Below are 243,063 nucleotides of genomic sequence, written 5' to 3'. Positions count from 1 at the left end.
ACCTAATGGATCAGGCCCTCCAGGATTTCGTGACCATTTTCTGCGATTGTTGCAACCAAAAATGCCTGATCTCATGGCAGCTTTTAGAAAAAGTTGCAATGAAAGTTGTGACATTTTGAGGGTCTTTTTTTCTGTGTAACACATCACACATCCACTGTGAGGGACTGGGAACAACACGCCATTAAAGCCATTTACAGGCTGAGCGAGCTGTTTGGTTTGTTTCAGGACGCCAGATAAAATGTGTAAAAATTGAATGACACTAAAGTCAACAGCCATGAAATAATCATTTCTCACTGCACGTGCTCATTAAGTGCTATCCATATGTGCAAAGGAGCATCTACACACATTATGTGTTCTACTTGTGTGTTATATTTCTGCTGCTGCGGCAGTATAAAGGCACTGATACAAGACAGGCATTATTATCTCACTGTACAATGACTATTAAAAATCAGTGTTGACACTAACACCAGTAACAAGTGATACAGTAAAACCTCTCCTCAGATGTTTATACAACATTGCAGACCTCAGGGGGTTATTTTGAATATCAAACAAGTGAGTTCGGAGACGTAAATGACTTCACACACGAGGGGAAATAGGATTATTGGTCAAAATTTGCCCAAAAGTTGCAGCAATTGGTGGAATTTGTTTGAATTTGCGAACTCTACTTTGCTACTTCCTGGAGGGGATTGGATATACATGCATAAAAATATACTTAAATGATTAAATAAATATTCAATCTCCATTGATTAAAAGAGTCCTACACAAATGGTTTCTGCTCTTCATCCAAAAGTATAAGGAGACCAATAAGAAGAAATAATCCTGGAACCAGAATAACAACACTGCAGTCACCCAAGTCTTAAACTTTGTGTTACAAACAAGCAAGTTAAAGATCTGAGAGACCTTCTAAAATGTGTAAAGGATCATCAATTCAATATGTCAAAGCGAAGTTATAACAAATGTGGACCTTAGTGATAGGAAAGCTACGTAGTTGCTTCAGTGTGAAAAACTAAAAGTCAGCAAGAAAAAGGATCCATTTAACTTTTTGAGCTTACCTTTTTAAAATAATAAAGTTGGATATCGTCTGCATAGCAATGACACCAAATAGCCAGACCTGTTCAGAAGCATGTATAGAGAGAAAGAGGTCCAAGGATTGAGCCTTGGGGAACTCCACAGGTCTTAGAAGCACAATCAGAACACTTTTCAGAGCAGTGAAGGATCAACAATGGTCAAAAAATCAGACATGCTTTGAAATCTATACTTCTTGCTTTTTAACTGAATGCAAACATACGTTTTTTACAGTATTTAGTGATCTTTAATCAGCTGTTGAATCTCACAATGCCTGAATAAATTAACGGCAAAGTCAATGAATCATCTTGATAACAAAAACTTCAGCTAAATGTAACTGACTCCACAAAGATACTCTAGAAACAACCACGTTCAGTTCGAGTATGTAACACTTTCAAAACCAAAAAAGCCATCAGAACATGCATCTTTATATTCTTACTTAAACTGGCCACCTGAGCTACAGGAGTTAAACTCACGTCATGAATGAAGCTGAATCAATGTTTCTGTTTTTTTGAAAATAGTTTTTCTGAAAAGTTTTACCAAAACTTTTATAATGATTTGTTATTTTTGCGCTGCTGACGCTATCAGACTCTTCCAAAGAGTTTCAAAAGACCTGAACTGATTTGGATGAAAACACAGCTGTCACTAGGTCTGAAGAGACAATAAGAAAAAGACGGGATAAAACAAACACATATTTATTTGCAGCTCTGACATTAGAAACATTTAACGCATCGCAGGTCATTTCATTCTCATTGTGTCAAACATGCTGACGGTGCAACAAACACACACAGGCATCGATACACACAGTGAAAACTGAAGGAAAACGTGTACAAACCGCAGGCATCATAGAGAACTTCACACACAGAAGATTACCAAAAATAAAAGCTCTTAGAGGTACTTGGATTGAGTCTTCGTTTTGTTAAATATCGGGGACAAAAACAACATCTTGACTTCTGCTCTCTTTTTGTCTCTGCTTTGAAATCTATAATCAATAATGCATTAAAATATCCAGAAGCTCACAAACTTCACAGAGGATCAGACAGAAGAGTTAGAACAGGCACAACATGACTCTCAAATCGTGTAAACTTTCAGAGTTCATTCAAAAACTACCAAAACTTTTCAGGACTCATGAAAGAGATGCTTTAAGGAAACATGATGAAGAAAGAGAAAATAAATGTGATGTCAGTAAATGTGAGATACGCTATGGCACAACTGAATACTGAATATTTAAGCGAAAAGGCATCAGGAGATGAACACATTCTTAAAATATAAATTACATTGAGCAAAAAAAGAGCAAAGGTTCAGAAAAGGTGACAAATGTGTTCAGAAGATTGTCACTATTTAAAGGCATTGGATCGAGAATAATCGATGTCCATCTTGGTGGGATTGGAAATTTGGACTCAAAGTTTTAACGACGGAAACCTTTGACAAAACGTTTTATTTTATTTGTCTGCTTGTGTTATTAGATCTGAGCTGTTGGGTACATCTTCATGATATAATCTTAAAGATTTCCATTTAAATAAATGTTAAGTCTCTATCGCCGAATGCAGGCCGCTGATGAAAGCCTTTGCATTTGCAGTATTACAGACTGGGTGTCTGTGGCGACTTTAGGGGAAAAAAATCACAACCAGCGGCCAGTTAGTGACGCGTTTTCCATCACCCAGCAGTGGTTGGTCTGCCAGAGAGGGTAGGCGGAGCTAAGCGCCTGCTTTTCCGCTCTCTGCAAGTGTTAGAGTAAAGAGTAAACAGTAATCTACTATGGCTGAACAAACAAAGAAAAGATGGATGACTACAGATACAACTTCAACAAGAAGTGAAAATCCAAAGAAAAAGAAACAAACTCGACGCTCAGATGAAGCAAACAGTCTGAGAAGGAAAGCGACCGTCAGGAAAATTAAGAGTTACAACCGGAGCCGACCGTGGACGTGCAACACATGGAAAACTGTCTGGATATCTGGGAAGTGTGCTACCATTTATCGCCTTAAGTGCTGCCAAGAGAACGAAAGATCTTCGAGATTATAACTTTTATGATTAATTTAGGCGTTTCATTTTTTTCTTTCTTTATTGCAAAAATAACTTTAAAAGAGTGAAGCATTACAATTTAAGTAACACTGCATTGAACACATGAGCATACAACGGTTGTCCTGATATTTTACGAAAAGGAAAGCACAATTTAACGAGTTTAATCCTACGGATGTTCTTATTCGTCCTTAACAAATACCATTGTTGGACTTGATTTTTCAGATCTTGTAAACTCTTTCTGCTCACTGTTTTGGTTACACGGCACATTTACTGTACTGGGGAGTCATGTAGACCCCCATTTGCAGCAGTAACACAGCAGACAAAGTTAGCAACTAACTGGTGATTAAAGTCGACCAAAACAAAGCTAAAAGTGCAGTAAATGTTGGAATGGATGATCAGATGATCAGATCAAACCTGGCCAAATTGTGATTCAATTCTTACTCTGTCTGTAACCATAGTGCAAAGCAATCAAGAAATTCAATTGCAGTTGCCGCAGCTGAAGCTATCTTCAGGGACTAAGTCTAAAGAGAGGATAACATCATAAATCACTTGCTTCAGTGTAATGGGACTATCTCCATGAACAAAAACTGGAGCAAAATCAATATAAACCCATGTAAAGGAGACTTCACCTTGCTGCTTAGATAAGTGCTTAGAAAAATGTAAAATGTACATTATAACATGACTTACAACCAAACTTCTATCTACATATTTGAAAGAGAAGTACAGTAGGTGATGAACTGAGAAACCATGCAACCAAACCTATAGAGATAGTGTTTTCTGGGAACATTATCCAGTTTAATGATGCCAAGTAACTGGCAGAGAGTGTTACAGTGTGAGCCATCTCCTTTCATCATAATCAGCGAATTAACAGCGGTGGGTGTTTAATATGGCACTGAGATCAGCAGTTGGCAGAGGACTCTCTGCTTGGCTGTTAAACCAAAAAAAAGACACAAAAAAACACATTCTTACTGTGAATGCAGTTTTTCTCTGAGTGAACAGCAGAATGAGGTTCGGGTTTGTGTTGTTACCTGTTTTATTTGGCACACTGGCAGATTAAATAAAGGTGACAATGGGGTGAAACCAAAGCCCTACGACACAGTAACATAGTTTTCTTTTAATGGATGCAGAGAGCAATACTGAACTGAAAAACAGTTATGTAAGCAAATATTAAAGATCCAAAGTGTATAATCTTGTAATCCAGCAGCTATGAGTTGGGACGGTTGGGTAAACTGCGGGACAAAATAAAGATGAATCTGCCGAAACTTAACAAGCAAAAAGATCGTTTCTCTTGGGTTTCTCAGAGTAAGGCAGATCAAGGCGATATTTAATGGAAGGAGAGCTGTTGAGTTGCGCTTAAAACAAAAGAGATCGTCTCCAAAGCTGAATGTTGACATTTAAATAAACATAATGGTTAATTTATGAAATGGTCGTCTACAGACGTCTAAAGACTGATGTGAGCCTGTGCTCGAGAATCATTGTAGAAAACATGGAGCCTTTTAAACTGAACTCACTGGAATTTAATTTCAACGCAATTTGACGGGGTTTCCTGCCTAGCAACTCACACATGGTCTGATGTGTAATGAATAAAACAATATGGTGTTAAGCAGTAAGTGGTGACAGTATGATGGGACCTATTTAAGCAATCTATAGCTGGTGCATTTACGGCGTGTCCAACTACAATCTTGCTTGTTAAATGGCGCATAATTGTGCAGGAAGTGGTTGTGTTTAGTCTCTTAATTAACTGTTGGTGTGTTCGGGTTATAAAAGGATTTTAACCGATCACAGTGGAATCTCCTGTCGCTTTTGAACGCCAGATTTTGTTTGGCTTATGTGCACGGCAGCAGATCATCTACAGGAGCAGCATGAATCCAACAAAGCTCCCGGAGGTGAAGATGGCGTGGGGGAGGTAGGGGTGAGCTTGTTCTCATCTTCTGGCACAATCAGAAGAGTATGGAGTGTGTGTCTTTATTATGCAATCAAACAGAATAGGTTTGAAAGCAAAACTTTTCACACTGCAATCAAATAGTATATAAATGAAAGCGCTCACCCTGCGTGATCGGTGTGGGTGTTGAAGCCTCAAAAACAGTTGGTCAAAAATGACTCAAAGAACTACAATCAAAAAATACATCTGAGAGCAAAACTGTCGACACTGCAATCAAAAAATGTTTTTATTGCAAATAAAATAAAATAAATTTGGGATTAAAAACGTTTTAATGCAAATCAAAAAGTTGCTTGAAAATCGCAAAGTTTCATTTGCGTATCCAGAACATGGATGTTGCCAAGCTGTCACGCCGATCAAGACAGGCCAATAGAGACGCGTCTTACGTCTTTCAGGTTAGGCCCCGCCCACGAGATTCAGCTTAACCACAAGCACATTTTTGGGATTTGCAAAAAATCTTTTGGATTCGCCAACAAAGCTTTTGGATTTTCAAGCACAACTTTTGGATTTGCATTAAGATATTTTTAATCACAAATTTATTTTATTTGCATTAAAACATTTTTTTGATCGCAGTGTCGTCAGTTTTGCTTTCAAACCCGTTCTGTTTGATTGCATAATAAAGACACAAAATTAACTCCATAAACAGCTGCATAATGCAGAAAGCAGTATAATAATGTGAGGACACAGGTGGCTGTTCGTGTAGCAAACAGAGTGTACATGCTTCCTTAACCTGCCTTTGGAGGTGGGCATGCGTGGATAATGCGCTCCTTAAAGAGCAGGAAAAAACTGCGCCATTGACTTAAGACAAGGTTTTGGTGGGCAATTAGTGTTGCCTCAAAATGGCAATGTGAAACACTGAGCCTGACTGCACCTTATTTTAAGAGCATCACAATCATGGGCCAACAAGTGGGTGAAAGTGCAATACTACTTACTACTATGACAGTGACGTTGCGCTTCATGTCGGAGTCAGCGAAGAGTAAAATCTTAAAAAACTTCTGCACTTCTTTAAGTTTCTGATCGTTACAGAGACACTTTTTGTTGATAAACGTCTTATTTTTTGGGTTACATTGACAATTGCGTTAAAGAGCATTAAGCAATAAAAAAAATAAATCAGGTTTAAATAAAGATGATCATTTTCTCTTGAAGGAAATTAAAATAAAAAAAAAAGGAAGAAGTTGAAAGTGTGAGATATAAAGATACAACTGAAATATGACAACACAAATATTATACATGTAATACATTTCTTTTAATATAAATAATTGGTCACTTTATATTTTAACAACATTGGTCATAAATGGGGCCTTAAAGCGACATTTCACTGATGATCTGTGATGAAGAGATAGACATCTACGACTGGCTGCCCTGAGAAGATGACGTCACCAAGCAGACACATCTGGTGCTTTTCCATTCTTAGACAGGCTATTTGCATGATAATGATCGATATGATATAATGTCCCCTACATCCATAAATCTTTTTTTTTTCAATGCATTCATCTTGAAGCACAGCAGGCCTTCATGCCATGTTTGTTTCATCTGTCATATAGCCATCCTCTCTTTTTAAGGCTCTGGATTACAAGTAGCTCAGTTTCTAGAAATGTTAGCATCTTTCAGTGACGATGTGTCCCCAGAGCAGCCAATACCTTCAGCTGACTTATCTCAGTCTCCCACAGAGATTCATGTCTGTTCCACCACAGTGGAATAACGCTTTAAAAGCCAAGGCAGTAGATCAGTGTGGAACAACACATCTATCCTGGTCTCGGACACACTATTAATGATATACGGTGTAGGTTTTTTCCTCCATTGCACATGTGCCATGCTGTACCCTTACAATATGAATGCTAAACTATCTGCAAATGTACAAAAACAAAAAAACACATTGGTCACACAGTTGCTCAGCCTTGTTGAGGAGGAAAAGTTGTGACTTAATTTGCAACAGCCTGGTGCTAAACTCTTAACAGCCCAGATTATCATCCAGTGACAACCTAAACTAGGAGCCCCCTGTTTCCCCTGTTACAGTGATGAACGGATCAGACGTTAAAGAGTTCAAATTTAAGTTTTAAACACCTCTTTAAGCCTGTTTAGATCACTTTACATCATTCAAACATCTTGTGAGCAGAGAAATTGGGAGCTTGTCGAGCTTAATTCCCAGGCTGCGTGTTTAAACGAGGCACATTATGTGTCTGACAGTGATGAAGCTGTCCCCCTCCCGTTTTAATTCCCTCCTTAAAGAGCTCGAAGCCGGACAGGCTGAGGCTGTATTACCTTGAACATCCACCAGAGGGGGACACTGTTGTTTCATTGCAGGAGTGGCAGACCGTTTGGGAGGAGAAGGGGGGATAAAGGGATGACGGGAAGGAAGAAGAGGAGCAGAAGATGGTTCAAGGTTAGTTAAAGAGAAAAGAGAGTGAAAAGGAGAAGATGAAGAAACATGCAATCAATGATGATGGAGAAAATAACACAAAAAGGGAATGTGTGTAAAAAACAAGGACCACAGAGGAGGGCTGACTGGTTGTTTTCCTGAATCCCCTCTGGTTCTAGCATGCACATTTCTTCTCATTGGACTGGGAATCCGTAAGCTTTGTGGCCCCGTTCCCATTGGCTGACTCGGCGGGCGGTTTGTCGACACACTGCTCCATCCTCTTCATGACCAGGTCCAGCAGCGTGATCACCGACTTGTCAACCTCAGCTCCTGTCGCTGCGCTTGTCTCAAAGTACGGGATCCTGAGGGCAACAAGGACAGAAACGTTTTTTTTAATGAGGTTTTAAGATTGATTTCAATTTGATTTCAGTTGGTTTCTATTACAATCATCTCTTTAAAAGCACATGTTTTTATTTCTCACTTCCTGGAACAGAATTTTGTTGCCAGGCATCATCAGGCAGAGCCAGCTTTAGGCTGGCTGGAAAGACACCAGGAAATACTTTTAACCCTGTCTAACAGGAAGTAATGTGCTGAGAAATTGGTAAGACCTCAGTGTTGAACAAAACCAAAGCTGTTAAACTGCATCACAAAGAAGATGCATTATAAAAAATGCCTTATAATTAATGACTGAGCTCTCACAGCATTTGAAGTGTTAAGAGATGAAAGTTGAAAGGAAATACTGCTCCTGTTAAACAAACATACCCGTATTTATCAGCCAGCTCCTTGGCCTGTTTCTCCTGAACCTCCCGCTGGTCGGCCAGGTCGGCCTTGTTTCCTACCAACACGATATCTGGATTCTCACAGTAGGCATTGGCCTGTAGCTGGCCTGGAAATTAATGAACAGCAGCAGAATAAAAGATTTCAGTGCAAAGGTAAGACAGGAAAACTCACAGCTGAGAGTGACATGAAATGTTTTTTGATGTTTGAATTTATGCTTTGGTCATTTGATCTTCAGGCCATGTGCCACATTTGAGGCGTTACTTTTACTTTTCAGAAAAGCATGAAACTTGGTAAAGTTAGTAGTTCCAGGCCCTGAACATTTCCAGTAATGGAACGAACACATTTTTTTATTTTTATATAAGGTATTATTGTAATGTTTTTTTGGCAATCAAAATATAGGGTTAGACGTAGCCTTTACTATCATGTTTAGTAGATATGAGGAAAAATGAATTTATTTGGTTATGACAAAAAAATAAATGGACGCTATGGCTGCCACACATCAGCTGCCATATTTTCACACATCTCTCGACTGGACTAAAAGTTTCTTTAATGTGCAGATACGATGAAGACTTCCCTGTAAAGTTTTTTGACACTGAAAAGTAACGTTTGATAGTAAAATTAGAAGAAGACCCCCGGGTAAAATAACCTAACAAGTAGAGAAAATGTTTCGTTAACAACATACTCATCCAGTTTCTGACGTTGAGGAAGCTCTGCTGGCTGGTGAGATCAAACATTAGCAGAAACCCCATGGCGTCCCTGAAGAACGCCGTTGTCAGGCTGCGAAACCTGGAACACACACAGCAGAAGGAACGATGGTATGTTAATTGACATGTATGATTGATTGACAGGTTTTAATTTTTCTTATTTGATTTGATTTTTTTAAAGTTAACAGCTGGAAGGAAATGTCTTTTAATTCACACAAGTTTCAGAATGGACCATGATGGGTTTTCTAACGTGTTGTGGTCACAAGCTGCTACAATGTCTCCTATTTACAATACGCCACAGTGCTGTTTTCCTCCCTGTTTTAAGGGAGGAAAACTAACTTGATTGTTGCTGACACTTCGTCATGGACGTGCACCGCCATGATCCGAACTGCAGCCGCCACCCTCACAACAATCAACGTTAACCGTAAGCTGCCAGCTAACGCTAGCTACAGCACCGGTAGCTAGCAGGATTGCAAACTCGCCACTCGCAAAACAGATGGGAGGCTGTAATTTGTGTGTGTTTTGAATCTGTTTTCAATGAAAATAAATTGTAATAGTGTTGAAATAACTTTTATAAATAGCTATAGGAAACATTTTTCCCTCTGGGATACCCCCAAAAACAGACTGCATCTTATATTCTGGTGCAACTTAAATTCTGGATCTTTGGTACAACATCGGTCGGGTGTTTGATTCTTGGAGGGAACTTTATTTGGTTTTGTTAGCTTATGTCAGCTTGGTTGCTACAAATTTCTGGCTAGCTAATGTTGCGAAATATAGTTGTGAGTGTACATCAGCTAATGCCTCCCGACTCCTAGGATTGATCAGAATGCTAAATTGGCTAGCTTATCATTTGCAAAAAATCTTTGTCAGCTATCATTGCAAAGAAATTGAAGAGATCCATGCAGCATAGTTCAGTTAAACTAACCTTAGCTTGCTTGCCTGCTTGCATTGTCACTAGCAACAAACCTTTGAGTTGACAGTTGGCTTAGCTTGCCAAAGCACTTAATCAGCTAACATCAACTATGATACTAACTTATACGATCTTTTATGAGAAATGGTGTTGATTTTATCCAACTGTAAATATTGTAAGCGTACTAAGCAACAAAGGGAAGCTTATCATAGTTTATCACGTTTGGTTTTGTGTTAATTACGTCACTGTTTTGGCCAATGTCAAGGATGCTAGCTAGTGCCTATTAATTGTGGTTCACTTGAAGGCATCAGGTGTCATTTATAAAAACAATTTCTGCTCCACACAGTAGGCTAACTGAAAATGTATAAAACCTTTTTGCACAAAAGATTTACATACAGAGAAACACTGCCAAAAGTTCTGTGCAGAACACGATCAGCTTTACATGTTCCGCTTTAGCCTTAAATGATGAGACGTGGGCTACGAAGGGGAGAGTTTGTTTGCTGCCATGTTTTTTTCCTGTGACATGCTCGGCTTCTGGGTGTGACACCTGCAAAGTACATAACTCTGTAAACACCACCCACAAGGCTTTATCATCAAATATGTAAACATATGGGATAAAGCAGCAGATATCAGGGGTGTTTCCACAGCTCACAGTGTGATGAACTGATCATACAGGTGGGATAATAACCTTGATTAAAGTATCATGAGGATCAGTTTATGAATTTGTTACGTTACACTGCACTGAAGAAGATAAGTTTAAATTATGTAACTAACACTGACTCATCCTGCGATGAGTCATCAGACCTTTAGAAAAGTGATTCAACAGATCAAGGCCAGTTCAGATTAAAGACCACAAACACAACACATGATTGATAGATGCTATACAGGCGAGGACGCACCTACACACACAAACACACAATCATAGATACTCATCTGATGTTTCTCTGGTCTTGAACCATTCAGCACAGTCGCTTTCAGAAATGAGATTCATTGTCTGACAAAGTTTTTCAAAACTGGATTTGCTATTGCTGAAAGTTTGAAGCGAAATCCAACAAGTCAAGATGTGTTGCGAACAATCAGTGAGTGAAATTTTAAATGCAATGAATCATTATTGCACGTCAACCAAGAAAACATTCTTCTTTTTAAGTCTAAAATTTTTTATATATCAAGATATTGAAAGAGATCAGATTTTGACATCCAAACATGTAGCAGAAAATATCTTTTGTTTTCTAAAAGGGGCGAACTCACAAAGAAAGATTTGTGGTTCCTGATAAAGTGAAGAGTGCAGACCTTCATCAACCCAGCGAGGTCTGTTTCACAAAGGATGTTGGGTTGGGTTCCCCCATGAATTTTTGGGGTTAAGTGCATTTTGCCCTAATTATGCACCTGCTTGTAAGGAAGAGCTGTAAGCATCTCTCTGCTACAAGAGCCCTGCACTCCTGCTGTCTCATGAGTTCTATTCCAGCCTATGAAAGCGAAGGGGTCAGCTCTTTTTCCAGACTTTTGTGAAGTCCAGACATTATCTTTAATGCAGCTTCCTCACATAAGCGAGCCAGAAAAAGCAGCTTGTCCACATAATCTCATCTCCATTCTGCATAACAGCTTCCGACAATCTCCACACATCTGGAAAAAGTGTGCCAGCCCAGACATATTTACCCATAATTATGATCATTTGAAATATTATTTGCAGACTGTGTTTGCAAACAATTCTATTTTTATGTTGCACAAGGGTGGAGATGTTAACATGATCACTAGAAAGTCCAGGCAAGACTATGAGCCCCGTTTGTTACATTTTGCGATGAGGCTTATTTGCATCGATGAGCATACTGCCCCTCAAATGTACACATTTGATCTCATCTCAGTTCACACAAGCAACATTAGAGCACCAAGACACTGTTTGTTTTGCAGCACAGTTTGGGGGTTTTATCCCTTTGCAGGTGCTTAGATATTCAGATGGTTTCTCTTTGGTCTTTGCGGCAGCTGAACCTGTACAAATCAGACAAACTATTCTCATGTGAACACATGTCTGTGTTTTCCCATCGTCAATACAGTCAGTTAGAGTTTTCTCCGAGGAGCATCTATTGAGCATTCGAGGAGCTGCAGCACATTAGAGAGGATGTGTGTAACCAATTGGGGAATGATGGGGGGGAAAGAGGACCAGATCCCAGAATGACAAGCAGCCCACCTCTCCTGTCCAGCTGTGTCCCAAAGCTGAAGGTGAACTTTGAAGGTTTTCCCCGTGGTCGTCCCATTGGGGTTGGTCGCTGTGTACACCTGAGGAGAAAGAAACAAAGCTTGTTTTTATCTGTAACACAAACATACAACAACAACAACAAAGACGTTCATACTTCACATGAAAACCAACAGCTATGTGGTTTTACTGACAGATTTATTCTTATTTGTATTAATGGGTTACACAAACCCCTTCAGGAGAGAGTAAGACAACTCCACAGCATCGCACACAGCAGTCTCTACAATGACATTAAAGTTAAACATGACCGTATTTGAATAAGAGGGTGGATAGGCATCGCTACGCCTCTTTCCTGGTTGACAGGTTGCAGTGGTAGCGACCTGCATTTTAACACAGTGCTATTGTTGTAAAAAGCTCTGCGGGTCTGTCGAACAGACTGACAGTGATCTGGACGGTGATCCTGGCTTGGTAATGATGAACTCTTGTGGGCTGCAGCAGGCTGTGTTTGTGTCTCTGCTCGAAGCCTCGGGCGTCATTCACACCTCTGACTCTCCCAGATGAGACGCTGTCATTCCCTCTGACGTCCTTTTAAAAAGGGACATTTCCGCCCACCGGCGCTGTCATCTGACGCTGCAGCCCAAGAAGGGTTTGCAGACGATGTTACAAAGAAGGACACAGGGTTTTGTTTTGAGATTTACTTGAGCAAAAGGATAATGCCAAAGAAATGCAGCAGAGTGAGGCCATCTACTTCCTTTATATTGTCTATGGCTTCATTGCAGCCGACAAAAACTGTCCAATAATTGTCCTAGTTGGGGGTCTTGTAATTTTGTCTAAATTCTGGATCAGTGGCTCGAAAGATAAACAAACTGGTTCACGTTCAGCACCCAGCCTCAGGTTGCTGAGGAGGAGAGCCCCTGACAGCCCTGAGGTACAGCTGTGATCACACGTGTCTGCTTCCCTTTCACTCTTGAAAATGAGATGTGACACACACACACACACTCCAGCGCGCGCACACACACACACACACACACACACACACACACACATACACACACACACACACACACACACACACACACACACAGAGGAGGTGAGGAACAATAATCTATCCTATGAGTCATCTGCAGCGGTGGGATTAAAGCAGCATTGTCAGTATTTCCAAGGTGAGCAAACAGCTGACCAAGCCTCGCCCACTCTCTGATTCAGATAAACAGGAGAACACTGTAAAAAAATAAAACGACATCAAAGCATCTTTAAGGAAAAACTGCATTCAAGGAAGTCGGGATATCTGAACGCTGAACGGCTTTCATGACACATCGTCAAGGGAATTTATCTCAAGTTGAATTTTAGATCTAGAACAGATAGTTAGCTGTTAGCATGCTGTCTGTTTATAGAGATTAATAAGAAGCTAAATCATTGTCAGATAGCCGCTGATGGGAGCCGGGATGGCATTACAGCGCATTACGTTCCGCCTGCTTTTGCTCTCCACACAGACTGTTGTTCCTGCATGCGACACATTTAACCGGAACAACTGTGTGACATGTGCACTTCATGCATTTGGTTTGGTGCGTTTTATATCAGCTTGAGATGAAGATCTATCCTCTGTTCAGCGTTGTCAGTAGTTGCCGTTGTTGTGAGCAACAGCGGGACACCAACGTATGCTAACTGCTACTGGAAGCAATGGAGAGGAGAAGACGGGCAGAAGAAGCTGTTAGTCCTACTCTGCGAAGCATTAGATTATTAGTATTATAAGTTGTATCTGTAGTCATCCATCTTTTCTTTGTTTGTTCAGCCATAGTAGATTACTGTTTACTTGCAACACTTGCAGAGAGCGGAAAAGCAGCCGCTTAGCTCCGCCTACCCTCTCTGGCAGACCAACCACTGCTGGCTGATAGAAAACGCGTCACTAACTGGGCGCCGCTTGTGAAAGTCACCACACCTAACCCTACACCCAGGATTTCATCAGTGGGCAATAGGCTCAATCAACCGTTGTGTAACCTCATTCGGCGATAGATAGAGACTTAACAGATATTTATTTAAATTAAAATCTGCGAGATTATATCTTTAACGTTTGAATTAAAAATATTCCAAGGTATGCCAGTTTAACTTGGATGCCGCCATCTTCTCAAACATACATCACTACGCATTCATTTCTGATTGAGGTGTTTATATGGAGCATTTTTATTCAGTGTAGGCTTTGAAACGGATTATAATCAGAATATTAGACTAACCTTGTTAATGTCAGAAGCATGTACAGTTAAAAAAAGAAAAGACTAAAACCTATGCAGCAAAACTGTAGACATGCTCTTTTCCCAGGCCTACTTCTTTCTTGTCATAACCTTTGGGTTTAGATATTTAAAGTGTAATGCTAGTGATAGCAACGATAGCACTGAGCTTCTAGACTCAAGCAGAGATGAGGAGCGGGCTGTTTTCTCTCCAATGTTTTTTGGATAATTCAGTTTAGAGTGATTTCAGAGACATAAAGCATTTGAAGATACTTAAAGAAACGCCATCACTAGATGCAAGAAAAAAAAAATCTATTCGTGGATAAATCATCCCAGCTTATTGTTGGATCTGACACGGGTCTGACCTCCCTGTAAAAGATTGTGACTCATCTTTGAGGCGGCTCAGGGAGAAAACCAGACCTGACCTGACCTGCTGCTGGTTAACTGTGGTAACATCACCTGTGTGCATGTCCGTACATCAGGAGAGTGAGCTGTAATCAAGCTTGAAATTAATTAGCATTGATTCTAAACTGGGGTGATCATTTCAGACACATGTACACATTTCCCTGCGTTTCTTCCCTAATCTAAACTCACCACTCTCTTTTCCCTGAAGTCGATGCCGACTGTGGTGATGAACTTGGGGTTGAACTTGTTGTCTGTGTATCGGTACAGGAAGGTGGTCTTCCCCACGCCGGAGTCCCCCAGGGCAAGGAGCTTTATAAGGTAGTCATAATCCCCATCAGTCATAGTGATGACCGCAATAAACCTGAAACACACAGACAGAGATGTTAACACACAGAGAAATACACAGCTTGGGTTTACACAGGCATCGTGGGTGGGGGGTGCGAGTAAAAGCATGTGACAAGATGAAAAGAAAAGAACTTCCGGTCTCACTGTTGGCTGTACAGGGCTTACCCCTTGTCTTTTATTTATTTATTTATTTATATTTTTAACTCCTTTTGTATCATCTGTTGTTTTAATTTTTATTTGTCTTCTAGTTTATTCTATTTGTACTGTACATTTGATATTTGCCAAGGATTTAAACGATGTCTGGTCATGTCAGGGACGACAAAACACCAGACAAAGTAACAGTTTGTACAAATTCAAACTGTATGGTGGGTGTAAATGTCAAAAATATAAAAAAAATAACTTTGTGATAAGAAGGAGAGAGTGTGTGTGTTTGTGTGTGTGTGCTTGTGTGCTTGTGTGCGTGTGTGTGTTGCGCTACCCTCTGCTGAGTGATGGGAGAGTGGTCAGAGGGTCGTCCTGACCAGAGCATGACTTTCTGGGAAAATGGTAACTGTGTGTGTCTGTGTGTGTGTGGGGGCTTTACGATTGGGTGGGAAGCAGAGAGTCTGCCTCTGTGCGTCTGAGAATAAGCAGGAAAAAAGAAAACCACAGACCTAACATACGTAGATAAACTCATACGTCAGGTTTAATCATTTATATTATCCCAAACAAAACTGCAGGAAAAATAAAGAAGCATGTTTAAACTTAAAAAAACAATACAACTTAATGCCCGCCTGAAGGAATGTACTTTTTTTACAACACTATGTCTACTGTCATTAGTTACATTACAAAGAAGACTTAACTGGAGCTCTACCTGACTCAGAATTTTGTCTGTCAAATCACATTTGGCTGTTTGAAATGCATGCAGATCATTTTTTCAGGAATAATTATGATCAGTCATAACCAGCTCTGGAACAAATTAAGAGCCCACTGCAAAAAGCCCACTGTCTTTCTCTGGTTCTACTATTTACAGGTTTGTGTTTGTGTAAAATTAACTTTTGTTTTATTGTAAACAACATTTTATTTTATTTTTTTTTTTATTTAATGTGTATTTATATAGGGACAAGTATGAAGCAAGTAAACCGATGCCACACACGACAGCATGACCTACGTGGGTCTTTAAAATACATCAGATCAACGACAAATGCACAAGACACAGTACAAAACAGACTCAACCATATAACCGATGTAAAGATACAGGATACAAACTATCCTACAATAAAAATCATACATAACTACAAGACTGAGCCCTCGTCAAAAACGGTTTCAGTTTGAGTTTGAAATGCTCCCAGTCAGGGTCCAGTGTGAGCTCTGCAGGTGAGGCGTTCCACACATTTCTCATGCTTCCAAATAAAATGTCCTCATTGAGGTTTTTTTATTTACAAACAAACAATTTTTCAGAGCTCGAATAACGCAAAGAAAACAAGTTCATGGTGGAGTGACCTGGTTTTTAATCACAGCTCTCATGCATCCCTGCATGCTCTCCTCCAGTCTGTCACGGTGCTGTTGGGTGACGTGAGGCCGCTCTTGGAGCAGCTCGTCTTTGTTCGATGGAGGTTTTCAATGGGGTTCGGATCTGGATTGGGTTGGCCATGACATGCTGATTTAAGGACTCCATTTTTTTTTCCAGAGCTGTATATTACAAAGCTTGCACGCACACAGGTGATGAATAAAATTGTCACAGGTTTTGTGCTATTTTAAAACCTGTCAAGTAAGGCAGCGTGGACAGAAGCCCTACACTTCAAAATACGATGATCTATCCACTCTTTTAGAGCCCGTTTTTATATGCAGAGCTCCACTGTCAAGTAAGTGATAAAAAATATATGTGTAGACTTTCAAAATAAAGCTTGTTGAGAAACTTCACTGCTTTTAATTTTGGACAGCGAACAAGGCAGTAAAAATACTTGGTTTGGTTTGTAAAATGATCATTATGTGATCTTAAATAAGTACTGTTTGTAACTAACATGCGTTAAGTTAAGTTAAGAACAAAAGATCAACTTTTAGCAACAGCAAAGAAAGTGCATGATCAGAAGCATCCTCTTATTTTGGTAAACTGAGCCCTCCTGAGCGTCAGTCAGTGGAGGTCTGAAAATGAAGGAATGCAGCTGTAATGAGTGTTCATCTCTCTGGTGAGTTGTAGTCTGAGGTCTGTTTGCCCTGTGGCTCAGTGTGTTATATTTAGAGAGAGAGGATCATAAGACTCTAATTGACTCAGCTGAGAGGAATCACGTATAACACTGTGTTTTATTACAGGGAGGACAGTGATTAACCAGCAGCTCTGATCTCCGCACAATGACCTCCCTGTGCCAAAGACTGTATGCTGAGAATCAGAGAGAAGCTGCTCATCAACCAGAATAAAGGGAAGATTCTGTTTTACTACAGTATATCTAAGCAGAACTTTCTCTGAGCACAACTGCAGCAGGTCTGCATAAACGACAGCTTTTTCTCATCATCTACAACTAAATGACCACATCAGACTACATTCACCCAGCTGAGAGAAAGCATGCAGGATGCACGGGAGTAAATATGTTTCAATACCATTTTGTCCTTCCTTGGACCGGTTACTTGAGTAGTGGCCGATACATTTTGTAAGCACAGCTGGTTTGTGTCATTGTGTTACTTTGGTGTTTTAAAAGGATAAATTGGCTCCAATACATTATTTGTGTTACACACACTAACCGTATCGAACTAACTGATGGAGGCTGAGGTTCAACCAGCAACAATGTCGTTTTCTGTCATGGTGCTCTGGTGGCTTTGAGGAGAGCAATGTGTTGGTTGTTTTTGGTTTAAAGCAACTGTCGACTTAACAAAATCTGTCTCTGTAGGTCGTCAGGGAACTAATTTGAGCCAGTCGGTAGTATTTTGATCAGTTCGATATAAATATAGGGCACAGGATAAAAGTCCCCTTTAACAAATGTTTTTTTTTTCATTATTTCAGTGTATAAAATAAGTGTAGAATAAGGCAGTGGTTCCCAACCTTTTTTCCTTGGAGCCCGCGCTCTTGTATCTAAGAAAGGCTGAGCCCCCGAAGCCCGCACACACGTACACCTAAACAATAAAGTGATTGATTCCAAATCTTTATTGGCAAAAATGAACACTAACCAGCCTGTAGTTCACAGAGGTGAGGCCTACAATGTAGTTACTGTATTTGAATGAGGAGCAAAAATATATTTTTTAATAGTTGAACAGACTTTTGATTATCAAGTAAGTGCTTTTTTAACGATTATAGTGTATTTAACATGTGAAAATCAAATCTTGACAATCTGCTGACAAAGCCTCGCACACCCCCGGCGATCTTTGGTGCCCCCCAAACCCGAGGGTTGGGAACCACTGGAACAAGGCATAGAAAACAGTGCTCATAACTTAAGTTAGGCATCCTTTACTTCCAGGGACACTTTGTTACCACATGACAATTAACTGTTAACGATTAACTTCCGATGGGGGTGGGGCAAGGTGGGGGAGCTTATTGATCCGTCGCCATTATGGAAATCCAGGAATGTTTACAGTGTGAGCGCTCAGTCAGCCATGATTCCCCGAGGGTAAAACATGCAGCAGCAGCTCGGTCAGCTGACGGCACAGAGCAGCCCGGCGAGTAGAGGAGGGCTGGGGTGTATTTCAAATGTGCGATCACTTTGTTCTGGTTTTACAAGACTGTTTCCGACTTTAATCACAAAATCAAAAGTATTCTTTTACTTTAATAATGTTTCCAAAGTTACATGTTTTAGCTACATATGGTCATTATGGAGGCTGTATTTTGTGGTGCTGTTTAACTGCATTTCTTTACACTAATATTTAGCTTATGGGAAGGATTTATTACAAGGCTGTAAAATTAACTTTGGCTAGTTGTGTCTAATAAATTGGCACACTTTTATCTGAGAAATATACACTAACATACACAAAAAGATTGGTTCACAGCTCTGCTACATTCAGGGTGGGGGGTGGGGGGGTTTTCCCTGAAGTCCGTTCAACCTTCTGTCTCAATAACAAGCAAGAACAAAACGATAAAACACGCTGAGGCATTAAAAATGTATGAGCCACGGCCGACCATAGGAGAGAGCAGGAACAAAGAGAAAAGAACCTAACAAAGAGAAAGAGAGGAAGAAAGGGGCGATAGAGAACAGCAGTGCAGTCGTGCTGCACAGAGAAGAGAGTTTGTGTGAGGACACATCATCAGTGTCACCATCAGAATATCTATCAGGAAGTGTTGCTCTTCCTTCAGCGTTATCCTTCACATCAGTGAGATAAAAGCAGATGTCACTTCTGTCAGTCAGCCTCTGATACTGCTGCAGCTCAGTAAAATAATTGTCTGGTGTAACTTTGGTCATTAATTCAAGTTGTTTTATGTGGTGTAATCTTTTTGAAATTGGCCCCAGGCTATGAAGCTGAGACTGTATATTTCAACAAGATCTTTTAAGCACAATTATAAAAGCAGGATTTTACTTGTTATTTGAGTAATTGCACTTGTTGTATTAAAACACTTTCTAAGATTTATTTTATTCCAAAGAATTAAACTCAACGTTCACGTCTAAAGTATCAGATATAAAACATGTCCATGCGTCTCTATCATGTCACTAACTGAAGGCACGTCCAGTTAATGACTTCCTGTGCAAGATATTTTCTCACACGTCTGATAAATACGTGACAAGAAAACATACTGAGTGCGCCCTTTAAAGAAAGCACAAGCCAACAAGATGAATTGCCTGCATGCAGTATGCTCTAAGAGGGCTTCACGATTGGTTTGAACACTATCAGATTGAGCCTGTAATTCTTTCTGATCTTTTAGATCACTAAGGGGATGCATCTAGTCTGATGTTTGAAAGAAATATCAATCATCACGTGACGAAATGACCAGGTTCTTCCTTGTGAACTTTAGTTCCTTGTGAAACCTTTAGTTGTGGCCAAGAAGGATAGTAGTCTCTGCCCTTTGAACACCAACATTTAATCAGCTCATACTTTAGTCCAAGTGTAAGTTTGTGCCAATATGAAGATATTCCCTCCATGTGTTCCTGAGGTATCACATTCACAGAATGGCATGGACAGACAGACAGACGGATGTTACCTGTGCAGAGCTATCAAGCAGGGGCGGATCCAGACTTTTTTGACTGGGGCGGCCCAACTGGGGCACTGACTTATGCAGGGGTGGCATGGAGTATGTGTCCACACACACACACACACACACACACACACACACACACACACACACACACACACACACACACACACACACACACACACACACACACACACACACACACACAAGCAAATGAAAAGCATTTAATTAACCCTTTCTTCTAAGCTTCATTCTTTAAGGACTTAAGGAAATGTGCCACATTGAAATGCAAAGAAAGCTACTCACAGACTGCTCCAACACAGCCCTAACAGTTGATTTTAACATCAACAAGTCCCGCCTCTGACGAGGAAAATAGCCATAGCTTAGGATTTTGGGGTGGCCAATCAGATTTCAAGGGGGGCCCAGGCCACCCCTCTGGTATTACATACTAAAAATGTATCTTCCCTAATACCTCTGCACTGGCAACATCCCTCTGTCCATGCTGTTTTGTGAATAGGAACAATTATAAAGGAAATTGGTCACTTTGAAAGCAACATAGTGTTTTCCGTCTCTCAGTGTGGAGAGCTTGTTGGTAGCTCTTGTTGAAGAAAGATTCAGTAATCTCATCCGGTTAAAACGCATATAAATTGTTCGATCTTGTAAATGTCTTTGTCGCTCTCCACCACAGCACTTTAGCGACATAATGGATGCACAACACGACCTGGTTAAGTACAACACATCCATCTTTTTTTGTTTTACAATCACCAGGTTGAATCCAACATGAACCACAGTATAAATCAGGTCCACAAGCAGAGGAATCTACGGCTCCACGGAGAAGCATAAATCTAGCCGACAGACCCTGAGTGTAATTTCCACCATTCAGTGCCGTGCTGCTCTAACACACAGATTTATTACACACTGAGACTTTAATCTGGAACAAACAGCGAGGAGAAGTTCAGATTGTGTGGAGTCCTACAGTCTGTTTGCAGGAACGAAGCACGTTTATGACTCAATCATAAGATGAGAGTTCACACCTACTGACTAGTAGCCATCTGTCTACACTGCATAAAGACTGGATGAACACCTACTTCAGCCATGATTTGACGTCCTGATCAGTCATACTAAACGTCTTTCAAAGCAAATAAAGCCACTCAGGCAATCTTTGTACATAATGTCAAGTAATCTTTGGATTAAATCAATAAATAATTCATATCAGTTTGTTAGTTTCTTCCAAATCAAAGTTAGATTTCCTCATGAAGTTATTCTCATGAGACTAAAGGCTCAGAGCAAACTCAGATTTCTTGTTTAAAGCTGCGCAACATGTTAGCTGTTTAACTCCCTTTAGTTTAGCGGTCAAATCTAAGTCCACCAACAAGTCGTCAGGAGATGGTTTCAACATTACAAGGTTTTTACAGAGAAACATCCCAGAAAAGGATATGAGTGGATGTTTTTGAAGATCTCTCTTCTGGTACTGAAAACAGCGGGGGTGATGCTGCTTGGCCTTTGCTGTGTTAATTATTGATTAACACCAACAGGATTAATCCCTCTCTTCTCATTGGAAATGCTCACTGCGGTTTTAAGTAGTTCCCTGAGGAGAAGTAAAAGAGTTTTTTTAGACTTGAATCACAAGCGCACAGATGCAGGAAGCTAGAGTGCTGAGGGGGCTGAAGCACCTCCTAAAACCAGACATAATAAAAAGGTTTTTTCTCCCTTTGTACTGGGATATAAACACGTAGTTTACTGGTACATGTGGCTGCTTTATTTGTCTTTCCTTCAGTGAACTATACTCAACAATTTAAACAACGAGTACGTAAAGATTAATGATAAAGACGAGTGGTGTGTCTCATCACAGGCCCAACGATACGATACTACTGCTATGCTTGGGTCACGATCCGTGTTGGGTAACGTTACTTTTAATACTAACTTGTTACGTTACTGCGTTGTCTCCTGAGAAAATCAACGTGTTAGATTACTTTTGCATTACCAAAAATTACCCCCCCCCCACCCCCCCACCCCTTTGTTGCTCATTACACATGTGGGTTACATATTGTCAGGACTGAGTGTGGCCTGCTGTACGTCTACCTACTGTCATTGCATAGCCTCGTTTACGGCCCATAATCTGTGAAACATAATCTGCAGCCTAATAACAGGAATGACAGTATAACCTTTACAGCTCTTTATAATGCTAACAATCTGACAGTGAACTGGGCAGAGGCACAGCTGTTTCCATGACAACAATACAACACAGGCCCTTAGTCCCACTAGTGTTGTGGAGCTGTGTTGAGGAGCTGTGTTGAGCTTGCAGACACTTGAATTTGAGGTCGAGCTCTTCACAGTTGACGAGCACTTCTCCTCCAGACACAGCTTATATTTCAGCATCATGTTGTTCTCGTCCCTTTCGCCCAAACATTCAGAATAATGTGTACATTTCCACAAAGTAAACGCTGTCCTCTCTGCCATCTCACTAGTTGAGTTAGCTAGCTACACATACACACAGACACAGCTGTATTTACCTTCTGCTGGTGCGCAGCTACCTGCCAAGAAGGATTACTTTTTATGAAAAAGTAACTAAATAACAGATTACTTGACTTGCAGATCTAATGCGTTACCTTACAAAAGAGTAATCTGAGTAGTAGCGGATACCTTGTAACTTCTAACACTGGTCATGATACAACATTATCGGGATTTTAAACATCTTGCAAGATGCTGAGTATTTCCCGAACATCTACTGCAATGACTTGCTATTGCCAATTTTTAACTGCAAATTATGTCCACAATGGAAGAAATTGTCAACATCTGTCTTATGTAATGAGATAAAGATTGTTTAATTGAAATTAAATAAATATAACTTTGTTTTTACCAACTTCCTACCAATCACACTGACAGTGATTTAGTAGACTGAAAAATAAATCGTTATTGATAACCAAAAACTTTGGATGGTTTATGCAATATTACTGTTATAATATATCAAAACATTGCTGCTTGGTGTCTACATATCAATACAATAACGCCATTCAAAATATTGTAATAATGTCTTTAAAATGTTTTCTCGATCCCTAATAAGGACACATTTTGGTCAGTGCCTAAAAAGCCTTTCAGCTAAATGACCATAATTGCATGTTTTCTGTTTACCTATAGACTGTTGTTTAAAACCTTTGTGACATATAATCTATTAGATGTAAAATGTCAGCAGAAACTCGTCAGGGACCTTTATGTTTGAGCGCTGTGGCCTCCCAATCATCTTAAACAGACCAGACATCTGATTTGTTTTCCATCTGTTCTGCAGACTTTAAGCCTTTATTTCCTTTAACCAATCTATTGTGCAGAGGCAGCGATCAATAACCGCTAACATGGATGAAGATTGACCCTTGATGATCCAATTTGTCCAGACGTCCTCCAGGGTTACCCGCTGTGATTGTCCAAAACCTTTCCGCATTTCAGACCCACTTAGCAAAACAGAGAGGCACATCTGAGACGACACAGCAGGAAGATCAATGAGTGGATCTAAACAGGAACCGGGTGGCCAGCTGGGGACCGCTTCTCCACACAAAAACTCCAATTACTAACATTACTCACAGCTATTCTTACAGCTACATGAACACGCTGTCCTCTGTGTGTGCAAAAACAAAACGTTTTATCCACAGGTCTGGTATTTTGTCCTGGTTTAAAGGCTCAGGTGTATCTGTTTGTATCCATTTATCCATCCCTCTGTGAGTCCCGACATGGCTTCCTCTATTCCTTCTTAATCCCACAGCAGGGGATGGGAAACATCTGTACAGAGAGCGCACACAGCTGGAGCTGAAAGGTCAACATGGATGTGGGGAGTACTGGGAGGTAGAGGAGGATGACTGAGGGGGTGCAGGAGTGAGGGTTCCTATTGAGGTTCTAGACTTAAATCTGGAGTTACTCTGATATTTTGGTAGATAAGGTTTGATATTTTGTGGCTTGTGTGAAAATAGTTTTTAATTCATGCAACAATCAGCCGTCAAGTGAGAAGATGGTGGCGATGGATGATTGGCGAGTCATTTTATCAATCCAACAGGCCCAAAGCAAAAAGTCCAACAAATAATGTCCAGATTAATGAAAATCTATTTATGGATATTCATGGTCTCCAATGGGTGTGATAAATGATAAGACTAAAAACGTCCTCACAGTCATGGCTGGGCAATGGTTGTGCGAGGCTTTATATAGGAACAGTGGTCAGGAAGCTAACATGATCGTACTAAAATTATTAACGTCCTTAAGCTTAGCAGAAATATACTTCATCTTCTTTAACTTCTTAGCATGCTAAGATGTGTTTATTAGCACTCAACACAAAGTACGCTTAGGGGAATTAGTTTTAGTCATGAGCTGAACAAAATGAAATATTGAGCTGATGAAGGTGTAGTAAGAAGTAAGTTAAGGGATCATCATAATGATTGAAAACAGGAAACGCCTGCACACTTACTCCAGTCCAAAAACATTTAGAAGGACGACATTTTGATCCTTTTTCAATGTTTGAAAAATATAAACAACCCCTATCTTAAGACAGAGTGCACACCAACAAACTAACCCTCAAATTCCACAGGATCCGTCTCCTGCGCGTGTGTGCGCCGTGACCTCCGGAGTCCATCGTGTCGAAATTTCTACTACTTCAACAAAGTCCAAGTGCCTTTGGATTAAGCTTAGAACTTTGGTCGTGTAGTTTTAAATGGTTAACCACACCTCCCATCATAGAACGGAACGCTGACCCAAGCAGCTGGATTCGCCTGATCATAAGATCGCGGGAGAACTACGTTATTGCGCGAGAATTTAACATCAATGTTAAACAGAGCAACACACAAACAACAGTTCATTTTGCACCTCCAAGGTTGACCTCATTTGGAGATCATTCTGTGATTTTGGTGCTTCTACCATGGCTGAGTACACTACTTAATTCAAAGTGTTCTTTCTTCAAGATTACAGTGTGTTGTTGTTGTGAAAACAACGGTCTGTACCGGTCTGTACATGGTGTTTTATTTTGAAATGACCGGATGCTGTATGCTGCTTTCGTGTGTGACTTCCTGTTTGGAACGATCTGCTCTGTTCAGCTTGACACGTGTTTGAAGTGGCCTCCGTCAAAAATAGACTCGGCGCGTATCTTTAGCAGAGCAGAGCGGAGAGACGCTTCTGGGACGCGCCGCATGCGGACCACGGCGCGTGCTGTGGAATCATGAGCATTGACTTGAATGGGCACGATCGACTCCAGAGGTAACGGCGACACGGAAAACGCTGAAGACGGATCCTGTGGAATTTGAGGGTAAAGTTCATCTCCTGGGAATCCATTCAATAGTTGCTGAAATATTATGAATCATAGTGGTTGACTAATGGAGCTGACTAATATTCCCCTAGGATGGTTAAAATGCCAACAAAGTTTTGGCATTAAAATTTATGGAGCATTTTCATGCACAGGGGACAAACCTTTTAGATGACTTACTTAGTCCAAAAAAATGTCGACATTCCAACCAACAATATCTGGACATGACCCTGGTATTGACATCCTTCCATGAATGGTAGGACCAACATTTTTAGGTGGACAACTTTTTTTGGGCTGAGTGGTTTGCAACTGCTTTCCAAGATTAAAGAAAAGGCTTCTTGAAACTGTGATAAAATATTTAAATCCAGCATGAATTGTGATTATTAAAAGGCGATAAAATGCCAGACTTGCGTGTCATTACTTTTTCTCCACTCCAACAACATCACATAAGGACCAGTGACTGAACAGATTGTGTTTACTCTAAAACCTGTGACATTATCATCTCAACCAATATGCTGCGCTGTCTTCACTCTGTGGTTGTTTAACACAGCAGTGCTCTAGCTCACAGCTTATCCCGTTTCCATTTCTTCACTGTCTGATTCTTCTGAGCTGCTGCAGAGGAAGTGATCTAAAAACGTATCGTGCCTGTTCGTTGGATCGACGAAGGGTTTCTGTGACGGCCAGAGCAAAGGAATCACACCGCTAATGTTCATAAAAGGGAGATTGACAACACAACGGAGCCACTGACAAGTCATACTTTAACAAGAGCATCTCTCAAGGCTCTTCAAATTCCTGCCATGAATCTTTCAAGTGCAGCACCTAAATTCTGTTAAATCCAGCCACATGAAACCCAATCAGACACAATCCACACAGAACGCTGTTATTGTGGAATCAAACTAATGTGGAGAGACACAAGTGAGCATTGTGCTGCACCCGGCAGGTCTCATGACTCCAATAGTGCTGAAGATTTAAATTTAACCTGGTTACATTTCACAGCTGTGAGCATGTACGCAACAAACGGAGGAAAAACAAACCACTGAGCAACAACTGTGTGCAGCGAGGGTGCTATACATGTGATATGTGAAGGTACAAGAAAGAGGGTTTTTACCCCATATCTCGATTCAACTATTTTTCAGTAAGCCTCACAGTGCATCATGGCACCATGAACACTTACATTATGCAGGGAAAAGCTTGTTTGAAACTGGAAAAGCTCAAATTGAAGTGACACAAACACATGTATGCATAAAGCTGCTACATATGCAAATGAGGGGTATTCAGGGTGACTGACATATCTGGCGGCTTGCTTTGTGGCTGTGACTTTTTCACTGTATCATCACCACACATATCTATACAACAAATGTTGTCGAGTCACAGAGAACAATGCTGAGAGCCAAATTAAATGGCTGGATCTATGAAGAACCAGATAAAGGAACTTTAATATGTACACAATTTTCTTGCGTGGGGGCATGCCCCCACCCACCACAGTGTCACAAAAACATGCTCATAGATGTATGATATGATTGCACCGGTATAATTTGGACGTTATCAGATGAAACCCAAGCTAGCTATAGACTACCCTCAGATTAACTGGTGTCAATTTAGCAGTGAAAAAAGCCTCCATCTTTTTGGATACATTTTGGATTCAGCAAGGACATGTTGCACATACAGGTAGTGTGTAAAACATGCAGAGTTTTATCTCATCAACTCAATATTAAAGTGATAATCTTGAAGCTTTTCCGCTCTCTGCAAGTGTTGCGAGTAAACAGTAATCTACTATGGCTGAACAAACAAAGAAAAGATGGATGACTACAGATACAACTTCAACAAGAAGTGAAAATCCAAAGAAAAAGAAACAAACTCGACGCTCAGATGAAGCAAACAGTCTGAAAAGGAAAGCGACCGTCAGCCAGGAAAATCAAGAGTTACAACCGGAGCCGACCGTGGACGTCACACATGCAGCGCTGTCTGGATATCTGGGAAGTGTGCTCCCACCAAAGAGAACAAAATTGAGATCCTCGAGATTACAACTTTAAACAACTTAACTGCACGTCACAGTTTTGTCGTATCATGCAGGCTTGGTGATAGCACAGCTGTAGCTTGAAATTTCAATAATAGCCGAGATCTGACTAGTAACACAAATCATAGCACAAATGTAGATAATAACATAAATAATAGTACAGGGGAAACTGGAAACATTAGCACAGTTAGCTTATAACCTAAAACATCAATGATCGCACAGGTGTTACTAAAAACATGATACCACAGGGGTAGCTAAAAATGATAGCACAAATACCTACAACTAATATCAATGTTTGATGGTAGCACAAGTGTAACTAATAACACTAGCTTCTTTTCCTTTGATTGTAACGCTCAGTCATAACAGAGAGCCAGTGTAGGCACAATACCACAAGTCTGAACTGGTGCAGCTTAAGAATGCTGTTGTTTTGAGGTTTCACTGTAACAAGTCTATTGTCAGAAACTATCAATACTCTCTTCTGTGTTTCTACTTAACTCTGTTCCTTTCTCCCAAACCAAATTCTGTGTTCTGCTCTTCTTTTGTTTAAATCTACTCTGGTTGACTGTTTATTGAGTTGGAGGTCATGTGATCAGTCAGCTGATTGAGTCTGTGGTCCTGCTGTTTGCCCCGGGACAGTAAAGCACACAGCATCATGAACAGCTGGAGCATCCGTCCTTTCCTCGGGTGTTTTCTGGGTCCTAAAGCAAACTGATCACTGCGCCTCTGAACGTTCATGTTTTATCGTCATATACTGATATACTATTACTTTATTAGGTAGCTTCACTTACGAGCTTCACTACTTAACTTGTGGGTTTGTCCTTTTTTTTTGTATGTAGCACCAGCAATAGCCTCCTGTCACATGTTTCAATCACTTGCATATAAAAAGTTTGTTTTTTACTAACAGCAAATAAGTGAAATATGTAGCACAAGTAGAAGCATTCAGTGCTGCGTGCTACATCTAATGATCACTACCATTCTGTTTTGCTGCTTCTCAATCTGATTAAAGTTTTCCTTTGTGACCTTTTCTGGACCCATGTGAGCTTTGAGTCATGTCTTTTATTTTCTTTCACAGGCACGGAGGACTTGTTCTCAGAAATAGAGATATAAGTTAATTTTAAGATATTCAACTTGATTTATTACTTGTTTTATTTAAGTCTCTTAAAGCTCTGCTTTCCATTTCTTTTCTTCAGAAACTCTTGATGTATTTTTTGACCGTTTTATGCTGTTTTGTAAAGCTCAAAAATTAAATTAGCAAAATCTTTTTTGGAATTCTTCTTTTTTTGCCATTAAAAATATATTTTCTAAAATGAATACATTTGTTATGCAGAGTGTTAATTTACAGAAGAAAACATTATTTAATAAACAAATATTGTGTAATAAGTTATTGAACAATTGAATTCTACTATTTCAGTGACACTTGTGTTCCTCCATACTTAAAAATCCTTGAATCTTACCAATGTAATACAAACGTAAATAAGTGTTCACCCTCACCATTGAAGCTATATAATACATACTTATTATTTCTTTCACTTTCATGTCACTAATCATTCTTCAAACAGTCCACAGAGTAAATCTTTACTTCTAATCACTGCCTGGTGTCTGCAGGCAAAATGGAAATCATGTGACCTTTGACCCCTTTCACAGCAACTCTTTCATTTCACTATTAGTTTTGTCCAGGAATACGACTCATCCAGCCATGTTGAAGAGAGTAATCTCTATAGAAGTTTGTATCAAAGCTAGTATCGGCCTGTCACAAATATATCTGTATTGACGTACTTGTTCTGTTGTATACAGCAATATGAAAGGAGAAAAATGCAAACCTACAAGCAATATCATTTCAGTCAGATTTTAATTTAAATAATAAGAATTCAGTATTGATTCACAATCTGGTTTCTACTGTAAGATTCAAATTATTACAGCTATAATTTGCTGCCATAAAATGTAACCTGTGACTGCTGCAGACGTGATGCTGCTGAGGTCCTTCTCTGTGGCCCAGCTTACTCTACTACCCTTACTGCCCACAGGAAGTGGTTTACACAGACCCCTGCCCACAACATCAGCGGCATCTGCAAACCCAACGTCAGGCAAACTGAAACACAGATAGTCACAGTCTGAGTGAGGACAATGTAGAGCTTTATAATTATTTATTTTGGAGCTTTAAGAAGAAACTGATGCAATTAAAGTTTCTAACATGCAGCTGCTACATTACGTGTTTTGTTAATTTACTGATAAACTGAGGCTTCCTGTTGCTGCCGTACAGAGCTTCTGTTGCATGTAATCTCTGAATCAAAAACGTCACTCGGTTCAGCTCCTGCTATGAGTTTGCAAAAAGGTTTGTGAACGCCTGCCTACCTCATTGCTCAGTATTTTCATACTCCAATATATCTATAGTGAAATTCCGTATCTGCTGATGCACCACAAGAACTTGTTAGTTTTGGATGAATACGGTACATCCATGCATCCGTGTTTTTTTATACATATTTGTATGACCGTGGAGATATTATATATGTAAAAACACTTTATTATTCTATGACTTTATCATGGGGCTGCACGGTGGTGCAGTGGTTAGCGCTGTTGCCTCACAGCTAGAAGGTCACTGGTTCAAAAACCCCTTTCTGTACGGAGTTTGCATGTTCTCCCTGTGCATGCGTGGGTTCCCTCCGGGGTCTCCGGCTTCCTCCCACAGTCCAAAGACATGCTCGTAAGGTTAATTGGTGACTCTAAATTGCCCATAGGTGTAGGTGTTAGTGAGAAAGGTTGTCTGTCTCTATGTGTCAGCCCTGTGTTTGACTGGCGACCAGTCCAGGGTGTAACCCCGCCTTTCCCCCAATGACAGCTGGGATAGGCTCCAGCCCCCCGCGACCATGAACAGGATAAGTGGTATAGATAATGGATGGATGGACTTTATCGTGCACAAACACACAACCAGAGACACACACGTCTCTGTCCTCCACTGTGAATAAACAGGAGTTTTATGCTTCCAATATGTCACTTGCCTGACTTGTTGAACACAGACACAGAGAGGAGAGCGTAATAAATAAATAAATAACATCTCAGCTGGTTATGTTGTTTCACACAAAAACACTTTGGTTGCAGCTGTGTTTTGTTTTTACAACTATTATATTATTTATTATTATTATTAATTATCTTATAATTTCAAAAATGCTTTTGTCTTTTGAAGCATTTATACTGAAAAGTTAGCTTAACTTCATCATAAACAAGAAGCCATAGCCTGAGGAAAATAGTGTTTTATTTTTGATGTTTTTATTTTTGTATTTTGTTTCATTGTTTTAAATAGTTTAATAATTTGAATAAATTACTTTTCTTATTATTACTTCATATTTTCCAAGTTTGTGATAATATATTCAATCAATTAATTTCTACAGTGATGCTTTGGCAAAACAGTTCCTGAAACTTTCATTCCAGTAAAATATGAATTCAGTTGAATTGATCAATCGAAGCTGCTCTTTTCTGAGTGGTAATTTGTGTTTTATGTAGGTCATTTTACAGCCTCAGCACTGAGACAATAACAAACACGGCATCTTAAAGCTTTAACATCTCATTAACATCAAGAACATGTTTTCTTCTGAAGTGCCTCAAAGTTTGCCTGAGAGCCAGAAACAACACTGACACGGTTCAGTGTTTGGTTCCCACAGGCGCTTTCACACACAAGAAGAAGAAAACATCATGTGGGTTTGTTTCCAAAATGGCCTCCGTGTTTTCAGCGCTATGCGTGTCACAGTCAAATATTTACTCCAGAGTTTTAAATCACAAAAGAGGAAACGTCTCTGAAAGGTGAATCAGATACACTTTCATCACCATCATAACTCTGCAGCTGAATACAGTTGTGTGATATCTAACAGGCTTTAAATGACAGTTTAAATGACTGATGATAAATTTCCTCTCTGCAGTCAAACCAGTTTTAAGGTAATACTGTTTAAACAAAGATGGTGGGTTTTGTTTTTCTTCTGCAGCATGAGAAGCTCGATCACAGAGTGTTAGACTTCCAGTTCACTTCACATGTCACATTCAAAAATGTTCAGGAAATAATGCATCCTGGTTTTTACTTTTTTATGTAACATTTATTTTTCCAGACAGATTAAAATCTGTGTTTGGTGCGAGACCTGACCAAGAGAGCACACATTCAGCTTTAATTCAGCTGTTAGTAAATGTAATGGTTTCATACATCACAGCGTCAGTATTTCTACACTCATCAGACACGTTTAACAGCAAATTAGTGAATTATATGTTCTGTCTGGTGGAATTAGGAACTTAAAAAAAGGACAGACTGAAGAAAAGACGACTTTAGTCTCCTCAAGGATATGGCTGATGTTCGATTGCTGTTTTTGTCAACAAATCAAATGAAAAGGTGAAAAACAAAAGATGTCTTTCCAGTTTTCCTCCCAGTACATCACCTTGCTTTGTTTTCCTCTTAGCCCCAAACCCGTCGGTTCCTCCTGAAAATGTAAATCTTTTATTTATTTATATCTTTCCATTGTTCAAAAAGTCCCTTAAAAATAAACATTTTAAGCAAACTTTAAATGGGAGCAAATACTTAACTTGATGGGACCATTTTCAGTGTCAGATTAATACAAATTGGATTCTCTCGTGAGCATTTAGAGCAGCAGGACGGCGTATGAGGGAGTGACTCAAAATAAACTGTGGCCATGGTAAAAACAACATGTGACCCACCCTAAAGAAGTGCCCCAGCCGCAGAGCTCTGTGGCACAGAGACATCGCCTTTTTACTCCCAACTTGTCGGGTATAGCTGCTCGGTCAGTGGCCCTGTGCTTGGAAATATGACAATCTAGGTGCCTCTCTGGCGCCTGTATTGCACATGCAGGGCTCAGCAGCAACATCCTGTTTTACTTTCAAAATAAAACGGCTAAGAAAAGATAAATAAATAATAAATAAGCAATGTCCGGCTTGACTTTCAAGGTTTAGGCACCAGAACTACCTAAATGGCTAGGTTTGGGAAAAGGATCGTGGTTTGTGTTTGCGACTGATGAACATACATGAGTAAGGCACACACTAAAAGAAGTGTGAGAGCCCACACATGACGACAAATAACGATAGATTGAACAGTTTTGCTCCTGTAGTGTGTGGAGAGCAACGATAAAATTTGGAACGATGTTTGAGCGCTGCTTGGACAGAGACGGTCAGAATTTGTAGCTGAGATGGAGTGAGAAGGAGTTACCGACTGAGCATAGCATTGCACTGGAAAGGGGGCGGAGATTAGCGACAACACGGGTTTTATGTTCCCATCAAAGCCGATCGGAGCCGAGGCAATAATTACCCGGGTCTACCGCAGAGTCATTTGACCCGGGTCTGAATGCCGACTGGAACCTTTCCCACGAAGCAGTTAGTGGGTTAGTGGGTTTTTCGACCAGTGGGAAGTCCCGGATTTATTCACCAACAACCAGAGTCAGATTCTCCCAACTGGAAATCTCACTAAATCTCTTGCGGTCAAACAAGACTTTAGAGTAAAAAAACATGGCGGACGACAGGCAGGAAGAATTGGAGATGATAGTTTTGGGACTTTTTACTGAGAATGAAGTGGTGGAGACGGCTTGAACATGGGCTGTACATGTTTCACGTTTGCTTTTGTCGCCATGGCTGCAGTTGTTGTACTTCCTGATTGGCTATCGTTTGGTTCCACGTGACGATCAACAGAGTGCATGCTCGGCTGTCCTCGCGGTCCCCCCCCCACACAACAGGATAACGGATCATAAATATTGAACATGTTTGATATATACGATTTGAAATGCGGCCACAATGTTTTTCCGAGAAGATCGGGGGAAGTAAAATCACTCTTAACGTCCCTCACATCTGGAGAGATCATCTTTAGAACCATCAAAACATCAGCCTCAAAAGGTTTGATTTTCTTGTAGAGAGTACCCAGCTTTCTGTGACTGACCGAGCGGCCATATTTGATGAGTTTGGGAGTGGCAACTGGCCGACAGACGAATAAGCTAAAGTGTTGGTGAAGCACTTGTTAATGTTTAAAAAATACTGTTGGCTTTAGTAGAGAGTAAGAAAAATGCCAGCTGTACTCTTTATCGCAACTGTCAAATCAAAATCTGTGCATTTCAGTGCCTGCAGACGAGGAAGTGGCACAGAAAATGTTATCCGTTAGTCCTCAAGAATCTTTGTGACTTCCTGTATGTATAACAATCGCAGGGCTACTTGGTGAAACCCTGTAGCTGGAGAGAAATGGCTAACGGGCAGCTTGAAACACCTAGTGCTGGTCAGTCACAATAACTCTCTGAGCTGTCCAGCTTCCTGACCGTCACGTAACAGAGGCACAAGCTCGCTCACGAACAGAACAGGACAGTACAACCCACAGCATTTTTTAAACGGCGGATTAGTACGACTGTTTCCTTTCCATAAGCAGTTTTAAGTGCTGGTGTTACAGGGCCTCAAAGATAGGGCACAAAAAAGACATTTAAGTCCAGTTTGTGCCTTCAAAGCCTCCCTCAAGGTTTCAACAAAGGCCAGTAAGTGCAAATTAGTTTTGAGTGATGTTTTCACCTGAGTGAAGTTTTGGTCTGACTTTTTCTCCTCACTCCTCTCTGCCTTTTACTGAAGAGACACTGTGTAAAGCGTTTCAAGGTGGCTGACTTTGAAAAATCACTAAACTTCAGGAGCTTATTTCTACAACACCATCAATGTGCTTTGCAACAGGACGACCAGGTTTGTAAAGGTGTCATCATTTTTTGTGCCAAAGGCTAGAGATAACTCAATCTTTTCCTTGTTCTTTAAAGCCTGATGAAATGTTTTTTTTCCTGCTTGTAATGAATTATTTTACTCACCAGACGTACTTCCTGATTAACTTTAGCAAAGCTGCTTCTCATTTAGGATGATAAAAGACAAGCTTCCCAAAAAATGGATGAATAAAAGACAACTAGAAGTCAAACTGGTGCAATGTTGCCTAATACAACAAGATGTAGCAGCAGAGAAAATCTCCACTATCATGAGACTGAGAATGAGAGAAGATTTATGAGCAGCTTACATCGCTCGGACGCTCAGAGCCCAGATAACAAGCTGCCTGGATGATGCAGCTGAACGCAACAACACAGCAACAGTTATCTACTTGTAGAAAAGGGTGTGAGTAAATTCCACACAGACAAATACTCTCAGAAGCTCCATAAAATTCCCTCCTAATAACTTTTAGTTCTGTGTTTTGATCTCTACATCTGTACACAAACCCTTCCTGCCTGCAGCCTGTCACATGCCTACAAAAGTCAGCAAACAGCATTGAAAACAACTTGCACAAACAAACTGCTGAGCGTCTGAGCGTCTTACCTCTCAGTCAGCGGCTCCTCAGCTGATTCAACAGTGCGAGATCCTCGTGGAGATACCAGCCGTCCAGAGCAGCTGACCAGCAGCCCTGCATCTACACCCACAGACTCACCGACCGACTGACTGCCTGACTGACTGAGGGAGTGACTGAGTGGGAGGCTGGATGACTGGATGACTGACTACCATTCAGCTGGAGGCAGCAGAGCAGAGAGCCCCTCCCCTCTCCTACCAGCTGACTGACTGTCTGTCTGCAGGGATGGGAGGATGACTAGTTTAACGACTCTAGCTTGCAGACTAGTGGTTAACCCACTGAATTAAGTTCTGCCTGAATAACTGAATGAAAGACTGAGCAATCACCCGACTGTCCATCTCAACAAAGAACTAACTGAATAACCAGTATACAAATCTTTTAAACTACCCAACTGACCAACTAACCAGCTGTTTGAAAAGCTTAACTGGTTAAGTTTTCTAAAAAAAACACCGAACCAAAAAGTGACAGAGAAACTAAAAGACTTTTTTCAATATTTTAAGAACTAACTACCAATACCACTAACTGACTAACTAAATCAATGGTTTACCAGTGATCAGTGTTGACCAGTTTCGAGCCGTAGTTGACTAGTCGGCTGACAACAAACTGAAAAAACTGACAGACGAAAAGACTCGCAACTTAATGACCGGCTACACAAACAACTGAAATACTAATCAAATGCTTTGTTGACCAGTTTCAACCAGTAGTTTACTAGTTGTCTCTAACCAGGATAAAGAAAGAGTAAAGAATAAATCTGAAAAAGTGCCCAATGGAAGGACTCACTAACTGTCCGACTAACTTAACTTAATTAACTAACCTGAAGACTGAAATAATTAACCAACTGACCAACAGCGTGTAAACCACTTAAAACTTACAAACTGCCTCACTAACCAACTGACCAACTTACCAGCTGTCTAACTGGCTAAATGGTTGACTAGCTGGTCAGCTGTCAAAGTCAAATGAAAGACTTTTTTCGCCAACTAAATAACTGACTGACCAAAAAACTTTTACTTGACTAGTTTCAACCAGTGGTTGACTAGTTGAATTGTTAGACAGGTTGCTGAATAATTCAGTTAGTTAGTTTTCAGTATAACCTCAACAATAAACACTAAAAGGTAGTAGTGACTCCCTAAAAGACACAATTGAAACTTAACTACCCCAACTAACTTAATAACTAAGTTTATTTTTACCTGTTTTAACCAGGAGCTGGTTTCTTACTTGCTAAACAAAAACCAATAGAATTTCTAGAAAATTGATAAACTGCCCACAAGGACTCACTTCCAGACCAACTTAAACTTAACTACAGTAACTTACTCAAACACTGACTGCTGGAATGTTAGAAGACTGGTTAACTGCTTCTTCCCCTCTTCCCTCTCTGTCATCTTTCTCTCTCTCTCTGTTTTTCTGTGTAATAAGAGGGTGGAGCTGAACCAGTGTAAGCTAGCTGCGAACACACAGACACACACAGTTTCCTCCACCAACATGACCTGAGGCTGACCTGCTCTGCATTTACTAACTGATAAGGGTGTGTGTGTGTGTGTGTGTGTGTGTGTGTGTGTGTGTGTGTGTGTGTGCGTGTGTGTGTGTGTGTGTGTGTGTGTGTATGTGTGTGTGTCAGTAGTGGTAGAACAGGAAGTAAGAAAGCAAAATATTTAATGGAGGAAATGCACCACTATTAATTGTTATCCAAAGCAGACACAAACACTGAGGTAATGACTGACGTGTTGTAAGCTGACAGGAACAGCAACAATCTATTTTGTTTGAATTCAAACTAGGGCTGCCACATTAAAGACGACAACTCTTCTTTTCACAACATACAAACTGGGTAATAAAAACACTGAATGAAGCTGTTTCTTATTGTAATGTTGTAGCACCAGTTTAGCTCAGTTGGTAGAGCTTCAGCCTCACATACAGCTGGAGTCCTCGCCGCATCGGCCCCGAGTTAGAATCTGGTCTTTCAGTGCTCGACAGTGTTGTGACCAAGTCATCTTTGCTCAAATCCTAGTAAGTCTCAAGTTATTTGCTCCAAGTCTCAAGCCATTTTTCTTGTGCAAGGCAAGTCAAGTCACGGGTTATGTCCAGCACTCTTACCTGTAGTATCCGGTCTTTATAAAGAGAAAAGACGAGGTGTTAGCAGCTCGTCTAATAATGATATTATTGGCCAACTTATATAACCTGTTCAAAAAGTATGACACTGAATTGTATCTGTATTATCTTGGCACAGACGCAGCCATGATGATGGTCTGCTCTGAGACCCTATTGAGTAGTAACGAGTACGACTGATGAGGGAAAAAACATCAGGTAGTGGGGGCTTTGATGTTGCGTGTTGCCATAGCAAGGAGTTTGACTGACAGCCAGTCATCCGATCATGACATCTCATACCGGGGAGCTTTTTGAGTCGTCCAATCATGATTCCCAGTTTGTGCTGCGTACAAACTTGATAGCTAGACATAAACTTATGATCACACTCAAGTCATCTGAGTCATCATGCCTCAAGTCCAAGTCGAGTCTCAAGTCATTTATTTTTTGTCAAGTCAAGTCGCAAGTCATCAAAACAGTGACTCGAGTCGACTCGAGTCCAAGTCCACATCTCTGGTGCTCGTCATCCACACTCCCTCTTTCCATTTTTCCTTTCTACCTTCACTTTATCCAATAAAGACAAAGGGCCAAAAATAATCTAAAAAATAAATAAAAAGTTGGCGGTGATGCTAACTTAAGCCTAGCTGACTAAAATCCTTTGTTATACTTAGGCCCCTTTCACACATGCACTGCACTCCCGAAAATGTCCAAACATTAAATGGGCTAAAGGGCCGAATTTTGCACCCCGACATCATGCAGACTTTTTCCGGCCAGCCTCCGAGTCAAATGTCTGCAAAAAGTCCGGGTGAGACGATGTGTGAACGCAGCAGGTAATAGTCAGTGTGACTATGCGAAGCCAAAAGAGCGACACATAACAGGATGGTTAAAAACATCCGAGGTTGGAGAAGAAGGATCATTTACAAGACGACGACAGCAAAGCTGTCTGCAAACTGAAGAGATGAAGAGATTCAGGAGCTTCTGTCTGTGAGGGCCGACGGCCAAATTGTTCGGCAGTTGCGGGGACACCGTACATGTCCCGCCACATAGCATATTTTTTACTGCCAAAAAACCGCTTCATATTTGTTTCCATTTCTTAACTTGCCACCAGTGAAACTACTGAGAAGAGTGTTTGTTTGTTCTGAAACCAGCAACAGAAAACTACTGAAAAACTTTAACATAAAATATGTTTTAGAACAAACTGTACATACAGTAAATTACCTGTGTCCTATCAGACACTGCTGACTTGCTGTAACAGAGATAATAAGCATGTGTGACCGCAGAGATGTGGTCGAAAAGCTTAAATAAATAAAAAGCATCTCCTGGCCTCTCTCAGCTGGTTTGGAGTCGACATGTGTCCGGGCGGTGAAGCATCATGCAGCTCATGCTGATGACCTTTAGGCGACGTTAAAGGCCAACTAACCACAACATGGACAGTTACCATGACAAAACAAGATCCATCACTGGCTCTGCGAGGAAACACTGACAGCAGGAGATTCACTGACATCAGGATGTAGTCATTTCTCTCTGTGTTTCTCCTTCAGGTTTATACATTGAAAAATGTCTTTGGACAGTCTAGACTGGTGCTCATAATGCCTCCCTCTTTAGATAAATCTGTCTCTTTTTTCTCTTATTTCCCTTTAACAGGCTAATGGCAATTTTGCAGCACTCAAATGTAAGGCTGCACAATTTATAAAACGTTAATCCGATCATGATTTTGACACACCCTATTCATCCAACTCCAAAACAGGCTGAAATGATCACATGCAATTTATTCTCATTTAGTCTCTAGAAGATGCACCAATGCAAGTTAAGAACCATTTTAAGTCTTAGTTTGATGCAGAATTTGTACATGATCTGGGATGTAGCATAAAATGGAACTGGCCGTGTTGCTCCGTTCACTAAAATGTGACAGTACAATAAAAAATGTTGTCCCTAAAATTAACAATGTGACGTCATTATTGATCAAAATGATTGGGATTATCATTGTCGCTAATATTGTGCAGCACCACTAAAATGTCATATTACAAGTGTGTGTGATTAGGGCTGGGTATCGATAAGGATTATTCAGTTACAATATCAATGCACCTCTAACCTGGTGCATTATCAACATTTTTAATGTTTACAATAAGAATTGATGTACTTTTATTTACCATGACAAACACACAGCAGTCAACACAACATTAATGAATTAGACAGCTTATGAACTTTTTTTCCAGTTCAGATTTTTAGTCTTAACATCTGGCTCATGGTTTTAATTAAACAAACTGGGCTTCAACTTGCGCGAGATTTGGCGACGAGATCTCACAAGGCAAAGAACAAAACCACACAATGTTATAGGGAAAGGCATGCTGTATTACAACATGCTGAAAATACACTCGCGGCCAAAGCCGACGCTAACAGAGAGTAACATCAGTGCAAGACTAACTTACATATTCATGGATGCGCACACGGCAAAAGAGTCCGTCGGCGATCACCGATGTCTCTGTAGTAGATGTAGTAAACAAGTCCGGGCATGTCTCCCTCACTGCCGTGTTTCAAGGGGATGCACTGAGTCGTGCTGCGTTCAGGAGCGCTCAGAAACGTGAGTGATCAGACACGTTTTAACATATTTTTAAAGATCGATCTCAGGATTTATGAATCGATATCATTCAAATGACAATCGATTCAAATCGAAAAATTGATTTGTGTCAAATGCAAGGCAAAGAAAAGTCTTGTATGCACCATATCCGTGGTTCTCAACTGGTGGGCCGCGGAGCTGTTTTCAGTGGATCGCATTTGTGTGCTTGGAAAAAAAAGACTGTTATGGCAAAAAGTCGATGCTGCGCTTTTATTTTGAAGGACAAAGGTTTCCTTTGATGTGTGTGCAGTAGTAGTGTGGTTTAGTTACACTCCATGTATCCACTGGGTAATCCCAGCTACAGTTACATTCTTGAAACTTGCACTTATGTTGCAGTTTTTAGCATATTCAAGTTAAGGGAATATTTCCCTCTTATGCACTGCTGGTCATTTTGGTTGACTATAATACTGTTGTCTTAGTGATGTTGACGTGTCCAAACTGCACCATTTTTCATTGAATATATCTGAGTGGTGGGTCCTGAGGCGAGACCAATTGAGAACCACTGCTCTATATCATGACAAACTTATATAACAGATAAAACAAATGGACCTGAGCTTCACTCTGTCTGTATCTGATGCTGAATGTGTAGAATTTAAAGAGTATCAGAAGTAAGAAATAAATAAATTAGTGCATCATTTAGATTTTACTTTATAAAAAAAATTGTGATAAGCTCTGTTCTAAACACAATACACCATACTTGTTATTTTTACATGGACCAGTTACGCTCTGAGAAATCCCTCCTGATGTTGGAAGACTTTTAATTGGGTGTAAACAAGGTCTATTTTTGTACAGGTGATTTATAGGACAACTATCACAGAGTTTCTTGTGTGGAACAGAGCAGCTATTTTTTCTCTAATGATAAATTATAGTTATTAATAGCGCAATAATTAGAAACGGCCTCCCTTGTGTGAGCTCTTGGTTGCCCACTCATCCAATCACCCGTGAATCCCAGCACGATCGTGTTGAATGAGCTTGTATTGCACGGCTGGGACAGCGTTTGTTATGAATACACACATATAAATACATTTCCGCCGTTAATTTCACACTTTTACATGATTTCAGTTCATTCATAAAAGCTTTAAGAGTAAAATCCAATTAAACTGCTCATTTCAATGGATAGATTAATACTGTATTGAGCTTTGAGGCTGGTGGGATGCAGCATGTGCAGCCTCGAATGACCAACAAACTTTTATTGACCCCATGGGGAAACTAAACTCTGGCTTCATCCCACCATACATCAGTCCACTGAAGACGTAGTGCACAACACCTGCGGCCAGAAACACATTATGTTTTAATGTTAGGTAGCCTGACTGTAATGGGAATGAATGAAAGTTTACAGTGATTTAGCTTTCACTGAGGAACTCTTCATCTTCAACCAGCCAGGTGGGACAACATTTTCTTGCTCCTTCTAATTTAACCTGACTGTAGAGCACCTGAGGAGACATACGACCAACAGGTTCAACAGAGTGAACAAAAGAGGTTTTTATTTTGCTCCCTCATCTTTGTCTGAGCAACAGACTGGAAGCATGGAAGATCATACAAACAGGATTAAAGATCTAATCTTGAAGAATTTAATAATAATAAATCACCAAATGAGGTAACACAATGAAAATCAACTATGGCCCCCTGATGAAAGCCTTTGCATTTGCAGTATTACAGACTGGGTGGTGACTTTCGCGGAAAAAAACGCGACCGTCAGCCAGGAAAATCAAGAGTTACAACCGGAGCCAACCGTGGACATCACACATGCAGCACTGTCTGGATATCTGGGAAGTGTGCTCCCGCAATTTTCCGCTTATCGCCATAGGTGGCGCCGAAGAGAACGAAACTGAGATCTTCGAGATTACAATTTAAAGGATTATTTGACCAGTGAGTGCTCGTCTTGTTGTTGAATGCTAATGTATAGTTTTATGTAAATTCTGTTTCTGTTTGTTCTTTATATGGAACTTATTTTTATGCTGCTGTCTCAGCCAGAGGTTCTGTATCTTAGTGAGAATATTCCTGGTAAAATAGGGTTAAATAAAATAAAGACTGATTATTAAAAAAGATTAAATGTCAACTGCTTTCATTGAAAAAAAAACAACTATATTAATATAGTTTAATTTCGACTTGGGTACGACTAAAATGCACAGACTTTAAGTAATTCAGAGATTGACTCTCGAGTTTGTGAAATTGTCTTATAATGTACAGAGCGAGAAATTGTGATGAATGGTGAAATCTTTACTTTTTAGCTGTATCATTGTAACCAGAGTATTGCGGTATGACCACAAACTACTAAATTAACTGTGATATCAACAGAGAAGGCTGATGAACGGAGGGCAGTGTGACGCTGGACAGCTTGAGGCAGGGTTGTGGTGTTGTTGGCTGCTCTGACTCTCTGCCCTGGTGACGACCGTCATTAAAGTTGGCAAAACCATTTTTACCAACCAGAGAGTGGTAACCAAGCTTAACTGATTATCACAAAATTATCATAATTTACTGCTGACGTAGAAAAGCATTCGTTTTTCATTTCCTCCTCACGACTGTTATAACTTGGAATAGAAGAAGACTGTTGAAGCCAACATGGCTGCATCAGCAGGGCAGTGACATCACTCCATGTCACTGATAGTTCGGTCTTTCATTCTGCTGCACATGATTTGTTTAATAGGAAAATGCACCGAGGCGAGGCACAGATATGAAACATGAAAGGCACTGACACAACACATCTCACGTCACCAAGTTGGAATATTTCACATTTCTTTGGATACTCTTTAGAGACATTCTACATGCATGTGCCCACATTCTTTCTTCCTCCATATCAGTGACAGCAGTGGACCTAAACTCTGCCCACGACAGCAGCAGAGATGCTCGGAAACATTACAATCCCTCCTCCCACATTAGTTGAATGTGAAAAGGGCAACAGGGTCCAAACCAATCTGCTGCGACTTTGACGTGCTCCAAGTCAGGGACAGCAATTCCCCTGATTCCCAGTGAACCAGAAGGAAGCGTTTAAAATTAATTGTGTTAATATATTGGATGGGTCTCACTGGTACACAGCAAAGATGCACAACTGACACGGAGATGGGTATAAGCTCAGTGTGAGCTCCTAACAGAGACACGCATACAGCGAGCATCACTTAAACAGGGTCCACTGGTCATACAGCAGTTATTGCTGTTATAAATTCTGACAATCTGTGTGTGTGTGTGTGTGTGTGTGTGCGCGTGTGTGTGTGTGTGTGTGTGTGTGTGTGTGTGTGTGTGTGTGTGTGTGTGTGTGTGTGTAACCATATGCCATAACTGCCGATAATAAAAACCTAACAGCCTGACACAGTACAGACACAAATCACTGCTTTGCAACACAAAACACTGCAGTGAAGACGTTTCATCTGCTCATGCTGTTACGCAGCCTCTGAATACTTGATTGTGATTGGTCAATCTCGGTGTGTATAACAGACTGTTGCTGCAGGTGCACTTCTGATCACTAGTGCTGGTAGAGATTTGGTACATTTAAAGACGGTCCATTTACTGTTGCCTAAAAGGAATGACACGAAAAGAAAAAGAGAAAAAGAAAGCGAGCAGCGCTGGGTTCGACTTCAGCCCTCAGCTGCATGTTATCTCCTTCTCTATCTTTTCCACTTGGGCAAAATGGGCATGAAAATTACCTAAATAAATGCATGATAAACTAAAAGACACATGAAGTAAACACGAATGTTCACTTGGGGTGGGAATATCAAAATATTGATACAGCAATATATCGTCATCCTGACTCGTGTAATAAAATTATCAATGGGCTGGCACCAAATGTAGATTCTTTTTTGTCGAATTTTGACACATCGCATGACTACCTCATGACTCCTAGTGTTGGCGCTTCTGACGTGAATGAGGGGAACGGAACAGAAATGAATTGGCCGAAGAAGAAGTTGACAGCAGGATAAAAGAAGAAGAAGAAGACAGCGGGATAATGTCAGACAGCGGTGAAAATAAGTTAAGAGATGCGCCAGCCACTTTCAAATCCGAAGTCCCGACTCATTTTTACTGAATTAAATTTACAGAACTATAGAACAAAACATTTTTTTTTATCTTAGTTTGTGTCAAATTCTGTGAAACTGACACCAAACTGTGGCGAAAGAACACATTAATCCTGCACTTGAAATCTTTAGGGTTATTTTGTATTCCTCAGTATCATTATATGATTGTCTTGCAATATAGGCTATCAGTTATCACAGAATCGCTGTATCGCGATATCATCGGATCGTGGGTCATGTATGATATTGCGAGTTTACTGCGATTCCCGCCTCTACTGTTCACTGTATGCGTTGTAATGGTAAAGAAAATGTTGTGGGCCTATGAGGCAGGGATTTTTTTAGTAACTGGCAGTGTAATAAGCTAAGCAGGATAATGTACAGGGCATGGCCTTACCCTGTCAGGGTTTATTGTGGCTATAATGTTCTCTTTGCTGAACAACATTTTTCGGAGGTGCAGCAAAATACAAATATTTCTCACATTTATCGAGAACTTAAGTGAAAATCAAGTGTCAGGATTCTCTTACAGACGTGATTTCTCTTCATTACATAATATAAGGATAAAGCAGCTATTGAGAATATTTTTAACTCTTCAAGAGAGGAAAAAACATATTTATGAGAACAGCATATAAGCTTGAATCCTCCTGATGGACGTTTCCTTCTGCAGAGGGCGTTATTAAAAGGTCCATTAAGTGTCTTGTAACTGGATATAAACTAGATAAGATTTAAGACTCATTTACAGGTAGTAAAACCTGGTTGGTAATGATGCAAAGTATAAAGATTTTGCATTAAGAGGAGTTAATAAAGCAAAGGCGAGAGACAAGACCTGCCAAAATGTAAGGACGTCTTCTTGATTCAACTTCACTCTTCTTCAGCAGTCGCTCAGGTCTCAGCTGAGCTGAAGGCGGAAAACAATCGGTCAGTCATGCAGTTTTTATTACAGCCCTGTTAAAAACACTGACGGAATGTGGCCTCCTATTTAAAACTGTTTACCCTGGGAGAGACACTCAGCAGAACACGACAACAGAGTCTTTCTGCGCAGAGGAGAAAACATGACAGCTTGTAAGTGAAAGGTCAACAGTTTAAATCCCAGCAGGACGACGAAGTTACTCCTGACAACCAGGAGAGAAAAAGAAGAGTCTATCTCTTCCCAATTATTGTCTTCAGAAAATGTACACTTTTACCACAAACCACAGAGCCTCCAACAGTAAGGCAACATGCAACACACCAGTCTTTTTTGGTAATCTGGCCTGCTGTTGACAAAGGCATGTGTTTCCAAATGTGATTGATTTAGAAATACAAATGTTACAAGTGCAACAAAGGGAGCTACCAGTTATGACACTAAAGGACCAAAAGTGGTAATAATATCTTGTATGGATGAACAACTAGTTCTTAGTCTGAACATTTATTTAGGGTTGCTTTTTTGCAACCAATCAATGAAAACTCAACTGAGTTGAACTCTTCTCATCAAATGGTTTAGTCAACAAATTGAGGGCAGATTTTATAAACATCATCATTTTATTGTTGGTATTGTCAGTATGCTAAAATGCTGATGTTAGCACAAAGCAAAACGTACTGCTGTGTGCAAGTTCAGCCTGACAGAGCTGCAAGCATGTTTGTTTATGCTGTCAATCTTGTAACGTTATTAGCAGGCACTGGGTTTAAGTGATCATCTCGAAGATTTTCATTTAAATAAATGTCTGTTAAGTCTCTATCTGTCGCCGAATGAGGTAACACAATGGTGATTGAGCCTATGGCCCACTGATGAAAGCCTTTATTATGGACTGGGCATCGATGGCGACATTCGTGGAAAAACTCACAAGCAGCGCCCAGTTAGTGACGCGTTTCCCATCAGCCAGCAGTGGTTGTTCTGCCAGAGAGGGTAGGCGGAGCTAAGCGGCTGCTTTTCCGCTCTCTGCAAGTGTTGCGAGTAAACAGTAATCTACTATGGCTGAGCAAACAAAGAAAAGATGGATGACTACAGATACAACTTCAACAAGAAGTGAAAATCCAAAGAAGAAGAAACAAACTCGACGCTCAGATGAAGCAAACAGTCTGAAAAGGAAAGCGACAGTCAGCCAGGAAAATTTACAACCGGAGCCAACCGTGGACGTCACACATGCAACACTGTCTGGATATCTGGGAAGTGTGCTCCCGCAATTACCGTTTATCACCATAGGTGTCGCCAAAGAGAACGAAACTGAGATTGTTGAGATTATAACGTTATGGTCTAAAAGCAGCAGGTCTGTAGGTACAGTACTTGCAGTCCCCAATATAGCAGCCTCAGTTATCAGTGTCTCATATCATTTAGGCTCTAATATAAAGTATGAAAACAGACAGAAGCTTATGTTCGTGTTACAGAAGTCTGGTTATGTCACGTCTGAAATGAGACATCCTGCGTGACATCATCATTCCGAGTCTGAACAACAGTTTCTTACAAACCAGGAGAACAGGTATTTACTGTTTGGACACACGGTTGCAAAATGTGACTGGATCAGATTGTTTTTTCCCGTCAGGACAATGGAGACAATTGTAGCTGGACAGCTGATCATCATGTCATAACGTCACACTCTTTACAGGCTGCACAGACGTTGATGCATCAGCAGAAATTTCAGTCATCGATGTGATGACCACATCCTGTTTTAGAAAAACACCACAGCTCGAGTCAACAGTTAATCAATTAATAATTCATTGATTCCGACCGTCTGTGAGGATTTCAGCAACAGGTTCAAAGGATTTTAAATGAGTCAAATTCTGTGTCTGAGGAGGAATAATTCCAAACAGCTTATTACAGCTCCTGTGAGGAGCTTTTATCTGGTTATGAAACAGACTGAAATTAATAATGCTGCCTCTACATGAGCTACAAAAGCAAACAAGACCATCAGTAACAAGATTGATTATTTCTATATAGTTATATTTAATGCCTGTAACCTCTCCCGAGGGGGGGTAGGTGTCAGATGAAGGGATTAACATTGTGCTGCCAAATCAGCCTTTATTCTATATTTTCCACTGCAAAGATTCACAGCAAGTGACACGTTTGACGTTGTTGACCTTTATGGTTTTGAGAAAAATTTGGATTAGGATTATTGGATGGATTTCAATATCATCTGATGGAAATTTGTGTCCCCTGCAGGATAAACTGTAATAACATAAGTGAAGTGAAGATGATTTTTAACCTGTTGCCATCATAAGGTTGATTTTTAAGGAAATGCAACTCCCATGAGCCTCAGCTGTTTTGTGCTTAGCATGAATCAGCACATTTTAGTAACATTGTTAACATTGTTTTTGTGAGAATGTTATCAAGCTGCAGCTACACCTAAGTTGAGTCTCACAGAGCAGCTAGCACGACTGCACACTCCTCGTCGTGATTAAATATGGCATGGATTGGAATAAAATTTGGTGCACCCATTCATCGTTCACAGAGGATGAATCCTCATGACTTTGGTGATCCTCTTTTTTTTCCTCGAGCGCTACCATGAGGTAGAACGTTTGTGCTGCCTTCTTCAGTAATGTGGTTTGATGGAGCTCATTCTGTTATCTACTTAAAAGGGAAGTAAAAAAACACCAACTGCATTCCCTTATAACTCTTTATTCCAACAGCTAATGTGTAAATGTCCAGTTAAGAGAGGGCAGTTGACAGAATAAACACTGAAAAATGTATGTTACAAGATAAAAACATTATAAAGAGAATTCCTTTGGGGACATAACTTGCAGTTTAAATGTGGTCATTGCCGATACTTCTGCATATCGCAAGATGTTAAAAATTGCAATAACACCATAATGTTGGTCCTGTGGCGATTCCCGTCCCTGTCCAACCACACAGACCTCCTCCCTACACAAACTCTGCGCCTCTGTAACACTTCTGCTGTCATTGGTTTCTGTGCTTTGCTTGTTTCTGTGATCTGCTGGTTTTATGATTTGCTTGTTTTGCTTTGCTTCGTTGTCAAAGCACTTTGTAAACTCTTGTTTTTAAAGGTATTACTTCATGCTTTGTATTCTTTTGCTCCTGACAGACAAGAAGCATTTACAAGGCCACGCAAAGACATGGTAAGTTACACATCAGACATTTTCACAAGCTATCAATGCCGTCCTTTTTCTCTGAGGCAATCTCTTTAATTCATTAGCATCGACTGACGGAAGGATCAGTCCTGAACATGTAACCTTTTACTTAGGAAAGAAGGATGCCAAAAGGAGGTGAAGAAAGAGAAGAGACAGAGGATGAAGAAAGGAAGAACGGGCTGCCGACAGCACTGCACTTTAAAAATGCATGAGCCTCCAGCAGACCGCCTGGTTGTGTGTGTGGAGCAGCGTGGTGCGAGCATTTAGGAGCCAGAAAGAAGAACAGATAAAGAACAGTTCGTGAGTCGTCTCGCATCATGTGCTCATGTCACACACACGCCCTGCTGATATTTCTGTATGTGAGAGAGGAAGAGATGCCTGTTTGACTGATAATAATAATTCCCGTCAGCTGAAGCTCAGGGAAAGAGTCACAAGTCCCCGAACGAGGAGGAGGAGGAGGAGATAACCACAGCCGGAACTAGAGGAGGAGGGAAATGACTTGGAGGAAGAGGAGAGGAGAGATGAAATGGGCTGCGAGGAGGAAGCGAGGGAGTAGGAAGAGATGAGGAGATGTAGCAAGAGGAAAATTAGCAAGGAAAAGGAGTTAAACGGCAACAAGTGAGGAAGAGGAAACGACAGGAGGTCTGTGTGTTCAGAGTGAATGCCAAGTTAATTTTAGAGGTGTTAATTACGTACATAGTCAAAGTGAAGACGGGATTAGATGCTACTTTGCCAAAGAAACGTTTTGAGACAAACAATCCCGAAGACACGCTCATTACGTCTGTCGCTGGCTAGCTTAGCGCTGACAGCAGAGCGTTTGGGGCAAAGACAGAAAACTTGTATAGAGTCAGCTTCCGCCAGCTGAAACTTTACTGTGTTCACTTGTTTGAAATCAGTGTACGCTAACGGAAGCACTGACCATGTCAGTTTTTCCAAGTGTGTTTATGTTCAGCTAAGCATTTCACGGATTTCAGAAGCTAAAACAGCGTGTGACTTATTTTTACATATCTTAAATGCTGATACATTTCTTAAAGTTGATGTCTGAAGTTGTAAATATAACATTATCAGTTGATAGTATGATATGACCATAGATAATGTGCCACAGAGCAGAGTAGCTATGAATATAATAGAAGCATCTTGAGAAGGAAATCTTCCTTTCTCTGGGGGGAACATTTTATTAAATATAACTCAGCATCTGCAGCTGTGTATGTGTCCAAGGCCCTTCTTTTATCACCGCTTCGTATCTTAAGCACCACCGGTGGAAAACAAACGAGGGAAAACACCGAAAGTATGAAAATCATGGTCTGAAGTATAAATGATATAAATGAATGCCTTCCTGTGGATTCAACCACAACCACAGCCACAAAAAATGAATTCCTTCTTCAAACCTTTCAGTAAATGTCACTGACTTTAAAGAGTGAGTAATCTCAGAACCCATCGGCTATCGGCCCAAGACGGTAAATGCCTCTGGGAACAATGACCACCTTCTCTGTATTTCCGGTGTAGCCAGCAGTTAGCTGTAAAGGACTTCCACCCTTTTCCATGTGCTGCATTGTTTAAAAGTCCACTTAGCAACTTGAGACGCAACAGTGTGCTCAAATCCAAAGCAAAGCTAAATTCTCCCTCCAGATATGTCTGCAAAGAAACGCTGTCACTTCTTGGTTCGTCCCATCCCCCAGAGGAGGAGCGCCCGTTCATCTGTCTGTGCTGAGTCTCAGTTTCACTGTAAACAGTAAGTCACACAGAGGCTGCACTCTGGCTTACTTCAGCGGGATGAAGCCGACAAAGAAACAGATTTTCTTGTGATTGACTTTAATAAACGGCTCTTCAGTTTGCTGAAATAACATCATCATAATGCAGATTAGGAACAAGTCAACATGAAGCTTTGTCAGGTCTGTCCTCAAGAGGAGAAGAAAACTACTTTAAATGATTCATTAGCATCGACTGACGGAAGGATTAGTCCTGAAGTCCATCATTTCTGTTGCATTCGAGGAAGTCAGGAAATTGAGTTGAAATTTTTGATCTAGAACAACTTGCTGCAGATTTCGGTGGATTGTGTTCTGCCTGCTTTTGTTTTTCCTGCATGTACACTGAAGCCTACGGAAGCCTTTAGCGGACATGCATCCGTACATTTTATTAACTCGAGTTCCCGTGATAACGAGTTATCTTTGGTCGTTTTCTCGAGGTCTTATTCTTCTTGTTATCTCGGGATAAAAAAGCTGGTTTTCTCGTGATAACGGGATAATTTTCTGGCGATCTAGAATTATTCTAGTTTAGAATTATTAGAATCATTATTACAGAGCAGGACATGCTGCCATCGCCCACACTGATGAGGTAAGCTAAGCCTGATTCTATGTTTGTTTTGTGCTTTTGCAACTCTGGGGACACGAGTTCTGATCACCTGACGTTACGGTGGTGCAGCGCTGTTATCTTGTGATAAAATAAGTCGAGATCTCAAGAATTTACTCGTTATCACTGGAATATAAGAAAATATAATGTATGGACGCATGTCTGCTAAGGGCTTCCGTAGAACCCTGCTGATATGCGATGAATCAACACTACTCGGACTACAAACGTACTACAAACAGAAACCAGAACACTTCTCCTACCAAGGTCCAGTCCTGCATGTACAGCATGATTCCACGTATTTATGTAGAATCTGTAAATAGAGATTAATGAGTGAGTGATGCAAGAGCTGGAAGAGATTAATTCTTTTTTTCCCAGCGAATAATGCAGCTGTATCTTTTTGCACTCTGGTATCAGAGGGAAACTGGTTACTAGTTGATACTCAGGTCAAAGTTTCAGAAAGGAAAAAGAAATTATCAATAAAATTAAAATTTAGAGGAAGATACGAGACCACACCCACACTTTGTATCATACCATTTGTTATTACCAGCGCAGCTTGTTGTGCGTCATCTTGCTAATAAAGCATGTTTGGCATTAAATGAAAATAACACTGTTTTATGATATGATGTCTGTCTGTTGGATATTTGTGTATCAGAACAAGAGAAGCCTGTTGATTTGAGTTTCTGTCGTCTTCCTGCTCAAGTTAATAAAGTTTATTACCCAGTCTGGCGACAGCGTTTGTAAAAGCTCTCTGACTGCGGCCTGGAAATGCCAAAAATCTGATTCAGACTGCCAGTTTGAAAACACGCCCTCATTAAGCAGCAATTAAAAGCATTAATCATTCAGTCAGACACACGGAGATAGAATGAAGAGCCAACACCTCTTCTCCTCCTCTGAGGAACAGGAGCGAGCGCAGTAGGAGGGATGGCAGCAGCAGATGCAGCATCGTGACCAGTAACTCTTTGCACTTGGAAAAACAACTCCGCACCTCTCCTCCTCCTCCTCCTCATTTTCTCTTCTTCTTCACCTTCTCGCTCCCGTCTCTCCTTCTGCCTCCGTCACCAGGCAACTAGCCTTTCCTCCCTCTCTCTGCTTTGTCACTCCCTCTTTTCTCATGCGTTAAGACTCCCTCCTTTTCTGGCGGTGCATTGCATGTATGCTCACTACAGGATTTCATTTCAGCTCATGCAGTCTCCACAAAAAAAAAAGCAACAGATACCTCAGTTACGCCCGATTGTTTTCTGAACCGTCGACACTTACAGTCTCAAGAGTTAGCATCTTGTGTCGTGATGGATTTTGAAATAGGTCTGTGAAGCATTTACAGTCTCATCACAGACACGACATGTGTAACATCCCTGCTTTCATCCATCTGTTGAAGAAGCCGGTCACTGAAAAATTACATTCACTTAGGACTCATATTAATTACCAACTTCATTCTTTAATGCATCACAGATTACGTTTCTTATTATGATAAGAAGTCAAAAACTGTAAACAGTTCACTTCCAATGACTGACCATGTCTACATAACACTTGTTTTGCTCTGGCTACGAAGGCAGGACTAACACTTTATGGACGGGTGTCTTTAAAGTGCCTTTATTCTACTTTAAAGCACAAATCAAAGCACTTGCTTAAGGGTTAGAAAAAGGTTGTGAAAGGTGTGATTTTATTGACTCCCTGGCTAGTAGGGATGTTTTCTGAGGACCTGCCGAATTGTTACCTGCGTCTGACATATTGATGAGCTCCTGGACAAACACTGCTGCTATCTAGGGTTGATATAAGTTGATACTTTTTCAATACAAATAGTTTAAAACAATATAATCTCTATTAACTTTACATACAATAAGACCAAAAAGTACAGGACACAGCTGTCTGCACATCCCTGCAGGAGGAGTCAGATTTTGTTGTGAAGCTGAAGCTTCATCCTGCCCGCCGTGTGTGCCTCCTCTCTGCTCTGCCCCCGTCACACCTGTCACACCTGTCACACCTGCAGCTCTTCTACAGCCACAACACAGCAGCATCTCTCATTTACAGGGCGTCTAACACCAATGCTCTGTCACCACCACTTCAGACACAAAAGTTATTCTTTAGGGTCTCGTATCTTTTTAGGGTTTTTTTTACTAGTATTGTGTCAAAGTATTCTGACAACCCAACACCGAACAGTATTTCTGTATCGTTTCTTTCCTTATTCCTTTGCTTATTTTTGTAGATCACGTAGTGTAATATTGTTATTCTATTAGTTACCATCTCCTTCAACCCATACGCTTTATATTTAATATCTTCACTTATATTTGAGTTGTTTTTTGTATTTCTCTACTTCTGTACGTATTTTTGGAGCTATCTGACACTATAATTTCCTTTTGGATTAATAAAGTTCTAAGATAAGATATATTGATCCCAATTTGCTTCCTACAGCAGCTCATATAGAAGCAACAGATGAAAAGATAGAAACAATAAATGTACTAGTACTAATAATAATAATTAAATAAAAAAATATACTGTGTACTATTCTCACATTTGAACAGGACTGGGAGAAAAAGGGTATTACACAAACTAATTAGTAACACATGGTGTGTAGCATTGTGAAGAAATCACAGTACAAACTGCAGAATCAACACAGAAGATCATCGCTGACAAACTGTCTCAAACTGACAAAGCTGCCTGCATCAGGTGGTTTGAAGTTGTCTAGCGGGCTTATTTCCTGCTGGTTTTACATCATCTCCAGAAAAATGATCCAGCAGAAGTGGAGCTGTGTCAGTGCTGCGCGCAGAGAGTTGATGTTATATTTAGTGCAGCCACAGATGTCCAAGACCAGAGATATGTTTGCTTTTTAACCTTGTGTTCGCGTCCACAACCGGCTGCGTCATGAACGTAATTGTTTACATCCTTGTCTCTGCACTACATGTGTTACTGGAGGATACCTCTAGAGGGCGCACCAGAGAGCTCAGGCCATATGCAACTACCGTATGTGCGGGATGTAAACAACAGACATGGAGACACTCGAGGAGGTTACTGTGATGTTCATTCTGAGAGCACGGCAGAAGAAACAGCTTTTGTGTTCAGTGGACAGAACACACCGTCAGCACCGCCCCCGCTTCGTCTCTCCAACATGTTCCTCCGTGCACGGACGCTCCAAACAGACGCAGGGGATGTGGGGCAGCCATCATGCAAACGTGAACAAGTAGTTAAAAGCCTTACCTCTTAAGGCTTAAGGCTAAAATCACTCAACAGAAGGCAGTGAAATCTATAAAAGCTAACAGGCTGTATGAGCCGCCCCCAAAAAAACCAAGAAGTCACCACCTTTGAAATCTTCCGGAAAGTAAAGTTTGACTCCGGTGTCGACTTAAGAAAGTCTGAACTGTCCCTTTAACACCAGCATTGATGTGTTTCAGCCGATAAATTGTGACTTGACATCTAAGTCAGTGATGTTTGTTCTTTCTTTCACTCCGTCTCTCCCTCTCTTTCTCTGGCCTGATTCGCTCTCTCATCTCTTTCTCTTTGAATTTCATTCATCCCTGGCTCATCTCTCTTTCTTCCCCTCTCTCAAACTCTCTTTGGCTTCACTCAAAACCAAACAAGCACAGTTTTCCCTTGAAGCTTTCCCAACAATGAGCTGTGCAGAGACTTCTGACATACATCAAGTAAACTCCTCACAGCAAGACAGAGAGAGAGAGAGAGAGAGAGAGAGAGAGAGAGAGGCGGATCACCGAGTGGGACAGAAAAACGCTCGCTGCTCATACAGATTTCAAACTCTATATCTTTTAAAAGGCTGGTTCAGTACTTTCACAATACTTCTGAAGCTGTTGGGTTTAAGAGGCAGGAAGAGATACCCAGCCCAGCCTTTGCTTAGAAATGGAAGCAAAGTATTACCTCACTGAGGATTCATTTTATGAGAAGCACTTTGGTGATTCTCGGTTGTACTTAATTCAGTGTAAAGCAGGCCACATTAAGGGACATTAGTGTTCCCTAGATAAAGTAACCCAGGAACTTTGTCTTCATATTCCCTTTAATAAGAGCTGGATGAACAAGTCGCATAACTTCTAGGACATTAAAGAAGCCTTTTTTATTCTGCCAGGACATGATGGAGAATATGTAGATGTAAAAATTCAGAAATCAGCCGAAATAAAGTCAAGCAATTGTAGAATATAACTCCAAACACGCTGATAAAACAACCCAATTGACCCAAATGACCTAGATTTCAGTGATAGCTGCAGCCCGGTTGTACTGAATACAAATATCTCACTCTGCATTCAGCGCTGTGAAAAGTGTAACATGTAATCTGCCCAACTTTGGAAATCAATGAAAATCTCAAATTAGGAAGCAAACAACACTGAGCTGGACTTAACTTGGAAAAACTACTGAATATTGGACGTGCAAATAACTTCACTGTGACACAGAGTATTCAGCAGACGTCATTTTGTAAATCTATCAAATTTTCAGTGTCATTAATTGAATCACATGAGGGAGAAACAGAGGCTGAATGCTGCACGTTGTAACCCCATTAAAATTACATTCCCTCACCATCTTCACCGTCAAAAATGTGCGGTACATTATATGAGGGGCAGGCCATTTCTCTTTGTATACTGTTGGCAAAACGCGTGACAGTATTTCAACGACAATTTTTTTCAGCAGCGCGGGGGAGGGAAGGGTTAATTCATTGATCGCAATTACTCGCATACATCAATGATCTCTGTGAGAGGCACATCACATGTAGACTTCCACACTCTAACTGTACTCTCTTCTTCACCGTATTAAGTTACAGAAGTTAAAAATGTTCTCTTGCAGTTGCAAAACAACACGTGAGCTGCATGTGCACGAGGGACGTTATTAATGACGTAGTGATCAAAAAGATCGATTGTTACCAAAGGACATCTGCACCTTTTACAAGCTTTATAAACAGTGACAATCAGTGCATTCACAGCAGGGACATACGGAGATACACAATAGGATGGTTTACATTGCGTAACAGAACTGCATGTGATTGTGTGTGGACAGAGAGCGTCCGATGTCAGACCCTGTGTGAGGAGTAAACTGGTCCCGCTGTTGTTTATTTGGTTGCCATGACTTCACGTGTGATTGACGTCCTGTGACTCGTCACCGTTTCAAAGCTCTTCCTCAACGAGGAAAGCGGCAGAACAACCGTTTATTTGGAGCGGACATCTCCATCGTTTAATTGCGACTTCGGGACACGTTATAGAAATCTGAGGCAGCAATAATTCTGCAGCGGCGGCCCATGTGTGTAGCGGAAACACTGCGTTATCCTACTACAGTGGAAGTCAGAGGCTAGCCCTCTAGATCTTGGGAAGGTGCTCCAATATAGAGAGACTGCGAAGTTCACAAACTGAGATCACGTCTTCCTGAAAATGTGGCAACCCCCGTTTGATAAACGGACAGCTACCTGTGATGAGTCTCAAGCTTAGAGTAGCACCCATGAAAATATAACATACATGCTTTTATGATGAAACCCAGTGTGTACTGCAACTTATTGAACATCCTTCCGGCTGGCTTGTTTTTTGTCTCTCGTCTTTAATGTTGTTTTGTGTTGAACTTGAATCGTATGGTGGGATGGGGGGGAGACGGGGAAGGCTTTTTGCATTTGTCTTTCAACATTATAGATATATAGAAAACAGGGACTGTATATTTCACATCACTGTTATATTTCAAATGTCACAAGGCAATATGACTAAAATCATTAGTGCCATATTGACAGATTTAGCAGATTTATATCTGATCTTTAATTTTCTGAAATATTGATTCCCATACTCACCTCAGAAACAGTCTCATACACACAACCTGGATCCCAGAGGATGATCCAACACACTCTCTCACACTCACACACACACACACACACACACACACACACACACACACACACACACACACACACACACACACACACACACACACACACACACACACACACACACACACACACACACACACACACACACACACACACACACACACACCCAGTGTGCCATCTCTGTGAATACAGAACATCGACTGCTGCTGGTTACATTTATTATTAAAAAGCTGCAATTAGTTTCTAAGCTGCTGCTTCATTTTACAGCAGAGACACCGTCTGCTTACCGGACAAATTAAGACTTCCTAAAAACTCCAGCTCTTGGCAATGTTGGTGTGTAGATTTCGTTTTTTGAACTAGAATAGCTTTTAATCTGATGAAGGGTTTTAATCAACAAGCTGAGCTGATGTTAGCGCCCCTCACCTTCGCCCCTATTCACGTTATTACCGAGCTGTGAAGTAACATGCGAACCAAAATATATAGCAGAAATGTTTCTCTAAAATGCTGGTGGAAAAATTTCCAAGATAAAAACTTTCCCTGACTCCTTCCTGTCAAAAATAAAACAGCAATGAAGGAAACAACCAGATATCAAACTGTAAAGGTTTTCCCTACAGACAGGGGGCATTACAAATCCTACAGGTGCCCATCATAGACTGTATAAAGAAATGGAAGACATGACAGCTCCCTAAAAGTGGAGCCAAACCCTCTCTATCACCCCCTGCTGACTGGCTGCAGTATAGGTCATAAAGCCCGCCTCCTCCATGTTAACAGATGGGACATGAGTCAAACTATAAAATCAAAATACACATCAAATACATTTTTCTGTCATTATAGTTAGTTCTTCTTATGTCCAAGTGTGTTCATTTTTCTGACAAGTTTACTTTTAATTACTTATTTGATGCTATACAAAGGGGCTGTGGCCTCACGATTGACAGCTCTGTTGACAAATGGGGCTCCTGCAGCGTTCTGTTCCCGAGTAGCAGAGTAGAGGAGGAACGGCGAGAGGAGACGTAACTAACACTGACACTACAGTCATTGAACTTTCCATAAGCGTGAATATCTGCTTCAGAACGACACAAGAAGCTGTTCTGCTGCAGACTGAGCCCACCTGAGGGCTCCAACACGGCAAGGACACCTGAGGGCTCCAACACAGCGAGGACACAAGGTAAAGGTGTGTGTCGGGTAGAGGAAGGGGCGGGACTGCACACACTCAGATGCAGATGATGGCAGTGCGTGCTTTCGAGGGAATTTTCGCTTCTATTTTGTACAATGAAAGTTGAAGATGCGTCGGCCATCTTTATACACAGTGTCAGTCAGTCATTTGAGCCCATCTATGCATCAAAGTCTCAGTTTTATTCAAAGATCCATATCTTAAAAAGATCAATCAAAAATTCCCAAGAATAAAGCAAAGTGTTAATTATTCATTAAAAACTCTCAGATTGTGTCTGATGTTTGGAGAGCACAGAAACAGGATGGATAAACAGCAGACATCTATCGAACACTTCCCTCAGAGGACAGTGAGCCTCTGCTGTATATAAATCAACATTAGCCTCCATCATTAAAACAGCTCTACACTGCGAGGAGTTCCCCATCATGAGAAGAAGTAATCCTGGTATTTATGAGCGCGGATAGAAGTGCCCACTGAGGGAAGAGGATGTACTGCCGAGCTGATTTACTGGCCAGAAGAACAGGATTCATTATTGATCAAACGGGCATACACAGATTTCTCCTCTCACTCTGTAAATCCTCATTTCTCAGTCAGTCTCTGTTTCTCTCCGTGCTGTGGGACACGCTAACCAATGTATTTTTGATCAGGGTATTCTCAGGATATCTCAAGAGTTTCTTTCATATTTATGTGTTGGCTGTGTATAATGCTGCGTATAGCAGGATTGTTCGTCAGTATATTCCAAAGATTTAGGGTTACTGAAATACAGACAGACATTTTCTGATCAGCCGGCGTGAAGCTGGACTCAAAAACAACGTGGTTCAGGCTGGTTTACGATCAAAACAAATTCAGTGCTGGTAGACGTAAAGATGGGATGATCAGTTTCCTGTGTCTAAGCCAGACCCTTTCTTCACCCAACCATTAGAGCCCGACGGATGTGGGGCAGATATGACTCACTGAATTTACCGAAATGCTGCAATGACAGAGACTTTTCTTTGTGGATTCTGCACAGATATGACTGCAAAGATGGTGGTGCGGTGGTTAACGCTGTCACCTCAGAAGGTTTCTGGTCTAAATCCCGGTTCTGACGTAGAGGGCTGTGATTTCCTGGTTCAGGAACCAATGGGCAGAGTCTGGAAGGACATCAGGAAACCGCCTGCCCCCGAGTTAATGGGGCCTCAGATTATTGAAGTGGCTTCCACTCTAACTTCTGTCTCTCCTCTCTTCCCTCCGGGCCTCCACCAGCTGGTTTGGTTGTGTCTGTGTTTTGTTTGCATTCAACACTACACTCATCCATATGCTGCATTCATGACTGATCCAGCTAACTTACATAATTATGTTTATTTCCTCTTTAGTTTTACAATAAATTCATATAGTTTAAACAGTACTCCATGTGTGAGTCCCTTCTTTGTTACTGACTTTGAGCCAGTTCGTGACAGGGGCCTTTCTGTGTGGAGTCTGCATGTTCTCCCCGTGCATGCGTGGGTTCCCTGCGGGTACTCCTACTTCCTCCCACAGTCCAAAGACATGCTCCTTAGGTTCATTGGTGACTCTAAAATTGCCCGTAGGTGTGAATGTGAGCGTTAACCGTTTTTCTGTCTCTGTAGCCCTTTTCACACTGCGGTTCCGCCTCAGCACCTTAACGAAGCTCCGTCCTCATGCAGCGTTTGCCATTCTACATTGGACCGAGCAACGCCGGCGTAAAGCCGCCACAGTTTTTACAGCGTTCCAGAAGCAAAAACATTTACAGAGACGCCGTTTCGCCTCCCTTACGTCTCTGTTACTACCTCCAATGCCTCGGAACGTAACAGAGGCGTAATAATCCCGCCTTGAAGTGGCAGTGTAAAAAGGGCTTATGTGTCAGTCCTGTGATTGACTGGGGATCAGTCCAGGTGTAACGCCGCCTCTCGCCCAATGACAGCTGGGGTAGGCTCCAGGGCCCCCGCGACCCTGAACAGGATAAGCGGTATAGAGGAGGATGGATGGATTACATTCTGCATTATTTGTTCTGTTACAAAAAAGTTTTCATATTGGCACATAATGGAAACATATACGGCAGTATATCTTTGTCGGGCCCACATTGACCTGTTAGATATATATCAATCGGGCTTAACCTACCAACCTTTAGACCTCCTTAAAACGTCACAAAAACAAGTTTCCAGGCAGAAAATTCAGCTAATCCCCAATCAACCAACCAATGTTCCAACGTACATTACATGTAAGGTAGCTAGCAACACATGCCTGTTTTTTTGTTTAGCTCAGCCTCTGAATGATCCCCAAAACTCTCCTGTTTCATCTCATCTCTGGACGTTGACCATGATCGATTCATCTCGAGTGTTTGTATCACTATCAACAATAAAATCATTCATTGTCCCGTCCCTACTGTCAGCAGGAACCTAATCTTTTATCTGTTGCTGCATTTGATCATTTTGCATACAATTTGCTCAACAGTAGAACATCATGTCCGTTACTCTCCTCCTCTGTTAATCTGTGTCCGTGTTGTTCCCAGCCTTTGCCATCCTTCTTTTAAACCTCTCCCTGCCTCAGCCCTTCTCCTGTGTATCTGACTGTAAGTTATACAGACTGACTGGCTGGACTGAGCGAGACACTGGAGATCAGATCGTTAACCTGAATGTGTCACACCATCTCCATCCTCGCATTACAAGACTACAACTACAAAGACAACAAAGAGCTTCAAACAACACACAAGGCTGAACTGATGTTTGTAAAATCCATCAACTATTAGCAACAAAACAACAGTACACACAGCAGGATGTGTTGGTAACTGTCAGGCACAAGCATGTAAAGAGCACAGTGCATTGTAGTTAAACCACGCTTTATCTCTGCTATCTGTCAGTCTGTTTTTCACTACTCGCTAAGTGGATGTAGCAGCTTGGTGAAGCCAATGCAGAAGTGCCTTAAACCTGCATTCTTTAAATGGCCAGCAGGGGGTGACTACACTGGTTGCAAAGAGAGGTCAGATTGTATAGAAGTCTATGAGAAACTGGGCCTACTTCTCACCTGATTTATTCCCTCAGTGATCATATTTCTTTAGGCGTTTACAGCCTCAATCGCTGGTTTCAAGTCTGCCTAAATACAATCTCCGAACGAGCAAACGTTTCAGGTCTTCCGGTTAGCAATCCAAGATTAGTTTTTTCCATGTGCTGCATTGTTTACAGTTCGACGAGCAACTTAAGAAGCGGAATTGGAGTTGAGATACATCTAAGGGTGACGTATGCGTCTTTATGTGCTAGCAGCGCCTATTTTCCAACAAAACCAATGCACTTCAGTTCACTTCACTTCTCTCTCACTAACCAACCAAATCAAAGACGGGGCAGGACTTCTGATATCAGCTTGGTCAATAACAACGGCGGAGGAGAAACTAATCCTGGTGGTCACTGATTCACATACACATTTTTTCGAGGTGCTGCTAACGCCAGGACACGATTCCTTTCCATTGTTTTCTAAATTGTCTGTTTAAGAGCCATTTATTTGTTATTTGACGTTTTTGTTTATTTTTGTTGTAATCTCCGTTTACAGATTCTATATAGAATAATCTATATAGTAGAATCTGTACGCAGGGACGTGGATTTCTGGGAAGGCGTGTTCTGGTTTCCGTTTGTACTACGTTTGTAGTCCGAGTAATATTGACCAATCACGAATCAGCAGGCTGCGGCATTTGCAAGAAAAACAGTTTGTGTGTAGAGCAAAAGCAGGCGGAACGTAATCCGCCGTAATGCCACCCCGGCTCCCATCAGCGTCATCTGACGACGATTTAGCTTCTTATTAATCTCTACAAACAGACGTCTGCATGCTAACAGCTAACAGCTAATAATCTGTTCTACATCAAAAATTTTACTTGAGATGAATTCCCTTGACCCTGTGTCATGAAAACCGTTAATCGTTCAGATTTCCCGACTTCCACAAATGCATCACATCGATGCGACCTCCGTTCAACAAACGAGCATTTTAAAAGTTTTCTTCTCCTCTTGAGGACAGACCTGACAAAGCTTGAATTTTTACAAATCTGCATCATGATGTTGACATTTCGGCAAAGGTAAGACCCGTTAATAAACAAGTACATCACAAGAAAACGGTTTCTCTTTCTGTAACAATGCAGCACGCGGAAAAGGAAGTCTTGACGGGAAGTTTATCACTTACCGCCCGGCAGGTTCACAGCTGTCCCCAGAGGCTGTATCATCTCAGACTGTAGCCGATGGGATCCGAGATAGTTTTTGTTGTAATGCACATTTGTACACCAGGGGGCAGTTTTCTGCCATGGACTGCATTTACACAGGAAGGGGAAATGCAGCCAGGTGTGTTGAATGCCAGGGATGGCAAACCGTGGCCGGGATGACAGGTTGCAGGTAGCAGAGGCTAAATGTTCGGTTAGGCTACGAAACCGTTTTATGTTTTACCTGGAGGGAAATGTGAGCAATAAATCAAAGAAGCAAACGGACATTTCTGGAGTGTAACTGATGTACGTTACACAGCTGATGCTTACTGTGTGTGTCAACTACTTCACCTTCATCGCAACCAAGTGGCTTCATGGAAAAAGCACTTATACTGTCCGTAAATAAAAGCAAATATTAAGCATACAGAGCAATTTAAAACAGACTTAAGGGTCGCTACCAAGGGAAGTGGAATTGCTGATGAGTCAATACTGGGGCAGCCTGAAAAATGTCTTTTTTAGCAACGGTTATGCTAAAAGACCCTCTGAGCATGTTTTTTGCTAGCCAAAATTAGCATCTCAATTATCCCAGTTACTATGAAATACAGATAAACGCTTCTGGATCCAATAAAGAACCTGGAGGCGGCCATAATGCCAAACGTAAGGCCTGGAAACGGTTGCCCACAAAAAGGGAAAACAGCTGACATCACAGCGGCTGCGTACGTTTCTAATACACAGTCTATAATCCAGCTCTGGGTTTGAATTTAAGCTCATTAGCTCATTGAAGACGGGGCTTCTGAGGCTTAAACTGTCCATTAAGCTTTAAAACAACCACATTATTGCTGCCACGAAACACTCCATCACTAAAACTCAATTCTGCTGGCAGTCAGTCAGGACGCGCACACACACACACACACACCACGCTCAACTTGGAGAGGAGTGTTACCGCAGTCAAGGCCTCGCTATGAGGTGGTAATCTTATCTATGCATTAATCATCTTAGGAAGGCTGAATCCTGCTGGGTCTGGTCAATACCCTGCAGGTGGGTGTCAGGAGGAAGAGGTGGAGGAGGCGGAGGCAGTGACAGAGACAGAGAAAGACAGGGAGTGAGAGGAAAAGGGCACACTGGTTAGGCAGAGCCGTCCCAGAGTTAAAAGGTCACCGAGAATCATCACAGACAAACACCTCTCCTGTTTCCTCACAGGCTGTACTTCTCTCTGGATAAACCAGACAACCGGTTGTTCAAACATCACCATGGAAACTGCTGGTACACCTCAGGAAGGTAAATGACAATGGCATGAGAGGTCTACAGCCCTGAACACGTACGAACAGTTTGACTTTGATTCTATATGAATGTTGTGCGAGTCAGATTCTGTCATTCAGCAGGAGGGAGGGAGTGACGGAGGAAGAGGGAAGGAAGAGGGAAGGATTTGGGTTCAGAAGAAACGGGAACAATAAATAATGCATGGCTGGAAGAGGAAAACATGAGACTCTACTGAGGAAGTGTTTCCCAATCTGGAGTTAATCTAAAGGGTTGATCTGAAAATATTTCTGCTGTACAAAATTCTCCTTGTTTTCCGACTTGATCAAGCTGTGCTTTTATCTTGTGAAATACTGCAGGACTTACTTACTCGGGGCTGCTTCTGGACATTTTGACAGTCTAGGTAAGACATGAACGTGTGCCACAAGAGGACCGATCTTTCTGTCATGATTGTATTGTTATTTAAAAACAATATCTTGTCATTAATTAGGGATGAAGTTCCAACCCTTACCTATGGTCACGAGCTTTGGGTAGGGACCGAAAGGATGAGATCGTGGATACAAGCGGCCGAAATGAGTTTCCTTCGGAGGGTGTCTGGGCTCAGCCTTAGAGAGAGAGTAAGGAGCACGGAGATCAGGGGGGAGCTCGGAGTAGTTTCTCTCTCGCATCGAAAGGAGCCGGTTGAGGTGGTTCGGGCATCTGGTTAGGATGCCTCCTGGGCGCCTCCCTTTGGAGGTTTTCCGGGCACGTCCAACTGGGAGGAGACCCCGGGGCAGACCCAGAGCTTTCTGGAGGGATTATACATCCCGTCTGGCCTGGGAACGCCTCGGAATCCCCCAGGAGGAACTGGAAAATGTTGCTGGGGTGAGGGACCCCTGGGTCACATTGCTGTGCCTGCTGCCACCGCGACCCGGCCCCGGATAAGTGGAGATAATGGATGGATGGATGGTCTCTGCACTTTTGTCTTTTTTTAAAAGGATACATTTTTTGTTTTTTTGCCTTTAATGTGTAGGACAGGTGAAGAGAGAGGAGAGACAGGAAGTACGGGGAAGAGAGAGGAAGAATGACATGCAGCAAAGGGCGGAGGACTGAAGTCGAACCCAGGGCTGCTGTGGCAGGGACTTTAAATTAAAGGTCTTTACATTAGATGCACTCTCTACTGAGCTATACCAACGCCCTGCACTTTTGTCTTTTAGCAGTCATAGCAACAGAAGGTTGCTTTACAAACCGAGTCTCAAGATGACCCTTCAGTGTTCATTATTCACACAGTTTTAACTGGCTGAATTATTCAGAGGTCCCGTTCTCTCCAAAACAAACACATCTGTTAATTAAAGCCAGAATAAAGCAGTTTGGGTTTAAAATTCTGACCCTTTCATTTTGCTGACACAGGGCGTCGGGGGGTACTGCATGCTGACCTGCTGCCAGGTGGGTGCATTAGCTGCTAAGCTTGTTTTTAGGTTCGGATTACTTCCTTAAATGTTCATCATTCGAGAGGTTTTTAACAGGAGCTGAATTTTCTGCAGAGGTTTTGTTGTCTCTGAAATAAAAATGCCACTAACTTAAGCTCAGCCTGTTTTTCTTCTAATTTAAAGGAATAATCTGGAAGATTTTCATTTAAATAAATGTCTGTTAAGTCTCTATCTATCGCCGAATGAGGTAACACAATGATGATTGAGCCTATGGCCCACTGATGAAAGCCTTTGCATTTGCAGTATTACAGACTGAGTGTCTGGTGCGACTTTGGAAAAATCCCAAGCGGCGCCCAGTTAGTGACGCGTTTTCCATCATCCAGCAGTGGTTGGTCTGCCAGAGAGGGTAGGCGGAGCTAAGCGGCTGCTTTATGGTCTGAAGAAAAAAAGAAAAGATGGATGACTACAGATACAACTTCAACAAGAAGTGAAAATCCAAAGAAAAAGAAACAAACTCGACGCTCAGATGAAGCAAACAGTCTGAAAAGGAAAGCGACCGTCAGCGAGGAAAATCAAGAGTTACAACCGGAGCCAACCGTGGACGTCACACATGCAGCACTGTCTGGATATCTGGGAAGTGTGCCCTCGCAATTACCGTTTATCGCCATTAGGTGCCACCAAAGAGAACGAAACTGAAATCTTCGAGATTATGTCTTTAAGATCCAGTAGTACTATGACTGAATAACTTTCATCTGGTTAAAGACAGGTGCAGTGGTTAGCGCTGTTGCCTCACAGCTTGAAGGTTCCTGGTTCCAATCCCAGTTCGGACAAAATGGGTCTTTGAGTTGAGTCTGACTTTGCATGTTCTCCCCGTGCATGCGTGGGTTCCCTCCGGGTACTCCAGCTTCCTCCCACAGTCCAAAGACATGCTGGTTAGGTTCATTGGTGACTTTAAATTGCCCGTAGGTGTGAATGTAAGCATGAAAGGTTGTCTGTCTCTATGTGTCCAGCCCCCCGCGGCCCTTAACAGGATAAGCGGTATAGATAATGGATGGATGGTTAAAGATAGTTAAAACGACATTTATCTAAAACCTTACAGTGACAAGACCAGAAACAGGAAATGTGTAACCGTCCAGTCTAAAAACTGCAGACTGACTGGTTGTTGTAGCATTTTTTTTTCACTGTTAGACTCATCGATAGTGTGAAAAATCCAGTTGATCATAGTTATTGTGAGAGAAGTTATAAAAGGGTAAACCCTTGTCAGTGTCTTGCTTTTGCTTCGTCTTTGTTGATTAATTGATCCTTCCATGGAAACGTGACGAATGAAAAGTGACTGAGTGAGCTGGTGCCTTCAGTGTATCATAACTCCAGCAGAGATAACAGCCCCACGAGCCAAATGCAATCTGTAAGTTTCATTATGAGTCCATCAGCGAGGCATCAGCTTGGATTGACACTGGAGACATTTAACATTGAATATGCCAGCAGCTCAGGGGACGCTGAGCGCTTTATCAAACCAATAAAAAGTGCTTCACTAATTACCTCTGCTGCTTCATCTTTGTGTGCAAAGCATTTATGAAACAACGCATACAACAAGTGTGCCTGTGGGACAGAGAGACACTCATTACTGTCACAGAGGCCGGGCAGCTGCTCCTCTCTTAACTAAAATACTATCACTCTGATGATGAATTCAAAACAACAAGCAGACAACATCAAGGTATTTTGATTTGTAGCCGACACTGACAAACCGTGGACACAAAAAGAGTTCTATAAGACTGTGTAAAGTCTGGTGTACCCAAATGATTAGGACCACCACATATGAACAAATACAAGTTTTATTTCCCAGCAACATTGGTGCTTTGATCAGCCACCTCCGCGCTCCCTCGACCTTTCTCCTGATTGACGCACTTTACCACAAACCTCCCACCTCTTCGAGTCGCCATCACTCACAACATCAAGAACAGAAAATCTGTTAAAAAGGAGCTCCTTGTAACTTCAACAAATCTGGTCTCATAATCTTCAAGTTTTCAAGTAAAAAAATTGACTTTATAAGTTGACGTAGCCACTGTGACATCCTCTGTTGGTTCTTTGATTGTAGTTCTGAAGCCTCAAGTTTGGCATCTTGGCTGTCGCTTGTTGGTTTTCTGGAGCCTGAGGTGAACATGGCTGCAGTCGAAGAGTCTAAAAATGTACCTCCTGTGTCTTCCTCACCACTTTTCCTTGATCGTGATGGAAAACATCATGAGGCCAAGGAAAGGTGTGAAAGAGGATTCAGCATTTTGGAAAAGACAACCACAGTGCTCAGAATGTTCGAATGCTCTTCCACAAGGCAGATGTTACTGATGTGATGTGGGCCTGCCGTGTAAAAAACTACAATCAAGCAAAGACGGACTACAAAGAGCGCATCTATCAACAATGTTGACAAAAGTGTTTCTCACATAATTATTAGAATTAAAGAGCAGAATTAAAAATCCCTGAATCAGCATCTCCGTCCACTATGAACTATGTTGATCTCCTTTCATAAAATTACAGCCGAAAACAAAACACGTCTCTGCCATCGTTTAGAGCCAACTTGTTGAAACTTAGCTAACGTGAAATGTAGTAATTAGTAGCAGTAACGTAGTAGTGAGTTTGCAAAAACTATGATGGCGGTTACAGCTGGCTCGGGCCCAGCCATGGAGATGACTGCTTATGATGTCCCCGATATGTCACATGGAGATGTTTACGAGGTTAAACACTTGATTGTCACTGGAGTGGGTTTTTAAATAGTTAAGCATATGGAACGTAGCGAACTTGCCACTCACACGCACACATCTCGGGTGGGAAAGCGAGCAACAATTGCCAAATAAAAAAACGCTATTTAAAACGCACTGGTCTTCTCATTGCTATGAACCTGAGCAACGATCCTGACGCCCATGAATGTCCGAGAAGCCTGTGCTCCAGTATTTTGGGTAAGAGTAAAAGTTAATTAGCAGGTATTTGTTTGTGCTCACCATAGCTGGCTTGTTAGCTTGTTCAGTGTTTGTTGTGACCTGTGTGTGGGAGTCAGGATAGTTGTTTTATAGTTTGCTACTTCCAAAAGCTCTCTTAGCTTCTATTTATTTAAACATACAAACAGCTTTTCCAAGCTACCATTAAATCTCAGTTTGTGTGACTGTTGTTAACTATATAATTAGACTGCTAATGAACTGGCCACAAGCACAGACTGTTTAAGTTTTAAACCAAAAAGTTTTAAGACCCCTTGCTCCTGTCCAGCTCCACCCTCGTCTATATGGCAGGGGTCATAAACCAAAATCCAGGCTTAAAAACAGCAGTCCACAATCCAGGGGGTTACATCAAGGTGACCACTTTTTATACAATCTATGGTTCATCCCAAGGAAGTTGGGTGGGGTTGAGGTCATGGCCCAGTGCATTTTCTAAACCAAACTTAGAAAACCATGTCTTTAAGGATCGGGCTTTCTGCAGGGGGTATCGTCATAGTTAAAAAGTAAAGGGTTAAAATCCAACTGTTGCCACAAGCATCCAATTATCTAAATATAATTGTAGTTTGCAGCATTTAAAAATTAGTTGAACTAAGAGACCATCAAAACATCTCCAGACTAAAAGTACACAGAAACTCCGCCATAAGAGTCGTGATTTCTTAAAAACCCTCAAGGATTTCAGGTTCATCCACTCCAACCAGGTAAAGCATGATGTCACACACGCACACGTGCATGCACACCTACTGCTCACCGACTCCAGCCACGAACACACCGTGCCAGCTCAGATCACCTCCGCACACACACAGTGAGCTCTCATTTGGCTGAACAACAGAAAGGTGTAGCACTTTGCATGTGCAGCGGCTGATAGAGGACTGTGGCTTTGGAGGCTGCAGACACTTTGCTCTTCAGCAGCTCCTCCAGCAGCAGCCCTGCGCCGGGCTATGACTCATACCGCCTTCCCTTCTACTGATGCTGGGAACGACAATAACACGGAAACGCACCACTAAACAACCACCATCTGCATCAGGCACGAGTCGAACCTGAGGATGTTCTTGGAAATGTTCTTTCTTTTTACTTTGGTGCTTACCTTTCTTTGACGTAAAAGAAACAAACTCAGATCTTCCTCTCAGGTGTCTGTTGCTGTTGCTGCTGCTGCTTGGCCAGTTCGTCTCCTCCTCCTCCTCCGAGACGTCGCATCTCTCCCCCGGTCCTGATGGAGGAGAAAATCCGCGCAGAGATCCCCAAACCCGGCCGGAGCTGTGTGGCGTGGCGGCTCGGAGGACTGTTTGATGAGGGTGCAGGCTGAGGAGGGCTCGTGCGTACCTCTGAGAGTCCTACCAGTCTGATGGATGTCGCTCGGCTTCCTCGAGGGGTGGAGGTTTGACGCTCCTGGCGCATTCAGGGACTCCTTGGTAACTCGGATTCTTCAGCTGTGAGTGGAAAAGACGATTCCACGTGCTTCTGATGGTTTAATTCTGTAATTCAAGATTTAGTGTATGCTGTAGTTCGGCCAAGCAGGTCTTGTTGTCAGCATTTATCCAAAAGAGAAGACTGGGGACAGCTTAACGTCTAAACTTAATTTGAGAAGAGGACTTGGCCTCGTTTTTAAAAGTGAAGCCAATGCAGAAGTGTCTTAAAACTGTATTCTTTCTAATGGCCAGCAGGGGGTGACTTCTCTTGTTGAAAAAGGAATCCGATTGTAAGAAACCAGAAGGGATCATGAGCAAACTTTTTAATTGATTTATTACCTCAGTAAAAATGTTCCTAATGAGTTTATGGTCTCAGTTGCTAATTTGATTGTCTTTTTCACTGCAGCATGATTCTTCTGTAAATTATGGGACCATTTAGAGTAAAACAGACAATAGAGCAGTGTATGCTTTAGGGCAAGTTACCTTTGATTGACTTGTCTCTGCCAAGGGGACCTGTGGGGTGTAACAGTGCATGTCCACTTTTCTTCCATATATGGTCGCTTCTGGCATTAAAAGAACAAGATGATGGTGGCCAACATGACACATGAGACTTCAAAACTGTAGGCACAAAAGCCAGTCTGTAACATTACTGAGGCTGTGTCCACTTTTCTGCAGTAACAACAAGGGATGGTTGCAACAAGTCCTATCACATAGAGTAATGGCATACTGCACATGCTCAGTCTCAGTCTGCTGCTGCTGCTGCTGCTGTCTTTATTGACAAAAAAATGTTTTTTCATGAATTATTCCTAATTAGATTTGTTTAAATAATTGTTTTGTTAACATGTTTGGTTAGCATGAGTCAGTGTGTTCAGCTAGCACATGTTCAGTCATGGCTTATAGGGTGGGGTCAGTTGTAATAAGTTGCGTTCAAACTGTGCCAGACATGTATTTGTTTTTACAGTACACACATGTTCAAGAAAAGTCTGTTTCATATAACAGTTTTTGAATCACCCGCACAGCAACACAAAATTAACGTTTTCATGCACAAGAGAGCTAAACTCAACAACTTTTATTTCATAAACATTACTAAATAAATAGATGACACAAAATGTAGGAAGCGACTATTTTATATCTTTTTGAAAACAGTTCATTGCACTCTGCTCAGTACGGCTTATAACTAAAATAAATAAATAAACCCAAATACATTAAACTTTCTACAGTTTTAAAAAAGCGAGATTATCTGTAAAAAATCTTAAACTAAAACATTACCAATTTTAAATTAACACAATCGCTAAAATGAGAGGACACAGCACATACAGAATGTAAAGCTGTTAATTCTGGCAGCACGTGAAGGCAGCATCAAACGTGTATGGCTACACTTTTATCTAATCTGACAGAACGTGAGCCCACCGGGTCCTAGCGCCGACGGTTTATGTTTCTTCATTCACTTTGGCCTGAATGTTCAACAGGTGGAAACACAAACATTTCTTGTTCTGACGTTTCACATGACTTAATGAAAATAAAATTTAAAAAAAATATGTTAAAAAAAATGTTATTGGATTATGCAGGCGTACAGAGAGTTTTATTTTTTTTTTACAGCAAATCTGTTTCAAACATGAACTTTAACCTTTTTCTAACATAAAAGTCTGAGTCTTTATGTCTTTGTGCTATTCATTTATGTTTGTGTGCGGTTTGTGTGTGTGTGTGTGTGTGTGTGTGTGTGTGTGTGATGTAGGCATATGCTTGAGTGAACACACATTTGGTCATGCATGTGCTGATGTAAAGCTGTGTTGCCATGGAGAGTGGATTCTGTGTGTCATGTTCCTCTGGTCTAATTATTCAGGAAACACAGAGACTGTCATTTCCTTTAAGTCAGCATGAAAAATGGGTTCTGAATAAAAGAAGAAATAAATGTAAAAACTGAAGGTTCAGATGAGAGGAGTCAAGGTCAAGTCAAGAGTTAAGTCATCACAACATCTAATCCGCCACTTCTGTCAGGAGCCATGAAGGTAGCATGAAGCTTCACCTGAGGACACACTCTGGTTTTGATTACATATAGGAGATATGAAATTGTGTTGCAATAATATTTCCCACTTTAGGAATAGACCTGCAAAAGTGTAAACAAATTAGTGCTGCATGGACCGCAAATTAAGCAACCATCTCTGGTGGTTCAAAGCAAGTCAAATCATTGAATATACTGTCCGATAAATAATTTGAATTAAGCCCTGTATTCTTGACATGTTTGCCTTTAAAGGGGGGTTATTATGATAATTTCACGCTTCATATTTCACTCTGTGATACCTGTGGAGTAGCTCAGCATAATTTACAGTTAAAAAAAACTCATCATTTTTCTCACACTGCTCTGTGCAGGCCCTCGTACAGCGTCTGCCTGAAATGACTCAGTTAGCTCTGTCTCTTTAAGAAACCAGGCCCCTACAAGCCCACTTTCTTCTGATTGGCCAGCTCTCCGAAGCCTGCCCAGGGGCAGAACGTCCTACCCTGTGGCCGTGTTACAGAGCTGTCGGCAAAGAGTAAACTTCACTTTTTCAATGTGAAATGAATGTCTGCTGCTCTTGTCCTTTGGAAAAGGAAACACTGACGTCTTTCCTTCACAGCCAAAGAAACACTAGTAACCAACTTGACGAGCAGAGCCGTCAGACTGAGCTGCTGGGTGGGCGTGTCCTTGAAGCGTGTCCCAAGCGTGGGGATTACTCCAATATACTTTTACCTACAGATTTGAAACTTCAACTATCCAACATTGTAACTTATATATATGTTAAAGTCGAGCTGTAGACTAGAGTATCTAGCTTCCGTATTGTGACGAGTGAAACAGGACGTGCACGCGGGACATATCATTAGAGGGATTTGATTTGATCGTTGAGAAGTGGGCGTAGACAGACGTTCTCCACAGCGCAGTAGCTAGCTAACTGACCGAGCGTTCTTGGTGCTCTGCGGCTAAATGTGGCTAAATTGATTGGTTGAAATTGTTTGGTGCTAACTTACGTAAGCACGCATGAAATGTAGTTTTACCGGAAGAAAAAATTATCTGATTTTGATATAAGAATACGAAGAAATTGATTTTCTGTATTTTATTGGCCTATATTGTCCAATAGATGCACAATATTACCGGGGATGTGATCTAAAAGGATTAAAATTACATTTTTCATTGCACCTCGACTTTAAGATGATAAGATGATCCATCCTTCTCAAAAGGAACTGGCCTCAGCTTTCGGCAGCATGGTGGCACGATGGTTAGCACTGTGTTCTCACAGCAAGAACGTTCTTGGTTTTGAACCCGTCAGCCAGCTGGGACCTTTCTATGTTTTCTGCCCGTGCATGTGTGGGTTCTCTCCGGGAATTTTAAAATTCTTTTGAGTGTTTATTGTGATGTCTTACTTACAATTTGTTAGTATATTAAGTGTTTCCTTTATTGTTTAGGTGTTTTTTTTATTAAACCATCAACCTGCGAGGGACTGCAGATGTAAGTAAGCCTGTATGGCTAAATCTGGCATATTTACATGATGTATCCAAGTGCTAATGTTGATTAATGTGCATTGTCACTTTTTTAAATAAATAAACTCAAACTCAAATGTCACAGTACAGCCCAAAATAGCATTCACTAGTTGAAACCAGCAGTGATAAATTGAGCATTTCTGGACTGGAGAGAGAGATTGTTCTGTATCTGTACATGGATTAGACATCTGGGCCGTTTTGCTTTTAATGGATAGTGAAAGCTACAGAGAGACAGGAAACATGAGGAAGAGAGGGTGGATGATGTGCAGGAAAAGGCGGAGGCTTGGGGCGTCCACGGAGAGCACGCTATACCGAGTGAGCTACCGGGGCATCAGATTATTAGGTAAGATTATTTGTAATATTTTCCTTTGGAGAGCACCAGCTTCAACATTGCACGCTGTGTTTGGGTCCTCTTCTCTGCGTTTGTCTCACCACACTTGATAATGTGCAACAAATGAAGAGCTGCTAACAACAACATCCAGCTAACTGAAAGCACAAATCCATGTCCTTAGGTGTTAAAGCCTTTTATTACATTTCCTGGTGAGACCTATCTGTATTCTGAGTCATGAGTTCTGCTGCCGGGTTGTTTATTTATTCTGAGCAAAGTCTTCCTCATTAAACGTTAGCCTCCTGGCTGACGGGGCAATCTGCTGCTTAACAAATACTGCAGTTGACTGGCAGTTTTGGTCCAGTTTTATCTCTCACACTCTTCACTTCATGTTGTAAACAATCTCTAGGCACACGCTGCACTGCTGAATCTGCTCCTCTTCCTGGAATGAATCAGAGCACAGTGACCCCTCCCTCCACTTCCTGCTTTGCAACGCAGCCCGTCCCATTCACAGCCAGTTCCACGTCTACGTATCCTGTTTCCTGCCTCTCTCGCAGATCTACCAGTGAACAGATGGGTTTAACGTGTTGCAAAGTGAAGCCTCGTTGACTGCAGATCTGCAAGCAAACAGGAAGAAAGGGAACTAAAGTTTGGTTTGGAACCGTTCTCGTTTTTTATCTCGTAGAGTAAGTGAAACTATTTCTTACTGACCGTCTCTTTTTGAGGGGAAATGGCGCAGCAACAAAACCTGATGGATCAGAAAAAGCTTTGCTGTTCGATTTGTTTGGATCTACTGAAGGATCCAGTGACTATTCCCTGTGGGCACAGCTACTGTATGAGCTGTATTAGAAACCACTGGGATGAAGAGGATCAGAAGAAAGTTTACAGCTGCCCTCAGTGTCGACAGACCTTTAAACCCCGGCCTGCTCTGGTTAAAAACACCATGCTAGCAGATTTAGTGGAGGAACTAAAGAAGACCGGACTTCAAGCGGTTTCAGCTGATCCCTGTTATGCTGAACCTGGAGATGTGGCCTGTGATGTCTGCACTGAGAGAAAGCTGAAAGCTCTCAAGTCCTGTCTGCAGTGTCTGGTCTCTTACTGTGAGCAACACCTCCAGCCTCACTATGAGTCCCCTGCCTTTGAGAAACACAAGCTGGTCGCCCCCTCCAAGAAGCTTCAGGAGAACATCTGCCCTCGTCACGGAGAAGTTAAGAAGATTTTCTGCCATACTGATCATCAGTGTATCTGTATTCTGTGCTCAATGGACGAGCATAAAGACCACCACACAGTCTTAGCTCTAACAGAACGGACTGAGCGGCAGGGAGAGCTCGGGACAAATCGACAAAGGCTCCAGCGGAGAATCCAGGGCAGAGAGGAAGATGTGAAGGTGCTTCAAGAAAGATTGGACGTGATCAATCACTCTGCTGATAAAGCAGTGAAGAACAGCGACAAGATCTTCTCTCAGTTGATCCGTCTCATCAAGAATAGAAGCTCCGACGTGAAGCAGCAGATCAGATCCCGGCAAAAAACTGAAGTAAGTCTGGCCAAAGAGCTTAAAGAAAAGCTGGAGGCGGAGATCCTCGTATTGAGGCGGAAAGACGCCGAGCTGGAGAAGCTCTCACACACCGAGGACCACACCCAGTTTCTACAAAATTACCCTACGCTGTCGTGTCTTAGTACATCGATAGACACGTCCAGCATCAATATCTGCCCTCTGCAGTACTTTGAGGACGCAATGGCGGCTGTGTCAGAGGTCAAAGATAAACTACAGGCCGCTCTTAGTGATGCATGGACCAAGATCTCACAGGCAGTTAGACCAGTGGATGTTTTACTGCCACAAGCAGAGCCCATGACCAGGGCTGAGTTCTTACAATACTCAGGCGAAACCACACTGGATTCAAACACAGCAAACACAAGGCTGTTAGTATCTGAAGGAGACAGAAAAGCAACAGTCACCAGTGACAAACAGGGATACTCTCGTCATCCAGACAGATTCACTGACATGTTTCAGGTGCTGAGCAGAGACAGTCTGAGCGGGCGTCACTACTGGGAGGTGGAGCGAAGCTACGAGGCTTCAGTAGCCGTGACGTACAAGGACATCAGCAGAACAGGATATGAAAGCGGATTTGGAAATGATGACAAGTCTTGGGCTTTAGAGTGTTATAACAACAGTTATCAATTCAGACATAACAGAACTGTAACTTTTGTCTCAGGCCCTCGGTCCTCCAGAGTGGGAGTGTACCTGGATCACAGTGCAGGTGTCCTGTGCTTCTACAGCGTCTCTGGAACCATGACTCTCCTCCACAGGGTCCAGACCACGTTCACTCACCCGCTCCATCAGGGACTTGGTGTCTTTGCTACAGACGATAAATCATCTGCTGCTGAGCTCTGTAAACTTGAATAGATGTTGAGAGGCAGTGAGTGCAGGACTGTGATTCAATAACTTGATTCAGTGATTGGCAATTTGATCTAAAAACAGGTGTTGCTTCTTCTTTGTGAAATACTCCTGCTTTGTTATTTGTAAAACCACTGCCTACAGATAAATCCATGTAGTATTTCAGCAGATATTATTACAGTTTTGGCTCATAACATACTTTCTGGAGAGTTTTGCAATGTTTACTGTGACTGTCCTTTGTTCCGATGAGTCATAAGAGTTGTTGTTTTTACAGTTCCTTCGCTGTCTTACTCTGCAATGTTTGAAGATGAAATGTGGTGTGAGTAATGTTCGATTCAGGTACATTGTGAAGGAAAAATAAGTGATTTAAATTTTGCAAAGTGGGAAATGGTGCACATACTAAGTAGAGGTTACACATATACACATACAAATAATTGATAATTCTCTAAAATGCACTTAAGCTTAAGTGAGAAGTCGGTTTTGAAAATGTGAGAGTAAGAGAGTACAGAAATTTGTGTTGAAATATACGGGGCAAAAGTAAAGTACAGATTCCAGAAGAGTCTACTTAGGTACAGTAACAAAGTATTTGAACTGTCTACTTCTCAGTTGTGAGTTTATGTTTGCATTATAAGTCAAGGCCGATTGTTGGGATTCATTCCAAGAAGAAAAAAAACTTTACTCTATTAATGAAGCTTAAGAATTGCTGTCTTTCTTTACACTTAGACATTTTCTTCATTTCAAAAGTAGTAGTGAACTTACACTATTTATTGGTATCGTTTACAGTTTTGTTAACATTTGCTTTGTGATTAAATTGCTTTGAATCTATGAATAATTTTACATTTAACACACTTACAGTTTCCTTATTTCATTTGAAATATATGCATAGCATATAGCATTACATATGCTATGTAATGATCATTGCGTGCAATTTTCATGAAAATCATTTTGCCAATAAACTTTATATTGTTAGGATGTGTCCTTGGACCACGTTGTTTACAAAGGATTGCAATGTACAATAGAAATACACTGACAAGTGAAAGAAACTGGCTGCCTGCAGGTCATGAGTTTTTTGTACTCATGATCTGAATGGCTTGCACTTTATATTAGAACTAACGCTGTATGTACCTTATATTTTTATTTCAATGTAATATAGTTCTTTCAATTGTATCTGACGCAGATAACTATTATCATTATAAATCATTGTTATTTGTTTATTTTATATGTGTAAAGGGATAGTTTGAAGCATGTAAACCAACACCACACATAACAGCATTCATAATTTATAACTTCCTGTCTTAAATTTAATTAAGTGGTAATAATACTAGGCCTGATAATACTACTAGGACTGCGACTACTACTACGAGGCTACAACTAATAATAATAATAATAATAATAATAATAATAATAATAATAATAATAATAATATCATTATTAATATAGTCTAATATTTTTACTCTATATTTCTATATTATGGTGCATGTTTTTCTTATAAATGTATATTTATTTCTGAACCGTCTCGGTGCGAGCACATAACGGAACCTTTCGTTAATGTAGGCTGCACGGAATGTTTTGGAGTAGCACTCAGAACGCGGAAGTGAAGCGCTGCTCCAGTGTTTATGTTTTCGTCCTCGCACAGGTAGAGTGTAAAACCTTAATTTTTGAAACAATATGGCGGTAAGCGCGGTTCACCTGGAGTCAGATGCCTTCCTGGTGTGTATGAATCACGCGTTAAGCACAGAAAAAGAAGAGGTTATGGGATTATGTATCGGAGAGGTGGAAGTAACCCGCATCGTCCACATCCACTCTGTCATCATCCTCCGGCGCTCGGATAAGAGGAAGGACCGGGTGGAGATCTCCCCTGAGCAGCTGTCAGCGGCCTCCACCGAGGCGGAGAGGCTGGCCGACATCACCGGCAGGCCGATGCGGGTAGTGGGCTGGTACCACTCCCACCCGCACATCACCGTATGGCCGTCCCACGTCGACGTGAGGACCCAGGCCATGTACCAGATGCTGGACCAGTGCTTCGTGGGCCTCATATTCTCCTGCTTCATAGAAGACAAGAACACCAAGACGGGTCGTGTATTGTACACCTGCTTCCAGTCTGTGCAGGCGCAGAAGGGCTCCGAGTACGACCGCGTGGAGATCCCCATCCACGTCGTGCCTCGCGAAGCCATAGGTAAAGTGTGCCTGGAGTCGGCCGTGGAGCTTCCGAGGATACTGTGCCAGGAGGAGCAGGACACCTACCGCAAGATCCACAGCCTGGCGCACCTGGACCCCGTGACCAAGATTCACAACGGTTCTGTGTTCACCAAGAACTTGTGCAGTCAGATGTCTGCGGTGAGCGGGCCGCTGCTGCAGTGGCTGGAGGACCGGCTGGAGCAGAATAAGCAGAGCATCGTGGAGCTGCAGCGGGAGAAGGAGAGGCTGCTGCAGGAGCTGGCTGCTCTGTGAGCCCCGGGGAGGGAGCAGAGACCCCCCCTACAGCTCTTTTTCTGTTGTTGGACTGAGGAGAAGGACCCTCTGTTTGGAACATAAAACTGTCTATAATATGTTGTATCAAAAACTGTTTGATACTTAATTATAACATTGTACATTCTTGATTACATATTTCCTTATTCAAATTATAATTTTGCTTTATGGTATATATTTGGGCAAAGTTCTTCTGTACAGCTATAACATGTTTAGATTAGGGCTGCACACAACTTACTTTAATTAATGAATAATCTCATCTGCCAACTATTTTCTCAATAAATCATTTGGTCTGTTAAATGTCAGATTTCTGTCAAGTTCTTTTGAACAATAAATTGTTGCAGACAAATGTTCTGTTGATTAATCTTCTAGCTAATCCAGTTTGGAGCTGGTACCAAAAAAAGTCTGGTCGGCTTTGTAGTTTTGGAACTCTTCTTCCAACTCTTCTTTGACAGTCCAAGATAAAGATCATTTTAAATTCTTATTATTTTGGTTCTTGCACATCTGTATACCTGACAAAATAACTTTAGGTTTGGTTTGAGAATTGAGGTTCACTTTGTAAAACAGAAAACAAAATGCTAACACTCCTCTAACTTAAGTATCAAAAAATATCAATTCAGCATGACTTCCACTCAGAAATCCAAAGTGAAGACATGTATCATTAGCTATTAGGTCCATGGGATCGTCCAGTTAAGTGTAACTACTGAGATTGAGCATCTATTCTGAGGTTTTTGTGGTTCTGATTCATCCGTCAGACTGACCTGTGTCCAGATATGTTGTTTTCTTTTCTGCAGCATGGCGGTATGTAAGCACACAAGGATAAAATAAGAATTATTAGAGGTGTGGGGAGTGAGGGAGGGGCGGAGACGGTTGATATTACGTAAGTGGAAGTAAGCGGACCAGGTGACGTTATTGATGTGTGATTGGAAAGATAGAGTACTGTCGAGGATGACACCCAGACTCTTAACCTGAGGGGAGGGGGAAACAGAGGTGCTGTCTATGGAGAGTGAGAAACTGTCAACTTTAGATAAGGTGGATTTGGTGCCGATGAGAAGGATTTCAGTTTTATTGCTGTTTAATTTTAGAAAGTTTGAGGTGAACCAGGATTTTATTTCAGAAAGGCAGGAGGAGAGGGAAGGGGGTGGGAGTGTGGAATTCGGTTTGCAGGAGAGGTAGAGCTGGGTGTCATCCGCGAAGCAGTGGAAATGGATGTTAAATTTATGGAGGATATGGCCAAGGGGGAGGAGGTAAGTGATGAAGAGGAGGGGCCCCAGGACAGAGCCCTGGGGCCCACCTGTAGTGACTGGGGAGGGGACGGATGTGAAGGACTTGAGCTGAATGAACTGGGTGCGGCCTATGAGGTAGGAGCGGAACCAGTGAAGGGGGGTGCGAGTGATGCCAATGGAGGAGAGTCTACTGAGGAGGATGGGGTGGGAGATAGTGTCGAAGGCCGCACTCAGGTCAAGGAGGATGAGGATGGAGAGTGAACCGGTGTCAGCTAGAGGCTGTTGTGGGTGAGATGGGCGTGAAGTTGAAAAGAGACTATTTTTTCAAAGAGAGACTATTTTTTTCAAGGAAACATTCTTGTTTCATTTGACTTCTTTGTCATGTCTCTGTTCTACCAGCAGGTGTCCCCCTTGGCTTAGTTTTTCCCTTTGTAACAGATATTGTGTTTGCGTGCTCATCTCTGTTTAGACTAGTTTTATTTTCCCCAAAATGTTTTTATTATTGAATTTTTGCAGCTCAGTCTGTCTGAGTTTCCAGTCTTCTGTCTCGTTGTTGATCTGATTGTTTTGTCTGTTTAATGGACATTTAACTTTTACCCGCACAACCCAATCCTTAAGTATGCATAGCTTAAATGGGTAAGTTATGTAAAAAAAATTTTTTAAAAAACCCATGAAGTTGTTATCAGTGGGGAATGAGCCAGAGAGACAAAAAACATTTTTTGGCTTTTTGGGCTGGCCTCAATAGGAAACTGGAGGAACAGCAGTTTTTGGCACTAACTGTTTGCTTCAGTATTCAACAGTATTCAGAGGCTACCGCTTGTCATAGACATTCAATTTAAAAGAAGAAAAGACGAACATAACTCTACTTTTAGTACTTTTTAAGATCATTTTAAAAATGTATCAATCACAGGAAAGGTCATGGGGGTCCAAAATATCAAAAGGTTTTATTCTCTAACACCAGCAGACCGAATCAAATACTCTCATCATTTCAACACTAAATTATAAATAAACACAGCCGTTAACAAAACACAGTACTTTTTATTCTTGCGAAGAAAGTGCTATCAGTGAGCATAGTTTGGTCATTAAAGTTACTCTGTATTTTTCTGACCTCTGTCCTGAGTTAATTTACTCCCATTTTGGTGCCATCTGTTGGGGTAGGCAACGGGTGGAGCGGGCGTAGTGGTTCCTGGCTGGGGGGCACGACGTGGCCTCCTTGACGGGAGAGGAGGAATATCTCCCTCCTGAGGGCCTCAGCTTGCTGGGATTGCATTCTCACCAGGTCCTGGAGCCAACGATTGTCCTCCTGGATCACACGTCTCCTGTAGTCCTGGAACTGTCGGCCCTGGATGCACACACATTTATTTAGAGAGGTGTTCAGGGTGTAGCTGAAAAGACCAACACTGACCAGCTCACACTCTTTAGTAAGGGCAGACCAGCATTTGTTTTAATCTATTTATGAAGGAATTCTCCATAAATGACCTCCATATCTGATATCACTTCTGGGCTGCAGAGCAGAAGTGGGGAGGACTGAAGTACAGATACTTATTTACTGTACTTCAGCAGAGTTTTCAGGTATCTGCTCTTTACTTGAGTATTTATACTTTTACTACCTGCCACCCACAAATATCTGTAAGAATATGTGTACTTATTTCACCTCTGCTGCAGAGCTCACAGCACTTGATAGTGCTTCAGGCACAAAGAATTGACTAAACTAGGAAAGACTACTTTAAATCTTTGCAACTAACCAACGCATAGTTGAAACAACTTTGCAACTAAACCTAAAATATTTATCTATGGGTATTGCGAGCTACAAGGAAAACTGACTTGGACCAGACGCCAGTCAAATGCATCGCATCAAAAACAGGCCATTTAGATCAAAGTGTCATGCATCGCGTCAAAACAGCGGTGCCAAAGCTTTTTGTTTAACTCCCGTGTTCTGCGAGGTAAAATGTTTTTGTCAACAGTCTGGTGGCTATGAAGAGAGCGATGTAACAGCTGTTTCTGGTTAAACAAAGGATCTTACTCCCTGACAAAAGGTCCATCTCTCGTCATTTTGACACCAAAACATGTAAACATCAAACCTAGGTTTGAATACACCGAAGTTTTATTTTACTTATAACAGGCAGCTGAGGGCTACAGATTACACAATAAGCTTTCATAACCCTGCTTTATGAAGCCATTTATGGCACTGGTTGGAACACCTATTACTTTAACTCCATAAACCTTTACATTGTTCCAACTGTGCAATCATTTCCTGTCTTCCTTTCAGTTCATTGTATAGGACGCGTGTGTAAGGTAACCTTGGCAAAATGTGTTTATTATAAAAATCAGCAGGATGGGAAAGTAACGAAGTAACTTTTATTTATTTTAAATAAGCTACTTTTTTACTTTTACTCAAGTAACGTTACTTCTACTTAGGCAGAATATCTCAGTACTCTTTACACCTCTGGTATTATGTGACTGTTTTTCATGTTGTTTATCTATTGTTTTTTATTATTTCTTTCTGTTAACAATATATCTCTTATCACGATTGTCTTTGTAAACTTTCATTTGTTTGTTGCTTATTGATACACTTTTGTCTCCGTAAAAATAAGATCTTTACCTCAGTTCTGTAAAACACACATGAATAGAAGAAAACAGGCTAAAGTTCTAACATGACATTAAGGGTTATAATCTGTATCAGAAGGGTCATCGGATCTGACTGGACAAAAAAAAGCAGCATGAATTATTTTGTGTTTTTTTCCCACAAGCTGGAACAAGCCGAAAAACAAATATGTCAGGGAAGGATAAACATATAAAAACTTTGTTCCTCCACATCCAGCAGACACAAAGCAACATGGATGCAAAGGTTGTACCATTTTCTTCTGTCTAGCGTTGAGTTTTTTCTCCAGTTCCTTCTTCTGGTTGAAGAGACTCATCATGCTGCGGAGACGCTCCGTGTCAAACCTGATCGCCTCCATCAGAGCCTCACGCGCCTCCCCTTCCTTCTCCTGAATATTGCACACACACGCGCGCACACACACACAGGACATTTTGAGTTTAAACAGGATCAGAAAAAGTTATGCAGAGATACAGATATACTTGCCAAAGTGCACAGACACACACACACACACACACACACACACACACACACAAACAGAGCGTACATCCCACTCCTTGATTTCCTTGGCGTATGCAGCTTCCTTGAGTAGTTTTTCCTGCTTCAGCTCCTCCAGCGTCCGGCTCCCCGACAGCGTCTGCAGAGCCTCCAGATCCACCAGCCCCCCGTACTTCAGCATCATCAGCTGGTTGCACTGCTCCTCCAGCACTGCAACAATACACCCACACACAAACACACATACAGAGACACACCAAGACTGAGATCAATATTTACAAATGTCACACTTTGGCAAGAGACCTTACACACCAGTTAAGGTTGTTTTCATCTGTTAGTGTCTTTTCTTTGACTCAAGTTGGAGCTTACACATCATCATAGGTTTCATGTCAAGTGCGACAGGAACTTGAGCTCGCCTTGGCCTTGGTGTTGTCCTAATTTGGTCTTACCCTGGATCTTGACGTCCATGTCCTTGCGCTCATTAATGAGCCTGACGTGCTGTTTGCCGGCTGCACTGTACAGCTCTCTCTGCTGGCTTTTCTCCACATGCAGCTGGTTGATTCGCTCCTGCAGCCGTGTGAGCTCCGTCCGGTCCAGCACCAGCGCCGGGCTCAGGTCAGATGGCACCGAGCCGTTACTGACAAACTCAATCTGGTAAATTAATAAAGAAGATGGAGAGAAGAATAACAGGAGAGAATGACGTGAGTAACTTCTGTCATAGAAAATGATACACATGAAACTCCTTTATACCGACAGCCTGTATTTTTAACACGCACGTTTGCAAGGGAAACGTACAAACAGAAGTATTTGTAAAGAGGTCCCAGCTGCCAATATTAACATAGAATAAATGTATCACATTTAATTTTCATTTTTAAATTTGTGTTAACATAAAATAAAGTATATATTTTCATCTCATGATTATTAACTATATCTAGAGTTATGAAAACTATGAATTTTACAAAACAATCACTGGATCAGCTGCTTGGATGTGAAGATTTGATGATTTTCTTGGTTCTTTGTGATTTTGAACAAACATTCTTTGGAGTTGGAAATGTATTATTTAGCTATCGTCTAATCTCTATTTACAGATCCTACAGTTGTGTAGATAGGGATGTGGATTTTAGGGACGGCAAGTGTCCTGGTTTCTGTTTGTACTATGTTTGTAGTTCGAGTAGTATTGACCAATCACGTATCAGCAGGCTGCGGCGTATGCAGGAAAAACAGTCCGTGTGGAGAGCAAAAGCAGGCGGAACATATTTCGTTTTAATGACGTCCCGTCTCCCATCAGCGTCATCTGACAACGATTCAGCTCTTTAAACAGACATCTGCGTGCTAACTGCTAACAATCTGTTCTAGATCTAAAATTCAGCTTGAGATAAATTCTCTTGACGCTGTGTCACAAAGTCGTTCAGTGTTCAGATTTCCCGATTTCCTCGAATGCCTCAGAAATTATCGATCCGACCTCCGTTCAACAAACGAGCATTTTAAAAGTAGCTTTCTTCTCCTCTTGAGGACAGACCTGACAAAGCTTCATTTTTACTTCTTACTAATCTGCATCATGATGTTGGTAAGATAAGATAAGACAGTCCTTTATTGATCGCCAGGGGGGAAATTCAGGACTTAATTTACTAAAGTCAATCACACTTCTGTAAACAATGCAGCATGCAGAAAAGGAAGTCTTGACTGGAAGTTGTTTATCACTAATTGCTGGCTACACACCCTGGCATGTTCACTGTTGACCCCAGAGGCTATATCGTCAGGCTAAAGACTATAGGGATCTCAGATTGGCTATCGTCTGTCAAGGATAAAGCCTTTGGGGACTTTCCGCATTTAAATTTAGATATCAGGATAACTTATATCAGATATCCAGGCCAAGACTGGAGTTGGAGATGAGAGACAACATCTACAACTGGATTTGTATCTGCATACTTCTGCAGTTATCTGTTCATAGATATCAGTAAAAGCTAAATTGTTGCCAGAAGATAGCCGAGGGGCTCCAAGATTGCATTTGTGTTCTGCCTCATTTACTCTTCACCGGACCCGAACTAAATATATCATTTCACATTGAGTTTTGACTTGAGAAGTTGACTAAAAACATGCTTTGTATTTATTTGTCTTTTGTCTTTTTACTTGTTGTTTACCTGGTTCAGTCTGAGAGGAACAACCACATCCAGTTCATTCATTTTCTGCTGTTTTTCTCTGTAGACTGACTCCAAGTCTTCCTCTGCGGCCTCACAACTGCTCTTCACAGATTTCTCCTGCAGGTCAAAGCACAGCAGGATTTAAGTGACTGAAAGAGCGCAAAGAAACATTTCAGATTCGATGAGGAGACAGAAAATGATAATCAGAGCGTGACCTTCTTGACGAGGGTTTCACATTCCCTCTTCAGAGTCTTAGCAATCTTCTTCTCCTCCGCCAGAAGTTCCTCTAGGTCAAGCCGACGCTCACGCAGCTGCAGTGTGTTCTCAAACAACGCTGGTTCACAGCCTGAAAAACACACACAAACACACACACACACACACACACACACACACACACACACACACACACACACACACACACTGATAACTGTTAAAGGTTTACACTTTACTGTGACAATTTGAAGGATTTTAATGTTTTTCCATCACAATGCTGACCTGGAGGGCAAACACTGCTGTCCAGAGCTCCTTCCTCATCACTGCTGCTATCATCGTCATCGTCATCATCTGAGTCTGAGTCTGAGTCTTCATCCGAGTCTTCATCACTATCCTCCTCTTCCTCTGCAAACATACATTTGCATGATCAAGGACACATGAACATATTGATACACACACACATGTTACATTGCACACTTATGTTCCTTCGTCTCACCTTCATCTCCAGCCTGCTCCTTCTTCTTCACACGTTTGATCTTCTTCTTGAAGACTTTGGTCAGAAACTCTGCAAACTTGTTCTCTGGGCCGAGTGAGGCCCGGAAGGCTGCAAAGAGAGTCCTCGCTCTCTCCTGCAGCTTGGCTATGTCTCCCTGCTTCTGTTCCAGCTGCTCGTTAAACTCCTCCAGCTTAGACTGTCAGAGAAGAGAGGGGGCGGAGCCAAAAACATGAGAAACTATATTCTATAAATTATACAGCAGCAGGTTCAGTGCTCTGTCTATCTACACATGATGTGTGCAGGTGCAGTACTTAGGGTAGGTCTTTGTGATTCAGCAGAACTCAGATCACTGCATGCATGCAAAAAACAAAAGAAAAAACAGCGTGGAGTGTAATAATATATTTTCAGTAAATAATGTGAGTGAGCAGTTACGTGGCTTTTGTATTGAAGCGTATCCATTCTGTTCTCAGGTGTGTCTACTACAAATCAAACTGTTTCCTTCACTTACAGAAGCAGTAATTTATTTTTATTATTATTATTTTTTATTTAACTTGAATTAAATAAGAGAAAGGGACGGAAAAAATGGCAAGAGAAGTCTTTTTCTAGGACCTTTGACCTTCTCGATAAAATACGTTATAACCTCATTGTTTGACCTTATTTGTGTGAAACTGTCACAATTATTTTATGAATTATTGAGTTATAACTAAAAAGGTTCCTTGAGAGGTCACAGTGACCTTTGACCACCATCAGCGAATGCCGTTGCTGCCACAGAGGTCCACAAATAACAGGCTGCCAGGTGCTGCTTTGTCTTTAAGTGTTAAGGAAATACTGAAAAACCTATCAATGAGCAATAAAAGGTGAAGCCAAAGTGTAAAATATTGAAGGCATTATGTTCCCAGTGAGGGTTGTTATAGCAGAACTAAACCCCAAAGCAGGAGCCGTCTTATCTGCTCTAAGGAGATACTACAATTTTTTTAAAAAGGGTAAATCTCATTCGACACAGAATTTAATCAAGCCAAAGATTACTTAAAGAAAAGAGACCAAATATTATAAACACTGCAGTAAACTATATCAGCAGTGTAACATTATGGATTTAAGCATCAGACACAGTGCTATGACCGTTGAGACAGATCAAATGAGAAAATCTTCCTTTGAACAATGTAAACAAACTCTTTCCCACCGTGACACTGTCTTCCTCCTCCATGCGTGCGTCGAGTTTCTCCTGCAGGCTGTCCTCCCTCTTCTCGAACGCCTTGATGAGCATCAGCTCCTGGTACAGCGTCAGCTGACGGAGGTCGGCCATCTTCAGCTGCCAGTCCAGACGCAGCTTCTGGTGACGCAGCAGCAGGAGCTCAGCGTCAAACTGACACACAGAACTCTCCATCTGAGGATTGAAAAATACGGCAATATTCATGGTGAGCCTGAGATGCCCTTTAATCCCATTTAATAAAAGATTCATCATTAAGTAAAAAACAAAACTGACCTGCTCCAGCAGAGAGTCCTGTTCGTGCTGCAGTCTGATCTCCTCCTCCCTCTCCAGCTCCTTCTCCAGCTTGCTCAGCTCTGCTCCTTCCTCCCCTCTGGTTAGAGATGAAGTTGACAGGCTGGGGGTCCCTTCCTCTCCTCTCTCCTCCTCCTCCTCCTCTTCTTCTTCCTCTCTCTCCAGTTGCTCCAAAACACTTGTGGCTCCCTCCTGCTCCATTGTCTGAGACCTGTTTGAAAGAAAAAAAAAGGTAATATAAAAACATTCTTGCGCTTGTCTGTGAAGGTTTCTAAGTCATTCAGGTCATGGTAGTTCCAAGCTTAATCCAAAAGGGTAACTGGTCAGGACAGGATACACGTCAACAAACTGCGACCCCACAAAGAGACCCATGGGGAAGGGGAAAAGTAGGGGTTAAGAAAAGCACAATTATGCAGGTCAATACTGTTATATTAGCCTGCATATATACAGGCCTATCAGGTCCAGTTTAGCACACTGCTGAGGTTTAAACGCCTGCAAGTTCTGGTTTTGCTGGACCTATTCTGAACCGCATCTAAGCTAATCAGAGGCCAAATAACAGAGCCATTTGACCCATCTACTCTCTGTTTTAATGTGTGCATCTTCCTTTCAGCAGTCTGCATTAAAATAAATGAAATATCTGGATGGATTAAAGTTCTTCCAAAATGGCTGCACCCGCATGAGATCATGTTGAAAAACAACTTCCCTCACCAGACAAAGTTTGTGATTTTTGGGCCTTTGCATTTTCTCATAACTGAAGTTATGTTGGAGCTGCTGTTGTGAATTCAAAAACTTTTTTGAGACCACAAGTGTAGAGAAGAAGTAATAATACATGAATGTTAACTCTTGAAAACCGTCTGGAGAACTGGCCTGAGTCTAAATCTGGTCCTGATGAACTTAAACCTGGCTCCTGTACCTCTGCTCCTTCAGAACCCGGTACCGCTCCAGTGTGGCCTGACTGTACTGCAGCCTCTTCTCTGGGGTCTCCTCTGGTAGTATGGTAGGAAGGTCGGGTGGAGGGCGGTGATGATGGGCTGCCAGATGCTGCTGGACCTTCTTTACCTGCTGAGCCTGAGCGTGTAACTGAGACACCAGGCGAACCTTTGAGTCCCGCAACGCCACGATCCGCCTGTTCATCTCGGTCTGCTTGTCACGGATCTGGTGGAATGGATGGAGTCATTAAAGTAATCAGTTTTTTGAATCATTGATGTTGATGTCCTGACATATGTGTTTCTGTGTGTCTGCGTGTTTGTGTGTACATTCTCCTCCAGGCCTATCAGCTCAGCTCTCTTCTTCTCAGCGTTCACTCTCAGGTGTTTGGGCACCGTGAAGTCTTTATCCGACTTCAGCTTTAAGTCTCCGATGGTCGCTTTGGCTTCCCTGATGGCCTGCACATCCTCTGGATCCTCGCAGTTCTCGTCTGGTTTCTCTGCGTAACTGAAACACCAACAGTTCGTCACAGTTTTGCACAGACATCACAATAGTTACAGCAGAGGCTCATGACTTAACCATGATCCCGACTAATCTGGCACTGCAATTTTTTCTAATTTGAGCCTGCAGGACTCGGATAATATTGTGTGACACGACACTCACAGCTGTGCCCACTCCTGCTTCCTCTTCTCGATCTTGGCTCGGGCTTGTTCAGCCTTCTCTGCAGCCTTTTGGAGCCTCTCAACCTGTCGATCTGCCAGCTTTATCCCTGCTGGACGAGCCATTGGGGGCCGCAGCACCGCCTCCTCTGGAGAACATAACAGATGTAGGTGAAGCCTGTCTCTGACAGGTGAAACAATCACACAGACACTTTCCTACCCTCTAATATGCTGCTGTCTTTTGAAGGCTCAGCTCTGGATTTTCTGCGTCCTGCTACAGCAGCTCCGTCTCCATAGGATAGGCTGGCTTTTCTCTGATGTCCGAGCCAGGTTGTTGTCTCGGTGAGTGCCGGAAGACGGTATGTGGAGACTCTGTGGTCGCTGCAGATGGCGACCACAGTGACCATGTTGGACTCCAGAGAGTTCTTGAACCTGAAAACAAACACAGATAACATTAAAGGAACAATCTGCCCCTGGAAAAAGCCACTGTCAGTCAAAGCTGGTGTTCTCTGTAATCCATAGAAGCAATAATATTTGAAATTGGCGCCATAGCTGTGGAGAAAGTTGTACAAACAGCTCGTGGTTTCGCTCATTCTACATTCCTACAACACCCAGCGTGCATTGCGCCCCTCCCTCTGAAAGGAACGGCCCAGCGAGAGAAGCTGGACTGAAATACTACCGTTTTCGCTGCATGTAATGGCTCAGAGCGGGTGGAGAATATACTGGGGGATCGTAAAAAAAATCTTCAGGTCTGCAGTCTACATTTCAAACCTGACGATTTTGAACGAGACGTGACATCAGAGGGGGAGTCCTAGATTGAGGAAGTGTAGTTTAGCGAGCTCCCTGGCCTCCGCCAGATGACGCGTTTTACGTAGTCTGGCGGAGGTTTTCCAGGGCCCGTTGGAGAAGCGGATAGCGTCCTCCAAAGGCACAGAGCCATACTGCATTTTCTTCTACCGTCATGGCATTAGCTCCCCATAACAGCTTGTTAGGACTGAGGTTGAAAATCAGCGAGTAAAGTATAAACGAATAAATTAAATGATTAAAGACAAGTATTATGAAACTGTATTATTGACACAACAGGTAACCTTTTTTAACCTACCTTCAATTACATTGAACTAGATGTGTGTATATATGTGTGTGTGTGTGTGTAGTAAGTACCAGTCCTGTAGTTTGCTGAGTGCTATGCTGCAGCGCTCTTCCTCCCAGCCCATCTGCTTTCTGACCTCCCTCACACGCTGAGCCTTCAGCCTCTCTGCCAGCTCAGTGAAACGCTGGTCCAGCTGCAGCTCCTGTACACACACACACACACACACACACACACACACACACACACACACACACACACACACACACACACAGGACACGCAACTGAGGACACTTCATTAATAAACATCCAGTCCCAGGAGACCTCCAATGGTGAATCAAATCAAATCACACTTATAGCACCTTTCAAACAAACCAATGCAAAGTGCTTTAAAAAAGTTAATTTAATAAAGCAAGAACAGAAGATAGGTAGATAAAGATTAAGATAAAAGAGTTATATAAGACTAGATAATATAAGCTATACAAATTAGAGTGAAAACACAATTAAGAAAAGCTCCCCACAATGTAAGCTTTGTAAGGTTTCTGAGAATGGCAAACATGACTAATGAAATAAGAGGATAGCGGATGACCCAGGTGTGTGTGTGTGTGTGTGTGTGTGTGTGTGTGTGTGTGTGTTTCTACCATAGGTTTCAGGCGAACATGCTCCGGCAGACGCTGGTTGTTGTTCAGCAGCTGTTTGAACTTCTTCTGGAGCTCAGCGAGCTTCTTACGCTTCGCCGCGATCTTCAGCTCGGCCTCCCGACGCAGACGGTCCTTCTCCAGCTTCTGCTTAGCCGTCTCGATGCTGCGGGCGATGGAGACGGGACAAAACTTTCATTAGTGTCCTAATACAGTTTCAATGAAATATAGATATACCTACATGTTAGAAAGTACATTTAATATTTTGCAGACAGAAATAAAGAAAAGTGACAAACACACAGCGGACAAGCAGAGAATGATTCTTCTCACTCACCTGTAGGCTGCTGGGTCCTCGATGTCCTGAGCTAACGACTCATTCTCAAGACCCTTCTGTTAGAACAACATGTAAACAAGATGAGATTACTTTTTCAATGGTAATCACCATTCATGTGGCCATTTCCCCCCAAACAAAGTCTGAATCTGATTATTTCTGTTGCAGTAAAAAAACTACAAGAACATGTCACAATAATGAAGACAATTACGATACAATCCACAGGTTGTGATGAATGGATCCTTAGGATGCTCCCTGGATTAGTGAGGCAGTATGCTACACGCCTATAGGAAGGGCAATACTGTATATATCAATGGTTTGGGATTCATTAAGTCAGTAAAAATACGATGACTGGGCGTTTTGAATGTTTGCGCCAAATGTTGTGCCAATCCATCCAGTAAGAAACGGAGATCTTTAACTGGATAAGAGAAAGTGTTGACTTGCTGCGGGTACTAGAAGAAAGAACAGTCATTAGGATGCTTCCTCTCGGGACCATGAACGTCTGTACAAAATGTAATATCAATCCATCAAATAATTCCCGGGATACTTCTATCTGGAACAAAGTGGTCGACCAACTGGGCTGCTGAAGTTGCCATACACAGTGTCGCAGAATAGGCAGTGTTAACAAATTGTGGACTGACCCTGGGTGAAGGAACCTTGGCCCTCTTTCTCTGCAGGCTTTTCTGCAGCTCCTCTGGAGGAAGCAGGCTGAAGGAGAAGATGTTTCCGTCATCCCCCGCGGTCAGCACAAACTGGTCATCATGGCTACAGTGGATGTGCTGCAGGTGTCCGTACTGGTTGTCGTGGATGCTGAGAGCCCAGTAGGCCTGCATGGAGTTGAGGCTTTGGTCGTCGGGCTGCAGAGGGTAAACCCTGATAAAGCCTGACTGCATGCCGCAGAGCAGCAGCTGCCTGTTGGAGCTATGAAAACAACACGACACCAAAAGGGAACATTTATACAGATAATAGTTTTATGGTTCAACATGTGAAGCAGGTAGAGAAGCTTAACTCTTAAAAGTTCCTTAACTTATAAAGGCAAAAAGACAGTTACATCCCACACTGTATTGTAAAAGTAAAAGTTACGTTTGTCCTACCTGAAAGCGATGGAGTGAATGGGGTCGTCGTCTGCATTGTGGATTTGCAGGAAGTCAAAGGGCTCATCCTGCTGCTGGTCTGGATCCTGGTCCTGGTTCTCAGAGAACTTACAGTGATACAAGAAACCTGCGTCAAAGCCTCCCTGCAGGAGAGAGAGAGGAGAGAGCAATGGATTCAATCTTTAAGGAGAATTCAACAGTCTTCTTTTGTTGCTTGGGGTGGCGTTATACCATGGAGAGCCAGAACTGCCCAGGCTGTGAGTAGAAGCCACAGCAGAGAGGACTTGGTGGGTCTGGGACGTAGATGGCCGGCAGCTCTTCCTCTTCTTCTTCCTCCTCTTCTTCTTCTTGCTCTGCATCCGGCTCTTTCAACCTCTCTTCTCTCTCTCTCCTCTTCTTCTCCTTTGCGGCTTGACGTCTTGTGATTTCCTCCTCTCTCTGGACACACAAATTAAACCAAAGTTGTCTGAAACTCAAAATTGAATTAGTCAGGCAGCAATTTTAATTAGCTTTACAATGGCAGTTAATAAACTGTATAACACAGCCAAAAAAGAACAGTACAGAATGAGATAGATAAGATAGACCAAGCTCAGACCTTGATTCGAGATTTGATGCTCCTGAACCTGAACAATCTGCTTGGCAGTTTGGGCAGCTGGAAGGTTGTGCTCGGCCTCTGCGTCTCTGGATCAGGACCCTGCACCTCGACCACGTGACCACTCTGGCACAGGATGAGCAGCCTGTTTTCACTCTGTGTATAAAAGAGTAAAAAAAATGCGACTGAATTGATAATCTCCCATCACAGAGATATTTCAGTAAATGTGAGCTGAAGAGACCAGACTCACGTGGGAATGAGGCGACCACTCCAGCGCCTGCACCGGCCCGGGAACGTGGACGAAGCCGATGGGGTTGTACTTTTCCGCAACGGTGAAGAAGAACACGGTGCTGTCAGAGCTCTGAGCAGAAGGTGGAGAGACAAGAAATTATTTTTGCTCATACTTAGGGATGCACGATATTAGATTTTTTCCGATATACTGTTTTTTTCCTTGTTGCCGATTTCAGTACCGATATAAGAGGCACGTTTTTTTCCACCTAATTGCAGAGCCAAGTTTTACCTGTAGTGGAACTGATATCATGTCTTCTCTTATTATAGCAGATGCAGAAATAACATAAAACTTAGGTTATGTACAAAATGCCATATTTATTTGTATGTAACATTTTCTTTCAAATAAAACTGCAATATTCATACAACTTAGACAAGCCTGGATGATGCTCTCCCTGATACTGACAATAGCCACAACTAGAGCACATTTTACCTATTGCAGCGATTAAAGCCAATGGAAATAACAGAGAAATACTGAACTCTTTCGCAATGTTGAATAAATAAGACTAATAGGCTATAAAAACTGCCAAACTGCAGACATCTTGCACCCTTCTTCACGCTTGACAGAAGAAGCGCGGCGCACGCAGTGCCCACACACTCGTGCTGAGTTAATGTCGTAGCATTACGTCAAGCTTTTTAGAGAGTCATCCAGCATTTAGGCAGAATGAAAGCGTTGTTTTATCAGTGGAAAACATTGGCCGAAAAATGACATATCTGCTGATGCCAATGTGTCATTTTCAGCCACAATCTGCAGATATCGATAATGTGCCGATAATAGTGTGCGTCCCTAAAAAAAAGTGACCCTTTCAATAAGTGTAACTAATCATCACCATGCTATAATTAAACTGAAGTTTTAAATCAGTGCCTTTGTAGGCTTCAGACCACTCACAGCTCTTTACTCTACATGCCATTTATCCCTTTGACACACATTGATTGAACCGCTCATTGGTGGTCAACCCGAACTACCTACTGGGCCAAAGCCCCAATGTCCTTATCACAGTTTGAGCTTTAACTGTTGCTGTGCAGATGTAAGAAAAGAAAAACAAACTGAACAGAAGTTTTCAATACAAACTTGGCTCGATGTGCAGCGCTCCCAAATGTGAAACGTGTGCACCAAAATGTTTCACATGGATGGTGCGCAACAGTTTCAACCTCAGAAAATGTCCTTGAAAATGTCCTGAAACCTCTTACCCCGGTGGCTAAGATCTCTCCATTTCGCTCGTATGCAACAGCAGTTACAGGTGCATTATGGGGTTTGAAGGCCTGTTTCAGGCGTAGCTTCGCATCTCCTTTGGGGCTACGCCCGCTGGCCAGGTGCAACCTCTGTGGGTTAAACAGCTCCAATAACCGGACCACCCCGTCTTCAAAGCCCGTCACTAGTAGACCTCCACCCTGGTTCACCTACAAACAAACACAGGAGGTCAGTTTTTTGTTAGTGCACAGTGTGTGTGGTAGCACATGTTGGCACACTTACCAAAGTTGGAGCCCAGCTGAGAGCAGTTCCACCCTGATTGAAGCGACTGGTGGTGAGTTCCCTTTTCGCCAGGAAGTCGAAAACTTTTACTGAGCCTGGAGGGCAAACACAAAAAGAGGACCTGTTTTAGTCTCTGTGTGTATGTGTGTTTGCAAACATGTGCAGCATGTGAGCAGATGTAAGTCAGTCACGGTCTAGAGCTGTCGTCGCCATCAGGTGGGATTTCCTCGACACGTCCAGACCCCGGATCGGCCCAGCGTGGAAGGAAAACAGACACTCTGGATCTGGAGTCTGCACACAGAGCAAACATTAGCTGTTACTATAATTTATTACAACACGTGATGATACAAATATTATACCTATACATCACCATAAACACTATCCAGCTCATTGAAAATAGGCTTCTGCTGGCCTTAGTTCAGTCTCACACAAATCTAGAAGAACACTCACTGTGTAGGTGAACGAAAGATCCAGTTTCCAGATGGCTCCACTAGAATCCTGCAAAACCCCATAGTGGAGAGATAAGTGAGGCCACATCATGTAATACAAGTGGTTATAAATGGTGACCTTTGACCTTTATTCTCTGACCTGAGCAAACCAGAGGAAGGAGTCAGGCGTTGAGCTCTTCACCACAGAGGAGAGGCAGACGTTGTGTCCAACCACCATCTCATTCATGGGCTCCATCTCAAACCTGCTGCTGTGGCCGTTACTGTCGGCAGTGTCGATGCCTTCAAAGTCCCAGCCCTGCAGGGGGCGGAGGGGGCAGAGGGGGCAGAGGGGGCGGTGGGGTTACGGTCCTGATGAGTCATGATGATTCTATTTAAACTGCAAACTTAATCATCCTTGCTCGACTATGGTGATTGGATTGCAGGAAGGGTCAGAACCTCTCTTTGGAACCTGTTGCCAACTTACATCAAATACAGACTCTTCTATTATAAAGAGCTTAAGATTGTGTAAAAATGTGTTTCTTGAGGTTGCAGTGACCTTGAACTTTGACCTTTGACTACGCAGTAGTTTATCTTAGAGTCCAAGAAGATGTTTGTGCCAGATGTACTAAAATTGCATGTATCCTACCCGGATCACTCCATCAGAGCCAATCGTCATCAGCTGTCCGTCTTCCAGGGCAAACGGCTGGACCATCCCGGCGTGGCAGTTTCGCCCTTCTTTACGGCAAATCTCCACCTTGATGGTGTTCCCATCCCACAGCAGCAAGTTACCCCAGTCTGAACCGGACACCACCTGACAGGAGGAGACGAAGGGCAACAATGGTCAACGTAATTATTCGTTCTCTCTTGAGTCTTACAGAAGATTCAGATTTTGATTGTTTAAAAACAAAAAGTAAATCATCAATCAAGTTAAAGTAATCATTTTGCCAGTAAAGTATTCATGTTTTCTTTTACATTTCTATGCAACCAACTTTATGTCACATTTTATAAGATTACAGGCATGTCTATAAGGACAACTATAACCACCAGAAATTCAGCCATTTTAAACATTGGCACTCATTGATACATCTCTAGCCTGGCTGACAGATCAGCATTGTTGCAACTTTTCAATCAAAAGGATGCAAAACCATAAAGTGTATCCTGCTTTATCATCTGTTTTGCCTTAAATAGGATGATTATTTACATGGCAGGAACATCATGTTGTTATGAAGAAAGCTTTAAACTAGCGACACCATCATTACAAAATGTTTAGTGAAGTAATAATTGAAGTGGGAAATAGGGTCATTTTCTGTTACACTTGCATGCATATGGACTACTTTACAATTAGTGGAGAGGCTACATTCACTTCTTATAGGCAGTCTTTGTTTTAAGTCTTCCTGGCGTGAGCACAAACACAACCTGTCTGAAGAACACACCTTTCCATCAGGAAGTTCCACGTAGCCCTCAATATCAGTCGCTGCAGTTTTCCCAAAATGTCCCATAAGCCCTTGCAATTTAAGACCTGTGAATGTGCTGGCCATTTTCCAGAACCTGACAGAGAGAAGAAGAGAGGGTTTATTTTCATTGTATTTGAGAGCATTAACATATCAAAGGGAATAATTCAACTTGCAATGTCTGAGTTGTGGTTTAGACTATTTCTTGGCCTGGGAGTTGTGATTTCCCAAAGCCAGGTAACTTCTTGGTGCCAACAAGTCATCAGGAAGCCACTAGTCCTGGCCAAGACAAAGCTGGGCACATAAGCTCCCATAATTTAAATCACAGCAGGGTTTTAACAGTGTTTTAGGGTTTTTGGTTTTGTCCTTTACTTGATGTGATGAGATCCTGAAGACGTGAGCAGTCCCGGGTTGTAAGGGGAGAAGCTGACGCGATAGACCTCCTGAGAAATGGCCTTGCAGCTCAGCGTCACCTCCTCTCGCCTCCAGTCCCACAGAGTCAGCATGTAGTCGGGTTCGCTCCCCACACTGGCCAGCAGGCTCCCATCTCGGTTAAAATCCACAAAGCTGTACGCTCGCTCTGTGCCACCTGAAGACATAAACCATGATGATCAGTACAATGGAAATAGAAAATATGGTAAAATAACTCGATGAATGTTGGTCCCATTTACCTCGGAGGACACGGTGCAGTCGTAACGAGGGAAATTCATAAATTATGATGTTGGGCTGGTTTCCCTTCTCTGCTACAGCAAAGTACTCCTTGCTAGGATGTGCCTTGACACACACACACACACACAAACACACACACACAGACACAGACATACAAAGTCATTAGGATAACATTGTTATGAAATATCAGGAATGTTTTTATGACTTCAATGCTTGGTAAAGAGTTAAGATAAAATACTTTGGGGGCAGGATTAGATTGCCTTAACCAATGACCTCATTCATACTTGGAACTCTTTACTTTGATCATTTGAATATTACATCACATTTTATCACAGGAGGGATCACTCTACTCCAACTCATAAAATGATGAATAAAAGCTGCTCATCAAGTCTCTCTTGAATCAAGAATCCTGGAGCCAGGCCGACAAATTGGTCAGCCAATATTAACAGCGGATAGCGGAACCTAGTGGTATCGGTGCATGTGATTTGCAGTATGAAACACTTTTTTGTCACACAGCAGAAAACAAAGCATGAGATGATTCAGGAATTGTGTCATCATGCAGTCTGTCCATCAGAGCACGTTCGGACGTCTTACAAAACTCTCAGCACTGTCTGCAGCACATGTAATAGAGCATCACAGCTGAGTAGGCCGTGGTCCACACTAAAATTAGTTGACATGTATAATAAAGTAACATTCTTTAATTAATATTTGTTTAAGAAAGCAGCCTTCTTAGTGCCTTTGGATAGTCATGATGATGTAGAATTGGTGCACACAGTTAGATTCTTTTTCCTCTCACAATCCGTATTGATCTCAAAAATCCCAGATTGGTCTGGCTTTAAAATATTCAAGAGATGCAGCAGTAAGGATGTCATTCACATCTCAGTCTGCCCTTTTGTGTCATGTCTCTACTAACTGAGCCTCACAGTGACAAGTACTTTGTCAGCCATCTTACCGAGATGGAGCCGATTCCTCCCCCGCCGCAGGAGCGGAGGTATGTCTGCTCCTTGGTGGAAACGTCCAGCAGGACGAGCAGGTTTCCTGCTATAAAGATCAGAGTTCTGTCATCCAGCAGCTGCAGGTTCCCCCTGCGCCCGCTGTCATAGCCGAAGGAGTGACTGAAAGCAGGATGAGTTAAAGAGCAGATTCACTCATTAATTTCGTCATTGCTAGCCCCTAGCTTTCTCTGGTGATTTTGTTTGTATCTGCTTTATTGTTGTATACCATCCATCCATTATCTATACCACTCATCCTGTTCAGGGCTTTCATTGGGCGGGTTTACACCCTGGTCTGGTCGCCAGTCAATCAAACCAAATAGAACCAGGTTCGCTTTGGTGGAAGGGGGGTAATAGAGACAGACAACCTTTCACACTCACATTAACATCTACGAGCAATTTAGAGTCACCAATGAACCTAAGCTGGAGAACCCACGCATGCATGGGGAGAACATGCAAACTCCACACAGAGAGGCCCCCTACGTCCCGACCACGGTTCTAACAAGGGACCCTCTAGCTGTGAGGCAACAGCGCTAACCATTACACCACTGTGCAGCCCTTAACTTACACCATAGCGTTATTTTAAAATTCTTATAATTCAGTAGTAATACATTGACTGTACATTTTATGTATATATAATAATGATTGTGTATATTTTATTGATCAATTATGCTTTGACATATATACGTGGAGTTCAATCAAAAATGATATACACAAGATTCAGATTCAGTCTCTATTGACCTCTGTGTAGAAAATTATAAAATAAACTCTGTAAATTACAATTCTAGATGTTTTGCCTCCGTCTGTAAAGTGTTATTTTTAAAGAAGGATACGAGAGGTGCAGGAGGTTCTCTGGGATTTCAGAGTCGGGTGTGATGAAGGGTCTGGAGTGAAGCTCTTCATACTTGTAGTTCATATCAGTAGATAGCTGCTTTTTTGACTCCTTCTCCACCTCCTGCCTCATCTCTGAGTTTTGAGCATCACATCCTGTGAGACAGAGGAAATGTTTGACCCAACCACCAATGAACTAACTTGTGCATTTTCCCCCTGAAACTATTTATGCAACAGAAAAACATGAATCTCATTATGACCATTTCAAAGTCTTGGTCACTAGAGACTGTTCAAGAGTCTTCACCCTTTGTGAAATTAGTGGCAGCTAATATAACACCTGCATTAGCCGAACATTATCCAAGTAGATTCTGTTGATCTCTTCTTATCTAGCAAATCAACGTCTGGATTTCAGTTTTTTTTTCAGAATATCTTTTTATAATCCTTCTCAAGAAGTCACCGTGGTGTTGACATTTACCTCTACTTGATAACTTGACGATTGTAAACCAAGTTACTACAAATAGTTCTAAAAAAAATAATTGCTCTAAACAACTAAGTGTTTCACTAGCCACCAAATCATCCAAAACAATTTATGAATTAAAAAAATATTGTTATTATTATTATAGAAAACAACAAACAAAACTATTTTAAAATAATACATAAACAGACTAACAAGTGTAAAACATCACCTACGTGCTGTTTGTTCTCTGTATAATGTGTGTTGAATAAAAAACAACTTGCTTAGCCTACATATCTTGTGATGTTTGTTTTATTGCTTCTATATTTTCCTATTGTATTTATTTTCTTTTATTACTTACCCTTGATAGTTTTTTTGTTTCTTTTTTTTTTTTTTTTTTTTGTCCTATTGCTTTAACTTCATATTCATATTCAGATTATTTTGTTGCCTACTGTGTATGTGATTGCTTGTCTGTCAAAGCACGTTGTGTACTCTGGTTTTTAAAGGTGCTATAGCCTATAGCTAAATAAAGTCATTATTAATGTTACCTTCCTCCTGTGAAGCTGTGTTCCCAGCCTCTTCACCACCACAAGCTGTCTTTTCTTCCGACATTTCCGCTGTTAAATCATCTGCAGCTCTGACTTTTTACCTGTTACATAAACAAGATAACTCATTATTCAAAGCAACTTTCTGACGTTACCTTAAAAAGGGCAGTAAATGTGATTTAAAAAAAAGCCAAATAAAATGTTACCAGCTATAGGTCTATTATTAATTAAGTTCCAAGGTAATACTAACGTTTTGACATAAACTTTTTCTTATAGGATATTTAATATCTGCAACCTTCATTATTTGGCTCTCTAATCTCTCGTCCGTCCGTTTTAGTTTGGAGGCGTTTCCTGGCAACAAGGAAAGTCACACTACACAGCCTGCTGGATAATGTAGTTCTCAACGCTTCTATGGTTTCATCATACAGTCTGTTTTGGCCTTTAAAAAAATCATTAAATCATAATCTAAAGGATTATAAATTAGATATTTGACCATTCCCTCTTTGAGCAAAACATGAAGCATCATCTGCGATGAAACCATACAAAAACTGACAGGAACCGTCTCAGACATCTAAATCAAACATGACCTTTTCAGATCGCTGTTTTAAACGGCGTTACAACATGGGTGGCTAATGCTCATTGGCAAATGTGCTAAGGTCACTAGACACCCAAATAGGTAAAACGACGTTGTGTGTAGGACCGAAAAACGTAAGAAGTTCTACTACTTTATGGCTAGTACGACCTGTCGTAAAGACATACGTTTTCCGGCAGCGAATGTTCAGTTTCATTGGACATTTTGTGCCGCAAACCGTGTTGGTCACAGAACGCATGTGACTGAGCGCATAGCATATACGGCGTGTGTGTGCATAACAAATGTAAGTTACCCTTGTTCAATTTATGTAAATGTTTTAATTGTTCGCGTTAACGTAACACAGATACCACAGCAGTGTATGATGTTAACCATAATGTTATAATTTTGTTGACATCAATGTTTGAGCTATTAGCAATGCTCACAAACCCTTCATCGAAGTGAGAAAAGCGACAACCCTGTCTAAAAATAATATTAAAATGCTAAATTCATTAAAGTATAATCAGTTAAACTAGCTGAAGTATCAAAGGAGTAAGTAATGATGAAAAAATATTTTTTTAAGGAATTGTATTCATAAATTATTGGGTCATTCGCTCACAAACTGTAAGTCACAGGTAGGTTTGTGGTCGTACTCTTGAAAGGTGACTCTTACTGTAGTAACTTATTTTAGTTTTAAACTTCAGGCTTTAATGCAACAGTTAAACGCAGCTAACAGAAAGATGTGGTGGAGTAAAGGAGTTTTTAGCTCTGGAGCGTCAAAATCTGATACATTGTTTAGTGTTAAACTTTGTGAATTACATGAAGGCTAAATCAAATAGTAGTTTGATTACATTTAGCAAGCAGCTTGTTTGCTACATTCATATTCGCATTTAAGTAGCTATAGTACTTTTTTCCACTTTTTGAGCAGTTACGACGACTGAATCAAAGAAAAAAAGAGGTGTTTTAGTTGTATTAAGATAAATCAAAATCATTAGGCTATTTGTATTCAAAAGAAATATACCATTCTTTGCAGTTTGTCTGTGGGATTGTTTTGTTTAGGACAGCTTAAGGTGTTTGGGTTATTCGATGAAGATGGATTGTCAGCTTACCTTTGAAAAACATTGTTATAGTTTCAAGTTTGGGTTGTTTATGGACTTTATGCACTAAAAAGCTTGGCTGGGGGTCCTTTCCACTTTCCACTAAATAGTTTTCAAGTGGCTTCAGTAAATCAAACTAGATCTCTTTGGGTAGCTTTTATTTAGCTAATGTATCAATACTGGAAGAAGTTAAGCTTGAAAGTTACACTTTTAAAGTAGCTTCCCCAACACTGAATGTGGAGACGAGTCTCTCTTGGTTTAAGGGCTCGTTACAAATGTCATAATTTAACGTTGGTATATCTACATTGTTACATTTACTTAACTTTGCTGTTTTTGGTCTCCACCTGCAGTATGTTTGCAGGTCTTTAATCTTTGAAAAACCGTAAGCCTAGTCAGTCATAAAATGCCTGGAAATACGTAGGACTTTGGTACAGATTTATAATAACTTAGGTGTCTGTGTTTCTGCTTTTGTCCTTGTCTTAATTTCTCTCTCGGCGGACAGTAGGATGGAGGCTAAATCCAAAAAACCCTTCTCCCCTAAAGGTGGAAAGAAGTTCACACAGAAAGGAAAAGGTAAGCTGTAGCTAACATTAAGCAGATTAGTAAACCACCACTTTAAACCTGTTTTTTCATTGCCATGTCTCTCTCTGTCCAGATTCAATGGGGACCAAACTTGGTGGAAAGCCAGGTGGTAAGCCAGGCGGTAAAAAGCCCTTCAAACCATACAACAAAACAGAGAAGAGGGGCAGACCTGAGAAGGGAGGGGATGGGGGCAAGAAACAATTTGCTTTCTCCAAAGACGGGAAGGGGCCGCAGAAGAGGAAAATGCCGCCATTTAAAGCAAGAAATGAAGAGGAGGGTGAAGGTGAGAAAACTGTCTGCTTTCTATTCACAAAACCCGACTCCATTGGAAATAAAAAGTAACAGCACTAATGTGTGTCATCAGGTCCTGGGGCTAAGAGGATGAAGAAAGGTGAGTTCAATCCAAAGTCGAAGGAGCTGACGAAGGAGGAGCTGAATAAGAACAGGCAGCAGAGGAAGAAGGACCTGAAGAACAGCCGACAGCAGGCGGAGAGGAAGGACATGTTCGAGATCATCTGTCACGCAAAGCGAGTGTGGGGAGACCTCAGGAGGTACCCACACACACACACACACACACACACACACACACACACACACACACCTTCATTTCTAGGGCTGAGGCAAAAGAAATAGTTTTGTTCCAGAAAAGCATTTAACCAGTCTCATATTTGTGACGACGCCATCCAGCAACACATCACCTTGACTAATCAGATATGTGCAAGTCCACGTTCATGATAGATTACTCTGTAACGTGATACTTTGCTGCTGCTGCCTGCTCACTGACGGATGATGGTGGTGTTTGTGTTTGACAGGAAGAACTGCGACAACGACATGAAGAAGAAACTGATGAAGGAGCTTCACGATCTGATCCGTGGGAAGGTCAAACAGGTGAGTCTCTCTCTGCATTTTCAATTATTGGCATATTTGTTGTTTTGTTCTTGTGGAAGCTGATCAGCTGCAGCACCCCCCCTCCCTCAGGAACACGTGCTTACAGACCGAAACAGTAATACAAATAAAAATGCAGGCACTTTTGGTGCCTAAAAGATGGAGACTAGTGGCCATTTTCACTTTATAGCAGCAAATCTATGAATTTAAAGGGGTTTGTCCCCAAAGTAACTACATCATTGGACTCTCCAAGGTAATAGCTGAGATTTGGGAACACAAACACACTCTGAGACAGTAACAATTCCACGTTGTTGTCATGTTGTACTGAGGTAAAAGATCGCATGTTGTATGCTGGCTTTATGTTGTTTGTTGTTCTGCTTCTTCAAGATGGCGTTTGCTCACGACTCTGTGCGAGTGCTGCAGTGCTTCATCCAGTTCGGCAGCCACGAGCAGAGACAGGAAGTGTTTGAGGAGCTCAAAGGTGAGCAGACAAGTTTGGGCTTTTTATCTGTTGTTTCATAACTCTCTGTTACTGTGTCTGTCCGTCTGTGTGTCTTGTGTGTCTGCGAATCCCATGTGTACTGCGTTTTAGCTTGATAGCTAGCCAAAGACAAACCCATGAAATTACAAGGATAACTGTTGCATACAGGTTTAACTGTGTTTGTCTCCCACAGATGAAACCATCACTTTGTGTAAGTCGCAGTACGGCAAACACGTGGTGAAAAAGCTGCTGATGTACGGGTGAGTCAGCTCAGACAGGTTTCTTCTTCTTCTCTCTTTCAGCAGATGTTAATGTTTAAATCAGCAAACTGCTTGTGCGACACTGCTGGCATTTTATTTATATTGCTTAATGTGCTTTACATTATTACCATCAGACAGAGAAAGATTACAGAGCTGCTGTTGAGCATGGACACAGTTGTGACAGATCTCAGGTCAGGGTCAGATTTCAAATTAGGTGCTGAGGATGCTACCTGTGCTAAACTTGTTTAAGGGGATATCTGCTATAAGATCAGCTCGTCCGCTGATCTTGTTGAAATTACACCATCAACCACTGCAACAAAAACGTAGCTCCCTCGACCAGGCTATCCCTGAATTGGAGCGGTCGTCCTCAGACTATAATTACAAGCTAACTGCATTGGATTCAGTAGAAGTTCAGGTAAATCTGCTGACGGGCAATTGCAAGGACCTGAAAGGGAGATGGAGGAGGAATGATATTAGGCTGGTCAGGGTGACGGAGGGGACTGAGAGTGTGTGACAGCTGTTTGACGACACCCTCGGCCTGGATGAGGTGTGCTCCCTGACTGGTTTTATTGTACTCTTTGGCCTAAACCCAGGGAGGGGAACCGCCCGGACCTTTTGTTATTAGAGTGCTTGTTTTATGGGAGAAAAGAAATTGCTCCTCTCTTGTCTTCTCCTCTCCGAAACAAGAGTAAAAGCGTGAGCCGAATTCTTGTCTACTAAAGGCCCAGGTGAACTGTGAAAACACCAGTAATGTTCATATAAATTCAGCACTTAATCTGACCATCACTGACAAAGTCTATCATGTTGTATTTAAAAATATGTAAGTGAGAGTTTTGTGACTTTACCACAGACCAGGAGGTCAAATCATAATGTTGCTGTGAAAATAAGAGATTTTTTGTGAAGCTCTCAGGACTTGTTCATCTAGTTTCCTCAGGTTATGTTAAACTTTATAGATGTTGTTTGATATTTGTGTGGACTTGTGTGAAAGAGTTGTGTTTGTTTCCTTCACAGGAACAAGGAGCTGCTGGCGGGCGTGATGCAAACATTTAAAGGTCACGTGCGTCAGATGCTTCGCCACGCCGCCGCCTCGTCCATCATCGAGTACGCCTACAACGACAAAGCCGTGCTCGCACAGAGACTCATGCTGACCGAGGAGCTGTACGGGAACACCTTCATCGTCTGCAAGGTACACTCGCACAAACACCCCTACCCGTATGCCATAGCGTTGGGTTATGTGCGTTAAATATCTGATGCTGATGATTTCTGTGTGTGTTCAGTCGACCGTGTGTAACACCATCGAAAAAGTCGCAAAGGAGAACCCGGACAAGCTGAACAACATCATCGATGAGATGAAGCAGAGCCTCACACCCATGGCTCAGAAGTAAGACGACAAACAAAAAACAATCACACACAGACGAGAACAGTAGTGACATAAAGTGTGAGCTCCTAAACAGACTAATATATAACAGTGTGGAGCTGTGCAGGGACATGTTTCTGATGAGTTGACCGACTTCAGATTTCAATATTAGATACGTTTATTTTTAGATTTTGGATAAACAAATAAAAAGTTGGATTTTCCCCTTCCTTTCTAATGAAGTGTAATCTGATATTATATTTATTTTTCCACTTAATATGTAGAATTACGACAGGTGTTTATAATGTGTTTCAGAGAACAGGTGATCAAACACTCTCTGGTCCACAAAGTCTTTCTGGACTTCTTCCTGCTCGCTCCCGAGAAACAGAGGACGGTAAGCTGCTCTTTCACATCTCATACATATCTTAAGCATTGTTTATAACAAAGGTACAGCAATTTATAACATGAAGCTAATTAAGAGAAAACGAGTGAAACAAAACAGCAGAAATTTAAGCTGAAAATAAAATAAAACATCTCTAATGGTGCTTCAGAAACAAAGAATCTGAGGCGACTTTTCATCACAAACTAATCTGAAATGGTGATAAATTGAGTTAATTTAGTGCACTGCACACTGTATTAACCGTGAACCTGCCTCCTCTCTGTGGTTTGTATTTGTTCTGAGCAGGAGATGATCGAGTCCATCAGAGAGTCGGTCGTCTACATGGCTCACACACACGACGGAGCACGAGTGGCCATGCACTGTCTGTGGCACGGGACGGCCAAGGTACACACTCGATGAGCAGAAAGCAAAGTGATAGTTTAGTCTCTAAAGCTGTCTAGCTATTTAAGCATCAAAATTTATTCAACAAATTCCTCTTTCTTGTCTAAACCTGGCGCCTACATTACCCAAAATGCATCCCAACAACCAGGCAGTTCGGTTAACTTTTTGGTCGTGTCCTGTCAGAAACATCTGATGTAGCCTGTAGCTGGTTTCTCCTGTTAATCCTCTGATAACTCGCCTCATATTTATCTATCTTATTTCATTAAGAGATTTAACCTCTAATGGTCGGAAACAAAATGAATTTCTGCCACACTGTGTTTGTTTTGAGCGAAAGTTTTGTTCTTCGTGTTTCAGGACAGAAAAGTCATCATCAAAACAATGAAGACGTACATGGTGAAGTTTGCCACGGTGAGTTCTCTGTGCTGCTCTCTTCATTCATACGTGCATTCAATAATACTATCAATACTTAATTTCATCATTGAATTTATAGAAAACATCAGACACTAAAAGATGATTATTATGATTTATTCTGCGGAACATGGTGGCGCGCGCGTGTGCAGCAGGTCTCTGCTCTCCCGCTAATCTCATTGTATTTAATACAGTGACGATAAAACTTTCTATTCTATTATTTACAAGAATGAAACGTTTGATTGAGGTTAGATGTTCACCTGTTTTTTTGGAGTGTATTGGAGAGAGTCAAAGAAGGACAAGATCCTAACCAGGCTATCTTGAAATAGGAACTATGTGGACTTAATGGTACCCGATTTTCAGATCTTCCTTTTACGGCTGCACCATGCTGAAAAAAAGTGATATTGTGATCATTTTTTCTTCTGCGATATTTATTGCTATATAAACGCAGTGTGTTTTCATGTACATATATAAAATGACACTAGTACTTTTTATTATTTGGGACTTTTAAGTCTATTTTCCTCTAATAAAACAAAACTCCTCTCCTACTTTTTTCACTGTTGGTTCAGCTCTGACACCTGCATGAAAGTAGAGAGAGTTCAGGTTTCTCTATTAAATAAATACAAACAGACTTGTAAGCTGCAGTTATTTATACGGCATGTCATGTACTGTTATTAACGGTGTTCAAACATATGTGTTGGCAGCGTGAATGGCTCGGTGACTGTAACTTTTGGAAACAAAAGCTCACGTCTCCTACTTCCTGAGTGCACATACAGCCTCACGCCATGTGTAAGCTACAGGTGTATCTAAAAGTAAACACTCCGCAGCACTTCCGCTCATTACCAGCCCGTATGTGTAGCCACATCATTAACGAGCACCGGGACGAGGTGCCGCTGATAACAGCAATACACACTGAAAAGCCACCGTGCACTAATGTGATGTCAGACGGACTTTTGTTGTAGATTTGTGATGGAAAACGAGAAACTGGCGAGTTTTCCTTTTGCACTGAGCAACAATAAAGTAGCAGCTTGACGTATTGCAGTCAGTTTGCGATGTGACTATTGCACATGCGCACATTCCATTGCAATGGTTAGATTTATCGTCCAGTCTCATGTAAACTGTTGTTCATGTGTCAGCTGTAAAGCCTGTTATTTGTCCACAGGGGGAGTTTGGTCACCTGGTTCTTTTTTCAATATTCGACTGCGTTGACGACACCAAGCTGGTCAAACAGGCCGTGCTCTCAGTAAGTCTGATTGTCATGTTATATTGTAGATTCTGTATGATGTGAAATTTGTTCAGGATTATAAGAAAAGTTTTGTCTTAAAGTAACGCCTCATGTTTCCCGCCTGTTCAGGAGATCCTGTCGTCTCTGGATGAGGTCATCAGTAATAAATACGGGAAGAAGGTTTTGCTGTACCTGCTGAGCCCCAGAGACCCGGCTCACCTGCTGCCAGAGATCATCAAGGTGCTGGAGCAAGGAGACGGGAACGTACACAGGTAACTGTTCTAACCAGGATCTCTTTGCACACCACAAAAAGTAGTTAACCAAACTGCAGCAGAAAGGCCTCAAGGACAAACAGTGTAACAGCTAACTTCATAGCTTGATGTAGATAATGATCACAGTGATCTCACCTCTGCCCTCCTCTCATCAGTAAAAAGGACATGGGGATTCGGAGGAAGGAGCTGCTGGAAGTCGTCTCCCCCCCGCTGCTGGAGCATCTCCGTGACCACTCCGCCACCATGGTGATGGACAAGGCGAGCAGCGTCACCGTCAGTGACATCCTGGCGTCAGCCTGCGGGGACCTGCGACCCGCCATGACGTCTGTGGCTCAGCTGGCCAATCAGGAGTTAGTGCCAGGAGGGATCAGTGGACAGGTAGAGCGCGTGTGTGTGTGTGTGTGTGTGTGTGTGTGTGTGTGTGTGTGTGTGTGTGTGTGTGTGTGTGTGTGTGTGTGTGTGTGTGTGTGTGTGTGTGTGTGTGTGTGTGTGTGTGTGTGTGTGTGTGTGTGTGTGTGTGTGTGTTAAAGATACTGTGTGTTTTATTGCTGATTTAATGTGAAGTCAATAACAGAAACACAGCAGATGAAAATGTCTTGACAAGTTAATTAAAATATCCTCTTGTCAGCCAGCTGTTAATACAAGAAAATGTTATTAAGTGAACCAGGGCAGAGAGATAACTTTCAGTTTAACTTTGATTAACACACAATTTAAACAGAGTTCACATCGACTCACAACTTATTTGGTTTCTAAACTTTTCATTAGCACCAGCCACCGATCAAAATGTGTCTATCCACATCAAATACCAAGCGTTAGCATGCTAACAGGCTAAACTAACATGCTGGACATGACCTTTTTAACATGAGCATCAACATTGCAGACATTTAGCATTAGCATTTAGCTCCATGCACTGCTACCACGTAAAAAAAAAATTATAAATCACAGCTTGTGTCTGAGTTAAAAAATTTTTTAACCAATTGCTCTCTTCAAAGCCACCAGACTCCATTGATAAAAACGGTACTTATACCTGGCAGAACACAGGAGTTGCTGTCCTACTGCTGCCTCGATCGGTTTGTTTTTTTGTGTATTGTGTGTTTTCAAACGTTAGATTTTAAATAAGCATTAGAAACACCACATTATAACACAAACGTATAGCTTGAGGCAGCAGTAGACCAGGAGCCTCTGTGTTCTGAAAAGTTAAATGACTATTTGTCGATGGAGTCTGGTGGCTTTAAAGAGAGTGATGGAACGGTCTCTGGTTTCTGTGGGGATCCTTTCAGTAGTGTTTTCAGACACTAAGAATAACAATCTTAGTCAGTCAGTGGCAAAAAGAAGCACTTTGAGTGGATGTACTTTGATCAAGAGCATTTGCCTGAAGGACAGATCAGCCATTACAGCCCGTATGACTAAAAATATAAATATTTTATTCATGTATTATCAGTAGGATGGTTATTGAAAGAAACGACCAGGGCGTACTTCAGCTAAAGGACATCCTCTTGTTATATTGTTGGTTGTTTGCTGTTTGCTCTGCTTTTCCTCTCTCTGAACTCTGTCTGTTTTTGTGCTGCAGCTTCACATGGCCGAGCATCCAGCAGGCCATCTGGTGCTGAAGTGGCTCATAGAGCAGGACATGACACTGGCAGAGGCTGGCAAGGAAGGTAAAAAAACACACACCAACAGGACATCAACTTGTCATCACGGCAAAACGCCAGTTATGGTTTCTTTATGTAGTTATGCAATATAGTTATGAGCCCTAGTTTATGCCTTTCATGTATTATCATAAGCAGAAATACTAAGGCTGATGACAAGAACTAATTTCATCTGTATGCACTACACACAAAGTTGGGGAGTTATGTGAAAGTGTAAGGTGCTAAAAAGACCACAAGAGGGCGCCAGCTGTACCTAAAACTGTTAAACAAAAGCCCAACTTTCCTTCAGATTGCAGTGCATTTTTTAATGTAATGTAAAAGTCTGTCCTGTGTTTCCCTCTCTCTCCTCTCCTTGTTGATCTCTGCCTCGCTTGCCCGCTCAGAACGGTTCGGCAGGATTCTGGTTGACACAGTGGGAACAGACAAACTGAAGACCTGGATCAAAGTCAACAGAGGAGCCATGGTGCTCTGCAGGTCAGTGCAAATACAAACAGTCAATGGCATACACACACACTGTCTTATAACTCAATGCAATGTTGTTAGCAGGGTTCTCCAGGTTCTCCATCACTACGATGTCACTATCTGTCAATTGAATAATATTAAAATCCAGAGGCCATGTATGCGATCAGTGTAGATCTGATGGGGGAGAACAACAGCGCTGGGAGGGGGCTGACATAAAGTTACCAAAAACAGAACTTTTTTTAAAGTTACAGGAAGTCATTATTGCTAATCGTGTAGCAGAAGTGTAGTATTCCATTTCTGTGGCATTTGTATGGTCCAAATGGAGCTTTGATCTTGTCTGCTACAGTAGCCTACACTTAGGAAATCCTCTACTTCCCACTGTGAATACTAAGCTTTTATTTTGGTTGGGAACATGGAAGCTGCTTTGCGCTAGAACTACAGCTATTTAAACGGGAAGTATCCCCGTAGCATGCCAGAGTTTGCTGTGAACTTTGATGACCTGCAGCTGGAGCACATAACATAACCTTAGATTGAGCACTAACTCTGTCCGACGGTGAACTCACCTCGACAGGTGCATACAGCACTTTAGCCTCTGCCTTACAAAGTAGCGCAGCATAAATAACATTGTAGACTGCAGGAGCCGATCCTCTTAAAAACTAAACTAGGTATCATGAGCTAACTCGATAGCGTCACCATGACATCACATGAGCTGTAGTGTTTAGGAAGGAGTGACATGAACATTTTAAATGGTTACTAAACTTCTGTTGTTAGTAGTTAATAAGTCTTTTTGAAACCTTTGTCTGTTTTTCGTGCTCAGCCTCCTGAACAGCTGTGACAAGTCTGTGTCCGCGGAGGTGAAGGCGGGGCTGGAGTCCATCAAATCAGAGCTCAGCGGCCTCAGCAACAACAAAGGAGCTGAAATCCTGTTGGAGAATCTGAACAAGTAGAGACTTTTTATTTTAAACAAACTTTTTTTCACTTCACTGCCTGAGGACCAGGGGGTCTGTTTTCAGAGAACTGCCACAGGTCTGCAGCTGTGGATGGGAACGTTTTCAGGAAGTGGATACAACCTGGACCTCTGCTGTTTCTTGTCAGGACCTAATGCAAACATGGACGTGTGTGGAAATGATCTGTCTGTGAATAACAGAATAAGTGTTGGGAGGCTGAAGTGATGCCATGAGAAAACCAGTTAAAATGCAAAATGCCATTTGTGTGCAGGGATTCTTTTGTGAGCTTTAGAAAACATGAACAGTCGACATTATGTCAATCCTAAAATATTTGTTGTACTAAATGCTTCAGTACGAAAACCAAGTCTTGTTAAACTCCTGACTCAGTCCCCAAATCACAGGAAACATCGCCGTCCTCCTGTGGTTTCTATCCATGCAGTTATTGTTTTATATGTCCTGGTTCGGTCAGTGAAACCTGGTGGTGATTTGAGTGAAGTGGCCCTTTAATCCAGGTCTGCTGTTCAGTCAGTGAATGCAAACAGCAGCACAGATTCTTGCGGCCCTGTAGTCCGGATTGTTTGTGCCATCCTATGTTTCAGAGTCATTTGTAAGATGTGATAATATTTGCATCAGTTTAAAAAGAAAATGTTTGAAAATAAATATTAACTTTATTTCTGTCACTTTTTTAATCAGAAACTGATCATATTGATACTTTCCTTATCAATAGACAAATGAGTTAAGGTGTGTTTTTTACCTTGACATGTTTCTTCCTGCAGTATTCCTCAGAAGACTCACGTGATGTTGCTGTGACGTGGCCTATCAGCTGTTTATGCAGGTTTGGTCGTCTCCCTGAAACATCAGGGAGGTGCACACGAGCAATAAAAGACAAAAGCAGAAGAGGAGAACCTAAAATCAGCCATGTCGGATCACTGCAAAAGGGAAAATCATGTCATGAGCTGGTAAAGGCCAAGGTCATTCAGTCAGACAGCAACAAGGACAGTGAACCGGAACGAGGGGGGCATACATGTCCCACACCTGGGACGCTGTTCTCATGAAGTTGCCGGACAGCAGGGGGCGCGATCGTCCTGTCAAACCTGCATAAACAACAGCTGATAAGACACGTCACAGCAACATCACTGAGGAAGACTGCAGGAAGACCGCAGTCGAAGCATGTCAAGGTCAAAAAATATTAATACGTTCAGACGAGATGAACCTTTTTGGACCAGAAACTGAACAGCTGCTCTCCAACCCTGCAAAGGTTTTAGGTCTGAGAATGCACGTTTACTGCTAATACGAAAGTTTCATTAAAACTTAAAAACATTTTTAACATCCTTTTAGTGTTGGATATAAGAACCAGAATTTTGTCCTTTTTCTGTAGTTATTTTAATTGAACTCATACATGAAATAAAGTGGGCAATTCTTGATTCAATGTCATTGGCAAACTTGGACTTCCATATTTTTCTATCCCATCAAATATCATCGAAGCTGAAATTAGTTGAACTAATTGAACTAGTGAGATTTAAACCACAGCAGTAGACAACACTTATAATTATAAAGAAGACATTTTATTTCACTTCAATCTATTATACATTTAAGAATTTCTTTGCTAAATGCTAAGCTAGACTAATCACCCGTAGCGTACAGATAGAACTGTTATGTGCTTTCCTATCCAACTCTTTCCAATACACCAATCAGCCATAACATTATGACCACCTGCCTAATACTGTGTAGGTCCTCTTTTGCCACCAAAACAGCCCTGACCCATCGAGGCATGGACTCCACTAGACCTCTGAAGGTGTGCTGAGGTATCTGGCACCAAGACATTAGCAGCAGATCCTTTATGTTGCGAGGTTGAGCGTCCATGGATCAAACTTGTTTGTCCAACACATCCCACAGATGCTCGGTTGGATTGAGATCTGGGGAATTTGGAGGCCAAGTCAACACCTTGAACTCGTTGTGTTCCTCAAACCATTCCTGAAGCATGTCTGCAGTGTGGCCGGGCCCATTATCCTGCTGAAAGAGGCCACTGACATTAGGGAACATTGTTTCCAGTAGGTGCTACGTGTCAAAGTAACATCAACATGAATGGCAGGACCCGAGGTTTCCCAGCAGAACATTGCCCAAAGCATCACACTGCCTCTGCCGGCTCGCCTTCTTCCCACAGTGCATCCTGCTGTTGTGTGTTCCCCAGGTAAGAGACGCACACGCACCCGGCCATCCACATGACATAAAAGAAAACATGATTCATCAGACCAGGCCGCCTTCTTCCATCGCTCCGTGGTCCAGTTCTGATGCTCACGTGGCCATTGTAGGTGCTTTCTGTCGTGTACAGGGGGCAGCATGGGCACCCTGACCGGTCTGCGGCCACACAGCCCCATACGCAACAAACTGTGATGCTCTGTGTGTTCTGACACTTTTCTATCAGCATCAAGTTTTTCATCAGTTTGAGCTACAGTAGCTCTTCTGTTGGATCTGACCACATGGGCCAGCCTTTGCTCACCAGACAACAAGGACTCTTGACCGCCCATGACCCTGTCGCTGGTTTAAAGGTTTTCCTTCCTTAGACTAATTTTGGCTCAGTAAGAAAATGATCTAAATCAGTTGAGCTTTGGGATTCAGTGCACAGTTTACACACACTCGCTCAGCTGCAAAGCTTTATTATGAAGACAAGATAAGAGCGAGGGATGCGTGGAACCAATAAACAGGTCACATACGTGTCGTCCAGATGTCGGGTCTTTAACTTCTGATTTATTTCAGTTCTGTTCGTTTCTGTATCCTGGATTATTTGTGCGCTTCAGAGACTAATGGTTCGAGCGTGGATGGAGGAGGAGTAGTGGTCTGTGAAGATTGCAATAGTATAAGGATAAGGATACTGTAAAGCGAACTGGCACATCAAAAGGATAAGAGGATTATCAGTCAGAGGCTGCATAGAAGTTGACATATTCATGGTGATCTCACACATTAGTTATGGACCACCATTTGTAGCTTCAGGTTTGGTCATGGCCATCTTTGTTTTCAGGAGCCAGAAGTGAACATATTTGAAGAACAGGGTACTGCAAGGGTGCTGCACGCTGGTGCAGTGGTTAGTGGTTCGAATCCCAGTTCGGACAATGTGAACCGTTCTGTGTGGAGTCTGCATGTTCTCCCCGTGCACGCGTGGGCTCCCTCCGAGTACTCCGGCTTCCTCCCACAGTCCAAAGACATGCTGGTTAGGTTTATTGGTAACTGAAACTGCCCGTAGGTGTGAATGTGAGCGTGAAAGGTTGTCTGTGTCTGTGTGTCAGCCCTGTGATTCACTGGTGATCAGTCCAGGTGTAACCTCGCCTCTCGCCCAATGACAGCTGGGATAGGCTCCAGCCCCCCGCGACCCGGTGTAGATAATGGACGGATGGATGGTTCCGCTAGAGAGCAAACACTAAGTTATCAGCCAATGCTAGTGCTAAATGTTTAGCAAGGTACATCTGCTTTTTGAGCCAGCGAAAAAAATAGCTTATGAAAAATGTCATCTCTCTTTTTTTTTTTACCAACTTCTCAGAGCGTCTTTTTGGAAACCGAACACTGAACAGACCTTTTTTAGGTCCCCTTGGTCGCGACTTGTCAATCACAGCTAGGTCTGTTTGCTCCATTTTGAGTTCAAACATGTACTTTTAATATCGTGGCGGTTTATTGGTTCAAACCGTTGTGAATCCTGCAGTCATATTCTGGGACATTTATGGTTTCACAGGTTAATTTCCAGCTCCATCACTCCAGATAAATCTTATCCTATTGTAGAAATAGACATCTGGGCTCACTGCAGGCGGTATGTCCTCGGCTGAACGGCGTCCTCGCAGCACTCGGCCAGCCTCTTAGCCGCCCTCCTGGCAAAGTGCACCTTCCCCCGGGCCTTGCTGACGGCGGTGTACTCGTGGGACTTGAGCTTGGTGTAGTAGTCTGAGAACTTGTTGTAGAGGATGGAGATGGGCATACCGTTCAGTATGACGCCGAAGGAGATGCAGCCGAAGGCAAAGATACGGCCCAGGTTGGTCTCAGGAAACATGTCGCCATAGCCCACGGTGGAAATGCTCGCCTGAAGGAGAGAGAGAAAAGCAGAAAAGGAGCTGGAGCTGAGGACTTAATTATTCTGATTATAGATACACCCCTTTAATTGATGTTAGCCTCACTCAAACATGAAACTTTCTGTACCCTTTACTCGTTAATACCCTAAAATATACAAAAACATGGCCCGAGTTCTTCAACATGTAGGTAAGGTACAGCCTACAGAGAGGAGATTGAAATTGTGTGTACATGTTAATGTGTTTGTCGACTCACAGCAGCCCACCACCATGCGTTTGGTATGGAGGTGAAGTTGGTGTTGTACACGTCGTGCTCCACGGTGTACACCATGGCTGAGAACACGAAGATGCCCATGCCGATGAAGAGCAGCAAACAGCCCACCTGTGCACAAAAACACACAATCTATTTAATGTTCACGTTTTGTTTTTAGGTCTCGTGCTGTGTCCCAATTTTAAGACTATCATTAGCCATGTACTTCTCTGTGCCCGCTATATACTAAGTATGTTAATTTGACAGGGTAGTGTTGACTTAAATTTAACACTGAAAAATTACTTCTTGCTTTACCATGGAGCAGAGAATTTCTACCAAATTTGAACCACAAATGTCTCTTGCAAAAATATGTCACTTAACACATACACAAATCTTAAGTTACAGCACATTTGTTTTTTCTTAGCGTTTTTTTAGCAATGTTGAAATTGCAGCACCATGTTGACAACGACATGTCAGCCTGTTCCGCTACGTAGCAAGTTGCAACCACTGAGAGTGAATAGTGTCCAGCGTTACACACCGTTTAACCGTTATCAGTACAACGTTCAGTAACTTTTAAATGCATTTTTGCCCTAACCCTCAGCGTAAAAACACTAATGCACACAAAATAGAAAGTGAAGAATGCAAATTGAGACAAAGTCCTCAATTACACATATTTTTACCATTATTATTGGCTTTGGAGCCATTAGTCTGTATTATCTGTTGTTGTTCTTTCTTTCTATCTCATCTCTCTTCCTCAGGCCTTCCAGTCTTTGCAGACGGTTATTCACCATGAGTCTGGTTCTGCTCGAGGTTTCTGCCTGTTAAAGTATTTTCTTGCCACTGCTGCCAAATGTTGCCAAGTGTTTGCTCATGCTGGATTCATGTTGGGCCTTTGTAAATAATGAAACAAAGAGTCGGGCTAGACCTGCTCTTTTTGTAAAGTGTCATGATTACTTTTATTATGATTTGCTGCTATATAAATAAAAATGTATTGATTGGTTGATTCGTTAGTTCAACATGGATTATTTATTTACATAAATATTTGAAAACACTTTCTTTACTTCCCCTCCTACAGATTTGATAAAGCCTCACTAGATTTTGTACAGACTTTGATTGAGAATAAAAATAGACGAAATGGTTCCTCTTCTGTATTCTCATTCCTATATTTGTGCTATTTGACCCAAGCTGTAGTTCACACTCTGACCTGCTGGTAGCACTGTCTCAGTGTGAAGCCGAAGGCTCTGAGGCCTGTCGAATGACGAGCCAGCTTCAAGATCCTGAAGATTCGCATGAGACGCATAATCCTCAGAACCTGACCCACCTAAAATATAAAGAAAACACAGAATTAAAAAGGATAAATTAAATATATGTTTCACCTACTCTCATCGTACACTCTTTACCTTTCCGACTCGTGCCACAGTCTCGATGTCCCCCGAGTGCGGGTGTATGTCCTGGTCCTCGAAGCACTCCAGCATCATCTGCAGGTAGTGCGGCAGGATGGCGACCAGGTCGACGGTGTTCAGCACACTGCGTCCAAAACACCTGATGTCCGGGGTGGAGGCCAGGCGCAGCAGGTACTCCACCGTGAAAAAGGTGATACAGAAAGTCTCCACGTACTCGCCGTAGAATCTGCCGCTGGGCTGACCTGATGCTGTCTGGGAGACAAATGGACATACTCAGCTCGCTCAGTGGAAACATCACAGTAAAAGAAATTAACCGCTTATATGGATTTAAAAAAGCTTGAAATGTAGTCGTGCCTTTAACACACCTTGTACTGCATCTCCTCAACAGTGTTTAGAGTCATTGCAACCAGTGAGACGAGCACGAACATGGAGGAGGCGACCCCCATCAGCTTGGCGGTGATCGAGGAGAACGGGTTCTCCATCAGGTTCCAGATTTTTCTTCTAATCGACCCCAAAGCCATATCGTGGAACAACACCTCGTTCTCCTCCATCTCCACCTGAAGGACACGGTTACATCCCAGTCAAAGAAGAGAAACAGGAAGAACATTTTTCATTCCAATAAAGAGATACATTTGAGCGATCAACTATTCAAACCTACATTTATCTAAGACTAAAAAACATAGAAACAAAACATAAAACTGTTTCACATCTAATTTCAAAAGGGGGCAGACTGTCCAGATCACAACCTAATATAAAACTGAATAAAACACTGAATGAAAAGAAAACACAACATGAGGAAACAACAAACTGCATCAGAGTGGGACCTCTGTGATGAAAACATCTGTCTAAATCTGTGCCAAGACAAAGCTTATTCTCCATTCTCCATCTGTTAAGACACTGCAGTGGTGACTTATAATGTAGGTCAGACAGACTCGGAGTCAGCCAGCAGATTACTGACAAAATGTCACAGGTAATAAGAATAGAAAAACAAGCTGCTGAACCGATGACGCCAGGAGGTGATGACTTCTTAAACATGTGGTGTCAGGAGGGGAGAAAATTAAGAATGAGTTTGCACAAAATATACATTTATTACACATGTTATAGTGACAATTAAGTTCCTTCGAAAACGTCCATACTGTTTCAATGAAGTGTGACTATTAGCAGTTCCTGGTGAGTGTTTTACTTTTAGCAGGCCGAGCATAACAAGTTAGCAGGCTGAGCATAACAAGTTAGCAAGCTGGTATGTGATGTTTTTTGTTGTTATGATACTGCAATAAGAAATAGAAAATGTTGGTTCAAAACGAGGATTGTCAGCTGTGCCTTAATTGTTAGCTAAAGTAGCTAGCTAGCAAGCAGGGAAGCATATCCAAGCTGTCCTCTGAGGCCTCCATTGGCTAATGCAGCATGCTAACTCACTTAGAAATCAAGACTAGCAGACATGCTAGCAGCTCTCTGAGGTTGTCCTTAAGTACAGCAGTGCAATAAAGGGATAGTTGGATTTTTTGAAGATTTTTTTTTTTGGCTTCCTGCCTTTATCGGATAGGACAGCTGAAGAGAGATGTGGGGAGGAGAGAGTGGGGGAAGGCATGAAATGATCACAGACCGGGAGTCGAGCCTGTGATCAGTGCGTAGAGGACTGTAGCCTCTGTACATGGGGCACATGCTCTACCAGCTGAGCTAAACCAGCGCCCCATAGTTGGGTTTTTTTGAAGTGTAGCTGTATGGGGTGCTTATCAGTAGTGAGTGTACTTTGTGCAGTAGCTGAGGGTCAGCACAGCTCCTGTTTGGAGAAGCCAACCGGAACAGAAGCTAAGCTATCTACCGCTGTGCACGGGGTTGTGATGTCATGCATAATCCTCTTGAGAAAAACGATTACTGCAGACATGGAGCTGTCTCACTGCACGTGGAGTGTTGATGTTTACATTTAGAGCAGCTAGCAACAGCTGTCTAAGACCAGCAGGAGAGTGAAATCTATATGCTGACCAGGACACTCTTTGTTTGATCAGTCTGGAAAAACTACAATTACAATACCTTCAGAAAAGTGAAGTTTGATTTCAACTGCAGTGAACAGCAAACATACCGCATAATACATTGCACAGCATGCGTAGTAATAAAGAAGGTTGTACAGTTAAAAATCTAGTCCCAAAGAAAAGGGCTGTCTGACGTTAAGGTGAAGTGGTTTAAATATTCCAAAATACAGCGTACACATAAACAGAAATGTTCTGTTAAATGTAGGACTCTTTTGAAGTGGCTTAAGTATGTGCTGACTCCCGTCTGCAGCGGTACTTAGCTTAGCTTCTGTGCGGGAACACATGCAACCCCACTTCAAAAAATCCAAACTATCCATTTGACCTTAAATGCACGTAAATGACTATACAAAAAAAAGAAAACAACATTTTGACCTGCTGGTGGGGTTAGATTTAAGTTAGGGGGTCACTAAAAGGATTTCTATTTATCCTGAAGGGGTGCGTGGTTTGCTGTAGTAGATTATATGACATGACAACTGACAACTTTAATTAAAGCTGGAGAAACTGGAAAGAGCAAGCAAAATGTATTGAACTGTAAAAATGCTAAAGCCACTCATCAAAACACACGAACATGCACGGCCTCTTCACAGCTGATGCAGGCCGAGTCCGCAGCAAAGTGTTGGCGAGTGTTGTCTTCACAGAGCTTATCCAACTACCCCTCTAGGCTTTAGCTTGTGGAAGACCTCCCTCACGCACAATGAGTGCACGGATATAGTGGGTGCAGGTAGACAGGTAAATGGGTAGACAAGAAGGTAAGACTTCCAGTCACTGAATTCAGTAGAAAAAAAAAGTTTGGACGGACTTATAGGCCTCAACAGCCACAGATATCAGATTATCAGATCAGTGATAAAGAACTGTGATTAAATTGTTGACTCCAGTGACCCTACCTTTAAGACTGCATGTGTCCGTCTTTCATACAGATGGATATTGTCACAATCTTCACTCCCTCACACAGACGCTTTGCTAGCTTTTTCTAACAGATCTACCCATGCCAACAGGAAACCAGAGATCTGGAACCAGTCTGAGGAGCCACAGCTACACGCTTCTCCTTACACAAACACTGCCAACCTACCTCCGCTATCAGCTGTTTCTGTATTTTCAGTTGCTCGTTCAGCTCGTCTTGCCTCTCCTCGAAGGAGATCCGGCAGCAGCGTTGACTGTTCTTAATTCTGACGCCCCAGTAGTTGATCTCCTCCAGGAAGTTTCGTGGACAAAGCTCGTCTTTAATGCACAACACTCCAGTCCTGATGGAGAGAACCGAGATCAGGATCCAGAACTATTTCCCAAGAGGTCAGCCTTTTTTATAAATATTCATTACCTGTAGAAGTTGAAGATGTTGTGGAAGATTTTGGGGTCTCGGTCAAAGAAGAACTCCTTGCTCTGGACGATGTAGTCGTCACACAGGTCCAGCTGCCTGTTGTGGTCTGTGTATGTGGCCAACCGGCCGATCCTGGTCGTTGGATACCTGGCAGCTAAACTGTAGGGCAAGTGGTACACCTGCAGACGAGGAAAACACATTTTCAAATGGCTTTGAATAAGATTTAGGCTTTAAGATGCCTATTGAGGTGACAGAACATACTGTACTTTCAAAGAGTGACCTTTTCCTCTTCCAACATATCCATAAGAGAAGTTTTTTTTGTAAAAGTTAAGTTTAAACTTTATTTTATCAGCGACCCATTTGAGCAATTCCAAAACCCTTTGTATTTATCATTTTGTCCTCAATCTCGGATCCCATCGGCTTTAATCTCACGATGATATAGACTCTAGGGACGATGGTGAACATGTCGGGCGTGTCAGGTTTAGCAAGCAACTTCCAGTCAAGACTTCCTTTTCCGCGTGCTGCATCGTTTACACAAAAAGAAAACGTTTTTCTTTTTTAATTAACGACTCTTAAGTTTGCTGAAATTTCAACGTCATGATGCAGATTAGTAACAAGTCATAATAAAGCTTTGTCAGGTCTGTCCTCAAGAGGAGAAGAAAACTACTTTAAACTGAGAAGTTTGTCGAATAGAGGTCGGATCAGTCATTTCTGATGCATTCGAGGAAGTCGGGAAATCTGAACGCTGAACGGCTTTCGTGACACGTTAAGTTGAATTTCAGATCTAGAACAGATTGTTAGCTGTTAGCATGCAGATGTCTGTTTATAGAGATTAAAAAGAGAGCCGCTGATGGGAGCCGGGATGTCATTACGCCGCATTACGTTCCGCCTGCTTTTGCTCTCCACATGGACTATACTTCCTGCACACACAACAGGCTGCTGATACTTGATTAGTCAATGCTACTCGGACGACAGGCGTTGTACAAACGGAAAAAACCTAACCTAAAATACATGTCCCTGTCCTGTCCCTGTAAATAGAGATTATTTAGACACTGAAATGTGTAAAAATAGTGCAGTGGTTTATAAATAACAGAATTGCCCTTTAAGTTACCGTTCCTCCAACGTTGATGTTGAGCGTGAAGTGTTTGGTTGGAGAGAGCAGCAGGCAGGAATGAGACACCGGGCATCGATCCTCCGCCTCCTCCTCCTCTTCATACTCAGCGTAAAGATCATATATGTCTCTGCTCAGATCCTTCACAAGGAAACAAAGATACAGGGACTTCAGTCAGAAGTCAACATTATACAACATACATGACACAATGTAGAGAAATGATCGAACTAAGCCAAATACAGGGAAAAAAATAGGACAGACTAATGTGCAAAAACTTAATATGAATGGGAAAAATATTTTAAATGTAATAAAAGAATAGAAATAGATCTATGCCTTTTGATCATGACTGTATTTACATAGCTCCTTCCCAGTCTGTCCACTCCAGGTCACATTCACTGTTTCACCCACACATTCACACGCTAATTTAGTGCCATGCAAGATCACTAATCAGCTACACATTCACACGTGCAAGCTATGCCTCTGGAAGCAATTTGGGCTTCTGTATCTTGCCCAAGAATACTTCAGCATGTAGACTGGAGGAGCCTGGGATGGAACCGACTGCCTCTTGGCCACAGCTGCCCCTAACTCTGCAGAAGGACCTGATTTCAACTCTCAAAAATTGACTACAAAATCCAGTAAAGTGAGGAGCAGAGAGGGACTTGGACAAACACAAACATAACACATGAATAAAGAGATGCTTTGACCTGCATGGAGCTCCATGGCTTCACAAAGGTGCTGCTGAAGTCCAGGTAGTCAGCCGGTTCTTTGATGGCTTGAGTCCGGCTGCCGGGGAACAGACTCCTGCTCCGGGCTCTGATGTGGGCAAACATAGTCGCCCCTGAATGTGTGTTAGCCTAAAAGCACATCCTGGAAACTCCAACAGCATTTACCTCTCAAACATTCAAACACACAGCTGGTATCTTACACAGAAACATGCTTACATACAAACAAGAGGACGGTACAAATGAGTGGAAGAAAACTGGGTGTTTACACAAATTCTGAGAGAAATCAGGGCACACACATACAGCGGACACTCACACACATATAGTAACGAGGTAGGAAGTGACTCTCGTCGTCTGCTGCAGCTGACTGAGATGATCTGGGTGCTTAAAGTTTTAAAGACTATTATCCTCTTTTATCCATCTCTTGATCTCTTTCTCTCCTCCCACCGACTCCAACAGCTCATAACTTCACAAATCTGCCTGTCAGAGGTTTGACAGGAATGCTGAATACAATGTTTAACTAAATAAAATAATTTGCACTGACTTTTTAAGATCACATCACCCCAGACAGGTAACATAATAAAGGAACAAGACTAAGAGTCTACAGCCATACCTGTGACTGAGGCTTAACGCAGCCAGCTAATACATGGTTAGGATGCAATATTTGGAACGCCCTTAAAACACATTTTCCCAGGATGCCCAGGGTTTTGCAAAATGTAGCAGTCGCAGGAAGCCACTGTATCTTTAACCAAAATTAGATTGATGCATTATTTTAGTCCAAACCGTGATCGTCTCCTTAACCTGACCAAGACGTGTTGATGACCAAACGGTCTGTGATATGCTTCGTCTTTAGCCAGTCCTAGTAAATTTAAGCATTAAGCAAATCTCTCCAACTTTTCCTTAAATCAGCGTCTCTCTCTACATGTCATGGCCAGCCCGATCCAGATGTGAACATTGAAAACCTCCTGAATGTGATCAAGAGGAAGATGGACGGTCACAAGCCGTCGAACAAAGACGAGCTGCTCCAAGAGCGGCCTAACATCGCCCAGCAGCTCTGTGACAGACTGGAGGAGAGCATGCAGAGATGCATGAGAGCTGTGTTTAAAAACCAGGTTATCCACCAGATATTGATTGGCGTACTCTCCCTGAGTTAGAACATTAGTATTCTGTTGTTTAAACATGAACATGACCTTGTTTTCTTTACATTATTCCAGCTCTGCAAATAAAAGACCTTAATGATATTTTTTTTTGGAAGTAGAAGAACCAGAGAAAAACATGTTTGCAGTGGTATAAAAGTGGTGTAAATTGTATACAACGTACAGGTGAGGTTGATGTCATTAAAATCAGTCTTCACAAAAAGTTGAATCTGACTTGATGAGGGTAAAGAGGAACAGTCAGGGCATCACCTGCATGATGAAGACAAGGTATGAGAAACTATATCAATTTGTACAAACGTCATGTTAAGCCATCTATTTGTCCAGATATTTACACCCAGAACTAGTGGGACCTACTTTACTCTCCCCAGAGACTCCTGCTGGCATGACAAAGGTTACATAATGGAAATGACCAAGATTAATTTATATTATCATTAATGATTCCAAAAGCCTTAGTTCCACTTTTAGTGAGGTCAGGGTTAAGTTAACTACTTTTATTTAGGTTTGAGGTAAATCATGAGTGTAAAAGTCATAATTAATGTAATAATGAATTGATTCTCTGATGATTCATCGAGATTCTGTTGTTTAGGAAGAAGGAGAGTGGTGTTCTGTGATTAATTTACTTTAAAAAAATGTCAGTGTCAGAACATGTTGAATGTTTTTTTGTTGCTGTTGTTGGATGTAGCCATTTAGTACCATTGGTATTAAGATACTCAGGCAGGGTGCCCCCTTGTCCTTCCTTAATATTCATCTTTGAATGTCACATCTGACATCTTTGTGTTTTTTGTCTGATAACAGCAGCAATGAGATAGGTGGAGATTAGTCCTTACTGCAGTTAAACAGGGGATAATGAGCATATGGAGCCGGACTCATTCCAAATAAAACGATTTAAAGGCTCCTTAAACACGCCTCCAGCTGTTGGTCCCTCGGCTCACACTCTTCAGCCAGTATGAGTCAGGAGCTGATATTTTCTACTTTCTTCTTGGAACAGATCCTTTGAGGTGCATATCAGGATGCAGTTTCTGACCCTTGACTCATCGTCTGATCCCCACAAGCTAAATCAGTCACATATTTATAGTATACTTTAGTCTCTGGGAGTCCAGTGGTTCTCAAACCTTTTCTGCCGATACACAATACAAAAATGTTTCAGGGGTAACTGTTCAAATTATCGAATACTCTGCAAACTCCTAAAACTCTTAAATAGCTAAACGTTTTTGTCTCTCTCCTTGACTCAGCACCAATGGACTAAATTGTCTAGATCAAAGAAGCCCCACATATCGACAGCTGAAACTGTAACCTACTAATTACACTCTGAGGCTTCAGTATTAATCTCATGTGTATTTGATGTAAAATTTGTCCCAATATCAACTAACAAACATGAAAACTCAAAATCCATGCGGCCACTGGGGCACAAAGGAAGCGGATCTAACGCAGGGTCAAAAATGTCCAAACAAACCACTGCACAAATAAACAAGAGCAGTGGCGTCTTCCGCTCTGTGTCCTGATAAAAAAAATACAAACATTCACCATGTGCCCACCTATCCTATCTCCACCTGCCCCTCGTTACATGTCACCTGCTGCTCAAACTGCTCTGTACTTTCAAAACAAAAGCATAAAGATAAATAATAATCTAATGTTAATCACAACTAATTTAAACATTACAAACAAGTGACTAAATGTTCAATAAACAAACATGACCTAATGTGTGTAGCTCTAACATAATGATTTGATTAATGCCGTCAACAACTATAAATCTTTTTTGTTACAGGATTTTTTTTAAATACTTTTAATGTTAAAAGACAATTTGAAAATTATGTTCACATTTTTAAAGTTGCAAAAGCATCAAAATAGACATTCAAGTACTTCTAATCACATATTTCTTGTATTGAGTGACACAGGTATGCCTATATATTTTGCATTTAGTTTTTTGTAGATGTATGTTTTTGCATTTTTTGCAATATAATCTACATTTAGCACTATATGCTACTTTAAATGCCAATCAACCTTTTTAAGCTTGTGTTTATTTTTAAAGGAAGTTTTTTAAGATGTTTTAAAGATTATTTTTTGGGCACGTTTGCCTTTATAGCACAGCTGAAAAGTGACTGGAATTATTGGGGGAAGAGAGTTGGGAATGACACGCAGCAAAGAGCTGAGGGCCGGAGCCCCTGTGTCTGGGCCACCTGCTCTACAAACAGAGCTAAATCAGTACCCTGATTTTCTGGATGATTACCATTACTTGGATAAAGGATCTTAGTAGTTCTTTCATCAATAGAGTCACAGTCATGTTGAAGTTGGAAGCACACTTTTGTCCAAAATATCACTGCAGCCTGAAGCATCAGTAGAATTTATATATATCTTAACATACATTGGGATGCATGATAGAGAAGACAGGACGCCATGTTTTGAACAACGTTATGGATTAGGTTTTAATTCTCAAGTGATTTGCAAATCAGTTTCTTCACAGATACAGACCTCTTTAAGTTCCAATAGAGCTCCCCCCCACTCACTGTACAAGGCTAGAAAAAGTTCACAGCAACAGCACACAAACATACAAAATAGTTTTACCAAATTGTATCCTCTTTTTTTGTCCATTTTTAGCATTTTCTTTCTTGTTAAATTACATCTGAACTCTGACCCTGGTACGATGCCCTACCATAGCAAAAAATCGATTTCAAGTCAAATGTATACAATCTTATTTACACGAGAAACATTTGATCAAAGTGCATTGAAGAGAGTCCTGATCGAACGTCATGTCTGAGCGAGGATGGGTACATATGTACAATGTTTACAAATGCTGTAACCATGGTCATCCTTACAAAGCTTCTATAATAATTATAATAATAACAATAATAATAATAATAATAATAATAATACGGATTGAACAAACAGTTTGTAAGAATGCACCACAGGAGGTACCGCTGGAGAGAAAACATAAATAGAATGAACAAATAAAAGACAAATTTCATCTTATTTCACCGCCAAAAACATGATCGTACATAAATATTCACACATCTCAGCCTGTTGGATTAAAGGAAGCAAGAAAGAAAGTTTGGACCAATTTCCCCCGTTAACACCCGACCCTTCTCACATCTGAATACGGTCCAATAGGAGCCTCACGCGGTCTTCAACACGTGTCCAGTCGGATACTGAAAGCTCAGACCCAGTTTTAAATCCTGTCCAGCAGAGCACGTCCTTTATCCGAGAGAAATACTGCGTCCTCTCGTCCGTTTTCAGGTGATCAGATTGTGGAAATTCCCCGTGTTTCTCCCGTCTGTTGTGGGAAAAATTGGCGTCTGATTCCTTAAAGAGTGCCAAAAGTAACGAAGAGGAAAAGTAAAAAAACAAAAAAAACCTCAACACTTTGGACGCACTGAGTGAAAACAGTTATGACACATAATTCATTGAAGTATTCACATAATAAATAACATTTCTTCCGGTCATCCTCTCCACAGATGATGACATAATGCACTTCAGAAGGCATGTGGTCGTACTGTAAGGGCTGCTGCTGTTGCTGCTATGGACCACTGTCAGCATGGGAACGAGGAGGCCGCGCGCAACAATGCCGCAAAGAAACAGACAATCATGATAAATCGTCATCTGTGCTCACTATTGAAATCTGCAGACAGAGAGAGGGAGGGGAGGAGAGGAGAGAGACAGGATCAGAGTTTTGTTTTGTGCGTTTTTTCTTGTTGAGCTAAGACTGAAGGCAGGAGGAAACAATGAAAACTAGAGCCCGGTACATTTTTTGGCCAATATCATCGACGGATATGATCCTATCACAGGTATATCATTGTTGGCACATGTGCTAATCGATATGAAAGCTTTTTTTACAGAACAATAGGTGCAACAAAACAATGCTTGGGGTGATTTGGAAACGGTCGTCTTGCAGTTTGTGCAGCAAAGAGCTCCAAAACCGTTTATTACTAAACTTTGAACTGTGTCTGAAGCACTTGTGGAAGAGCATCACAGCTGTGTGATATAGTTTGCTGACAATGTATAATAAAGATAGTCTTTAAAAGACCCCGTCCAGTGATAATCAAGCGTTTAACCTTGTAAACATCTCCAGACATATCAGGGACAACATCAGCAGTCATCTCCATGGCTGGGCCTGTCTGCGTTTAAACTGCAGTGTACCAAGGACAGGCTGAACAACACGTTTTCAGATTGGCAGGTTTGAGACGTCACAAACCTAAGGAACCAATCCCGTTAATGGACGGGGTGACGCTATGCATATCATTATGTGTAACCTATGGCAACCACTTGAGCGATGCGAGAGCCAGCTGTAACTGCATCGTCATTTTTGCAAACTCACTACTATGTTACTACTGCTAATTACTACATTTCAAGCTTCAACGAGTTGCCACTAAACGGTGGCAGAGACGTGTTTTGTTTCGTGATGGAGGGGGCGGTTGGACATTTGCATAGTGAGTGGGGACTATGCAGATTCAGGAATTTGTAATGAGGGGAGAAGGAGGAGATGCCTTGGGAGGGTTTTTACAAGGTAATTAAATGTATTTAGAAAAAAAACATATCAGACACAATTTCAAGCAGAGCATTTTATATGTCTTAAAACATGACTGGAGCTGGTTTTAAATTATATGCTAATCCACTTCAAGAGGGTCTTGATGGGTCTGAAACAACTGAAAAAAATACATATGTGCCTCCATTTGTAAAGGAATCAGTTATGGGCCAAATTGTTTTGAAAATCATCCCTATAAACAAAGATAAGTATATAAACATATAAAAAAATCTACTTATGTTAATGTTGGGAGAGTGTTTGCTCCTGTGGGAGCGAACAGATGTTTCTGCTGCAGCTACGTGGGTGACGGCAGAGGTTTGTGTCCATCTTGTGGCTCTGGCCGGTCTTAGGTTAATCTGTTTAATCTGTTTACAGAGAGATGTGCTCAGTGGACGGCCAACAATGCACTGAGGATTACTGAAGGCGAAAGGGTCACGGTGAGAGTAGAGGTCAATAACATGAAGTCTTAACTCTATATGTCAGGCTGCACGGCTGCTCAGTAAATCTATAATTTCATTAATACTACAAAACAATAAAGAGCTCCTTTTCTTATTTGTTATGCGTTTAGGGCAAAGCGATGTAAAGGTGTTGCTTGTGGCTTTGTTGTTTACTCACAGCCGGGTAGGTGTGTCCCACGTTGGCACCGTGCCGCGTGATGTCGATGTTGAGGTCTTCTTCTGTAGTCTTCAGGTAGACGGGGTTGTCAAAGTTCATGCTCTTCTGGTTCTTCAGCTGCCAGTTTCTCCACATCAGGTAGCCGCCCGCTGCCGCCATCGCCAGCAGCACTGAGCAGAGAGACAGACACAAAATCAGTCAGGTTATTAATTATTCAGTATCGGGGCTGATTGATTAGGATACTTCTGTAGTTCAAGCATGAAATTACAAATCTTTCCTCAAATATTTACATTTTTTTTACTCTTTGTTCAAACTTGATACTTGAAAATTAAACTAGTGCATCTAAAATGTGAATCCAGTTATTAAACCTCAACTACATTTCAAGCATACATTTCTAACTACAACATGTAATGGTAGCCTTGGTCTTTGAGCTGGACATGGTATTGTGGTTTAGAGAGGGTGCAGACATAAACCTCCAGCAGATGGCATCCTTTGGGCCCACAATCAATCAAAAACTGGATAAAGGAGCAACGTAGTGAAAAAAAACAATGACTTCAGGCCCGGCTGTTTAGTAGCCTGATCCAAAAGGCATCCCGCAGATCAAGTTCCTTTAGTTTGTCACATTTCCATTGGAAGAGGGGATATGGTCAAGTGATTTTCCACTTACAGACAGGCAGAATGGCCCAGGCAGCAGCAGATCCTCTGGCTGTGGAGTCCACCTGGATTGAGGTGCTCACGTTGGCTTCTGAAAGACAAAAACGATCCAGAAGATGACTTTCCAAATCCTCTGTGGTAATATGGCCCCTACCTGTGAAGAGACCCCGTCTGTTCCACACTAAGAGCAAGAGGACAGGCAGGTCAGCGAAAGAAAATATAAAACTTACAAGTGGGGTCATCTGCTGTACGTCAAACAAAAGTGCAAACATGTGAAAAGGGAAGAGATAGGTATTTTGCAAAGTAAAAGGCTACATGCAACTATATATGAAATGTAAGCTTTAACAACATTTTGTCAAAATTAATAAGCCAGCAAAGTTCCATCAAATAAAAAAACACTGCCATGATATAAAAGGTTGTAAATTTGACATCTTGGCTCCCTAGGCCAACATTTTCTGGTCCCTGGCCTGCTGCTTTAACACCCTGAGCACTCCGGAGTATTCCAGCAACGAGTGAGTGACATGACTGTCAAACAGCTCGGCTGAAAGCAGCGACGGAGACTCCTGGACAAAGAGACAAATGACAGGGTTTGTTAACTCGCGTTCTTTCTGCCAGTCAGACTGCTCTGCTGCCAAATGACGTGGTGATGTCACCATCATGCCCCTCAGCCACAAAATGAATGTATAATTAGGAGCTGGATACGGCTTCATCTCAGTTTTACTTCCAATTTTGCCCAGTGGCCCCTCCTGGTATTGCAGCTGAAAATCACCCGGAGGCCCATAAAGCACTTTCACGGTTATACAAAAATGTATAATAGTTCTCACAGGGAAAGGACGCTTTGTACGGCACCCAAGGTCAAATATGAATGCATCTTTAATGGATTTTTGCTCCGCTGAGGTTTTTCTATTTTTGTAAAAGTTTCTCAAAGCCAAGAAAAGTGATCTAATGACTGTGACTTCATTATGGACTGAGCAGGAACTCGTGGTAAGAACACGGAGAAAAAAACCCCGCTGAGTCTATGCGCGCCGTTTGCAGCCCATTGAATATGCACAGAGTTGGGACTTTTTGTGGCGGCAGGGGAGTGAGTCTTATCGAGTCCTCTTTGGGTCGGGTACCCAGGCCTTAGATGTATTGATGAGAGCAGCTTACCGACCAATCCAATAAACTTTATTAAAAACTGTTCAAGCTTTGATTAGAAGCCTTGTCGAGGCAGGTTTTCTTGTCGTCAACAAATCCCATGAAAATATAAAATCCATACATGCGTTGGTGGATCTCTTAATACTTTATGAATTCTCCACCCTATCTGTGAGCCTCTGCTCAAAGCCCACTGGTTCCTTCTGAATCTGAAACATACAGCACGTCGCTTCATTATTAAAAATAACCATATTCTACAAGACAGCTGGGTTCTGTCGTTTTTAAAACAAACACAACTCTAAGAGGAGAAATAAGCTCTATTGACCAGAGAAACAAATCAGGCTTTAGCAGCACAATGTTTGTAAGTGGAAACAATTATCACTGGCTTTGGTCTCTATATGGTAATAGGAGATTTAACATGTTTAAGTACATTTATATTCTGTTATTTGCAAAAACTGCACTAATCAAGGGCTGGATTTTAAGTTCCTGTGTGAAAATAGACGACAAAGTAAAAAAATGCACATTTGTTTAGGCATAAATTAAATGTGTTCTCCTTAACACTGAGATCAGAGTTAGTCTCTTTCTCATGTCTTTGTTTGCATCTTTTTCTCTGTTGGGATTGTTACTGAAATCCTTCAGACATCTCCAGGAAACAAAGCTGTGAGAAGAGATGCAGACAACGATCACACTTAATCTACAACTACGAGATGAACTTGAATGGTTTGGTGACTGGATAATGTTAGGGCAGTCCCTTGTTTCTGCCACTAGGTGCTGCTCCTGGACTGTGTTTGCAGACAAACATCTGCTACTGCAGAGTTCAATATTCAGATGTTCCCCACCAGCTAATTCAACAGTAATAAAAGAAGCAGAACCGATAACATGTTACACACACTGTGCAGATGCATCCAAAGCCCGGAACAAATATTGGACTGTTATTCCTTTTTTTTTTTTTTTACCATTATAAAAGGTCTTAAATAATGTTTCAGGGGTCACACTCACTGAATAAATGCCATGAGAACAATTTATTTAACAAGAAACAACCAGGAAGTCATCAGCAAACATCCTGTGTGGTTTCTGGGTTTAGCTTCAAGCTTGTCAATTACATTTTAAACCTTGTGAGTACACAGGACTGACAACAGGAAAATCCACATACAGCTCTGGATGAACCTGAAGTTTAATCTGACCCAAGACAGATGCAGTGAACATACATACAAACAACTACCAGGGACAAAACCAATCACTATCTAGGACACTGGCAGCAGAATCTCTGTGGTCTCACATAAGTGGCACAACAGGTTTGGAAATGGAGAACCAAATGTTTTTTTTTAGCAGAGAATTCCCCTCCGCTATAATCTGATCACTGCACACAACCTGTGCTCATTTTATCTGTGCATCTATTATACCTGAATTGTAGATGGTAAAAGAGGAATTTATGCAGCCAGCTCAAGAAATAAAAACTTTATCAAGCTAAGTAAACTTTGTTTAGCAAACTAAACAAATACATCATGCTATCAAAGTTAGTTTTTCTACATAAAGTAAATATCTGGTTGTAACAGACAGGGAAGTGACCGTAACTTGAATTTATGTAGAAGTTGAAACAGAAGAAAAAGCTTTTCAAGAGTTTTGTGGACAAACGTTAAAGATGATGCAAGTTTGACACTACATTACCCATCACACTTTGGGTGATGCAATAAGGAAGTATAATTTGTCATTGAGACAACGGCTCTGTCTGATGTCACTCACCACTGGCTATAGCTCATTCCATTCACCATGTCTTGGAGAAGTGATTCCACTGGATGGCCAGAAGCTTTAATGCCTGGTCTATGGTGTTTACATGACTTACTGATTACAATCCAACAATTTTCTTCAAAGATATAAAGACAATTATGTCCCAAAATGACAATAATTTGTAAGTGCTAGAAATGCTTACTATAGGAGTGATCTTTTTCTCCACTCAAGTATCTAAAAATCAGCAACTTAATTAAGCAACAACTCACAACTTTCAGTCCTAAATAAGAGCAGAACAAAAGAGCACGGAGCAAAAGACAGCTGAGATTGAGTTAACCCTTACATACCTCAGGCAACTTGACCACGAGTAACAAATCAAGCATAAACAGATTTACCTTAAATGCATAAAGGCCTCAAGCAAATCTCTAGCACCATAACCCAACAACAAACACGAAAGCACAGAGATAAGCCACCATTACAGATACTGCGAGACAGGAAAAACAGTCAACCCAGGATAACAGCAATGTCCACACAGCAGAGTGGACACAAGAGGTGATAAAAGCATGAAATTCTGGCAGCAGGAGAACAGAGAAAACAGCCATTGATTGTTCCCCAGTACAACACTTAAAATGAAAACACCTCCTCAATCACCGTTCTATAATTTAACATGCTTTAAAGCGAGTCGCCATGTCAAAGACAGGAAGCAGAGCAGGCGACAGCTGGTGGTTTTACCTTTGGGTGGCTGTATTAGAGCTTTCCCAGCATCCTTTGAGGGACCTTTGGTAGAAGGTTCTGTTACAAAAAGAGCCAAGAGTCAAGCTTTTAACAACAGAAACTGAAGACAAAAACATCAGGCAACGGAGGTTGCCCTATTTTTAAACTGCGCACATGCAAGTAGGCCTGTGAATATAGACCACATCTCAGGAGACTAAACTAGTAAATAAACACTCGATGGATGAAGGCAGGAATCCAGTGTGCTTCATCAAGAAAGAATCAACGCCATCACAAAGATATGAGACAAAACAGTCATGACACAGGCAGCTACAATGTACAGGAACAGCTTTACATGAAGACAGTTTTATGGTTTTCCTGCTTTGATGCAACTTAACCATCAAACCAGTTTCACACAGGAAACCAAAGAGACGACATTCAGAAGCAATTTAACAGGTTTAAAGATACTGTCCGTTGTACAGTAAAGCGCATTGATCAGGAGGTCCCTATCAGCTTCTGTACGACCCGTACTGACAGAGGCAGCAACAATAAAACCGTCACAGCCTGATCAATAATCCTTGGTTAGCAGAGGCAGCAGTGTTGCAGTGATTACTGTTAAATTCACAGGGCGCTAGGTCTGCTGTGTAGGAGTTGGAAATGAATGCAGCATCTTTCCTGGAAAACAAAACATCATGAAGGAGATTCAAACCAATAAAGTAATCATTGTAAGCATAGTCTGCAGTAGGTGACTTTTTGAAACTTAAGACCCATTTACTTATCAATTAATCTTTAAGTCATTAATCAAACAAAATTGCAAACGATTTGAGCACAGCACTGCTGTAACTTAGACTGACCACTACTCTTTAAAGATTAAAAAATTATGGAAGTGAAAATCTGTACGGACATGCGGCAATAGGCTAGTTGCACGGGATGACGTGTCTATTTTCTGCTTTCTTAAGTGTGTGCTCGAACACTCCTGCTCGAGAGAGAATACGAGAGAGAACACAAGAAGAGGACTACCTTTTACACTAGATGCCTCCAGGACCTACCGAGAATTACCATCACTGATGGACGGCTAGTACAAGCGGGAAGTTCAGCCCCGAGTGGCAAAAGGCCAAAAGGGTTCTGAATGTGTATATCTAGTTACATCGACAACTAAGACGGAAAGTTATACAACATTAGCTAGCGTTAGCTGGCAAGCCAGCTAACTGACAACTTTACAGGCTATTTGATCAAGTGTAAAGAGTTTTCACTATGTATGACATGGCAACTCCCTAAAAGTGAAGCCAAACCCTCTCTATCGCCCCCTGCTGACTGGCTGCAGTATAGTTCATAAAGCCCGCCTCCTCTATGTCAACAGATGGGACATGAGTCAAACTATAAAATTAAAATACACGTCAAATACATTTTTCTGTCATTATAGTTAGTTTTTATCATGTTGATTTATTTCCAAGTCTTCATTTTTCTGACAAGTTTACTTTTAATTAGTTGTTTGATGCTATAAAAAGGGGGTGTGACCTCATGATTGACAGCTCTGTTGACAAATGGGGCTCCTGCAGCGTTCTGTTCCCGAGTAGCAGAGTAGAGGAGGAACGGCGAGAGGAGACGTAACTAACACTAACACTACAGTCATTGAACTTTCCATCACCCTGAATATCTGCTTCAGACCGACACAAGAAGCTGTTCTGCTGCAGACTGAGCCCACCTGAGGGCTCCAACATGGCAAGGCCACAAGGTAAAGGTGTGTGTCGGGTAGAGGAAGGGGGAGGTGGTGTACAATGAGGGGATTGTGGCGATGCGTCGTCCATCAGCTTCCTCTGGAGGCACAAAAGGCTTTATACAACTTTTCTCACATAAGCAGTAGTATTCAACTCCTCTAAACACACTTTGATGTGTCAATCACTCGTGTTCCCCTTTCAACACAACTTGAATGCACTGAATATAAACAAAGCTTTGAAACAAAAACCTCACAGGGAAACCTCAAGACTGCTAAAAAGCCAATCCAAACAAATACACTAATGGATGGGAAAGGATTTATAGTTTATTGACATATGATTCAGAGTTTAGCAAGGATATAATATTAAAATACCTGCACTCTTAAAAGGCAGGCCACACTAATGATTACTGATATCTTAGGAAACAGACTGTGGAGCTATAGAGTCCCAACTGAGTACGAAAACAAAAGACATCCTCTATTTCAGTCTTAAATCGGTTAGCTTTAAAGAAAACCCTCCCCAGTCACCTGTAAAGGCTCTTATACGAGTCCCACTTCAGGTCCAACCCCGAAGTTCGAGCATTGCTTATTACTTTCTCCCACTAACAAGATTAGAGCCGGTCAGAGCTGAAAGCACACAATGCACTACAGTTCCTATTCGTTACAGCTGCAACGGCTGTGAAAGGGGATAAACATTTTAGCTGAAGGTTTAGTACAGAGCAACGCGGACTTTGGCTGCAGCCCAACTAGGAGGAAAGTGAAGGAGCATTCACAAAGTGACAGGCATCCCTCTGTAACCCATCCCAGGCTATTCTCACATGTAAGTAGTACCAGAGACAGGCATGGTAAACACATTCACATGCTCAGAAACACCGTTGAACTGCATGCATCCTCTCACACAGACGCTGCAGGAATAAAGGCACACATAAGCTGCATAAAAAAAGACCACATACATTCAGCCTGGGTGGTACATTCAGTCATCACTGCAGCATTAAAGAGCCCGGAGGCAACAACAGATTCCCAACCAGCCCGTGTGGAGGTGAGTCAGGCTGCAGGGATGTTCACTACACGAAGGCCATTATATTTCTGTCGACAGGGCAGGCTGTAAAGCCGGCTGCAGGAGCTCGCAGGTTTTTACTCATTGTACGGTTTCATCCTCTGGTATCACACCTCTTTGTCGCTCATGTCCTGGAATTTTTAAAACATAAGCAGTGCTTCAAATTCTCTCTCCAGCTCTCATCTTTCATTTTTTAGACAATACATTTGTCACATTTTTTTAATGTGTTGTATTCTCAGCCTGCAATCTGACCATGCTTTATCACATCTTTTGATGATTTGAAAAAGCACTAAAATATGCATCTGAGCAAAAAGCATAACCCCCCCTAAGGCATTTTAAATATACATTATCCTAATATCACATTATCTCTAAGTCTACAGGACTTTTAGGCAGAGCTATACCCGATTCACTGCTTCAAAAATTGGAGGAAAAATCTGGTCTGGAGAGGTCGATGTTGAGCCCAGATACTCTGGTAATGTGAGGGATTCAAAGATCCAGTCTAAAGCATCCTAAACAGCTCGCAAACTCAACACGACTGTCCTGATAATTTCAAACGTGAGAAAGTACTAATGTTATCATCCAGATTTTAAATCCTCAATATCTGAGCTCAACGAAAAACAGCCAATGACAGAAATTTACAAAGAGTCGGAGCTGCTTACTTTGTTGCCAAGCAGTGGCAAACATTCTAGCCCTGAGGCTAATATTAGCTAGCATGCTACTGTTGACAGATATTAAAGGGTAAGTAAACCCCAGAGTTTCAGCTGAAGTGCATCTACCCTGGAAATACACAAAAGTCCTTTAGAGTGTCGATGTATCAACATGCACTGGAAGGGTGGAGATAAGACACGCCCATGCTGTTCAGATTTATTTGGCCGTATGCGACGCCAGGCGCAAGTTTCCAGTTTTGGAAAGCGGAAGTAAACAATAGCCAGCGCTTTGCATTGTGGGATATAGTAGGCGAGGCAGACTGGTCCGATGCATACTGGAGATTTACTACATACTACATTTTACAGCATATTACATTTTGAAACACACACGTGTACTGATAAGCAAGTTTAGCTAGTTAGTTAGCCATGAGCGACGACCTGAGCAGCACACACTTTTGTGACCAAAATGTCGTCTGAAGTAGACGACTTCTCTCCTCCAGAGTCTCCTGTCGGCCATGACCACGCCGGCCCAGAGCCGTATAAGTTTGAGCTGCGAGCACAGGCAGCAGGTGCTGAGATAGCCGATGCCGAGGACATGGAAGGGCAGGAGAAGATGGTACATATGATGGATACATATCTCACCTCTAGCTTTCGCTGAAGAAAAGTGCTCACCTCATCACCTAACCAATTAATCACCCAGAGTCATTTAGCTTCATGCTTTTTTTGTCTCACTACAAAGAATCCCTACAGCCAGTCGTTGTGTCACATCAGTTTTGTTTACATGTGCTACTAAATGAGATCATGTGTGGCGGGACGTTGCTCCCTCTGGCACACACTTTAGTCCTAATAGCATCCTGTAGAGAGGGATGGTGTTACTTTTAAATCTTTAGGCGTGCGTTTTCTCCTTTTGTGGCCAATTCAGATTAGACCAAAACATGAGTTTAAGACTTTAATACTTGTATTTTATATATTTGCATCTTATCCTCTTTTCACGACCATGTTTATCATATTTTCTGGCCAACGTGTTTGTTTCATGTTGTGTACTGGTGAAATTTATTCAGACATTTAAAGTAGACATAAATAGCAGTACAGTACAGTTTTGCAGCCTCCATTGTGAAATATTTTAAAGAAGCTCTGGGAACCGCCTCCAAGTTCTCATTTGGAAAAAGAGGAAAGTAAAGAAGAGACGTCTTAAAGGAAACTGAGCAGGCTAACGAGGCAGACTTTCATTCAGGAGGACGGTGGTGCAGAGAGTTGTCAGGGAGATGTTCCAGTACTTTGTGTACACCAGTGCCTCGGACTACAGTTTGAGACCAATTAGGAGAGTATGTGCGCTGAATTCAGCTGTCAGGTTCCTGTCCGATGCTGCTGCAGTATGAAAAGGCTAATCTATGGGAGCGCAGAGAGGAGCTGGGAGACTCAAGACAAAAAACAACTGGAGCAGAGTGGATCAGAGAGAGACGCTGCAGAGTTTCCCACAAACTTTTTCACAGCAAAAAAAAAAATAAGAGCCGCAGTTTGAGTTTCATTTTGCAAGCACTCATCATATAACCAGTCAGACAAATAAATCCAAACCAGTCCTCTTTTTTGTAGTTTAGACCTTAGTGAGCAAGATCTCTCATTGTTATAAATACAGTAGGGAAATATTTAGTACTGTGAGCATTAATCACTCAGTTATGCCGAGAATCTCCAGAGTGGATGTGCCACAGAATCGTGACAAATCTCATGTGAAACTATAAAAAGAACAATGTTCTATTTTTTCGTTTGCAAAGCAGATATTCGTGGCACATACGCTGATGGCAGCTTCTACCCAGAGTAGTCTGTTATATTGATTATAGTGGAAGTGTCCTGTAGAGTTTCATCTTGCGTTGTCTTTGCTAAGAAATAATTTGCACTTGACTTCATTTTGGGACTTTGCACAAACAGAAGGCAACAGAAGAAAAACTGAAGAAACAGAGTTCCTGGTAATTCAGAGAAAAAAGAAACATTTTGTGCTACATCGAGCACCTAGTATCTCTCTATCTAGAATCTAGAATTAATATTTGACAATAACTATGACAACAACTATTTACCATCACCAAGTAACTACAGTCCTGCACAACCAATAAGATAGTTGATAAAACAAACATTGATTAGAAAAATAACATTTTGCTCCAGTTATTAATTTAAAATTGACATTACTGCTTTTAATGATACTTCTTTGGCAGCAAAAGCAACTCTGGACAATCCAAAGGATGGGTGATGAAGCCCATAAATAGTTATTATTGTTTCTTACACAAACGCCGAAGGGAAGTATTCCGGTTCCTAGGAAATGTATGTGGAAGACTAAAAGTTGTAATCTCGAAGATCTCAGTTTCTTTGTCTTTGGCGGCACCTGTGGCGATAAACAGTAATTGCGGGAGCACACTTCCCAGATATCCAGACATGTGTGACGTCCCCGGTCGGCTCCGGTTTTAACTCTTGATTTTCCTGGCCGACGGTCGCTTTCCTTTTCAGACTGTTTGCTTCATCTGAGCGTCGAGTTTGTTTCTTCTTCTTTGGATTTTCACTTCTTGTTTAAGTTGTATCTGTAGTCATCCATCTTTTCTTTGTTTGTTCAGCCATAGTAGATTACTGTTTACTCGCAACACTTGCAGAGACCAGAAAAGCAGCCGCTTAGCTCCGCCTACCCTCTCTGGCAAACATAGACTTTTAGTTTTACTCTGAGAGTAAGTTTGTTGGTGACGCCGTCTACTGGCAACGTATCTTAGGTGAAATGACAATATTGTGCCGCTGAATTACTGACACGAGTTTGGAGAAGAGCTTTCCTGTTTCAACATGAGAAGACTCAAAACCCCCAAACCAGGTTAGAAAAGAGATCACCCAGTCTGGTGTGGAAGACCATGACTGGCCTGCACAGCTCTGACCTCAGCCCCAACCAACCTGTGGGAGGAACAAGAATGCAAACTACAAGCCAAGATGTCTGTAGCTGTACAGAGAACATGTCGTCCCTGACAGTTGAAGGCTGTAACAGCAACAGATCATTTCTAATAGAAGGACTAAATGAAAGAGTTTACTGCAGAGGTCATGCACTAACACAGCCACATCCAACTCATGAGTCCAGAGAATTGAAGGCGACTCAGACCAGGAGTGAACCTCAGCAGCAAAAATGAACAGCGCTGAATAAAGTTGAAGCCCAGGAGCCCTCACAGTTCAGCTGTCAGGATGAGACAACAAAAGCACTTTCAAACAGAAGAGGGAGGAGACGGCTGCAGCTGAGATGTGAAGGAGGACAGTGTTGATACTTGCCAAAGAGACACTGAAAAACTGGATCACACAGCCAACTGAGTCAGCTACTGTTCAGCTGTCAGAGTGCTAACAGAAACAGACAGCTGGGTTTGTGGCTGGCATGGATACAGATAGAAGACGAGACTCACATTGAAAACAATGTAAGACGCTGAGAAGCAGAACAAAAAGGGGAGGGAGCTAAAGAATTAGACTGAATTAATTTTGTTCTTTACAATTAATTCTGTGTTATTCAGGATCCACGGTGAAAGCCCAGCTCCCTTTGGCCTTTTCTTTTTAATCGATCCTTCAAGAGGCACATTCCTGACAGTTAGGGAGCAGAGAGGAATGCACAGGATCGCCTTTGTACGTACAGTTATTGAAATGCACATGATCACAACAGGCAGCTACAGGCTTTTACCATCCATGGTTGTTTAACTCACTCCTTTTGGTTTGCACTCTCAAAGCCACACCAACATTTTCCCATGATGCCATCCAAACTTGCCTGAAGGCATTAGGAGGCAAATTAAAATCTTCCTGCTGGGTAACGTTTCCCCCCCCAGGGTTCCCTTGAGTTTCAATTTAAAGCATTCCTCAAAATATTTCCAGTTTCACTTTTAGAAACAAATAGCTCATAATTTTCTATGGACTTGAAACATTGTCGCTAATAGAGCTCGATGAGACAGAAATAAAAAAAACACCATGTCCTCAATCCTTAGAGGAGAATAAATGTAATAAAGATCTAAATTGTTTCTTCTCCTTTGTTTAAGACTTAAAAGGTGAAAGAGCGACTTTCTGTATATTTTGTTTTAGCACGGTGGATAAATGTACTGTCACGCTTTTATCTTTATCTTTAAATGTTGAATCTGCTAAGTTATGCTGAATTGTAAATTAAAGCTCCTGTGAGGAGTTTTTTGCTGGTTATGAAACAGACTGAAATTAATTCTCATTAATCTCTATGACCTACAAAAGCAAACCAGACCCAAAGCGACAAGATTGATTATTTCTATATAGTTATTTTCAATGCCTGAAACAGCTGGTGGGGGGTAGGTGTCAGACGAAGCGATGAACTGCACGCTGCCTTTGTTTACATTTTCCAGGGCAAAAATGTAAAGTGAGAGATACATGTGGCTGTTGAAGAAAGCAGGACGAGATGTTTTGTTTACAACCACCACTTTAGCATGTACAGGACAAAATCTGCAAGTTCCTCACAGGAGCTTTAAAAATAAACTGCAACTAATACCAAACGCCAGAGCAGTGACAGTCATGCTAGATAATTTGCCAACACAACAATAAACAGCATTTAGCTACCTTGTGTGGAGTGGACGGAGAAGTTAAAGCTCACCTGGAAGGAAACCTGAATGCTTTGAGTGCTTTTTACAGCCAAGTCCAGGCTTTTACCAAGTGAGTATTTCAATAACAAAAAAAGCGATTTTTTCTTTTCACAAGTCAAAACATTTTTTAACTCTGGTTCTGAGAGATAAAATAAAGTAAAAGTAGAGAATTTATCTTGGCAACTTTTTTGTTTGCTTTTTTTTCCGTTTTACAGACAAAAACAAATGTTTTTATTCTGATTCAGAAAAGGAATCACTACAAGGATATTACTCTCAGTAAATGTCATGGCTTCTGGTCAAATGTCAAGTAGAATAATAACTTTCAAGTGTAAAATGTTTTTGTGCAGAAAAAAATAGACGGATCTTAATACTAATGCAGCAAAATGAAATGAAGAAATGATCCCATGATGCAAACTTGTGCTACAGGTTCTTGTGTAAATATGAACCAGTGAAATGACAAAAATAAATATAAATCAGTTTAACCAGTGTTGGTCAGACTTACCAGGTCTGCAGCGTAAGCCGTCTGCAGCCAGCTCCTGTCCTTCTGGACACACACACGTGTATTTGGGGGAATGTTTGTTGATTTGTGGAGCGGGCAGACACATGTAGCTACAGCCTCCGTTTTCACCTTTCTCTGCGCACCAGTTAGTTCCTGCACACAAGAGTCAGAAGTTCTGATTACTTAATCATTAATAATAACATAAATAAAATGCAAACTGCAGGCGCATTCATGTTTTTCTCACACTAAAAAACAAATGATTCAAATCTATAAAAGGTGAAGTCGAGCTGCTGAAAGCACTGAGAATCTTTGTAGTCTTGGTATAGAAATTATCCATATAAGAGTTTAGTTATGTGCACATCACGTAGATCCAGTCCCTAAGAAAGGAGGAGGATTTAAATATGCTTTTACCCCAAAGAGAAAGTTTTAACATCTTCAGTCTCCTGCATTTTCTCACAGAATTCATTCATAACATAAAATCGAGCCAGTTCTGGGGGGGCTGATATGTCACATGTCAAAGAATGATACTATTGTACTCAGTTTATTAAATATTACAACAAAAAACTAACGATGGGTAAATGCAAGACATGTTGAACAAGCTCAACTGAGCAAATTCTAAACGTTGATGACTGCATAAACGTTTTCCAACAGAAGATTGTTTTGGTCAAAATTCTGTAAACTGTTCTGCTGGAGACACTTAAGTCATTGAGTTTTAGGGTTACGATTAAGGTAAGAGGATTCAGTTAGGAAGATTTGTCTTCATTTTGCATTTCTAGAATTAAGTCAACCTGTTGAATGAATGAATTTAAACTTTCTGTATTGGTGCTTGAAATGAAACAAAATTGCAGAGGGAAGATTTGTTTTGTTGCTTTTCGCAGATGAAGACAACATGTCTAACTTTTTTTTTCTTAAGAGGAAATTTTTTTTTATTTTTCTCATATCTTGCACTAATACTCAAAGTTTGACTTTTTTTTCTCAAAATGCAAAATAAAAACTGTCCCTCTAATTTATTTTCCCTTATGCATAACTCTCACACTCTTAGGTGCTTATTGGCTCTTTCCCTCCATAAATAAAAACGATGTGATGACAAAGACTTGTTGACCTGTGATAGTTATGGCCGCATGATTATCATACGTACTGCTAATTTTGGTGTATAAGACCAGGGGCAGATCCAGAGGGGTGGCCAGTGGTGGCCTGGGCCCGACTTGAAATCTGATTGGCCACCCCAAGTGCCACCCCAAAATCCTAAACTAGGATTGGCTATTTGCCTTGTCAGAGGCGGGACTTGTGTTCAAATTATTTGGGCTGTGTTGCAACAGGCTGCTAGTAGCTTTCTTTCCATTTTACTGTGGCACATTTCCTTTAGTACTTTAAATTGTTACTCTGACCACATCTTCTGTTTGAGTCCTTAAAGAGTTAAGCTTAGAAGGAAGGGTTAACTAAATGCTATTCATTTGTGTGTGTGTGTGTGTGTGGAGGCATACTTCATGCCACCCCTGTATAAGTCAGTGGCTCAGTCAAAAAAGTCTGGATCCACCCCTGTATAAGATGCACTATTGATACTTTTTTCTTCATCTAAAAAAGGGGCTGCGTCCCACATACCGGTGCGACCAGTATAAAATGCGAGAGGTATTTTATTGTGTTACAGTATTTTACCCTGACGATGGCGCTATAATCTAGCTAAAGCCTCGTCACGGACATGCAGCATCATGATCACCAGTGCAGCCGCCATCCTTTTAATCGTTACCGTAGGCGAGGCTCAACTACCGCATCAGTAGCTAGCAGGATAGTAAACTCGACATGGCGAAAACAGATGGTAGGCTCTGATTTGTGTGTTTTGAATGTGTTTTAAATGAAAATAAATTGAAATAGTGTTGAAATAACTTGTATATGTGTATGTATATGTTTTTATTAATAGATAGCTGTAGAAAACTTTTTTCCCTCTGGGATACCCCCAAAAACAGACAGCATCTTTTATTCTGGCGCAACGTATATTCTGGATTTTACGGTAAACTTCTCTTTATTAACTCACTGCAGCACATACTCTTATTACAATACAAAAAAGGCTTCAACATCAGCCCTGAATGAAGTTCCTGTGATGTCCCAGTGCCTTCACGACTCAAGGATTTTCCAGCTCAACAACCTCTAGTGTCTGTCCATTTTTATTCCTTTTCCACTCGTTTCTGCTCCTAGGAGGTTCTTACCTGACAGCTGGATCAGCTCATGGTACACTATGATGTCTTGGGGGTCATTCAGGTTGCTGGCCAGCGTCACCACATCAGAGCCGGTGAACTTGTTCGCGCCGTAGATGGCTTCATTTTCCCCGTCTGTCCAGAAGACTCGATCCTGGAGAGAGGACAGAAAAGTACTGCTCATTTTTCTGTAATGCTGTCTAAATACCATGTCGTTTTTTTATTGAAAGTACCTTGACAATTGCCAGCCCATCAGACACTACAATCATTTCTTAAAAAATAAATATTTTACAGAATTTCATCCAAACCAAATCAAATCTGACCCCTGCAAATCTTATTTTCTTTGTAAAAAATAAAAAGATTCATACAAACAATACTCCTAGAAGCAAAGGTGCAGCAATATTCTCTTTTTTAAACTACAAGAAACCTTAAAAATATAAAGAAATTATTCTTTTCTTGAAACAGATGTGAAGATGATTTTCCTTCTCATAAAAATCACACGTCCTTCACATTAAGCCTCCGTCCTTCCCGCAGCTGCCTGAATTCCATTTCACCCCGAGCCTTTTGCTGCACGTCATCCCTTCTCTCGCTTTTGTCCTCTTCTCCGTCTCTGTCAATTCGTCTATTATCAAAAAAGCAGCGATGCCAAAATAATTGACTTAATATTCCACAATCGCATCACAAATTCAACCATCTGTGTGCGAAGGCCATCTGTGGGGTGTTTTTGCACTGCATCTTGCAAGAACCACCTGTCCATCAAATCCATGTCGTTCCTTGAATTTCCTGTTGATTTCCTGTTCCTGTTCAGTTTCTCTGCTCATGATAAAGATACTAATCCAGTTCTTCAAATGCTTATTCCCCAAAAAAGTGACATTTCTGTGCAGCAGATTTGTTCCCATGAAGGAGCAACACGACTGCAAGTGATGAGATCACTGAACGCTTCATGGACTGGTTATATAAGTTGTTTTCGCACAATTATGAGCTAGAAAAAAGGCAACCTAGAGTTGTTACTGTAACTATAAACAGGTGTGCGAGTCTACTGCTTAGCTGAAATCACGTATTCTTGAAATAATGGATGTGAGTGTTCAGACATGAGCTGCAGCTTAAGTGCCTGTATCTGAATAAATGTGTCATCTGTCTGAGTGAGATTGAGTTAGCAGTTGTACGAGTGGGTGTAGGTGAGAGTGCCAGTGAGAGCCAAATGTCCATGTGCCTGTGACTCAGAGACACTGCAATGTGAAAGACGCATTACTGATACATGAAGAGTGCAGGTTTTAAATAGCAGATTTTCTTGTAAGTAGTTATCAGGATGAATTACACACCACCTGCTTTCTGTGAGATAATCCTGCTCTGTGCTCAACAGAATGCAAATACCAAGCTTATCCTTATTGGAGTAAAATTTCTTTTCTGGTATCCTTCCTGATCTTTTACTCATTTCTGAACCATAAAACTGAGCTGTACAATGGCAATAAAAGCTGCACTGTGTTAATGCATTTTCTTCAGCAGAGTTCAGGCTTTTAAAAAGGGCTGCACGAACAACCGCAACTGTGTTGTGCAATGGGTTATAGTCCCATCGCAGGACGTGCGATAGTGAAGCATATCAAGTGAAACATGTAAAGCTGTTACTTTGTTACTCGGTGCAAAACAGTTTCTCGTTTTCCATCCATAATCTACAGAAAAAGTCTGTATGATATCACATTATGCAGCTCTTGACCAGAGCACAAAGTGAGCCGACCGCAGTGCTGCAGAGTCTGTGTGTCACCTGCCTGCAAACTGTAAACAAGCACGCGACACTGCTGCCGTCACAGATCATGTCGGTGGGATGATCGAGGTGGACACTCATTACGTGAGGGGGCTAATAAGTAAGAGTATTCCCGTTATCAGCATCACCTTGTCCCAGTGCTGGTTAATGCTGTGGCCTCATAGGCGGATCACTAATGGAGCGGAAGTGCCGCAGAGTGTTTACTTTTAGCGGTTACACCTGCAGCACACACACGGTGTGAGGTTGTGTGTCAGACATACTTTTGAACAGCATTAGAAATGGCTGATGACATACCGTATGAGTAACAACTGCAGCCCACAAGTTTGTTTGTTTGTTTGTAAGGCCGTCAGAGTCGGAGTAAGAGAGAAGTTCTATTTAAGACTTAAAAGTCCAAAATAATAAAAAGTACAATTGTTACTTGTTTATATGTAAATGAAAACACACATTTATCAGGTATAATTTCCTGTTCTTTTTAAAATTGCAATAAATATCTCAGAACAAAATTATTATTACAGTTATCGCAATGTCATTTTTTTCCAATATCGTGCAGCCCTAGTTTTAAATGTTACTGAAATGTCCAGCCCACTACACCTTTCCATCAGCACACATCTTAGACAACTAATTAAGTAAATGCTGTGTTTCAGATTATGATTAGGGTCGATTTGCTGGGCACCCATCAATAAATTCTCGCATTACTATCTTGGTTAGGAATTTAGAAATACTCATCATTTCACCTCAATATTTTGCCAAGAAACAATGACAGCATAATACCAGCAGACATGCATGTTAGTTATATTCCTTAGTATTTCCGTTACGATAGATCAGGGGTGGCCAACACTGCTCCTGGAGAGCTTCCTTTATGTTTTAGGTTTCTCCATACTCTAACACACCCGATTTGAATGATCTGCTCGTTATCAACCAACTGAAGCTTCTCAGGGGATTGATAATAAGCAAAACATTCAAATCAGGTGTGTTAGAGTATGGAGAAACCTAAAACATGCAGGAAGGTAGCTTTCCAGGATCAGGTTTGGCCACCTCTGCAATAGATGCTTTAGCAACGAGCCAATGGGCCACCAAGCCCGTAATTTGTTGGCTGAAATCAAAATGCAATTTTTTCTTAAAGCTCCCTAAATGACAATATATAACCAGAATAAAAAATATCAGTTGTTACTTTTCTAAATTGAAAACTCGAGTTCTACAGGACCATGTGGCACAACTGTCCCACAGTCTCCAAGTTTCCAGTATGAATTTTTCAAACTCTTTTGCTGCTGCTTAATGTTTGTATAGTTTGTAAGTATAACTAAATATACACTTGATGCATGTGCATCAAATATTTGTTCCATCCCTAATGCAATGCAATCGAGCTGTAATTAAATAGCACATCTCAAACATAGCAGAAATTCAAAGTGTCTCACAGGCAGAGAAAAGGCAGAGAAAAGCATGAGAAAAACATTTGCTGTATCGTGACAGAAAAGTTTGCCTTGCTAATTGGTACAGCAAACTCTGCATAAAGGCTCAAGATGAAGATGAACATTTAGATCAGATTTCGATGGAAGGTTGGGAGCACAGAGCTGTCAAAAAAAACTGATCCAACACTACTCATGACACACTGCACTGTTTGCTCATCATTAGCCTTCTGAGAAGTTGAGACCAAATCCCTTAATCACCTCAATCATGAGTTTTGTACCATCTCTATTGCCACAGAGGAAGGGGAGTACGTCTGAAAGAGAGTAGAAATACCTCAAAAACCGTAAGAGCGAAGGGATGAGCCAGGTAGTCAGAGGACTGCAGGACTTTCTTCCTGTTGTCTCCATTAAGGTCGACGCTACAGAGCATGTGCAGCTTGGAGTCAACCCAGTACAACCGGCCTTTGATCAGATCTGGGTAGAAGATGAAGCGTATGAAGAAACAGGAGAGGAGACAGTGAGAAATGACAGGGGGATTTAACAAGTAGAGAAGAATGGATAACAATAATAGAGTAGAAAGACGACAGAGAAGACATGAGGAAAAACAAGACAGGGGGGTGACAAAAGGAGAAGATTAGAAGTGTTAACAGAGGAAATGAGAAGATAGAATAGAGGTGAAAGAATAAAGACAAAGCACAGAAAGAAGACGGTGCGAAGCAGGCAGAGAGAAGAAGAGGAGAAGAGGGAGAAAGAGAAAATAAAATCAATACAACATTTCATTAACAAGGCTGAATCGATGGCTTTTTCACAGTGTGGGGGATGAAAGTACAGGAGGAGAAAGACATGATTCTATGTTCTGGTCAGATGTTACATAGTATGGAGGGTACAATGAAAGCAGTGTTGTTAGAAATGAACCAGCAATGTTCAGTATTCCAGGAGTGTTTTAATTAAGTCATAAATAGACGGAAATATTGCATTAAAAACATAGAAAATGCTTGTATGTTGGTTGATACTAGGGTTGTCACAATACCAGAATTATAAACTTCAATACGATACTAGTACAAATGAAACGATACTTGATTGACCTGTTTCGATACCACGGCAACAAAAATAAACTCTTAAGTAACAAAAATTGGGTAAACTTGTTTTAATTTTTTTCCTACACAGTCTTGGTACAAAAAAAGTCACTAAACATAAAACCAGCTCAATTGACACACTGTTTAAAGTAATGTTTATCATTATTTGATATTGTTTAGACCCATGTCAAAATATAGCCCCTCTCAATTATCAATCATAAACAAAGGAAGGAGTGTGTAGTTGTGTCTGTATCTGCAGAGGATCTGCCCTTTATCTCCATGTTCTCATGCTGCTGTGTTTTGGACGTTTCTAGGTGTCAGTTGTGCAGTGGTGCTCAGCTCACAGCCAACAGTCTGCAGGTGGGGACTAAATGAAAACGTAAAGACCAGGTGACAGCACTGTCTCTCTGCTCTGCTCTCTGTCTGTAACAGGCGCTAACGGAACTTTTGCAACTTTATGAGATGCAAAAAGGACTTGGCAAAACGTTGGTATTTGCAGACCTGTGAAAGAGAGCAGTCTGCTGTGTCGTTGCTATTTTAGAGCTGCAGGTGACAGAGGGCGGAGCAGACAGACACAGTCGGCAGGACGAAGCACGACTAAATCCTGTACCTTCCTGTAGGGTTGTATGGAGATGTAGACGTGTTGTTTAGAGCGCAACCTCTGAGTTACGCTCTAAACAACAGAAAATGTCTTATTTCTCTGTTTCACTGCTTATTTTCATTTTTATTAACGGCACTCGCCCTCCCCACTTCCTGTCTGTCGCTCGACCAGCGCTCTCTCTCTATCGCTAGCGGCAGATTTGGGTTGAAAACTGTTTTTTCAAAGCTTTGGTACCTTCCGGTACTATCAAACGTAAAAATAACCGTTTGGAAACACGTGGTATCGAAAAGTACTGAACATTTTGACAACCGTAGTTGATACTTAGATTCTGTAATGTATATTAATCAGGCAGGTTAAGCAGGAAAATAAAAAGCCTAAATAAATATAACATAAATACAATAAAACCAGCACTTGATTAAATAGACCTGAGCTCTGTCATATAATATACTGAAATAAGAATCATTTGGCTTAGGGTTATAGAGAGTCATTCAGTTCTTAACAGGCAAATTACTGCACATCTAGTTTCTCAGTGGTTACGTTTTAGACGAGCTTTTATGTTAGTTTTATTGCCAATTTTGTTGCCAATGTTCAATTTATGTAAGTGATATTCAGTATATTTACCACTCAAGTAATACATAATTTTGAATAATGAACAACTCCCCCTCAGGCGTTCAAGTTTGCAAATTGCAAAGCACTTTTAGCAAGCGCTGACTTCCTCTTTTCTGATCGATCTGATTTCCAAACCAAGGCTTTAGTGATTACCTCCCTTCCCCATAATTCCCTTTCCCCGCACAGTGAATCAGACACCATCTAATTTAAAGACACTGAAGTGAATCTTTGCACAAAACACAGTTTTTTACATTGTAGTAATTCTTCGGATCACTGGCTGCTAAAGTTATGTATGATTTTGTGAAGTACACTTTTTTTATTCATAGAGGCGACAGTATGAAAAACCTTTTTTCCCTCTGGGATGCCCCCAAAAACAGACTGCGTCTTATATTCCAGATTTTACCATATTTGTAATTTCCTCTTCCTTCATAGTGATGGAGATTAAAAGACCTGACGTTTTATGCTTTTAGCAAAAATATGTCGCTGTTATTTTTCATTTCTTCCAATGAATCAGCAGTCAAGACAAAAGTGCAGTGATAAGTGTGTGTATGTGTGTGTGCCTACCCAGGGTAATTCCATTAGGCCACTGGATGTCTGACGCCACCAGAACCTGTCTGTCCACTCCGTTCATACCAGATTTCTCAATCTTGGCCGGCTCGCCCCAGTCAGACCAGTAGAGAAACCTACAGCACAGACAGGTGACAACAGTTTATTTCCAATTGACGATGTACATTTTTCTGTCCAAGATCCAAACAAACTCTTCACCTACCCCGACAGTGGATCCACAGCGATGGATGCCGGTTCTTTGAGGCCTCTGTTGAACAGAACTTTCTGCTTGGTTCCGTTGAAGTTGGCAACAGAAATAGTTTTTGTGCCGAGATCAGACCAGTACAAGCTCTTATAGATCCAGTCCACTGCAACTCCCACAGGGGTCTGAACGTTGTCTATCACTTTATTGTGGGTGCTGACTTCCCCTCGTTTGTCCAGTACAGTGCTGCAAAGAAAAAAAAGGTCAGAGATAATGTCACTAAAATTTTAAGTTTCAAGAAAAATAAATTCCACCTGCTTTTTCTTCAACAAAACACTGCAGGGCAAAGTCTCAACATCCAACCTTGTCTCCAAAAGTCTAACATATTTAGTGTGGCATTTAACAACATAGAAGGTCCTAAAGTTTTAGCTTCATATAAATGACTCACTTCAACCAAAGTCCATCATTCAGGGAGATTAAACCGAAACTTGGGCTTTATACTTACACATCTAGCTTAAGTACATTAGCACAACGACATTGGTTTATTAGCCTTAAACACCAAGAGCATCTGAGGCTGAAGGGAAAGTCATTGGTTTTTTAGGTATTTGGTCACAGGCCAACTAATAATAAAAATCAAACCTTTCAGCCGATGATGGTAATTACATGAGAAGTCATAGAGGGGATCACCGGAGTGAGTACAATTCATCCTGAGGAGGACATGAATGATGGCTCCAAATAAAAAAAATAAAAAAATACATCTACCAGATTTTTAAATATTTCATAAGATAATTAAAAAAACAAAAAACTTTAACCTTCGAGTGACAATACAGGAAAAATCTAGGTATGACCAAAGTCAGCAGGGTTCATCCTCTGTGTCTATGGTGCCCACTGAAGTTTTGAGACATTTCTGTGAAGCTCTAATATACGGTAGTGCTAGAGAAAAGATCACTAATGTTATTAAGAATCATACTCTATCAACAACGTAATGCAAAACTTCATCTCAATTTATTCTGTAGTTGACACACTTAAGACTCGACCGAGTGGTCAACCAACTGATCCACATTGCCATACTTTAAAGTATTCTGCCACATGACTGAAGACGAACATGTGGACCAACTTTCATAGTAATCTACGCAACGGTTGTGATATTTCACTCTAAACCAGGGGATCAAGTCTAAAAAAGCCTTTAAGGCCGGAGATATACTTGCTTTTACTGACGCATTCTCATGCACATGATGGCTGCCACGTGTTTCCTGCATCTCTTTGGAGCGTCGGCTGTGCACTTCCATCTCATGCAACTCTATACGTGCACAAGATGCAATATGCACATGAACAGTAGGGGCAGTGTAGCGCAAAAGGGGATGTGACAGGGTCAACACAGCAGCAGGGGCTGCAACAATGGCAGAAAGTTCTGAAGATAAGCTGATAGATCAACATTATCCACGTGTACGATGTGTCATTGCTGCTGCACAGAGACAAACATGCCTTGCATAAACAGCTGGTGCTGATGGTGTGTTCTATCCACCGAACACACAGAGGCTGTCACTTATTCTGCCGTGACCTCAGAATGAACATCACAGTAACCTCCTCGAGTGTCACCATGTCTGTTGTTTACATCCTGCACATACGGTAGTTGCATACAGCCTGAGCTCTCTGTTGTGCCCTCTAGTATCCTCCAGTAACATTAATGCAAGGAGTGTTTGTGTCTGTCAGGGGGAACAGGTCATTATGATTACATTTATGCATGTTTCAGTGCCTCCATGGAGCCACCTTGTTACTTTGATGTTACAAAATAAGAATCTACTGAAGGATTGAACACCTTTCAAAATCTGGGGACTCATTTAAACTTGCTTTGTCGTGTTCCTTCACATGCTTCTACATGGCCACTGTGTCTGTAACGTACCTATAAATGGCCTTCTGTCCCAGGTCAGCCCAGAAGATCATTTGCTGGTCGAAGTCTGCATCCAGAGCCACTGTGTTCCTCTGCTGCTCCACAATCTGAGTGTACTCTTTCCTCTCTAGACCCAGACGGCGGATGTCACGGCGGTTAGTGAAGATCAGGCAGGGCTCCTTACCTGAGAACAGGACAGACCGCTAGTTCAGACCCAGATTATATTAAATGCAATCAAACTCCTGCAACTCAGGTCAGGTGTTTTAGACAAGCCCAGAACTGTACTTATTCTGTTTGAAGAAGATTACAAAGACCTTTTTGGTACAATGGAAGAGGAATTACATACTTAAAGGGTGTTTTATACAATGCGTTGTCATTTGGAAGAAACAAAAACACTGTCGGGCTGAAGAATACAATGATGGCCTTTGTCAACATGCGACACAATGAAGTGTTGTTACAGCAGAAGTGCTCAGATAGAACGTGATCACAAGACAAGAGGATGTATTTGCATTTCCAGCTAACAACAACCCCAGAGACTATTTTGGATATTTGCTTTTCATAGTTCACCATCGAGCATCTTAAAGGTTCAGAGCTGCTGTTCAGGCAGCTGTTGACTCACCAACAGCCTTGCAGACTCCGGTGGTCGGATCCATCTGGTAGCCGTTGTGGCATTCGCACTTGTACCCTCCCTTCAGGTTGATGCAGATTTGACTGCAGATGCCGGGGTTCAGACACTCATTGATGTCTGCACACAGAGAGATGAAGAGGGAGAGGGGGGAGGCAGAGAATACAGCTGGTAACTGACATGTTTGATCAATCAAGTCGCTGAATGCTACAATTTGGGTAATCAGACGTTTGCACACGGCTCCGGAACAAACACAGACACGAATGTAAACCTAATTCAGCTCAGAGTTTTTACATATTTTAACACATTTACTGCATAAAACATTCCCATGTTTTCAGGAGTTAAGGGGTTATTTTACATTGGGGAGCAGATTATGCGCCTCTGTGTAACCACTGGTATTCATTCCAGATGGGATTACACACATTTCCCAATATACACAGCGGTGTTTGAGGCCAAGATTGGCTCAATAACAAAACTGTGTCAGATCAGCCAACAGCCAATCACATTACACAGTGAACCCCTCAGAGGCCAGCAGTGCACAATAAGAACATGTTCCACTCATAAGGGATTTATATCCCAGTTACAACAGGCTACAGTGTATCTGACCCAGCCCGTTGGATTAGGGATTTCTAAGAAACCAAAATAGTGATACATCTTAAGCCTGACAGGTTTCTAGCAAGTCTTAATGTTTTCTTTTCAACCACACAGTGAAATAACCCGACGATGACACTGGGCTGTAATTAAATCTGGAGCTTCTTGAACACTTTGTCTGAACTACTTTCCAACAAATGAGGTGTACTGCTGCCAAGAAACAAAAGCATTTCAGTGAGCAACAACTGAACTGAGTTAAAGTGAAGGAATAACAGAGACTGCTTGTACTGCTGATCTTTTCAACTGTTCTTTAATTGCTGGAGCATCATGCCGTTTATTTTCAGATCCTCCATCTTATTTTTTTTAGAATTAAAATATCTTCGGGTTCAATGTGAGGTGAGGTTATTTACCCATGTCCATAAATGATACCTGAAAAATGGCTTCATCCATTGCTGAGGTCGATAAAACGTATACTTGTTAAAAGAAATAAATGTCTGTTAAGTCACTATCCACGGTAGAATGAGGTAACACAATGGTGATTGAGTCACTGATAAAACCCTTTGCATTTGCAGTATTACAGACTGGGTGTCTGTGGCCACCTTTGCAAAGAAAAAATCACAAGCAGCGCCCAGTTAGTGACGCGTTTTCCATCAGCCAGCAGTGGTTGGTCTGCCAGAGAGGGTAGGCGGAGCTAAGCGGCTGCTTTTCCGCTCTCTGCAAGTGTTGCGAGTAAACAGTAATCTACTATGGCTGAACAAACAAAGAAAAGATGGATGACTACAGATACAACTTCAACAAGAAGTGAAAATCCAAAGAAGAAGAAACAAACTCGACGCTCAGATGAAGCAAACAGTCTGAAAAGGAAAGCGACCGTCAGCGAGGAAAATCAAGAGTTACAACCGGAGCCAACCGTGGACGTCACACATGTGACACTGTCTGGACATCTGGGAAGTGTGCTCCTGCAATTACCGTTTATCGCCATAGGTGCCGCCAAAGAGTACAAAACAGATCTTCGAGATTTTTGCACAAATATTTAATGCATCAGTCTTCGGTAAAAGGTCTCCTACCTCCGCAGGTCTTGTGGTCGATGAGCTGAAGTCCAGGTGTGCAGTCGCATTCGAAACCGATCACCATGTCTTTGCAGATGTGAGAGCAGCCGCCGTTGTTCATGAGACACTCGTTTAGATCTGAAGCACATGGAGTTTGATGTAGTTAGAAAAACTGACAGGATATCATGAAAGCAAGACACACAACTGTAAATAACATTTTAAATAATAATTATTGCACTCATATTTGTTTGATTACACATTTCATCTGGGATTGTTGGTTTGATCCAGGCATCAACAGTTAAGACAGAAGGCAACAAAAGAAGGAAGATAAAAAGATCACAGCGTGGACTCAAAGTGATGCTCTCAGGGATGCTATGGATCAATATGAATACATTAACACTGATATAAAGGTTTTGGTGCTTTAATGAGCGCCTGGTTGAGTCTGTAAATGAAAACAGCTGAGATGCTGATTGACAGGTTTTAGGATTCCTGATTAGAGATGTTAAAAATGAACCGTTTAACTGATTAATTGCGTTCTTTTCAGTTATAGGTTAAAAGGTAAAAAGTTATGGAAGACGACCAACAGTGCCTTTAATGTTGCACCTCATTGTTTCCCACATAAAGATGGCTGCCCATGTATACTCTCCAACCATTGTTTGCATTTTTCTCTTGTTTTTGGTTGATTATTTGGAGGATAAGCTAACAAGTTCCATTATTTCAATACAACGTAGCAGGCAGCCCATCATTACTTGAAGCGGCATTATTTAGCTCACCCATTGTGCAACATTTACACTAGAATAAATAAAAGAGTAAGTGTGTTGAGTTCTTTGATCCGTAAAATTGATCACAAACGTGGCATGCCAATCTTTTCCTCTGACTGAACTGAACACAGATCACACTGTGAGGTTTGGTATTCTGCTTGTGGAAGGCGTTCTTTGATCCATGAAAGAGAATTATTTAGACGCACTATTCGTTCTCTTAACTGCATCGAAGCTGCATGGGGCGGCATTTATATTAAAAATCCACACATTATCAGCATAAATCAATGTGCAGCAGTGGTAAAGGTCATGTCATGGACACTCTCCTGCCCACATCTGAAAAGCAATTTGTCTCCTAAAGAGAGACTGAGGGACCTGACCGGAGAAATCAAAATGTTACAGCTTCTGTTTTTGTTTTGGTGCTGTGAAGCATCAAAATAGACAGAAACAGGATCCTGGGAGCTCAAGTTCAAATATTTCTGGTTCAAACTGTTTCATGTCGATGACATTTAGAGCTGCCAGCTGGGGGAGTGTTTTCGAGACGTTTAAACAAGTGACATTTGCAGAAACACACTGTGATCGCAGCGACAAGATTATTCAAACTTACAAAGATTCGAGTGCTAATATGCAAATACACAAATCAAACATGTTGATTTGTCCCCTTGTGTTCTCCACTCAAGTGGGAGGGCTCCAGCAATATTCCATTCATCATTTCATGTGTCGTCTACACCTATTTGTCTTGAACAAATCCAAGCTTTCCTGCAACTGCGGTCGGTTATTGCCTCATTTATGTTGGTTACAGTGACATATTCTTATTTATACAGCAACTGGAGGATGTCATTCAAAATGATACTGAACCTGATAACCTCACAGTGACTACAAGACACAAGAAAACTGCACACAGTCACTGCTTATGACTGTTGGGGGACTGTATTATAATCAATACCAATACAGTATTGTGCTAAAAAGGACAAGTGTGATGTCTTCCCCATGACAATCCTTTGTTTAATTGAACACAAAGCAGCAGCCTCTGGGGATAAAAACTAGGCCAACGCAGAACCTCCAAAATCTGTGGTTGAGGCGGACGTGAAGCGATTTATTCCCAATAGATCCCCATGTTAAAATGTGCAACTACACAGCAGAACAAACATGTTTACATCCTGCTTTTAGTCTCTATAGCTCATTTTACCATTCAGGGATGAATATTTATGTAAATCAACGGCCATATTTACAATTGCTGGTGCCTTTTGATGAATTTATCATGAAATAATGGACAAATAATATGGCTTGTTGTGCAGTTTCTCTTACTTGCTAAACTTCTGCAAGCTTTTTTTGTATGTGAAATTTTAGCATTATTTTATTTATGTGATAAGCACTAATAAGCAGTTATCTTTGTCTGCCAGCATCATACCTCACTTGTTGATCAGCTCTTAAAAGGCAGCTAATATATTAGCAAATGCTAAATTATTGGACATTTTAAAGTTATGCCCAAGGTTAGCGGTTTGATCCTCTCCAGCTCCTCCTTCTCGTCCAGATATGGTCACTTCTGACTCCAAAATATATGGTAAACTAAAGGCTTTTTTAGTATATTATACATATTATATTTTTTAATATCTACATGAATTTAAAATTTTAAAACATCAAGTAGAACCCAAACAAAAACGGCTCTGAGCGTGATTAAATTGTGTGATTTGCAGCCGGTCTATTTTTTTAGAGCAGACAAAAATCTCTACAATTTTCAAAGTAAGTCATCATGGACCAAGATGATAATTTAGCATCGACTAGACTTTTGAAGAAGCATCGGTAAATGCGTTTTCTTTTACTCACTGCACTCCTTGATGGGTTCGTCGCTCCAGTCGGGACAGTCTCTGGCCTTGTTGCACACTTTGCTCATCTCGATACATTCCCCGCTGCGACACTTGAACTTCTCCGGCCCGTTACACTGAGTCACTGTAAAGAGATACAAAGAGTTTAACTTACAGTGTGTAAATTCCTTCATAGTTACTCACAGCTGCCTTAAAAAATAAAACCAGATACCCTGCCTCTAGTTTTTATGCTAAGCTAACGTTCACGAAGCTAAAAGGCCTCCAGAATGTCCCTCCGTATGTCATCCAAAGAAATTAGTAGTATTGATTATTTTATCAAACTTGAAGAAATCAGTTGCCTTATTGCAAATAATCAAATATCCAAAAATGTCCCAACTAATTGACATATTCTACCGCTTATCCTTTTGCTGAACTTGTCCTGTGTAAAAAACCTCCTCCTGCGAAAAACTCTTGACAGGAGCTTTAATGACCATCTCCGCCGTTTGAGTTAAAATCTGAAGTCACTAAAAAGAAGCAAAAATGGACAACCCAAAAAGTTTTCACTACCGGAGTAAAATTTAAACTGGATGGATACTAGGAAAATTGGAGGGGTGTTTTGAAGGTTACTTGTATCTTTTGTATTAAAAAAACAAATACAACAATGCACTAAAACACCCTGAAGTGGTCTGTGACAGAACTAGACAGTATTTTGAAGAAGCAGTATGAAAAAAATCAGCCCACTTGTTTTTTTCCTTCATAAAATCATCTGGAAAATACGTAGACCATTTGCATGCCCACAGTATCTACACTGACAACTCACGTGACTTCTGAACCTCAGGACGGCCTGAGGTGGGACGTTTAAACCAAAAGGAACACATCCAAAGACAATCGCACAAAAAAGCGAATGCTTCTTCATCTGACAACGTCCTCAGGATAATTAAAAAGAGCAGTGTGTGAAGCTGCAAACACAGAGCGCGTACTGTTTTTGCAGTTGACTTCGTCTGATCCGTCGCTGCAGTCTCGGAGGCCGTTGCACTGTCTGCTGCCCAGGATACAGTTTCCATCATCACATTTGAACTGATCCGGTCCGCAGGTGCGTACAGCTGCAAAACAAAACCACATGCACACACAGCTTAGTTTCACAGGAAAGTGGAGCTCAAATCAATTTGGTGGTTCGAAAGTCAGAAAGAATTTTACCAGTCAACTATCATGTTTGTTATTTATCCACCGCGTTTTTATTGTTTTTTCTCTGTGTAAATTGATCGTGTTTCTTGTTGTCCGACCAGCTGTGCAAAACCCAAACTGAAAACATCACCTTATATTCTAGGGATGTGTGATGACTCCGATAGCTGCATTCTCATTACTGCATGGAGTCATTTGGAGATAACTGGACAGGTGGATAATTAAAGATTGTGAATCGAGTAATTAACGCCAAATGTAATGAGAAAGCAGCACATAATGGATCACTGCCCAAGCTGGGTGTTTTTTTTCTAAATACTAATAGCTAGATTGTGGGCTGAAATTGTTTGTATTAATGCAACCCTTATAAAAAAATATAGATATATGTATAGATACGAAACAAACATATTCAACCACAAACATAATTAAGAGTTGTTTAAAATCTCAAATCAGATGGTCGTTGAAATGAAATTAACATGGTTATGAACTAAGTTCTGTTTTCAATGTGCTCACGACAGCTGGTCTGTACGTACGACAGTTGGCTTCATCGCTGCCGTCCTTGCAGTCGGGGTCTCCATCACACCTCCACTTCTTGTGAATGCACTCTCCAGAGCGGCACTGCATCTCGCTGGACGAACACTTGGCCGGAGGCGTCGGATGGCGGCCGCAACGGGACGGAGACTCATCTGACTGGTCCTGCAGGGGGACAGGGAACAGATGTTTCAGGGGGAGTAATTTGGTAAGAATTGTCAATATTAACACCAGCATTGATGTGTTTCATCACAGTACAGCAATATAATTTAGATTACAGCTCAAACATGTTTAAGTGTGCAGTTACTCTTTAAATGTAACCTAATATATTCAAAATTAATTGGTAGATTAGCATTAAATAATTGCTTTAGGACCCAATTATCAGTGTTGTGACCAACTCATCTTTGTTCAAGTCCCAAGAAAGTCTCAAGTCATTTAGTCCAAGTCTCAAGCAAGTCTCAAGTCATTTTCTTGGGCAAGTCAAGTCAAGTCACAGGTTATGAAAAGTTGTGTTGAGTCCTTACTTAAGGCAAGTCAAGTCCCGAGACAAGTCACTTTTTTCCACCCAAGATCCAGCACTCTAACCTGTAGTATCCGGTCTTTATGAAGAGAAAACACAAGGTGTTAGCAGCCCGTCTAATGATGATATTATTGGCCAATTTATATAACTTGTTAAAAAAGTATGACAATGAATTGTATCTGTTATCTTGGCACAGACGCAGCCATGATGATGGTCTGCTCTGAGAGCGTATTGACTAGTAACGAGTGACGAGGGTTCTCTGTGGCGAAAAAAACATCAGGTAGCTGGGGTCTTTGATGTTGCGTGTTGCCATAGCGAGGAGTTTGTCATGATTGGATGACTGGCTTTATTAAGTCAAGTCACAAGTCATCAAAAGAGTGACTCGAGTCCAAGTCACCAGGCCTCAAGTTCACATCTCTGCCAATTATTATTAGATGCCAAACCAAAACTACAGTCCCTAGATATAGCAGGTTACCATTTTAAAAGTAGTTACATATTTGTTGAAAGTAAAAAGAGCATCAATAAATGACTACAATCCTTCATTATAAAAACAACAAACACATTAGATAGCTGGGGTCTTTGATGTTGCGTGTTGCCATAACGAGGAGTTTGTCATGAATGGATGACTGGCTTTATTTTAAGTCAAGTCACAAGTCAAAATTCCAAACACTACATAAAAATAGACGTGTTTTCAATAATTAAATATACCTCTCCCGATCAAAACTACCTAAAATAAAAAACGATTTAAATTATTGTAAGACCTTCAGATCGCAAAAGATAACAGCAGTCAAAGAATGCACCAAATTAATGGGTTTTATTTCTAACAGCCAATCCTGATAAAATAAAGCTCCTCATTGTAACAAACCGTTCATAAAGGCCTAGCATCACATATCCCTATTCAAGGGCTTTAGAAAACAATAACAGACATTTCAAGAAGTTTCCTGGCTTCGCACAGACATCAGCCACCGCAGGAAAGAGCAAATTACCACAGGATTAAAAAAAACTACAACACAGCCCGCCCACGCTTTTTGAGTGACAGGTGATGAGGGGGACGTTCAGGGCAGAAACGACAAGGCAGAGAGCTTTTACGACTCAGATCTTGCAGATGATTACCTCTTTAATTAGAATTTAAACTGGGCAATCTGACAGAATGGGATCAGGAGGAGCAGCAGGAAGAGTTTCTCACACTTTCATCATCTCAGAAAGTGCCTGACTCATGTGGGAGCAGATTAATGGAGTGTGAGAATGTGTGTGTGTGTGTGTGTGTGTGTGTGTGTGTGTTTGTCTGAAGCTCCATAACTGTTAACACTGACGCAGGTCTGGCAGGGTGTGAGAGAAAGAATAACAATGACCTCTGTACTGAACACAGCAATTAAATATTTGTGGGTGTGAGCGTTTGCATCAATATTCCTGCGCGGCCGTCACAGTGATAACTACACAGCCAATTAACAGGTATGCAGCAAATTGCAGACTCAGGTAAACTCGTTCTGCCATGTGTGAAAAACGTGTGAGGAGTGTCAAAGAGTCTGTGTGTGTGTGTGTGTGTGTGTGTGTGTGTGTGTGTGTGTGTGAGTGTGAGTGTGAGTGTGAGTGTGTGTGTGTGTGTGTGTGTGAGTGTGAGTGTGAGTGTGAGTGTGTGTGTGTGTGTGTGTGTGTGTGTGAGTATGAGGCAGATGAATACACACCAGGTATGAAGATTGAACTTGCAGAACAGGGTGTGTGTCCATGCATATTTGTGCAAAGGCATGTCTTACTGGGCAGTTTATAACAGTGAGGCAAAATCTACATTAAAAATGTGAGGGTGCGTTTATGTGCCGACCTCTGGTGATAAACCTCCTTCTTATTAAGCCGAACTTAAAAGTCTCTTAAATTAGGCAATAAGGCTGGTTTAAGTTTTAAAGTTTGAGAATAACATCCAGGACTGTATCTGCTTAAAGCTGCAGTAGGTAACATTATTAAAACCAACTTTTGTCACATTTGCTCGAACTGTCACTTTAAACATGCAGTAGTACATGAGATTATCTGTAAAAAAAAAAAACATGTTCCTCTGGCCCCTCCTACTGCTCCTAATGGCATTTGTAAGAATCCAACGCTCCCGAAACACAACAACCAATCAGAGGCGAGCAGTCTCTCAAGCTGCTGTCAATCACACGCTGCACAGCACCACTCCTCCACGCACGCTCACACTGTCAAGCTAAATTTCTTCAGTTTGCGCAGCGTCAGCCGGTTTGTGTCCACAAAAGCTGAGAGCTGGACCGAGGCTGAAATGAAACTAGAGTAAAGATTGGAGCGGCATTTCCGAGGTGGAGAGAGCTACGGGACCTGAAAGGATTAAAAAACGATGCAGAGTTAGGCAGTTCTGCTCGACAGGTAATTACCCCAGCTTCCTCTCTGCTCTCTGTATTTGTTTTCAAAAATGTTTCCAAATTGCTAAGATGTCTGTCTAAGACGTTGTGTTACGTTAGTGTTGCAGCCAGGCTAACCTTAGCTTGTTCTCAATGCGGCTGCTGTTCAGCGTTGTTTCATGGCGGAGTGGCTGAAAATATCTGAAGTGTCCAGGCAGTGTTACCGTTTCGGACTTTCTCCTGATAGTTCTGTGTGCCTGTGCTCTCATGGCTAAATGTTCAGTGTGTTACTGCTTAGTTGGCTCTGTTTGCCAACAGAAACTGTGGAAAAAACAAAGTTGTGGTTTTGCTGATTAGAATTAGCTGTAGATTACCATTCACAGCAAAAACCCAGATTTACGCTGCTTTGATGTGTATCTGCTTTGATAGTGTTGGTGGTGTAATACAACGGCTGCAGTTGTCATCATTTCACATTTTTACCGGTGTGTCCGCCATATTCTAAGCGAGAGGGAAGCAAGTTAAGAATTGCCTTATAAATAAGGACATGCCAGTGATTTAGTCTACGGTCAGACAATGCAGGCCTGCCAACTCGAGCACACAGGGAGCGATGATGAGTGAGGGCCTTAAGATTTGTCATAAACCTCAATGCTCCGTGGTATATAGTATCCAGAGAGTGAAGGTATTGAGAAGGTGCATGCATATACAAAACATCACCATCTTCAATCAGGGGCATAAAAGTAGCAGCAACAAGTCTTTTTGCAGCAAAAGAAAAACATGATTTGTTTGTAAAATAGATGCCCAGCTAGAGCTTCAACTTCTTTACAAGCTGCTGAATGTGAGCCTTAAAAGATAGTGAGTCATCAATTAAGATTCCCAGATGTTTATAAGACACAGACTCAATCAAATCGCTCTGAAATGTAAAAATAGATGGCAGGTTCAGAGGCTTTGTCTTTGAGTTTGTAAACATCACAAGTTTCATTTTATCTGAGTTGAAGCTCAATTTTAACTCACGAAAGGGTGTTGTTCAGTGTCAAAGGCATCTTGTAAATGACAGAGAGCCTGATACTGTGTTGGAGCGGAGCAGTAAACGAAATTAACATCCGCATACAAGTGAAAATTTTCATTGGAAGCATTATGACCGTTAAAGTTAATATAAATTGTAAATAACAGTGGTCCTAAGACCGAGCCCTGGGGCACGCCATTTATTATTTTAAGAGATCTAGAGGTGATGCGGACCAGTTCAGACCAGTAACCAGTTCAATTGAAAATGGCTTCCCAAAGTTCAATTTCTGTCTCCCAATCCCAAACTCCACCCTAAAGCCTGAGCACTGAACCTTCACAGACTTCAATGACGTCAGGCGTGCAGTGCATGAGTCTGTGAGGGTTTGAAAACTGCATAAAAATGAGGAATGGGACACACTATCATGACATCGCATGTTGCCTGGAAACAAGATGTGCCATGAAAAAAAGACAACCTCCAGCATGTAATTGCGTGTCTTACATAACATTGTTTACATAATTAAACAAAATACCAAAAGTCAGAAAGGCATTATTTTTAGCCGTTGCTTGCTTTGTTCACATTTAGTTGTTTTTTTTTAAAAACTTTATTGAATACTACTCGTGTTTGCATACGTCACCAAGTTGGCTTTGAACTCCGGGTAACTACCAAAGGAAAGTCTGCAGATTTGCGGACTCACAGGAAGTTGACTCACGCACTTTGGAGTTGAAAAGTCCGCATCAGAGCCCTCATGCACTTGGTGATGTGGGAAAGCGGTGGGAAAGCACTAAGCACTCACACACCTACTTGGACTGCGCCTCCAAGTTCGTGAGTTCATGTGTGGCATTACAGGATCTGCACTAAGTTGGTTTAAATCTTATCTATCAGATTGATCTCAGTTTGTTAATGTTCATGATGTGTCCTCTATGCAAACCAAAGTCAGTCATGGAGTTCCACAAGGTTCTGTGCTCGGACCGATTCTTTTTACCTTATATATGCTTCCCCTGGGTAATATCATGAGGAAACACTCCATTAATTTTCATTGTTATGCAGATGATACTCATACTTATCTATGAAGCCAGACAAAACCAATCAGCTATCTAAACTAGAAGCATGCCTTAAGGACATAAAGATCTGGATGACTAGAAACTTTCTGCTACTTAATTCAGACAAAACTGAAGTTATTGTGCTCGGCCCCAAACACCTTAGAGACTCTTTCTCTAATGATATAGCTGCCCTAGATGGCATCAGGCTGGCATCCAGCACTACTGTTAGGAATCTGGGAGTTCTATTTGATCAGGATATGTCCTTCATCTCCCACATAAAACAAATATCAAGGACAGCCTTCTTTCATCTTCGCAACATAGCAAAAATCAGACACATCTTGTCTCAACACGATGCAGAAAAACTAGTCCATGCATTCGTTACTTCCAGGTTGGATTATTGTAACTCGTTACTATCAGGCTGCCCTAATAAGTCACTAAAAACTCTGCAGCTGGTACAAAATGCTGCAGCACGTGTGCTGACAAGAACTAGGAAGAGAGATCACATCTCTCCTGTATTAGCCTCTCTGCACTGGCTTCCTGTAAAATATAGAATAGAATTTAAAATCCTTATTCTTACTTACAAAGCTCTTAATGGTCAGGCACCATCATATCTTAAAGAGCTCATAGTGCCATATTACCCCTCTAGAACATTGCGCTCCCAGGATGCAGGCCTGCTTGTGGTACCTAAAGTCTCTAAGAGTAGTGTTGGAGGTAGAGCCTTCAATTACCAGGCCCCACTCCTCTGGAACAATCTACCAGTCAAGGTCCGGGAGGCAGACACCCTCTCTTCTTTTAAGAGTAGACTTAAAACTTTCCTCTTTGACAAAGCTTATAGCTAGGGCCCATAGTTATGCTGCTATAGGTTTAGACTGCCGGGGGGATCTGACACACCAAGCTTCTCTCTCTCTCTCTCTCTGACTCTCTCTCTGACTTTCTCTCTCTGTCATATTAATGCAGCTCATTAACTCTATATCTTCTGGTCCCATTAACATTACTAACCACATATCTTCCCGGGAGTTCTTGTGCACCCTTGTCTTGAAGGTTCCTGAGGATCGTTGCTGCAGACCACCTGCTGCTGTGGACCTGCTCGACTGCAACAACTACTAACATCAGCCTTCCCCATAGTATCATTATTGTTGCTGCTAATGCTAATAGTAGACCTGTTGACTTCAACTGTTACAATTACGATTACCTCAGCCTTTATCATTACTCTGCTTCTCTCGCCAATTTATTTATTTATTTATTTATTTAGCCAATCTTCACCCTAGTCTACCACTATTATTGGCATTGTAACCATAAGTATGTGTCTGTTGTTGTTCATGTAACAAGGACATATGTTGTTGTGGTAACAAGAACATATGTTGTTGTTGCTCTCTTTGTCTGTCTCTGTCCTGCATCTCCTTCTATCCCATGTTCGGCCCATCCAGTCGAGGCAGACGGCTGTTCAACATGAGTCTGGTTCTGCTCGAGGTTTCTGCCTGTTAAAAGGAAGTTTTTCCTTGCCAATGTGCCGAATTGCTAAGTGCTACTCATGGTGGATTCATGTTGGGCCTCTCTTTAAATAACTTAACAAAGAGTCGGTCTAGACCTGCTCTTTCTGTAAAGTGTCTCGAGATAACCCTGGTTATGATTTGGCGCTATACAAATAAAATTTGATTGATTGATTGATTGATGTGTGGGAGATTGTGATTGGGACAAAGTGTTTTTAATGTCACTTAATTTAGTGACAGCGTGTTAGTGTTTGTTTAAGCAGGTTTATTAGGTTTCTTTGTTACCTGGCAGTCGACGTCGTCGTCACACACCCAGCTGGCTGGAATGCACGATGAGTTCCCACACTGGAACTCACTGGGACCACAGGACGACGGAGCGCACTCCACCTCATCAGAGCCGTCGCCACAGTCGTCCTCACCGTTACACACAAAGTTCCGGGAGATGCAGCGGCTGCTGGCGCACGTGAACTCATTTGGTGCACAGGTGACATTACCTGGAGGCAGTTAGGGACAGAGGAAGAGAATATCAGCACTGTTAGAGGGGTAACAGCTCAGCCACTTTGAGCACAAGGTCAAACAAGCCATTTTAGAAGACCATTTATCTTATTCTAAAATGGCTTTTAGAATCTAGAAACTGACCCTTTCATAATCTTTGGACACATTTGGTTTACATTTACAACACAGGCTTTCAGCTGCTGCTGCTCACTCACTGTATAATCTGTCACACGTCACTTATAAAAGATGAACACAAAAGGGACTCTGCTCCGTAGCCCGAGAGGTTGAACACTGCACATGGATTTCTGGTGTAATTATACTCCTGTGAACAAAGCCTTACTGCCATACACTTTAGAAGTAATTGTCATTAATACAGATTAACACCATGGTTTTCCACATTTCCCTGCATTCCTTAATAAAAACATTAGTTTTATTAGGAGGGAGTTTTACACTACACAAGTACGAGAGAATGTAAAACCTGGGTACAAAGATTGTGATTTACACAGGCCTGTGGCGGCTCACTTTAACAGATATGTGGGGTTGAAGGTCACGGCCTGAAAACATGCGTCATACAACAACATAGTAAAACATCCAGCGACAGAGTTCAAGGACAACAGGAGCCCTGATAATAGGAGGAGAAATCTGTTAATTGCCATCTTGTCTTACATTTTAAGCAGCAAATATCTCAGATTAGCATCTTTAGCTGCAGAATTATACATAGGGATGCAGCTTGTACTTACTCAACATTAGCATATGTAAGATGAAAGACCCTCATACTCATTAAAGTGTTGGCACATATGTCAAGTATGGAAATCCAATGGTAGCAGAGGGTTTTTCATTAATGATGGCAATCTTAACTTATATTTTGTCAATTTGTTTGTGTTAAAATTGTCATTTCAACTAGAATCACAGATTTTCTTCATTTAAAAAGTGTCTATTTATCATCCAGCTTGGGAATTCCTCAGGGTCCCCCAGGAGGAGCTGGAAAACATTGATGGACAGTTGGATGAAATCTTCCAGCATACTACGGGCTGCTTCAGCCTCTTCTGTCAAAACCAATTATTTGAGCTTGTTGAGGCAGAGCAACGCGCTCTGCGCAAAAGGCTTTCAGTTTGTTTATTCTGGCCAGTTTTTATGATAAACAGCCAGAGGATGAGACGTAACTGAACACATCCATGAAAACAGTTTGCATGCTTGAGTAAGTGCAAAACATCAGCTGTTCCACTTAATTAGCAGCACTCTCATCACTACAAAACATTTCAGTCGCCCTGCACGATATGAGGAAAAACTGATTAGCGGTAACACTGTTCAATATTGAGATGACAATATGTCCTGAGAGAAATTAAGTGTGCGTATTAGCTTTACACTTCCTACGCTGTTCAATACAAAACTTCTAGACCACGTGTCAAACTCAAGGCCCACAGTTATTTCTGGCCGCTGAGATAATATCATGTCTATCATAACTGGCCTGCCGATATACAGTGCGCACCCTGCTGATACTATGAATCCCAGAATGTACTGCAGCAAAGGGCGCACCAATCAAGACCTGCAAGCACCAGCTGTGTGAGCATTTCTGTGCAACATAACTGAGCATCTCACTGTGCTAAACCTCGAGCTTGAGGAACAGGACTTTGTGATCACAGACATGTATGACACAGTGAGAGCTTAACAAGCCAAGCTGACCCTGTGGGAGACTCAGATGCAGCGAGGAAACTTGTCACTTTTCATGTTGCCAGACAATGACAAACCAGGTCTCCACCGCTGTGTTCCCAACTGCGCATCTTGCTGATAAACTGAGCGGACCTGGCAGAGTTCACACAGCGATTTGCCGACTTTGCTCAGAAATTTAAATTTGAACTGCTTAGTAATCTGTTTGTAGTTCACATGAAAAGAGCACCTGTAAACACCCAAATGGAGCCGACAGAACTCCGAAACAGTGCCCCAAGCTCCGCCTACAAGCTGCTCAAATGTTTGGAAGCACATGCCTGTGTAAGCAACTAATGCACACCTTCCCTCCACCCTGAGAGTGTCCGCAGCTCAGAACCTAACCCCAAACATGAATGAACCTGCAGATGCCAAGCACCTGGCTCTGGCAAATAAGAGCAGAGTGCACTTAGTAAATGTTTTCTTTTTGCACCTAATCACAGGTCGACTGCTTTTGGTTGAAACATTTGCACATTTTCACCAGATTGATCACATTTTAAAAAGTCTTATTTTGTTGATGGTGTTGTGAATAAAAAACAGAACACATAAGATTTTCTGGAGGGAAAAAATGTAGTTTTCTGGCTGTTTTTGATGCATGTGATAAATCTTTTTTGGAAATGACTCAGTGAAAAATTGCTGATAGGGAGGGAGACAAACAAATGAATGGTGCTGATGTGTCGATTATTTTAAATTTGATCTCATTTTTTTTTATACCCTTGGTTTGTTGTGAATTCGTAAGTATATATTTCTGTATGACTAATTTGTCATAATACCTCTGTTAAAGACGTGGTTTATATAAGTTGACCACGTTCAGCCCTCGTCTTCATCGACCCAGTTTTTAATTTGGCCCCCTCTCTGATTGAGTTTGACACCCCTGTTCTAGACGATTGTCCTTGCCCTTTTCTTCTTTCTTAGCTAGCTAGCTAACCTCACAGTACCTACCAAAAAGATAATTAATGTTAGGGTAGCAGCTGGCTAGCTGGGTCCTCATTCAATGGCTAAATGGTGTGAATGTATGGCCCATGTATCCAGAGCTCCATCTGATTGATCAAACGTCCGCATACTGCGTTTGAATGTATGGTGCATGTGCAAAAAATGTTTTGACTTATTTGTCTTGTCTTTTTTTTTTGCATTTATCGTGCATGTTTATATCGAGACGATGAAAACACAGCTTACTGCACAGCTCTACACCGCGTCATTGCCCTTGTAAAGATCACAACACTCGTGTGTGTGTGTGTGTGTGTGTGTGTGTGTGTGTGTGTGTTCAAGGTTGTCTCGGCACTAGATGAATCAGGAAAAAGGGTGTACAACACAGCTGCAGCTGCAAAGAGGCTATAGTTGAGTGAGTCTATAATGATTCACTCCAAAAATTTGTTATTCATGGACATCAGATGGAAAGTCAAAGTCCCAAAATACAGCGAAGAAATGTGGCCTCGTTTGCTCAAAATAACAGGAAATCATTTTTGCAGCCGTCAGGATCCAATAATCCATTGTGCTAAGAGGCAGGTCAGTTGTTTAATGATGTGTTCAGGCATTCCTCGTCAACACAAGGTCAGAAATGATCTTGTGACCACATCATAGTTTATCATTTTTCTCTGTCTTCAAGTGCACATCAATCACTGGCAAATCATTGACATGATGTGAACTAATAAAAAGGCCAAAGCAGGACGTGAATAAAGGGAGCCAGACGTGATCTCCTCTGATGATTCCTGACGGCAGCTTTGACATGTTTATCGCAGGGCTTTCAAGATTCATCAAAGTTAACTGCAAGTGACACAAACGTTGCTGTAACAGTAAGTAATCATCAGCTCTCATTTTACTCTAACATCGTGACATTTAACAGCAAGCTCCTGGTAATGAACTCACTATCTGTGCTACATGACTCAGTAAAATATGAAATGCATTAAAAATGCATAAGAATAAATGTTGAGTCATGACTTGGCGCTGGTATAGTCTAGGTCAAATTACATTAGAAAAAAAGGCTGCTGATAACTGTACAAAAACCCAATTTTAAAACTTAATTCACAGATTGTTGTAGCCCTTTTTACACTGTGATTCTGCCATAGCTGAGGTTAACGCTCATGTATGGAAACTTCAATGACTAGTGATTGTTTTAGTTACATTTCCTCTCACTGATCATCCTCCACTCTGCAAATCTGGTACTGATTGGCTACAGGAGTCGTATTGGTCAACAGAGCTGTCTATCATAATTTTTACAGCATCAAATAAGTAAACTTGTCAAAAAAATCAACACTTGGATGTAAATCAGCAAAAGAACTAACTATGGCAGAAACCATGTTTGAGAAAAATGTATCTGATATGTACTTTGATTTTTTTGACTCATGTCCCATCTGTTAACATGGAGGACGCGGGCTTTATGAGCTATACTGCAGCCAGTCAGCAGGGGGCGATAGAGAGGTTTTAGCTTCACTTTCAGGGAGCTGTCATGTCGTATATCTTTTTATACAGTCCATGTGTAAAACGCACAGAGGCACAACAGTCCCGGCTTGAACTTGCAATGTCAAAGGGGCTACTGGCTTGAGCGTAGGACCTTCAGTTCTATTACATTAACCCTACCATGTTGTGTTCTGTAACTGTCATATGTCTGCCTCAGCATTTAGATTGATCTTCAAACATCCCTCCCATGTTAATTCATGCATGTCCACCTACCACAGTTGACCTCATCCTCTTCGTTGTCGCAGTCCTTCTCTCCGTCACACTTCCAGAAGATGGGGACACACTGAGTGGAGCCCACGCCGCAGCTGAACTCATTCATGCGACACGTCCTCATGTCTGCATGAACAAACGCAAAACACAGTTAATGTATCATTGCATCTTTGTTCAGCAGTTCAGATAAATGTATATAAAAGGTAAGAAGTAGGAGTTAGAAACTAACAAGTGAAAACATCAAATGGGCAAAATGAATAATGTGCCCTTTTCTTGGTTTTGTTGGATGTGTCACTGCTGCTTTTTTAATCTATATTGATTTACATCTGTTACAAAACTGCAAGGAAATTAAAGCATGACTGATAGTTTGAGCATCATTAAAACTCGAATGGATTACACCCTAGCACCATTTCTCAGGTGGTTGTGTCTTTTAAAACCTTTCAATGTCTAACTAATTACACACTGTGGTCTATTTAAAACCACCGCTGGTTTTCTCAGGCGCACAAAAGTTGACACTAATGACAGAGATTTTGAGTTAACATCTTGGTTGTCTTTTTCCTTAATGATTCAGTGAATAGAAAGTGCTGCTCACTTCCTTAATTCAACACTGATGCAAGACAACGGACGTAAGCACAATCAGAGCACGAGTCCTTCACACACAAAGCTGCAGCAGACAAACACACTCACACGTGCTTTAGATTCCACTCACAGCTGCCAAGTCATGTGTAACAGCTGGTCAAACAGCACAGTGATATAACAGATATAGTGGCTGCGTTGACCTGCACGCACACCACAACAGCTATGACTGAAACTTAACACGGCCTCGTAACACTCACACAAGTACAGACTACAAACTGTTCAAGACCTTCAGTTGACCGACACACTATTCCAAGTGCAAGTGGAAACATTGAGTACTCACAGGTTGTACCATTTAATCTATACAAGAACAGCCCCATGTCAGAGAGACACAAAACAAATGGCACTGCAGGGCTTATTTTTTATTCAATTTCTCAGCAAGAAACTTTCATTTTAAATTTAAGTGTGGAGGATAAATTAGACCAGAACACACGTGAAAAGGCGAAGTGAATCCATGCGCCATTTGGGCTTTACCCGACTCAGCATTTTGTCAGTTGAATCAGATTGGCTTTTCTTTATGAAGCTTCAGCATAACAACAGACTCGTGTATAAGTCTGATAATGTGCGTCGTAAAACAAAAACATGGCACTTACGTCAAACATTTCCAGCACACTACTTAGTGTTTCATTCCTCATCTGTCACCTCGATCTTATAATGTCAAGGTGACAAACTGAGCTTAAGTTAGCGGCAGCTCTGCCTCGGATTGAAGAAACTCTAAATTAAGCAGTGTCACGCTAAAAATCAGTGTTTTTATCAGTTTTAAGAACCGAGTCAGTTAGTTTTGGAGAGGACGAGACCTCTGTGGGTCAGTCCGCTCTGGTAATAACCTTGTGAGCTATGAGCACTGAAGGAATCCTGCCCTCAACCAGCTAAGCACCTTAAAACAAGCTAGCAACAGCTAAACTCACAGGCCCTTCCATCAAAGGGGGTCAAACATACAAGTTTTTAAAGTGGTTTGTTCAGTGTCTTTACTGTTATAAATCACCAGGCCTATTACTTTTGGCAGAAGGACACCTGCAGGTAACAAAGGTCATTTTGAGACTCTTAAGGTTTACAACCTTAGACTTACACAATGCAAGATACTCAAGTCTTCTTGACTAATCATTTAAATCGTTGACTTTTAGGAGGCAGCCCTACATACCATCATGTCTTAACTGTTCACAACAACCACCACCCTTACAAGCACCCACCACCACCCTAGCAACAACAACAACCACCACCACCACCACCACCACCACCACCACCACCCTAACATCCACTGCCAACAACCCACCACCACCGCCAACAACCCACCACCACCGTCACCACCACCGCCAACAACCCACCACCACCGTCACCACCACCGCCAACAACCCACCACCACCCTAACATCCACCGCCAACAACCCACCACCACCCTAACATCCACCACCACAACAACAACAAGCTCTACCACCACCACCCTTAGTTAAGTATCAAAGTAACAAATTCTTCCACGATTTTGAGCTCATGCATTCTGGGACAGACAAAAGCTCCATCCATCATCTAAGATTTAAAAGTTCCATTAGCTAAAAAAAAAAAAAATCTGGTTTACATCTGTGTTTTTCACTTCCTTGTCCAGGCCTACCGGCTGCTTTTTTGCAATCCAACTACGCCACTTTCTCTGAAACATTGCAGAAACTTCACAGGGTCTTGGCAACACCACACAGTAGAGGCTTTGAATAACTCTGCTTTAACAACTCCCCACACTGCACCACTCTCGTTTTGGCATCAGCAAACCAAAGATCCACATCCAGAAGTACAGGAGGGATTTGCCCCGATGTACTGTTTTCTTTTCTGCCAGGGGTAAAAGTATTTATTTATTTATGCTGCTTTCAGGTTTGTGCACTCAGAAACCAAAAGGACTGCTTTGTGAAAAGAGCTATAACCCTGTCACGCACGTGTGAAAATCCCTACACAAACACTGAGACGAGGCCTTGCGGGTTAAATTCAGTTTCTGGCTCAAGAATTGGTCAAATTTTTTCCACTACCTATTCTCAAATGACATGTTAAGTCTCACAACAAAACCCCTGCTTGTTTCTTACAAAAAAATCCACTCAAGACCTTCAATATTAGAAAACCTTCTAAATCATGTATTTGGAAAGAGGAAGTTATCTCCAGTAGAAGCAGTTAGGAATGGGCATTGGGGACCTTATTGAAATATTGAGAAGCTCCTAAACAGTTTCCTATCCTTTTCCTATCCATCCCGAAATGATGATAAAGCTCCAAGTGTTGGGCGATTTGACATGCCCTTACTGCAAATTCTATGCTTCTTGGGATGACAGGGAAAAATATTCACAGGTGTGGGCTCAACTCTGCATTTAGTTGTGTTTTCACTAAATGTAGTAATGTATGTAAAGGGTAGTAAGTTGTGTGTAAACTGCAGTGCACCATGTTGCTCTGAGGAGTCAGAGAAAGTAAAAGCGTCAGTTCCGTTCATAATCAGTTATAAAATCTCAGCGGCGCACTTTGGGTCGTCTCTCGTGGTAAGCTGATGAAAGTGTGTTAGCCAGAGGGAAGAGTCCATCACAGGGAGAGCAGGATTAACCACCGTCGGGTTGACGAAGTGTTTTAGCAGACTTCACTGACTTTGTCAACATCAGAGCTGAGAGCATCAGAGCAGCCTACAGACTGGAGTCACGCTGCCCTCGGTTTCTAACAGATATCTCTGCTACAGTTTTTTTTTTATACTGTATGGTTCATTTAGGTTCTCGTATTTTAAGATTACGTTTTCAGTCTGAAATACTGTTGCTCCAGCATTGCTCTGTTGACAATGAGGCTGATAAAAAACATTAAACTGACTGTAGTTATGAACTCAGCAAAAAGTAAACTTTTAATTTACGTTCCTAAATAACACCAGATGTTAGTTATTTTTCACTAAATTATTGGGTGCTATCAATAAGAATGAGGATTTAAATGATACTGTCCAGTGGGACTGGGTTTTAAAAAAAAAAAGTAAATTTTCCGATTTGAATGACCCAATATCGATTAATAAATCCCGAGATCGATCTTTAAAAATATGTGTAAAAATGTGTCAGATAACTCATGTTTCTGAGCGCAGCACAACTCGGCGCATCCCCCGAAACACAGCAGTGTAGGAGACATGCCTGGACTTGTTTACTGCACCTACTACGGAGACAGTGATCGGTGATCAGTGATCTCCGGACTCTTTATCGCGTGTGCGTCCATGAGTATAAAAATTAGTTTTGCACTGATGTTTATGTTACTCTCGGTTAGCGTCGGCTTAGGTCGTAAGAGTATTTTCAGCATGTTGTTATACAGTCTTTTCCTATATCTCTTAGTCTCGTGTTTTTGTTCTTCATGCTTTGAGATCTCGTGCGCCAAATCACTTTCAAAACTGGTTCAATAGTGAACGTTTTTTCACCGACTAGTTGAAGACGTTGAACATTTATGCTCAGACCAGATTCCACCAGGAATCTGCTTCTGTCGCATGATTCATAACACTTATCAATTGCGATTTTCAAGTCGCATCTCATACATTTAGTGGCATAGACACCAAGAGTGGACTTGGATTCAATCCCAACAGAGCTGGTTGAATCAAGCACTAATCACCATCCGCCACAGAGGTTTCTTGTCTTCCTGTCAGCTATTATTAGCAAACATTTATTGCTTTGTTTCAAATTGCAGTGAATTTATTTAGATGAGTGTTTTTTCTTTAAGTATATATATATATAAATCTCTAGACTTTTCTGCTGCTAGGAGCAAAAAAAAAGGTTCTGAATGTCTCATCAACCCCCGAGCAAGGCTTTCTTCTATGATCTCCACTGAGGATACTGGTTTCGTCCCGGTACTCTGCCGTCTGGAAGTCGGGAGCAGACTTGAGGTTCAGTATTTGCAGTACCATGAAATGGATTAAAGAGACACTTTCTATCCCTCTTCAGCTGTCATACAAAAGCAGCTTTAAGCATTCAGGAAGCTTTCAGGGAGCACAGTGAAGATCAAACCAACAAGTGTTTGATGAAGTGCTTCCTCTTTCCTCTGATGTTTATCGTTTTACCTGAGGAGACGCCACAGTCCATTTGTCTTAACAACAGCACAGAGGAGAGACTCAATAAAAAGCAACTTCAGTATAAACACTTTCCATCATCACTTATCTATAACAAGCACATCGGCATAACCCCACATCACAGTCATAGCATTTAAAGCCCTGCAGCTCCCCTTAGTTCCACTTAAACAACTTATTTATTTGACAGGGCTGCTCACAGGGGACTCCCCCTGACTGCTTTTAAGTGCCTCGCTGAATTTCTGCAACAGTGAGATACTCTTACCCACAGCAGGAACTCTCTACTCTGCACTCATGGTCACAAATGCTTTTTGTAAAAATCTGCAGCTGCTTAAACAGCTCAAAGAGTAATCACCGGAAAGTCTTAAACAGCTTTCAGCCTCAAGGAAACCCCAATATATTTACTTTCTAAAGGAGGGCCTTGCCTGCTCGGATTTGTCAGTTGAATCTATTTGGCTGTTCCATATAAAGCTTTGACTATACGTCACTAATCCCCATCAGCCTACATGAGTCTAATGTTTTACCTATATGAAGAAGTTAAGATGTGTTCATAAGCACCAGCTGTTGGGCTGATTGAAAAATATTCCAGTTAATTGCATTCTTCATGCTTTAAGTCACAACATCATAGAAATCAGACACATAGGCTGAGCAGAAAGTAGACGGCTTGACGGGAAGTCCAAAGAGCGTTGGAGAGACACTGACCCTCAGTGTCTTCACCAGAGAGGAAGAGACCTTTACTAATAGTTTGTCTCCCTGAAAAAAACCTTTTGAAGACCAATTAGGGCTGCACAATTAATATAATATTAATCCCAATCATGATTTTGGCTTCCCACGGGTAAATTACTGATAGATGGCCATACAGACGTTTAAACTGCATGCTCCGCCCAGAGACAACTCTGCTGTATATCAAATAATGCGCCGCCTAAACTAACAGTCATTCCCACAGGGGGCGATCGAGGGGTTTGGGCTGCACTTTTGGGGGAGCTGGCATGTCATGTCATGGATGCCTACCTTGCAGAGGCAGCTTAAAGTGGAAGAGTAAACAACAGAGGCCAAATGGTGACTTTCAGCCAAAGGAGTCTGTGGTTGTCATAGTTACAGCAGCTGTTGAAAACGGGAAGAGAATATGTAGCTGTCCTCGTGAATGCCTCTTCGTTGTTTTATATTATGAGCCTAAAATCTACTTCTCTGTAGCGTCTTTGAAGTGTTGTTTGTGCAAACGTGTCATGTAGGCTACCAACCCTCAGTCGCACTTTGAACGCTGCTTGTTGTTAGGCTAAAAACAGGAAGAGAGCGAGTCACTCTTTAAACCGAAACACAGGTCCCCCAAAACGGCTCGGCATCGGTTTGGAGGTATTCCAGGTTCAGGGTAAGTGATGTTAAGCAAGAAAAAAGTGTAGCATGATGAGTGTAGGAAGGCCAAGTTGAATAGTGTCGCTACTCCCCGTCCTTGTCCAGCGTCAAGTCACACATAACAGCGATGCTGTACAGCACGACACCCTATCCACCCAACTCCAAAAGACAGACCCGAAATTACCAATGCAGACTGCATTGCATTTTGCCTCCAGAAGATGCACCACATTCAGGCAAAGAACCACATTTTTTATCTTGGTTTGATGCAAAATTGTACACGAGCTGGAATGAAGCACAAAATGGAACTGAGAGCTTTGCACCGTTTATTTAAATGTGAAAGACCCTCAGAACAAGTTAGCGACAGCTCGGCTCACAATCCTTCCTGATGTTTGGTGTCAGATGGAGAGCAACAGAGAAACACAGAGTTGTAATAAAAACTGCTTTATTCATGGTTTTTACCAGCTGTGACCTCTGGTCCATTTGTTTTGGAGAAGAAAAGACCTCCACAGAATTAGAAAATTACCCTTCAGTTTTTATTGTTCCCAAAGTTTTAAGTGGAAAGCAAATTATCTGCAAAGTTTACAGCCTGCACTGCCCTGTGACCAGTTACACCACTTAGAAACACAAACAAAAAAGAAATCGAGAAATTGGCAACATTTCTCTGATCAACTTTTAGGAGGCATCTCACGAAATACTAATCACATGACCAAAAAAAGAAGAATCGTTGGTTAAAAGCTTCAGATTAAAAGGCATCTGAAGCAAGTGGACAAATTGATTAGACGAACAACTCAAACTACCATATGGTGTATACTGGCAGGAATCCCTTTAGGTTTAGATTTGTTAGAGTGTGGGGACTTATGACAAAGGTGCAACACAAGGAGCCTTTCAACACATGAGCAGCAAGCAAACACCTTCTAATTGAAGCCTAAACGTAATAAATACACTGGTTTTAGGTCACTTTGTCCTTGCCGTTTGTTGCTATAGCCTGAATCTGCACTCTACACTGAAGTCTCAGAGACTGCAGTAATTAAAGCTGCTCACACTGCCGACCTGGGGGACCCATGTGTACAAGCCCCAGTTCATACTTCTGTTATTTACGGTCTTTCTTGATGCTAATCTGCTTTGAGGTTCTCTGCAAAACTAGTTGTAAATAAACCTATTTGTTCAAAGTTAAAATAGAAGGAATAGGTGACCTGTGTACAGCAATGTTCTCTCAGGCGGCAGATAAAGCAGGAATAATAATCAATCGTGCAGCATGCAACAGATTTATTGAACAGTAAAAGTCACCTCAGCTATGTCAGTCTTACAAAACTGGGTTATAAAGCCTTCAAACACAGGATGTTGGTTTTAGAGGTCTATTATTGGATCCGTGTTTAAAGAACAATATTGATATAATCTCAACAAAAACAGGATTCTGTGTCTTTGTACTATTCTCTACCTATTGTTGCAAAAGACTTCAAAACAAAATACACGTGACTTTCACCGTTGCGTTTGATGACTTGTAGAGCTCGACCGATATAAGGGAAGGTCCATAGTATTGTCCGATATTGGCCCATCATCGATATATTGTATCAGCATATATACACTCATCAGCCATAACATAATGACCACTGACGGGTCAAGTAAACATTGCTCAGTCAATGGGTGGGATATGTTAGGCAGCAAGTGAAGATTTTGTCCTTGAAGCTGATGTGTTGGAAGCAGAAAAAATGGGCAAGCGTGAGGATGTGAGCGACCTTGACAAGGGCCAAATTGGGATTGCTAGAAGGCTGGGTCAGAGCATCTCCAAAACTCTTGTGGGGTGTTCCCTGTCTGCAGTGGTCAGTAAAAGTAGTCCAAGGAAGGAAAACTAGTGAACCTGCGACAAGGGCTCATCGGCACCAGAGTGCACTATGGGAAGAAGGCAAGCTGGCGGAGGCAGTGTGATGCTTTGGGTAATGTTCAGCTGGGAAACCTCGGGTCATGCCATTCATGTGGATGTTCCTTTGACACGTACCACCTACCTACACACCCCTTCATGGAAACAGTATTCCCTAATAGCAGTGGCCTCTTTCTTCCAAAATTGTTCAGGAATGGTTTGAGGAACAAGACAACGAGTTCAAGGTGTTGACTTGGCCTCCAAATTCCCCAGATCTCAATCCAATCGAGCATCTGTGGGATGTGCTGGACAAACAATGCGATCTGCTGCTAATGTCTTGGTGCCAGATACCTCAGCACACCTTCAGAGGTCTAGTGGAGTCCATGCCTCGACAGGTCAGGGCTGTTTTGGTGGCAAAAGGGGACCTACACAGTATTAGGCAGGTGGTCATAATGTTATGGCTGATTGGTGTACGTTTAATGGTCATTATGAGAACTTTTTTACAGTACATATAATGCAGAAAATTATGACTTGGTTGATTTAGAAATAGCGTCATAATTGTACTCTGCCCTTCAAAGAGTTCCCACTCCATAGTATACATACCTAATTAAAATTATGCACAATTCTTTATAGAAAACATCTTTTTTCCTTCCAGCTCAAAAACTAAATTGGCTCAGTAATCAGTGAATCTTCCCCCTCTTCAATCAGTGACTCTCGAACATCCCCCATCAGTCAGGCTCCATTCCAAAGCCGATGTTGGACAGAATATCTCAAAGTCATATATAAAGTTGGACTTTCTCCCAACCACATAAAGGCAATAACAAAGTACCTGATCACTCATATTTACTGCTGATGAAGTTTCAGTACATTGACACCAAAAATGTCTTGAAAGTTTCATATCTGTAAGGGTGTTTTTATAGCATACTGAAAAGAGTCAAGTATAACTGCCTAAAGAGAGGATATCAATGAAAAAACTTATGTTAAGTGGGGATGTTAAGTTATTTGAACTGTAACATCAGTATGCTTCATGAAAAGTATTCAAGCCATGAAAGATCTCGTCTGTTGTGGTAAAGAAGCTTCAGCTCTGAATATATTCTAGTGTTAGCCCGGTGACATGTTCATCAGAAAGGTTACTCACAGCAGATATTTTGACTCTCGTCTGACCCGTCCTCGCAGTCCGGCTCCCCATCGCAGTGCCATCGCTTAGGAACACACTGGCCGTTGCGACACACAAAGTCCGACTCCGCACAGGTTTTTTTCACTGGAGTGGGAGAGAAAAGATAAAGGGATTCATTATACAGACGAGAGGAGACGAGAGAAAGGCTTCATGGTCCTTAATCAAACATTTCACATTAGAAACGGACACCACAGGAATATGAATTGCAGTCCCGACGTCATTCCCACTTTCCACCTGCCTCTGTCTTTATCAGGTGAAAAGGTCACGAGTATAAGATTTGTTATTTGGTAGGTAGATGGGACTTCCTTCTTTGCCTACACACGACACAAAAGGTCTTCAATTAGGGCTGAATGATTGATATGACATTTTGTGACCTACACAGCCGTTTAAATGGATCTTGTTCCAACGTGATGACAATCAAAAGGACTGTTATTGAGCGCCTTCTAGGTTTCTAAACAGTGAATATCAAACTAAAGAAAATATGACCAATTTAGAAATTTAAATGTTGGTATACACTACACTGTGGCATTATACTGCATGTATTGATAACAGCTGGTTGATATCTTGAACTTGTGAGATTAGGCTGAAAATTGAGGGTACACTTTAGCTAAGACCCGTTAGCTAGCGTTCTCAGATTCTTTTTCTTGAATCAGTAAAAAGCTTTTAGGAGATTTGGAGAACATTTTCCAATTATTTGTCGTTGCACAAATTGGTTGTCCTTTTCTATGCTAAAACAAAAAAACCTTTGTTGATGGTGATGTTGGTTGAACAACTACTGGCACTAGGGATGGGTCATGACTTTTGAATAGTCATTCCTTTACAAAGAAAATCGAAAAACACACTACACTGTGGCATTATACTGCATGTATTGATAACAGCCGGTTGATATCTTGAACTTTTGGGATTAGGCTGAAAATTGACGTTGCAGTTGAACTAAGACCTGACCTAAAGAGCAGCTTTTCTTCATAAACTCATTTTCTTGAATCAATTAAAAGCTTTTAGGAGAGAACATTAGCCATTAAATTGTAGACTGGGCAAAGTGAGGAAAAATATTTTATGTTGCACAAATGTGTTTCCTTTCCTGTGCTATAAGCAAAAACACCCAAAACAATCTGTGTTTAAAAATGTAACCAAGATTTCCCTCTCTCTGTAGGGTCCAGTCTGAAAATGAAATGAGGCCCATCATCTAGATGTTTTTAAAGCTACACCCACCCCTCTATTGGTGTTTTAACAACAAAAACACAGCCCCCTGTCTATCTTTAAAATGACTCTTCTAAACCAAAGATCACTGGTTAATTTTAGCTGCATGCTGTGGTTCCTATGGGCCTGACACTCAAACGTTTGTTTTTCAGCTATCTTGGAAAGTGAGCAGCTGAGTACATGTGCCTACAACAGCTGCAAATTTAACTTCAACTAAACATTTAAACTCCTACAGCTCAGGACAGTTTTAATAATGCAAGCTCTAATAAGAATCAGGCTCATTCAATTAGAACTCTCAACCAAGATTTTATACGAAATGATTATTCCTTCAGCCCCATCTAAATGGTACGTTAGTCTGGTGCAAAAAAAGGAAGAAGAAACAGACCAAAAGATGAAGAATCTGCTGAATTAAATAAAGAGTTTAATGCAAACTCGAGAAATGATTCATTATAAAAAGATTTAGGAAAAGAAGAGCGAGTGTTTGAGAAATTTCAAAACCATCTACAACACAAAAAAAACCCTCTACTCTCAGCACCTCATGTTCAAACAAACTTGAGTGTCTCCTTGAGGCCTCTCCTCAGTCTCTGACCAGAATACAAATATGTACCCCAGGAACAAGCAGACTATGACAGCAGCAAGTCACAGCGGGCCTCATTATAAACCTTCTCTTTTATTAATTCATTTTGGATTCTGATCTTTCACACGCCTGTGTGCCTCAGTTTTGTCGGGCAGCTCTGATCTGCCGGCGAGCGAACAGACAGATACTGAAATGTGGTAAAATGTCAGCGGCTATGAGACGGTGAAGGAATGAAACACCGACAGAAGAGCACAATCACTGGGTGGTGATTCAAGCTCAACGTCCTCCATGTTTACCTTTTGCCTGGATAAATTACAGTGTACATTTCCAGAGTAATTCCAAGTGTACAACTGGAAGCTCGTACACTCTACTTTTTTGTTCAGTTAGATTATTTAAACACCAAATATTTTCAGTCACCTCAAATTTGCAGTTTCAGATGTCTAGTAACAAAAGGCTATGAGTGATCCATGAATCATCACTCCCTGCAGATGTTGTGAATTAAAATGTCTTTAGCAGCTAAAAAAAGAGCACACTCCCTACTCTTGCCATCTGGACGGGTAGGCAATATGGCAAAAGATATGATCGCAGTAAGTGTTTATAAATTGATTGATACTTGCGGACCAAGTCCGTATTTTTTGTCTGAGATCGTCGCACGTCAAAAAATAAATACGACCTCACGTTGAGTCAATCTCGTTCACACACCGAATCAAAACATTTTGTCTATCAAGTTTTTGGAACAGGTTTGATTTTCTGCGTTTTTTCACACCCGTCAAAAGCCTTGAGAGTTGTTTGACCACTCAGAGCCACCATACATGCAAACATAATCAGCAAAATGGCATAAGCCAATTCATTTCGTCTCCCAGCCACTAAGGCCATCTCTACGTACGTGGGTTTTATTGAAAACTGAGTTTTTACCTCCTTTGTTTCCCAAAAAAACCCAGTCCACACAAACACGGTCATAAAAAATCTCCATCCAAACAAAAACACAAAAACACAACAGAAACGCTGTCATGAGAATGCCACACCGACAGGCAGCGATATAACCCGGTCCTGCATGCGGCCAGTCAAAATATGCGTCAACATGTAAAAAGTCCTGTTAAGCATTATTGTTTTTGTCACATCTGTCATTTTGCAAGGAATGTCGCCTCATTTGTGGCACCTCACAAAATGAGATAACGGAGCACAGCCTGACGTCACGAGCCAAAAACAGAGTTTCTAAAAGTCTTCATCCTGGCCGGAGTTTTACAAAAGATCCGTTTTCAGTGACCTAAAACGGCTTGTGAGTTGAACGAAAGGTCAAAACACAGACAAAAGTCGAGGTTTTAATACCCACGTACCTATGTGTGTATACCCATGTACGTGTAGACATGGCCTAAATCTACCAAAGAATATAGAGATGTGGAATTCAAAGACAGCTTGCGGCAGGTGATTGCAGAACATCTTGGCATTGGGGATGGCCTTGTTGACTTTTCCACATCGGATGGACCCAGTATTTTATCTTTGGATAAAATTTTTTAAAAAAAAGCATAGAATAATAAAATGAATCGGACTTAGTATGCAAGGTTTCTGTGCATAACGATTTTTATCGGATGACGGATCCAAAAAACGCATAGGCGTTTATCAAACTAGCAGAATTATGAGATTATATCTTTCACCTGATAATGATGGAAGCTTGAAGAAACCAGAGGAGTCAAACTTTACTACCTTGTTTATTAACATGGGCTAAAGTTGCTAAGGTTGTTCGAATAAAGACAAAACTGGTAAATAAGGACTAAAAAAGGTAGTTTCATGTTAAAAATCAGTCTCTCAAAAGCTTTTAGACAACACGTTGGACTCCTTTAGCTTGTTTCAAAGTGCTCAGCTAGTCTAGGATTCCTTCAGTATATCATTCACAAATACGGAGAATTGAATTATCCACAGAGGGTCCTCATCTCCAAAACAGACCGACTTCGTGACTAAAACGAGTAAGAACATGGAATGAAACAGTTAAATGCAAACAGTAAATGTTTGTGTAAGGCTCTGAGGCTCTTCAGGAGGGGCTGCAAGCTGAGCTGCTGTTCAGAGACTGCCTGGCTGTTAAGTTTATTTCTTCTGTGTAATAGGCGCTTAAATCTATCCATATGGAGTAAAAATATCCAAAGTTTATCAGTGTTTTTTGCCAGCATCCTCCATCAAGATGGAGTTCTGATTATCAGGATTATTTCCCTCCGTATCTCCCTGCAGTATGATCCTCTTCTTTTTCTCATCTTCCTGCCTTTGCTTTCCTTCTTCCTCACTCATTTCCTTCACATGTTCCTCCCTCCCTCACAGTCTCATATGACCCAGATAGATGAGGGACAAAAGAAAATGGAGAACGATCTGATAAGTATTGGACGCACACATGCACGCACACCTCTTTCATATCCATATTTAGCTCTGCTCTATCTGCTACCTTCCCATCACCGGGTCATTCTGTCCCAAAGGACACTGGGAAGGCTCCTGGGGAGGGCAAGTTAACATGATGGGTTCTGAATGCCATGTGACATCTGTGCGGATGTAAAATAGTGAGAACATGTGACATCTACTCTGTCGTCTGTGGGGACTACGTTCTTAATAAAAACATCGGACTACAGGGCTTTAGAGGTACACACATAACGTTGGGGGTTGAGATATTTCTCCACACAATCCAGTAGAACCAAAATAAGAGAATAAGGTTGTATTTTTACGTAGTTCTGGCAACATCTAAAGTAAATCCATCAAATTCATCGCCCTATAGCCATTTTTTTAGCAACTGTAGCTGCCTTTTTCAAGGCCCTCCTGCCCACGGATGCCATGGGAATGCAGAGGTGAGCTGCAAACCTGGTTCTCAATGCACAGACGGGATTCGGAAGAAAAGAAATGCAAGAATAAAAGAGTGATAAAAAAAATAAGCTAACATACCAAAAACCCTTTAAGTACTTATGTTGTACTGCTGTGTTCCAGGTTTTGAGTCTTATAAATGTAGGGAGTCTGACAATCATTTTATCACTTCCCAATGAATGAGCAACTGATAAGACAATTGATACTGAAAATCTTGAATGACATCGAGCTAAAAGCGACGTTGATGTTTAACCACCCAAGTCTAATCAGTTTATCCTCGAGTCCAAGCAGTCAGCATGTCAGATACTCTCTCAATGCCTTCAAGAAATAACGCTTTCACAAGACATTCAAATACTAATTTGGACCTTTGTTAAAGAACTGAGTGATTTGGGTGAGCCCTAGAAAATATGTGGAAGCACCCAACCAAGGTCTCATCACCACAAACTAAACAAAGTCTAAAATATAAATAGTCCCAAATATATTCAAAGTTAAAAGTAACAAGTTAAAGTTTGATGACAAAATCAAAGCTTTTTAAAAACACAATCTCCCTCTCTCTCATCTAAATGACATATATATATAAAAAGATTAGACAGATAAGCTAACAGATAAGTAACTTTATATTCTTACTGATATGAAAATTAGGCCAAAAGGTGCAGAGGAGTCACAGACAACTGCTTCACTATCTCTTTATAATAAGGTCAAAGCTATGAGTAACATTGTGACTCAGACAGTATACCCACACCGACCTCAAGGTGAAGCTGGCTGAGGGCATTGAGGAAACTTTATCTTGATGCCTGAACTGTTCATTTAAATTCTTTGCTCTAACTTTTTGCAGGTTAACAGATAATTGCATCTTTTACAGCAAAAAAGCAAAGCTATTGTTAAGAATAGGGACTTTAATGGAGCTGCAAAAAAATACTATATTTAACTCTTAAATATTTGTGGCTATCAAACTTAATGCCAGAGTTAGAAACTAGATTAAAAAAAACTACTGGCACCATCCTGCCAACAAAGGTTATCTGGCACCCTGTGAGGTGACCTCTCGATACACCTTAGACTCTCTTTCAAACTTAATTAATATTTTGTTCACTTTGGCAAGAAAACATGCTCAATTATAACAAAGATGGATCGTCATTCAGTCGCCCACACTCCATCAAAAGGCCACATTAACAGTGTAATACATTCCCAGCCCACACACGCACAGGAGCAATGAATATGGCAACTGATCCACACACATGCAGAAACATCCTGACAAACATGGATTGTTGCCATTTTGAGGAGGATCACAAGTGAGACAAAGCTATTTATGACGAGTGTTGAAGGATAAGGCTGGTGGTAGACTGTTTTTGTTGGTCTCCAGGTAGTTTTAAGTCACGGCACCATCATATCAATCAGTTAGAGAAAGGATTTTGGTCAGCTAGTGGTCTAAAGTTAGCAACAACCCGGCTTGCAGCTCCCAAAGCCCAGCTGAAGAGCACGAGTTTTAATTACCAACCCTTTGTTTAGAAGTGGAAAAGGTCAATGATTCAGTACACGGTAAAAACAATAAACACCGTGCTAAGTATGTTTTTTATGTCTGAACTCCTTCAGTCAAACAAGCTAGCTGCAGCTGAGCTCGCAGCCTATCGTTCTGTGTCCACCAAGGACAAGCATTGGAGAAACAGTGATTTTTAACATTTATCTGCAGATAGTTCATCATTTATGAGAAACAAGAACACTGAAGGGTCATTCTGAGACTCACTGCTCTGTGTACAATGATGCAGCTGAAAAAACAAAAGTGCAGATATTCCACCGACACATCTCACCCAGTTTAATTTTTAAACTGGTTCACAGCTGGGAACCATAATAGTTTTTTAGCAAACAGTAGTAAATATTGCATTTGATGGGGATAATTTTCAGTTGTGGATTAAATCACAATTGGTGTTTAGAGCAAGTATATAAAGCAGCAGGCTGTTTTATGAGGCATTAAAAATTAACCAAAGTGTTTGGGTTGATGGTAATGAAGGAACATGTCGCGCAGTGCATCAGTGAGACACACTGATGCATTTTTAATATTCAACGGGCAGAAATGGAGCTCGAGGTCACAGAAGGATAAGATATATCACGCTCTGGCTGCGTTGCACTTGGACACTAGTTGGATACATTCAGTGTTGTTTTTGGTCTTTTGATAAGCACCTTGAAGTTGTATGCCTCTGCCAACCAGTCAGTTTACATCCACCCATGTGTTTCCCACAGGATGACAGAGGCTGGGATGGAGGACTAAATACAGGATTTAACAGGAGAGGCAGCACCCCCATCATTAACAGGAGGGACAAAACACCAGAAAACGTCTCTCTGAGCATGCGATTGTCAATAGACCCTTCTCACGACAGCAGAAAGGACAGGTACATAAAGGGGTAGAACAATGGGAGATCATCTACTGATTGATTGCAGTGTTCAGTTATTCTAGGACACAAAAATTAACCAGATATAAAATTCCCTCCAGCATTCCTGGGACGTTCATCACAAGAATGGGACAGTCTTAAGGCCATAAAAGTGTTTTTCCAGAACATTATGTCATCAAAATTGACCTTTGACCTTTCAGTTAAAAAAAATATAATTTAATCCTATTAGATATTTGTGTCATAAGTGTAAGAATTCTTGATTTATACACACAAAGAAAAAACATTTTCGGTTGCTGTGACCTTTGACCACAAAATGTCAGTAAATTCTTGAGTCCGAGTGGCTGCTCGTCCCATTCCCCCTACCCATTCTTTTCAATGCGTTATTTCAGGAATGCCTGGAGGGAATATTTTCAAATATAACCCAAAGAGACAACCTGAAAACATAATGCCTCCGGCCATGGCTGTCATAAAGATAAATATTGAATATAATCCTCTTACAGCCTTATCCTTGAAATGATATAAGTATAATTGAAATGATGTGTGTGACCATCTGATAAGGGGAAAAAGAAACCACATTCAGTGGAGTATTTTACAGTGGAGACTGTCTAAAGTTCAGACTGTAATTACTGTGGTACAGAGAGCTACAGAAGGAAGCAATCCACCTCTGTGATAAAGTATATATGTGACCGAATCAACAAACACACTCCCTTGCAGTCATGTCTCCATTGGGCTCTTTAAACGCTCTTGATTGTTGTGCATAATGAAAAATATCGAGCAGGTTCTTATAATAAAAATACGCGAGTGTGATTATAGACCATTTGTTAAGCAGGAAAGACCACACTGTTTTGTCTTTTGCAGACAAATTCAAAGATTTAATTTCCTTCATTGTCTTAGATCTTTACGTTCTGTATACGAGTTTCCTACATACTGTATAACACCACATCGTACAAGTCGACAACTTTACAGTCGCCAAATGAAAACCTGCTCACAGATTGTAAGCAAACCACTTGATAAACTCTACCCTTAAATAATAACACGCTAAAGCTGGCCTACAACACTGTTTGACGCCAACCACATCATTATAAGTGAATAAAAAGCAATACAGATTTTCCATGTTGTGATGTAGTGCTCAAATAGTGTGTGTTTAGCGTCTTACCACAGGAGTTCTCGTCGCTGCCGTCGCTGCAGTCCTCGTCACCGTCACACTGCCAGACGGACGGGATGCAGCGACCGTTTCCACACTGAAACTGGTTGGCCTCACATTCTGTCTTTGTACCTACAGAGGAAGACAGACACAGAGGGGGTATGAGAAGTCAAGTGATGATAGTCCCAATTTTACACAATTATCATGCAGTTTGTTTAAATGGAGTTCTTTTCTTTTAATCCCAGCCAGGCTCCCTGCAGTGCTGTAATTTCAAAACAAATGGTTTCGAACAGAACTAGCTGGCACTCAGAGCAGATCTCTGTGGAGAAACGCCAGCTCTACATGTTGGAAAGAAGGCCAGAAGAAATCAAGCTTGTGTGGAAATCCAAGCCTTTCAAAATATTCATATCTGTACCTCTGCTAACATACAACCACCTTGGGAATAAGAAGTGAAATAACTTCCACTTCCTCCACCAGTCACATCTCATACTGGTTCTTATCTGAGAGAATGTAATCCAAGCAGCACTTTAAAATGCAATGAACAGGACAGAAAATTTACATTGAGCACTTAACAGACACGCTTGGCTGATGTCTGTCGTCACATCGCTGTGATTCCATTTTAAACTTAAGATGAAGTAACATCAATATTTTAGTGTAGAGCTAAACCCCAGAGTCCTGAATATGTCTTGTCACCATCTGTTTGACTGTCGTCTGAAGGACATCCGAGGACATCGAATGTGCAAGAAGCGATGAGGAAGAAAAAACACCTATTAAAGATTTTTCAAAATTTTCCAAAACCATGTAGAAACTTGGGCTAAACGACACCGGAAAAAAATTACATTGGGATAACTTTCTTGTTAGAAATACAGGAAATCATATTTGTTATTATTTGGGATTCTAAAGTCTAACAACACAAAACCCCTGTCCTACTTTTAACGCACATGGTTCAGCTACTCTGACAACCCTATGAAAAAGTAGAGTAGCCTTCAAGTTGAGCGACACATTTCCTTACAAAATAATTATGAAGACTCGTGGGTTGCAGTTGCGCAACTTATATTGTATGTCATCGACCGCTTCTAACGGTGTTCAGATTTAGGTTTAATTAGTGTGATCAGCCCTGTGACAGAAGCTATTTGAGTTTTTCGTTTAGTAGCAGTGTTAGTGCTTCACTTAATTTGCTTCACTATCGCACGTCCTGCAATGTCAATAACCATGGCAATTGCGATGTGCACATGTGCACAAACGATTCAGAGTTCAGCCCAAGTAGAAACTTATTTCTTGTATTTGATCAAGTGATTGTGGCCACAGCTTTCTTAAGCCAAGTAAACAGTTAAAGGGAACAAGTTACCATCACCAAACTGCACCAAAAGTCACAGACTCGTTGTAGACAACAGACTCACTGTAAAGTAAAGTCATCTTCTATATGTAGGCCAATATCACAAATTTGCTAAAATGTTCCCAACAATATAAATAGGACTGCCGCCATCATTAGACCTTGGTGTTCACCATAAACCTTTAAAACTAGTCTAAAACCTCCATTTTCCATTTCTAACAAGCACGGACCAAAATGCCACTGGACTTTAAAACCAACCAGAGAAACAGAATACTGGATGTTGCAGTATGCCGTTTGGCTCGAGTTTCAACATCCAGTTCGTATGGCTTTTTGTTCAACACTATAAAAGTAAAAAAAAAATAACGTTACATGATTTAGCAGCCAACAATTTTTTCACATAAAAAGTTAAAAATTATCCAATTCGAGCTTCTTAAACATTTAATTTTTCTTGTTTCTTTATACGTCAGATTTCCCAAAGCTAAAAAAGTGACTTTTTATAGACCAAACAACTAATAAATAATACATACAAGAGAGTAACCAACGGATTAATTAAAGCCCTACTACAGAACATGAAATACTGTCCAGTTTGTTACAGACGCAAAAGCTGCATTCTCCAATGGTAGCCATTTTGGTTGTTATTGCCAGATGGACGTCTGAACTGGAGGAGAACCAGACATATCTGCCAGAGTAAATCATACATGAGCTCACAGATTTGTCTGGTTCCCAGGTTGGTAAAAAATGCAAGAAAGCTCAGAGAGAGCAGCAGAGGGATCCCTCTCCCAGGACATGCCATGGAGGTTTTGTGTAAAAAGACCAACATGTTGAAATGACCATATGGATAATCAGGATGACAGACTTATCTAGATTTTAAACTAAATATATCCTAGATGACTTCAAGCAAAGCGACCTCCTCTCCACCATGGCCCGGTGAAAAAACTATCCAAACAAATGAGGCAAAGCTCAAAAACATTATTCACAAATAACAGAAAGGAAAAGAGCACAGGTAACTGTACCATATTTTAATTACCCTTTCAACATGAAAAAATGGACTTATAGACTCTGCACACTGTGCTCCTAAAACTAGTACAGTCTGTTGTACTGGAGGCGGTGACAACTCCCTTAAAATAACACAGTCTGACCTTGACGCTCTCTTCAGTCTGGACTGTGTCGGTCTGGGTGTGTAAATGGAGCACACTGTGATAGAAGGCCTGAAGAGCTAAAAGGTGAACTACTTTTCATTAAAAAGGGTCACAGACGTTCCTTTTAAAAAACTTTTAAGGCACTTAAATAATTCAAGAAAATTAAGGCAGACAGGATTACAGTTTTAAAGCCAAGATTTTATTCTTATTAGGACAGAAAGTCTCTAAAAACTGTATTTTGTTACTGAAATGCCATTATGAAGGAAACTGTTTTAAGTGGGTCAGCAGCTCCTTATGGGAGAGAAACATCCCCCGTTGATTTGATTGAACCTGAAGAGCTCCAGGCCTTTAACTGAAGCAGCAACACACAACTAAACTCATGCATGAATGAAAATCGGGCCCAAGTTATAAATCTGCGGTTTTATAGACATAATATGTGGTTGTGTGTGCAGCGGTGTAGTAGGAACCTTCATGTAGTCAGCAACATGGCCGGCTGATGTCGAGGCTTGTGATGTTTTCTGTGTTGTTGTTAATAAAAGTAATCAACTATTTTCATAACCTGATAATTGTAAATCCTTAAATCAAGCTAAAATGTAAACAGTTTAAAGCTTCTCCAGTGAGAGGGTTTAAGTAGTAGATGGGTTCCCCCGTAAATTTTTAAAGGTTAATTCCAGTGTTTTTTTCAACCGGGTCCCTATTGGCGAACAAAGTTTTGGAATGGTTCCAATAAATTTCTTCAGCCAGCAGCCACAAACCGGGCTCTAATAACTGCAACGTATGAACGTAATCCTTACGGGCAGATGCACCCAATTCTAGTACATCTACCAAAAGTGCTTGTTTTTGCCACTGACAAGCTCAGATTGTTATTCCAATACCCCTCTCCCACCTAAATTTAGCGTGTTGACAGGTTTTTCAGACCCGGGAAGACCCACTTACAAATGCCGATTGTCTCTTTTCCCATTGCCAGTGAAGTATACTCCTTTTGGTCTGCTGCGTCATTCGTCTGACGTCACAAACACTTGCCAGAAACAGGGTTAGTAAACAGTGAGGATGTTAAGTTGGTAAGGTGTTTATTGATTATTGAATTACTCATTCAGTCTATTTATCAAACTTGGCGCCAACAAATATGGAACGACGTTCGAGCTCTGCTCGGACGGAGACGGGCGGAATTTGTAGCCAAGACGACAAGGAGTCGCAGAAGTTACCGACAGAGCATAACATCCGGTCGGAAAGGGGGCGGAGATTAGTGTGTTGACCTTGGTTTTGTGTTCCCATCATTGCCGATCGGAGCCGAGGCGATAATATTGCAGAGTCATTGGTTACGGGTCTGAATGCTGACCGTAACCTTTCCCATTAAGCAAAAAAGTGATGGGTTTTTTGACCAGTGGGAAAGCAGCTTAACTGTCTGACAATGCAGAAAGGATGGCTCAAGAGATAGACCTTTAGATGAGAAAGATGTTCATCTAACCTTCCATGACACAATAGTTCATTGTTCACTGCTGCCTGGATTGTTAAAGTTACTTTGTTTGATCTGAACTAACCATTTAAAAACACCACAGGATTTAAAACAAAGTCACACAATAAAACAAACTAATCCACAGCAGTACACCAGCTCAGCTCATGGACTGCAAGAGCCTGGAGACTTTGAGGAAAGCAAGGAAAAGGCTTTTTCTGGTTACATAATGCCACCTTAACAAAAACGCTCTGCAGGGATCTTTCTGTAATGTTGTCAGGAACGTGGAATTACAACCTGAGCTTGTCAGCGGTAAAATAACCTCTTTTATTGAACACACTTTGATCGCCCGTATATTCCCCAAATGATTACTTTGCAGCTTTCACAGCTGCTGGCTGAAAGGATCTACTGGAGCAATTCCAACACCTTTTGTACCCATTAGTCATTTTGACCCACAAATATGTAATATTTAAATTAGGGCCCAGGTTTAAAAAATACCTGAATTTCCTTTTAAGCCTAACTAGACGCATCTTGCTTTGTGTTAAATGTACTTTCTAAATGAAGATGGTGAAGCATCACATTCTCTCTCAATGACACAATTAAGTGGTTTATTTAAACTATGATAGCAGAATTGTTCTTTACCGCTTTATCTGTGGCTACGTTTCACTGGGAAACATATTAATAAAGAAAATATAGACAGCAAATCTCATGAACTCAGAAGGCATTAGAAAGCAGACAATTTTGGATATGATTCTCATAACAAGATGCCCTTATCTGTAGGGAAGCGTTTCAATAAACGTCCTCTGCAAGCTTTAATGCTCTACCTTTCAGAATAATCATTAGTAGATAGAACAAAGAGATAAAACACAGCAAACATCCAAAAAAGATGTGAAACACTAAAGATCCTGAACATGAAATGTGCAAGAAAAATGTTTTTTGGGTCTTTATCTGATACAAATCTACTCACTTCACAAAACAGGAGGAGGTAAATACAGAGCTGACCGTGCCAACAGCCTGCAGACTTCCATTCAACCAAGACTACGCCAGCTGTACTCACAGCACAGCCATGCTACAGAATGGAGAGTAGGCTGACCTTTCATTCGCATTACCATTTCAATCACCACAATCAAAGAACAATGCATCACATTGTATCTGCCTGCATTTTAATCAGAACAAACGCAGCACATCAATCCATAAAACAAATAACTACTGACAGAGAAGGATGATCGGGAGAGAGAATACTTTCTACCATTACATTTAATGGCCAAAAGTCAGTGGACCCTTAACTATCACAGCCCAATCTGAAACCATAGGCATTAATATGGAGTAGGATCCCCCTATGTAACCATTTCTCTGCTGAGAGGCTTTCCAAGATAATTTGGAGAAGGTCTGTGGGAATTTGTGCCCATCCAGCCAAGAGTATTTATGAGCTCAGGCACTGATGTAGGACAAGGCGGCCCGGCAATCTGTGTTCTAATTTCCCCTAAAGGTGTTTGACCGTCTCCACAGAACCCTTACCTCAACCCCACTAAGCTCCCCTCACCAAACTTTTTTAACCATGTTTTTATGGACCTCACTTTGTGCAACGGGATCGCAAAAAGGACACCTGCAAACGCTTGCAACAGAGTCAAAGGTAACCAATTGGCTGAAAATGTCTTAAAGATTAAAAAAGACCCTTCAATGGAACTAAGGGGCCGGGGGAAAAAACCTGCAAAAGCCCAGACCAATATCTTTTCTCGTTCAAACATTACATTCCATTAGATAGCGTTTTCCAGGCATCTTCAAAACCCAGATTTGTCCATCAGTCTGCCAGGCAGTAAAGAGCGATGCATTACAGAGTCCAGCTTTCTTTATAGTTACACTTCAGGGGGAAGCTGACATTGTGCATGGTAATGGTGGGCTTGCGTGCGGCTGTTCAGCCATGGCATCCATTTCACAAGCTCCCGACATATACAGTTTGTGTGCTGAAGTTGCACCCAGAGGCGTTTTGGAACTCTGTAGTCAGTGATGCAACAGATACGCCATTTTTTACACATGATTCAACCACTTGAGCTGCTGTTGCTCCTATGTGCTTCCACTCCACAATTATATAACATCAGTTGACCAGGGCAGATCTAGTGGCAAAGGTAGCATTTTTGTGGCTTTGTACAACCCAATTTTAAATGTTTGTTAATGGATATTTCATGACTATGTGCCGAGTTTCATGCATATGAAAGGGTTTTTGTTTAACACAACTGAATTCAATAATAAAGCAGGGATGTCCACTGACTTTAGCGTATACAGTTTGCCTCCACATCTCAGTGGGAAACATCACACTACTCATAACGTTTCCTCCTGACGAGTGATATCAAGTCAACTTCTGTCTTGCAATGGCTGTGTGCCTCAACTAGGGATGCTAAATGGTATTTGTACTTACTGATCATCATTTTAGTTTAGACAAAGAAAAAAATATTGCTTATAAAATGCCAGTAAATATAAAAGGACAGTTGCCCAAAACAAATGACTTGCAGGGTTCAATCTGCTGACTGATATCTTGACTGTCTTCTCCTGATAGGAGTACCCAGTTTGCAAAACAAGCCAAAAAATGTAAACTTCCCAAACTCCTTTTAACTTTATTCAAGTCGATATGTTTCTTAAGAAGACCTGGGCAAAAAAATGCATGCCCGAGAATGACAAAAACCCTTCTAGGGGAAAGAGAAAATACAACAGTGAGTCAAGGAATGGAATAAAATACATTTTTTAAGGACTCCACATACCAGAAAATCCTGGTTAGAAAAACAAAAGACCTCAGAGGTTGAGCTCAGAGGTGCTTTGGGAATTCACTGTGATGTGCAAAAATCATTGGCAAACTAATTTGACAGTAATTATACTGAAGTACAGTTATGTGTGCCTTTGATCAGAGTACGTATCCCCACTGTTAGTGTAAGTTGGGTGTTGTCCAGCACCTTGTTATGATTGTACGGTGATCAAAACTTTCCAGAAACACTGGACCAATTTCAATGATATTTCTGTACTGTAAATTTGAGACATCAAAGTTTGCCAATGTGCCAGGCACATTTGGAAACAGCTCAATGACCTCAAGCAGCAATCCACAAATTTCACTTTAGCCCGAATTCGTCCAATAAAACCAAGAGAATAAAAAAAACAAAAACACAGCATGTGTTTTCTGATGCAAGCAGGAATGTTGAGTGAAGAGGAAGCTGAAGAAACTCTGCAAACACACTCCCACAGCGAATGAAAGAAAGTAAACATTGCAACAGCAGAGCAGCATAGTCCTATTCATTGATGAGACAAGGTAGAATGGAGGTTATCTGAATGTAACTCCAGTCGTGTAGCCAACTTCCACTACAGCTGTTGAGCACTGCACGTGGTGCGTTCAACAGATGAAATCCAACGTTGACCTAAAGTCCATACCAGAGAAGAAGGTATCTACCTACAACAGTGTTATTCACCAAATCTGATGTCAGTTTAAATGTAAATGAAATGTTTACATTTTCATAAAACTTATATTATGTATCTAGAGAAATGTTTCAAAGCACAGACTCAGGTCACCTGAGGTTTGCTTTACAGTTGGTGATGACTCGATAGAAAAACACCGGCCTTGGAGAAAAAATGAAGCAAAAAAAAAAAACATGTTACACAAGACGCTTGCATTTCCCTTTAGAAAAAAAAAAGCTTTTGTGGAAAGATGTTAGAGTAAATCACACCAAGACCAACAATTCAAGGCCCTGACTACGGTTCTGTTGGAAGAACATAATTGAATTTTGTGACTAAAAACTGAAAAGGGGTTCTCCCTCAGGGACAAAACACTGGTGGGACTGAGGTGAAGGAAAGCACAGACACAGAATGGTTCCATAAAATCAGAAGGCTATCAAATCTCAGCACTATACAGTACAGACTCCAGTACACCACTGACTACAACCTTAATGATAAACATATATTAAAACTGTAATGGTAAAATTCACACATCATTCCCCTTCACTGTCGCAGATTTATAGTTTTATAATCGGGTGTTTATCAAAGACTGACTTCAGTTCCCAGGCAGAAATAATGAGCAAAACTACCTTGAAGAGTTTGATGAGCGTACTGTATTTTGAAAACTCTGTTCCTTTCTGGTATGCAAGTGACGGGCAACTCTTTTCATTGCTTCACTTAAGAAAAAGAAACTTATCATGTTTGATAAATGACCCGTGAACAACCTGTTCACATCCACAAAGACAAACTTCTTGGTCTTGAAGTTTCTTTAAGTTTGCCACAAAGACCTCTGCAGAAGCATCAATAATAACTGAGATATTAAAATATACCATTTAAGGCAGAGCATTAGAATTGGATTGCATGTGATCCTACATGTGCACTTTAGGAGGTGGAGACTAACTGCATGTACCTACAATATGTAAAACATTAGGCTACATGTGTCAGAGAATAACTTGGGCACACCTAATGAAATGCTAAACACTGAAGGAATCCTAACCTGAGAAAAAAGCTGAGCACTAGAAACAAGCTAGCGGCTGCTCAGCTAGCAGCCCCTCCTGTAGTTCTGTACCAATGACAAATAAAGAATCACTGATGATTCAACAACTTTAAGGGGGCAGCCCTAATGATTTCACTGTTAGATCACTCCATCATGTGCCTTGTATGCTACAAATTAAATGTCATCTCGTAATAAAATAACCTTTTCACATTGGCATGACATTTCCAAAACATTTGTATTTTTGACTTTCAAACTAAACCCTCCAGTTGTGCTACAAAAGCACAAACTCTGAATGAAAAGCCAAAAGTAGACAGTCATCAAGAGTTATTACATGAGGGAAGTGAAAGTCTTGACTCATCACAGGAGCCTGACCTACTGCTCACTGCTGACGCATATTAAAGGCTGACAGAGAGAGAGGGGGTGGATATCATAAAGAGAACCTCAGGCGACCAGTGACTTCTTAGTCCCGAGTCTACCAGAAACAAATTTGAAATAGAGGTATCTGAAAAAGTGCAGCATGGTTTTCAGCAGAAACAAATAGTCAGCTACGTATTCTAGCAGTTTATTGTGCCGAGTCTCAAAACCATCCATCACTGTTCTGCCATGTTTGTTTTTGTTGTTTTTATAGATATAGAAATTTTACAGAGCTGTCCTGATAACATACTTTTTGAGTGTACCGGTACCACATTTTTGTAACATAGCTTTAAAAATATATGTTTGTTCCTTAACGAATCCCTTTTTCCATTTAAATTAAGAAGCCAGCGCTCAAATGTAAAATACTGTCCGAACACAAGCAGCTGTACAAGAACAATAAACACAGAGTCACTGGAACCTGACAGTATAACTATGGATCATCTGCCATGATGACCTAAAATGTGTACTTGCCACAGCTAACATTTACCCTGTATTTGGCAGGTAGCAGATGATCATTTTGTACCTTGGTCTGCATTTGAGCACATTTCTACTATTAACTCTGTATACTGTAAAATCTATAATATAAGAGGCAGTCTGTTTTTGGGGGGTACCCAGAGGCAAAAGTTATTTCAACAGTATTTTCATTTATTTTAATTTGAAACACATTCAAAAAACACAAAAATTATAGCCAACCTGGCCTTGCCAAGTTTGCAATCCTGCAAGCTAGCTGTGCTCTTGCCGAGCACAGCCATACGGTAACGTTAATTGTTGCTACAGTGGCAGCTGCACTGGCGATCATGACAGCGAAGCTTCAGCTACATTATAGTGCCATCGTCTGGGTAATACCCTAACACAATAAAACACCTCTCTGTATTTAATACTGGTTTGTAGGACGCAGCCCACTTCTAACATTAAAAACAAAAGTGTGTCTTATACACCGAATTTTACGGTAAAGAAGACGGGGGAGCCTTAAAGAGACAGGAGCTAAAACGGCCCGTTTCAGACAGACAAACTGAAGGTACTGCATAAAGAGGCCCCATAAGACAAATAAAGGTTTTATTTTTATTGTGAACAATGCAAAGCTACTTAAATTGAGCATCTGTGTAAAAATATAGAGCTGCTATTGAGCATAATAGGTCCCCTTTAACACCAATTCTGCATTAATTTAACTATTGTTTGTTGCAGATTGAGTGCATACTGATTTGAAGTCTGTGCAGTATTAGGCCGACCTAATGTGTTGATGTATATGTGGCACTTTGGGAGCATTTAACATCTCCTTATAACCAAGTCCTTGGGTACACTCTGTACTGAATTAAACAGAAACTGACAGATGCCAAAAACACTATGGAAGAGACATCTAAAAACGGCAGCATAGTTTGTGTTTGCAGTTAAGTAAATGGAACACGTAGCAAATGGGGTACAAAATGCAAATCCACTGTAACAAGAAAACCTAATTTGAGGAACTGATGTTTCCCTGCATTTTGTTTCTTTAAGGGTGTACCATCTTGGGTTACTACTCCAGTGTCTCTACAGACACCCATTGACTTGCTGTCGGGAAAACTGCACACCCAGCACTTTGATCCAATCAGCACAATAACAGACTTCAACAGTCACCTGAAGTGTACAAACCTGTACCAGAGTATTCCCCCTTTCCCTGCAGTGTCAGAATTTTTAGCTGACATTTAAAGTCTCAACTGTCTGAGCTGTACACTGCTGCCACATAAAGACTGAGCTTTCATCCCCGTCTTTGTGTAGGGAGCAAATGCTCTTACCCCTTCAAATTTGTTCTTTATATCTTTTGGTTGTATTTTTTCACATACATGATCACAGGATTAGTTCATGATAACAAAAGAACACCACGGAGAGCTAGATGGCAGCAAGGAAAATGTAGCCTAAACCAAACTTGATTAGAGGGGCGTACTATGAAGGGAGATTAAGAGCAACCTTTTAGTGTCATTAAAGTTGGCTCTCTTGTGACCTGGCAAGTTTAGCATGGTAACTAATGTTGAACACCTAACATGCTCTTGAAGAGTTTATGTTCAGATGTATATAAACTGTGTAAAGCACTCTCTTACACTCATTCTACTCTTGACAGAATGTTCAATGAGGCATACAGATTCTAAGCTGACGTGATACAGTATGCCATTGGACAAAGTCATGCAGTATAAAACAAAACAAACCATGCACCATGTTGTGTTTTTTGCAACTAGAATTTTCATGTAGGGAGTTGCTGATGCAGAAAGACTGACCCCCCCTCAAGTCTTCTTCCTCTCATTTTACTCGGTCTGCTTCAGGTAATGTTAACTTTTAAACAGAAAATCATTCATAAACTACAAAAATGATGAAGGCACAGAAACTAAAGACCAATGTGAAATGTGCTCCTAGCTTAGTCCTTACTGGCTACCAGGTGTGTTAGATCTCCGCTCAGAAAATGGAATAGTCTATTGGTATTAATTACGCTACAGATGATACTTAGTCCATTAAATCTTCCATCTTTTAACTTTGATTTGGCCAAAAACTAAAGTTATTTCCACCTATCCTTCTTTAAAAGACACAGTCAGACCCATGTGCAGATCTTGAGCATGCTTTAAAAGCTCTACAATGTGAACATCAGAATTTCTAACACATTAGAAATAAGCGGGCATTGGGATTGCATCGAGGGGTAAATACATAAACTTACAAATTTACATGAAAACTAATTTTCTGCCAGCATTCCTCCCCCATCTTTGAGGCAACAGTGTTGCTTTTTGCTGCAGTGATTTTCATATTCTCATTGCACAACAAATTGTTCCTCATTACAGAAGGAGGCGGCACGCTACCGGTCCATTTTGTGGAAAAGAAGAGTCAAATGAAGCATCACTTATTTTATGGGAATGCACACCGAAGATCAAGAGCCTGAAGAAAACCTAGGTTAACAAAGGAAGTTGATAACCACCATTGTGATACCCCTGACTGAGCTTTTAGTTTTGTCAAGCATGTTTTGGGCAATGTAATGGCTTCTCTTGGCTCTCATGACTCAAAAGATTCATTCTTGTAACAAAGGATCTCTGATTTTTTCTTCACAGTAGCCCTAGTACTCATTTGTGGGTTTTTAGGTCAGTGTCCACCAAGATAATTTGTTTCTCACAACATCTACATAAACTTTAAATGGCCAATTATCTTAATACTACCATCAATTGGAGGCATGAGCTTGAAATGACAGATTTCTTATTATTCAACTGCTAGTAGATTCAACAGGCACGGAGCTGCAATCGACAGTCTACCTCCCAAAATAGTAAATCATTGTGGGCTATATAAACGCTGTCACACTGGAGGTCATGGTAATGTAATTTTCCCCAGTAACAGAAATGGTTGCAGTGTTCTCCTCCTCCTCCTCCCTCTGTCCACCACCCCGCCCACTTCAAGAAACAAGAGCACCCCCACACAGACCCCCCCCCCTCTCTCTTATAGCAGAGGATCTGGGTCTAGCATGGTATCACAGTAACCGTGGAGGAAAAATACATCCATTTTAATCAGGCCAGCGTCGCTGCTGCTGCTTCTGCTCTTGCCACCATCTAATTTGCGTGACGTCTCGTTCAAATAGGCTCACACAATCTCAATCTCTGTGAGCGTAAATGTGTGTTTGGGTTTAGTTTGGAGCTGAGAATGAAAAAGAGGTTGTGGTGGGTGTATGCTACGGGGAGTGTGTGTGCACATTACAAGCACTAGTTTTGATCCAATGTTTCCCCCAAAGGCCATTTTCCACGGTAGGTAGGAATTGAAGAGACTGAAATCTGTGCAAGACACAGGCAGCCAAACACAGCTCAGTGTGCCTCTCTGAGCCGTTTCATAATTTAGGCTGCATGGAAACTAGTGCTGATTTGATTAGTAACTGCATTGATTAAATTATGCCAAAGTCATGTAAATATTTTATGTACCTGAGGCAAGAAAGTAAGCTCCATAATGTCAGCAACGAGCACTGACCCTGGACTGCCAGACTTCCCATCTCAGTCCTGCAATTCTGTCTCATCATTTCAGACAGTTAACAGCCCATAAAAGAGCTACAGTGGAAATAAATAAACAGTGGCTGCCAATCATTTAAGCAACATTTAAGGTGGGATAAAACTAGGTTACTCGAGTTCAAAATAACTTAATTCCTAATTTAACCTGAGCAGGGAAGGCCTCTTAAATTCGAATACAAGCCTTTTTTCCCCCCTTTTTGAGTTGACAGTCCTGGACATCATCGAATATTTGCTGCTTCCAAACACCAGAAATCCTGTAATGCTGCATCTACAGTACGTCATTAACTCTATTAAATGTCCTTTTACAGTTCCTATGAGAGTCCAATGTTGTGTCTTGCAAATAGAGCCCAAGGATATGGGATATTTGAACGGGCACAGGTTTAAGGGGGCAAAAAAATCACCAGTTTTCTTTATGGTAGTGCATAAAATGAGTGCAGAGGTACTCTGGAGGTTGCTCTCTTGTTCGAATATTATTGAAAGAATATTTACCATTAAGTCTGCCTAGCTGTAATTCTCTGCTACTTGTGCTGCAGACAGTGCTGAGATTAGTTCAAACAATGGAGACACAGCTACGCTGGACAAACTGGATGATTACACTTTTTTTAAATCACCCCAAGCACTGTTTTGTTTTCTTCATAATGTTAAAAAAAGTTATTTCAAAGCAGCAAACACATGATTTATAAGTGATTAGCCCATATCTGCCGATAATATTGGCCATTGATTGGCCTGGCCCTTGTTTTTTTTTGGTCCTTATGCTTTCTCAATTTCTTTTTTTGTTGTTTTAATTTTTAACCAACAGTTAAAAACAAAGTTAAATCAACAAAGTTAGACATTAGACTAATCATCACTTATAGATAGATCACTTAATCATTTTAGCACAAATTGCTTGTATCTGTTTTGTCATACATCATTAGTAGTTAGCATTAAGCCCTGGGCTAAAGAACATACGGTTTCTCACTATGTTCTGGCATTTTACAGACCCATTAGTGCTTAAGAAAAGGGTTAGGTTAATTGATACTTTGAGTTGCAGCACGAGAGCAAACTGCTCCATAAGTACCACCAGTTGGTAATAACATAAAATTAGCCATTCCGCTCATAATTAGGCCTTCACTGAGATCACCTGCGGTCGGTAATTGGCCGTAGTCACCCCTCTCCGTCTTTGCCTTCAGCTGCCACCCCTTTTATCCGTTTTTTTCCTTATATCACATCACCCGAATCCCCCCTTTCATTCTCCCTCTCGGCTCCCACTTCAGGAATAAATAAATAAATAACCAAACTCGCTGGGGGTGGTGATGGCTGAGGAGAATCCCACAGTGGAAGTGAATGAGAAATCAGGACACGCTCAGAAGCCAACGCAGTGCAAGAAGCAGGGGTTTATCTGTGAGGGGCTGCGTGTTTTCAGGGTGAAATTAATTGACCGCAGGGCTAATTGGCCGTGAATGAGCAGCGACAAGCAGTTTCTGTACAGCAGGCAACACAAACTAAACGGGCCTCTCCATCCCCCTCCTTTTCCCTTTCATTTCAAGATATTGAGCTAAAACACCTAGTCAAAATCTGTTACTAATTAAAAAGATGAAGGAGCTTCTTAAAAATTAATGTAAATCACACACAATGGCACAAATGCCTCGTTTAAGCCCACGAAAAACGTTATTTTCAGGGATTTCGCTGCTAGTAAGCAGCGCACGGTTCACTAGCTCAAGGTGTAGCCACGCACGGTCATTTCTTCAAGGAGCAGCCAAGACAGGTGTACAGCTCCGTAATGTTAGCTAACCTCACCAAACACTGAGCGTGTTTCCCCAACAAACACACAAAAAAAACACAGCATTAGACGTACTAACACACAGTGGGCTCGAGACTTACCGTGGACGTTAATGCAGTGCTGGAGACATATTAGCATCGGCAGCAGAAGGATCCCCGGTGTGGACGTGACCATCTCTCGCTGTGTAACGTACGGTTGCTAGCTGAGCGCTCGCGGGCTGCCTCTCTGCCCTGCCTGCCTGCCTGCCTGCCTGCCTTGTGGCTCGCGCTGGCCTGCTTGCTCTTTGATTGTGCCGGTTCACGCGCAAACCACACATACATACACAGCGCGAACACACGCGCTCATACACACACAGACAGAGCAAAGCTGAGCAGAACGGCCGCTCGTGCCGACACAACCGACCGATCAGCAGCACGCGCAGTAGAGAACTGAGACCGGAGAGGAGCCGTGAGAATGAAACCGACGCGCAAACCACGCGCCTTTTGATCTCGTTCTACAACCACGCGACGTTGTGGCCGTTCGGGCTCCCGTCTTCTCCTCTCGAGCTGAAATCCATTTCCTAAATTTGACGGTAACGAGCGGCCTCGGTGACCGGTTTGTTAGTGGTGCTTCACAGAGCCCGTCACAGCTGAGGAGGATTTTTTCCCCCTTCAGTACGTCTTTGGCACATTGTTAACCCTTTACTATCCGCATAAAATATATAAATAATTAAGTATATTCCTTTTATGCAGTCATAATTTCATAGATACTATAGAAAAATACTTATGACATTCAAATAAATCATAGCCTACCCTATTGTTTGCTTTTATCAAGGATAGATAACAACACACGATCAAACAATACATTTAATATGTTAATACTAAACTTCGCAGAGATAGATGACAGTGAAAAAATACAGAATATATTCTGAGGTACACATAATGAATTTTGTGACAGCATGTCATAAACTTAGGGACACACAATATATACAGCATCATTTCTTGACAGCCTTCTGGACATATGGGTCATACACACGCACACACACTTTTGTTTGGATACTGATCTCGAATTTAATTTAGCTGCTGTCTTTTATTTCTCCAATGTGATGTCCAAATATTGATCAAACTGTGCTTTAACGCTCTGGCAGAATTGTTTTTATGAAACTTCTCAGTCACTAAAACCATTGAACACTGACTTAATTATTTTAGTAGCTGTCAACTAATAGCCTAAGTTATACTTTCAGTATCCCTCGTCACAGGCCTACAGGCATCTATACAATATCTGTAAAATACACAAAATAAAAAACATTCTAGAATACATTATAGATAGGCTTTAATGAAATATAATCATAGTAATCAGAGGTCGAGTGAAGTGATGTGTGGAGTTTTACAGTTTCAGACTGCAATGTTTCAGTTAAGTTACTGTTTAAAGCTGCACACTACTACTTTCTTTTTATCCCATCGTGTCTTTGACTTTAGTGGAATCCACAACTGAAACACTTCAGTTAGCTAAAGTGGCCACTGTGACCCCAGGTGATAACTTCAGAAACAGATATAATAAATTACATTTCCATACATTTCCCAATACAGTCTGACTCTATTTTTTAACAGGACCTGCAGGTGCATACTGTACAGTTTTCAAATGGCAAACTGATCGTTATCTAATATCTGCTTGGACAGTATTAATCATTCTTTGTAATGGTTTTAAAAGACAACATCACACCACCCCAATCTTGGCTTCATTACATCAACTTTCTGTTAGTTTTAGAATTGATTTTAAGGTTTTACTGATCACTTCTCAAGCATGTCCGGCTCCAAGCTGCAGAATTGTTGATGCCTAATGAGTCAGCTCGCAGCCTCCAGTCATCAGGTTGGGGGTCTTCTGGTTGTTCGTTATTTTATGTTCATTTCTTTTTTTATTGTTCTTATTGCTTTTGTTTATTTTTATTTATTTTATATCTTCCTATCTCATTTATTTCCTTTTTATTGTTCTTTATTGTTTTAACCCTTTTTACCGGGTTTCCTCTTTGCTGCATTTCCCTTATCCTTAGTCCTCTTGGTTTAACTTCATATTGACTACCGTGTTTTTGTCTTGCTGTGTCGGCCATGTTGTTTGGTTCTGTTCTGTTGCCTTGTGTTTCCTGTTTATGCATTGTTTGTCAAAGTTGTTATTATTAACAACTTAATAAAATATATGTGAAAGATGTAATTTTATGTTTTATTTAATGTTTTTTTTCATATAATCAAAATGTCATGGACAAAATAACATAGTGTTTGGTTGTATTTGCTCAATGTAAGGAAACATCCAGCAGGCAAAATCCTTATAGAAAACTTCAGTTCAGAAAATGTGACCTTTATGGTACACCAGGTGTGCCACTGTAAAAATGCATTGCTCCTAACAGCTTTTTATAGTCGGTAAGAAAAGTCACAATTACCTTAAGCTCATCATTGTATACATTTATATGACTGAGGATCAAATGTGTCATCATTTTGCCCACTAAGAGCTCCCACCTCTTCAAAATCATCACACGTGTAGTGTTGGTTTTATTGAAGATGATTTTGAGCGAGCACATGACTCATGTTTTAAAGAGTGAAAACCAAATCTTGGAACCAAACCCAGCTAATACATTTCCCCCCTCTTTCTGTCTGATGCTATTTCTCCCCATTTTGATCACAAGCTTTTGGATTTTGCAAACGGCTGTGTGCTGCCAGGTTTCAGAGGCTCTCTGAGTTCTTATCAGGGGATTGAACCTCATCCTCAGTGATGGCTGATGGCTGCTGATACACCCCACGGCTCATTCTGTCCCAGATTTTTTCATTCCCTGAGAAAAACACACACGCTAACCACTGTACAATTCTGTACCATGTGTGTCTTTGTGACTACTGCTATCTCTTTCTTGCAGTCATCTCCAAACAGACATAGCCTACCCTGAGTGCAGATGTAAAGGTGGGAAATACGGTCTCACATGAACTTTGATAAATCATTATTACTAGGGTCTAAACTCGGAAGACAGTTATTTTACTTGATCAACAAACATTACACTGAATTTGTATTTTTGCATTGGCAAGGAGTAATGGGGTTGTTTATCAGTAAAACACTGTAGCAGAATTTTGGGAAAAAAACAAAAACAAAACATAGTTAAACAATTCAAGCGGCAACCTCTGCTGATAAAAAATGAAGCCAATGCTGAAGTGAAAAAAAATTCCTCGAGTGTTCCTCGAGTGTCCACTTGAGGCTGGCTCCAAAGCCAAATAAAAAACATTAGGGCCCATGTCAATCTCCGATCCCATTTGTCATGAGTTTCTAGTTTAGTTCTGGTTTTGTCTTGTATTTGGGTGTTCAGTTATTATTTCTTGTTTTACCTTGTCACTTTGTCCCTTGTCATGAGTTTTCATCGTTTAGTTTTGTATTTAGTTTATTCTGTGTTATTGTCAGTATTTAGTCTTGTTCAGTATTTCACTTGTGTCTTTTTGATTAGATCATTTTCTGTTTTACTTTGTCACCTTGTCTCTCGTGTTGGTCCACTTCCTGCCTTTGCGTTTCCCGCTTGTTTGATTAGGTGCCCTGCCCTGATTGTTTTCACCTGCCCCTTGATTGTCTCACCTGTGTCTGATTAGCCTCACCTCCTAAGGTTATTTAGTCTTTGTGCTCCCCTGTCTCGTTGCCTGTTCATTGTCGTCTATCCTTTGGAGTCTGTCTGTGGAGTCCATGTCTTTGACCTTCCTGGTGTGATTTTGTTCCTCGTGTCTTCTCTGGATATTCTTCGTGTTTCCCCTGACCCCTCGTGTCCCTTGGATGACCTGTTCCTGGTTTTGTTGTAAGTTTTTTGCTCTGCCTTTTGATCTTCCTTTTTTTTGTCGTTTGTTGGATTTTAGATTTAGATTTTAGATTTTTTGCCTTTTGTTTATTAAACTTATAATATCAAAGGCTGCATCTGGGTCCTCACCTTTTTGTTTCTATTGAAACTGTGACACCATTGGTTATAGTCTGACAACGATATAGCCTCTGGGCACACCTGTGAACATGCCGGGGCATGTTGCCAGTGCTTAGAAATAACCGACTTCCTTTTCCGCGTGTTGCATTGTTTACATTGTTTTCTCTCTTGTGATTAACTTTATGGGTCTTACCTTTGCCAAACATTCAACATCATGATGCAGATTAGTAAAAAGTCAAAATTAAGTTTTGTCAGGTCTGTCCTCAAGATGAGAAGAAAACTACTTTTTGAACGGAGGTTGGATTGATCAGTTCTGATGCATTCGAGGAAGGCAGGAAATCTCAAAGCTGAACGACTTTCACGACACCGCATCAAGGGAATTTATCACAAGTTAAATTTTTGATCTAGCACGGATTGTCAGCTGTTAGGAAGCAGATGTCTGTTTATAGAGATTAATAAGAAGCTAAAAAAAACGCCCGATGACGCTGATGGGAGCCGGGATGTCATTACGGCGCATAACGTTCCGCCTGCTTTTACTCTCCACACGGACTGTATTTCCTGCGTACACCGCAGCCTGCTGATACATGACTGGTCAATATTACTCGGACTACAAGCGTACTACAAATGGAAACGTCCCTGCCTACAGATTCTACATTTCTATGTAAAGGGCCTGTGTTAAAATTTTTACGACAGAAATAAAAATTTTTACAGCCCAGTAAAAAGCAGCTTCTTATAAGCAGCTAAATTCTCTATTCCTCAGAAGCGTACGGGGGTCGAATTTTTATATATCTCACCTGTTTTAATTATCAAGCCATAAGTTATTGGGGTGGGTGTATACTGCTGGCAGGCACTCAGTCACTGAACTTAACTTTGCTGTGTTTGTGTTGTTGGAGCCATTTAGTGATTTTTTCCCTGCAAAAGCCAGACAAAAAATTTGGCATGTGTGCTTTATGAAACTTTCTGGATGTCCAAGAAGTCTGTGCTTTTCCTTGAGTTAAATTGGAGTATTAATGTATTGATATATTTGCACTAAGTACAAAAGTAGCAGGTATACTTAGCTCCCCTAACCTGATTTGTTAGCCTGTTCCGTGTTTATCATACATTTATTTATGTGTGGGACGGTGCATAGGAGTCAGGATTGTTGTTAGAGGTGTTATGTAAGTGTACTCGCCTTGTTTTGCTCTGCCTTTTACACACATGACAATCAGTCTGTTCAGGTTTCTCATATATTTTACACTGTAATCAACAACGCAAAGTCTGAAGCTTTCCGTGAGGACAGTTGGGCTGAAAAGAGCCACCTGTGCTCGGACATAAGAGTCAAAGTAAAGTCTACAGAGGTTCTTTTACAGTACAGAGATTCTGCTGATTGGTTGCTTTGGAGATGATTTTGTGTGCTGTCAGACACCTCTAATCAAACATGGCAGATGATGACACTGCGATGTGAATACCAGCAAATAACCCAAGGTGACAATTTACAGTAACAGATGGCTCCATTTAGGCCACTCTGCCCCCACATGCATGTCAACCTGTAATTATTGTGGCAGTTTTTCATGATCAAACAGAGGAAGAAGGGAGTGGATTTTCATGTAAGAGGTGCCAGCAATGTACTTCTTTACCATTCAAGAAATCTTCCACCATAGAAAGAACCACAGCAGCAATATTCCTCAGTAAAACATCAAGATAACTAGAAGTGATCTCCGGTTTAGCTCAGCGGTTAAATCATGCATCCCATTTACAGAGGCCAAAGTCGTAGATGGGTTTGACTCCCACCCTCGGCCCTTTGCTCTCTTCCCCTGTCTCCGACATTATCCACTGTCCTCTCCTTTAAATAAAGGCAACAAATGACAAAAAATAAATACAAATAGATAAATAGATAAATTAAAAACATTACTACAATCTCCGCTTTGTGGTCGTATGCCTCCACAAAAACAGGTTGCAGATGATTCATAAGGGTTTGCCACAGAATAATAGTGTTACTGTAGTGTCTTCTGTGGACTGGGGGTATTTTATATAAATATCTCAGCAAATACATTAATTTATAGTGATTGCACCACAATCAGTGCATTCACTGGCTCTCTGTTTTTGCAGAGCATGTGATTACAAGTGGGCTGCAGGGTGTCGCAGTGATTAGCGCCTCACAGCCAGAAGGTTCCTGGTTCGTATCCCGATTTTGAGTTTGCATGTTCTCCACGTGTCTGCGTGGGTTCCCTCCAAAGACATGCCTAATTAGTGACTCTAAAAATGCCTGTAGGTTTGAATGTCAGCGTTAAAGGTTGTCTGTCTCTATGTCAGCCCTGTGATTGACTGCCGATTAGACCTGGGTGTGCCTCTCCTCTCCCACAACCCAGAACAGGATAAGCGGTATAGATAATGCTGGATGGGTGATTGCCAGTAAACCCTCTTCGTGACAGCAGCTCCAGCACGTAGATTAAGGGGAGATTGTTCAATAATGGCATCATCCTTTGAGAAGAGGATCAAGAAATAAAATCAACCTGATGTAATAAAAGTTCCTCTAGGTTGCTGCGATATCGTGCTCAAGAGACTAGGACAGACCTGTGGTAGCTGCGACTTTGAACTTTGAGCTTTGACCACCAAAATCTAATCAGGTCATCCTTACATCGAAGTCGATGTTTGTGCCAGGTTTGAAGTCATTCCCCGTCTGATCTTCTGAGATATCACGTTTACAAGAATAGATAGGTACTGGCCAGTAAGCATTTTTTCCCCAGGATATCATGACGTCACACTGTAGTTGACCTTTGACCCGTTGGGTAAAACATGTCATCACATCCTCATTTTATCCCGCTAGACTTTTGTGTGAAATAATTGTGTTTTAATTAACATATAAAATCTTTAATTACAGCCGAAAATGTGTTGTGGGAACTCATTTAGATAGTTCATAAAGTCAGGCCCGGTAGGCTTTTAGCTTTTCATTTTCATCTCATCATGGTAAAATATGACTGTGTGTTAAAATCCAGCAGTTATGAGGCAGAGACTCGCACACAGCCTACAGATATCAACACTTCCTCAGACCAAACAGCTTTATCCTCATCTCACCAGCGAGCTGCAGGGGCACTCACCACTGACTGATATTTAATCACGCACAGATCTGGGCCAGGTTTTTGAAGATGTTTGTAGCCAAAGGGGGAGCTTCTTTATCTCTGTGTGAAGGAGAACTGCTCGTCCACTCTCTCTATGATCTTTATTTCTCATCTTAGCCTTTAGAGAACGCAGCAGACAAGGAAAAATAGGCTTAGCTGTGATTAAATGCCACATCGTCTTGTCCAAAAGGAGCTATAACATTGTGAAGAACGGTTTCAATAATTGGTGCCACAGCAGGGAAATATATATAAGTGATATATTTCACTTAAATAATTGAGAAGGCAACTGCAAACCTTGAGGCGTCTTCCTTACAAGATGACTGAAACAAGATGAGCTTCTATGGACATGTTTATTATAAAAGCACGGGCAGAAAAGAAAACAGAAACATAATGAAAATGTCAGAAAGAAAATTGAAAGCATGTATGGACTGATCATAATAAGTTTGCTGATCGAGTCATTTTGTGTTTAGTGATCGGTTTGGAAACATTTGTGTGTTCTTATTGGACCAGAGGAGCTGTTCAGCACCACAGACAGCGACACTCACAGCTGCCAATCTGGCAACCTTCAGATTGGATGATGACATCTGATGATGCTACATTTTGCACTTCAGCCCTGTGACATCATCACTCTGATAGATGACACTGACCAAGCAGCTCACATATCTGGAATTTATTAGATGCATCTTGATCTCGCCCAATAGCAAATCTAATACCGAAACTATCTGCTGATTATCAGACTAATTTCTGCTAAGCTTCCTGCTGTAGATTTTAGCTGTGCACCCTGGTACACAAATGTGCATCTCCCTTGGGGAAGGCAATTAGTAATTAAATCCAAATAAAATCCATATCTAATTCATCCAAATTCATTCACACATTATTTAAATTGAATATACCTGTTTCAAACGTGATCTTTATGCAATGAAATAGAAGTACAGGCCTTATATTAGTTATAAAACAACAGTCCACTACAAAGATCACCAGACCACACTTATGACTCGGTGATGCATTTTTATCTCTGGTCATCAAGAGGATTTTTTTTTCAATTAACACCTCTTAAAGGTGGCACCCACTGTGCTTTAAATATCCACTTGCATGCTGATACCATATTGTACCACTAGATGGCGTCATTGGTCAATGTGACAACAATATATCCACTTCATACCCACTGCTGTCAGACACCAGCATTACAACGTAATAACATTACGTCTCTGTAACCGTCATCCAACACTAAGTATACGACAGTTACTGCATTCATTTATAAGGTCACCTATCATTATATAAATAAATACTATAGTTACACATATTCTTTTTAATATAACTGAATCATACTTATAGTTATATTCCTATGTGTATTCATACAGGCCTGCAATTAATCTGTGCAGTTTGTTTTCCCTGTGCATTATTCCTGCAATATTTTAACTCGTACTGGACAACTCATAATGCTACACACCGTGTGTGTGTGTGTGTTTATAATGGCTGTATAATTTTCTGTGCAAAAAAACAACCGATCAACAACAATCCACAACGATCTACAAGGGAAATGGTGAACATAGTGTGTGGTTTGTTTGTTTTTTTACTTCTGTTATTATTTATAATGCCATAGTTTTTTTATCCTTTATTTTTTTTTTATACCTTCCGGCAATTATTTTATATTTATTCTGTTTTTGGTTTTTATCTCTGCTCTTTTCTGTTTGATTGATGATAGTATTTGTGTAATATTGTGTATGTGGATTCTCTTGGTTGTACAGCACTTTGGTCAACTTGAGTTCTTTGTGCTTTATAAATAAATAAACTTGACCTGACATGATTTTATCTCTTTATCTTTTTTTTTCTTAATCACTTGATCACATATTTATTTGTCTCTCTTTTTTGTCAGATGCTGTAACAAGTGCTATCAATTTCCCCTGTGGGGGATCAATAAAATTTATTTTATCTTTATATCACAGGAGTATATTATTATGTAAAAATATTTACATATTGAATATTGTGCCAAGTTTATACTGAAAAATGTAATTATGTTAATGTTTTGTTTGTTTTCTGGGTGTGATTGTTTCAGGAACCAAATCATTAAACTCGGGATCACAAATCAACTTCATTCAAAAGCAATTTTTAGAAATATCTATAAACAGAAAAAAATATTTTGACAATCAATCAGTTGTTTTAGGCCTTTATCAAGATCAATTAGCTCGTCAGCTTCTCAGTTTGTAACTCATACATCTCCAGGCTTTATATTGTGTTCATACCTGCCACCTTGCGCTCTGGGGATTTTTCTGTATTTTCTGTCATTTTATAGACTGACTAAATAACTGATGAATCAAACTAAAGTAAAGTAAAGTATTGTAACTCATAATGATCAGCTATGTATCTATCCTTTTGAAATTAAACCAGTGTTTTACTTTGGAGAGTCTGAACATGCTTAAACCTGTGACGTTTTCTCTGCTGCAAGTTTAAATACCACTACTTAAAAGGAAGAGAAAAAAACCGGAGGCGGTAAGTAATTCTTTACACATTGTCAACATATATTTCTGTAGAAAATAAATATTAACATTTTTACAGGCATGTTTTTACAGTACATACAGCATTTACATATAAATAGAATGATTTACAGCAATAAAGGCGGTGCTGCACAAACTGTGTTTGCAGTTAAAAACAAACAGGAAAACATTTGGTTTGATATAAATGATAAGAGATATGTTGTTGTTACATAAGAGAGAGCCTGATTATCAAGTCCATGAACCTAATGAAGGGTGAAAGAGTACAAAGAGGGTTTTGTTAAGGCATGATAAATAAAATATACGAGGAGGAAGACTTGAAAGAATATTGAAATGTGAAGAATAAAGTTACATTTGTTTGTATTTTTACACAGTTTTCTAAAAAAAAGTCAAAAAACCTCTTAGACATTTATAACAATAAAAAATCCCTCCTTATTTTTTTTCAGTATCACTGTAAACTCAAGCCCTAAACGTTCTTTTAAAGGAGCGTTCTCCTGTGTTCTAAGTCCATGGGAGACATTACTCACAATTATTGCTTTTGGACTCTGCACCTGAACCAGAGAGACAGAAGATGCTAGCTTAGGGCACTGAACACATAAAACGTTGCCTGTTAATCACAGAGAGATAACACGGCGGTATAAAGTTTGGACAAGAGGCCAAAAGTTAGAGAAATAAATAAGGACGCTGTCAGCCTCTTACCCACGTCATACTAAAACTTAAAACACACCTGCTCACGAGCCGAGCACAGCTGCAGTGGGGTGTTCAGAGGTGAGTGTATCCCACAATTCACTGCAATGTCACATCAGTCCAGCTGCTGGCAGTAATTCACCTGTAAGTCCAAGGACTAAGAATAATCAACAGTCTATATAAGATGTTTGATTCGGCCTGAGAATTAGTCATCATGGCTGAACTCCTAGGTATAAAACTGAAGTCATTTTGGTGAGACTTCAAATAATGGCATATATCTGAGACAGAAAAAGAGGTCCTTCTGTGGATAAACCTTTTCAGAAATTCTTTCCTAGATGTAAACCATTCAAAATAATAATACCTTGTTAAGTCTGCTTGAAGTGCAGTAGACTGATGTTTCTTCTACAGGACAAAACTGGCTTTCCAAACTCATTACAAAGGCTGATTCCCACTTGAACCTGGGTGCATTTGGTGTCAAAATACACCTTATACTGCCTCCTTGATTGTGCTTCATCACTTCGTGTCCCACTTTCCTGTTAACACAGTCTTCAGTTTGCATAACGCAGCAGAAACGTGTCTGTTTGATTCAGATTTTTGGTCCATTAAACAGTTTGCTTGGATTTTATAAGTCTGACTTTGTCATTAATAAAATATCCGCTAAATAATTTATGTGTTTTTATAGTAAGTGAAGTGCACAAAAGAGGATTAGGATAAGCTTCATGTTTTAAGATAGTGGTCTAGTTTGTCTTAAGGTAAGTTCAACAACCTTCCATTAACTGTTGTTTGCATAATGCATATAAATCCGTATGTCCTTGGGCTGCAGCTGTTTCATGCATTCTGCAGCAACAGGTGAAAAACGATCAGTCGCAGAGAGATGTTCTTCTTCGGTTTGACTTGTATGTCTGAAAGTTCACTGTGTCGGTCAGGTGCTCTCCATGTTTTTGTAGGGCTTCTGCAGGCAGAGCGAGCCGTGGTGAGGAAGAGGATGGCTGTAGTAGTGTTCGATCAGTGCTGGTAGAGAGGGGAAGGTCACTTCGCTGTCCAGAAAAATTAGACCCTCCTGCCAAAATACAACAACAGAAGAAGAGTTCAGTGTTGTGTTTTAAATGTTTTACTGTCCTGATGCCTCATTTCTACACATTCATAATTAAATAGTGAGCAGCAGGTTTCTTACCTCTTTAAACAGTCGGTAGTTTCTGGCTTTGCTTATACTGATATCCCACACCACCAGCACCTGGACAACACACCACAATGATCTTATTAAAATCAGGCACAAACAAGTACATAACAAAATACAGGAGAGCTGAGGGCAAAAGAATAGTGTATGAATATTATAGATAAGGGTTTAAAATCAAAACAAATAAATGTAACGAAAGAAAAATTAATTTTCTAAAGGTGCTGAAAACGTTAAAAGCATTACAAAGAAACAAGTGATATAGGTCTCCCTACGTGTCTGTTTGTGTCATGAGGACTTTTCCTGAGCTCTGGTGCTCTAAAAATAATAGATTGATTTTTATATAATGTGTTTCCTCAATATTCTGAGAGAAGATGGGATGAAATATTGCTTTATTCTTCTCTGTAAGAACAAGTTTAGAGTTTAGCGTTGATTAAAATTCAAACAAAACAAAAAAACGCCGGTCGCAAATCTAAAGGCTTTCTGTACTAAAGTAAATAAACGTAGTTTAAAGCCAATCTTTTTTTGCTATTGAAACGTGTAGAACTGCCGTGATGGATAAGGTAAGGACCGGTGGTTTTTTCATACTTAGTAGATACATTTCTTCTGTCTTCTACAGAATAAGATCAGAGCCTGAATGTTACCATTTAGCATCTCTAAACTAAAGATTCAGCCTACCATTCATTTTTTTAAAAACCAAGCTAACTGGAGCTAAATGCTAACAACATGTCTAATCTAACATGCTAATTTTAGTTATTCTAACATGCTAATGATAAGCAGGTGTAGTGTTATGTTTAACATCTTTCTTAGTGCATAAGAACGGACGAAAGGCACCTTTTTAAATTTATGAACTTTTACCTGTGATGTCTTTGTTCCTGAGTTTCGGATGCAGTACAGACCGTCCTGTGGATTGATGGCACTCTCTCTGAATAACCTGCAGGTACATCACATGTCAGGTTAGCAACAGAGACACACAAACACAGATAGGCTAATGATGGAGTGTCTTATGTGTCTTAAATAATGTCTTAAAATCACATTGTTAGTTAAAACTGTCGGGAAACAGCAACACACAGGAACAAGAATATAGCAGATTCTCTCTTCAATGTTCAATTTAGATTTAAACTTCATCCATATAAAATATATAAACAGGGGAAATAACGAGAAACATGTCCATAAAATTGATGCACCAAAAAAAAGCTCAAAGAGAAAGCTCTAGATTTAATACAAAGTGAAGGTATCGTACTTTTCTACGAAGCTGGTTTCAGTTGTGTCGATGAACACTGAGTCTGGCAGCTGCACCTGCAGAGAGAGATACGTGGTTTAGACACAATGTAAACAGCCTCTTTCTTAGAGCACTGAAGCTGGCTCAGAAAGAGGCCATTCATAATTTGAAAATTAAGAAATATGCCCAGGAATAATAAATTATAAAATACAGCCCACAAAAATCTCATTTGAGAGTCACTGAACTTCTCTATTTGCACGAGCCTGAAATTAAACATGTGATTAATCTGAACTTCAAGACAGTAAAAAGACTGACTTACACCAAACCATCTGGATGACTGTGACGCACGGCGGAAGTAAAGGGTGTTATTTGTTTTTATGGTGCATGATTTTTACCTTTGTTTTATATCATGATTTTAGGTTGAAATGGTGTGTTTTATTTTGAAATAGGTTGTGTTAAAGTTATTTACTTCCTGCCGGGACTGTCTGCACCTGTAGAGCTCTCTGCCTTTTAATAGACATTTGTTAGGACCAATGGGAGATGAGAGAAGTGTGCAGCAGCGACGAGAGAAGCCCCAGGAGACACGAGGGACCGAGAGTGGCCTGGCGAAGAGCGCAAGGAAGTAGGACAGGGATGGACACACTAGAGGAAAGGACGGCCAGTATCTGGACTTTGTTTTTATCGCCTCCTGGTTTTAATGTTGGACCGTTAGCTTGTGCATTTTAGCCGGACTCGTTCAAATATTTTATAGATTTGAATTGGCTGTTTTTAAAAGTTCACATTTTTAACAATAGATTTTTAGTTGGCTGCATCTGAAACTTTGTCTTCTCTTTGGTTGAAAAAATATTGTGCTCACTGCTTAATTTTAAAAGAGCTTAAAAATAATTTTCAGTTGCCATCCCCTACATTACAACTGGCGCCACCACAGTTCAGCAAAACTGTCATGATTTTATTTTGACATTGTCTGGTAGTGGAATCACTAAGCTAACAAGTCATTCAGAGGCCTGTAGTAAAGGTTATCACTTCAGCTGCTCTTACGTTTTCATAGTCTTCATCCGAGTCATCTCCTCCACCCCTTTTGGGCGAGTCTCGTTTCTTCCTGCTCTCTGTGGATGTCTCCTCTCCCAAAGATCGGAAACTCTGACCATCTGGAGATGCTCTTCTGGAGGGAAAACAATTGTTAGTGGGTGTAGAGCATTATTCCCGAAACCTTCACCTGCTGAGTGCTTAATGTGATGTGTATTTTTCGTTCCTACTTACTGGAACGGCGTTCCTGGCTGCTTGGACTTGGCTGCAGGCAGCGGGGGTTTGAAAGCTGGCGGAGGAGGTTTGGGCACCGCTGGCTTATTGTGAAATCCAGTTTTAAGGAGAGGAGAGAGCGGAGGGTTGGAGGACGTCAAGGAGTCTGAAGTCACAAGTCTGGGGGAGGACCCCCCCATATTCGGAGAATGAGGAGGCGGTAGAGCTGGCTTGCTGAGGAAGTTCATCCCATTACTGTTGCCTATTGATTGGCTCCTTCCAGTAGTAAGAGAGGCGTGGGCGGGACCATTTAGGACCATCCGGGATTCTAATTTGTCGCAGATGGGGAGAGTGGCGGGGCTTAGGACCGATATGGCCGGCAAAGGCCACTTGTCGGTCCTGGGCCCCCCCATGGACGTGGTTCTGCTCTGAATTTTCTTTGGGTTTGGGGGAGGAGGAGGTGGGGGGGAGGGAGAGTTGGACTTGTGCAGGTGGGGGGCAAAGGGGAGAGGAGGAGGCAGGCCTCTGGTTTGGTCCTTTAGTATGGAGGGAGGTGGGACAGAGGGCATGGGCTTTTTGGGGAGTAGGCTGGTTGGGAGTCTGTGTAGAGGCGGGACAGGAGGAGGTGGACCTTTGCTGAAACCTTGACTGAAGTCTGGACGTAGCTGGAAGACTGCCGGCACGGGGGGAGGCGGGTAGGAGGGGGGCGGCCCCGTGGGTCGACCTGAGGAGAAAAAAGAATTATAATTGTAGCACTGCATAGATTTAAGACTACAAAAGACTGAAGTCTGACACCCTCTCCCGTTTAAAGACATTTTATTAACAAACAAGACTATACTACATACACAGCTGCTCTTGTGCATGCACTGGTTTGCATTATCCATGATGACTGAGGCTGTAACGATGGGTTAGCATTACAAGCTAGCAGGCTGCTAGCAAGGCATTTCCTTCATTCCTACGTCAAGCTTTTACTGGTTTACTGGGGCCCTCTGTGGTCAATGCTACGATGGTCAAACTATGGCATCACATTCAGTAAGGACATGCTGACAGCTGTGATGTTACTTGTGTGTGGTGGGAGAAATCACCTATTGTAGAAGTTGGTGAACAGTCACTGTCTGGCTTCAGATAGTCTTCTTCATCGTCATCATCATCATCCTCACCATAGTCTGCACAGAAAAGAGATACCTCAGTTAAACATCACACAAGTATAACATGTTATAATATATGTTTTAAGTATAATCAACATTATGTGTAGTAATTATGTTTCCTCATTAAGGTGTACTTACCGTCCTCTGTGTTATCGACAGGGTGTTTGAGATCCATGGGCCTCTCGATCGAGCCGTAGAAACTGTCGGCATCTGAATCAGAGTCACTGTCAAAGGAGAGACAGAAAGACTGCTTCAGCTATCTGTAAGTGCAATATATGTTTTGCTAGCGAGGCACAAGTAGTTGCTAGCTAATCACATTTCAAATCCTGCTAATACTAATCATCAACTGCATAAGAGTTACCTGTCATTTTAGCCAACAAAAGTGTAGCCAGGTAGAACTGAAGGGTAGTTTGTCTATTTGGACCTGTTATTGAGTATTTTGTGCCCATAAATAATCCAAATCTGGCGACAATGACAATCTGTATGACTACAGATACAACTTCAAAAATAATTGAAAAAGAAACAAACTCGACGCACAGATGAAGGCAAACAGTCTAAAAAGGAAAGCAACCGTCAGCCAGGAAAATCAAGAGTTACAAGCGTAACAAAGGGAGCCAACTGCAATTGCCTTTTATCACCATTAGGTGCCCCAAATAGAACAAAATTTCTTTGCGATTATATCTTCTATCTATCTAATTAAAACTTTGCATAAAATATTGTAGTTAAGGTTAGGGAGAGAAACGTGACTTTGATTTAAGTAAACACGTTTGCCATGAGAAACAGGCTTCCTGAGCAAAGCAGAGACTCTATAATGAAAAGCTATTAAATGAGCTGCAAATATCTCCTTCCCCAATATGTGATCTGAATAAAAAAACCTCTGGTCTGATAGCTTTGTAATCGAAAACAAGAGGCCTTTTTAATTGGCTACATAAATTATAAATTAGCCTGCAGAATTAGTTTCTGGCAGGGAGAAACTTTAAGTGGGGAAAAAGTTGCACAAGGACGTCACGGCTGAAATGATTAGTTTGAAAAGTTCTGACTGAAGCGTTAAAGGTGGCTGAGGTCACAGTGAGGCAGGAGGATGTTTAAAGTGACAGAGCTTTGGGCAGACGTTCTCCTTTTAATTCATTTTATATTGAATAAAGTCCTGATGTTTTACCAATTAAATGACGATAGACAATTAAATGATGTGAATTGCTGATGTTACCTTGAAAAGTGGCACTCTTTTCTGTCGTTATAGTAATCTATTTCCTTCCGCAGGTATCGCATCCATTTCTGTAAAAGCAATACAATCATACAGTAAGTATTTGTGTGTGCATGCGTGTGTTCTTATGTACCCATTAACATTTAAAAGGGTATTGTGGTGAAATTATTCTCAGGACTGACAAACTTATCGGTTGGTTAAAAGTTCTGTGTATATAAATGCACACGTTTCTCTGTGTGTGAATGCATGCGTGTGTTTTTTCTCACCCTTCTCTCGTCCTCGCTGGCTGCAGAGAACAACCACGTCCTGTGTTTCTTACTGAAGTGGACGATTTTAAAAGGAAACACGTTACTGGACGTCGTCTCCTCGGCCGCTCTCATTACTCTGTGGAGAAGTGACGCGCTATGGTTAGAATGGTTTCTATCTAGATGTTAAAGTATGCAAAGTTCTGCAGCTGTTGCGGATATGGCACATTTCATACGACAAGCGCAGACTCAATGTTCTTAAGATTACATGAATAAATGATTCATGTAATCTGTGTGTAAACAGGTTAATGCAAGACAAAGTTTTAAAGCATAAAAGCGCATTGATCCACCCACAAGCTTCAGGCTGGTGAGACAAGTGAGGACAAGTGAATTCATTGTACGGACAGTCACCTTACATAAAACAATAACATATAATAGTTTGAATATTGATATAATGGGCGTTCTTACAAGCAAACTGAGCATGTGGAAGTATAATAAAGCACAGCATTACTGACCTGTTGTAGCCGTTGAGGGAGAACGCCCCCTGTGGTGCAGGAGAGGTACTGCTCTTGAAGTAGTACACACAGCCCTTGTGGATAATGGTGTACCTCAGTGGCCCTGGAAAAACGGCAACAGATAAAAAATATGAGACTAAACATGGACAGGATGATGATTCCCTTATTCATCTTCTCTTTATCTTTTTATTATAAACTCACATTTCATGAGGCTGAACTGGCTGCCTCCCTTCTTGTGGAGGTAACCCGCGGTGGAGACTCCTCCCGGCATGGTGAGGAGGTTCTGAGCCCCGATGGCTCGCATCGGCACCGGCCAGCACACCTCTGGAGACGACATGGTTCTAGCGGAGAGGAAATGAGAGCAGAGGATAGAAGTGTATAAGATCTAGCAGTAACCTCAGGAGCTGCACCAAGATCACGATACCAAACAAATGTACTAATCAGCTCAGACTACAAAGCACTTAGAGAACCTGGTACCTTCACTTTGTCCTTTAAATACATACTCCACACATAAACCATAAGTTCAGAGACAGTATTTATACAAAGAAAAGAAGTTCATGAGAAAGAAGTAACAATGTGCCCTATTTTACAATGTTTACAATGTAAACAAAACACAGTATTTCTGTCTGTATTCATTCCCACATTGTGACAGCTGCTACAGCCGTGCCTGCAGAATTGTCTCTATTAAAACAAACACAAATTAAGTAACTTTGGTGAAATCCTCTTATCTGTGAAAGATAGAAGACTCCACTTTCATGATTGACTCATCAAGGATTTGCTGTAGGTTACTTATATAAACTTTGTTGAAGTGAGATTTCCAGGTTCGAGTTATTCTTTATAGACAACAGTAAAAATATCCACGAGAAACAAATGCTAGATGGAACTAACAGCTGGCACTGATGCAATTATTTAAAGGAAAAACATCATAAATATATCCCATTACATCAAAAGCAAAACATATACACAGGTGGTCATAAATCTGAGGGGGTCACTTTGACATTTGAAGTTCTCTAGGAGTATTTGGCCACTATTATTCAACGTGTACATGCTCCCCCTTGGCCATACCATGCATGACATTAACGTACGCAGACGACGCTCTGATTTATGCAGCTCTTTCAGGATGGAGCTACAGTCCTTTAATTAAACAAAGACAAGTTAGACATCTTTTTGACAACAAGAGCGAAAGAATGAAAGTCAGCTGGATTACTGAGCCACAAAGTTGAAAATCTGCAGCGTGGACTTCTGTAAAGGTCTCTTTCCTGGCCTTCACAAAAACACCACCAAACAACTTCAGCGTTTCAGACGCTGCTGCCAGAGTTTGAACAAGAACCAAGACAAGTGAACACATTACTCCTCATCTTTAACCATTTCACTCTCTTAGAGTTACTTACAAGATACATTTTAAAGTGCTGCGGCTGGTCTATAAATCACTCAACAATCTTACACTAAGCTTCTGATCTTCCTGAAGAATAAAAACCTCTTTAGGAAGCATCTGCAGGGAGAACCTTGAGACAGGGTGAAGCTGCTTTTGCTGCAAACTTACAAAACAAACTTCCTTAATGAGCTCAAATGTGTCACTTGCAACCTGCTCAGGCTTTCATACCTCCTGTTGAGCCTCCTGTTGATGCCCTGAAAAGCAGCGCTCTCCCTCAGCAGGCTAACTGTGGAGGCTAACACCGTGGACGCTAACGCTGGCAGTAGATCCATGACAGAGATGTCGAAACAAACAGCTGCCTGGACTCAAACTCGTTCTTCTGTTTGCCCTCAGTGGGTTCACTGTTGCGTCTCATCAGATCAGAACTGAGGGGGATTTGTCTGCCGGGTTTTCAGCCTCCTCTGATCACACTGGCTTTGATTTCACTCTCTGATGCTCTCTCAGTGTCTGCTGATCTCTCTCTGTCTCTCTCTCTCTCCAGCTGCCTTTGTTGATTTCGATCTCTCTCGCCTGCCCTCGCACATAAACACTCAGATAGAGATAGTGGACTTATACACACTTCAGTTCAGACAGGAAGCATGTAATGTACTGAGTCTTTTTGCTGAGTGTGTGTGTGTGTGTGTGTGGGTGCATGAAGATGGACATAAGTAGTCAAAACAAACATTCCAAGTGAAGTTCATCCTCTAAATTGTTTATGTGTAACTTCCAGTCTATCTGCAGCATCTACTGACCTCAGAGGGAGTGTGTGTGTGTGTGTGCGTGCGTGTGTGTGTGTGTGTGTGTGTGTGTGTGTGTGTGTGTGTAGTCCAGGAATGTGGAACGCCATATTTACCCGGACCACTTGCGAAATCTCCTCCCTCTCTCTGAGATAACAACCTGCGGGGATGGCTGTTTATTTAAAGAAATCTGTCTTCTCCAAACCTGTTTCTAAGCGTGACGTGACGAAGTTAATCAGCTGCTAGCATGGTTGACATAAGATGTGCCTGCATTCATTCTTAATGTCAGCGCAGTTTACTTTACATTCAGGCACTGTTTGCTTTAAACGAACTAGGTTGTCAAAAGGCAGCATCAATAACTGTAGTGTACAAACTACAGCCTGCATAAAGATACTTCATCATCGAGCTTCCAGCAACACCGGTTAATGAAGCTTGTATGGATTGAAATGCATTTAAATGCACAATTGATGTATTTTCTGTTAGCCATCACCTTTGACTTCTGATACTCAAAGCAGATTAGGTTATCTGGCCTGTAACAAAGCCTTGTCCCAGTTCTGTTGGCTGCACCTATATGGCGATGGAGCACACTTCCCAGATATCCAGACAGTGCTGCATGTGTGACGTCCACGGTTGGCTCCGTTTGTAACTCTTGATTTTCCTGGCTGTCGAGTTTGTTTCTTTTTCTTTGGATTTTCACTTCTTGTTGAAGTTGTATCTGTAGTCATCCATCTTTTCTTTGTTTGTTCAGCCATAGTAGATTACTGTTTACTCGCAACACTTGCAGAGAGCGGAAAAGCAGCCGCTTAGCTCCGCCTACCCTCTCTGGCAGACCAACCACTGCTGGCTGATGGGAAACGCGTCACTAACTGGGCGCTGCTTGTGATTTTTTCCATGAATCTCACCACAGACACCCAGACCATAATAATACTATATACTGCAAATGCAAATGCTTTCATCAGTAGGCCATAGGCTCAATCACCGTTGTGTTACCTCATTCAGCAATAGATAGAGACTTAACAGACATTTATTCAAATGAAAATCTTCCAGATTATTCCTTTAACCGTGCACACCCAAAAACGCTTTCTTGTTGAGGTAGACCCTGTTGGCAACAAGTGAATTATTGTGTCAGGCTGCAAGAACGTAAGAGGAAAAAGGGGGAGAAAACATTACACATAAAGGTCAGAGTGAGGGAGTGACAGAGGAAAGCTGATAAAAATGGAGGCAAAAAGTCTGCATGAGACTCAGTAAATCAGCAGGGTGGAGCGGCTTGTTTCTGACCTCTGAGTGCCCACTTGTGTGTGTGTGTGTGTGTCAAAGCCTACGGAGGACATATAAAGGCTATCATGTGGTCCGTTCTTGTGATCTTCCAACATGTTTACTGATAACCAGCAAACACAGTCCACAACAAACACCCACACACACACACACACACACACACACACACACAAACTCAGATTAAAGGCAGCAGTTCTTTCGCCAACAAGACTTCATCTCCGCCTGAGTGGGGTCGAAGTTCAGCCGGTGACAGAACTGAAACAACACGATGGCACTGTGAATGTACACTCAGCGTTTTTATGTGTTTTATAGGACGGAGCCTGAGAGTCTAGATTGGATCATTTCCCTTTCTGCTTTACAGAGAAGAAATATCCGTGCACGAGTGATGCCTCAACTTGAACCAACAATTCTTCGACAGTTCAACTGTTATCGTATTTTATAATACCTACACATACTTCTGTTTTTATAGCATTGGTAATATCAGAAACAAATGAGGTCAGCTAACATCAGAGACACACGCATGGTTGATTGCACAGAAACCTTTTCATACTGCCAAAAGTCCAAAAATAAAATGTACTAAACGAGTGAAGCGGTGAAAGAAATTACTCCACAGGTATCACAGAGTGAAATATGAAGTGTGTAGTCACTTGAAGTTAAGAGTGTGCTGAACCCTCTCACCTCACTACTGTTGTTGTAAGTTTTCCATTCTGAGCCCTGCTTTGGTTTTTGAGGCGGAGATGTTAATCAGAGAGCAGCTGTTTGTCAGGAAGGGAAGCACAGGAGCCGCTCACATACCAGACTCATTCAAACATATTTCCTCTCACACACACACACACACACACACACACACACACATACACACACACACATCTTTAAACAATGTCTCTGTTACTGAAGTTTACAGTGATGCTGAATCGCAAAAAAAATTACACTAATGGCTGCAGCATGTCTGCAACTGGTAAAATGTGACAAAATCCTTCAAACTGTAAGCTTAGAAAAATGTTTTATCACCAGAACCAAATAAAGACTAAAGAAGGAGAGATGCAGTTGAGCAGAGCAGACTGATGACGTCATTGGGCGAGAGGCGGGGTGCACCCTGGACTGACAGACCGGCAACTTTTCACGCTCACAATCAAACATTAGAGTCACTAGTGAACCTTACGAGCATGTCTTTGGACTGTGGGAGGAAGCCGGCTTACCATGAGAGAACCCACGTATGCACGGAGAGAATGTGCAAGCTCTTCACAGAAAGGCCAGGAATCTTGTCGCTGTGACGCGACTGTGCTAACCGCTGCACCACCGCCACAGCCCTGAGTCCAAGCAGTAAAACTGAAATTGAAACTAGAGCGATGTGGAAAACCCCTGATGAATCACATCACAGGACAGTATTCCTGTCACATTTCCTCATGACAACATGACAGCGTGACTTACACTTTAGCCTGTAACAGTTCCGCATAATAATAATGTAGAAGTAGATGGGTGAATATTTTCCACTGCAGAACATTTGAAATTAAATCAATCACTCTGAGGTTGAAGTTGTAGCTGCTATAAAATGTAATGTAAGGGTGTTTACATTCACATTTAATAAACAATACATTTAGCCTAACTCCTAATTTAATGTAAAAGAATGTAGTCTTATTAACATCAGTCAATAAGAGAGGCCTCATCATTTCATTCTTTTAAGTGTAATGTCAAGAAATGGCTTGTTGACCAAAAACGTCAACACTGACAGCTCGGACTGTTTGCACATCACCTGTGAATCAGATTCTGTCCACTCACGTTGTTCAACGTTCTCTGTACTGTATGCTTTTTATCACAAACTTGTTTATTTTTAAAGCTCCTTTGAGGAGTTTTTCACTGAATGAAATGGACTGAAATTATTCGCTGATGCCTCTTTATGAGCTACAAAAGCAAATGAGACCATCAGGGATAAGACTGATTATGTCTTTATGCCACTGCAGGGAGGTAGGTGTCAGACGAGGCCGATAACTTCACACTCCCAGATCCAAAGCAAAGATTCACAGCAAGTGATATGTTTGAATGTTAAAATTTTCTGTTAAAAACGCTTCTACAGCATGTGCAGGACAAGATCAGCAAAGAGAAAAGAGGTACCACCTTGTCCACAGGGGGCGCCATAAAACACAAACCCAAAGTTCCTCACAGGAGCTTTAACTACCGTGCCTATTAAATTGTTTTAGTTGTTTTAAAATGCCAACAACATCCGGCAAAAGGGACTAGCGATGAAAACGATGGCTGTTCAGCTAACTCGGGTGCATTTAAATTGTCCCTTTCTTGTTCAAATAAATTATAAATAATCAAACTTAAAAACTACTATATGACATACGAAAGCAAATCATTCTTAATGCCTGTCATTGTTGTCAATGAATCTGATTCTAACATGACGATTTACAGCCTGCAGACTTTAGAAGCCTTTGTTTACAAGCAAAGCGTGTGAGTTGGTCGTACAAAAGCTGGTTAATAGGAAGCTATTTACCATATGTTGTGCTTTCAATGCAGTATTAGTTTAACTTTCCTTCTTGTGTTATGCGTTATATTCAAAATGTTTAACTTGCTTTTATTATTGATGGGTTTTACTGTCCACTTTATGATGCCACTTCATGATGGAAATGATTCATTTTCCTCATAGTAAAACACTTTGAGCTGCATTTTGTATGCAAGGCAGGAGACAAACAACTTCTTTCACTGTTTAAAAGATACATTGTGTTCATTTAAAGTGCAGGAACAGTGCAGGATCAACAAAGAGATAAAAAGCAGAGAGTCAACCTTTTCAGTCGAGCAGCAGTTGCAGGATAAGCTAGGTGCACAAACAGCACAGAAGTTAACATTCTACTATACTATTGTTTTCTTTTTTGATATGCCGGAATACATTTAAACATTCGTTCAACATCCGACCTCATCATCTGTGGTGGTCTGACACAGATTTAAACAGCTGCCAGGTGTCTGCTTCAAACATGTGTGTGGCTAACCGATGCTCTAGCTCTGCAGTGGGAAAACTGTGCTCTCGTCTCGTCTCGATCACGAAGCCCCCACTGCCTCCTCAAGTCACGCAAAAACACCCCGTCCGACGTAAAGGTCAGAGGTAAACCGCTGTAGCAGGTGCAGCTAATGCAGAGAAACGACTGAGTCATACAGAGCGATAAGTTCTTACCTACAGCACAGCGCTTCCTGTTCCCCTCCACGACGGACAACCACAGCTGTTCCCCCACGGGTTTATTTTCACTGTGACTTGAACATGTAGGAATGAATAGAAACTTAAGGTTTGTTGGTTTAGAGCAGGTTGTCTAAGTGTTCCCCTCGCCCATTTTCTTTTGTCCGGACGAATGATTAACAAGGATTCACGTGTGCACACTGAAGGAACAGCTCTCCCTTTTACTTAGAAGGGAGGGGATCAGCTCATAAAAAGGCTAAAGCACTTTGGATTCATATTCTGACAACACAAGGATCTTTCTGTGATTGTTGAAATGATTTACTTGATATTTTGTTTCAGGCTATAAATTAATATTTCTTCATCTCAAATTGTTGGTAGGTGAGGCCCTTTGTTTGTTTGTTTGTCATTTTTATCACGTTATTATTGTTCTATTAGGTTTGCATACTCTCATATCGTGCTGCCTTCCCAGCAAACATTTTGACGTCTATTAGAAATCAACGTTGGTCATGGAGGTCGATACGACGTCTGGTCGAGCGGCTGATATGAAAGTTTTCTGACGTCGGACGAAATTTTCTTAGCAAAATGTTTGGACCTGGATTCGACCCATGATGACTGCACTCAACCCGAGCACTTAACCCGGTCAGCCACCAAGTTCTTCTGTAGGACATGCGTCCATCAGGTATATACAAACTATAACTTGAAATCCCGGTTGGTGCTCACGGGTACATTTTAGCCCCAATCGGCCATATGGTGTTTCGGATAATCGCACTTTTCAGGAGTAAACTCAATCGCATTTAACAGTGTTACACCAAGTCACACCATTGTCAAACAAGTTTTCCTCTAAATCAGCATTGCCCTAAGATTCTGTTTTCATGTCAGCAAAAGGTCTAAATACAGTCATGTTGTGACTTGACATCTATTGGACTTGTTCGCCGCGACGCAGGAAAGTTTGCCGGGTTCGGTCCGCGATCTGGTAATTATGGCAAATGTCAGACGGGCCGGCCACCAGAGATATGGGGGGAAAGTTGGATTAAAGAATTGATCTGATTAAGGGTTAGATCCAAATATTTTCTATCTAATAAGAGTTATAACCTTTAATTGTTGACTTCATAAACATCGTTTTGTCACCGTTGGGGGGGAAAACACTGTAAGACAATGCCATGTTTCCAGAGAACGATGATTTCACAGGAAAGTACAAGAAAAGTCACTATGACTCAGTTGTCAAATAATTACATTTACTTAAAAGGCTGCTTTAACTGTAGTCGGATGTTTTTCTGACCATCATAACCTCCCTCCACCTCTTCTAATGGATCCGTCTTTGTAAGGTCAAAGGTCAAGGGAGACAAAATCAAATTAAATCAAGACGGAAAGCAAAGTGTTTCTCATAAAAGACTTTTGTTCTTAGTCAAACCCTGACACTCGCAGGACAAATGTCCCAGTCTGATAACTTTTTAGGTATCAGTTCTGCAGTTGAAAGAAGTGCTTCCAGGAAATGGCCACAGCCTTTTAATTTGAGTGTTATTCTAAGAAACAGACCAAAGTAATTTACCAAACTTAATATAAAAACCTGACGTAACTATTTTGTGGTCATCAGTTTCCACAAACGTTCTGAGTAACCTAACCTTAAGGTTTTCCAGTGGATGTTAAGGGTCTGACTTTTCACCTCCATAAGGCTCTTTTATGGATCCTGATGGATCAGTTCTACTGATTGGCATTCCCAACTGTTCTCTTCCCAAAAGAAAGGCTTTAAATCTGTTTTTCCTATCCCTGTCCAGCCTTCATCGGACTGCTGTTACGGTCACAGATGACCACATGGTGATGACACAGATCATTCAGGAGGTAAGATATGGGAAGAATCAGACCCACTGTGGAAACTATGTCTCCTGTATCACAGAAAAAAATCCATTAGATTTTATTGATTCCTGGTGCATCTGATCAGTAAAATCTTACTGCATGACACTTATATATACAGTGCTGGTGCAGTTTGTCTAAAGTACTTACACCTGATAAATGTCCCATTACCATGGCTACAGTGGCGACAAGCGGGCGACAGTTTGTGGGATTCTTTGGTTCCTTCTTCGCAAACAAACATAGAACAGAAACAAAAAGTCAACCTCACGTACACACATAAGAACACACCTCTGCGCATAGAAAGATGAAATAGCAACACCAGGTCCTCTTTTTCTACCCGTGGCTTCTCCGACACATCATCACCTCCTGTGTCCAAATATGGCAATGCCAGCCCACAGGAACTGCAAAGCTGTGACAGTTCAAGAGGCTACAGGAAGGACTCCTCTCAGACCAACAAACATGTGCTGTACTGGTCTACTGTCAACTGTGACGTTTCAAGGCTTCTCTTTCTCAAATAAGACCCATACAGATGAAACATACACATATTAGATGAAACATACACATATTTATAGTGAGATAAAGTGGCAAAGAGAGACAGAGGAAGCAGGAAGAGAAAGTGTGTTGAGATTTTGCTCTGACTGCGAGCCCACCCTCCTCCCCCCCGACATGGGGGTCGAAAGCGAGAACACATTTCCTGTAAATGTTGCCTTTTCTCTTCTCTGTCTCTGACACAAAACCTTGCAGAGGAACTACTGCAATAACAACTGGCAGCTGGCATGATTGCCATGGAGTCTTATCTCTGCTGGAAAATAAAGTGTATCACTGTAAAGAGCAAAAAACAATAAGCAGGTGTGATTTGGTCTTTCTTTTTTATGTTAGTGGACAAATCAATTGTTGCATCTTAGATATAATCATGGTCTTGCAGATGTCTGTCTAAAATGTTTCCTTCTTGTGGTAAGCAAACGTCCCCAGAGTGGGTTTTCCCTCTGCACTAGACACAGTGTTTTCTTGGTAAACCTGCTGCAACGGTTAACAGCAGCAGAGTACATTTACCACAGAAGTGCCCTTAAGTTTCAGCATGTCCATTGTCCTTTCATTCCTCTACATTATTGTGACGGTGCAATTACTCATTACTTTTCAGGTTAAGATTTGTGACATAAAAAACGATCAGGCGGCACAGTGGTTAGCGGTTAGCACTGTCGTCTCACAGCAGGAAGGTTCCTGGTTACAGTTCGGCCGGCGTGTGCCTTTCTGTGTGCATGTTATCTCCGGGTACTCCGGCTTCCTCCCACAGACATGCTCGTTAGGTTCATTGGTAACTGTAAAATTGCCCGTAGGTGTGAATGTGGGCATGAATAGTTGTCTGTCTCTATGTAATTGCCCTGTGATTGAGTGGTGACCAGTTCGGATTGGCTCACACCCGCTACCTTTAACTGAATAAGCAATATGCTGTAGATCATGTACGGATGGAAAAAGTAAAATGTACTAAACATATAGAAAACCTATAACCAAAAACAGTTTCTACTTGGGACCCCTCATCACATTTCCAAAGTCTACACATTGTTAGATTTCTCCTTTGAATTTCTCAGATGGTTCCACATAAAAAGTTCGAGTTATTGATTACTTCACAAAATGTCATTGTTTCACGACCCCACAGATTAATGATGTGACTGTTTGGAGGAGCACAACTTCTAAGTTTACAACCGCTGGACTAAACCTAACAGTAACACGTGCCCTTAAGTCACACGGGACATTTTAATGTGTAACAGATCTTTAACTTTATCTGCAAATACGTCTGTACTTTAACTCAAGCAAAGTAGCAATAAAACAATCCGGCAATACTTCAAGGGAAAGCTTGGCCTTCAAAAACAGCTCAGGTAAAAGATGTCAGTACTTCTTCCACAACTGGCCCGCTGCTAAAAACTCAGTAGCAGTTTTCTGTTCTTCAGTGATGGAATCTTCCTTTGTATCACACTGGGCATCTGACACATCAAAAATAAGATACGTGACCTTCTGCACAATACTGAACTTTGTAATGTGCTTACATCATGTCAGGCTCTGCAAGCGGGTCATTTTCAGTATGATGACCTCATAGCACTTAAAGTGAATACTGTTTCACCTTCCCCTTTTGATGTTTTCCTTTCCTAGCTTCATTCTGTTCTGCTATAGTAGTTTCCTCCTTTCATCCATCAAAGAGAGTTTATTTGGAGAAAAGACCAACGCAAACATCTTGACTTGACTCCTCATGCTGGACTTTGACTTTACTTTCTTTACAGAGTGTCATACTGCTTGGCTGCAGAGACGCAGAGCGAGTGTAGAAGGTGCAAAATGTGTCACCTCTGCTGCAGTGTAGGTGTTGAGCCTCCTTGAAATGGACATTGCTCACTTTTAGTTTATGCAAAGTTTCGTGTCCGGAAAAAGCTGTGAACTGTTTCATGACAAAATGTGTTCTGCTGACCTCCCGGCAGGCTTTTAAAGTTACTGTTGAGTGGGAGGTTTGAGCAATACATCCCGAACATGTTAGTAAAAGAAGAGACTAACCAAGAATAATTATGAAAGAATGATGAATACACCTAAACAACAATCTCACTTGCAAAATGTCCCAACTTTCCAACACAAAGTAAACAAGACATGGGGTGTTGGTTTAGCTCAGTGGGCAGAGAAGGCACCCCTACAGAGGCTACAGTTCTCGATGCAGCGGCTGCAGGCTTGACTCCCGCCCTCGGCCCTTTGCTGCATGTCATCCCCCCACTCTCGTCTCCCAATATTTTCTGTCTCTGTTCAGCTGTCCTGGAAAGAAATGGTAAAAATGCCCCCTGAAAAAATCCTTTTTGCACATGTTTGAAAAGGAGTAACTTACAGACCATTTACAGTTCATGGACAGTCACAAATGTCAATACCAAAGGGAAACATAGACAGGTATCACAACCTTTCCTCATCTCTAGACATCTAGTAATATTTTTGTTCTACTTCTTAAACAGAAGTTTGCTTCATTTGAGTTTCAGATTTGTTTCCAAAAATGTACCCACAGATTGGAATACACATACACACTCTTCACTGTTGTATGAGCAGAGTTTCTTTATGTCCCCCTCTGTCTGTCAAAGAACGTCTTCTGAATATCAGTCAGATCATTTATTCCTTGCTTTATATGTTGTGTTTTTGTCTGACCTTATTGTTAACTGTCCTTACTACTCTTCTTGTAGCATGCCTAATATAACAATTCATTCATTTAACCTTCATTTAAATCTCGAGGAACCATTGAGGGCATGCTCTCATTTCAATGATGTCGCGAGAGTGCAACAAAGAATGGCAACAACAGAATTAAAAACAGTAACATACAAAGGCAGAGTATTGACCCATAGGTACAAATGTGTGAAGTTTTAAGGTACGTTGTAAAGTGTTCCATGTGAATGCAGGAGAGCAGCTAAAAGCAGTTTTCCCAGTAGAAACAGGGGCCGTTAAATGAACAATTTTAATGTTAGCTGCATCAGCAAAGAAATGAGATATACATTTAACAAAAGATTCAGTTTGATGAGGAGATAGAACAACTTCACTCCAATCTACCGTGTAGGGCAAAGCTAATGCGAAATCACACGGTTGCTTCACTGACCTCTTGCAATGACGAAGACATTTTGCCAAATCAAACATAAACCTCCAGCTAAACCATTTTTCACAGCACACCTGACACTGAGAACCTCTTAATATCAGATATCTCAATCCAGATCAAGACAAACCACCCGAAGAGAGATCTACTAACTCCAACAAACAGATCCTAAAAGTGGTCACGAACCAAGTTAGGCAACAACAACTTTCAACTGTCAACTTATCTGCAAATACATCCACACAGTCAGAAACTAAAAGTTGATATCAGACATGAGAACAGAAACTGTGCCAGGAACATGAAGAGTGAAGATGAAGAGAAACTTACAGGGAATCCCTCTGATCCCGAATACACATCCTGACGCTCGGCTTGGTGCTCCGCGCAAATGACTTCTTCCTCACGGATGGAGCAGACATGGGGGTGGCAGCACACGGCAAAATACCACCATACTTTTTAAAGTGCCTGGGTCGTCGTTTGTTGGATGCACGCTTGGACTGATCGAGGAAAAAAGTCTATTGAGACTCTGAATTAGGTTCAGATTTGGAACGAACGGAGCAAGAATATCGACTAATGAAAGAAAAGATGGAAGAAACGAGTGATTAATGGCTGGAAATGGTAAAAGAAAATAATGAGTAGGACAGACGGGAAGACAGAACAATCAGTCGTATCGGTTAGGAAGTCTGTTGGTTGTCTGAACCTCGCATACTCCACCAGTCGCTTCCTGAGGAGGCCTCCTCCTCCAGCCCCGTCTCTTCATTGGTCGACGGGCTGCGGCATGTTCCTTCCTGCTTCCTCAGAGCTAGTACGTGATTGGCTGCCTGATAGAGCCCACAACACTAAACACACATGCATCACACGCTCGGACACACAGGACCTGAGAAAGAGGACGGGGGACTTTCCATCCCGTAAGTCTGGAACAATACAGCGGTCAAACACACACACACCTACACACACATAGACGACACCCCTGAAATGTAGCTGCTCCTGTGAGGCTGCATTTAAAGCTTCATTTTAGTTTGTAAAATCTGTGTGTAACTACATTTCACTCCTTATACGTCATCATACACACTTTAGACTTTATACTACTGCTGAGTTACAGATTTCCAAATCATATAAATTCAGGAAATCTAACATTGTTTTCATTCCAAAACTTCCAGAATGATCAGCAACTGAAAAGACAATGGAAAGTAAAATCAGCTTGAAAGCAGACCTAGGCCCAGCTTTTCAAGTGGGCTCAGTTCAATTGTTTAGGGTTGTATTTACAACTTTCCCAATCAAACCCGTCGGCTTTCATCTGAGGACGATTTAGCCTCAGCCTTTAGGTGCAACTTCCTTTTCCATGCGCAGCATTGTTTACAGTCCAATTCACAACTTGAGATGCGACCGTGTTCAGATCAAAAGTGAAGCGCATTTCGCTCCTCTGGAAATTCAAAACAAACGCTGTTATTACTTTACATCCCCCGGAGGAGCGCCCGTTCATCTGTTTGTGGTGAGTCTCAGTTTTACTGTAAATAGTTACAGAGAGGCTGCACTCTGGCTTACTTCAGCCGTATGAACTCTAAAACAAACTACTTCACAGCTGACGAGCATTTATCCTCCAGAGACAACTAACACAAGTAAATGCTGTCGCTAGTTGAATTATCTAGCCATTCATGTGCACTGACACAACTGTGTTTATTGTCCGCTGGTTCGCTGCTACCCGCCAAGAAGCAGGATAGAAACAGAAACTGTGCTTCAGAGAAATACGGCATTTTATTTTCCAGTATTGGATCACACAGAAAAAGTGTATATATACAGGTCTGTTTGTTATGTTTACACTTAACTTCTTCTCAGCTTAAGCAGAGTTATATTAAGTTATTTTATAGGCCTAGTGGTTATAATTTTGGTTCGTACATTTTATATTCTTTTTGGGTAAAATAAAAACCCAAAGTTTTCTCAAAACTCCTGCTGTCTTGTGCCTTGCTGCCTGGTGCCTAACTGCCTGGTCCCTTACTGCCTGGTCCCTAACAACTGGGACCAGGCAGTAAGTTACCTTGAATTACGATGCTAGTTACAACAAAAAAGTGACGCATTACCCCAACATTGATTACTACTGCATTGATACATCAGTAGCAATAATTATACATCAATTAAAGGTACAATTTGTCTGCAGAATGAGGTCTTTGATAACTTACTGTCAAAGCCCTTTACTTTTAATATCATTGATCGTAATGCAGAACTTTCAGCTTGGGTCGTCCTTTCTAATTTAAATACAGCATTTGACACGAGTAGAACCAAAACCTTTTAAAAACCTGTACATCTTACAGTGTACTGTAACCATCTTGTGTGACTCAGGCCATTGCACAATGTGCACTAAATTACAATGAAGTCAGCAGCACAAGGTTCTTATTTTGGTTTTGAGACCTCTAACCACCGTCTGCAGCAGCTGAAACTGTGAAGTGTTAAAAGCAGGAAGACTGAAGTTAGAATTTGTAACCAACTAAAGAGCAGCTTCTCAGGCCGCAGCTGAAAATCCTCACGGTTCACGACTAAGGGTCAACAGAGACGATATCTGATATACTGTCAATACGGCCCTCTGTACAGGACAGTAATGCAACAGTTTACTGTTGGTGATGAATCAGGTTGTGTCTGACAGCAATGCCAATTGAGAAGATGTGGTTGTGTATTGCAACACCCGAGAAATCATCTTAAGACTTACAAAGTTTCATAGCTGGTTTTGCACATAGCTTGGTATAATGTTGGATGTGTTTGTGTATGGGAGACAATGCCAAATACTCGCTGTCTTGCATCCTTCAGGTCACACTCCAGTTAGATGGCATAATGAAAGTTGCTCGAGCTATTGGAGAATATTAGAAAATAGAATTACATAAAACACAAATCTGTGTCTGCAGACAAGACGGGAATATTTGTGCAGGGCATCACTGATGCAAAAGGCGCTCAGGCTTCTGAGAGTGTAACAACTGATAAACATGCTGGTTAACCACACAAAATGCTATAGCAGCTTCACAAGCTACACATCAACTCTGACAAGATTCTATACACAATGAGCCAATTAGGAGGCATAGCCATCGCACTATAATGCAGTGTGTGTGGTGTGACAAATGATAATCATATTAGAGAGCGCTGTTGGTTCCTGTTTCAGTGAGTCACACACTCAAAATATCAGGTTTCTTCCTGTACTGTAAATAGTTAAGTGACTGAAACTATTGTGCAATGTAAGTTAAAACTGAAATCAGTATGAGCTGGCAGCACAGTGAGTGGTTTTGCAGAAAAGCCACCACCGCTTTCTGTTGTCACACACGGTTCAGTTACATCTCTCCTAACACTGCTTATTAAGCATTGTAAATCACACGCAACAGTCCACTAAGAACCGTGAGCCTTGGTTAGCCAGTTAGCATTTTATGTATAGCATTCTACAATTGGAATGACATAAATAAACTTGAATTAAGCTAACTGGAGTGGATAGAAACTCAAGCACCAAACCCATCGGCTATCTGAGGACTAGTTTAACCAGCCGTTAAATGACTTCTAGCCAAGACTCCCTTTTCTGTGCGCTGTATTGTTTACAATCCATTTAGCAACTTGAGAAGCTATCTTGGGTTCAGATCAAAAGTCAAGCACCCCTCCTGATATGCCTGCAAAAGTCCCCCAGAGGAGCGCCGGTTCATCTGTTTCACCATCAATTTCACCATCAATAGTAAGTTACACAGAGGCTGCACTCTGGCTTACATCAGCGGTATGAACCGGAAAAATTAAAATAACAACATCATGATGCAGATTAGTAACAAGTCCAAATGCAGCTTTGTCAGGTCTGTCCTCAAGAGGAGAAGCAAAAAAACATGAGAACATGAGATGAACGGAGGTCAGATCCATCACTTCTGATGCATTGGAGGAAGTCAGGGAAATCTAATCACAGATTGGCTTTGATGAGACAGCGTTAAGTGCATTTGTCACTCAAGTTGAATTTTCGATTGTAGGACGGATTGATAGCAGAACTTGCATGCAGATTTCTGTTTATAAAGATAAATAAATCATTGTTAGATGGCTGCTGATGGGAGCCGGAATGTCATTATGCGGACGGCGTTCCGTTTTTCCTGCATACACCAAAGCCTGCTGATAAGTGATTGGTCAATACAACTCAGACTAAAAACATACTTAAAACGGAAAACAGAACACTTGCGATTCTAAAATCTGGTCGCGGGCCTACAGATTTTGCATTTTCTGCAGAATCTGTAAATAAAGATTAATAGAAACTAAACCATGAATGTGTTGCTAATCGTGTTTCGCACACTGTCTTTGAGAACCATACAAAAACAATACAGACTGGACGAGCCAGGAATCAGTGGAGAAAGATTCACATTCACAAATGGATTCATGCGATAAGATTATTTTGTAATACTGTTCCCGGTGGCCTACAATGAACTTCCATGCTCAAACACTTTTGAATTATTTTATGAGCAATACTGGGGTTTATGACCCAATCAACTCTTTTACTAGAGCCCAGCACAGCTTAATAACTCAACACATTTTACCACTTCACATTTGCACAAAGAAAAAAGGCCGACATGCCACAAAACATTTGACATCCATTTATAAAGAACGCACAAACAGCCAATGTGGCCAACCAGGAGTTCAAACTGTTCCTATCCTTCTTACTACAGTCTACCAAATACAACAGCCTGAAAGGGTAGAAAAAAACAAAACAATCAACATACTGGTGTTGCCCCATATTAATGCTACCGTTAGCATAGCTTAGCATGAACTTGAAATGATGTATGTGTATAGTCTGAATCAATAGATTACTAACCAAAAGTGTGCTTGCTTTTAACATCAACACGAGAGCAAGTGAGGCTAGAAACAAGCTGTTTTGCGTGACACCTCAGAAGGGCTTGGCAATATGTGAATAATCATCACAGCATGGCTGTACTTATTTTTATCACCTTTCCTGAACCATGTCACAAAACATTTGACACTTTGTTTACATAGTCTAGCATTAGCTGCTAGGTCAATAGCCATACTTTGCAGGCTAATTGCTTGCATTTCATTAGCTAACGTAGCTACGTCATTATGTCTGTTGACATATCTATTGAGTTGAATCTGGTGTTATACGTTAAGTTTAGAGAATTAAGAAGCTCTGTCCTTCTGTGTGCACGGTTCAGATTAGTGTTTCAGTGATGACTAGTCAGGTTGTCCCAATCCTCGTCCCTTAAATACAAGAATGTGCTGTATGACTATTTTGAGCCCCTGTCTTCTGCAAACCCAGTCTCACTGCAGTTTGTAGAAAAGAGTCACGAAAATATAATAAATAGAAATTTTTACACACACACACAAATTCCCTGTGTCTAGTGCCTGTCAGCACAAGTTATACATAGTTCAATTGGACGTATGTTTTCTGCCTTCAACATTAAGGCCTTTTCGTGTGGCATGATTGTGGCCATTACGTATGTCACGTGTCTTAAATCAACTTTGACATTTGCTCACGCACAGAATTCAAACTCCTGTCTCCTGGGTGCAAATCCTGTGTTTGACCTATCACCCTGACTTTCTAGGTCAATATACTTAGTCACTTTCCTTCATAAATGCTTTCGTGTTGGAGGCTTGAAATATCCTCGACTGACTGTAAATAGCCGAAGCTGAATTGGTGTCCATGTACACCTTCATGCTGCTGCATGAATCGCCTTGTGAGGATACCCTAGCCCTTTAGCATGGACCTGCAACCTTTAGCCTCAATCCTGCTCTAAATAAGCAAAATATGGACATCAAATGTTTGCATGTTCAGACCCTTTTGTAAGGGTTTCATATGAGCTGGCCTGAAAGATGAAAAGGCAGTGTCAGAGTTTCCAACCAACTTACAGAGCTAGAAAATATTTAGCTAGCTAGCTACAGCTGAGAAAATCTTCCTCGTTATCAGTTAGCAAAATTAAGTCACAAGCTACAATTGAGAAACCTGCTTTTGTGTTCTTGTGTCTAAAAACAAGAGCCCACGCTTAAAGACATTGAAAAGAATCTTGAGTATTATATCACCTGCTATTATAAATAAAGACAAATCCAGGGAATTACCTGAAGTTGACAAGCATCACGGTGGTGTCTCTAGGGATGCACTGATATCACTTTTTTTTTAGACCAAGTACAAGTACTTACATTTGGGTACTTGCCAATACCGAGTACCAATATGAGTACTTAATAATATAATTACAGTTCTCATAATGACTTTAAAAGCATGTTTCATTGTCATCAGATGTTCCTCTCTTTCTGACTGTAATAAGTAAATCGAATGATGCAACTGTTGCTGACATTTTAACACTCAACTTTATTTTACTTAACAAACATGACACTGACATACATTTTACTTTCGTGTAACCTATAACACATTCAGTGGATTTCAGTATAACACAACCTACCACATATAGTGTAAAAAAGGTCACAGGATAAACACTCCCATTTCTGAGCGCACCTGAACGCAGTACTACTCAGCGCATCCCCCCGAAACACGGCAGTGAGGGAGACATGCCCGGACTTGTTTCCTGCACTTACTATGGAGACATCAGCGATCGCCGACGGACTCTTTTTATCGTGTGTGCGTCCATGAATATGTAAGTTAGTTTGTCTTAATGTTTATGTTACACTCTGTTAGCTTCAGTTTGGCCGTGAGTGGACATGTTAGTGTTGTCTGTGAGGACTAAGCCTTTATCTGAAAAGTGCTCCTTCTCTGCCTACCTGCTTAACTAACGGGAGGCTAACGTCAAGCTGTAAAGTGGTACTTGGCTGCGATACTCGTCGTAGTTTTACAAGTATCCCTACAACATCTGCACGTTTGAATGCAAGCTGTCTGAAGTAGTGAACAATTTTCTACTTTACAGTTTTTTTTACTTTTTATGTAACTTTACTTTTGGCAACAACGTAAAGGACATCTGAAGAACCTGTGGCGTTAATCGGCTGCTCTAACAGTCGAGACAAACTTTAGCTTAGGAGAAAAAGTGCACAATACACAAGCCTTTACGTCATTAAGAGTCCCCTATGAGACCGGACACTTAACATAGATTCACTGGCCGCGCAGAGGACTGAGATATACTTTAGAAGTGGATGAAGAATATTTTAATTATATTATTATTATCATTATCACTACAGTCATTGTGGCGCTCTCTGAGTGACCTGTGGATGCATGTTGTTCATCATCAGGTGAGCTGCATGTAATCATTACAGAGCAGTTAAATGCTAATGACTAGGAAATGCATATGAATATATAAATAAAAAAAGGGCTATTTGCCAGTGTAACTAGTCTGTGAAGATTAAATGCAGCTGTTCATTGATTAAGCTAACTAGCTAGTAGAATAACGTTATCTTACACTTCATCACAAATATGTGGCAGATGGATCACCATGTAATCAGGCCGTTGTTAATAATCTTAAGAGGCCTGATGAAGCTGCCTTCATCAGTAACAGGAAGCAGCTGTCTAACATCTTTACTATCTATGCTGCTGTCACAATCGGCAGGCACTGAGGTGCCACCATGGTTACGGCAGCTTCACACATACTGATCGCAGGATTAGTCTACGGACAGTGCTATTTTAATGAGTTTAATAGGCTGTAACAACTAGGCAGACAGGGTAACCGAAGGGTAAATTGTGTTCTACTGTGATGCCTCAGCTGATACTAAACTCTCTATGACTTAAAACTTGTAGTTTTTAATTTCATCTGGAAGTTAACCATTTATTTGTTTAACAGAAATTCATAGATTGATTCGAAAATCATCTTGTCATGATATAAATCTGCTGCGGTAGCAATATGAAGTCATTGCCCAGCCCTACTCTCTATTGCATAATTTATTGGTTATGTAACTTTTCTATCTGCTCCCATACATTGTTCTGTTAAACCAACAAAAACAGTGTATGAACAATAACAGCTAATAAAGCAGAACAAGTTATCTGAACTGTTTGCAAATCTGTAGAGCTGCACTTGCTGTTTGCTGCACGATCCCTCTCTGCTTTCACAAACCTAACAGCCATTAAGCTAACTCTTAAAGCAGAAATAAGAGAACAGTTCTTGTTCAATTTTAATTTGACTTACCCATGGAGTGCCGTGTCAGTTGTGTAGCTTCTCTGTCCTTGTCTGTGTCATCAGTGGTTTGAGCCCTGCAGAGTTCAGCTTCAGCTCAGTTCACTTCCTGGCGTGGCGTTTCAGAGCTACTGTATGAAGAGTCATGACACCCTCCCTTCAACCACAAGCGGGCTGCAGCGCTCAAAACAGACACACACACGGGCAGACACATAAACCAGTAAGCTAACATTTAAACATGACACATGGTTCCACTTACTCAGCAGGGCTGCTTAGACACATTAACTGTCTCACTGTTTCATTAACCCTTTTAGCTTTTGGTAGCTTTTGGATTGTGGATGGATCAAGTTTTACTGGTTGTATGACTGCAGACAGCATATCATGGCTTACTTCCCCTTCACAGTGCAGGACCACTCCTTCTAACATCTGGTCAGCAATTATGTCATAAAAACACCCACTAGCTAAACTGAATGCTAAACAACTAAACTAAACTAGCCCTGGGGGTGGGAACTACAAGAAAACATCAGTGCATAGAAATAAACACGGTTTAAACACCTCGAAGGTAGCATTTATCACATCTAAACATACATGGTGGAATGAATGAGTGTACTTATTAGTGGTAGGGCTGAAACTGTAAAGTTCCCCTTGAAGGTGGCACTGAGGTCATCAAAATCACATGGGTTCATTCTCAGAAAGGCATGAGTGACCTAACTATTCCTCAAAGGCCCTACTAAACAAGCATTTTGTCTACAGCTAATACCGAACCTGCTCTATAACTCCGTTAGTCTTAGCCAATCATTATTCATCAATCCACTTATCCTGCTCAGGGTTGCATGGGGGGGCTGGAGATGATCCCAGCTGTCATTGGCCGTGAGGCGGGATACACCCTGAACTGATCACCAGTCAATCACAGGGCTGAAACACAGAGACAGACAACCTTTCACGCTCACACTTACACCTAGGGGAAATTTAGAGTCACCAATGACCCTAACGAGCATGTCTTTGGATTGTGTGAGGAAGCCGGAGCATCTGGAGGGAACCCACAAATTCACGGGGAAAACATGCAAACTCCACACAGAAAGGCCCACTTCATCCGAAGGTAAATATATATTTTATAATCTTTGGTTTCATGATAGCACCCCCTAGTGGAGTTTTCTGGTAAGCGGTGTTTACATTCCATGTTATTCACCATAACGTATCAAGTGTGTCCTTAAACTCAGACAAAGGTGCTGCATTTCCTTCCTCAATCAATGTTTACCACAGACTGTATATTAGAGGTGGATGCAGCTACCGAGGTATCATCCATTGTTATGTGGACTATCACCATGTTGTTTTTTTGGAATCAAATGTAACCATAGTTACATGACAGGTTGGATATGTATTGCTATGCCTCTATCCTGGTAGCCACGCCCTAATGCATACCCTGATTTATTCTCTATTTTCCTTCAAATTGGACCATAGTTCATAAAATACACATCATGCTGAAACTAGAGATTGAGATCATAAACTCATTAGGAAAATGTTTACTGAGGTCATAAATCAAAGGAGAAGTAGGGTCATTTTCTGGTAGATTCAGGCCATGTCTACACGTACACGGGTCTTTTTCAAAACGTAGTTTTTTCTCTGCGTTTTGACCTTTCGTCCACACAGACATCGTTTTAGGTCACTGAAAATGTATGTATTGTAAAACTCCGGCCAGGGTGAAGACTTTCAGAAACTCTGTTTCCATGCAGACGTGTAGTCGGGGTGAACAGTGTCTTTGGCTTATGACATCATTATCTCCTTTGTTAGGCGTCACAGGTGAGGCGACATTCCTTGCAAAATCAGAATCAGAACGAGAAATACTTTATTTATCCCCGGGGGGGGGGGAGATTCGGGACGGATGTGACAAATACAGTGATGCTTCTAACCATGCCAACAGGAGTTTTTGCATGTTTACATATGTACAGTTACTCGTCCACTATATTGCAGAACAGAGTCGTTGGGATGCACGACTTCCATCAATAGATTTTTTCAGACTTTTGATTGGCCGCGATTTTCTTTTTCTTCTTTTGAAAAACACACACGTACGTGTGCCTGACACACAGCTCGTCTTCCTTTTGCAGCCAGTGGTGTCGCCCCCTGCTGGCTATTAGAAGAATGCAGCTTTAAGGCACTTCATCTTCTTCTTTCCTGTCTTTGCTGGTGTTTGGCAGCATGTCTTAGTATATTACCGACAACTTCAGAGGAATCAGGGAGGCAGGCACTTGGTGTCGACCTTAAATCCCCTTTAGACCCACTTTTAGCAACGTCAAATAACCTTGCTTCATCTCATGCTGTCACTAGTTTTGTTTGTGTAAAATACAAACTTCACAACCTTTAGCTGCATTTATAGGTATGGTTTTTGTCATTTTACAAACTGAACCTCAGTCTAAGAGTATATTTTTATATAAGAGTATATTTATTGCATCTTGACTACAGGGTGTAATCATGCTGTGACTGTATGGGAGCTACAGTGAACAAAGGTGACCTCACCTTTACCGCAGCTCGTCTGCCTGCGGTGTCTGTGTAGTCTGGCCTTTAGAGAACTTGGACCACTTTACCACAAGATAAACACTTCTCCTTTAAAACCAGAGTTTAACACACTCCAACTTAGTGCTGAGCTTTAAACAAATACACATCCAACTTTGAAGTGGGTTACTTGTGTATTGTACTGAATAATCATTTAAACTCATATTTAACTCCAGTGACTCCGAGCACGCACACTGCCGAACCTAACTGCTAGGAAGCCAAAATTAGAGATTAAATACCTTTGCTTGGATGATGCAGACTCGCTGGGTTAGAGCTCCTGCGCTTCTATAGCTGAATGGTTTCACAGAAAGCCAGAGAGAAAACCAAAGACACGCCCATAAAGCATGGTGACCACAGCTCTGCTCAAAAATGTTTGAGCAATAAAAAGAAGGCAAGAATGGCAACAGAGGCATTCACATTCTCTTCATCTCGGTAAAGCAGTTACCTGTTTTTTTAGGAGCTTGTTGCTGATTATTTTGCATTACTGATAATCCCTGTAAAATGTTGCTATAGACCCATTTAATTTAAAGTTTAAATACAGCATCCAATCTACAAAACAGAACCAGCCTGTCCAACCAGAGTATTCACAGCACGCGCAGTTATAACCAGTCATTACATTTCCCTCAGCCCTGCAGTAATGTCTGCTTTTTCACTATAGATAACTCAATGCCTCAGAATTAAAGAGGCAACCCACAAGCCTCGAGCTGCTAGCCTCATGCCTCGTGTATAGATGTGGAGCGAGCTGCATGAGTCTGCAATGTTTAGAATCAGTGGGGCTCCCTTTGAACGGTTGTCTGGTCCCAACAGATACTTCAAAAACAGGGTCCAAACTAAAAAGAACTGACAAAACATGTATTTGAATTTAAGTGAACACTACAGAAGTCCTAAGCGGACAGGCATGCATACATTTTAGCCCAATCCCTGCAGCCTTCGAAGGCCGTATTTGAAGGCCGATTGCGTCACAGCGGCGTGTCGAAAGCTGTCCCAATTTGAAGGCTCCTTCATGTGCGGCCGACAAATGCAGCCTCCTTTTCCCGGGCCACGAAGGATCCATCGGGTGCATCCTTCGGGGCCCAACGTATCCGGGATGCACTGCACGCTAATTCAAAAGAAATGCCAGACTCTTTGGTGGCGGCAGAATACACTTTAAATGTAACCTTTTGGTTTCAACTTCAATCTGATATCTAGCATTACACAAAAAAACACGAAAGGGCCCTTGAAACAAATGATCTTTGAAACCTGAAAACTGAAACCTACACAAACTAGTACGCACGTCAAAGTTCAGGCAGTTAATTCCTTTAACTGGGTATCCCGGTTGGAGGTACTGGGTATCACAAAGGTGAACTTTCTCTGTTAATCTTTCTGCTTCAGGCTCTGTGCACGGTCACAGAAAAACAGGTGTTTTACACGACGCTTCTTCAGCCCAAAAAAGGAGCGATCATCAGCTGTCTGCTTCAATGAGAAGCGATGATAATAAGTAATCTTTAGATGCTGTGTCCTCGTCCTTCTTTTACTGTTTGAATGATCTGATGACATTTAAAGTGAAGTGTTAATTTTACCTGAAGCAAACAGGTAACAACAAGAAGAGGGAGACTGGGAATGTTTTGAGTTTTCATTGTCTAAAACTATAAAGGGTAAAAACGACTAAAATGTGACTAAAACTAATAAGCATCTGAAGACTACTACTAAGAATTAATCTAAAATAGCTGCCCAACTTAACACTGGAACACATACATTCATGAACCCTGTCAAGATGTGGCACAAGATTGTGAATCCATCCTCTCAGTTATTGTAGGTATAGCTAGGTATTCTGTTAACCGTCTGAAGAAGTCCCCATCTCATTGGTTTAGTTTCATACTCCGACTGTTCATGTAGACTGCAACGGGAATAAGGTCAGTGTCTACCATCTACTTCCTGTTTGGGGAGTTTTGGGGACTCTTTGATTTGACAGAGAAATATGCAAATATTATTGCTTCTTGAAAGGGATTTCTTCTTAAATGCCTGTGTGGGAGTTACCATACAATGACTTATTTGCATGTTGCTGTTTTTTTCTGACAAAAGGATTCAGGGGGAGATGGATATGAGAAAGGTGTAGGTGTGTGCAAACATGTGGTGGGTATGTGGGGATGTGGGTGGCATGCAGAGGCACTGCAAGTAGGAGGATGGACTGTGACAGAAACTTCTCGGGTTTCTCATTGTTTTACAAAATATGGGCAGACTGACATTTGACAAAGGCATGCTTATGTTTAGTGACCGCCTACGTACAGTAATTATATGATCTATGACCATTTTTCTATATTTATCCATCTGCACATTTTTTGGCATATAACAAACACATTTCCAGTCGTACTATAGAAGGTTGTTCTCATTCTTGTTTGCATTCAAACCTACGCAAACTAGTATGCACTACAATTCCTGTGCACCCATGCTATCATGGTCCAACCTGGAGGTCTTTTTGACTACTCTAGTGTCTGCATGAGAAGCAACAGGCTCTCAACTCAAGCTGATGTAACCTGCGGCAATATTAGCAGAGAAACTGCTATGACCATCCAGATGTGGGAAGTCAGATGTGGGTGGTGTAGCAGTCAAACGACACAAGAATGGGGGAGGAGTTTTTAGTACGGGAATTGTTCTGGTTTTCTATTGTAGTTTTAACCAATCACGTATCAGCAGGCCAAAGTTTGTTCGTTTACGTTTCCCGACTTCCTGGAATGCATCAGAGATAATCGATCCGACCTCCATTCAATAAACGAGTATTTTAAAAGTAGATATCTTCTCCTCTTGAGGAAACACCTGAAAAAGCTTCATTTGACTTTTTACTAATCTGCATCATGATGTTGTTATGTTATGTTAAGCAAACTTAAGAGCCGTTAATTAAAGTCAATCACAAGAAAAACGGGTTCATAGCGCTGAAGTGAGCCAGAGTGCAGCCTCTGTGTAACTTACTATTTACTGTGTAACTGAGACTCAGCACAAACAGATGAACGGGCGCTTCTCTGGGGGGGGGCCATGAACAGAAGAAATAACTGTTTATTTTGCAGACATATCTGGAGGTGAGAATGTAGCTTCACTTTTGATCTGAACACACGGTCGCTTCTCAAGTTGCTAACTAGACTGTAAACAATGCAACAAAAGGAAGAGGAAGTCTTGGCTTGAAGTGTTCATCCCTAAACGCTGGCTAAACTGGAATGCCCCCAAAATTCACCATCACTCTATGAGGCTACATCGTCATCAGACGACAGCCGATGGGCTCTGAGATGAGTCTGTTTGAGAAGCCAAATGGGGGCTGTGAGAAAGAAAATAACAATTAAAGACAGCTGACATACTACTATTATAGAACTAAACTGAAAACTCAAGTGAGCGACTCTTCATATTGGCTGGACTTTCCTACTGAATGTTTTTTTGCATTGGTGGAGTATGTCTATGCTTACAACAAATTGCCCCAAAATTTCCTTCAAATCTCATCATACATCAGTGATTCCCAAACTAGGGGGGCGGCAAGGCTCAATAAAAACAATGCACACAGTTATGCACTGCTAGCAAAGCTTGGCCAATTTTGTGAAAGGACTGCCAGGTAAACTTAGGCTGACAATGAATTTATACGTCACAACTACCAGATCTCTCCCTCGGCTTCAGCTGTAGAACGGTGAGTAATCAAGAGCGACCACAGTGTGTTAGTGTGCCTCAAAGTAGCTTTTTACAGCCGCTCACATCCGCTCCATGAATGCAGTGACACTGCGTGTGACAGTAGCAGCAGTGTCGGGTGCTTGTTAACAGGCAGGTGCCACGGTGACACAGACTGCTGCACAGTAGTCAGGTCACTCTATAATCTGGAGAAGACCTCCACTAATGTGACATCAGACAAACTTTTCCTGTAGATAAGTGGTGAAAAACCAGAATGCTGGTTTTTCTTTTGCGCCAAGCAGCAATAAAGTAGCAGCTTTACGTGTTCAATTTGTCTTACTATCGCACGTCCTGCAATGTGATTATAGCACATGTGCACATCGCTACTGCGATTGTTAAACTATTCATGGTCCAACCCTATTTTCAACCTTAATGTGAGAGTGGCTTAACTGAAGTTGCATCTGTGCCATCAAATGCTCAACTCACCTCTTATAAAGTAGCTTCAGAGTTGCTTCATGTAAAAAACTGCACACTACAGCTGAGGAATTAATACTACCCTCAGCTGTTGTGGTTTCAGCTATGATTGATGAAGTAACAGGCAGCAAACTCAAGGCTGTCCCTCTGTCAGCAATACCCTTGCAAGGTGCATTTATGTCATGTCACAAGATATAGAGGAGCAGCACGTGTGTGATAACGTGTTAGTGTATATGGATGTATGTTTATGTCGATGAGTATGGTGACGGGTGGGGGGGCCCTGATCTACCTAAGGGGGGCCCTGCAGAAAAAGTTTGGGAACCACTATCATACATAATTTTGCTCTATCTAATAATATTGGGATATACAATGGAGTTCCACAGGGTCCAGTGCTTGAAACACTCGTGTTCTAAGTCGACAGGCTTCTATTAGTAACATCTTCATCTCCCTCTTCAGGAATCTTCAAAACACTTCGCACCACGCTGATGACACACAGGTCTATCTTCTTGTAACTACCAATGACTCAACTTGACTTTCAAACCAATGAACAGCTTCAGTCAGGAGTGTATCATTGCATATGTAACCACTTCCTATATTTAAATCTGCTTATTGCGTGTTTAGAAAAGGCCAGGTTTTGAGGATGTTCCTATTTATGTCAATGGCTGCGTAATTTATCACAGCTTCACAGGAAGATGGAAGAAAACAAGCCTTATTGTTCACTACCGCCCCATGAAGGAACTATTAACCAGGCTGAAACAGCTCATTAAGGATGCAAGAGTGGCTTATTTCTCTGGCCTAATTAACGATAACAAGCACAACTCAAAGTTTCTGTTCATCCTGGT

At 41.3% G+C, this 243,063-nt stretch overlaps 7 protein-coding genes across 13 annotated transcripts; 3 read left to right on the top strand and 4 right to left on the bottom strand.

The window, feature by feature from the left end:
- Positions 1 to 1,744: 1,744 nt before the first annotated feature.
- rab27b (RAB27B, member RAS oncogene family) lies at positions 1,745 to 67,865 on the bottom strand. Of its 3 annotated transcripts, none has more exons than XM_069677193.1 (6): positions 67,629 to 67,865; positions 14,790 to 14,961; positions 11,965 to 12,053; positions 8,848 to 8,951; positions 8,148 to 8,271; positions 1,745 to 7,747 (listed from the first exon to the last, which is right to left on the bottom strand). In XM_069677193.1, exons 2-6 carry the CDS (start codon positions 14,940 to 14,942, stop codon positions 7,561 to 7,563), a joined length of 657 nt encoding a protein of 218 aa, XP_069533294.1. In that variant the 5' UTR covers positions 14,943 to 14,961; positions 67,629 to 67,865; the 3' UTR covers positions 1,745 to 7,560. The 3 variants fall into 3 exon arrangements, with proteins under 3 accessions (XP_069533294.1, XP_069533296.1, XP_069533295.1); XM_069677195.1 differs by lacking the exon at positions 67,629 to 67,865 and adding an exon at positions 34,632 to 34,745; XM_069677194.1 differs by lacking the exon at positions 67,629 to 67,865 and adding an exon at positions 29,273 to 29,308.
- A 4,485-nt stretch (positions 67,866 to 72,350) lies between these two features.
- On the top strand, positions 72,351 to 75,023 carry LOC138605139 (E3 ubiquitin/ISG15 ligase TRIM25-like). Its single transcript, XM_069677239.1, has one exon. The coding sequence runs from the start codon at positions 72,522 to 72,524 to the stop codon at positions 74,193 to 74,195; it is 1,674 nt and encodes a 557-aa protein (XP_069533340.1). The 5' UTR covers positions 72,351 to 72,521; the 3' UTR covers positions 74,196 to 75,023.
- A 713-nt stretch (positions 75,024 to 75,736) lies between these two features.
- Positions 75,737 to 76,942, top strand: brcc3 (BRCA1/BRCA2-containing complex, subunit 3). The gene has a single exon (XM_069677324.1). The coding sequence runs from the start codon at positions 75,855 to 75,857 to the stop codon at positions 76,635 to 76,637; it is 783 nt and encodes a 260-aa protein (XP_069533425.1). The 5' UTR covers positions 75,737 to 75,854; the 3' UTR covers positions 76,638 to 76,942.
- Positions 76,943 to 78,844: 1,902 nt separating this feature from the next.
- On the bottom strand, positions 78,845 to 97,853 carry LOC138605165 (cilia- and flagella-associated protein 44). Its single transcript, XM_069677280.1, has 34 exons — positions 97,790 to 97,853; positions 96,790 to 96,943; positions 95,917 to 96,079; positions 94,967 to 95,069; positions 94,668 to 94,884; positions 94,278 to 94,392; positions 93,491 to 93,655; positions 93,005 to 93,160; positions 92,867 to 92,914; positions 92,608 to 92,707; positions 92,417 to 92,511; positions 92,134 to 92,343; positions 90,905 to 91,015; positions 90,658 to 90,810; positions 90,294 to 90,500; positions 90,063 to 90,205; positions 89,610 to 89,889; positions 88,972 to 89,027; positions 88,641 to 88,803; positions 88,074 to 88,204; positions 87,133 to 87,344; positions 86,917 to 87,061; positions 86,583 to 86,760; positions 86,240 to 86,481; positions 85,309 to 85,537; positions 85,006 to 85,209; positions 83,826 to 84,021; positions 83,612 to 83,734; positions 83,332 to 83,462; positions 83,117 to 83,233; positions 81,425 to 81,626; positions 81,028 to 81,188; positions 80,737 to 80,871; positions 78,845 to 79,223 (listed from the first exon to the last, which is right to left on the bottom strand). The coding sequence occupies exons 1-34, from the start codon at positions 97,851 to 97,853 to the stop codon at positions 79,002 to 79,004; spliced, it is 5,331 nt and encodes a 1,776-aa protein (XP_069533381.1). The 3' UTR covers positions 78,845 to 79,001.
- Positions 97,854 to 98,608: 755 nt separating this feature from the next.
- Positions 98,609 to 110,109, top strand: pum3 (pumilio RNA-binding family member 3). The gene is made up of 18 exons (XM_069677209.1): positions 98,609 to 98,661; positions 99,954 to 100,024; positions 100,107 to 100,316; positions 100,398 to 100,584; positions 100,846 to 100,921; positions 101,306 to 101,399; positions 101,593 to 101,659; positions 102,671 to 102,845; positions 102,937 to 103,040; positions 103,329 to 103,407; positions 103,699 to 103,797; positions 104,149 to 104,202; positions 105,365 to 105,445; positions 105,557 to 105,699; positions 105,855 to 106,077; positions 107,270 to 107,357; positions 107,732 to 107,822; positions 108,628 to 110,109. The coding sequence occupies exons 2-18, from the start codon at positions 99,958 to 99,960 to the stop codon at positions 108,755 to 108,757; spliced, it is 1,968 nt and encodes a 655-aa protein (XP_069533310.1). The 5' UTR covers positions 98,609 to 98,661; positions 99,954 to 99,957; the 3' UTR covers positions 108,758 to 110,109.
- A 2,435-nt stretch (positions 110,110 to 112,544) lies between these two features.
- On the bottom strand, positions 112,545 to 199,063 carry vldlr (very low density lipoprotein receptor). Of its 3 annotated transcripts, XM_069677134.1 has the most exons (28): positions 198,637 to 199,063; positions 183,978 to 184,097; positions 175,784 to 175,906; positions 166,761 to 166,883; positions 162,177 to 162,385; positions 155,496 to 155,658; positions 154,764 to 154,886; positions 153,806 to 153,928; positions 151,239 to 151,358; positions 149,575 to 149,700; positions 148,968 to 149,139; positions 147,086 to 147,310; positions 146,881 to 146,999; positions 144,365 to 144,504; positions 140,875 to 141,016; positions 138,674 to 138,823; positions 130,177 to 130,236; positions 126,596 to 126,673; positions 125,963 to 126,098; positions 119,623 to 119,656; positions 118,919 to 119,059; positions 117,808 to 117,986; positions 117,562 to 117,733; positions 114,828 to 115,019; positions 114,460 to 114,714; positions 114,264 to 114,380; positions 113,066 to 113,191; positions 112,545 to 112,823 (listed from the first exon to the last, which is right to left on the bottom strand). In XM_069677134.1, exons 1-28 carry the CDS (start codon positions 198,707 to 198,709, stop codon positions 112,545 to 112,547), a joined length of 4,020 nt encoding a protein of 1,339 aa, XP_069533235.1. In that variant the 5' UTR covers positions 198,710 to 199,063. The 3 variants fall into 3 exon arrangements, with proteins under 3 accessions (XP_069533235.1, XP_069533236.1, XP_069533237.1); XM_069677135.1 differs by lacking the exons at positions 112,545 to 112,823; positions 113,066 to 113,191; positions 114,264 to 114,380; ... (4 more) ...; positions 118,919 to 119,059; positions 119,623 to 119,656 and adding an exon at positions 123,195 to 124,410 and having other exon boundaries at positions 125,929 to 126,098; positions 198,637 to 199,050; XM_069677136.1 differs by lacking the exons at positions 112,545 to 112,823; positions 113,066 to 113,191; positions 114,264 to 114,380; ... (5 more) ...; positions 119,623 to 119,656; positions 130,177 to 130,236 and adding an exon at positions 123,195 to 124,410 and having other exon boundaries at positions 125,929 to 126,098; positions 198,637 to 199,048.
- An 8,994-nt stretch (positions 199,064 to 208,057) lies between these two features.
- On the bottom strand, positions 208,058 to 235,715 carry sh3bp2 (SH3-domain binding protein 2). 3 transcript variants are annotated; one of them, XM_069677231.1, is made up of 13 exons: positions 235,586 to 235,715; positions 215,674 to 215,813; positions 215,473 to 215,575; positions 214,979 to 215,096; positions 214,716 to 214,783; positions 213,647 to 213,732; positions 213,446 to 213,526; positions 212,382 to 213,084; positions 212,160 to 212,283; positions 211,143 to 211,198; positions 210,758 to 210,833; positions 209,900 to 209,959; positions 208,058 to 209,785 (listed from the first exon to the last, which is right to left on the bottom strand). In XM_069677231.1, exons 2-13 carry the CDS (start codon positions 215,807 to 215,809, stop codon positions 209,648 to 209,650), a joined length of 1,749 nt encoding a protein of 582 aa, XP_069533332.1. In that variant the 5' UTR covers positions 215,810 to 215,813; positions 235,586 to 235,715; the 3' UTR covers positions 208,058 to 209,647. The 3 variants fall into 3 exon arrangements, with proteins under 3 accessions (XP_069533332.1, XP_069533330.1, XP_069533331.1); XM_069677229.1 differs by lacking the exon at positions 235,586 to 235,715 and adding an exon at positions 217,076 to 217,156; XM_069677230.1 differs by lacking the exon at positions 235,586 to 235,715 and adding an exon at positions 217,076 to 217,156 and having other exon boundaries at positions 212,160 to 212,280.
- Positions 235,716 to 243,063: the final 7,348 nt, after the last annotated feature.

Source organism: Semicossyphus pulcher, unplaced genomic scaffold (genome assembly GCF_022749685.1).
Source record: "Semicossyphus pulcher isolate SPU_LCO1_2020_fin unplaced genomic scaffold, fSemPul1.0.p SCAF_28, whole genome shotgun sequence".
NCBI lineage: Eukaryota > Metazoa > Chordata > Actinopteri > Labriformes > Labridae > Semicossyphus > Semicossyphus pulcher.
This window is presented reverse-complemented; position numbering and strand designations above follow the sequence as displayed.

Bases quoted from the DNA above. Each gene is read 5' to 3' on its own strand.
- sh3bp2 (XM_069677231.1), bottom strand. From the start codon at position 215,809: ATGTCGTCTCCAGAGGTGTGCTGGCCGGTGCCGATGCGAGCCATCGGG. The intron at 211,199-212,159 runs GTAAGAGCAGCT...CTCTCTCTGCAG, and splicing joins CGGATGAAGACTATGAAAAC to GTGCAGCTGCCAGACTCAGT. The intron at 210,834-211,142 runs GTACGATACCTT...ATGTACCTGCAG, and splicing joins GAAACCAGCTTCGTAGAAAA to GTTATTCAGAGAGAGTGCCA.
- LOC138605165 (XM_069677280.1), bottom strand. From the start codon at position 97,853: ATGTCGGAAGAAAAGACAGCTTGTGGTGGTGAAGAGGCTGGGAACACA. The intron at 88,205-88,640 runs GTAGAAACACAC...GTGTGTGTACAG, and splicing joins ATGTTCGCCTGAAACCTATG to GAGCTGCAGCTGGACCAGCG. The intron at 81,189-81,424 runs GTAAGACCAAAT...GTATTGTTGCAG, and splicing joins CATGGACGTCAAGATCCAGG to TGCTGGAGGAGCAGTGCAAC.
- vldlr (XM_069677134.1), bottom strand. From the start codon at position 198,709: ATGGTCACGTCCACACCGGGGATCCTTCTGCTGCCGATGCTAATATGT. The intron at 149,701-151,238 runs GTAGGAGACCTT...CTCTGTGTGCAG, and splicing joins CGACCACAAGACCTGCGGAG to ACATCAATGAGTGTCTGAAC. The intron at 112,824-113,065 runs GTGAGTCGACAA...TCTCTCCTTCAG, and splicing joins ACGCATGGTGGTGGGCTGCT to GCGAGCATTTCCACCGTGGG.
- brcc3 (XM_069677324.1), top strand. From the start codon at position 75,855: ATGGCGGTAAGCGCGGTTCACCTGGAGTCAGATGCCTTCCTGGTGTGT.
- rab27b (XM_069677193.1), bottom strand. From the start codon at position 14,942: ATGACTGATGGGGATTATGACTACCTTATAAAGCTCCTTGCCCTGGGG. The intron at 8,952-11,964 runs GTGGGCTGCTTG...TGTGTGTTCCAG, and splicing joins GACACAGCTGGACAGGAGAG to GTTTCGCAGCCTGACAACGG. The intron at 8,272-8,847 runs GTATGTTGTTAA...ATTAATTTCCAG, and splicing joins CAACGTCAGAAACTGGATGA to GCCAGCTACAGGCCAATGCC.
- LOC138605139 (XM_069677239.1), top strand. From the start codon at position 72,522: ATGGCGCAGCAACAAAACCTGATGGATCAGAAAAAGCTTTGCTGTTCG.
- pum3 (XM_069677209.1), top strand. From the start codon at position 99,958: ATGGAGGCTAAATCCAAAAAACCCTTCTCCCCTAAAGGTGGAAAGAAG. The intron at 104,203-105,364 runs GTGAGTTCTCTG...ATTTGTCCACAG, and splicing joins ACATGGTGAAGTTTGCCACG to GGGGAGTTTGGTCACCTGGT. The intron at 107,358-107,731 runs GTAAAAAAACAC...TTGCCCGCTCAG, and splicing joins GGCAGAGGCTGGCAAGGAAG to AACGGTTCGGCAGGATTCTG.